A 224,835-nucleotide genomic window follows, 5' to 3' on the forward strand; every position below is an offset into this window, starting at 1 on the left:
GGCTTTCTGGATGCCCTGCGGCCGCACCCGGGGCGCTGGCCAAGCCTGTGCCTGTCTGAGTATCATTCATTCATTCCCCAAACCCCAAGGGCCTGCAGGCAGTGTGGGCGCTGGCCAAGCCTGTGCCTGTCTGAGTATCATTCATTCATTCCCCAAACCCCAAGGGTCTGCAGGCAGTGTGGGCGCTGGCCAAGCCTGTGCCTGTCTGAGTATCATTCATTCATTCCCCAAACCCCAAGGGCCTCCAGGCAGTGTGGGCGCTGGCCATGCCTGTGCCTGTCTGAGTATCATTCATTCATTCCCCAAACCCCAAGGGCCTGCAGGCAGTGTGGGCGCTGGGGGAGCCACGCAGCTCCGCCCTCTCCGGAACTGGAGTTTGGGGGGCAGACGGCACAGATGCTCAGATAATTACTCCTTGCGCTTGGGCCGGGAGAATGCAAGGGGCTCCGAGTCCCTGTAGGTTTGCGGTGTGTGTGCATGCTTCTGTGACACACGAGTGTCTGAGCCCGTTCGGGCTGCTGTAGCACAGAGCACAGGAACTTCTTCCTCACGCTTCTGGAGGCGGGAAGGTTGAGGTTGAGGTGCTGGCAGGTTCGGTGTTTGGCGGAGGTTTCCTGGTTCATAGACAGTCACCTGCCCTCTGTGCCCCCACGTGACGGGAGTGGCAAGGGAGCCCCCGGTGTCCTTTATAAGGGACACTAACCTGGTTCATGAGGCCTGTGCTCTTGTGGCCTAATCACCGCCCAGAGGCCCCGCCTCCTAATACCATCACCTGGGGCCTTAGGATCAACAATGAATCTGGGGGCACAGACGTTCAGTCTACAGCAGTGAGCGTCTGTGGGTGCTGGCTCCGGCCCACACGCGTGTGCCACACACACGGAGGCGGCTATTGGTTAAATTCTATTGTGTGGCGTCCAGGGTGGAGAGGGCAGGGCCAAAGGGGTCTGTGAAACAGTGCCGGCGCCCGAGCAGTGACAGAGCCCCCAGCGGGTGAGTAGGTGAGGGTGGCCTATAGAGGAGGCCACTGTACACTCAGGTAATCCACCAGAGGCGGCAGCAGGTCAGGGGACGCGCAGACTCACTCCGGCTCCGCAGTAGCTCGCGTCAGCTGTGCCCTCCCTGGTGCGTGGGTGTGTGTCACCTCTGAGCCGAGGTCCCGTGACCAGCAGGTCACTTGGGTGTTCCCGAGCAGACTGGACTTTGCTCTGAAACCACTCTCCGCCAAGGCGATAAACACGTTTACAGGAGCGGCTGGGTTCCCTGCAGTGAGGGGGTGCTGTGTCTCGGGGGGACTGGCTGGAAGCAGGTCCCCCTGAGCAGCCAGGCTGCGTGGGGCGGAGAGGACAGCGGGGAGCAGGCGAGCAGCGAGGAATGGTCCAGCTGAGCAGCGGAGGCGGCGAGGAGGCTCGGTGGGGTGAGGCCGGGCCGTGGTTGAAAGGGCAGCCGCGGGCTGTGCTGGTGGGCGGATGTGGGGACTGAGCGAGACGCGGAGACGGGGCGACTTCACGTTTCTGTCTTGAGCAACTGGAAGAACGCAGCTGCCATTTACTGAGCTGTCCGGTGAAATATTCCTAACAGCCTCTGGGGTGGATAGGCAGGTGTTGGCCCAGTTCAGATGAGAGCACTGAGCTGTCCGGGGGCGGGGGGCGGGGAAGGGGGGCACGGTGAGATCTGGGGCACGACCTCCTGGGCCTCACCTCCTCCTCTGGAAAGTGGGGCCAGGACACCGCTTCCTCTCAGGGTTGTTGAGGAATGAAAGTGGGACGAGCTTTGGGAGCTGAGGCCGCTGGCGTTAGTGGGGGGGTGGCCCTGGGCGGCAGGCGGCCTCTCCTAGGAGCCGTTGGTCTTGGTTGCAGCACCATGGAGCTTCCGCAGGGCCCGAGGAAGCCTCTCTCACAGAGAAGAGCCCGGTCCTGGGACAGGTCGCAGAAGCCCAGGAAGGACCCGGAGTCCCGGGAAGGCCAGTACCTCTCCCTGCCCGCCACGCCCCCCAGACGGGCGCCTGCGGGGAGGGCCCGCGATGGCAGCCGGCACCTCAGCGGCCCAGGGTCTCCGGAGGCTCCGGGCCCCGAGGCCCTCAGCCTGGAGGCGGCCAGGGAGCTGCTCACCAGCGAGCAGAGGCCTCCGCGGGACAAGAAGGACAAGGCCCAGAGTCGCAGCCAGCAGGGGTGGCTGAAGACGATGCTGAACTTCTTCCTGAGGACAGGCCCCGAGGAGGCCAAGGACAAGGCCGCCAGGAGGGCCAGGGCGAAGGAGGGCCTGCCCCCGCCAGCAGACACCTCGGAGCCCAGGAAGAAAGCCCACGACAAGAAGGCCGGCCGCAAGAAGCATGGCCACAGGAAGCACGGGGATGGGGACACCAAGGGGCCCCCAGGCCAGGAAGCCAGAGGCCAGGACACAGCTGCTGCCTGGCGCTCCCAGGAGGCCAGCCAGGGCCCAGGACCCAGAGGTGAGCAGACCTACGCGTTTCTATGGTAACCCCATTGCCCACCCCAGGACTAGGGTGCTCTAAGCGGCTCCTCCAACCGCTCAACAGAGGGGACGGACGGAAGGTGGGACAGCTGCCAGGAGCCCCACCCCTGGGAGCTCCCTCAGACCGGCTCCACTGCCAACCAGCTGTGTGGTTGAGCCTTGATCTTTTCCATCGATAAAGTGGAGATGATGACAGTTGCTGTGTCACGGGGTGGCCGCAGCCCAGCGCTGGCCCGGGAAAGTGCCCCATAATGATCGCTGTTCCTGTGAAGTGCTCTTGTTTGAGGAGCATGGGCCAGGGAGGAGCGGGAGGCCAGGAGGGAGGCGAGGGTGGACGCCCGCCCTCCGCACTAGTCCTCAGCTGAGCACTGGGGGTGTCGGGGAAGTGGCAGGGCCAGTGCTGGGGGCTGGGTCTGACGTGGCACCAGCAGGAAGAGGCGTGCTGTATCATCTTGAGCAGGTTGCTGCCCCCTCTGGAGCCTTTGACTCATTTGTAAAATGAGGGAGCGGGTCCGAGGTGCCTTCCTTTCCTGACTCTGGCTCCTGGAGTTGAGTGCCCCCCCCCCCCGGGCACCTGGAGGGGAGGGCTCTGCCCAAAGTCCCCATGTTTCCTGGGGAGAAGAGACGCAGGGAGGCCCAGGATGGGTTGGGGGCGGGGGAAGGAGGTCTGGGTTGAGGCGGCCTCTTGGAATGGAAGCCTCGTTGGGTTCCTGGTTCTCTGGTGAGGCCCAGAGCGGGCTGCAGCAGCGCCCTCCTGCGGCGAATGCTGAGCTGTTTCCTTGTGTCCATTAACCAAGTCAGGAGAATGGCACTGACATGCCGCCCCCCCCCCCCCCCCCCCAACACACACACACACACTCACTTGCTTCTGCCTTCATTCCAGGCGGAGCGGACCCTGGTCCCCACCAGTCCGTGCTCATCGAGGGCCGGGGTGCTGGGGCCTCGGAGCCTTCTTCCCAAGCCACGGGCCGCCGGCCGGAGGAGGAGCCCCAGAAGCTTGACCAGCTTGACCGTGAGTGAGAATCTACTGTCCTCTGGCCGCAGCTGGGGACTGCCCGGGGGGGGGGGGGGACAGCTTAGGCCTTGGTTGCTCTTTAGGGTTCCACGAGGGGCGTCACAGGAATTATGTGCTAATGAGCATGGGACTCTTTGCTATTCTCTTTAAACTTATAAAAGGAATTTAGAAGAGAGGAAGATAGAATTTATGTATATATTTATGTATATAGTTGGCCATATTTGCTTTGTGAGTGTGTGTGTGTGTGTGTGTGTGTGTGTACTTTCGTTGCTGAACCATTTTAAGTAAAATAATGCTTCATCCTTAAATACTCGAGCCCAGGTCCCCAGGAAATAAGGACCGTCTCATACACACCCACACGCCTGGCATTGGCCCTAATAAAATCAGTGCTGCCCCATTAATCTACTTGCCTGTACAGAATGGGCATGCTTTTAAAGCTATGAAACAGGAGCTCTCGGCCCATCAAAGGATGAGTAAAAGGCATCCAGCTGGTCATTGTGCCAGATGTTTATTTTACATGCTGTTTCTCACCTGAGAGGGAATCAGCAGGTAGACAGAGGCGGGGAGTGAAAGCCAAGCAGGGTTTCTCACTGAGAGCGAAGAGAGGGGAGGGGTTGGGGGGGGGGCGGAGGAAGAGTCTGCGGACGTCCTGGGACCAGCTGGCAGCTAGCAGGGGCCGCTGTGGGCTCGCTGTCCTTGCAGAGTGGGCGGGGCTGATGTTACTTGTGGCTTCTCTGCAAAGACTGGGTAGCGTGGTTATGCATCAATCGGCCGGCTGTCTGTCTTGTGGGCGGAGTCCCTCCGTCCTCCAACCCCACCCGAGGCCAGGCCGGCACCCTTTCAGCCGTTTCTCCAATGGCATTTTGCAGGTTGGAAGGTCAGCGTTAGCCTTGAAAAGTATTTCCAAGCGCAGCCCATCATTTGATGGCCTGACAGCCTTCGGAGGGAAGCAGAGCAGGGATTACGATCCACATTTCACAGGAAAGAGAGGAAGGCCCAGAGAGATTAGGAAATGTACCCAAGGTCACACAGCTTGCTCAACCCGAGGCAGATATTCTCAGATCTGTGCGTTCTGAGGAAACAGCAGGGCACCAGGTGAACGTCTGAAGGACTGACCTGCAATGTCTTGCATGAAATCTCATGCCTTGGCCCAGTGCCCTTCCCCCGTGGACCTCCCAGCCTCTCTCAGAGGAGCAGCCCTGGGATCTGGTGCTTCCCACCACGTCTGAGGCCTCAGGAGATGCTCTAGGGCACCCCATTCAACACAGGAGGCCCATGCTGGTCTCAGAGTCCAGCACAGTCATTAGGAAGCGCGCTCTGTGCATCTAGAAAGATTCACCGGAATCCACTCTCTTCCAGAGGACACTATCATTCAGATGATAGTGCAGCTGCTCCGAGACGTGGGAGATGAGTGGGATGAAGAGGTGAGGAGCCAAGGAGAGGAGGAGGTCCCTGGGGCTTGATGCTTCTTTCCCCTCCTCCCCCTCCTCCTCTCCCACCTCCTTCCCCTCCTCCTCCCCCTCTTCCTCATCCTCCCACGCTCCCTCTCCCTCACTCTCTCCTCCCCCTTCTCCCCCTTCTCCTCCTTCTACCTGCCCTACCTGCCCTCCAGGCCCCCCAGCCCCCCTGCTCTGGACTCTGTCACCCCCTTGCCTGGGGACACCCCCTAGCACATGGCTGCCATTGAGTTGCTTCTCAGGGAGCTCTCCTCTCTCCTCAAGGTCAGGGACCTGGCCCAGTTTTTCCCATGCCCCCTACAACTTCAAGGCTCTCAGCGAGAAGTGGCCCCACAAAACCCGGCCCCAGCCGTGGTCAGGAAGAAATCCCAGGAGAGAAAGTCCAGCCTCAGGAGAGCCTCTTCTCATAAGAAGCAGGGCTCCGAGGAGCCCAGGAGAGCGGGGGCTGCGGATGCTCCCAGCCCGGAGTCCCGGCCGTCCAAGAAGCCCGGCTTCCTGTACATGTGCGTCGGGGGCCACCGGGCCTCCATCTCCAGCAGCGTTGGTGAGCAGGCTCACGGTTACCATAGCAACACTGCAGCTGCCTCCAGCTCTGGACGCTTCCCCAGGGCTGGAGCTGGCCGTGAAGAGCAGCCAGCCCCGTTGTGACCTTTGCTCTTCCCTGAGCAACATGGGGAGGGCCGTGGGGAGGGGAGGGGTGCCAGTGGGCCACCTCCACACACCAGACCTCCCCGCCGAGGCCACCCGTGAAGCCCCCACTGGGAACTGTATTCAGGGACCCCCATCGTCCTCATCTCTGCACCTCAGCCTCCACACCTGGCAGCGGGGAGCTGTGCAGGACGGAGGAGACTGGGAGGCGGGAGACCTGGGTTCTGGGCTATGCTTCCTATGTCGTCCTCCATCTCCGTGCCTCACTCTCCTTGCCTGTAAACTAGGACACCTGCCCACTGTGGACCTAGAACCTAGATCAATGAGCTCTCGGCCTTTTATTACCTCCATTTTACAGATGAGGGCACTGATCATTAGGGAGGCAAAACAGTGGTCAAGGTCATGGCCCATCAGTGATGGAGCCAGAGCCAGAGGGAGAAGGACCTCCTGGGTGTCAGCGGGAGCAGCCTATTTAAAAAGGAGGGGCAATGCTTTGAACCAAAGAGTGGGTTTTCCTGCTGGGGATTCTGGCCCGGAGTGCTGACTCATTCTATGTACCTACTCTCCAACTAGTGGATCAAGCCAGGCTGGTGGAGGGGTGAGGTCGCTAGGGGAGGGAGGCGAAGGAGTAAGCCCAAGAAGCCAGGTGTTCACGTGCAAGGCCCTGCCCAGCAGCTCACCTCCACCCTGGCTCACTCCCCAGCTCACTCCACGGTGATCTGGCCACAGAGCGAACGGTGGAGGCTCTGTCGCATCTGTGCAGTAGGTAACGCCTCGCACTAACAAAACACACTCACCATTTCATTTTGCTTCTCAGACTTGGAAGAACCTGAAGTCCAAGAGGCCTCGTCCACAGATTGTGGGGGTCCAAGTCCCTTCGAGCTTCCCATCCACACAGGAAGCCGGGCGCCCGGAGAGGACTTGCAGCCGGACAAAGCCTCAGAGTGCAGTCAGTACCCCTCGCCTTCCCCCCCGCCCCCGGGTCCCTTCAGAACGCCTGGCCTGACCCCTCCACTTGCAGAAGGGACACTGAACCAGAGAGGCAGACACTTGTCCTGACCTATGAGAGCGGCAGGCGCCCAGCCACACCGCGGTCACCCCCTGTCTGGGCCTCCCCTGCGAAACGCCCTCCTTGCGGGGCGGCCATAGGCGCTTCGAGGGAGGCAGTGGCTCACGGCACGGGCTGGGAAGACGGTGTGATTTAGGGCCTGGGTTTGAGTTTGGGCTCTGACCTCTTCCAGCCGCATCAACTTGGACACGTTGCTCCTTCTCTGGCCTCAGTTTCCTCATCAGTGTAATGGGGACAGTAATAGTGCCGGCCGCACAGAGCTGTTAGGCGCACTAAAGGAACGGATGCCCATGCAGCATTGAGAGCAGTGCCCCTTCGCAGCTGATAAACGTTAGCTGTCATTTGTTAGCTGTCATGGGAAGGGGGAAGGGCCCCAGGAGAGGAGCTCAGCAAATGGCAGCTGCCCTCACGATCATTACTGTCCCATGGGGGTGGGGGAGGGGATGGGGAGGGTGAGCTTGGAATCAGAATCCCTGTCAGCTCTGGTGCTGAGGGCACCCCGAAAGGCCTGCTCCCACCCCTCTGCCTTGTCTGCTTTCACAAAAATGTGCCTGGAAGGGGAATGGAGAGGGGCCCAGCGCCGCTTTCCTGTTTTCCTCTCACCTAATGGGGCGGGGGGGAGGGCACCCCTAGGTCCTCCCTGGGGAATGATCAGGACTATGTCCCCTTGAAGCTGCCTCTGCCCTCGGCCCCGCCTGAGGGATCTGTGAGTCCCTCGGGTCAGGACTGGGACAGCGCAAATGCAAGCTCCTTCGCGCCTAGGAGACCGGAGGACCGCCCACCCGGGGCCTTAGGAAATGAAGACTGACCCACACTTTCTTCTGCACTTTCTTTGTCCTTTTTTAGAAGAATTTATCCAGAAGATCATCGCCCTACTCCAAGATGCAGAGGAGCAGGAGGGGGAGAAGGTGAGGAGGACGTTCCCCGCCTAGGCCCTGACCCTCATTATGGACCCGGGTCCCTGCCTGGCACCATCACTTCCCTGCCCTCCCCAGTTCTACATCCTGCCAGAGCCCTGCTCCGGCCCCTCCTTCCCCGTCCTGCAGGCTCCCTCTCCCGCCCTGAGCATCAGCGGCTCTTCCCTCTGGGCCGCACACACCCTCTGGTCCGCATGGGTCTCCCTTCGTTCCAGGGGGTGCTGGTCTTTCCCCAGCTCACTTGCAATTTCCTCAAAGTCCAGGGCCTGACTCGATCTCTCTCGTCTCACCTGCAGCAGCTCCAAGTCCAGGAGCCAGAGGTGGCCTCGGAAAACCCGGCCCCACCCTGCAGGAAGAAATCCCAAGAGAAGAAGTCGAGCTTCCGCAAAGCCTTTTCCCATAAGAAGCATGGCTCCAAGGAGCCCAAGAGAGCGGGGGCTGCAGGTGCCGCCAGCCCGGAGTCCCGGCGGCCCAGGAGGCCCACCTATCTGCCCCTGTGTGGGGGGGGCCATCGGCCCTCCATCTCCAGCAGCGTTGGTGAGTGGGCCTGCTGTTGTCATGGTAGCAGAGGCAGCCTCTGACCCCTGGCTTCCTCCAGGGCAGGGGCTGGCCAGCTGCATGGCCTCTGGTTCAGTCTTGACTTTTGCTCTCTGCTCTGAACAGAGTGGGGAGGTGCGGGAGGACCGTGGGGAAGGAGAGGGGCGGGCTGCTGGCAGGACCCACCCCTCCCCACACTCCCTGCATCCCACACACACACTCCAGCATTTGAAAGCAAAGGTGGAAGGAGAACAGTGCCTCTGTGCGTTAGGCGAGTGCACCCGCTAATGGAGGAGCACAGGCCGAGGGCTGATGGAGGAGGATAGGCCGGGGCTGTCTTTCGCTGCTCCCAGCGAGGACCGCTGGTTCCCAGTGATCCCCTGACCTCTGGAGTGATTCTCCGTGCCACGCGCACACATAGTATCTCATTTAACCAGCTCACAACCTGCGAGGCCGTCTTGTTACTCCCATCGGACAGATGGAGAAGTGAGGTTCCCACAGGCTAAGGGACTGCAGGGTTACAGGGACAGTGAGCTCGCCTGGTGGGACCTGTTGGCAGGCCTGCTTGTTTTTCTCCTGGGCAGAGAGGAGGCCGAGGGATTGGTGTGAGAAAGAAAGATTTTGGGAGGGGGCAGGTAGAGTCCCGTGAACTCCTCTGATGTGAGCCCATGGGGCGGGGCTTACCCGGGAACAGAGGCCCCACTCCTGCCAGTGCCTGTGGACACTGCTGTCAGCCCCGGGCGCAGTGACACGCTTGAGGACTTGGTGCAAACACATTCACACCAGCTCCTTTTGCCCCAGATCCGGAGGGTCCTGAGTTCCGGGAGTCTTCGCCCGCAGAAGGGGGACGAGTCAGATCCTCAGCATCACCCTCCGAGGCCAGAAGCCACGAGCCAGAAGGGAGACCTCCGCCGGACGGAGCGTGTGAATCTAGTTAGTACCACCTGCTCTCACCTGGGACGGTGCCCCGTGGACTTACCAGGCTGAGCCCAAGTAGGGAATCGGAGGGCAGCTGGCAAATGTCCAGGAGACTAGAAGGCAGGGAGGGGAGGGGAGCCTTTCAGCTGGGGCTGCCGGGGCCGAGTTGGAGACAGAGCCTTCTTCAGGCAGAGAACACAGTCTATTCTAAGGGATGTAACTTCACCCCACCCCACCCCACCCACCCCACCCACCCCACACCATGGGTTTGCTCGAAGATTTCATTAATTCCTAGCTTGCTCTGGGTCCCCTAAGGAGAGGTGTGCTGGCAAGCAGGCTGGGCGGAGGGCAGGGGTGGTGTCACGCAGGGATGCCCGATCTGCAGCCTTTGCAGATTTCTGTGGTACAAATATCCCCACTGTGGCCAATTTCAACTGCTAGCAGTTGATAACCAGGGCCCACAGCCTCCCCAACCATTTGCAATGAGCCCTTGGTCTGAGCAGCCCCCGCACACCGCTGCTTGCAGCCTGGCCGCTCCATCCGTAGCCAGGACGTCCCTCTCCCCGTTTCTGGTCCCAGCTCCATTCCTGACCCTGCTGCTCTGAAGCCTGGGTGGGGACATCGAGGGCTCAGCTTTCGTATTTGTCAAGTGGCTGCGGGGGAAGCGTGGCCGCCCAAAGTCCCTTCTATTTCCGTAAAGCAACCAGGCCCAGCTCTCAGGCTCAGCGCTGGCTCGGGGAAGACACCCCTCTGCCCTTCACGACCAGCCTGTGCTGTGTGTTAGACACAGTCGTCTGTGAGCCACGTGTGACAGCACCACGTGCCCACTCTCCTTTACCTTCCAGAGGAGCTGGTCATCCAGCAGCTGGTGGCGCTCCTCCCAGGAGTGGACGGCCGTTTGGGGGAGCAGGTAAGAGTACTCAGTCCCCCCGAGGCCAACCCCGGGGCCTCAGCAACCCCCATCTCTGTGTCTGGGTGACCTTGGGCGTGTCCCTTAGCCTCTCTGAGCCTCACTTTCCTCTTTTGCAAACTGGGGGATAAATACCTACTTAGCAAAGTTTAGTGCATAGATAGAAAGTGCCGCACAGCTAGCAGATGAGATACAGGTTAGTTCAAAATAATATAAAGCTCGTGTGGCTCCCTGCCAGCCCGACCACCCCATCCGAGTCCTCCCTGAAGCTCAGCTCAAGTCCCACCTCCCAGGAGCCTCCTTCCAAGTCCGGATGGACTTGGCTGGGGAGGTCCTGGCACACCCTCAGCACCTATGTGACCTCTAGCTCGTTCAGGCTTTTAGATGTCCCTCCCCGGCTAGACAGCCTCTCTGGATGGTTCCCTGCCCTGGAAACCTCCATCTCCTCAGAGAGACACACAGATCGCTCCTGAAGGGTCACTGGTGGGAGCGCAGGTCGCAGATGAGTGAGTCGTGCGGCGGACGCTGTAGGTACCTGACCTCATCGGGTAGCCCGGCCCAAAGAGCCCGCATCCTTTGCAGAGGACTGGCCCCAGAGCCACTTTGCCACCCACGTGGTAGGTTAGAATGAACACCCGCCACCTCCCAGGAGCTGTCCTCCACCAATGGCTGATGGGAGCTAGTGGGTGCACACCCCAGCCCCTGGCTCCGGGGCTGGTTTCCTGAGTGCCCGAGGGGACTGTGTGGCTGCTCTCCCATCCGGCCCCAGCTCCTCATTTCCCATCAGGGTTTCCCCAGGATCATTTCCCCATAAGAGAGCTGCACCCCAGACCTGTCTCTGCTCCCCCTAAGGCTAGGGGCGGGGGGGGGGGGGGAACGACCAACCTAAGACATTTAGGTAGTAAGAGGAGGAGGCGTAGGGTGGGAACTAAAATTCATCAACATCTAGGCTGACACAACATTTTACATAAACCACCTCATCAACCCCTCCCCCGGATAATCAGGGCGGGGCATCCGCCTCCCGTTTCTACAGACCGAGCAGAGGCTCCGAGAGCTCACAGCATAGGTGTGGTTAGACCAGCCGTGGGCAAACTACGGCCCCGCGGGCTGGACCAGATCCTGCCCATTTGAAATGAATAAAACTAAAAAAAAAAAGACCGTACCCTTTTATGTAATGATGTTTACTTTGAATTTATATTAGTTCACACAAACACTCCATCCATGCTTTTGTTCCGGCCCTCCGGTCCAGTTTAAGAACCCATTGTGGCCCTCCAGTCAAAAAGTTTGCCCACCCCTGGGTTAAACCCAGCTGTCCCACTCCAAACACCTGCCCCTCGCCCCCAGGTTGTCCTGCTGTTTGCAGCGGGACCTTGCAGAACAGATTCTGAGCGGCGAGGGGAGGAATGGAACCAGGAGCTTATCCCAGGGACAATGAGGCCCGCCTGGCTGCATGGAGTTGAGGGAGAGGCGGTGGGTGGGAGGGTCGCCTGCCAGCAACACTGATGGCTGCCTTCACTTCTGCTTCCAGATCAGGCGACACCCCAGCCTTAAGAAGTTTTTCTACCAGCTCCCAGACTCGTCCCTCAGAAAGCTGGCGGCCACCCTGCGCAGACGGGGCGCCTGCTCCACTGAGCCCTGCAGGGGCCTCACGGAGAGGCCCTACCAGTTTGCCTTCGACTTGGCCAACAAGTACGCTGGCAGGAATGGGCAAGCTGCCCTCAGCCTGATGGGCCTGCGCTACCCCCAGCTTCCACACACGGAGGCCCCGCAGGTGAGACACGCGATGTGGCGCGAGTGATGAAAAGGTTGACAAGGTCGGGGTCACGACGGGATCTACTCACTGTCCCCTCCCTCTCTGCCTAGTTCAGGACTTTTGGGGTCCAGCTGAAGTGCCACCCCCTTGCTGAGGCCTTCTGAGGCAGTTCTACACCAGTGACCTTTTTCTCTCCCCAAACCCTCACTGGCTTTACTTGATAATTAACATCGTCTTCATTTGGCTCTGGTCTCAACTGTGTGCGTTTCCATACTTTTTGTTAAAGGAATTCATCTTTTTTAAAAAATATTTTTTTAAATATATTTTTATTGATTTCAGAGAGGAAGCGAGAGGGAGAGAGAGATAGAAGCATCCATGATGAAAAAGAATCATTGATTGGCTGCCTCCTACTGGGGATCATGCCCGCAACCCGGGGAAGGTGCCCTTGACTGGAATCCAACCCGAGGCCTTCAGTCCGCAGGCCAATGCCCTATCCACTGAGCCAAACTGGCTAGGGCAGGGGTGGGCAAACTTTTTGACTCGAGGGCCACAATGGGTTCTTAAACTGGACCGGAGGGCCGGAACAAAAGCATGGATGGAGTGTTTGTGTGAACTAATATAAATTCAAAGTAAACATCATTACATAAAAGGGTACGGTCTTTTTTTTTTTTTTTTTTTTAGTTTTATTCATTTCAAACAGGCCGGATCCGGCCCGCTGGCCGTAGTTTGCCCACGGCTGGGCTAGGGCTTTAAATATGTTTTTATTGACTTTAGAGAGAGAGGAAGGGAGAGAGAGATAGAAACATCAATGAGAGAGAAACATCCATGATCAGCTGCCTCCTGCACGTCCCCTACTGTAGACCGAGCCCGCAGCCCGGACACGTGCCCTGCCTGGGAATCAAATGGCGACTTGGTGCATGGGACAGCACTCAACCAACTGAGCCACACCGGCCGGGCTACTTTCATGCTTTTTGATATCAGCATGGGGTATGGGACTGGCTGCTGTCTTAGCTTACCCTCTTATTGTTCCATGGGTTCTGCTGCGTGGCTTCCCAATCTGAGGCTGCCATAAAACTGAAATAACGAAGCAGAGTAAGGTTGCATATCAAACAAGGGCTGGAGGAGTGAGCACCCGGGGGTGCTCCTTCACAGGCCTGAGTCCTTGATTAAGACCCTCCCCTGCCCCACGCTCACTCTTCTGATTGCCTCATGCTTCCCCCTCCCCCAAGACTCTGAGATTCCCATTTAGAAATAACATTCACCACGGATGTTTTTAAAAATCTGAGCTTTCACATGTACTTTGGAAGACTCAGATAAACAGTTTCCCCCACTCCTTCCAAATCCTCTTAACATAACCTGCTTACAAACACTGGGCCCAGATCTGCAGAGCAGAAGCTACTGAACGAGGGTGTGACTTTAGGGCAGTGGTTCTCAACCTTCCTAATGCCGCGACCCTTTAATACAGTCCCTCATGTTGTGGTGACCCCCGACCATAAAATTATTTCCGTTGCTGCTTCATAACTGTAATGTTGCTACTGTTATGAATCGTCATGTAAATATCTGATATGCAGGATGTATTTGCATTGTTATAAATTGAACATAATTAAAGCATAGTGATTAATCACAAAAACAATATGTAATTAGATATGTGTTTTCCGATGGTCTTAGGCGACCCCTGTGAAAGGGTCGTTTGACCCGCCAAAGGGGTCGCAACCCACAGGTTGAGAACCACTGCTTTAAAGGAAAGAAATGTTCTGTTTGTTGGTGTTGGACACACAGAACCAGAACTTCTACATCCTAATGGCCCCCCCGGGAAACAGGAGCATCATTGCAATGTCGTTACCATCACTCAAACACTCTGTCTTCCTCTCCTGGAATTAACTACCCTTGGAAGCCGTGTGCTCAGTCTTACAAGCTACACATATTTGCTGCTTGTTATTCAAATGCTCTGCCCAACAGTGGCTTGTTCCCCCGCTGAGAACTCCTTGTGACCTCACACCTCTCCTTTCTCAGCCTTACCGTCTTCTCCCGAGAATGGGGTATTACAGGTCACTTGCCCTGTAGGTCATAGTTTATAGAGCCATCTGAGTTCTCTGTGGAAGATACTGGAAACATCAGTTCTGACATCCTCAGTAGCCCTAATTCCTTCCTCTGGTTCTATCATTCCTTCACTCATTCATTCATCCACCTACTCATTCAACCAGTAGACAGTGTGCAAGGTGCTGTGAGGGCCTGTGGAAGGTTCTGCTAGTGGAAAAGACAGACTGATCCCTGCTGACAGAGTTAAATATCAATTACATGCCCAATTACTGGTAACTGAGGTCAAGAAAGCAAGTTGCTCTGGGAGACTTCCAGGAGGTGGCAGGCATTGGTTTTCACTTTCGAGGCCGGAGAGGCTGTAGATGGGGAGAAGGGACCAGGAGGGCACTGTGGGCAGAAGGCACTGTGTGAGCAGAGACCTGGAGGGGGAGCTGGTGTGGTGTGGTGATGAGCGAAGGAGACGTCTATTGTTATCAGACGCCTTGGGCTCTGGCTAACACCTATGTTCCTTTTCTCCTCAGAACATCACAAGTCTTGACATCCAGAGTCCAGACTGAAAGCTGTGCCTTGCACTCAAGTGCCCTTGAACTAGCCAAGCAATTGGTGGCTTTGCCAGGAGACCCCGAAGATGCTCCATGATTGTCCCAATCCGCTGCTTCCCAGACACGATTGCAGATAGAGGACAGCCTTCCGTGTCCTCACATCACCGTAGGCGTGAGACTGAGAGCGCACGACGCATTCTCCCACAGAGCGAGAGGCGGACACACCCTGTTGGGAGAAATAGCACTGGACTGGGACTTGGGAGACGCCGGGCTTTGACTGCTGACCTGCTTCAAACTTGCTGCAAGACCCTGCATGTCCCCGGCCCCGCAGACCTCGGGTTCTGGGTGAAGGGGACCCACTGTGTCCCTTTGGGTCCTGTGCTCCGAAATCTGTCTAAAGAGGGGTGGTGAGTGCTTTTACGCTGCGGCTAAACATAGCCTCCCCCCTGAGCTGGAGGCACTCGCCAAATGAATGAATGCATGAATGAACAGAAAGTTGGAGAACTCCAGATCCAGGCAGCTTGTCAGGCATCCCTGGAGGCCTTGCTCCTCAGCTGGAATTGTACAACCAGGGGTTCTGTCTCTGCGCTGTGGGGTGGGGAGGAAGTGGGGGAGCCACCTCGACAAGCACTGGACCAAACTCTACATTCTGGGACAACCCTGGTGCCGACTTGTGCCCTTGAGTGTCTCCTGGTTTTCACTTTCATTTAAGAGTTACCAAGTCCTTAATCTTATTATTTTTTTTTTTTTACCAGCATGTATTTTATTGATCCACAGAGCTAAAAATATGGCCACTAACATATAGAACACCTGCTGACATTTTTTCAGGTGCTAGTTTTAAATGGGTCTTAGTTTCAAAAGTACATTGAACCTCTCACCAGAACACCCACATGCATTTGAACATGCATTTGCGCCTCTATGTGCGACACATCATTTATTCAGTTGACAGGGTCCACAGGGACTTGTAGACGCCGCCCAGGAACTCTGTAGGCCAGAGAGGGACGACCTACGCACTGGGGCTCGCGGTCTCAGACCTTGCAGCCCTGCGTCCTGTAATTCTATGGGCAGAGAAAGGAAGCCGGTGCCTTGCAGCCTCGCATGGGCGTTTGCCGAGAGCGAGTGAGGAGTGTGAAGGTTCTGAAGATGGCATAGGCCCTTGTCCACTGTGTCATCGTCAGACAGTGTTCTTACAGCCACAGTGCGGTAGTTTTCAGGAAGTGGGGAGGGTTCCAGCTGGCTCACCATGGGCTGCACGGCGCGCTGCTCAGGGGCACCTGGCCCAGGAAGTGCTAGTCACCTCTGGGCGTTGCGCATTTGTAGATTTCTGACGACAATTTTCCAGCTCATGCAGGCTCTCATTTGTGTCCAAAGGTGAAGTGTGGGCCGTCAGGGGCTCTGCCGTCTACCCAACTGAACAGTTTCAACAGCTTGGCCCCAGGGAACCATTTCCACGTGCCATCACCTACATGCACGCCCGCAGGGCTAGAACCGCAGCCTGGCCACAGGGGAGGGCTGCTGACACCTGGCTGGCAAACTCAGTCTTGTCAATGAGCACCATGGGGTGGGGCTGGGGAGGAGAAGCCCCGGGCAGAGAGGCCTTGGGTGTTCAGATGGGACTGACCTCAAACCTGAGGCAAAGTTTAGGAATCGCAACTAATCACATTCTGAAAGTCATTGAGTGTTATTGCTGCTAAGAAGGGTGTGTGTGTGTGGGGGGGGGGGGGGGTGCGAGCTATTTATGGGTTTATCTTAGGTGGTGTGTAGGAACACAGCGCCAAATGTGAAGGATGGGAACCAGTTTTAAATGGGGGTCAGGAGCCTTCTGTTTGTGGTTTCTCATTCGGAACGATGCTTTTTAAGCTGCATGCGTGTTTGGTGTGAGCTCCCGATGCTGGCATCTGTCTCATTTTTGTACTGTGTTATTTGGACAAATAAACAATTTGCACAGAGGTCTCAGGTGTGTCATTCACAGTGGAGACAAGATGGGGGCCCACAGCCACATCCAGGCCAGTTATGTGCCTACAAGGCTGCGGGGTCGGCCTCCTCGTCCAGCCGGGGACCGTCTGGACGCTTTCCCGGTGTCCCCTCCTTGGGTGCCACCTTGCTCAGGCAGTGACAAAGGTGCTCCGGGCTGGGCCTTGGGTGGGAGAGGCTGCCCACAGGCTGACGACCTTGGAGACAGACACTTGCCCTCCAGACCTGGCATCCTGCACCTCTGCGGCTCTTAGGGTGACCGTTCCTTGTTTCGTCCAGGAAAATGTGGGCCCGGCCTCATTCTCAATCACCTGTTTTATCCGTCCTTAAATCCTGACGCCCAAACTGTCGCTCAGAACCAGGATAGACTTGGCAGAAGCCAGTGCGTGGTTTGGGTCTGGAAATGTGGTCTCCACCGGAAGGCATCGCAGGCCTCCTTTCCCCACTCAGATCACATGGGAGTTCTGCCGTGGCTCCTGGGGGAGGCGACCCTGTTGTGTGGTGGCTTGTGTTCTTTTCAAACTACATTTCCGTTCCCCGAGCCCGGATGCTCACGGGAATGCTCTGTGGAGGGAGGAGAGGGCAGCGCTAGTATCCTCACCTCCCAGACGAGGACGCTAAAGCTCAGAGTGGGCGGTGCCTTGTTCAAGATCACAGAACCCCTGTTATAATGCCCCCCTTACTGACTAATCCAGCGGTCCTCACGGGCCTCACGGACCTTTAACCCATTAACTCATATATCAAACCAGCACTTATCGAGCACTTATCACGTGCCAGGGCTGATGTGAAAGACACAATCCTGCCCTCAGGATGCTAATGGACCTCAGTGGTTATGGGACTTTCGTGCCATTGGGAATACAGGGTGGGGGACACCGTATGAGGGTGGGCCTCCCTCGATTCAGACCACGGAGGTTTGCAAGTGCCCTGCAGTGCACGCGACCCTGCTGCTTTGAAAGGTTTGAAAGGCGGGCAAGTAACATCAGGACATAATTAAGCTAATTTCTCACCCTGAGCAGTCAGGAGGCTAAGCGGGTGAGTCTGAGACAACGGGGTCAGCAGAGAACTGGTGAGTTGGGGGTGTTAGCTGGTCACAGAGGGCCGCACCGCCACTGTCATTCAGATTCGCTTGTTTGGAAAACCAGTGTGTTCTGGCCTTGGCCCCAGTGAGGCCTCCCCGTTTCAAAGCAGGTGACTGGCTTCAAAAAACAATCCATTCGTGTGTTTTTTGTTGTTTTTGTTTTTAAGAGCATAAAAAGGAGAAAGGAACTACTTAGGGTTACCAAATTTAGCAAATAAAAATATGGTGGCCCTGTTAAATTTGAATTTCAGATATACAAAAAAATAATAATAATTGCAATACTGGGGACATACTTATACTAAATAAATACTCATTATTCACCTGAAACACAAATTTAACAAAGCTTCCAGTATCTTATCTGGCAGCCCTGAAACTAATGCAAGAACAATTCTCTTGATTACCTCAAATGGGGGAAAAGGAAATTAAGCAAAATGAAGGAAAATATATAAGGGGACTTTCTGATACTTATAACTACAGCATGAGAGCAGCTGGGCTCTGAATCCGGGCTCTGAGCTAGACAGCAGGTACTACCCTGTGCAGTTCTCCCTTGCACACCAGGGGACACGCACTCCTGAGCTGTGCAAACTGACCCTCCCCCTCCCCATGGCTCAGGCCTCCGGGCACAGCCATCTGCACAAGGAGAGGCCTGCAGCGGAGGCCCGGGCTCCCGGAACCAGGCGCTCCCTGGGCCACAGAACCAGGCAGGCAGGGGTCCAAGTACACCCGAGACTTGACTCTGCTCAGGCCTCTCCCAGGCACATCCGGGTCTTCCGGGCAGAAGCTTCTGAGGGGCTTGCGAAGACTCGTGTTCCCCGACGTGGTCTCCTTACGAGCAGGCTCCACCAGGGCCCCCTTCCATACGCCCCTTCCCTCCGTGGCTAAATCTGCTCCGTCCTCCTGGTGCCCAGCCCCGTTCAGGGCCGTCTCCCACCCCGCCCCTGGGTTTGGGGTTCGAGGGCTTGTTAGGCAAATGCATCTGAGGCCTTGGACAGCCTGGGCGCCCTCACTGGGCCGGTCGGGCTGGAGGGGCTCCTTTTCCAGGACAGGCTGGGGAAACTGAGGCTGGAGGTGTCTTTCTTGTGGCACATTTCACTTCGTTTCGGTGTGAACAGCGGAGTCTGCCCTCACTCAGGCTGGGGGAGGGGAGGGACGTCTGGCCCCATTTCCTCTACAGCCACACGGACTCAGGGAGGCCAGAGCCGCCAGCCCCGCTCGCTGCCCCCCAGTTCCCGGAGCCGGAGCCGGGGAGGCTGCCGCAGCCTCAGCTCCATCAGGGGCTCCAGAGGCGGCGGCCAGTCCACGTGGAGCCTTCAGTGAACAGGAAACAAAACTCAAGAACTTGGTCTCTTGACCCCACAGGAAACGGGAGCGTGTCCATGGCTCAGCCCTGCCGGACCCTCCAGAGTTTTGCCCCGTGGACTAGATCCCGCGGCTGGGACCCATCTGGCCCACGCTGGGGCTAGGGCTGGGGCTGGGGCTGGGGCTGTGGGGGGGAGCAAGGCCCCGGGCCCGCCAGCAGGAGGGCTGCGCTGCATGCTCCTCAGTTCCCGTCCTGGTCCGCCCGTCTGTCCAGAGCAGGGGAGTGGAAGCTGAGAGGATGTGAAGACAGGAAGGTGCTCGCCCGGGGAAGCAGGACCCTCTACACCAACAGGCTTGATAGTGGGTGTCACCCTGGTCCCCCAAAGGCCAAGGGCGAGAGGACAGCATCTGAGGACAGTGGGGAGAAGGCTCGGCTGGGCTCCTCAGGTTCTCTCCCGTTCCAGCTCGAGTTCTCGCTCTCGGCTCACAGCTTCCTGGAGGAAGGACACAGACTCATCATTGCTAAGTCCCTCGCCTCGGACTTCCCTCCGCGACTCCCAGGGAGAACATTCTCACAGCTGCGTACCCTGGGGCATCCTGGGCATGTGCCAGGCCCCACCATGGCCGCCTGACGCGTCCAAATCCGAACTCTCCATTTACACCAAAAGACAGAAGTTCACTTCGTTACTAAGAGTGTTTGAAACATTACAAAAGCCCGGTAATATGTGGGTTTTCGGGAAGGGGAAGAGGCGGAGGCCCCGCACGCTGGCCAAGGATACACTGCCCACACAGGCATAGGCCCCGCGCGAGCCTTATGGCACATGTTATCGTACGGCTTCCCACGCTATTTACACAGCTCTGTCGCTCTGTGTGTCACTCATACAGATTTCTGCAGTTAGCAGGCAATTGTTCTAACAAAAGCAGCGCATATGACAACCTTCCACAGCTGGCAGTCAAGTTCTCAGGGAAGGGGTGCTGTTTTCTTAGTGCACAGGCAGTGCATGGGCTAGTGTTGGCCTTGACTGTGACCAGGAAGAGGCCAGCGGGCGGGGGGCGGGGAGGGGCAGGAAGGAAGCGGGGATGAGGGTACTCAGGAGTCACCACAGCATCCCGGGACAGGGCAGCCGTGTCTGGCCTCCAGGGACACCCTGGGGAGTGCCACACCTCGGGGCTGCTGCATTCCTGGGTCCCGCTGGGGTGAGGCCTGTAGGTGAACCACACAGTCTTGGAAGCGGAGAGCGCAGAGAAGTCGGGTGGGCAGGGAGCAGGCCTGGGTGTGAGGAAAAAGGAGACAAAAATGGGGGATGGGAAGACCTGAGTTCCAAATGCTCCTCTACCTGCTGTGTGACCCTGGGCAAGTCACTTGCCCTCTCTGGGACACTGCAGGAAGGGACCTGCCGAGCCCCTTGGAGAAATGCTGGATGTGAATGTGCATATTCCTGGATACTTTCCAGTCTGACTGTGTTATTCTAGTGTTTAAACCCTGTGATGACTCCTCAGCACCACAGGCAAAGCCCAACCTCCTTAGCACGGCACCCCGCCCCGCCACGTCTTCTGTGCACCTCCAGGCCTCTCCCTGCCCAAACAGAGAAACAGGACTAGACCCTCTGACTTCCGACTCTGAGTCCAGCTCTGGTGGCTACCATGGGTGGCCAACGCCTGGTGACAGACCCCTGGATTTGGATCCTGCCTCTGCCACCATCCAACTGTGTGACTTTGAGGATGTTCCTTAACCTCTCGGCGCCTCAGTGCTTAGAGCCTAATTAACTGCTATATAAATTTTAGCTGTAATTTCTACGCTCACATTCGAACAGGTGGAAGTTCCATAATGACTCAAAGGAGTGGCTCTCCAGTGTGGAAATTGGGGGAGTCTGACAGACTTGGTAGCAATTAGGGAAATCTGAGTAGCAAGTAGCAAGATGGACCTCTTCCCGTTCCACTTGCAGCCTGCAGGCGGTCTCTCAATTTATCCTCTTTCCACTTGGAGGCCAGTTACACAACCCGAGTGAGATGACAGACAAGGTGAGCAGAGGAAAACTATGCTGACACATATATCTGGCCATGCTCAGAGAAGGACAGCTGGAGCAAAAACTGCTGGTCCTGGGACGAAAGGGCCAGGGAGCAGGCTTGACCCCAGCCTGTGGCCCAAGTAGAGCTATTCCATCCAACCCATAGGCCCAGAAAGAGAAAAACGAACGTTTGCTTTGTAATGCGTTGAGATCTGGGGTGGGTTGTTTGTTATGCAGCATTATCATAGCAGCAATAACTGACTAATACAACTGCATCATAGTATGTATGGAACACCTACACTGTAGCTTTCATTCTAGCCTCTCTCGTTTTTGGGGGGAAGAATATCAGCTGGGGACCAGGAGTTTACACAGGACTAGCCCGTGGATGAGACGGTGTCCCTGTGATTGTAGTTTGGGAGACAATGAGCAGATCACGCCTTCTTCTCTATGCCTAGCATTTTTGAGCTTCTCTTTTCTGCACCCTACTACCCTGGTCTTTGAAGCTCAGAGCAGTGAATCTGTGTGGAGTTACTTCAGCTCAATTGGTGAATTGCCTCCAGGCAGTTTCATAACCTGATCTGGAAAGGAGCATTGCGGACAGATCAGCACGTGTGACCACCGACCACAGAGTCTCCCACAGCTTATGAACGTTGTTTTGTCTGTCTGACCCCAGCCCGCTTCTTCCTAAAGCACCTGGATTCCTAGGAGTTTGTCACCAAGCTGAACTGCAGAGTTCCCACTGCTCTGACGTGTGGGGAGAGGCCTGGCCCGGGAATCAAGGGCCTGAGTCGGGGCTGGCTCCCAGATGGCACTCCCACGCCCCCGGCAGACCTGCCCCCATGCTCCTGGCCTGAGCTGCTAGGGAGAGAGATGTAGACACTCAAGGTCAGGGAAGTCTTGGAGTTGGACACCAAGGCGCAGAGTGAGAATAATCCCAGGCTGCACTGACCCAGTGGCCACCAGGGGCCGCCAACTGCTTGCTGGGCCCTGAAGCCTCCCTGCCCATCCCGAAGGTGCCTGGAGGTCTGCCCCGCTTCCGGTGGCAGTTCTGAAAACCTCCTCCCCACCATACTGCTTCCCACCACCCACCAGGTACCTACTCGCCCCCATCCCTCTGCCTACCCAGGGACCCCTCCCCGGACAGGAGCACCCTGGAAGGATGTCCCTTAGAATGATTTAGGGATTTTTCCTCTGAGCAATAAACGCTTGAAGAAAATTAAATAGCAGCACAGGTCTGTTCCTTCAGAGAATACTTTGATAATCCAGCAAAGTAATTACAGGTGATACCAGCTTGGTTTGTGTTTGAGGCTGGTGCGCTGGATTTGCTAGTGTGTATTTATGGATCCATGTGACTAAAACAGAAGCTTGGTAAAAAAAAAAAAAAAAAAAAAAGAAGGCTTGGTTTCTATGGGGCTCATAGTTCGTCAGATCAGTAGGTTTTATTCTTGTCTTTGGCCTGAAGTTCAAAGTTCAAGAGAAACTCTTGGAAGTTGGGATTGAGTTTAATTCACCTTTGATTTCCCTGGAGCCTGGAAGAGTGCTGGGGGCTTACTGGGTGCTCCGTCAGTGTCGATCAGTGAAATCAATGACAATATAATATAGTCAAAAAGCTATAAGCAGCCGGCCTAGGCTGGCGAGGGCTTTTCGCTGTAGGGTGGGAACCGTCAGGGGCTCCACGTGTTGAGGGTCATGTGGGATTGACCTGTCTAGTTTGTTTTCAGGGGCAGTTCTACCCAGGAGCTGAGAGGCACTGGCCCGCCTCCGGGAGTCATATGACCTTGGCCTCTGCTAGTTGTTGGCTGCTGCTGCACACCTTGCTCCCTGCGAAGCACCGTACATAGGTGACGTCACTAAACGCTCACTGAGTGAGCCCGTGGCTGATCGCGGATCTCATGTCGGGCGCGTCCTATCCCAAAGCCCAGGTCCTAACCCCACCCGGTAATCTTCCTGCAGCCCATGCCCACGCCGCTCCTGCCCGTGGATGTAAGAACGTCAGCCATGCTCACTGCACTTTGCTGCCTGGCTTTTTGGGTCGCGGATGTCTCGGGAAGCCTTTTCTGGTGCCGCTCGTCTTTGGTTTGTTCTTCTTGAACGCCTTGTTCACCCAGTTGGAGTCTCCGGGAGGGCTCACCCTGGGCAGAGAGAGGCGGTAGCGGTTTGTTAGTGACCGTCCTGTGCCCCCCCCCCCCCGCCAGGGCCCTGCTCCAGCTGAGGAGGTGTCAGACACACCAGAGTGTGGCTCTGGGCCCGGGAGCGTCGGAGTTCCCCGCGGCCTTTATTTTGTAATCAATGAATATTTATTTGTCTGAGGAACATGCCAACTAGTCAACAGAAACTCTAACTTTTATATGGTTATATGTCAATGCAATAAAGTGTAAATCATGTGAACAAAATGCATACTTTATGCCCAAGCACCAAATTATTAAATGTATGCAAACTCTGCCCTGGCCAGTTTGGCTCAGTGGATAGAGTGTCGGCCTGCAGACTGAGGGGTCTGGGGTTCAATTCTGGTCAAGGGCACATGCTCAGGTTGTGGGTTCCATCCCCAGTAGGGGGCGTGCAGGAGGCAGCCAATCAGTGATTCTCTCTCATCATTGATGTTTCTGTCTCTCTCCCTCTCCTTTCCGCTTTGAAATCAATCTATAATAATAAAAGGGTAATATGCTAATTAGACTGGATGTCATTCCAGAGGTGTTTCTGGATGAAGCCGGGGGGTTGGAGGGAAGTCCGGGTCTCAGGTGCCAGAGGGAAGCTGGTGCCGGCAGCTGGGGGAAGGAAGGCCGACTCTTGCACGAATTTTGTGCATCAGGCCTCTAGTAAAAATATATTTTGAAAAATTTATGCAAACCCATTCAAAAAGTTTTATATTGAAATTATACTGGGAGAAGGAATCGACTCTGTTTTAATGTATTTGCTATGACGTGATATGGAGGGGCAGCATGAAAAGTAAGGGGCCCTGCTCTCCCAACCCCTGCAGCTGTGGCCAGAGAGAAGCCCAGCCACCACCAGAGCTGCCCAGCGGCAGGGAGGGGTGAGGCTCGGGGGGAGGTGCCCGGTCCGCCCTCTGACCTCCTGCTGGTGCCTTGCACTGGCTCGCCCACTGCTTTCCAGCCAGTGGGGGAGCCTGGGAGCTTAAAATCATAGAGGTCCCCAGACCCCCTCGGAAGGGCTGCAAAGATGATCACGGAGCACGTGTGACACGACCCCGACCGCTGACGTGTACCATGAGAAAGGTTTTTCTGGGGACCACCCACAACACAGGAATGTTAGCCTCTTATCGTGCTGGCAGCAATGAACCGGGTGAAGGGAGGCCCTCAACTCATCGGCGCAGCGGCCGCTAGGGCTGGGGTGCTCTCGTGAGCCGTCACCAGTGTCCCTCTGCACTTGAAGGTGCTGCCCAGTGCGCGGAGCAGGGAGCTGAGGAGAAGGGCACTGTCGGCGTGAAAGGCCCCTTTCCCACGCAGGGTCCCCACTGAAGAAGACAGAAGAGGGCGGTGGTCTGTAACCACACGGACTGGAAAGGGATCCCAGTGTCCCCGGGGCGGGGAGCGAGGCGGAGGTGTCCCTTAGCTTTCCCGCATCCCAGGCGAGACCTCCGTCCCAGCGCAGGGGAAACTCACGCGGCGTCCGGCGCGCTGCTGGTCTCCTGCACGGCCGCCGGGGGCGCGGAGCTTCGGGGACTCAAAGAGGCCGGAGGAACTGCAGCCAAAAGGAAAAACGCAGGAGACAGGAGTGAGACGGCGCGGGGAAGGGTGCTTAGTCTTTTTATTTATTTGTTTGTTTGTTTGTTTAATTTTTTTTGTCACCCATCACGTCACCAGCATGCTGCTCAGCCAACAGGAGGCAGGCCATTTCATAAACAGCACAAAGGCAGGGAAATTTTCCCATCATGCAAAAGCTACTGTCTGTACAGCATTGTGTAGGTTACAAAGCGTTTTCATCTACATTACCTCATTCAGGGCAGGCCTGCCTGTCCCCTCCCTTCCCTGTTTTTAAGAAAGACACAGCGAAATGATATGACCAAGTTCTAGACAGGACCGAGGAAAGACCAAACCCCTCTCTAACCCCCAAAGTAGATAAGGGGGCCCTAAAGCTTAAAACATGAAAAACAAAACAAGTCTGTCTCCATTTCTATTTTACCTTTTTTAAAATATATATATATTTATTGATTTCAGAGAGGAAGGGAGAGAGAAAAATATCACTGATCAGAGAGAATCATTGATTGGCTGCTTCCTGCACGCCCCCTACTGGGGATGGAGCCCACAGCTCGGGCATGTGCCCTTGACTGGAATCAAACCTGAGCCCCTTCAGCCCGCAGGCCGATGCTCTATCCACTGAGCCAAACCGGCTAGGGCCATTTTGCTTTTTGCCAAAGTTTTCCTCTTTTGTCCTGAACTACCTGGGCAGTTGTGTCTTCCTCGTTTTTTGTTAGTGTGAACCTGGAAATTGACGAGGTGCTGCTCGGTAGTGCTGCCAGTGGTTAACAGCGTGACATCAGAAATGTTTAGTCTTTTCTGATATTACAATCGGAAGTAAGCGAGAGTGTTCAGAAAGAACAGCGAACTGTCGGTTCTCAAATTCTCGTCTGTGGGACCAAAATCTTACTGTGCCCTTGACCGCGATGCAGTGGAAGGACTGAGGCTGACCCTCCATGTAACATCATAACGTCCCTCACAGAGCAGCCATGCGAGGGAAAGTGCCAGAAAAACCCACAGGGGCCCCGACCTTCCATCACCGGCTCCGTGGACTGCTTTTCTCATTTTTTTAAATAAAAAATATTAATACTTTATGACTATGCTCTTAAGTGCATTGCATGTTTTCAGGGTCTGGGGATATATAAAATACGAAGATTAATATATAATTATGTAACTAAAAATAACATGGACTCTATTTAGATTCCTCTACCTGAAGTTCTTTCATTTGGGGGCCTGGTGGATATCGCAAATCTACTTGCAGTTCCTTTGTTGGGGGATTTTCCCAGGGCTTCTTGTAGCACCCCACCCCCTGCCACATGGCCCTCACTGTAGGACTGACAGCGCTGAGCCTAGGGGGTTCCTCCCTGCCCACCCCCCACAGCTGGCTTGGGATGCCACAGCGGCTCGGCCGGGGGCTACACAGGGGTCCCGCCTCGCAGACTGAGTTGAGGGCGGTGCTGTGCACTGTAGGGTGCTCAGCAGCATCTGGCCTCCAGGCATGGCCAACGTCTCCGGGGTAATCGCCCCCAGCTGAGAACCGCTGGGCTCTCTGCACCTCTGTCCACCCCCAGGGGGCGTGAGGAAGCTCAGGATGGCTCAGGCACCTGAGGATCGCTACCTTTAGGCACCGGTGTGATATAAAAATACATGCATTTTATTTCACAAGAAATAGAGAGTATGTGAAACACTTGGACCAATTTTCTGACTTTTACTATCCTTGGATTTTTTCTCATTGCTAATCTGTGCTACTGTTTACCCTAATAATATGGAAGTTTGGCTGCTGGGCCGTAAGGACCCTTCATTCCATGATCTGGGCCCTGTCCCTTTGCCCCCCCCTGACCATCCTCTTCATCCTGAATGTACTCTGCACTTTCCTGCTTTGCACCTGAGCTTCTCGAATAAACAAAACCTGACCTGCTCTTTTCATTCCGTCGATTCCCATCCCACAGACCAGGATGGTCAATATCCCGCCTTGTCAACCCGCCTGTCATCTCCCAGAGGCCTTCCTTCCTCCCCCGAGAGCAGTGATCACATCCTCCATAAGCACCAGCACCAGGTTTAGAACCGAATCACGTATCTTGTATCTTTGAGTTGGTTTCCCGCCACCCCCTCTGCCGGAGGGGAGACTCCCTGAGGCGAGGACGTGAGAACTGCTCCTCTTTGCAGCCCCAAGAAGGTGCTTCTCAAACAATCTGCAGCAAAGAGCCCATTTTTAAAATCTTATTTACGACCCCATGGACTCGTGCTTCGGTGGAATACAGTCAAATGGAGGAGGGAAGCCCTTCCTCGCCATGGCTCGATCTTATTGCCACCGGGGGTGGGGAAGGTCCGCCGAGGGCCTTACACGGCCGAGAAATCAGTGGGTCTGGCCCTGCCAGGGCATTAATTAAATGTTTGACCAAACATGGCAGGCTAATTTTTAAGTTATAATTTTGAATGGCCTGCGAATGCTGTGATAAATACCCAAGTGGCTGTTGGCAGAAAAAAGGTTCCCTACCCCACCCCGCTGCACATTTCTAAATGCTTCTCTCAGTTCCCATGCCCATTTCATCGTGAACTAGTGACAGATAGTTAGGGGACCGGCAGGGTCCACAGACCACCCTTTGAGGAGCACCGTCCTGGACTCAATAGCACTTACCAGGACAGCAGTCCCAGAGGTAAGCGGGCAGGAGAGCCACCTGGAGGGCTCGTAGAAAGGACAGCTGGCCCCACCCCCCGAGTCTGCAGCTTAGCAGGTCTGTGGTGGGGCCTGCAAATTCCCGTTGCTGCTGGTTGGAAACCTCACTTGGAGACTCACTGGGCTACAGAAACGAACAACTATCGGGTACACTGCCCTCGTGTGGCTGCCTGCCCTCGGAAGCAATGGTTTGGGCCACCATGTTGTCCAGCTGAAGGGCTGCAGACAAGAGGAAACCCCGAGAAGCCGTGAGAAGCCAGAGGCCCCTACCTTGGGGCTGTGCTGAGCCCGGCTCCTCCGCAGCTGGCTGAGCAGGCGACGTCGAAGAACATCGAGGCAACGTGTGAGGTGCCCCTGCAGCTGAAGGCCCCGGAGGTGGCTGGAAGGGTGGGGACTCAGGTGGTGATCCAGTCAGCTGTACCTGCTGCTGTGGTGACACAGGTGACAGGCCAGGTGAGGAGCTGGGCGGCGAGGGCACAGCTGGGAGTGATACAGGTGGCAAGTCAGCTGGAGAACGCGACGATGCAGAGCCCAGGGTCGATGCAGGTGACTGCTCAGATGAAGAGGCAGGTGGTGAAGCGGGTGACTCCACAGGCCACTCGTGTGTGGATGCAGGTGTCTGTACAGGTGGGGACACAAGTGGGCCGCGGCCACCGCTTTCTTGCTCTTTGCGATCGCATTGTGTGGGAAGTTGCGTGGATTCTTCCAGACTGGCCTGCTCTGATTGGAGGCTTGGCTCACTGTGTTCCGGGCACGCGCTGCCAAGGGCGAGTTCTATCTGGCAGTACACTTCCACCCGGGGGAAAATCACCCTCTTGGAGGGAGAATTAAGGTAAGCAGCGTCTAGGAAAAACAAGCATGGGTCACAGGTGGCATTTCTAACCTCCGACATCAGCATGGTGTTTGCAAAAAACGCGTTTCCAAGTTACTGTCATAAACAGGATTATTTCTCACCGGTGGCCTTTCTTTACTTACTTGGATTGACATTGAGTATTTGTGGGTTAATCCACGTATTCAGTGGATATTTATTGAGCATCTCTGTGTGGCAGGCACTGTGCCTGGCACTGAGGAGGCGAAGGAGACAGAAACAGGTGTGATGGTTTCTCCCCCCGGAGCTTACAGCCCAGGGTGGGGGCAGGCCCTGACCGCCCAAATAATCTCAAGTTTTAATCAAGACAAGTGTTAGGCAGGGGAGGAACCTGGCCCTAGCAGAGAGGGACGCAGAGAGGACTTAACTGGGAGGCTTCCCCGAGGGAGGGGCATTTAAGCTGAGATCTGAAGGCCGCGTGAGTGGTCCAGGGGATGGTCAAGCAGGATGGGGAGGAGAGGTCAGGCAGAGGGAGCAGCATGCACAAAGGTCACAGGCCCGAAGGAGCACCAGACGTGGGGTCCTGAAAGGTAGTGTTGCTGGAGCCTGGAGCGCGAGGGGGGGGGGGGGGGGGGGGGCGGGGGGGGGGGTCTGAGGAGCAGGGACCAGGTCGCTCAAGGGCTCGTAGGCAGCACTGAGGACTCTTAATTTTCATGGGGACCATGAAGCCTCCTAGGCAGGGAGGCGCCCCCTGACTCTGGCTTTGACAAGGTCGCTGTGGCTGGGTGTGGAGACTCACTGACAAGGGCACAGGGGGCCGGGGAAACCTGTCGGGCGGCTGCGGATCTGTGTGGGGCTTGCGCCTGGAAGAAGGTGAAGGAAGTAGAAGTTCTGTTTGGGAGGTAAGTGGGTGAGGATCGGTGAGGGACTGATGGGGGCTGCGGGGGGATAGGTGGCTTGTACAATCAGATGGATGTTGGTGCTGTCTACTGAGAATAGGCCGTGGGTGGGGGGGATTTGCCGGGCGGGGGTGGGACGGAGGAGAGCTCAGGTTAGGAGCTTGTTTGGGGACATGCTGAATTTGGGGGCCTTGGAGATGCCCGAGGAGAGACCAGTGGGCAGTGTGCGTGTGGATTTGGATTCTAGAGACGAGGGTTAGAGGTTCATATGTATTGGGAGCCCGCCGGGGCTGGGGCTGTGGTGGTGGCTGTGCAGGAGACTCCTAGGGACGGAAGGCAGGTGAGAGGAGGGGCCGGGATTGAGGCAGACAAGCAGAGGGGCCCAGGGCAAGTTTCCTAAAACAAGCAAAACGGGGAAGATTCCAAAGCCGCTGGGAAGAGGACCCGCAGCCCAGGAGAAAACATTTACAAATAGTATTCCTGACAAAGGGCGTTTATCTAGAATTCGTTAAAGCTCTTAAATGAGAAACAAACAATTCCGTGTTTCAGATGGGCAATGAGCCAACTGAAAGAGCTCCCTCTGGCCAAAGCTGGGACAGTTTGAGTCAAAACTTAGAGTTGAATAATAACCCAGAGAATAAGATGAGTGCCCAGGAGTTCACACATAAACAAGCAAGACGGCTGCCTAAGTGATGCAGACGAGACCCGTCGTCCACGCAGAAGCGGCCCACATGCTTTATGGGCGTCCTGACCTTAAGGACATGGAGGAGGGTTCCTGGCCTTTTCCGTGTGCGCTATGCATAGACTTCCTCCCGGAAAGCACAGGGTGGGAAGAGGAGAAAGGGTGACTTCACCAGGAGAACCTGACCGGCACCGCTGCAGCCGGGTGACCACGGTCACAGCATCCGTGACCGTCAGGTGGGCGCAGGCGCCCTTGGTGGAATGTGCTGAGGCGGCACTTTGCCTCTTGGGTCTTGCTTCCTCCAACCCATGTCCCCGTCTACTCATGGGGCAAACGCCAGACGGACCCCGACTGAGGGGCAGTCTACAACGTCTCTGGCCAGGACTAAACCCTGCCAGTCACTAAAAACAGGGAGAGTCTGAGAAACTGTCACAAACAGGAAGAGTCTGAGAAACTGTCACAAACAGGGAGAGTCTGAGGGGGCATGACAACGGCACGCGGCGTGCTCTCCTGGATGGCGTCCTGGGTCAGAGTGAGGTCCTCAGGCAGCAACTCAGGAAGTCTGCGCAGAGTGTAGCCTTGGTTACTAGCACACTGTAACACCTAACAAAGGGAAACCTGGGTGCGGGATGTACGGAAACGCTGTACTGTTTTTATATTTTTCTGTAAATCTAAAACTGTTCTAAAAACAAAGCTTATGAAAGGTGTAGGGGGAAATGGGCAAAAGAGTTGAACAGACACGTCCAAAGAAGCTCTTTGGACGACTAATAAGCAAATGAAAAGATGCTCAGCCTCATCAGCCACTAGGAAGAGGCAACTTCAAGCCAGTGAGACGCCGCTGCACGCCTCTCAGGACAGCTCAGATGGAAAAGACCTGCCACACCAGTGTCGGTGAACACGGGAGGGGGGGACCTGGAGCTCTCCTCACAGCCGGAGGGGATGGAGAATGATACAGACGCTTTGGAGGACCGCGGGGTGGTCTCCTAAAAAGCTAAATCCGCATTCTGGGAATATGCCTCAATCTGCACATGTCCAGATGAATTGAACATCGAATCTCAAAGAGATATTTGCACGCCCATCCATTGCAGCATTATTTACAATAGCCAAGAGGTAGAAGCAGCCATATGTCCACTGATGAACAAATGGCTAAAGAAAATGAGATATATACACACGTTGGAATATTACTCAGCCTTAGAAATGAAGACAGTCCTGTCACATGCTACAACATAGATAAACCTTGAGAACATTGTAAGTGAACTAAAAGGCAAATACTGTGTGCTTCCCTGATGTGAGGGACGCAAAGTAATCAAACCTGTAGAAATAGGAAGAGGAGCAGTGGTTGCCAGGGCCTGGGGGAGGGAGAAATGGGGAGTTGGGGCCAGTGGGTATAGTTTCAGTTTTGCAAGATAAAAATTTCTGGAGGTTAGCTGCACAACAAAGTCAACATGCTTAGCACTACTGAGCTGTCCACTTACAATGGCTGAGATGGTACATTTATGTTATGTGTTCTTATCACAGTTTTATATATGCAAATTATATATAATTATATTATATAACGTAATTATCATAATTATATATATAACACATCTCCCATGTGATCTAATCATTCCACTCCTGGGTATGATCAGCGAAGTAAGAGCATATGTCCATACCAGGACATATATATGAGTATTTATAGCAGCTTTATTCATAATAGCCTGAGGTGCATACAACTTAAATGTCCATTAACAGGTGAATGGCTAAATGATCGGGGGTGTAGTCATACAAAGGAATGGAATGTAAAAAGGAATGAACTATTTATATCACGCAATGACATGGGTGAATCTTTGAATAATTACGCTGAGGGAGAGAATGCAGCCAAAAATAAGGTTTCACAGTATAAGATTCCATTTATCAAAAACTCTAGAAAATGCAATTGATCTGTAATGACAGAAAGTAGATCAGAAGTTGGGGTGGGTGAGGGGAGGTGGGAGGAATCACTGAGGGGCACGGGGAGACTGGGCGTGATAGATTGTTCGCCATTCTGATGGGGAGCTGTTTCACGTGTGTGTGTGTGTGTGTGTGTCCTCAAGCACACGGCAAGCAGGAGGCTGCTGCAGGGAGGCAGATGGAGGGAGACTTGCCGGCAGCAGGAATAGTGAGGTGGAGGTGAGCCCTTAGGAGGGGGGTGTGTGTGACACCTGTGGGTGCAGCTTCCTGTGGAGCTGACCACCCTCCAGTGGGGCGGGAGGCTGGAGTGGACTCGCCTTTTCCGTTCCCGATGGCGGGTGGGGATTAAAACCGCACTTACTCAGGCTGGGTGGACCTCCGCGCTCCCTGTGAAGGAGGCGGATCCAGCCCGTCTAAACCCCAGGGGCTTTGGGTGGGGGCGCCGAACCCTGCGCTGGCTGAGAAAGCCGCACTGGCAGATGGAAGCGGAAGCAACCCTGGCTGGTGGCCAGCAGGAGACAGCAGCGTCTCCTTTAGCGTCTTTCCTACTGGGGGTGGTTCCAGGGCCCCTGGGAAATCCCGCCACCCTCCATATACTGCCCGGGTCGGGAGTGGATGCTGAAATGTAGGGTTTCAGCCTTGTGCTTAGGGCACCATTCACGCCAGCTAAGGGGGAGGGGTGGGGGGAGGGCGCTGGGTTCCTCCCGCAGGAGGAAGGGTGGGAGAAGGTGCTACTGAAAAATGGAAGAGAAGGGAAAAGTTCTAGAGGAGAGGCAGGTTTGGAGTAGCCTGGTAGCCAGGCTGTAATGGGTGTAGAGGGGCCTCCTGGGGCAGGGAATTGGTGTCTGCTCCAAGGTCTGAGCCCCAAATCAGGGGGTCTCCCTAAGCCCCAAGTCCCCAGCCTACACCATCATTGAGGAGTGTGGAGGGGCTCCCCAGCTGGTAGCAGAAGGGACCCTAGGCCCCAGCCAGCCCCTCCTATTCCTGAGGCCCCATCTCTACCCCCCATGACACCCCTCATGTTGTTCACCTTTTGGATACTTGGGGCTCACTTTTCACAGCTGTCGCCTGTGTAAATGAGGATGGGGGGTTGTCAGAGGGGGCAGGGCCAGGAGGAGTCTGTCCTGCCGAGGGGTGAGAGGAGGGGCCTGTCTCTGGGCTCTGAGGGGGCAGAGACTGGATTGGCCCCGGCAGGGACATGGGACTCTGCTGTCCTCAGTAAGAACCGCCAGCTACTGGAGAATGGTGCTGAGGGCTCTGTGTCTTTGCTCCTCTGATCTTCACGATAACCTCTGAGGAGGGTCCATGACCAGCCCCTTATACAGATGAGAAAACCGAGGCCCCAGGAGGTTATCGACCTGCTCGAGATCACACAGCTGGGGGGTGTCAGGAATGGGGATCTAAACCCTTCTCACAGATTAGGAAACCAAGACTCAGGGAGGGGGAGTGGGTTCCCTGAGCTCACGCAGCTGGAGGGAAGGAACCCTGGCCCAGGCCGTGTGCCTCGGGGCCCCCATTCTCTCCCACCCCCCACCCTTGTTGGGAGAGAGGACCCAGGAGAACGTAGAGTCAGGACAGTGGGAGCTTGGGAAAGCAGGAAGTAACTGTGAAGGGGAAAAGTGACTATATCCTGGGGGGAAAACCTCATTCAACACCTTAATCTCACTCTCAAAGTATTTAAATCTGTACACACAACAAGCACAACACAGCATTGCTGATCACAGTGAACGTTTGGAAACGCAAAGGGATGATCAGTTTTCTGCACAACCCACGGCCCAGAGGACAATCGTGAAGACCCTGGGGCACTATGGGAAAAACTTACGGTTTTCACGGGAAACGCCCTTTGAGCCAGGAATCCCTTCTCTTGGAAATTAACTCTAAATATGGAAAAGCTTCTTTCTTTCCACTTAACAGAGACGTTTGCCATGACCTTCCTCATGTTAAAGCGTGTTATACATGTCACCGGAGTCCTCCTCCTACCAAATCACGGAGGACACACAGGTGTGGGGCCACGACCTCCAACCCAGCACAGGCCAGGGCGCCTCTCTCGCCTGTGCTGAGCTGCGCGTCCTTCAGAGCCTCAGGTAAACATAAGCCTGGCGCATGTAGATTCTACATTAACAATACGGCCCTTTTGGAAAGAGAAGGAAATGACACGAAAATGGAAGATACGAGCTATGAATTTCCTACACATAGTTTTTCTATCCAGAAATATATCTGTGCAAAGCCCCAGACACTGTCCCCTCAGGTAACCGAAACGCCGCCTTTGCACGGAGATCCTCATTTCTGGCCGCAGTGGCCTGTCCTGGGCGAGGCAGCGGTCAGGCCTGCACCCATTGCTGGCTCTCCAGGTCACCAACATGGGGGATGCTCCCCTACTCAGCTCTCCTACTTCCTGTCTTTGCCCACCCTCCGGGCCTCCCTTCATCGGGGCTCCACGTGGTACTTACTCAGCCGCCTCAAGTACAGAACGGCGTCTTCGTAGCCTCGGTAGTAGTAATTGTGCAGGACCTGCAAGGGGGGCACACCGGGAAGAGACTCAGGCTGCAGCAGCGGCGACAGAGCAGCTGCTTTCGCCTTTTATTTGACGGGCTCTTCAAATGTGCCTGTCCGGTTCCCATCCCTCACTCTCTGCCAAGGACTGGGAGCAGTTCCTGTGTCCATAATGACACGACACCAGTGTGCTAGACCTTGCACAGTTGCCCACCAGCTTCCCCTGGTGGGAGACGCCGAGGTGTTTGTAGCAGAAGCAGGGAAAGTGCATTTGGACCATCTGAAAAGCCAAGTTTGGAGACTGGGTTCGAACCCCAGTGCTGCCACTTACTGGCTGTCGGGCTCTGTGGGTGTAACCTCTCACAGCCTCAGCTTCTTCATCTGTAAAATGGGGTAATAATAGCATCTATCACAGAGGATGCTGAAGGATCACATGAGATATTGCCCGCAAAGTCTTTTCTGTAAAGGGCCAGGTAGCAAATATTTGGGGCTTTGCAGGCCATACATAGTCTGCCATTTCTTCTTCTTCTTCTTCTTCTTCTTCTTCTTCTTCTTCTTCTTCTTCTTCTTCTTCTTCTTCTTCTTCTTCTTGTTATTATTATTATTATTTCTTCTTCTTCATCTTCTCCTTCATCTTCTTTTTTTTACAGTCATTTGTTTTATTTTATGTTTTCTTTTTACTGAATGTATTGGGGTGACACTGGTTAACAAAATTATATAGGTTTCAGGTGCACAACTCTACACACATCATCTGTACACTGTTGTGTGTTCACCGCCCATTTTACAGCCTTTAACGGTGGAAAGCCCACACTTAGCTCACAGGCTGTACAAAACCAAGGCGGGGGGGGGGGGGGGGGCAGGGGGGCGGATCTAGCCCCCAGGCCACAGTTTGCTGACTTGACATCGCACATCAGAGTGGAAGAGTTCAGTTACCATCCCATCGGCGATTCTGACATCACCTTATTTACAGGGGAGGACATTAAGGCTGGGAGCCCTTAGGGGACATGTTCAAGGTCACATAGCTCATTAGCGAAAAAGCCAGGACACAGGTCTAGGAGGAAGTTTAAGGGAACATTCGAGAGGAGGAAACATGGGAACTGAGTGGGCCCCACTGGCTTCCCCATTGCACCCCCACCCCCACCCCAGCCCCTCCAGGCCCCTCTCTCTCACCATCAGGTCTGGGGGGAACAGGGCGTGGGTCATCCTGGCGATGTTCTCCAGGGAGAACTGGAAGGAGCAGTTGAACATGCGGAAGTCGTGGAAGATGGCCGGGCAGTCCCGGGGGCAGATGTCCTGCTGGCCGCTGAAGGTGGAGATGGTGATGGAGTCGGTCCAGAAGGCGCAGGGCTGCATGCCCGTAAAGCCGCCGTCGATGTACCGCTGTGGGGGCAGAGCGAGAAATGCGAGCCTGGCCAGAGGGCCTCTCCCCACGTGGGGAGGACACAAGGACAAGCCCTACACTGAGGCCCAGGGGCTGGGTGATGGGCTCAAGGTGACTCGGGTCCAAGCTGCCCCTCGGCAGAGCCAGGCACCCTGGGCGGCCACGTGTCCACCCTCCAGGCCCTTCCCTTCTGGGGTTTCGGTTCCTCAGCTGAGAACAAAGGCGCCGACCCTCTCGGCTCACTGAGAACGACACCGACATGCAAGCTGGGCTCCATCTAGAGCTGAACCTTGTCCAGACCTCATTTTCTCCGTAAGATGAGGAGGGGGTGGGCTAGACCCTCTGACTCGGAGTGTGGTCTGGGGACCAGCAGCGCCGGCTCAGCGGAAGCCCGTTCCAGGCGCAGTCTCGGGCCCTGCCCCAGACCTACTGGGGCAGGATTTGCATTATTTTACAAGATCCCTGAGCGTGGAAGTTGGCGAGGCACTAGCCTAGATGACCTCAAAGGTCCCCATCACTCAAGGTTCCAGGTCCCCACGGTGCAGGGCCTGTGTCCTATGCTCCCTGTAAGCCTGGGAAAGTCTGTAAAAGACTTTCGGAGGCATCTTGATTTGCTGGGCTCAGGAACGGGTTGGTGCATCCAGAGAGAAGCCCAGCCTAGATGGAAAAGTTCCTCTTAAGGCCCCAGAAGTCCATCTACTATATGGGGGGATTCTGAGTAGGAAAACGTGAGAACCTTCCCAACTCCTGGTCTTCCCGCTGAATTCTGAGACCACCCCCTGCTGTCCCAGCTGTGGTCTCAGGGCCGAGGCACCCCTGGGCCCTGGCTCAGCCCCGCCCACGCTTCAGCACTCACCACACCGCGGTAGGTCGGGGGGATGAGGCCGCAGTACACGGGGACAAAGCAGCTGCAGTACAGGGCCTGCGGGGGGAGAACAGGGCTGAGACGCCTGAGGCCCTGGGGGCTGGGGGTACCTGCAAGCCCCCGGGACGCGGCCAGCCACACTTTCCTTAAACCCAAGGTGGAGGCCCTGCCTTCTTCCCAGTTCAGTCCCTGTCCTGGCCCTGACTAGCTGGGTCCTTGGTGACAACTTGGTCACAGCTTTAAAGGCAGAGGGTGACCTCAGTGATCTCCAGGGTCCCTTCTGGGTCCAAAGTTCCATAAATCCAATGGGATTCAACCACCATCACTGTGCATCTGACTTGGGCCAGGTCCTGGCATCAAAGGAGGGTGAGATACCCACCCTTGGGAATGCTGCAAGAGGGGAGTAAGCAAGCAGGTGACAGTACAGGGTGACAGGTGCTGTGGGGGAGGTGAGCAGGGGCATTGTGGCCCCAAAGGAGGAGCACCCAGCTCAGGGGAGTGTGGGGCGGGCAGATGGAGGAGAGTTACAGCAGGCATGACTGGAGTCTTCTACGGCAGGTGAAGGGGAGTGAGAACGAGAGAAGGGCATCCCTGGCGGAGGGCACAGCAGGTGCAAAGGCACGAAGACCTGCTTGGTGTGTGGTCTGTGCTGGTTGGCCGGGTAGAGGAGGAAGGTGGTAGGAGGCTGGAGAGGAAAGTCTTGAAGAGCTGGTGCCAACAAATCCAGGGACACGAGGTGGCGGAGGAGTATCCACGTGCATTGCCTATTCACCCTCCACCCCAGGATCATGGCCAGGCCAGCGTGGGGATGAAAGGATGGGTGGCAAGGGCCTTGTCGTCAGAGGAGTGGAGGGGAATAGAAATGTGGGACAGAGTCATGCAGCACAACCCCTTTGTCAGGAAAGAAAATTGGGTCCACTCCCAGCCCTCCCCAGCAAGAGCAACCCAGGTAGGAGCTCTGTTAATGAGGCCAGAACAGTGCAGCTTTGTTGTGGTTTGCTCTGGTTGGCACAGGTAGACGAGGAAGGTGGTAGAAGGCTGGGGAGGCAGGACCAGCCTGCCCTCCAACCTTCCCTTCCGCGCTGCGCTCTAGCCCCGCCCCCACTCCACAGCCCCGCCCTACTCCAGGCCCCGCCCCACTCCACAGCCACGCCCTACTCCAGGCCCCGCCCCACTCCACAGCCACGCCCCCACTCCACAGCCACGCCCCTACTCCAGGCCCCGCCCCACTCCACAGCCACGCCCCACTTCACAGCCACACCCCCACTCCACAGCCACGCCCCCACTCCACAGCCACGCCCCCACTCCACAGCCACGCCCTACTCCAAGCCCCGCCCCCACTCCATAGGCACACCCCTCACCCCACAGCCACGCCCCCACTCCACAGCTCTGCCCTACTCCAGGCCCCGACCCCGCCCCGCCCTCTTGCCTCGATGAGCTCCTCTTTGGACGTGTACTCGGAAACCACTACACTCTCTCCATCGGTGAAGCGGGTGAGGCTCACGTGCAGCCTCCCGGTGGCGGCCTTGTAGGAGTCCTCAGGCAGGGCCTGGTACAGGAACTGCCGCATCATCTGCACCATCCTGCAGGAGGGCGCCAGGGGCCCCAGGAAGGACTTCTTCACCTCGGCCACGCCCACGTTGAGGACTCGGAGGTACTCATCTGTGGACGAGGCAGAGAGGAGCGGGAGCTCAGCGGCCCTGGCCAAGGCAGGTCAAGGATAATTTCCCATCTCATCCTGCCGCCAGCCAATGGGAAGACCTAGAATTCTGAGGCAGGGAGGGGACCCACCTGTCATCTGCTCAGGAGGAAAGCAGACACGGTGGGTCCGAGTCGCTGGCCCCCGAGATCCCAGGGCAGAACGAGGCCCAAGCACCCCAACTCTGCTCACTGAGACAAAGGACCACTTTCCGACCCCAAGGAGCTTTCCCAGCTCCCTCACATGCCTGCTGTCCCCCAGCAGACGGCATTCTTTTGGAGTCTTAGAGACTTTTTGTCCTGAGATTCCCATCAAAACACACACACACACACACACACACCACTGACACAGTGGAAAGCCTTCACCAAGTGACACCTGGGACACGGGCATAGTGCCAGCTGCGTCTGTGTGCAGGGAGGGCGTGTTGGCCTTGGGGCAGATGAATTACAGGGAGGGATGAACTTTGTCCTGAAACTATTGCATCATCTTCCCTTCCTGGCCCCCGATAGGCTGGAAAGGGAAGGTCCTGAACCCTGGAGACGGCTGTGCCAGGCTGCCCTGTGGGCGCCCAGGAGGGGGACACCTCCTCCTCCTTTTGAGAGGAGCACAGCCCGGGCACCGGGGCCAGACGGGCTTGGAGGGCAGGTGTGCTGCTCAGGGGGTGGCAGCGGGAGGTGTAAGTTGCCTCCCGGGCCCTGAGAATCCCACCAGGGAAGCTGGGTTGCAGACTTGCTAAGGCGTGCGATGGTGCTGGAGCGCACAGCATTACTCTGCGGCAGGTATTTGTCTCCTCATCCCGCTGGTCAGGAAGCGGAGGCTCGGAGAGGTGATATAACTTGCCCCGGGTCAACTCTGTGGCACGTGGACAAAGTGGGCTTTTAACCTCGAGTGCCCCCGGAACCCATACTCCTTCCACTAAGCTAAGCTGCAGGCTCCCAGAGTCCGGCCTGTACCTGCTTCCTGCCCATTGTTGCTGTTTTCTACCTGGTGGAAGCTCCCTGGGAAAATCAGGAGTGGAAATGGCTCTGAAAAGGGCTGCTAAAGCTTTAAACAAACATTTAATTGTAAAACCTCCCGTACAGGAGAGTGTCCTCACAACCAGCTATCAGGCAGCAATGGCTATTTGGGAGGTTGTGTGGTCATGAGCTCTCTGCCACTGGAGGTAATCAAGCAGAGGCAGGAGAAGCTCCCCAGCCAGAGAGCTAGCTCATCAAAGGGGTTCCTGGGTGGACCATTAGGGCTAAGATCCCGTTTCATGATGAATTCCGGGACTCTCACCAGAGCCCGACCACGTCTCCGGGGAGGCATGGCGGTGAACCTTGTGCTCCGTTATAAATAGAGCAGCTGAGGCACAGGGACCTTCAGTGATTTGCAGCAATTGGGGGACAAACCAAAGCTGGGGATGTGCTCCTCCTCCTGTGGTTTACAGGCCCCAGGCAGGTCCTCCCTAATCCTGGAGGCGGACAGGATAAGGAGCGTCAGCCTCATTCCTCAGATCCAGAAACCGAATCAGGGAAACCCTACGTGTCCTCCCTGAGGTGAGATGGCAGTGTTTGCTCTGACTCCCGCCCACGTCTGTCCCTGGGTGTTGGACTGATCCCAGAGGCTGGGGAGCCTGGGTTGCCATGGCGACAGCCTTTTCTCACCAACGTGTAGAATCCCAGCTGCATGTGCCGTAGGGATGGGCCTGCGCAGCAGAGCATCTCAGCTGTCACCCTTTAGGGGGAGGCCCTGCTGTGGTGGCGAGGTTAGCGTTCCATGTGCCGGCTGATACAAACAGCCTTTCCCTGAAGGGAGGTGGCAGCCAACCCACCAGCAGGTCATGAAACAACTGGGCATTCAAACCTTGGGATACCAAGGTTTTGGGTCACTGAGCTCTCTCCTACAAGACCAGCAGGATGGGGAGTCGAACCAGGGTAGGGATGTGCTGTTTTTGGAAATGCTTTTTAATCCTCACCTGAGGATATGTTCTTATTGGTTTTAGAGAGAGAGGAAGGGAGAGGGAGGGAGAGAGAGAGGGAGAAACATTGATCTGTTGCCTCCTGCATGCGTCCTGAATAGGGATCAAACCCACAGCCTAGGTATGCGCTCTGATCAGGAACCGGATCTGCAGCCTTTCAGTGTACCTGACCATGCTCCAACCACTGAGCCACCCGCCAGGCTGCTTTTGGAATTCTTAATGAGCAACCTGAAGTGGCCACAAAGGAGTTGGTGGCCTTCCCACAATGCCTGGGAGCCAGGAGCACCCAGCTCTGTTTGCCCAAACGCTCCTTGGGCGCCCAGCAAGAGGAGCTCGCTGGGACCGACGGGAGGACGTTTGTTCTTATTGCACAAGAAATACATGTTCACGGTGGGAAATTGCTTTAAATGCAGATAAGCAAAAGGAAAAGATTAACACGACTTGGAACCCCTCCACCCAGAGATCCACATTTGGTTTATGTCTCCCTACACTATATATTTCATATTTATTCTTACTTACAAAATACTTTTATGGGGTCAATCTATTTACATTATTTTGTAACTTGCCTTTTTCACCTAGTAAATCATGTCTTTCCCATCAATAACCACTCATTAACCACTTAGAACCTCATTTACAAGCAGCATGGAAAGCTACTGGAAGGCTATGAGATTATTTATTGGGCAGGTCCCCTGGAGGAGTTGAATATTTAGTTTGTTTCCTTGCTTTTATAAACAATGCTGCAATTAATAATCTCATGCTAAATTCTTTGCCTGTGTCCTTTCTTATTTTCCTCAGGATGGGGACAGAGGTGGGGGTGCTAAGTCAAAGGCCTGTGCTAAGTCAAAGTGCCTCATAATGCTTATTTTGATCATGGCTTTTGTGTATTATCCATTTAGAGGCAACTCGGCTGTTTGGGGGGGTGGTGACAGGGGCTGAGCAGTGGCCAAGATAATAGAAACAGTGTCGACATCTCCAATATAGCAGTTACACCTGGAAGCTAGCAACACTCTACCAGGGGTCCTCATACTTTTTAAACAGGGGGCCAGTTCACTGTCCCTCAGACCGTTGGAGGGCCGGACTATAGTGTAAAAAAAAACTATGAACAAATTCCTATGCACACTGCCCATATCTTATTTTGAAGTAAAAAAAACAAAACGGGAACAAATACAATATTTGTATTTGCATGTGGCCCGCGGGCCGTAGTTTGAGGACCCCTGCTCTAGCCAGTATCACATATCCAGGGAGGAGGGGACAGGAGATTGTCTGATTTCTCCCACTCAGGTGCCTAGTTTAATATTCTTTCCTGCTGCTCACCGGGGATTCGTACCAAAGGATGCCTTTGTCTCCGCTTCTCCTTCCTTCTCTTCAGGTCCGTCTGTGTGTCTCTGTCTTCAGAGCCTCTCTCTCTCCCCCTCCCAACCCCCTTCTCTCTCTTCTTAGCTGAGGCAAAAGCAACTAGTCTGGTTAACAAGTCTCTGTTGGGAGAAAGTCACATGCTAAGCATAGCAAGTGCTGGGTGCTGTGAGGAGGGGTAAATTTAGTTTGCTTCTCTATGCATCTGTCCTTTCCAGCACCGTCTCCCGTTTAAAGGGCTCCTGCCAGGCTGCTGGGCTCTGAGACACAGTGTCCCACACAGACCGCAGCCAGGCGGGATCTGCAAGCAGCACAGCAGGAAACTCAAGGTTGGCTGCTCTCGCCCCGGCCCACACTCGCCACGTCCCTTCACAACTTTGTGTTATCTAAGGGTGGTGACTGCCTCCCAAGCCAAGAAGGAGATTCTCTGAGGGCCGGTCCTTCCCTCCCTCTGTGGCCGGCCTGGCGCTCTGCCCATACAAGGCCCTGGAGCAGCCTGTGTTCTAAGCTGGGAGCCGCGCAAGGGCAGGGACGGGCCATACTCACCTGCAGCCACCAGGCCTCCCACGACACTTGGTGGCCCAGTGGTTGCTCAGTGTGTGAACAAAGGAAAACAAGAGCCGACAGGGAGGAAGAGCAGATGATGGAGATGCTCGCAAGGAAGGGCTTCCTGACTTAATGACCCAAGAAAAGCTTGGAAGCAAGATCATCCCAGACAGGTGGCCAGACAGCAGAGTTAGCATCGGCAGGTGTGGCCCATTCCGCAGGTTTTATGAATCCACGGTCCTAAAAACTTCAGTAGGGAAATAAATAACCCAGATCCTGGGACTGGGAGGCTTTGAGGCCATTTGGACGCTGCTCCGAATCTGAGTCACTCTTCTCTAAGACCAGGTCCATGTCTTGGAAAGAGCTCAGACTTTGAAGCCAGACAGATTTGGTTCACACCCCGGCTTTGCCGCATGCTATCTGGGCAGTCACAGAACTCCTTCCAGCCTCAATGGGCCGTCTATGAAATGGGGCTAATGATACGTTACTGGGTTGCTAGGAGGCAGGCATGTTTAAAGTCCCGCACACAGAAGCGCTCGATGTCAGCCTGCCAGCTGCTACCCAGGCGGCCATGGAAAAGCCGCGGCCTGTTCCTGCCTTTCAGCGTTCCCACCTGAATGGGGCCGTGATTCCTGCCCCGCGCCTTCCCCAGGTGTGCACAGGCTCAGGGTGGGTGCAGAAGAGCAGGGTAAAAGCACTGAGCAGAGGGCTGCACCGGCCTCAGGGCTTGGGGAGGGATGGTGTGATGTAGGATAGCACAGATGGCCACAGCACTCTTCCCTGTCAACTTGGGGGGCCTTACAGAGCCAGTTGGTAAAGGGGGAGGTAGAAAAACCATTGAAGGGAAGGATGTGAATGATTAGATGTGCGTTTATCTTATTTACCTGCTTAAGTGCCTAAAGTTTCCCCTCTTCGTGAGAGCAAGGATGGTCTCTGTCTGGCTCACCCCTTTGTCCCTAGCACCTGATATGGTGCCGGAACACGATGGCACTTAATAAACACGAATACATACGTGAATAGTGAATAAATGAGTGAACCCCACAATCGAAAGAGGGCACTGAGGTCCAGGCAGAGAAGCAGCTACTCAAGGTGACTCAGACTAGAAGCGGCTTCTCTTCCCATCCTCCACAGGCCTCTCCCTAAGCGGAAAATCCTAGAGAGACAGGCGCTTGTCAGCTGACAATTAAAATAGCTGGGGATCCCGTTCAGGGGGTGCCCGAATTAGGTCTCTGCGGAGGAGGATGGGACTGCGCGGGGTAGCCTAGCAACAACCTCCGGCTCAGCCAATCACTGTGAGGCGCCTCCCGCTGTGAGCAGCAGGGACCACGATGGGCGCGGGAGCTGGGAGCAGCAACCTGGGGAGGCGCCTGCAGCAGAGCCGGGTTCCCAGGGAAGCCCTGCGAGTCTCCGCCTCCGTTTCAGGCCTAGAAGTCTGCTGCTCCCACCTGGTCCCTGTTGTAACCTGGATTATAGGCTGCATGTCCCTGTGGGTGACAATTATTGTCTTAACAGCAGTTGTTCGCTGGAGCAGGTTTTCACACTTATCATCTCAGTTTATCCTCCCAGTGACGGGGTGCGGCCCCCTGCAGGGGCCTTGATGGAAAACAATGGCTTCAGGCTGCAGTGTGGCCGCTGGACGGCCCACAGAGACCCCCTGGGCAGTGGTTCTTCAGTGTGTGGGGGGAACCTTTGTTCAAAAGAAAATCCCAAGTGGAAACCCCTGCACAGAACAGCTCCTCACAGGCTGCTCTGGTGGAAGCTGACAGAGTCTCAGACCTGCCGGGGTGCCCACCGCACCCCAGAGGGAAGCCCCTGAATCTCAGCCCTGAACCCCCTAAGACTCTAGGAGCCTCGGTCACACCGAAAATACAAGCCGAGGCTAATTCTCTCAACTCACGGGCAAGAAGACCGGCTCAGGATAGAGGTTACGCCCATGACGGTGGCCGGGTGGCTGGAGAAGTGAGTAAAGGCTGGGCATACCCTCGGTCCACAGCCCGTCAGCGTGAGCCAGAATTAGAACGTCTAGAAAACCCCTCTTTCTACTCTGTCTGAATGCATTGTAGGCTTTAGCCAGAAGCAAAGCAACCGTGACCTAGTAAGCACATGAAACACAAACTAAAACCCCCAGTACTTCTTTATGGCTAATCATCACCTGCCATGCGCACCTTTTTCTAACCCTAAGAGTTCATAAAGATCTGGCTGGAAAAGTTCAGATGGTTGCCTATCGTGTTGTCATGGAAACAGCAGTGCCTCCCACTGGGTCATCACCTGGATTCCCATCAGGAGGCCTTGGCTGCTCTCTCCCAGGCCCCCGGGCCCTCACGCTGCCCCTGCGAACCTCTCCCCCGGGATCCAGGCATGCTCTCCCCCGCCTTCCACCGAAGGATCCAGGAACCACCTTGAGAAACAGACAGTGAGGAAAAGTGGCCAGAAAGTTCTCTGGACCTCGCTCCATTCTCTCTGACTGTCTTCTGTGGTGGACCCCAGAATTCCCTTTGAGATTCTGCTTCAAGGTGGAAACCACACCCCCTTCCAGGCTGTGGCCCGTCCCACCATCCGACCACCCCACAGACGCCCCTGCACTCCTGAGGGGACACAGGGCTGGCGCAGAGCCGAGCTAGTCACCCTCCAGTCTTCCGTCTTAAGAGTTGTTTTTGGGGTGTGTGTGGGGACCTCCAGGTGAGGCTCTCCTACACAGAACAAAGGCCATCTCAGAGCACCTCCTCATTTGGGACTTCCCAAATCAGGACACCTCTGCAAAGGAACCCCGCCCCCTCTTCCAGAACCACGGTCACTGAATTCATTTCTGCGGACGAAGTGGTTCACTGTTCCACCTGCCCAAGACTTCAGTCAGTTGGGTCTTCTAACCGCGTCTCTCGCCGTCTATGTTACATGAGTCTTGCGGTTCCCATGAAACCACCGCGCCGTTCCTGCTCTTACAAGCTACCACCGTTCGGGTCCTCCGTGGTGCTGGGCGCTGGGCCGGGCTCGGAGGCCTCACTGTCTATTTCATCTTCACGATCGCCTTTGAGGTATGCTATGTCCTCTCCTCTCTACAGATGGGGAAACTGAGACTCAGCCAGTAACTTGCTCGAGGTCACACAGCTGGGAACAGCAGGGCCAGGCTCGAAGTCCTGAGGGTCCCAAAGTCCTGAGGGTCCCAGACCAAGGTTCTCTGCACCACGGTTCTCTGCTCCACCAGAGGGGACACCCTGTCCATCCCTCAGAGCTCTGGCCCCACTGTGGTCTGTCTAGGGCAGCGATGGCGAACCTTTTGAGCTCGGCGTGTCAGCATTTTGAAAAACCCTAACTTAACTCTGGTGCCGTGTCACATATAGAAATGTTTTGATATTTGCAACCATAGTAAAACAAAGACTTATATTTTTGATATTTATTTTATGTATTTAAATGCCATTTAACAAAGAAAAATCAACCAAAAAAATGAGTTCGCGTGTCACCTCTGACACGCGTGTCATAGGTTCGCCATCACTGGTCTAGGATTTAGTACAGGCCGCCTCCTACGGCTCAGATGTCCCCGGGAGACAGGAAGACTCCCTTTAGAGCAACAGAATCCAAATTGCATCTTCACACACATGCTTCTCTACCTCCAACCCAAAGCCCCTTCTCAAGCCAGGTCAGTCTCTTCTTTCACAATAAACACACCGTTCACAATCCTGCTTTTCTGCCCTTACTCACGCTTTGGGGTTGTTGTTGTTAATCCTCACTTGAGGATATTTTTTCCATTGAGAGAGAGTGGAAGGGGCGGGCGGGGGTGGGGGGGAGAGAGAGAGAAACATCAATGTGAGAGAGACACATAGATTGGTTGCCTGCTGCACACACCCCGACCGGATCCCGGGGACGGACCCACAACCCAGGTACGTGCTCTTGATGGGAATTGAACCTGAGACCCTTGGGTGCAGAGGCCGATGCTCTAACCACTTAGAAACACTGTCCAGGGCTCACTTTTTTTTTAACCATCTGTGCAGCCCTCACCCTAAAGCCCAGCTTAAGATCTGGGCCTCCTCCTGAAAGCCTTCCCCATCACCTCGCTGTTAGCTTCTTCTGACCCCTCCAGTGTGCACCAGTCACCTCAGGCTCTGGCCAGCTGCATGCCTTGAGGACAGGGGGCACCTGTTACAAGAACACCCTTCTCCCCTAGCTCAGTGTCGAACTGAGCAGGTATTCTTAGTCGGTATTCAAGAATGAATAAATGAGCCCTGGCTGGTTTGGCTCAGTGGATAGAGCGTCAGCCTGTGGATTGAAGGGTCCCAGGTGCGATCTGGTCACATGCCCAGGTTGCAGGCTTGATCCCCGGTCGGGGGACAGCGGCAGGGGGGCGTTGCAGGAGGCAGATGATCAATGATTCTCTCATTATTGATGTTTCTATCTCCCTCTCCCTTCCTCTCTGAAATCAATAAACATATATTTTTTAAAAAGAATGAATAGGAGAAACTAAGATGGCGGCATAGGTAAACACCGGGAAATTACCGCCTCTCACAACAATTGAAAATTACCGCAAAGGACAGAGCAAACATCATCCAGAACAACAGGAAGGCTGGCTGAGTGTAAATTCTACAACTAGAAGGAAAGAAAAGCACGCTGAGAGCCAGAGGAGCTGCAGAGGTGAAGTGCAGAGGTACAAGTGCAGAGGTACGGCGGCTCACGCGCGCGCGTGAGTAAAGGGGGTGGCACCTGAGGACGAGGCTGTCTTTTTGAATCACAAGCTCCCGACTGCTCTGAACTCCGGTTCCGGGAAGTCTCTGGAGACCCAGGACTCATACGGGGAGAAGCTGGTCTGTCCGGCAGCGGGCGAACTTGAAGGCGGCTTTCCCTCAGAGGTGCTTGCAGCAATTAGCGGGTCACTGAGACCCGCGACTCCGGGCGGAGAATCAGCCATAGCTCCTTGATCCGCCCTTTGATTCCCTGAGACCCCACCCCACCCAGGCTATGGCAGAGGCTTTTGCATGTGAATGTACCTAACTGCAGCCGAGCCAGGCAGACCCGGAACTTCCAAGAGAAGGCCCAAGGCCCCTCAGCGGCTTGCATTGCTTCACAGCTGAGCCTCTTCGTGGCTCCTGCTGTGTGGCCTCAGGCAGAGGCTAAATTAGCACCTCCTTAGATCCAGGAGCCACTGTACCCAGTGGTCAGAGGGGGACCATCCAGATTGCAACTCCTCAGATCCATAAGGGACACACTCAGGGAGCAGACTCAGTGAGCACCAAAGCCCCACTGAAGCAAGTCTTGACCCAGAAGGGTGTCTTCAGCACAGAAGTTCTCCCACTTTAGACACAGCTGATTCTCACAGCCAATTGGCCTGGAGGTCAATTCCTCCCAGTGATCCTACAACAACCAAGGCACCAAGAGTGCACCAAGAGTGTCCACCCCAGGTAACTGGGGAGGCTGAGCTACTGGGCCCTACAGGACACCTGGCGCGCAGTGCCACTCTATCAACACAGGGAAGCTGCCAAAATGCAGAGACAAAGAAACAGGTCACAAATGGCAGAAATGGAGGAAAGCAAACGACTGGATATAGAGTTCAAGGCCACGTTTATAAGGTTTTTCAAGAATTTTATGGAAACTGCCGATAAATTTAATGAATCCCTCAATAAGTATAGTGAGACCATGGAGGACATGAAAAAGGACCAACTAGAAATTAAGCATACACTGACTGAAATAAAGAATAATTTACAGAGATCCAACAGCAGACAAGAGGATCCCAAGAATCAAGTCAAAGATTTGAAATACAAAGAAACAAAAAATACCCAACCGAAAAAGAAAAAAGAAAAGAGATTCCAAAAATATGAAGATAGTGTAAGGAACCTCTGGGACAACTTCAAGCATACCAACATCAGAATTATAGGGGTACCCGAAGGAGAGAGAGGGCAAGATATTGAAAACCTTTTTGAAGAAATAATGACAGAAAACTTCCCCTACCTGGTGAAAGAAATGAACTTACAAGTCCAGGAAGCGCAGAGAACCCCAAACAAAAGGAATCCAAAGAGGACCACACCAAGACACATCATAATTAAAATGCCAAGAGCAAAAGATAAAGAGAGAATCTTAAAAGCAGCAAGAGAAAGACAGTCAGTTACCTACAAGGGAGTACCCATACGACTGTCAGCTGATTTCTCAACAGAAACCATGCAGGCCAGAAGAGAGTGGCAAGAAATATTCAAAGTGATGAATAGCAAGAACCTGCAACCAAGATTACTTTATCCAGCAAAGCTATCATTCAGAATAGAAGGTCAGATAAAGAGCTTCACGGATAAGAAAAAGCTAAAGGAGTTCATCACCACCAAACCAGCATTATATGAAATGCTGAAAGGTATTCTTTAAGAAGAGGAAGAAGAAAAAGGAACTCTTACCATTTGCCACAGCATGGATGGAACTGGAGAGCGGATAAATACCACATGATCTCACTCATTTGTGGAATATAATGAACAACATAAACTGATGAACAAGGACTGATCCAGAGACGGAGAGGCATTGATTGGACTGTCGGGACTTGGAGGGAAGGTAGGGGAGGGTGGGGGTAAGGGGGAAAGATCAACCAAAGGAATTGTATGCAAGCATATAGGCCTAATCAATGGACATGGACAACGGGGGGGTGAGGGCATGAGCGGGGGGTGGTGGGGGGGTCGGGGGGTAGAGGGTAACGTGGGGACAAGGACACATATGTAATATCTTAATCAATAAAAAATATATTAAAAAAAATAAAATAAAATAAAAAGAATGAATAAATGAACTGCAGGGACTATTTCTTTTTTGTTCCCACAGGGATGGACACAGGCCCTGGGCTGTGTCTCTCTCATGTTGATGTTTCTCTCTCTTTCTCTCTCTCCCCATCCCCCTTCTCCCTCCCTTCCACTCTCTCTAAAAATCAATGGAAAAATACCCTCACTCCTCAGGTGAGGGTTAAAAATAATACTAATTTTTAAAAAAAGACCAAGAAAATTGAAAAAGAAAAGAAAAGAAAAACCAAATCCTTGTGCCAATGAAAACCCACAATTAAGTATTAAAAATATTAATCAGACCCGGTCAGAGTCCAGTGGCCTTTGTTTCAATAAGCTTGGTAAGTTCCACAGGACATTCTTTAATTAAATGAAAAATGCTGCTTTCCCTAACCTATGCTTTTCTATTTCAAGGCGATTTTTTTTCACTTACTCATCCACTCATTCAACATTCATTCATCAGACTTATTTTGTGACTGGCATTTGCCAGGCACTGTGCCAGGAACACCCATGGCTCCTTTTGTCCCTCACTGTAATGACCAAGGGGCGTGGGCCCACCCCAGGTTGAAGGCGGGAAAAACAGGGGTGCGGCAGGTCACTGGCTGGTCGGGGACCCACGCTGACAAGTGGCGGAGCCACCTCCTTCCTGAGATCGCGGGCACAATACTCCGCAGGGATGTCACACCTGCTCCTCCATCAGCCCTGGGGGGGCTTATTCCTCGACTGAGTGGCAAAGGCAGGCACACGGGTGACCGAGGGAAAGAATTCCCGAGCCACGGTGCTGGCAGAGGTCGCCTTGTCCTCCCAGCGCTGGCTCCTGAGTCCCAGTGGGCCCACTGCCCGGGCACACCTGACCGCCTGCCAATGACAATAACTCCAGCTGCTGTGGCTCCGGGGCCCAGCAAGCCTTTGGTCCCTGGATGACAGCAGCTGCCGGAGGCAGCACCCGACCAGGTGTGTGAGGCCAACAAAACACCTGTGGCCGCCTCCACCCCAGAGGAGGCGTCGGGCTGGGTCCTGAGGTGCCCTCCCGGGTGCTCGGCCAGGTCCTTTAGAGGCCCGGTTCCCGCCCACGACAAGGCAGGCAGGGTGGTGCCCAGGGCAGCCGCCTCCGCTGGTCTCAGCCTGGAGCTCGCTTCTCGCAGAGCGCACCTGCTGTCCCCCTCCTCCCCCGCCGGGAGGCCATCCTTCGCCGCCCAGCACGCCTCCTCCTGCCGGTTCCCTTTGCGCGTGCATGCTGACACTGTTCTATACATTTGGTTATTTGTGGCTTGATTTCCCCAGGAGAATGTCAGCGCCACGAGGGCAGGCTGCGGCCTTGGCCACTGTGGCTCCCGGGACCTAGAATGGACTGACGGCGTCTGTCTGATCTCTGTAAGTCCGCCGGAACCTGGCCCTGGACTAGGCTCAAACTGTGGCTTCCAAATTCAAATGAAAAATCCCTGCAACACTTCTTTTTAAATGAAATTTTAGACAATAACTCGTGTAAGGTGGACAGCAGCCCAATGGACTTGCCGGCCCCATGCCTTCGGTGTGTGTCCTCTCCCCGCTCCCCTGTTCCTGCTCCTCTTGCCCCACGGAACCCTGGGGCTCCTTGGAACACAGTTTGGAAACCACTGGCCTGAGTTCCGCCTCCACCCGGTCACTTCCTCTCCCAAAGACTAAACACAATTATTTGTAAAACGAAGGCATTGGACTCACTGACCTTCCTTCTGCGACGTTCTAGTGTTAGAGTCAGATCCATAACAGCAGAAAACTGTCTGAGAGCCAGGTAAACCCCAAAACAGAAATGGAAAGACGTTCAGTGGCATGCCTGCCAACAGCCAGCAACTGTCAGGAGTTTGTCAAGCGCCCTTATTTGAAGAGCACGTTGTGGCAGCCATGGGACCGTAAGATCTCCGATGGCCCAGCCCATCTAGCTGATGAGACGAGCAGCGAGTCTGAAACAACCAGGCAGCAGCATCGGGCGCTGGAGGCCACGGAGAGAGCGAGGGGGCGAGACGGGGGCTGCTCGGGAGGAGGTGCCATCTCTGGAGAAGAGAACAGAAGGTCGTCCCTGGGAGGGGACACCATGGTGCTGTGGCCACTGCCCAGGCCCCTGCAGGACTGGGGCGCCTACCGATGGCTCAGAGCTCAGCCCTCCCAGCCAGCAGACTGGACTTGGCCTTAGGGATATGAGGTCATGCATTCGGTCCCGGGCAGAGGGAGAATCTGTCCATCGTCATCACGTCACCAGTTACAGTTACTGTGGCAGAGCCTGCTAGTCGTCCCCAATATCCATCCTTTCCTTCTTCCTTAGCAATCGAACTCCCAACATAAAGTCTGCATCCACGTCCCAGCCTCCCCTGCAGTCAGGCGTGGCCATGTGACTAAGTTCTGATCCATGGGACGTAAGGTGACGAGATGTGTGTCACCTCCAAGGCTGCCCTTGAGAGAGGCGTGCTCTCCGCCCCCCCCCCCCCCCTTCTGACTGGCTGGAATGCAGACATGGCGGGAGTCCCTTGAGGGACAGGATGGGAGGCCCCAGTCCTAACTGTGGGGCCACCACACAGCCGGGGGCGGGGGCTGGTGCATGGCCACATGGGCCAGCAGTGCTCCTCTGTCGTGGTGAAGCCCCGCTGTGCCCACCAGTGCAGCGACAGCATCACCTTGCAGCTTGCAACGCACTTCCCGGGCCCCTGTGGCTCCCAGGCCGCACCGGGACGGGGAGGGGGAGGCATCCTCTCTCACCCTGCACAGGGCTGGGCTGAGGCCGCCGGGCTGGTCCAAGGCCACTCGCTGCTGAGTGGGTTCCCAGGACCAGCTTGGTGGAACCCACTGCCCTCCTTCCTCAGCCCCACTCGGCAGGACCACTGAGGAGACTCTGACTGGAGGGCCTTTGTTCCCAGGAGCCTGCTTCCTGGTCAGGGCTCTTTCTCACGGGGATTCTGGTCTCTGTGGCGAGGGGGTCGGGGAGGGGGGTGGCGTCAAGGATTTAGCGCCTGCTGGGAGTCAGGAGAGGCTCTCAGGGGAGGTGAGGTCTGAGGTTGGCCTTGGAGAATGGGGGGGGGACATAACAGAGGGAGAGGGAGGGCTGGTGCAAAGACACAGGGAACGGGCACATCTGCGCAGGGAGAAGAGCGCCTGATCCCCGCCTGCCCCACAGCCCTGCCCTTGTACGATTGACTTGGTGGTTTGGTGTTTGTCGGAGGAGGTTGAGGTCGGGGTTGTTGAGAGGGCAGGGTGGGAGCTATAGGAGAATAATGACAGTTAGAGGTCTACACAGAGTCGCCTGATGAGCTCAGCTGAGGGTCAGCTCAGTCCCTCTGTCCCCCCTCACCCAGCAGGTCCTGGCTGTGAGGTCGGCCAGCCTGCTCCCCGGCTCTCTGCTCTCAGACTCAGTCCTCATCCGCAGAGAGATGCCCGCCTGACCCTCCCGCTACACAAGGCCAGTGAGCCTGCCCGCACCGTCCGTGGGAGTTGAAATATTTCCAAATAAAAATCATAAGAGAAAAACAAGCAGGGCGGGGAGTGTACAGGTGAAAGCCAGTAGGTAAATGCTGTCATTGTTTGTTAGATGATGGGTTCTTGCAGGTTCGTTATGTTATTCGTTCCAACATGTTTATATGTTCCCATTAAAAAGCTATTGTGAAGTTTTCAAAATGTACACAAATGTTCATAGCAGCATTATTCATAATGGCCCCGACTCTCATCTGAAGAGTGATAAACAGAATGTGATCTACCCACGCAATGGAATAGGACTCGCAGCAAGGAGTGAGCCGCCAGGTGAACTGGGAAGCAAGCTGGGTGAGAGGTCAGGGCTAAGGACCTCGCGTGTGCGGCCCTTTCTACAGGGAAGGCGCGGAGGAGGCAACTCAATAGATAGAAAGTGCTAAGGGGCACGGGGTTCCTTTGGGGGTAATTGAAATGTTCTATAATTGATGGTGATGTTGGAGGGACAACTGTGAACATATTAGAAGCCATTGAATTGTATGCTTCAAATGGTGAACTGTCTGCCATGTGAAGTACATCTCAGAAAGCTGTTCTAAAAACCTAAAAAGCAGAGGGTGGGGGAGAAAAACACCCGGGAGAGGCCGTGGGCCCAGGGCCGTCACCCTTCTCTGAAAGGCGGGCTGGGTGTGGGGATCGGCCACGGGGAAGAGATAGACCAGCCCTAGCCGGGTCAGTCTTCCTCATTTACGGCCCAGCCAGAGGCCTTCATAGGAACAAATCCAGCCTACAGCCCCTGCGGTGAAACTTCTCTCCGCCCCGGAAAAAGCCGTTCCCCGTGGACAATCAGATCCGGAGTTTTCGTTAGCACCGTCCGTGATGGGCATGTTGAAGGTTTGCATGTGAGATGCCGGACCCGTTTGTTTCTGCTGCCTGGGCACGCACCATGGCCTCTGAGGTGGCACTGCCTCTTCGTTTTCCAAAGGGCCCTGGGTCTCAACCAGGGCTGTCCCCGAAATTCCCTGGGTGCCCCGGCTCCGCCCCAGAAATCCTGACAACGTGTTTGGGGAGAAGCCTGGGCAATGAACATTTTAAAGCTCCCCAGGTGATGTGACCGTGCAACTGAGATTAAGGACCTTTAACTTAATGAAGTTGTTTTTTTCTAACAACTAGACGAAAATATAAAAATTATGGCAGAGCAAGGGTAGCAGAGTCATTTTTCTGCCAAGCCCATTTGGATATTTATAACATCATTTGCGGGCCATACACAATTGTCAGCTTAAAAATGAGCCTGCTGCACTTAATTAACACACCCCTAATGCCTTGGCAGGGCCGGTCCAAATGACTTCTCGGGCCTTACACAGCCCGCTGGCCGAGCGCTTCGTACCCCGGGCATAGAATGAGTAAGTATTCTATCACAAGACTTTCCACATCGACCCCTGACACCAGTGAGCCGCACTCTTCACGCCCTCTGGAGGCGTCACGCCCCCGTGTGACTGTGTTTGTTGTCATGCCTGACCTCATCAGAGGCCTAGGCTCCTGCCCAACCTGTCCCTGCCTGTCAGACGTCTACTCACCTTTCCAGCACCAGCTCAAATGCCACTTCCATGGGGCCTTCCATGATTGCAGGCATTTGCTCCCTCCCTCTGCACTTCTGTGCCTTTTCATTTGCGAGCATTCAGTGGGAGCTTTCTTGTGTTATGATCACCTGGCTGCCTTGGAGTCTGAGCAGAATGGATGCTTCTGGAGGCCAAGGGCAGAGTTGCCTTTTGAATGCTACCTCTGTGTTCTCTACAGGACCTAGTATGTGCTCAGCAAACATGCTGAATGAATGAATGATTGGATGAATATGAATGACTGCCTTGCCATGAAGTTTTTATAGAGAATAAAGTGCCTAGTAACTTAAGTGGGGATGGGGTTTTAAGTCCACCAAATCCCCATTCTTTGATAAGAAAAATTTTATTTTTCAAAATTATGCAAATGCGCATCCCCACTTCTGCCAGATTGGAAATCCCGAATCCCCTGGTTGTCATGGAGAGCACCTCGCCTTGGACGAGTGAATCCGTCAACAAACGTTTACTGCATCTAATAAAAAATCAGGCACTGTGCTGGTTTCAGCATTTTCATGCGGCCTCACATCGGCCTATCACAGAGCGAGACACACATCGCCAGATGAGCCCAGTGCTGCTGGCTTCCACAGAACAAAACACAATCTCAGGACAGGGGGACCCAGGCTGGGAGTGAGAGGAGGGAGGCCCTGGGACCCACGCGCTGAAGAATATTGTTAAAAAGAGGCAAACCTCTGATTCTATGCAGATGGTCTGATTGTTTACGCATGAACTATGAGATAGTCTACCAACAAACTTTTAGCGCTAGTAAGAAGTTCAACAAGGTTGCTCAAAACAAAATTAATATCCAAAAGAGTCAACATTCTTTATAGCAGCAATAATCAGGTTAGAAAATGCCATAGAAAAAAAGATCCCATTGCCCATAGCAACAAAAACTAACACATCTAATAAAAGACTGACACAACCTTTATTAAAAGGCAAAAAAGGCCAGAAGAAATAGAGAGATAGATGTCATTTCGATCAAAATCCCAACAGAGCTTTTCAATGAGAGGAGAGAGGGAGATAGGAGGGTCAAGAATAACAGAGTCAGTATTTGAAGAAGAAATTGAAGAGGAGGAGGAGGAGGAGGAGAGGGATCGCTATATAAGGCTCCAGTGATGGAAACTGCGGGTGGTGCAGAGGCAGACAAGTTAGCCAGAGGAAGAGGGAGAGACTCAGGGGCAGACTGAGAATCCAGGAGCTGGAATAAGCCGGAGGCAGCATGCCAAACAGGTGCACAAAGGGCTGCTGGTAAATGGGGTGGGACGATTGGTTCGCTTAGCACTTGGCAAAATCATTAAAATGTGGGTTTCTACCTCAAACTAGCCACGACATAAATTCCAGCCTAAATATGAAAGAGCAAAACTTAAAAACCTTTGAAAGAAACTAGAGGAGAAATCATTATAACAAAGTCAAGATACTAAAAAAAACACAAGTTGTAAGAGGAAACGACTGGTACATTTGACTCATTAAAATTTTCTGAAGGACAAGAGCCCTCATCATCAAAATAACAACAAACCCATGGAGTGGAATAAGACGGCTGCAGTGTCTGTAACTGACAAATGGTTACGTGCAGACGATGGAAAGAACATCTACAAATTACAGAGAAAAAGCTAACCCCGTAGAAAAAAACAGGAAAAGGTCACCAGCAGGCAAGTCACACAAGAGCAAACACGAGCGATCAATGAACACAGAGATGCTTAGCCTCACTAGTAACCAGGATATGCAGATTAGATAAAGTGAGACATCATTTGCATTCATTAAATTGAATTAATACTTTGCAGTCTGACAGCACCAAGGGCTGATGACATCGTGGGGAAATTAGTGGTTAAATTGGTACAACCACCTGGGAGAGTAATTAAGCCACGTCCGGCATGGTTAATGCGATGCATACCAGAGGGAAACATTCCAGGTGGGCATGGCCGACACAAACACGGACGCTCGGTGCGGTGCTGTTTAAAACGACAGAATGGCGGGAGGGACCCTGAGACAGTCCTCATGGAATATATCCTGGGAGAGGCCGAGAGCCTCAAAGGCGGTCAGGAGACCAAGTCCCGGCTCCTGGTGTGCTTCGAACTGGTGACCGATGTTACACACGTCACTGGTCCCTTTGAGTGGAGACTATCTCCCCCTACCCCAGGTCTGAGTTCAAATCCCACCTGCTCAGAGAGACCTCCCTGACCTCACTAGTGACACCACCAGCATCTGCAGAGCAGGTTAGAAGGTGAGCGTGGAGACGCTGGCCAAGCGGGGTTCAAACCCCAGCTGTAGCGAGCGCTGCCTGTGTGCCCGCAGGCGAGTTAGCTAAGCTGTCTGTGACTCAGTTCCCTCCCCTGTAAATGGAGACGATCATAGTTTCCCCTCAGAGGGCTGTTGTGAGGGCTGAATGAGTTGAGACCCGGAGGCCTGAGCACTGCCTGAAATAAGGAAGTGCTGGGTAGTAGGAAGCGCCGTGGCGGGGAGCGGGGGGTGGGGGGGGAGTGGGCTGGAGTGACGTGGCTCAGCGCGTGAACAGGCTGTGAGCGAGAAGCGCGCGCCCCCTGCATCTCACCCCTCCCTGGACTGCCCTCCCCATCCGGGCAGCACGCGGCCTAGCCCCGGTCCAGCCAGCTGCCCCTCTCCCGGCCCCGCTCCTCCCCCTGCTGCCCAGCCCGTCACAGCCTGGCCAGGTGGGTTCGGGGAACTGTTTATGGGGTTGATTGAAATGGGTTAATTCTGTAAAGTCCTTGAGTGCCAGAGGATGCAGCCATCTCTGATTCCCCCAGATGGTCATTTTAAGTGGAGACACGACACGAGGGGGCGGGCGCAGTGGCCCAGGTGAGCGACACAGACACCGGAAAGGGAGGAAATCTGAGGCAGGGATTCTGTGAACCCAGGTCAGGGAGAGGGGCGCCCCCTGCCCCGCTCCGGAGGCCTGTCCCGGGCCCATTGTGTGACTGAAGCACTAGCTGCCTCGTGCACAGGATTCTGTGTGAAGAAAGATCCAGGGCAGCGGCTCCCAACCTTTCTTTGGCCAGCCCCCCCCCCCCAAGCATCTCTAAACCCTGATGTCCCCCTGCCCCCGTGACATATAATTCTTATTATTCAAAAAGTGAACTCCTAGTCACGTGGAGGAGCATAAAAGGCCATCACTTGGTCTAAACAAGCTTCCAAAGAACAAGGCACCCATGAAAGAGAAAATAAAAGGACGAAAGGACAGTTGAAGTTCTGAGGAAGAAATCACTAAGAAATTGTTAAAAAATAATAATATCGTGAAATGATTTGGAAAACATAACAAATAAAGTTTCAAAACATATAATAGAAAACTGACATGCATAAATATGTCACAATATATATTTATATACTGTATATGAGGCCCCTAGAACCATAAGACATGTAAAACATTCACTGTTAATAACTCATTCTCGAATGCCCCCCTTAAAATCAAATTGCTCCCCTGTGGGGTGTGTGCCCCACGCTGGGAACCGCTGATCTAGAAGGATCCGGGCAGAGCCCTTAGCACTGGCTACAGGAGGGAGAGCGGATTGTGGCGAGTGTGGGGCGAAGGGTGGAGGTCAGTGGAGGATTTTTTTACTCTATCTACTTTTATTCCATATACTTTTACTCCATATACTTTGGCATTGCTTGAATTCTGTACAGTGAGAATTTGTTTATTGCACGTGAACTATTCAAAAGAAAAATTAACGTTGCCCAGAGAAGGTACTCAATGAAGGGCATTTATTATCCTTTAAAAAGAGACGAAGACCTCCTGCCCAGCACGCAGGATGGAGCCCGGGGCATCTCCTCCTCACACACCGGCCCCTCAGCCAGGCTCATGGGCTCCAGCTTCAAAGTGCATCCTGAATCCAGCCACCCAGGCGCTTCTCTCCGCCCTCCCCTCCCTCCGCCTGCCATGCTTCCTGTTCCCACCCTGGGAGCTGGGTACTGGTAGAAGCCCCGCTTCACAGGTGCAGACACTGAGGCACAGAGCATGCAGTGATTTCCCCAGGTCCACGTTGTGAAATGGCAGGGCTGGGTCCAACCCACAGGTGTGTGTGCCCTTAGCCGCCCCCACATCGCCTCCCTCACAGCCTCTGTGCCCCGCCTCTCGGGGAGGGATCAGAGCTTGTCCTCTGTCTCAGGCTGGAGGAGATCTGGTCCCTGCCGGCCTCTCAGCCTCCCCCACCCCTCACCCTCTCCTCCCCCACCCTCCAGCGCCACCAGCTCCCTGGCTGCTCCTCGCCTAGAACATTCTTTCCTGCCTGACCTTCGAATGGCTTCTTCTCTCAGTCTCTGCTTGAATGCCGCCTCCTCCAAGAGGGCCTCCCTGATCACTCTTTCTGAAATAGTCCCCACTTTATTCTCCAACCTCTTCCTGCCGTCATTTTATTCATGGATCTTGCGCTTCCTGTGGTGACACCAGGTTACTGTGTGGCTGTCTATCATGTGTCTCCTTCCCTAGAATTTCTGTTCCATGAGGACAGGGACTCTGTCCCTTGTGCCTGAGCAGAGCTGGGCACAGAGCAGGAGCTCAGTACACGAATCACTGCGCCCAGGGTCCCGTGTGGATGGGCTCTGGGCCTCCAGTGCCCGGTGGAGGTCTGCTGTCAGGGCTGCAGGGAGCGTGCCCCCCTGCACGGACGGGGCTTTCGCCCTGGGGTCAGCGATGTGGCCCATCCTTCTCTCTGGGCCCTGGACTGGCGGCGAAAGGTGAAATGAGAGCGTCCACACTCCTTCCCAGTTCCTCCCATCCTGCCTGCACCCACCGCAGCCCCCAGGCGCCCCCTCTCCTCACCTGGAAGGTGGCCTGGCCACCCATCCCCACCCAGGCGGTACAGACATGGGCCGTTCACACGTGCCAGGCAGGGACCCTTCCCCCACGTCTGACTGTGCCCCCTGTAAGTCCCCAGACCAGGATGTCAGGGGGGACCTCCTGCCTCAAACTGAGGGAGACGGGGCCTCACAGGTGAGAGCAGGAGCGAGAGAGAGAGATGGGGCCAAGCTCCTGTGGGTCAGAGACTGGCACCCGGCAGACTCCAGCCTCAAACATCACAGCCACCGCCAACCCACTCGACCCACCTCCTCCCCCTGTCTCCCAGGAGCTCTGACTTTTCTCCCCTAAGCATACCTTGGGGGACCCCCTCCCCGAAGCTCCGGGAGCTGAGGCCTTACCCATCTCAATGCCGCAGATGACCAGGGCGGCGATCACGGCACCCGCCGACGTCCCGGCGAAGCGATGGGCTGTCTCCAGCATCCGGGGGGCCAGGTCCCGCAGGGCGTCCACCGCCCCGGCCTGGTAGAAGGAGAGGAAGCCGCTGCCCGAGAAGGAGATGGAGTGAGGGGTGTCCGGGTCCCCCTTGAACACCTGTTCTTCCATCTCCTCGGCCTGGGGCTCCGGGTGGGGAGGAGGCACCCCTCAGCTGGCCTGTCCGAGCCCGAGCCGGGGCGGCCCTGCCGTGGGAACCGGCTGCCAAGCTTCCCTGCCGGCCCCGCGCCTGGAATGGGGCGGCTCTCGGGGCGGCGGGGCCCCCTGGGCGGTGTGCCTGGGCCTGCTGCCCTGCGCTGAGCCAGGACGGGGCGAAGGAGGCCCAGGTGTGAGCAGGTGCCCAGGCCCCCTGGTTTCATGGCGCGGCTACTTCATCTCCGGCAGAGTCCTGGCCTCTGCTCGGCTGGTGCGCCTGGGAGCCTGTCAGCTGCCAGGCAGGGCCGGGCCCACGGGGCGGGCACCGCTCAGCCCTGGCCCAGAAGGCTTGGCACCCTGAGTTGCAAAACTTCCGTGATGGTATCAGAGGGCCGCCCCCCCCAGGCTGCGAGGCCACGGGGCTGGGGCAGCCGAGGAATTCAACGCTGGCTCCCTCCCGGGACAGGCCCCTCCCACTGCAGCCTGGCAGCTGGCTCTGCTTTCGGGGGGGCAGGGGGGGCACTCCCACCACCCCTGCCCCCACCGTGACCCCCCCCCCGGCTGCTTTGCCAGACCCCCGTGGTGCATGGTATGTTGCTCACTTGTTTTCATTGTTCCTCTTACAAAGCTCCCTGTGCCTATTTGCTTGTTTGTCCCCCTGTGAGGCCTGGCTGCGGGCAGAACCCTGAAGGAAGACAAGCTGAGCTTCGGGCCCACCCATCGCCCCGCCATCCTCACCACCTCTTCTCTCCGGCCCTTCGCTGACCGCTGACCCTTTGCCACCCTCTCACCAAACCCAAACTTCATGCCATCTCCAAGGCGTCCGGGGAAAAAGTCCGCTGAAGCCGAGAACATTCTAAGTGTTGGGCTTGGACCCGCCTCTCCCCACTCTGGGATGAGAAGTTGGAGATGCGCCATTTGGCCCCAGGATGAACCGGGTGGGGGACAGACATGGCATCGGGACCAGGGCCGAGAGGTTTGAAGCCCAGGAAGTGGGGCCTGGGGCCAGGGGAGTGCGGGGGGGGGGGGGGGGCGCTGTTCACTCCCCTGGAGCCGTGCCCGCGGCTCTGGAGAGCAGATTCTTCCTCACAACCTGACATTTTCACAGCACCCCCCCCCCCCCCCGCCCGCCCCACGGGTCCCCAGACCCTCCAGAGGCAGGACCAGAATTAGAACTGAGACACCAACTACCCCGCCCCCAAGTGGCCAGTCCAGCTCTCGCTCCGTGGGGGTGTGACAGCCATGCCTCAGGTCCCGGGGGCCCCCAGCATCTCTGCGCCTCACTGACCCGATGGATTTCCACAGCGAGGGCAGCGCCCGGGGCTCAGGGAGCAAGGGGTTCCCTCACTTGGGTAGGTAGCTCCACGTATGGAACTGCCTCCTCTGGAAGGAGACTTTGGATTAAATGTGTGTATAAACAGAGAACACGTGTGTGCATGTGTGTGCGTGCATGTGTATGTGTGCACACATGTGTATGTGTGTGCGTGTGTGTATGTGTGTGTGTGTGTGTGTGTACACGCAGAGATTCAGGCTTGCTGCTGGGGGGAGGGGGAGCCCGTCAGCATTGGGCATCGCCCGGCCTCCTTCCTGGGAAAGCAGGTCAGCCCGCTGAGCACGGCACACCCCGCACCTCCGGGGCCTGGGGGACAGGACTGTGTGGAAGTGCCATCCTGAACTCAGACACTTCCGGTTTCTTGGGAACAAAACAGGCAAATGTGAAGCAACCAGAGAGCCAGGCAAGGCGGCCTGTGATCAGGCACCGAGCTGTGCGGCTGCGACTCCTGCCAGAAAGGCTGAGGGCGAGCAGCGTGGCTGGAGCCCCGGGAGCGCGTGGCAGGCTGCGGGCTGCGGGTCTGAAGGAGCCGAGGGGAAGGGGGTGGGTGCTGTGGCAGGGAGCACCAGCTCCTCACGGAGGGGGGGCGGGCAGGATGGGGGCGGTAACACGGGGTAGACGCAGGTTGGATCCCAGCCCTGCCATTCACAGGCAGTGCGACCTGTGTAACCGCTCTGGGCCTCAGTGTTCCTCATCTGTAGACGGGACAATAATGCCTACGCTGCGCAGCAGTTTAAAGGTTGCAGATGTGGCTGTAAAATGCCTGGCATGTGGGGTTTCTATTGTTATCCACGCGGAGAAGGGCAAGGCTTCCGGAAAGGTGGGCCAGGGTGCTGAGGTGGAACAGAGGGTGCCCTTGTGGACACTGGGGAGGGGCTGGGCGAGGTGGCAGTGGGAGAGCCCAGCAATGAGGCCGGCTGGAGGCTGGGGGAGGACCGTGCTGCATCCTCCCGGGAGGCGGCTGCCCGGCCAGGGCGGTGGCTGAGGAAGGCGGCAGTGAAGCCATTGCTGCTGAGACTGGCGGGTCTGGCTGGGCAGGATGAGCCCAGGAGACGCCTTGGGGGCTGGGAGGAGCAGGGCTGCCTTCTGCTGACTTGAGGAAACCGGATGGAGGGTGAGTGACTTGAAGACGAGTCGGAGAGGACAGCGAGACATGAGCCGGAACACCAGCCGCCTCCGGCTCGGGGCTCCCGCCAAAGGAGAAGGGTGAGTACGGGGTCTCTACCAGGGCTCCCTACAGGCCCAGACCAACCGGGCGTCAAGCCCCGGCAGTAGCTCGAGCGAGCGAGTGCGCCCTCTACTGGAGGGGTGAGGAAACCTCAGCCTCACGGGCCTGGTCCTGGGCGCTGGGTGAAATTACACTGCACTTTTCCGCAAGCTTCCCTCCCAGCGTCTGGTGCGAGAAACTGCTCAGGACTTCGAACCAGGTCTGCCTTCCAGGTCTGCAGCCGTTGGGGCTCTGCAGGAGGCAGGGCCCGTCTGGTTGGCCTTTGGGACGACCCAACCTGTGTGCTATCCACCCCAACGGGTAACAACTACGCCAAAGACACCCAGCTAGCACGCCAGGTCCGCAGAGCAGTGCTCCAGAATCCGCTGTGATGGGGACATTTCATTCTTTAAAAAGTGTATCTTTCTCACCGGGCTGGTGTGGCTCAGTGGTTGAGCGTCAACCTAGGAACCAAGAGGTCACGGTTCCGTTCCCAGTCAGGGCACATGCCCAGGTTGCAGGCTGGATCCCCAGCATGGGAGACGGCCAATCAATGGTTCTCTTTCATCATTGATGTTTCTATTGCTCTCTCTCCCTCTCTGAAATCAATTTTAAAATTTTTAAAAAAATATTTCTCTTGTTATTGGAAGCTCTGAACATTAAATATTTTTTCCATTGGGTCAAGAGGTACCTGAGTATATGATTGCAAGTGGAAAGTAGGGGACAGAAATCAGATATTGGCAGTTTTTCCATTTTCATTTGTGTGTGAATTTTTTAACATAAATGTGGGGACATGAAGCATTAATGCAAGTCAAACTGTTTCAGGAACAAGTTGCAGCGGTTCCACTTTATCACAATATAAATAAACCTGTTCGCCCTGACCGGTTTGGCTCAGTGGATAGAGTGTCAGGCCTGTGGACTCAAGGGTCCCAGGTTCGATTCTGGTCAAGGGCACGTACCTTGGTTGCGGGCACATCCCCAGTGGGAGGTGTGCAGGAGGCAGCTGAATTGATGGTTCTCTCTCATCGATGTTTCTGACTCTCTATCCCTCTCCTTTCCTCTCTGTAGAAAGTCAATAAAATATATTTTAAAAAAATAAATAAATAAACCTGGTCATTTTTTCTGGACAGTGCCAGCATTTGGAATGTTTTAAAAATAAATGTCTTACTGATGGCAGCCGCATGGTGTCTGTAGCATTCTCAGCACAGGGTAGAGTCCCCCACTCACTGTGCTCTCCAGCTGAGCTGTCCTGCAGGAAGGCATGCGGCCTTCATGTTGTCTGTCTTCCCTGCTGTTACTGAATGTTTGCTATTAAGATACAAAGACCAAAAAATAGACATTGGAGCTGGGAGGTGGGGGGAGGGGGGCTCCAGAGAGGGGCAGAGGCCCCTTACCCACTGGGGCTGCAAGAAGGGTAAGCAGCTGGAGGCTTCTAAGAAAGGCTTCCTCCGTGGTAAAAGGAGGAAGGAACATGAGGGGAGCCCCTTTTCCCCGCCACACTTTCTTCCTGACTGAGAGGCTGTTGGGTGAGACCCCGGTGCTGGGAGCTAGGGCGGCCATCTTGAGGGGAACACGGCAGACCCCGAGGCATTGGTTACTATGCTGTGCCACAAATTACCTAAACGCTCAGGCCTTAAAACAGCAAACATTTCTCATCGCACACAGCTTCTGTGGATTGGGACCCGGAAGTGGCTTAGCCGGGTAGTCCGGCTCGGGGTGTCTGACTCAGCAGGCAAGCTGGCAGCAAGGGTTGCAGACATGTCAAGGTCACTGGGGTGGAAGAAGCCACTTCCAGACACACTGTCGTCACTGTGGGTGGGCATCAGTGCTCAGCTGGCTGCGGACGCGAGCTTCAGTGCCTCCCCCTGCGGGCCGCAAGATGACAGCGTGTTTTTCCCAGAATAGGAGATGCGAGGGGGTGGGGGGTGGGGGAGGGGGGCGAGGGGCATAGAGAGAGGAACAAGAGACAGTGTGAACTCAGGGTGAAGCCAGAGTCTTTATATAACTGAATCTCAGAAGCAATGCCACCCCTCTGCCGCACCCACACCTCCCACATTTCACCAGGGCCAAGGCCACGCAGACCAGCCCTGGCAAGCGGTGGAGGGTGAATGCCAGAAGGTGGAGACCATCAAGGGCCAACTGGGAGAGTGGCTGCAAACTCCTGGAAGAGCGGGCCTGGGTCCTGGAGAGGTGGTTGAGCGGCCACACCAGGCCCCACACCATTTGTCCCCTCCTGCTGTATCAGCTCATCGAATGTCCTTGCTGTTTAAGCCGCTGTGCATTTGATATTTGCTGCTGAAGACCTCAGGGCTAATGCAAGGGCTATGAAATATTTCTAGGGATGTGTAGAAATATTGAGAGGAACAAATAAAATATGCCCTCTGCTTTTGGTAAAAACAAAAGAAGTACTTTAAGGTATAGAGAGCTTGTTATTATAGGTGAAGTAATTCTGATTCATGCAGATTCTGAAAAACTTAATCAGAAAAGTTGTATTAGACCTTTTAGAAATTGTTAAACAACTACTACTTCTGTTAGAAGAGAAAGAATATGTCTCTCTTTCTTATTCCTCCTGAGAAATAAAGCGGGGTCCTGCTATTAATTGAGCTAGCCTTTTGAGCTGTGCGACGTCATTTTTTAATTCTTGATCAGCATAAGGGCATATCCTCTGTGGGGTGCGAGCGTTCACCCCTTTCCTAAAAAGTCTGCAATTAAAAAAAGAATAAGACGGCTCTAGCTGGTTTGGCTCAGTGGATGGAGCGTTGACCTGTGGACCAAAGGGTCCCAGGTTCGATTCCGATTAAGGGCACATGCCCGGGGTTGCGGGCTCGATCCCCAGTGGGGGGCGTGCAGGAGACAGCCAATCAATGATGCTCTCTCATCACTGATGTTTCTATCTCTCTGTCCCTCTCCCTTCCTCTCTGAAATCAATAAAAATATATTTAATACATTAATAAATAAATAAATAAATAAATAAATAAATAAATAAATAAATAAAAAGAATAAGACGTCAGGGGAGAGGAGGAAACTGGACAGGTCGAGGTGGGGACAGAGCTGGCTGGCACCCTTTCCTGTCGTCCTTGTATAGGACCTCGAGGTCATTCCTGCAGCCTAAGTCATGTCTTCTTCTCATTATGAAATGGCTCAAATATGCAGGAAAGTGTCAAAAAAAGAACAGCAAACATCCACGTACCTACCAGGCAGACCGAACAAATCTCAACATTTCACTGCCTCACAGTCAAATATTTGTTTGATTTTAAAGAAATAAAACATCGCAAGTAGAGGCGAAAAGAAATGCAACATCGCGGATGCAGGTGAGACCTCCTTTGAATCCTCTCCTAACCCCTTCCCCCCGCCCCCCGCCCACCCCTCCCCCCCGGGGGAAACCACGTCCCAGGCTGGAGAGAACCTTTCCCTTCCATGTCTTTATGTTCTCATCATATGAGTATGCTTTGTAAACAATGCATAGTATTGTCTTCTAAACATTCTCACACCTCATGTAAGGAAACCCTGATGTATTCCGCCACCTGCCGCGTTCATTCGCTGTGCCCGCCCGGGTTCTAGTCTTCCCCAATTTACGGCTTTGGTCACCCACTGTCAGACCGTGGGACAGCGAGTTCATCATTCTCACGCTGACGGACATTCGAGTCCTTTCCAGCGTTTCGCTAGAACCAGCCAACCTGGTGTCATGTCCCTGTGCACCGGGGAGGAATTTCTCAGGCCGCGGGTGAGTGTATGCATTGCACCCGCGGAATTTTAATTTATGGAGGTGACTGAGTGATGACATGGAGAGGCTAATGCCACTGAAAGGAGATGTGTTGCTGTTGCTGTCACTTACACGGAGACAAGCGTCATGCCAGGCCCCGCAGGGCCCCGTGGGGAAGCACCAGGGCTGGGCACGAGGCAGAGGGCCGAGGGGAGCCTCTATTTCCCTTTCCGTGGGAAAGGCCAGGCAGACTTGGGCCCGGCCGGTGTGAACAATGTCTGCGGGCGTTCCAGTTGCCTGGTACCTGGCCCGACTATCAGGGCAGAGAACACAGCTTCCTGGAGTGTAGGCGCCGGATGAGAAGTGGGCTCTGCGGGTCCGTCTGCACGAAAGGGCGCCTGGCCCTGCTGACACTGAGAACTGGAAGGCCCTGGAATGGGCCTGTCTTTCCAGCCAGACAGGCCAGAGCACTGGGAACACACGAACGAGAACAGACGTCCATGCAGCGGGCACTGCTTCCGTTTGACCAGGTGTTAGCAAATTGCTCGCAGAGTGGCTGGGCCAGGGTACACCCCACTGAGAGCTTATCGGAGACCTAACTGCTTTGCTTCTCCAGAATAAAAAGCTTCTGCCAATCTGGGGGCTGTGAAATGCTACGCATTGTTGTTTGAGATTATCCTGATTATTCATGAAACTGGGCATCATTTCATTCATCTACTCGTCATGTGCTGGCATATGGTAAGTGCTTCCCTGTAATTCTTCCTTTATCCCCCCATGAACTGGCCACGGCTGGGGCCCTGGGCAGTGACGTGGCCGCAGGCGGAGATTGGATCTGTGTGTGAGGTGAGCACACGAACCAAGCTCACACGCTCACACGCCTGATGACTAAGCCCAGCTTGCTCATTCCCAGGCCAGAGCCTGGGCAGATCCATCAACACCTCTTCTCCTCTTCCAGGCGGGAGGCCAGGCTGCACCAGAGGCTGGAGGGGGGTGCGCTGTGCTCTCATTTCCCCGGCTGCTCCCCCACGTGACTGTCAGCCCCTCAGGGAAGACACGGGTACATGGGAGGATCGCAAGTCATAGCTGCCTGGCCCTGTCATGGCAACAGGAGGCATGACCTAAATGCTCAAGAGGAGGAAGTTGTCATTAAACTGCGGCCCCGTCACCCTGCAAAACCGAAGTCACTGAAAGGGGTAATCCTAATGATTATACAGAAAGCTAGAGGAATGCTGGGGGTGTAACCTAAGAAAAACAAAAGAAAGCAGAATGGTCTGGAGGCAATGGCGACCCATCCCTACATGTTAAGTGCAAAAGCCGAGTCCAGAGAAGGGGGTGCAATACGCTATCATCTGTGTAAAAGGGGGGAGTGACTTCACTTGCAGTCGTGAGCATGACGTACCTCTGAACGGCACACGGGGACTCTCAGGAGGGGGCCCAGCGGGGGCAGTCAGGGACAAGTCACTGACGACACTGCTGTCCCTTCTGAATGCTGAAATGTGAGTATGTTCCCAATTCAAAATCAAATAGTTTAAAGCACTTCCGGGCACATAGACAGTGAAACAGATGCGTATATGTTTTCTCTCTGCATCCCTCCCCCCACAGGCATGCATTTCAGCTCCTGACACCGGGATAGACCTCAGCCAGTGGGCATTCTCGCCAGTTTCTTGTGGAGTTTTTCCCGAACGGGACCGATTGCTGGGCTGGACAGCTGTGGCGGCCAAGTAAGTGTTGTCTCGGTTTTTGACAAACTGTCCCAGGAAGGTGAGTAACTCAGAAAAAAACCAAGGAAGACGAGCCTTTCCTGCACCCAGGGCCACACGCAGGGCCAGGGCTCTGGTCTGATCATTAAGCTTCACTGGGCCGAGGGAGGGGTGGTTTGCATGGACTCACGGCGCAGCAGGTCCCAGACCCTGGTGCGGGGGACGCCTTTCTCTAAAACCACTGATTGTCCCCTAAAAACAGTTAAAAACCCCTTTTAGAATACGATGGAAAAGATGACGTAAACGTACCAGTAGGACCTTTTTGAAAAAGACAGATCCCTCCAATCCCACCACACGCCATGTGTTTCTGCGCGCATTTCCTTGGTCCTGAAATTCCGTCCAGTTCAGGACTCAGCATCGATTCAGTAAAAGCTTAGCCATGAGCTTTTAAGTCGGTTTGGCTCAGTGGACAGAGAGTCGGCCAGCAGACTGAAGGGTCTCGGATTTGATTCCGGTCGAGGGCATGTACCTCAGTTGCAGGCTCGATCCCCGGCCCTGGTTGGGGGCACGTGCAGGAGGCAACCAATCCATGTGTCTCTCTCACATGGATAGTTCTCTCTCTTTGTCTCTCCCCGTCCCTTCCACCTGCTCTAGAAATCAACGGAAAAATATCCTCCGGTGAGGACTTAAAAAAGAAAAAAGAAAGCTTTAACTTCGAGTTTTGGTCCAAACCATTGCCATGGTCACAGCCTGGCTGTTGAGTTGGGAACACTGACAGAGCCAGTCTGCTGGTCAGGCTGCCCAGCGGGAAGCGCCCCGAGTGCTGTGACCACAGTGAGGCCTGGCACCTCGCTGCTTCCCGACCAGCCCATTGTCCCGAGTGTCCCCTTTCTGACACAGGCCTGTGGGGAGAGGGTTTCGTAATCGAATGAACAGGTGTGAGACGTGTGTGGGTAAGAGAGTGGGAGAAATTGGAGAGCAACAAGCACACCTTCCTATGAAAGGCCCTGAAAAGTCCTGTGTGGCAAGATCCAGCGGTTTCAATTGTTCCCACCTCCTTCCCTACTCATCAAACCCTAATTCTGTTTACCCGCTTCAGGGCAAGCAAACGAGTCCCAGAACAAAGGGGTGAAGAAAGAGCAGACGAACACAGTCCTGGCCAATTAAACAGAGAGTAATGTGCTGGGGGATTCTGAGAAGGCCTTTGCTCTTTCAGAGAGACTAACAAACGTGCTGCGTGCTGCGTTCGGTGAGGGCTGAGCCGCTGCTGTGAGCCACAGGCCTCGGGCGACAGGAGGATGAGAGCTCGGCCAACGCACACAGAGAGGACGGGGGTCAACACTGGAGAGAGGGGAAGCCCGGGACCAGCTTTCTACTTTTTGTAGCTTTTTGCCTGAGGGAGGGCCGCAGCCAGGCCAGGTGGGTGGTGAGGACAGGATAGAAGCCACAGCTGTGCTGGTGTGAAAGGCCAGAGGGCAGAGCCCTGGGAAGGAGAGGGAGGCTGAAGGCAGAGCCTCACGCTCTGTGTGGACTCCGCTCAGGTCCCTGGGCCCCACCCGAGCAGGGCAGACGCTGAGGTCTCAGCTCCCGTGCACCGGAGAGGAGCCAATACGTGCAGCCGCAGCCGGCGAGTTCAGCCAAGTGAGCTGACGGCTAAAACAAATAAAGAAGCAAATCAAAAATAAGTTAAAAGGCAACACTCTTCAGAAGAACAAACGGAGTCCGGAGTGTCTGCAACCTATTACGCAATGTTCAGAATACAATCAAAGGTCCCTGACATTCGATTCGAAGAGTAAAGTAACACTGACACTGAGTGCTGCTAGTCCTATCGTTGGGGGAAGGCCACCAGTTCACTGTCCATATGCACCGTTTCTGATGCTGCAGCCATTTGATGTCTAGCCAAACTGGGGGGGTGGGGAGGGCTGGGGTTCTTCTGAGCGTCCTTTCTCAGTCCCTCTAGGACTGTGCTCCTCCCTTAGGGTCCAGGGCTGCCCTGTCCCTCAGGAGGAGAGAGGTGACAGTCCAGTCATATGCCAGCCCCTCCTGTCGGCTCATCCAGGGCCCGGAGAGGCCCAGCTCGGGGTTAGCGCACTCAGGAGCCAGAGTAATGGACCCTGGCGTGGGAAGCCAGACAGGGCCTCCCATCCACCCACAAGGGCTCTTTCATTCCCCTCCAGCTAGAACGGCCCGTTCTAACTGATTCGAGGGGGTGGGGGTTTGTTGTTGTTGGCTTGTTTTTGTTTTGTTTTGTTTTTTGGTGAGCAGGTGCAAGGGTGATTTCTTTCCCGGGTTCTTGTCCAGATAGATGCAAAGAATGAAGCCACGGGCAAACGGTGGTAGGTGAGAAGTACAGAAACCTTATTGCAAGCAGATGCCATCTCTAAAACTCCTAACTCTACGTTTCTATTCCAAGGCTAAGGCGAGACAGGGGTGTCCCCTAAAGAGGGTGGCCGCTGCTCTCCTTGTCTTGAGGGATTAGGCATTCTAGCCACCCTCCCTCAGCCAGGACCCCATGCTTGTCTCACTGCTCATCCTGCGACACAGCACCAGTTCAAAGGCCAAGCCCACACGGTGCCCGCCCCCCTCTTTCTTTTCCCTAATTTTGCAACGTTCTCCTGCCCTCCGCGACCTAGCAACCTTATCTGGCCAAGCCGTGAGACTGAAACCGCTGGCTCCTCTGCTCAAAGAGTGAAACGGCCTCTTCTTTCCTGTGACTTTTCTTTATTCTCCATGAATGTGTGTCTTCCTCCCCCCTTATCTTGCTGGTTGGAGTTGCTTTGATCTCCCTTATGGCTCTCCCAGCTGCTCAGGCCAGAGATACCTCTGTCCTTGGTTTATGGCTGCTTTTGATCTAACTTATGGCGGCTTTCATTGTTCAGGCCAAGATACCTCTACCCTCTCTGGGCAACGCTCCCCCTCCCCCACCCTCGACCCCCACCGCCCTCGCCTTCCTGTCTACCTAATTAAGCTAGCTAGCCACCCTGATCATAATCAGAGGACCAAGACTAGGATAACAATAGACTGTGACTGACAATAATTGGGGATTAGTAAGAAAAGAATAGAGATTTATTTCTTAAGAATCTAAAATACTGTATTACTTAAATCTAAGAGTTTATTTTTTAAATAATTCATGGTGTTGGATTATTTACTCTTTTACTGTTTAATAGTTACTTTGTTTAGCTGTTTGGTAAAGGGTTGTCACTTTGGTTTTTTGGATTTTTTTTTGAAAGATGAGGAAACAGAATGCTTTCTAGCTCAGTTAACAGTACCTACAATATAAGCCCCCTCTTCAGACCATGGCTGCTCGAACGGAAGTGGCAGACTTAACTGTAAGCAGGGACAGTCGTGCGGGCTCCGCTCACCAGGGCAAAGCAGCCATAGGAGGTACCAAGTTCTTTCCATTTTTGGAAAGCAGTTTTGTTACCGAATTCACGGGGCTCGTCCCTTGGGGAACTCTATTCAGAAAGTGAGGCACGGTGATGGTGGTGGTGGTGGTGATGGTGGTGGTGGTGGTGGTGATGGTGATGGTGGTAGAGGTGGTGGTGGTGGTGGTGATGGTGGTGGTGGTGGTGGTGGTGGTGGTGGTGATGGTGGTGGTGGTGGCGGTGGTGGTGATGGTGGTGGTAGTGGTGGTGGGTGATGGTGATGGTGGTGGTGGTGATGGTGGTGGTGGTGGTGGTGGTGGTGATGGTGATGGTGGTAGGTGGTGTGGTGGTGGTGATGGTGATGGTGGTGGAGGTGGTGGTGGTGGTGGTGAGTGGTGTGGTGATGGTGGTGGTGGTGTTGCTGGTGGTGGTGGTGGTGATGGTGGTGGTGGTGATGGTGGTGGTGGTGGTGATGATGGTGGTGGTGGTGGTGATGGTGGTGGTGGTGGTGATGGTGGTGGTGGTGGTGGTGATGGTGGTGGTGGTGGTGATGGTGGTGGTGGTGGTGATGGTGGGATGGTGGTGGTGGTGGTGGTGGTGGTGGTGGTGATGGTGGTGGTGGTGGTGGTGGTGGTGATGGTGGTGGTGGTGGTGGTGGTGATGGTGGTGGTGGTGGTGGTGGTGGTGGTGGTGGTGGTGGTGATGGTGGTGGTGGTGGTGGTGGTGGTGATGGTGATGGTGGTGGTGGCGGTGGTGGTGGTGGTGGTGTTGGTGGTGGTGGTGGTGGTGGTGGTGGTGGTGGTGGTGGTGATGGTGGTGGTGGTGGTGGTGTTTACCTGCAGCAAGTGAAGGCGGCAGGGGATTCCTATCCAAAGCTCCGCCTCCCCAACCGGAGCTCAGTCATTGCCGATAGGCACTGTTTTGTTCATTGCATGCTGATTTCTTCTTTGCAGTTGGCAACATTTATCCAGTTGTTCCTGTCCGCTCATCCTGTTTTCTGCTGCATCTGTAAAATATTGTGCTACATTTTTACATTTAGCAAGAAATAACCATCAGAACTGCCCAGACCTTGAGACCCTTGTCTTATCTAACAGTTTGGCTATTTATGAAGAATCGTAGCAGTTATGTCTTGGCTGAAGCTGACCGCTTTCAATTTGCCTTTGAATTCGTGATTCTACTTCTGGAAATGTATCCTGAGGAGATAATCAAAGGCATAGGAAAAGCTCTGGCCAAAAGAGCTCATCACAGCACTGTCTTAAACAGTCAGACTGGGAAGCTCGGAGCATGAGAGCAAGGGAATGACCCAGCGTATATTCGCCCAATAATATGCTAAGTAGCCATGTTTTAAATGATACTCACATTTAAAGTATATGTGGTATTGAACTAGATTGTTCTCTATTGCCTTTCCACCTAATACAGAGATTTTCGACCAGTGTGCCATTAGAATTCTTAAAGCATGTAATACCTGGCTATTTAGTCAGGGGCACTGACCTCTTTTAAACCCTTAGGTTGTCAAATAAAAAAAATGACAACAGCCAACACAACAAAAGCTGTCTGGTATGAATGAATCAAATTATACCTTTTTTTTTTTTTTTTGTCAGGTCAGCAAAAAATATATGTGTTATGTGCCGCAAGTTTTAGTAATTAGTTTGTGTACCATGAGATGAAAAAGGTTGAAATTGCTAATCTAACACATGAAACTGTTTGAAACAAAGTTTTACAAAAAGGTTGTAAGGCAAAGATTATTTGTAAAACGCGAGCTATAACGTTTGGTCTCGGACCTATCAGGAAGGAGAGAAGGGTGAAGGGGCAGTCACCATGGGGTAGGGAAACTGCTTGGGTCTCCTCACGCCTTAAATCCATTCCCGACACTGCCATTATCTATCTATAGGTTAATTTAATTAATGATGCACCTGTTGGACTCGTCCATCATGTTTGGCTAGCTTATGTTCCGGTGACAACCTTCAACTGCCAGTAGCTTGGACATCAGGGTTGGTTTTCACTGGCCAGGGCAGCAGGGGGAAGAGAGCATGGGGGTGAGTGGCAGCCCTTATCTGCTTCTGCCTGAAATGAACATGTGTCAGTTCCGCCCACATTTTATTGGCTGAAGCCTGACTCGAAAGGGGCACCAAGGTGAGATCATTCTTTGTGTCGGGGGAGCAGCACCACGTCACCATGTTCAACAAATATTTGCTGAGCCTTGGCTGGGCGAGGGGCTGGAGGTGCCTGGGTAAGGAAAACAAGTGTCTGTTCTGAAAGCACTTTCGGTCCAGAAGGAAGCATCTGCCCTCATGCTACCATATAAAGACTGCAATTGTGCCACCTCTTACATTTTTATTGCATTAAAAAGAAAAAAAAAAAGAACTTGGCTGTCTGCCTGAATAGGCTGTTAAACCTAATACCCAGGATGGTGCCCAGCGCCAGTAGAAGCTTAGTAAATGTTTGTTGAATGAGGTCTGAGAGAGGACGGGCCCAGCTACCAGGAAGAGGGAGCCTGGCTGACGGAGCTTGAATAAACAGTTTGCATTTTCACGTCGCAAGGAGGCTAACCCGTCAGCTGCTGCGGCCGCTCCTCTGTTCTGTTCACCCCGGACCCGGGCTCCTTCCCGCCTCACACTGTGATCTGCTTGGCTTGTGGCTCTTCCTCCACGTGATGGTGCCTCCGTCACAAGACTGCTGCCCCTGCTCCGCCTCACGTGCTCATATTTAAGGGGGAAGAAACAGAGGGGCGATGGCAAGGGGCTCCCCTCTGGTGACTGCGCCTGGAAGCCACCAACAGTAGCTTATGTCTCACGGCCAAAGCGTGGATCACACAGCCATCCCAAGCTTTGAGCAAGACCGGGAAAGAGGATGTCTGGATTCCCAGCCTCGGTGCTTGGAGCTGGCAAAGAGGCCTGGAGTGGTTTGGGTAGCCAACCGAAAGGGATCGCAGCAAATGAAGAACATGTGCTCAGTAAACATTTACTGGTGGAAGTTCATCTTTTTATGACTTGGTTCTTTAGTAATTGTTTTTTTAATTTCAATTACAGTTTATATTCAATACTAGAGGCCCGGTGCATGAAATTTGTGCACGGAGAGGGGGTGGGGGAGTCCCTCAGCCTGACCTGCACCCTCTCCAATCCGGGACCCGTTGGGGGATGTCTGACTGCTTCTCATAATCGGGGACCACTGGCTCCTAACCGTTCACCTGCCTGATTGCCCCTAATCCCTCTGCCTGCCTGCTGATCACCTCTAACTGCTCCCCTGCTGGCCTGATTGCCCCTAAACACCTCTGCCTGGACCCCCACCCAGGACCCAGGATTCCCTCCTCTGGCCGGTCGCAGGCACCTGGAACCTGGGCCAACTTCGTCTGGGCCGGCCGCAGCCACTGGGGACTGTGCATGGGCGGCCTCACCTGGGCCACAGCCACAGGCACCCAGGACCGCAGGGCGGGCGGCTTGTCCCTCTCCTGTGCCGCAGCCTGGCTGGTCCCCATTCCTCTCTCCCCTGTGTGAGTGTCTGAGCAGTTCCAGCGTGAAGGCATGGAGGTGTGATGACCATTTGCATATTGGCTCTTTATTGTATAGGATTATTGATATTAGTTGCAGGTGTACTGCAGAGTGGTTTTACTGACTTTTAATAACATATAAAGAACCCTCATCACTGTGACTAACCAATATTGAGTACATCTTCTGTTTGTTTGTCAAGCAAAGTATATGAATTTTCTCACATACTCATCGCAATACCTATGACACAGGTATCATCCATCTCTATTTTACGTATGAAGAAATTGAATCGCAGAGTAATTAAGCAACTTGTCCAACTTGTTTGATTACCGGCTAGTAAATGCTGCAGCAGAGGTTTGAACTCCGGTCTGACCCCAGCACCCAGGCTCCTACCCTAGAACTTCAGCTCATCAGAGCCAAACCCGGTGCATTCTGGACGCCGAGGCCCAGAGGTGGGAGGTACCAGCTCCAGGTCACACAGCAAGCCCAGGTCAGAGCCAGGCCCCGGGCGTGGGGCTCCCAGGCCCCTTCTGTCAGCCGGGGCTGCCTCTGCTCAGAAACTGCACATTCGTTCACTGGCCTCTGAAAAGACAAATGACCTGGCGTGGGGGTCTGGGGACAATTCCGTTTAAAAACGCGTTTGAGTTAAGGTTTGGCAAATTAGAAGAACTCGTTTCTTTTTTAAAAATCTGAGCTTGATAAGTTGGTTCACACTTTTACCCATCTGGGCGGAAACGCCAGTCTGTGCAATAGCTTCGGTTCTTGGTGATAAGAGGAAGGAGGAATGTGAGGTCAGAGGCCTCGCTGGGACACACGGACGCCCAGCTCCTGACCCAGAAACGTTTCACCGCGTCCTGTGCGCGCAGCCCGGGAGGCCTCCTGGCTGAGTGGGACGTGTGGGGTTCAAATCCCGCTCTCCCACCGACTGGCTGTGGGATCCCTGACCTGGTTCCCCGGTGAGAAGTGGGGCCACACGCAGACAGCGCCTGGCTCACGGGGCCTTCTCCGTCCCCTGCTCCCTACGCCAGCCCCAGCTTAACAGGCAGCGCCTCCCCCCCGACTGTGCCTGCTTCACCAGCCTCCAGGCCAGGGGTCCTCAAACTACGGCCCGCCGGCCACATGCAAATACAAATATTGTATTTGTTCCCGTTTTGTTTTTTTACTTCAAAATAAGATATGTGCAGTGTGCATAGGAATTTGTTCATAGTTTTTTTTTTAAACTATAGTCCGGCCCTCCAACGGTCTGAGGGACAGTGAGCTGGCCCCCTGTTTAAAAAGTTTGAGGACCCCTGCTCCAGGCCCTTTGTCTGCAGAACTGAAACCGTGCAGGGAAAAGTTTGCTGAAATTTCGATGAGGTGTGTGAGGCCCTAGACTCGAGTAGAGGTTATAAGCGCAGGCTCTTTGCGTTGAGACTCTGTCGCTTCCTGTGTGTGTAGTTGTGTCACCTCCTGTGTCTGTTTCCCTGCAGTGCAGTGGGGTTAGCCATGGTCCCCACCTCAGGGCTGTTGTGGGGACTGGGGTGGGACTGTCTGGACTGAGTTCAGGTGACATGGTGAGCACGTCACACCTCTCCAGGCCCTTCCACAGCTGGGCCCTGGTCACATGGTGAGCCCGTCACACCCCCCAGGCCCTTCCACAGCTGGGCCCTGGTCACATGGTGAGCATGTCACACCCCGCAGGCCCTTCCACAGCTGGGCCTGGTCACATGGTGAGCACGTCACACCCCCCAGGCCCTTCCACAGCTGGGCCCTGGTCACATGGTAAGCATGTCACACCTCTCCAGGCCCTTCCATAGCAGTTTTCATCTGAGTTTCAGTGCAGGTTCGACAACACATCTTTGCTTCTTTTAAGGCACAGACGGCAGGCCGTGGCAGCGAGTCCGGGACTGCAGGACAGGATACATGGGTTCGAGTCTGGGCTCTGCCACCGGCGCCCATGTGCCCTGTCCTGCTTCAGTTCCCTGCTGTAGAACCTGGGGGTGGAAGAGGTGACCCGCCTAGTCATTCCTGGCCTCGATGTCCTTGCTCTCACGGCCACCAAGCATCTTCTCGAAAGCCATAAGTCACCAACACTCGCAACAGCTTAGGAAAGGTTCCAGATCCTGTCCGTTGGGTTTGAGAATGAAGAAATCTTCCAAGACCTCCTCCCAGACCCAGGAGAGCTGGTTAGGGGGGAATAGCAGCCTCTCCTTGTGAGGAGCAGGGCCTGTCCCCCTCGTCCCGCCTCCCCCCTCCTCTAGCGTCCCCCCTGCCCCCCTCACACCCCCCACACATAAGTGACTCCACCTCCCCCCTTTCCCCCAGACACCGCCGTAACCTTGCTCTCAGATCCTCTTGTTGTACTGAAGCCCGCTCGGCACCTCTGGGCCCAGGCACCTTCTGCGTGGGGCTGAAGCAGTGGGCCCCGACCACAGCGAACAAGCAGCAGGAGGCCGAGAAGAGCAGAGCAGGGGGTGGCGGAGGCTGTAACCAGGCCTGCTCCGCTGAGGGCGCACCATCAGCTCCAGGGGCGGGGAGCGTGGAGGAGCTGCGACAACTGCACCTGGAGTTGAGGCTGGCCAAGGAGGGGCGAGGGATGTGCAGGGGGCAGCGGAAGGTGGTGAGGTCCGCAGGCTGTGGGCCCGTGGGGTGTCGGCTAGAAGGAAGCGTGAACGTGGGCTCTTGGGAGGGCCTGGAGCTAGAAAGAAGTCCGGAGGGAGCGTGACCGTGGGGCGGAGTAGCTGGTCCAGGGAAGATGAGGTCACAGCGGGAGAGGAGCCCAGAGGCCAGGTCATCGTGGGCCAGGAACGTGGGTGGAGAGAGCCCAGCAGGGTGGCAGGATGAGCTGGGGAGACAGCGAGGGGGAGCCGAGACTCTGGGAGTTTGTGAAGCAGGGACAGCCGTGAGCTGGGCACTTGTGAGGACACAGTAACAGTGCAACGTAATGCGACACGTGGGGAAACCCCTTTGTTTGGACAATGAGAGCCACAGGAAGGGGAGCTACGGCAGGGAGAGCAGGCCTGAGCGTCCAGGTGGAGAAATACCTGGGACCAGGTTGTGTCTTCCAGATCAAAGCTGCCCGCCACGGGCTAGAGCGCCGAGGCCGCCGGGAGGTGGTCAGCTTTTAAGGGTGAAGGGACTTCCTGTCATCCCTGAAATGCCAAGAATGGGGCCGCTACCTCAGGAGGCCTGAAGTAATATTGTAATGGTAACTTATTAGTGTCACCTACGGACAGCCACGGACTGAGAGGCAATGTGGAGAGGAGGTAACTCATTTAACCTCATCTGCACCGCGGGGTAGTAACAGCCCCGCCCCTCCCGTTTCTGAGCCCTAAATGAGCTGCTGCCTGTAGAGACCGGTCTGTGTAGGGCAGTGGTTCTCAACCTTCCTAATGCCGCAATGCCGCGACCCTTCAATACAGTCCCTCATGTTGTGGTGACCCAACCATAAAATCATTTTCGTTGCTACCTCATAACTGTCATGTTGCTACTGTTATGAATCGTAATGTAAATATCTGATATGCAGGAGGGTCTTAGGCGACTCCTGTGAAAGGGTCGTTCGACCCTCAAAGGGGGCGCGACCCACAGGTTGAGAACCGCTGGGCTGTAAGGACTCACACTGTGTTGGCCAGATATTCTAACCTTTCTCATCCTCATTGCCAAACACTGGCTTCCAGGGCCTGCGCCTTCAGCATTTCTGTGCGGAAACCGGCCAGAGAGTGAGCTGGGATGCAGGTCCTTCCTCCACTGGCTGCATTTCAGCATTCGCCGGGAGGCAGTGTGGCCTGGAGGGGGTGGGGGGCGGGGCTGTGCTGGGAGTCAGGAGCCCTGGGTGGCCATTCCTCCTCGGCCTGCCCTGCGAGCCAAAGGCCAGGCAGGCGTCTCTGACCCTCAGCCTGCCCACCTGTGAAGTGGGGACAACCACCCCGCCAGGCCACACAAGGTGGCTTTGAGGAAATGCTCCATGAAGGCAAATGGCGACTCACTGGGAAAGTGTGTGCAACTCAGCGGCTCCCGTTCGGCCTGCCCCTCCCCAGAGCAGTACCCAGAAGACAGGACATCGACGGGTAACCAAAGTGTGGGAGAAAGTGCTGGCGGGGGGGGGGGGGGGGGGGAGGGAGGGGGTCGCGGGGGGGGGCGGCGGAGATTACAAAAGGAAGGGGTGTTTAGTATGTTTACAGTTAAGTCTATGAGCAAATGTGGGGGAAATATAATGAACGGACCGACTGTGGTCAGCAGTTACCCGACAGACGTTTGTGCTCACGCAACAGGGCCCGAGGTCAGGGCTGTCCGGAGGGTGTGTGGCCGCACAGGGGCAGGAGCCCTGCACCCCCAACCCCAACGAGGAGGGTGAACAGTGGGCCTTAAACAGAAGGAAAAGCTCTCTGTGACCCGACATGGAAAGACTGACGGGAAACGCAGAGAGTTTCCACTGCTTAAGTGACTTAAGTGTCTGCACAGACACAGCTCAAATGCCTGCTCCCCCGGGAGCCCCTGCAATCCCGGCTTCCTGCCCTTCCTCCGTGCTCAGACCCCGAACCTGCGCCTCTCACTGCACTGTCCCCGCTTCCGTGAACGAGGACACATACCTGGCAAGAGCGTGAATGGGAGGCGCTTGGTAAACCCCAGCCCGTCACCCCGGTTTAATGGAAGTGAGGCTCCGGGACCTGGGTTTGCCCTGCAGGACGGCTAACAGGTGCGGGCTGGCGTGTGTGCTGGTTGGCTCTGTGCCCCCCCCCCCCCCCCGACTCTGAGGGTGGGGGTCAGATCTTTCCCTCCTTCAGGGCCAGGCCAAGTCCAGCCCCTCGGGGAAGAGAAGTGCTAAGTGGGGACGGTGGTAGGAGGAGAGCCAGGGTCCGGCGCATTCCTGCAGGGTCCGTGCGGAGGTGGGGTGCCAGTGCGGGGTCAGGTTGGCTGTGGGCTGGTGCGGAGGGAAGCGGGGAGGTGAATGCCATCGCTGAGAGAAGGGACGCTGTGCTGACTCGGGCGGGCCGATCGGCTCCCACTTGGAGAGCTGGGCAGGAAGCACACTGGCTGGAAGTAGACAGGTGCAGGGCCAGAGGGAGCAAACACGGCCTCCCGTTTTCATCTGAACATCTCACATCTCAGGAGGTGTCTGTGTGAGAAACCTGCCTGGACTCCTCAGCACAGACACACTTACCACCTGTGTACAAACACACTTTTTCCTTTTTCCTGTAAAGATGTCTGATTGAATTTTACAGAGAGAGGAAGGGAGAGGAGAGAAACATTGATGTGAGAGGGAAACATCGATTGGCTGCCTCCTGTACACCCCCTTCCGGGATGGAGCCTGCAACCCCAGGAATGGAACCTGCACATTTTGGTGCATCGAACAACGCCCAGCCAACTGAGCCACACTGGCTGGGGCTCACCCAAACAGATTTTTTTAAATTTAAATTCTTTATTGCTTAAAGTATTACATATGTCTCCTTTTGCCCCCATTGACATCTCCCTGGCTGCTCCCACCCCCCAGCACATGCCCTGACCCCCCTACTGTCTGTGTCCATTGGTTATGCTCATATGCATGCATACAAGTCCTTTGGTTGACCTCTTACCCCCTCCTCCTCCCCTGCCTTCCCTCTTAGGTTGGACAGTCTGTTCGATGCTTCTATGTCTCTGGCTCTATTTTTGTTCATCAGTTTATGTTGTTCATTAGATTCCACAAATGAGTGAGATCATGTGATATTTATCTTTCTCCCCAACTGGCTTGATTCACTTAGCACAATGCTGTCCATGTCCATCCATGCTGTTGCGAATGGTAAGAGTTCCTTCTTTTTTACAGCAGCGTAGTCTTCCATTGTGTAGATGCACCACTGTTTTCTTAATCCACCCACCTGCTGATGGGCACTTAGGCTCTTTCCAAATCTTAGCTGCTGTGAATTGTGCTGCTATGAACATGCGGGTGCATATATCCTTTCTGAGTCACCCAAACATATTTTAAGTCAACTGGGGTGTGCATAAAAATTGAAATCCCATGAGTTATAATTTCACATGGATCAGTCTGGAAAATTATTTTTAGGATTTATATAAAGGTTTATTTTATTTATTGGCTAAAGTTTTACCTATGTCTCCTTTTTCCCCAATTGACACCCCCCCCCCCACGCCCCCAGTCTGGAAAATTTTAAAAACTGATAATTCCAGCTGTTGGTGAGGAAGTGGGGCAAAGGGAACGCTCAGACGCGCTGGCGGGAAGGTGAACGACACGACCACCACGGAGACCAGCCTGGCATTGTCTACGGAGGCTGGCCAAGTGCATGCCCTTCCCTAGAACCTTGCAAATGCGCTAGGAAATCCTCACCCAAGCGCCCCCTCCCCCCCCCACCACCCACCCCCCATCCCACAGGAACACACACACCAGGAGAAACGATTCAGTCTACTCACAACTTCCGGTCTCGATGGCAGAACAGGCGAATGCTGTGCTCGCCTCCTCCCACCACCACATCAATATTACAATGAAATTCTAGAACAACCTTGAGAACCCCCTGAAGATTGGCCAGACAGAGCTCCTGTAACGAAGGATAAGAAGAAGCCAGAGACTGGTGGGAGGGTAGAGACACGAAATGGGTTGGTCCCAGACCCATGGATGGTGGCTGAGAACCAGGAGGAATTGATTACTCAGGTGCCCACTGAGGAGCGAGGGGTCCCAGCCCCACACCCGGCTCCCCAGCCCCGAGCAGCAGTGCTGGGAAGGGGAGTCCCCAGAACGTGTGGCTGTGAACATCAGTGGGATTCTGTCCAGGTGAGACGGGGACCGCTGTAGACCTAGGCATCCTCTTCAGGGGCCTGTGCATCCTTGCTCCCTCACAAACACTTGCCTGAAACTCCATTGAAGCGACAGCAGTTCGAAAACCACAGGGAGAAGCTGGCTTCAGGGCGAGGGCTGGAGGGGCAGCTTTCCCCCAGACGGAAGTGCTGGCTGAAGCCATTGCTCCTTTGGTAAGCCCTCCCCCTCGCAGAGCCGTCAGCACAGGTGAGCGCCAAATCTGAGTCTCCATCAGCCAGGTGAACACTGCTCTTACCCCACCCAGGTGGTTCTCTGAGACCCCGCCCCACCTAACCAGCACACTAGCCTGAACCTCACAAGCAGCCAGCTTCGACACATGCTGCGACTTCCCTAAAATCTCCCAAAAGTCCACAAACCCCAAACAAGGAACAGCTGGCCTCGATATGTCCTGTACCCCTTGCTGAGTGGCCCCGGCCCTAGTGGCAGCGGCTTAGTTCACAGCATAGGCAGCTACCAGCTGCAGATCACTTTGTGGCTCCTACCAGGTGGCCCCAGGCTGGGCACAGGCAGTGGTTGACCTGGGGCTGCACTAGAGCTCCTCCCAGAAGACCCAGAACCAACACACCCATAGCGGGCTTCCAACCACCCCAGGGCACCACTCAACCACCTCTGCGAGAGTCTCACTAAAGTGAACCCTGCTCTGTGAGGTCAGTCCTCATACAAAAGCTTGTTCACTTTGGTCCCGGCCAGTCAGCCAGAGGTCAATCCCACCCACTGATGTGCTAACAGTAATCAAGGCTCCACTGAAGCAGGAGGCCACACACAACCCACATCAGGGACATCCCTGGGTCACCCGGCTCAGGGGACCGGGAGTTTGCACCCTGGGTCCCACAGCACACCTACTGCATAAGGCCATCCTGCCAAGACCAGGAGACATAGAAGATCTACGTAATACACAGAAACAAACACAGGGAGGCAGCCAGAATGAGGAGACAAGGAAACATGTCCCAAAGAAAGAACAGAGCAAAACTCCAGAAAAAAGAACTAAAATAAATGGAGTCAAGCAGTTTACTAGATGCTGAGTTCAAAACACTGGCTATAAGGGTGCTTAGTGAACTTAGGGGAAGAGCAGATGAACTCGGAGAGAACTTATACAAAGAGATAGAAGCCATGAAAAAGAACCAGTCAGAAATGAAGACTACAATACCTAAAATGAAGAATTCACTGGGTAGAGTCAAAGAAGATTAGATGAAGCAGAGAATTGAATCAGCAATTTTGGAGAAAAGGTAGCAGAAAATACCCAATCAGAACAACAAAAAGAAAAAAGAATTTCAAAAAATGAGGATAGTCTAAGGGACCTCTGGGACATCAAGTGTAACAACATTCACATTATAGGGAGACAAGAGAGAACAAAGGGTTGAAAACATATTTGAAAAAAATGACTGAAAACTCCCCTAACCTGGTGAAGGAAATAGACATACAGGTCCAAGAAGCACAGAAAGTCCCAAACAAAGATGAACCTAAAGAGGCCCACACCAACACACATCATAATTAAAATGCCAAAGGTTAAAGACAAAGAGAGAATCTTAAAATCAGCAAGAGGAACAGTTAGTTACCTACAAGGGAGTTTCCATAAGTCTGTCAGCTGATTGCAAAACAGAAACATTCCAGAACAAAGGGGAGTGGCATGAAATATTCAAAGTGATGAAAAGCAAGGACCTACAACCAAGACTACTTGACCCAGCAGAGCTCTCATTTAGAGTCAAAGGGACAGATAAAGAGCTTCCCAGACAAGAAAAAGCAAAAGGAGTTCATCATCAACAAACCAGTTATTACAAGAAGAAGAAAAAAATAAATAAAAATATGAATAATAAAATGGCAATAACTAATTACTTTAAATGAAATGGATTAAATGCTCTAATCAAAAGGCATAGTGTAGCTGAATGGATAAGAAAACAAGACCCACACATATGCTGCCTAAAAGAGACCCACTTCAGATTGAAAGGCACACACAGACTGAAAGTAAAGACATGAAAAAAATATATTTCACTAGAGACCTGGTGTGTGAAATTTGTGCACTGGGGTGGGGGGTGTCCCTTAGCCCAGCCTGCACCCTCTCCAATCTGGGACCACTTGGGGATGTCTGACTGCCGGTTTAGGCCCGATCCCTCTCACAATCCGGAACTGCTGGCTCCCAACCGCTCGCCTGCCTGCCTGCCTGATTGCCCCTAACTGCTTCTGCCTGCCAGCCTGATCACCCCCTATCCACTCCCCTGCCAGTCTGATTGATGCCTAACTGCTCCCCTGCCAGCCCAATCGCCCCCAACTGCCCTCCCCTGCCAACCCAGTCGCCCCCAACTGCCCTCCCCTGCTGACCCGGTCATCCCCAACTGCCCTCCCCTGCAGGCCTGATCACCCACAACTGCCCTCCCCTGCTGGCCATCTTGTGCCCACATGGGGGCGGCCATCTTGTGGAAGGGTGTGATGGTCAATTTGCATATTACCTTTTTATTATATAGGATGCAAATAGAAACAAACCAAAAAAAAGCTGAGGTAACAATACTTATGTCAGACAAAATAGACTTTAAAACAAAGGTTATAACAAGAGACAACGAAGGACATTTCCTTATACCGTAGCCAAGATATGGAAGCAGCCTAAGTGCCCATCAATAGATGATTGGATGAAGAAGAGATGACACATATACACAATGGAATATTACTTGATCATAAAAAAGAAGAACTCTAGCTCTGGCCAGTGTAGCTTGGTTGGTTGGAGCATCACCCTGTGCACCAAAACAGCGGTCGCCAACTGCTGGTCCACGGACCACACTGATGGTCTGTGAGGTCCGAAAGCTTGGCGACCGCTGCACTGAAAGGTTACTGGTTTGATCCCCGGTCATGGTGAGTACAGGAGGCAGCCGATTGGTGTTTTTCTCATACACTGATGTTCCTCTCTCTCTCGCTCTTTCTCTTTCTCTCTCACTCACTCTCTCTCCCCACCCCCTTCTCTAAAATCAGTAAAAAAGCATATCCTCAGGTGAGGATTAAAAATAATTTTTTTAAAGTAAAAAGAATGAAATCTTACCATATGCAACAACATGGATGGACCTAGAGCCGCCGTGGGCAAACTACAGCCCGCGGGCCGGATCCGGCCCGTTTGAAATGAATAAAACTAAAAAAAAAAAAAGACCGTACCCTTTTATGTAATGATGTTTACTTTGAATTTATATTAGTTCACACAAACACTCCATCCATGCTTTTGTTCCGGCCCTCCGGTCCAGTTTAAGAACCCATTGTGGCCCTCGAGTCAAAAAGTTTGCCCACCCCTGACCTAGAGGGTATTATACTAAGGTAAATGTCAAAGAAAGACAAGTACCATATGATTTCACTTATATATGTAATCCAAACAATAAAAATAAATGAACAATCAAAATAAACACAGAGAACAGATGTTGCCAGGTGGGAGGGAGGTTAGGGGGCTAGGTGAAATGGTGAAGTGCGAATTGGCAGGGACAAAGATGTAAAGTGCAGCTGAGGGAATATAGTCAGTGACGTTATAATAACTGTGTGTGGTGCCAGGTGGGCACCTGACTTATGGGGGGAGGGGGTTACTTTGTAAGTTGTATAAATGTTTAACTGCTATACTGTACACCTGAAACTAATATGATATTGAATGTCAACTGTAATTGAAAAGAAAAAAGAACATTCTCACCAGCGCTGTTTCTAGAAGCAAAGATTGGAAGCGACCCAAATGTCCTTAAATAGTGCAACAAAAAGTTAAACGTGCAATCGTAGTCCAAGGAACTCCACACCAGAGTGGGAATGAACTACCTGCCGCTGCGCACCAGCATGCCTGAATCTGTAATTGTGTGTGTGTGTGTGTGTGTGTGTGTGTGTGTGTGTGTGTGTGGTGGGGGAGAGGGGGGTAAAGAGAAAGTTGTAGAAGACTTTATGTAATAGACACTTTCTTCTCTTCAACATCCAAAAAGGTGAGACCACACAATACTGCTTACACGGTGATATAAACACATGGCAGGACTGTAAAGAGAAAAGGGCACGACCAGCATCACACTGAGGAGAGCCCTCAGGGGAGGAGGAGGCGGGAGGGCATTTTATCTACTCAGTATTACTAAATGGAGCCAGGAGCCCTCCAGCCAGCCCAGGAGAGCCTGTGTCCTGTGCCCTGGGCCAGATCAGACTGCTCCTGCCTGAGGACACCAAGGACGGGGCAGCTTCCAGCAGCGGCCGGAGATTGGCTCTGCAGTCTTCTGTTCCTGGACGAGGCTTGCTGGCTCTTTCCCTGGCCCCGCCTTCTCATCGCAGGCCTTCACCCCACGGGGGGTCTGAGCAATTCCTTTGAAGTCGCTTCAGAGTCTTCTGAGCCTTCATCCCCGATGATTGACATGTGCCTGAGTCACCGAGGTCAGCCCACAGCCCACAGCAAACGGGCCCTTTCATCCTTCTTTCTCCTCCCCTCAGGGACCCAGGGTCCTTGCCCTGCTGCCCACACTCTTGGATTCACTGGGACACCAATGACTCAGAGGAGAGCAGGGTCATAGGCATGTCTCCGGGATCATGGCCTTGAGAGGCAAAGGCAGGAGATGCCAAGGGATCTCCGGGCACCAGCCAGCGGCAGGGAAGGACGGGACCCGGGTGCAGGGGTGCTGTGGTTAGGAAGCCTCAGGACGAAGTGGTGGGGCTTGGGCTGGAGAACAGAGTGGGCCCCTGGCGCTGGGCTCAGACCCCCAGCCCCCTGGCCAGCGGCGAGGTGGAGGGGCCAGGAGGGCTGTGTTACTCCGAACTAAGAACTACCTTGTTCCCCACAAGCCAGTGCTAACCTGGAGGCGCTGTGGTGCGGAGGCAGGCGCTGAAGGGGTGGGGCGGCGGGGAGGGGTAGGGGGGAACGGGGGCAGCTCTCCCGCCCCACCCTCCCCCTCAGGGGGGCCCCCCCAGTGGAAAGCACCTTGCGGCTCATAGCTCACTTCAGGAGTGAGTGCAGCTGTTAAGGAAGAGGGGAGCCGCGCTGTATAACGGAGCGTAGAGGAGCGTAGAGGAGCCGTTCAACAAGCAGGCCGGGAGCGCAGGCCGGGAGCGCAGGCCGGGAGCGCACGCCGGGCCGCGGCACTGAGAGCTGGCGCGGAGCGGAGCCGCTGGACGCTCGCAGCCAGTGGAAAGCTGCTTGGTAGAGCCTGCTGTGCTGGACACACACCTGCCCCGCGGCCTGGCAATCCTGCTCCTGGGGACACCCCTGTCCACCAAATGACCCGGACCAGAACGTTCCCAGCAGTGCTCCTCACCAGAGCCCCAGCCGGATCGGGCCCACAGCTCCCGTGAGCTTACGCAGTGCGCGGCCACTCCGCAAGCACAAGACACACTGCAGCCACATGCAGAACGGGAGGGAGTTCAGAGACGTAATGCTGAACGGAACCCTGCCTGGTCCCCCTGCCTGAGGGGCCAGAACAGGGGACGCTGCTCAGCGCCTACAGGAGTCTCGGCAGCCGTCCCCTGGGAGGGGGTGGTGATGGGAAGAGCGCGAGCTCCTCTCTGGGTCCTGGAAATGCTCTGTATTGGGAGTGGGGAGTGGGTTCCTGGATGGAGCACATGTAAAACTCCATGGAGATTAAATTTAAGGCTTGTGCACCTTAATCACTAAATGTAAGGTTGTGTCTGAAGCAACAATAATATTCCAGGGCTAAAGTCCACCGCTCCTGCCCCGTCCCTGACTACTGGCTGCTGGTCTCCCCCTTAGATGTGTTGTGCTGTGCAGGTGCTGGGGGTTGTACAGGTGCTGGGGGCTGTGTAGGTGCTGGGGACTGAACAGGTGCTGGGGGCCGTGCAGGTGCTGGGAGCTGTGCAGGTGCTGAGAGCTGTGCAGGTGCTGGGAGCTGTGCAGGTGCTGGGGACTGAACAGGTGCTGGGGACTGTGCACGTGCTGGGGACTGAACAGGTGCTGGGGACTGTGCAGGTGCTGGGGACTGTGCAGGTGCTGGGGCCGTGCAGGTGCTGGGGACTGTGCAGGTGCTGGGGACGTGCAGGTGCTGAGGGCTGTACAGGTGCTGGGGCTGTCCAGGTGCTGGGGGCTGTGCAGGTGCTGGGGACGTGCAGATGCTGGGGATTGTGCAGGTGCTGGGGACTGTGCAGATGCTGGGGGTTGTGCAGGTGCTGGGGGTTGTGCAGGTGCTGGGGACTGAACAGGTGCTGGGGACCGTGCACGTGCTGGGGACTGAACAGGTGCTGGGGACCGTGCAGGTGCTGGGGGTTGTGCAGGTGCTGGGGACTGTGCAGGTGCTGGGGGTTGTGCAGGTGCTGGGGACTGTGCAGGTGCTGGGGGTTGTGCAGGTGCTGGGGACTGTGTAGGTGCTGGGGCCGTCCAGGTGCTGGGGACTGTGCAGGTGCTGGGGACTGTGCAGGTGCTGGGGACTGTGCACGTGCTGGGGGTTGTGCAGGTGCTGGGGACTGAGTAGGTGCTGGGGCCGTCCAGGTGCTGGGGACTGTGCAGTCGCTGGAGGTTGTGCAGGTGCTGGGAGCTGTGCAGGTGCTGAGAGCTGTGCAGGTGCTGGGGACTGTGCAGGTGCTGGGGACTGAACAGGTGCTGGGGACCGTGCACGTGCTGGGGGTGTGCAGGTGCTGGGGACTGGGCAGGTGCTGGGGACTGGGTAGGTGCTGGGGCCGTCCAGGTGCTGGGGGTTGTGCAGGTGCTGGGGCCGTCCAGGTGCTGTGGACTGTGCAGGTGCTGGGGACTGTGCAGTCGCTGGAGGCTGTGCAGGTGCTGGGAGCTGTGCAGGTGCTGGGGCCGTGCAGGTGCTGGGGATTGTGCAGGTGCTGGGGACTGTGCAGGTGCTGGGGACTGTGTAGGTGCTGAGGGCTGTACAGGTGCTGGGGCTGTCCAGGTCCTGGGGGCTGTGTAGGTGCTGGGGCCGTGCAGGTGCTGGGGGTTGTGCAGGTGCTGGGGACTGTGCAGGTGCTGGAGGCTGTGCAGGTGCTGGGGACTGTGCACGTGCTGGGGACTGTGCAGGTGCTGGGGCCGTGCAGGTGCTGGGGACTGTGCAGGTGCTGGGGCCGTGCAGGTGCTGGGGACTGTGCAGGTGCTGGGGCCGTGCAGGTGCTGGGGACTGTGCAGGTGCTGGGGCCGTGCAGGTGCTGGGGACTTTGCAGGTGCTGGGGCCGTGCAGGTGCTGGGGACTGTGCAGGTGCTGGGGCCGTGCAGGTGCTGGGGACTGTGCATGTGCTGGGGCCGTGCAGGTGCTGGGGCCGTGCAGGTGCTGGGGACTGTGCAGGTGCTGGGGACTGTGCAGGTGCTGGGGACTGTGTAGGTGCTGGGGCCGTCCAGGTGCTGGGGACTGTGCAGTCACTGGAGGCTGTGCAGTTGCTGGGAGCTGTGCAGGTGCTGAGAGCTGTGCAGGTGCTGGGGACTGTGCAGGTGCTGAGAGCTGTGCAGGTGCTGGGAGCTGTGCAGTCGCTGGAGGCTGTGCAGGTGCTGGGGACTGTGCAGGTGCTGGGGACTGAACAGGTGCTGGGGACTGTGTAGGTGCTGGGGGCCGTCCAGGTGCTGGGGACTGTGCAGGTTCTAGGGGCCGTCCAGTTGCTGGGGACCGTCCAGGTGCTGGGGACCGTGCACGTGCTGGGGGTGTGCAGGTGCTGGGGACTGTGCAGGTGCTGAGAGCTGTGCAGGTGCTGGGAGCTGTGCACGTGCTGGGGGTGTGCAGGTTCTGGGGACTGTGCAGGTGCTGGGGACTGTGTAGGTGCTGGGGCCGTCCAGGTGCTGGGGGCTGTGCAGGTGCTGGGGCCGTCCAGGTGCTGGGGACTGTGCAGGTGCTGGGGACTGTGCAGGTGCTGGGGGCCGTCCAGGTGCTGGGGACTGTACTGGTGCTGGTGGCTGTGCAGGTGCTGGGGCCGTCCAGGTGCTGGGGACTGTGCAGTCGCTGGAGGCTGTGCAGGTGCTGGGAGCTGTGCAGTCACTGGAGGCTGTGCAGGTGCTGGGAGCTGTGCAGGTGCTGGGGGCCGTCCAGGTGCTGGGGACTGTGTAGGTGCTGGGGGCTGTGCAGGTTGCGGGGACTGTGCAGGTGCTGGGGGCCGTCCAGGTGCTGTGGACTGTGCAGGTGCTGGGGACTGTGTAGTCGCTGGAGGCTGTGCAGGTGCTGGGAGCTGTGCAGGTGCTGAGAGCTGTGCACGTGCTGGGGACTGTGCAGGTGCTGGGACTGTGCAGGTGCTGGGGGCTGTGCAGGTGCTGGGGGCTGTGCAGGTGCTGGGATCTGTGCAGGTGCTGGGACTGTGCAGGTGCTGGGGGCTGTGCAGGTGCTGGGGGCTGTGCCGGTGCTTGGGACTGTGCAGGTGCTGAGAGCTGTGCAGGTGCTGGGAGTTGTGCATGTGCTGGGGGTCGTGCAGGTGCTGGAGGCCATGCAGGTGCCAGAGGCTGTACCTGAGGGCAAAGAGCCAGAGCTTCTAAACTGGAGGAGAAAGGATATGGCCCTCTGGAGGCATTCTTGTCTGGGGACTTTTGAACAAGGGGCCGAATTTGGTGTAGGACTTATTTCCATGGAAATGCGCCCCCAATAGCAAAGTTCTTGGGATGGAGATATATAGCTCCTGTTCAATTTCAACTGCTGGAGATTATGTATATTTTATTTTTTAAATATGTTTTTATTGAGTTGAGAGAGAGAGAGGAAAGGTGAGGGAAAGAGATAGAAACATCTATCGGCTGCCTCTTGCATGCCCCCTATTGGGGATCGAGCCCATAACCTGGGCATGTGTCCTGGCTGGAAATCCAACAGGAGATCTCTTAGTGCGGGGTCAGCAGGCGGCACCGAGCACACTGGCCGGGCTATCTATATTTTAGTAAAACAAAGTGGCAGAGGTTGGGAGGAACAAAGTAATAACAAGTAAAGGTTGGCTTAACCCAGTTCACCATACACAGCAAGTGAGGATGAGTCAAACTTAGACAGAGGCAGTGCTGGGCCTTGGGTTCCAGTCCTGCCAAGAACTTCTGCAGTGCCAGGCTGGTGTGGCTCAGTGGTTGAGCATCAACCGATGAACCAGGAGTGTGGGATGTGCAGGAGGCAGCCAATTGATTATTCTCTCTCATCATTGATGTTTCTGTCTCTCCCTTCCTCTCTGAAATCAATAAAAAAATATTACACACACACACACACACACACACACACACACACACACACACACTTACTTCTGCAGGGATGACAGACAGCTGACAGCCTCTCAGAGCTGCTGGTTCTCAGCTACCCATTTTGAGAAACTAAAATGCATGCTCTAGACAAAGCAAGGGACTGTAAGGAATGTTGTTAATATGGTGGGAATAGTTATTCTGGGTGGTTAGGATCATCTTAGTTTCTCCTTTGCACTTCTTTTAAAAATTCCCCAAATTGGATAGCAAAGAACAAATTGAATCATCTTTCATGAACAGTTCAGATACAATCCTTCAGGGGTCTTTCTAGACTGTGAAGCTGGGGGAAGCCCTCCCCCGAGCCCCCTTGCACCCTGCCCCCTTGCCCAGCCGGAACCATCAGCTGCATCCCCAATCCTGCCTCTGTGTCCCCCAAAAGGGGCCAGGACAAAGCAGAGGGGAGAGGAAGGAACTCAGACCCCGCCTCAGAAGTGAGGGAGTTAGACGGACACCCGCCGCTCCTAGCCAGCGGGCCAGGGACGCACAGCGCTCTCTGAAATAACAACACAACCACCCTGCTGAGATTTGGGGACAGCTGGCTTTTTTAAAAAATGGAGGTATAATTGACATACAACACTTTATTAGCTTCAGGTGTGCAACACAATTATTTTGTATATGTTGCATAATGATTACCACAGTAAGTCTGGTTAGCATTCATCACCTTCTATAGTTACAGATTTTTTCCTGTGATGAGAAGATTTACTACTCTCTGAACCACTTTCAAGTGTGCAATGCTTTATACAGTATCATTAACTGTATTATTATAATAATAGTATACAGTATTATCATAGTACATTAACTATAGAAAATTAGCTTTATCTACTCTGTGTGCCTGTGAGTCCCAGCCCTCTTAAGAATATTAAAATTGTAGAGAATACCAGCACACACATATATACTAGTAACATATTAGCATACTTTATATATATTTCTTTCCTTTCCACCCCTCGTGCCCTCTGCCACCCTTGAAGGGGGAGAGCAAGCAGAAGGGCACCGAGCTCACCTCCAGCTCCGTCCGGCCAGCAGACACACACCTCTCCGGCCCCACGTCCCACCACACACTGAGGCAGAAACTTCTGCCCCCGGTTTTGGGGAAACCATTTCCGTCCCCCAAAGACCCCCTTCCCTTGTCCCAGCTCTGGTAAAGGCCAGACGGGGTGCAGCAGGCAGGACCAGATGTTGACACTCAGTGCACGACAGGCCCCCTGGGGGACACTCAGTGCCGGAGGGAGGGGGCCTGCAGACCCGGGTGGATGGGCCCGCCTTCCAGCTCCCTCCCGGAGCCGGCAGTTCCCCACTCACACCTGTCCTCTCACAGTTGAAGCTCAGGGCTAACCAGGTCGGGAGAATCCATGTGAAAGGCACAGTCACACTCCCGTGTAAAGGGAAACGGACACATTCTTGGAAGTGGCCAAACTTGCTAGGAAAATGAGAGTTCCTGTTCCTGGTCAGAGTGCCTCCCATGTGCTCCAATATCATATGTGAGTCTTGGGTACATAAACGTTAATCTCAGCATTGGTAAAATTCATCAATAAGGACCCTTCTGCTCACCTCGAGGGCTGAGTCGTGGGCCTGCAGAGTAGAAAATGCCGGGTTCTATCCAGCACCGCCTCTTCCGCTGTGACCGCAGGTCTGACCTGCCCCCAGTGAGGCCTACATCTTAGAGCTTGACGTGGTGTGAGGCCCTCCCGGGACCAGACCCCTCTGCGGGCACCCTCTCCATCCTAAATGTCTTTAGGTCTGCCCTTCCCCTCTCTCCTTGGCCATCTTGTCACTGCCCTGGAGGGGGCTCCTGTGCCCCCCACATTTCTCAGATGCCCTGTAGGCCAACTCATCAAAACCAAAACTCTTCCTGGCCCGGCCCCAGGTGGCTCAGCAGCTGAGTGTCGACCAATGAACGAGGAGGTCACCTGTTGGATTGCCGGTCAGAGCACATGCCGGGTCTCTCAGGCTGATACTGATCACTGATTCTATCTCATCGTTGCTGTTTCTATCTCTCCCTCTCCCTTCCTCTCTGAAATCAATAAAACTGTATTAAAGAAAAAAAAGAAAGACAAAACTCTCCCTCCTCCTGCAACCCACTGCTGCTCCCTCCAGCCGCCCTGAGGCCCTGTCTTAATAATATTCCATCTTTTTGACTCTGATTTCTAATTAGTTGCCAAGGTCCAGTCAAGTCTCTTTCCTGCTCCAATTCTTCAGTGGATGCTGCCACCTAAGCCTGAGTCATTAATGCCCCACCCTGGCCTTAGGGTCCCATTAAGTCAGCCTCCGAGAGATGCAGAGAGGTCGAAGACCATGTTGCGGTCACCCAGCCAGAATGACAGGGCTCGTGCTCCCGGCACGCCTGGCCACCTCCTCTCCTGACGAAGGAGGTGGTCATTAGCTGGAATGCGCGATCGCGTCCGAGCCCTGCCTTTGCTTCAGCACCTCCTGGATGGACACCGCCTTCTCTATCCTGCCGCTGAAATCCCACCCACCTGGTCATTTTTCCCTTTACTTGGTTCTCAAATTGTTTTATAGGATGAGCTTGTAATTTTGCTCTAAATTGCCTTTGAAATTCAAAATATTAATTTATAAACAGGGATTTTTTAACCCGTTTTTTTCAAGGCTTCATTCTTTTTTTTATTTTATTGATTTATTTACAGAGGAAGGATGAGGGATAGTTAGAAACATCGATCAGCTGCCTCCTGCACACTCCCTACTGGGGATGTGCCCGCAACCAAGGTACATGCCCTTGACTGGAATCGAACCTGGAACCCTTCAGTCCGCAGGCCGATGCTCTATCCACTGAGCCAAACTGGTTAGGGCAAGGCTTCATTCCTTTAAAATTTTTATTCCCTCAGCCAAACATGGTACCTCTCTCCCGCCGTCTGAGTTGTCTGCGATGTAGCGTCCTGGAGGGTAGCTTTGCACCCCCAGCATGTATAAGGACTGTGAGCACAATCAACTTTTTTCTTAAATTGATTTTAAGGCAGAGGGGAGAGAGAGAGGGAGAGAGGGAGACTCCGGTTTGTTGTCTCACTGTGCTTCATTGGTTGATCCTCGTGTGTGCCCTGATCATGGACGGAACCTGCAACCTTGGGGACGACGCTCTAACCAGCTGAGCCACCCAGCCAGGGCCTGTACTTTGTTGATGTTACAACAAATTGAGAACATTCACACTTTAGTGACTTCAATGTCAAGAATTCCAAAGGTCCTGTGGAGGTGCTCAGGAGGCCGGTGTCCTCCAGCCGTCCCCAGACACGCACGGAGCCAGGCAGGCCCCGAGCAGGGGTGGGGAGAAGCCCCCAGGCCCAGCCCCTGGCAGCCTGTCTCTGGGAACTCCCGGCTCTATTCTCCGGGATGTGCCTTCCCAGAAATGTTGGAGCCACAGCTGCTGAGGGGGAGAAAGGTACACAACAGGCCAGCACGGCCTTGGCATGAGTGCAGCCGCAGAAAAGCCTTGGCCAGGTCCTTCCCAGGGTTCTGCCACCATTTCTCGGCTGGCTGACCGTGGACGAGTCTTTTAATCGTGGTAGGTTTCCTCATCTGCAAAAGGAAGACCCAATTGGCTCAAGGATCCCTAATGGACAAAGGAGGTGTGAGTTGAATTCCATAGCTTGGTGAACAGGGGCTGATGTCCACAGGGCCCTTCTCCCACTGTCTGAGCACGTGCTCCAAAGGCACACAGCCACAGGGCCCTGAGGCCTGGGAGCCACACTGGCTCCCAGACCCCCCAGAGGTGCCCATCTTCACAGCGTCCCAGGGCTCCCTCTCCAGCTGGGAGCCTGCAGCAGCTGGACAAACCCAGTCTTTTTATTTTTAAATGATTTTTAGAGAGGAAGGGAAGGCTATAGGGAAACATCAATGAGAGAGAACCATCAATGGGCTGCCTCTTGCATGCCCCCTACTGGGGATTGGGCCCACATTCCCATGTCCTGCCCAGGAATCCAATAGGTGACCTCCTGGTGCATGGGTCGAGGCTCAACCACTGAGCCACACCAGCCGGGCTAGACAACTCCATTCTTAACGGCACTGGCCTGAGGAGGGCCGGCGGGAGGAGTTAAGGAGAGGAGTGCAGCCACCCACAGATGACACCAACCGACACAGCAACTGCTGCCCATTAGAACATTTATTTCTCAGAGAGAAAATAATTCCAGACAGTCATATTATAGTAGGTAAAATTAACTTTTGTACTCTTTACAAGCATAGATTTTCTGTTTATTACCTCTCTTATACCATCTGTTATAAACAATTCTAGAAAGCAAATAAAGTCACTTTCTACAATAAATAGAGCATCGTGTGCTTCACAGCAGACGCGACTGGGGCACGCAGGCCCCACGCCACAGCAGGATCTGAGCCGCTTCCCATTCCAAAAGCGCAGTTTTCAAAATGAGACTCAGAGAAAGATTCAGAGAGAGAGAGAGAGTCGGAGGGAAGAGATACACACAGAAAGAGGAGAAATAGAGAAAGCCCCGAGATCTTACAACACAGGTTGAGACGAAGGTCACAGAGTCACAGCCGACTGACTACCTGGGGAGAGGGGTGCACTGGCTCCTTAAATACCACACTGTGTGCACGTAAAATGCTCGGCCACACAACGGAGGGCTAGTCATGGGAACTAGAGGCCTGAATAACTTAGAGCAGTATTTTACAATTATATACACCGTGTCCTTCCCTAGCCATAGGCTGCATTGTATTTTGAGTATTGTACAAAAGCCAAACCCCATCCTTGGTGTTATAGTTTTGTTGCTTCCCTTTAAAACTCTGGCTCGTGTCCCAAATGTATAAGAAGTTGTGGTGGTTGGTTGACTGTATTTTTAAAAACTCGTGTGTGTAAAAATGGCAGTAATCTCCCCAGTGACTTCGTTTTTTCCAAAACTCCCCTATGAAAAATTTGAAACAATTAAAAAGAACGTCAGGTTAAAAATCAACATGGCAATCAGTGGCCTGCACCCTGGCCCGAGACTTTGGTGCCTAAGAGGTGAGAGGAAACACCCAGAGAGCATCGAAGCCTCTGAAAGTCGTGGGTTGTCAGTCAGCTTCCCGTTTCACAGCTTTTTTCCTTCCGTTTTTAAGAAGGTGATTGGGGGGGTGGGGGGGTGATTGAGGAGGAAGAGGGAGGGCAGAGGGTCTGAAACAAAAGTGCAGGCTTCCCTGGAGCTGGGAAGCGGGGCGGCCAGGCTGGGCAGGCGGAGCCCGGCCGGAAGACACCACTGCAGGCACCGCGCTGTCCATGGGGTGGACGGGCGAGAGGCCGCCGTTGCAGAAAACAAAAAGCCCCGAGGAGCGGAGAGGAAGAAGGAAGGGCAGACGGGCGCCACCTCAACAAGCCTCAACCTCCAAGTGGGCAGGTGGACACTCACACGTCCAGCCCGTCTGCTAACAGGAGCCGCCCAGCCTCAGCCTGCCTCCTGGCCAGACAGGACGAGGGCGGGAGGCCCCCCTCGATCCAAGGGGGAAGAGCTCACAGCTGGGTGTCTGCAGATGTAAGGGTCAGCGGCAGGGGGAGCCGCAGGGGGCGGGGGGCATGTGCTGGTGGAGGGGTCACCCGAGGGGCAGGCTGGCCTCTGTTCTCGGCCCCAAGGAGCCAGGCGGAGGCACCCACCTAGCATAGCAGCTGGCCTCAAAGGGAAACACGAAGACCGATTTGGTAATGGTTTCTGTCAGTTTGGCACAAGAGAAAGGAAAGGAATAGGGGACAGACTGGGCGGAGGTGCAGATGGGACAGGGAAGAGGTGTGAGAATGGGTGGAGGATTGGGGGGGGCGGGGTGAGCTCACTGACATTCCCCACGGGACCGAGTGTATCCACAGCACCTCTGGGGTCAATGTCAGCGCCTCGCTCACCTGAGGTGTGGTTACCTGGGAGTGGGGCGGAGGGGCCACACACCCTAAAGAGCACGGGACCCACCTCCTGAGGCCAGGTCCCTCTCCTCGCTGGGCCTCCCAGCTGCTTCTACTTCTAACTGGTTCTTCAGTGGACCAGCCCTGAGGGAGCTCAGGTGGAAGTTTTTGGCACACAGTAGGCCCAACAGGGGGACCATGCAGTTTGTCAAAACTGGGGCCTCAGCCCAGGCAGCCCCTGGCCTGCTATGAAGGGGACAGAGGCAGGGAAGGCAGACCCAGGCCGGCCCCGCCCTTACAGGTAGCTGGAGGGGACAAAGGAGTGGGGCCCTCGGACGCGGCTCAGGTGGATCATGGCTCGGTCATAGGCCACCTGCACCGACTTGCGGATGCTAGTCTTGCGACCTTCCAGCATCTTGAGCTTGTCCACGGTGTCTTCCACGCCCAGGGGCAGGACTTTATCTCTTGGAAGCCACTGCCTAAAACACAAGCACAGTGAGATGCCTGGGCCTTGGTGAGTCGGTCCCACGAGGGTGCCCTCAGCACCTGCTTGCCCAGGACCAGCGCATAGTGGGGAAGGGACAGGCAGAAGGAGGCAGACTGGGACACCTCAGAAAGGAGGCCACCAGGGGACCTGTTTTTGCTGTCAGCCCCCTCTCTGCTCCCTCTGCTTAGGACAGCCGTGGGCAAACTACGGCCCTCGGGCCGGATCCGGCCCGTTTGAAATGAATAAAACTAAAAAAAAAAAAAAGACCATACCCCTTTTATGTAATGATGTTTACTTTGAATTTATATTAGTTCACACAAACACTCCATCCATGCTTTTGTTCCGGCCCTCCGGTCCAGTTTAAGAACCCATTGTGGCCCTCGAGTCAAAAAGTTTGCCCACCCCTGGCTTAGGAGGTAGTCGGGGCAGGAGCTAGGACAGGCCCATGTGCTACCTCTGGGACTGGCTGAGCCATCGGAGGGCTCCGGGCTCGCCCTGCTGCAGAATCAGGGAGCTCTGCTAGGAAGTGGGGCTGCCGCCGGGCATTAATAAACTGAACCCTGGGGGGCCTGAACCTGGTACTTCACCAGGTGAATCTAACCTGTGGCTAAGAGCCCATCCTTCAGGTCAGATCTGAGTTTGTATCTTAGTTTTGACTGTGGAGCCCTGGCTTTCCTCATCTACAAAATGGGCGGCGGGGGGGTGAGAAACCCAATGAATATGTAAATGAGGATAAATGCAAAGTAATTCACATTAAGGACACTGAGTAAACAATAAATGGCAGCTATTTTCATCATTATTATCGTTTTTACTAGCTCCTCCTACCTCCTCATTCTAAGGAAGCAAAGGTGAAGCTCCTGCTGGTGTTGAGAGCAGCCTGAAGTGCTCACCAGCAATGAGCAAGCACGCCTTGCAGTGGGCCCTGTGGCCCAGCCCCTGGCCCAGGACTGAGACAGAATTCCTGCAGCCACTGGGTGTGCGGCAGCTGACAGGCTCTCAGCTGGGTTCTCTCCAGGAATCACCTACCATGAGGGAGCTGCCTGGCCCAAGGTCCCTCCCTCCCCAGGGGCAGCCAGCATTCAATGACTAGCTGGCCTGGGGGTACAAAGGCACAGCCTCAATTTCTGACATGGCTAAGGAGCCGCCCAGCTCTAGAGCTCCCCGTAAGATCAGCTGAAGCCTCTATGGCAAGAGCACCACAGTTCAACATTTTCTTCTCCCAATGCTGCATCCCCCATCCCCACAGCTCCCCAATGCTGCATCCCTCACGTCCCTCATCCCCACAGCTTCCCCCCAATGCTGTGTCCCTCATCCCCACAGCTCCCCCCAATGCTGTGTCCCTCATCCCCACAGCTTCCCCCAATGCTGCGTCCCTCATCCCCACAGCTTCCCCCCAATGCTGTGTCCCTCATCCCCACAGCTCCCCCCAATGCTGCGTCCCTCATCCCCACAGCTTCCCCCAATGCTGTGTCCCTCATCCCCACAGCTCCCCCCAATGCTGCGTCCCTCATCCCCACAGCTCCCCCCAATGCTGCGTCCCTCATCCCCGCAGCTTCCCCCAATGCTGCGTCCCTCATCCCCACAGCTCCCCCCAATGCTGCGTCCCTCATCCCCACAGCTCCCCCCAATGCTGGGTCCCTCATCCCCACAGCTTCCCCCCAATGCTGTGTCCCTCATCCCCACAGCTTCCCCCAATGCTGGGTCCCTCATCCCCACAGCTCCCCCCAATGCTGGGTCCATCGTCCCCACAGCTTTCCCCCAATGCTGTGTCCCTCATCCCCACAGCTCCCCCCAATGCTGGGTCCCTCATCACCACAGCTTCCCCCCAATGCTGTGTCCCTCATCCCCACAGCTCCCCCCAATGCTGCGTCCCTTGTCCCCACAGCTCTCCCCCAGTGCTGTGTCCCTTGGTCCCACAGCTCTCCCCAGTAAGCCTCCTGAATCAAATTGCCATGTCAGAGTTTTCCCGGGGAGTCTGGTCACAGTTACTATTAACACTACTAATCAGTGTTGTTAGGAACACTAAGTGCTACTAACGTGGCAAGTGCAGGCCAGCTGCTGGCAGGTAGCGCCTCACCTGCACTTCTGTGCATCTCTCAGCAACGCAGACTGCACAGCCCTCAGCCTGCACTCTGCACCTTCCCAGCAGCAGCACCCACTCACCAGGTGCGCTTGTTGTCAAAAAAGAGGACAAGGAAGAGCTTCTCTCCAGCCTCGGCCTGTTTCTGCTCTCCCAGCTTCAGCACATCCAGCGGGGGGACAGGGATGGGGACGCCATTGTGCAGGAGGCCCTCCCGGGGCATCTTGGGATCGATGATCTGGAGGCAGGAAAGGAGATGGCACTCAGCGGGAGGTGGACGGGGTGAGCAGGGCAGCCCGCCCCAGGACTGACCACCAAACCACCCCACAACCAAGCGACAGAGGTAAACTTCTCCCACGACCCTCAGTACCCCAAAATGAAGACTGACTATTTCCCCAGCTCGCTGTCCTAATCCTCTGGCCCTGCCCCCAGTCCTTCAGAAGAGGGAGAAGCTTGCTCCCTGAACTGTCAGGGCCCAGAGCTGAAACAGAAGTGATGGGGGCCCAGCCTCGGGGAGGCTAGTGAGTGGGTGTCTCTGATATCCAGCGCAGACAGGCAGACTCCTTCCTCCCAGGGTCCCTGAGAGGAGGGGAGTGGAGGCATTTTTCCTTAGAACCTTGCAGATGCTCAGGGCCTTCCCAGACACCTGGCTATGAAGAGGGTCTGCCTCAGCAGGGGCCCATCCTTTGGTTCTAGCCTAACAGCCTCTGGTTACCCACTGCCTTCTTGTCTGACTGTAACTCTCCCTGGTGTGTGGACCAGGAACGTTTGTGACACCTTCACGTAAGATAAGAGAGAAGCTGGGAGACTGAGCTTGGGTTGCTGGAGAGGGGACAATGGTGTGGCTGAACCCAGGGCCACTGGACTAATGCATCCTCAAGGCTGCATGTGGCACAGGGTAGGGGCTCAGCGAAATGCCCGGTAACCAACCACCACAGTTCTCCAGCGCCATGGAGCACCGACAGAGCCACCAAAGCTCATTAGTCACACGTGGCCAGCTCATTTGATCCTCTTGCTGATGCTGAGAAGTCGCGGACAGGTATTAGCTGAGAGGGAGCCAAGCACAGGAGTTGTGGCTGCTTGAGGCCACGGCTGGGCCTAAACCCAAGCACCTGAACCCGCTGGGGCCTCTGCTGCCCACTGCCCGCACACAGCCCCTCCTCCAGGCAACCGGCTGACCACTGCGTGTGCTAAGGCCAGAGGACTTGGAAACCTACTCAGGGAGCAGCTTTCTCCAGAGACGGAGCCACCTTAGCTGCCAGCCCTGTCCCAGGGCCCCTTCCACAACAAACCGCCCTTTTCGTTACCTTCGGGGGTCGGCCAGCCTCTCTACATCCCTCCGAGACAAGCAGCTGAAAGCAGGAGCTCTGGTTAAGAGTTTACTCCCAGGAAGAACCACACCTACCCTGTCCCCGCTGTGTAATTTGGTCAAAACTCCACCTGCCAGCCTGTCTGTCCCTCCTGGGACGGAAGCTCAGGGGCCTAATGGAAGCCAACATGCAAGCCTCCTGAGCTTCCTCCACGACTGATGTTCCCCTGACGCAGCCACGTGGCTCATGGGCAGTGGGTGGACAGTGAGGAGTGTCCCTCCCGGCTGGGGCAAGGTAGGGAAGCTGCCACCAAGGAGAGCTCTGCTCCCTTCTTAAAGCAGACAGAGGCGAATGGGCCCAAAGGAATACATGCCGGTCCATTCACTCAAATGTCACACAGATGTCAAATGACACGGAAATAAAGTTTGTGATAAACGTTAACATAATAAATGTGTGCATTCACTATTACAGCTGTACTATGTAAACAACAAACAGAAGGAACAACACAAAATGCTTACAGTTGGCTTGTTAGAATGGTGGGGGTTTATGTGGCTTTTCTCTATTTTTCCAAAACTACTATAATTAGATACATTACTTTATAGAAAAGCAAAACCCATTAAAAAATCCTTAATTTAAAAACTGTATACCCACTATGGATGCAAGTACAGCTGACCCTTGAACACAGCTGTTAGAGGTGCTGACCTCGTGTGCAGTTGAAAACCTGAGTTTAGCTTTTGATTCCCCCAAAACTTAATTACATTTGTCTGTTGGTATCCATGGGGGTTGGTTCCAGGACCCCTGTGGTTACCGAAATCCGAGGCTGGTCAAGTCCCTTATACAGTCAGCCCTCTGCATCTGCAGATGGGAACCCTGGGTCTACAGAGAGCCAGCTGTGTGTTTATTGAAAAAAAATACAAGAGTGAGTGGACCCACACAGTTCAAACCCATGTTATTCGAAGGTCAACTGTACACATTTAAGTAAGCACAGGAGAGTATAAACCAAAATAACACAGGTTGAGTTCAGGTGACTGGATTCAAGCGATGGTTGAATTTCTTTAATGACGAAAGAAAATGTATCATTAAGAAGGTAACTAGGAAAAAAAGATTAGTTTTAGTGGCTTTTTTTGCAGTGACATTAAAAAACACAAAACCTGCACAGCCTTGATCACTTCTCCAGGAACTAAGCTGGGAGGCTCAGGAGCAGCAGGGCACAGCATTGGGAGGCCAGCCCCGGGCCCAGCCTCCTCAGCGGCCGGATGACAGCATGGATTCCAACGCCTGCCACTGCTAAGGCAGTGAGGCTGGCCACCTGGGCTCCAGGAGGGCTCCCGCAAGGTGTATAGCCTCGGAGCTGTGGTTTCCTTGCCTGTCCAGTAAGGATCTTACCCTCCTTTAAGAGGCTGCTGGAAAGAGCCACACATATGAGTGAGCTCTGTGTGCACACACGAGGTTGGTGGTGGTTCTCAAACTTGGCTACCGATCATCTGGGAAGCTTTTAAGAAATAGTCCTGTTAGTCTGGCCTCAGAGAGTCTACTGTGGTAGTTCTGAGGTGGACCATCAGTATCCGCATTGTTTAAAAAATTCCCCTGGACGATTCTGACAAGCCCCAAAGGTTAGAAGCAGCATCTTCCAGGGCCAGATGGACATGACCTCCCCAATAGATAAAGAGCTCTAAGAATAGCAATCAACATCATAAAAAATAGAATTTTTAGCTACTGCTGGTGGGAGTATAAACTGGAACTTTCTAAAGGGCAACCTGGCAACTTGTATCAGAATTTGTATCGACTTTGCCTCAAGAAGGCACTCCTAAGAATTCCCTGTAAAGAAATAATCAGGGATGTGCACAAAGGCAAAACTACAGTATTTCTTGCTGGCTATTTATCAGAGTGAACAATCCAAAACAACTTAAATGAGCAATGAGGGAATGGTTAAAATAAGGTAAGTTCATGTGCAGGACTGAAGACAATGCAGTCATTAATGCGATACTGATGGGAGTGTTTGAAGGCATGAGACATGCAAGTGCATGGTGTGCTGTTAAGTGAAAGGGAGGTGAAATAGACCATGGTCTTACATGCGCACATACCTATGCGGTGAACAACAAAAAAGACTAAGTGGATATACACCAAGGTCACCTCTGAACAGACGGGACTATAGGTGATTTTGAACTCAGTGGCTCAGAACACAGGCGTCACACATTTTAAGCTCTACCTCAAATTGCAACCCTGCCGCTTAATAGCTAGATGACATGAGTAACAAATGGATCCTCAGTTTTTCCCCCTAAAAATGAAAATAACCATCCCTTCCTCAGTATTTCAAGAATTAGCATGACAAATGTTTAATAAAACATCTAAGTATGATTAGCAGCTTTGAAGATTCTCTACAATGAGCACATATTAGTTTTATGCATTAGCAAATAAATTCCTAAGAGCTCTAGTCTCTGTTTTCCCAAGCTGGGAGCCTTGCTGGTTTGACCTACCCAAAGCTGGAAGGCGCCCTGACTCCCACCACACTCGGATGGCTTGATCCAATCAGATAAGCCCTGGGGCAAGGCAGGGGCCAGAATCGCCCAGGGGAGGGAGGAGGGTGGCATCTGGGGCAGACTCACCAAGGCGGGGTAGGAGGGATAGCCTCGGCACTTGGCCCACACCAGCTCCAGGGGTTCCAGGTCTCCACGGTCTTCAAAGGGCATCAGGAGGCTTCTGCCTGGGGGTGGGGGAGGGGAGGAGACAGTGCCCAAAGGGGACTTGGAATTTTGCCCAGGAGGCCTGCCTGTGGTCTCCATTTGACTGGGGCAGCCTAGGAATGAGTCAGAAACAGCCCCTCCACCCTTCCCCTTCCCTGCCCCTTCCTCAGAAGCTCTTTGACCAGATTAGGGGTTGGCAAACTTGGTCGATAAAGGGCCAAGAGTAAATACTTTAGGTTTGTGGACCGCATGGTCTCTGCTGCAACTATTCAACTCTGTTTTGCAGCAAGAAAGCAGCCATAGAGAATCTGTAAATAGATGAGTGTGGCTGTAGCCCAATAAAACTTTATTTTTGGAACTGAAATTTGAATTTCTTGTAATTTTCACATATTACAAAATATCATTTTTTTGGTGTGTTTTTTCAATCACCTGAAAACATAAAAACCATTCTTAGCTCATGGGCCCTACAATAACAGGCAACAGGTTATAAACTTTGCTTATCTCTGGATAGCGCTCCTTGGAAAAATGTAACTGCTTCATTACCAGGGCCCCGGGGAGAAGAACCATCACGCAGCTTGGGCAGAGCCACAGACTGCTCCCTGGACCTCCAAGTGGAGTCCTCATGATGGAGGCTTCATGGAAAAAGACGCCCGGGACAGACTTCCCAGTAAAACCACTTGCTAAGTGAGTTCTTTTCTGACACGGCCGCACCTGGCCACAGGTCACCTGGATCACAGCACTCAGCAGGGCCAAGCAGGTCTGCAGGGCCTTCCCCTGCCTCTTTTATCAAACCTCACACTGGGTGTCCACCTGAGGCAGGCACGTCTCTTCAGTTTCCTCTGTTCTGCACCCAATGCACTAGCACCCATGGGTGGGCGCTTTACAAAAGCATCTGAACACACAGAGGAGCTTCCATCCCCTCTGCATAACTATAATCAGGGAAACCAAGGGAAAAGGCCCAAATCTCAGAGTGGAAATTAAGTTTCTAAGGAAACATTACCACCCCCACTTATGATTTTAAAATGTACTACTAATAATGAGGTATTGTTTCTACCTATTGAGTCAATAAAATAGCAACAACAACAACAAAATAACACCCAACTCCGCAGAGGCAGGCTGAGGGAACTGCAGACCAGCCAATCCTTCCAGAAAGTAATTTGGTGTAAGTCTCAAGAGCCATCAAAAAATGTATGAGCCATCTGCTCCAGTAAATTCCTTCCCTGGAACCTTAGTCGAAGAAGATAACTTTAAAACCAAATAAAAAGATTTTGGACAAAAATATCGGTTTACTATGTATAAAGTTGGAAATAGTCAAGTGTCTAACAATTGAAGGGCTAAATTTTTTTTAATCTTTTTTTTTATTCTCATGCAAGGACATTTTTCTATTGATTTTTAGAGAGAGTAGAAGAAAGTGGGAGAGAGAGGGGGAGAGAGGGAGAGGGAGAGAGAGAGAGAGAGAGAGAGGGAGAGAGAGAGAGAGAGAGAGAGAAAGAGAAACATTGATGTGACAGAGACACATCAATTGGTTGCCTCCCGCACACACCCAACCAAGGCTGGGAGTCTGCAACCAAGGTACATGTCCTTGACCGGAACTGAACCCAGGATTCCTTCAGTCCTCAGGCCGAAGTTCTATCCACTGAGCCAAACCAGCTAGGGCTGAAGGGTTAATTATAATGAACTGATTGAAAAATACATTGTTCTAATGATGAAGACACATAAAGATTATGTTGATATGAAGAAAACACTGAAAAGGGGAGAATACAGAAGAGCGTGTGTTTTAGGTTAGCGTTTTGTTAAAAACATGTCTGAAATGAGTAGAAGGCAACACAGAAATGAAGACAACTATGCTAAGGTGATGAAACAGTGGGAGGTCAATTTCCTTCAGTTGCATTTTAAGAAGTATGTGGTTTTAAAAATAAGAATAAAATATCAAAATGTCACCAGCAGAAGCACAATCCTCTCCTAATTTTGTATCTAGACGTGAGCCTTGCCTCCTGGGTGCTGACAGTCGGACAGGAATGAAACACGCAGGCTTGCATTCATCAACACATACAAGGAAAACAGGGAAGCCAAGGGAAGCTAACGCGGGTGGGAAAAGGAAAGAGAAGAAAAGCCCTGCAGCCTGATGAAAGCTTTACAGACAGGCATCCAGAGGGCACACCTGCCACAGGCGGGCAGACAGGTGCTCAGAGAATTGCCCGCTCTGCATCTGCTCGTCCTGAGCAGCACCCAGGCCTCTCCTTTGGCCCGCCCTGCCCTTTATCCTCTCTGTCTAAGGAGAAAAGACCCACGCGTTTGGACCAGCTGCAGTGTGTGTCATGAGGAGAAGGCTGGAAGCACTGGATCACGTGAAATGACAGGTCACATGTGTGATTCAGGGATACAGGCTATCACAGATGATTCCAGGGAGGGAAGGCAGGCAGTATTTGCCGAGATGACAAATGCACACTTCCTTCAATACCGCCACTCCACTTCTATAGATACACCCCCCACGGATACAAAATGATCTATGCACAAGGTTGCTCACTGAAACACTGATTATAGCACATCAGTGAAGACAATCGAAATGTGCATCTGTAGAAGGCTGGTTAGGTAAATGATGCACTCCTCTATAATGGGACATTAGGCAGATGATAAAACCCACAGAACGGTCTCTAAGGATATATTATTAACTGAAAACAAAAAAGCATGGTTTAGAGCAGGGGTAGGGAAACTTTTTTCTGCCAAGGGCCACTTGGATAGTTAAGACATCATTCACAGGCCATACAAAATTATCAACTTACAAATGAGCCTGCTATATTTGGTCAAACATTTAATTAACTCACTCCTAATGCCTTGTCAGGCCCAGCCGAAATGATTTGCAGGCTTTACACGGCCTGCGGGCCCGGCAGTCCCCAGCCCTGGTTTAGGGGGGCACATGTAGAGCAGGCTTCTCTCGTCACTCTCCTACATGTACCCGGGCATCTTGGCTTGTGTGTGTAAGGGTTACAGCTGGAAAGACAAAAGAAACTGCCAACAGTGGTTGTCCTAGGGAGGGGGGCACTGGTTTTTCATTTCATACCCTTTATACCTTTCTGATGATTTTTGTTACCATGGGCATATATTACCAACTCAAATGTAAGAGGAATTGGGGGGAAAATAAAAATGATTATGAATGACCTGGGAAGGAAGACCCTGCCCAGTGCCTGGGGGTTTCGAAGAGCTCACAGTCTAGCCAGACCACAGAGCTGGTTCTCTGGAAGGCCCGTCCCCAACCCCCCAAATCCATCTGTATATTGCTCCTCACCTGAGCCACTGTAGTCAGAGTCTCCATTCACACTTTCCAGGAAGGGCACTCGAGACAAGGCTGGCTTCCCACGGCTGCGTTTGGGGGGCACCAGACCACTGCATACAGAGCAGGGAAGGAAGGGGGAAGAAACGAGCAATTTCAATGACTAGCATCCCCACTCCTACTCTCTAATGGCTGACAGGAGTGGAGCTGCATAAACCCTTCAAGGAGAATGGTTTCTCACCTTCCCCTGAAAACTCACACTAAGCCATGATACATTTCAGAAAGTTCCCGTGAGGCTTTGAGGAACCATTTCATCCATGTGAAAGGACTGAACCTGGCAAGACATGCCCACTCGCCGCTTCCCTGTTTGGGGCCTTGGACTTCATCCAGAGCAAAGCTCATCCCAGGCAACTTGAGGAAGGCCCACCTCACATCTGCCCAGAATTCTTTGCTCTGTGGCTCATATTGCTTGTTCTTTAGAAATCAATTTACTTTTTAGAGGTATAAAAATCTGCCTCTTTCCCAAATTTTTTATAAAGGACATGTCCTATATCTTTAATTAGAAAAAACATTTTTAAATTGGGAAAAAATCCACTTCTCACTGTCACTTTATGTATGTGAATTTTTCTTAGACGAAGATGGATTTTTTTAACATGGCTACTGTAAGGAGATAAAAAAAATTAGACAAAGACTAAAGGTAATAAGCAAAAATGAGAACAGTAATACCAGAGTAATGGTATAACTTGAACCCACAGAGGCATCAGTATTTTTAAGTATCTCCCAATGCAATTCTAATGCACAACCATAGTTGGGAGTCTCTGGTAAAAATAATGTTGACTAGGGCTTTCTTTCCATCCAAACTTTAAAAAATATTACCACTATATAATTTTTTCAACTAAAAAAATGCTTAAAAGACAGGCCAACCATTTGCAGAAGGACAGAAATGCTGAGAGACCTCTGGTGGGACAAGAGGCGGCCAGGGTTAGGCCTGGCTGCAAGCAGGTGCTCCTGGTTATCGAATCGTAACTGTCTCTATCATGTCTAATACAGGACACCTGCACAACCAGACCTCAATGAATCATAATCCTTCAGTGAGTAGTAGGTTGGGAGCTTTTTTCCTGCTAGTCAAAATGAAGGCTTGTTTGGAAAAACACAAAGAACACCCAATTCACATTTAGGCTTCAGTTCCCACTCACCCTACAAAAATCTGTCACTGAGCCCAGAGACTCTGAGGCCTTATAAAATGTAAGGTACTAGTAGTTTCATTAGGAAAGCCTCTCCCAGTTCACATCATGGATCTGAGAAGACATCTTCAAATACAACAGAAGAGGGCCCAGCAACGTGGTTAAGAGATTAAACTGGGGAGCCAGACTTCCTGGGTTCAGAACCCAGCTCTGTACTCAATAGTTCTGTGACCTTGAGCAAGTTACTCAACCTCTTTGATGCTTGTGTCCCCCATGTGTTGCTGTGAGGACTTAATGGATTAACACAGAGGAGGCACCCAGGAAGTGCACATACAGCACACACCGAATACTCAGTAAGTGGCAGTTCTATAATATTATATGAAAGACAGTAAATTTTAATCCCTCATTTTAAATATTATAAACTACTAATGTACTATTAAATGATGAGCGCTGAGAAGGATAAGCTCAAGAAAATGGATACAACACCAAAACTAGGTATTTTCCTGTTTCATAGGAAAAAGCACAAGTGTGCCCTCGTTGGGTAGCTTAGTTGCTTAGAGCTTCGTCCGATACACCAAGGTTGTAGGTTCGATCCCCAGTCAGGACACATACAAGAAGCAACCAATGAATGCATAAATAAGCAGAACAAATCAAAGTTTCTCTCTCTCTCTGTCTCTCTCTCTCTCTGCCCCAGCCCTTTCCCTTCTCTCCCCCTGCTACCTCTCTCAAATCAATCAATAAATTTTAAAAAAGGAAAAGAAAAAAGCACAAGTGACTTGATCATCACCTGCATTTCAGCCTCTCTCTCACGTTACCCAGGCCTAAGCAGACAACCCAACCTATAATTACTCTGTCTCCTGGTTTAGCATTCAACTCTGCCCTTCAGAAGATAAGCTCCATGAGAGCAGACACCTTATCAGTCCCTAGTATAGTTCCTGGCTCATAGTAGGTGCTCAATTAATAATTGAAGTACTGACCGATAGAGAGATAGATGGTGCAGCCCTAACCTGCTCAGAAAATCATTAGGACAGATAAACCAAGGGGCACATGGCGGGTGGGGTGGGATTAGTGACCAGAAGTTCTTTCTAATTCTGGGATTATATGATTATCGAGTTAATGATTGTCCTTTATGTACTTATCACCATAGCATAGAAAAAAAAATTTAAGAAAAAACCCTGGCAGCCAGAGCCCCTGAATCTCATGTTAAACCTTGAAATGCCACTGAGTTAAAGAGGAAATGCCTCCCAATGGCATATTTTCCATGTTGAGTAGGGCCCCAGAGAGACCAGCAGCACTGGACTGGAGGTCTGCTCAAGCAAGCACACTGCAGCCTGGCCGGCTTGCTTCTTGTCCAGAGCTGGGAAGAGTGCCCTTCACAGAAGGAAGAGCCCAACACACCTTCGACCTTTAGTCAAGGTGTCGGAGGGACACTCTTACCCCACCCCCAGTGAACTGGGTTTCCAGGCGCTATGTCTTTGAAGGGAGTCAGGAACCCCACCCCAGGCCCAGACTAGAAGCATCTTATAAAAGCCTGAAATCACTGCCTCTTCTCTGATAACGGTGTTCTTTCCCATCCTCCCCCCCCCCCCCCCCCCCCCCCCCATATCTCTAGAGGGCAGCACGGGAAGGAGTAAGAAAGGGTAGCTCTGAGGTTTGGTGGGGAGAGACACCTCAAAGGAGCCACTGAAAGCTGGGCATGCAGCAGCGGGAACCGGTCCAGGCCCAAGGGGGAGGGGGCTTCCCATGGGCCCACCAGGAGCCCAGGAGCCAGGTGAGAACAAGCACCTAACAGAACGCACACCCAACCGGCCTTGGCGGTGCTTCAAGCACAGACACACAGCCTTCTGGTGCTCATTCCCAGGACCATCTCCCCTGCTCTGAACGCAGAATCCACTCAGCAGCCACATGGAGGGACCATGAGGTCAGCCTTTGTGGCACTAAGGGTCGCCCATTTCCAAGAGTCGCACACTCCTTGGTTCCTTGTACAGCTCTCAAGACAGAGCGGGGGTTCAAGGAATTCTTGCATGCAGAAGAAACATTAAGGCTCTGGTATCAGAAATCCTCCCTTCAGGTAAAAGAATGGGAAAAGAAACTCACCCCCCAGCTCAACAAAGAGCAGGGAACTTTGGCTAATAAAAGGCAATTTCAAATCTCCTATCAGCTCATTCTTATCCCCACACCACACCTCTAAAGGGGCCATAGCTATGACGACCCAAAAGGCACAGGGTGAAACCATGTCTGTAATGAGCTGGTTTATCTGAGTGGGTTGGGGGACAGGTGGAGGATTGGCTCAAATATTAACTTCTCTGGGCAATAGAGATATGGCTGGCCTGCTTTCTAGAGCCAAATTCAGCTCCACAAACCCTTAAAGCAGTGGTTCTCAACCTTCTGGTCCTTTAAATACAGTTCCTCATGTTGTGACCCAACCATAAAATTATTTTCGTTGCTACTTCATAACTGTTATGTTGCTACTGTTATGAATCGTAATGTAAATATCTGATATGCAGGATAGTCTTAGGCGACCCCTGTGAAAGGGTCGTTCGACCGCCAAAGGGGTCGCGACCCACTGGTTGAGAACCGCCGCCTTAAAGCATCAGCATCACCCCTCCCCTCCTAGTCAGATCAGGCCTGAGGGTCAAGGGTCATGCTGTTTCCTAGGAGCTCCCAGTTACAGACCAGAGGCCTCAGGAAATAGCAGGGCTGGGGAAGAAAACATCTGAGATAAGCAGAAAGGTTCAAGCTGTAGCCAGACGGAGAGTAAAGGGAGAGGTGGTGAAGCTTTGGGGACAAGTGTTCTTACCTGCAAGCTTCAAATGCCAGTCCACCACTGAGACCCAAACTACATTCCGAGTCAGACCCGCTTTCCGTGTGTTTTCCGAAGCCGTTGGTTACACCTGCCAAGGACACACAGAGTGAGCCTGTGTGCAGCACCCCACCCACCCCGCTCCCGCCCCCACCCCCACCTTTCACTACAGCATGGCCACCACAGGAGGGCTCAGCGAGAAGGGGTGGAGAATGGCTGTGCCCATCCCTGTGGAAAATGGTCTTGGGTGGTAGAATCTGATATAGATTTGGGGGAAATGTTGGCGGGGGCAATGAGCAGACACTGTGTTCTTTCCCTTCCTCTGGTTTTACTGTAAGGAAAACACAGCTCACTCGTTATTGTCATCTGGCTACAAAGGGAAATACCAAGACTTCCCCACTCCGGCTGGCTTACAAGTCCCTGGATCTGCTTTCCATTTCAAGCCTTGATTATCAGGGAGTCTCCTCTGCCTCTTGGGGAGCCCACCCGCCTGGCCTCTTCAGATAAACACTCACACACCCTATCCATGACACAGCTGGCAACAGCTGCTTCATTCTTTAGGGATGGCGTCAGGGAGGTTGGGGCAGGATAAGGGCTGTGTAACCGCGCCTAGAGATATCTAGCAGGGCCTGTCAGACTTGAGGATGGGGGCCTTTTCCGCAGAACGAAAACAGACCAGCCCTTCCTGGGACAGGGAGTCAGCATTCTCTTGGTTCTAACTGGGCTCTTAAGTACAGGCCCCCTTTCCTCTTTAAGCCTTGGCCTCCCTTCTGGGAAGATATGTTCTCACTCACAGAGGATGCTATTAAGTATGAATGAGAGGAGGTCTGTTTACAGCAGGCAGCCCTTTGGAGGCAGATGAAGACTACCTGCTCATCTCAGGGACATGACTCTCATTGGCTGTGAAGGCTTGAATTCTCCTCTGTCTCCCCAACTCTTAACCACAATCCAGAGAGCTGCACGTCAGAGGGATAAGTCAAGAGCTCTATGCCACCTTGGCCAGTAAACTGTAAGACACATCACACCTGTGAGAGCAGGTGTGAGCCAAGATAGCTGGACTCTGACCTACCTCTGCCTCTAACACTGTGACCTCAATTTAAGTCACTAAGCCAGCTGTGCCTTAGGTGCCTCATCTGTTTTCATGAGGGTCAAAGAAGGGTGTGCAGAAGCATTCCTGAGCATAGGGCAGCTGGACTCGAGGAGGAACAGGCTAGCGGTATCCCCAAGCAGTGGGCCCTCTGGGCTTGGGTGGGCCTGATGTCCACCTTCCCAGTAGCAGGACTTGTCATTTTTAACGCAGTGTTCTGCTGCTTGGCTGTGCCGCCGTGGCTGAGAGGATGACAGCGATGACTGCTACCATCTCCTGCTACATGCCAAGTGCCTTATGCAGACTATTTCCCATCCTTAGAGCCCTGCAAAGCAGGTGTCACTAGCCCCAAATTAGAAATAAGGAAACGGCCTGTTCAATTTGCCCCAGCTAATTACTTTGATGCAGAGCTGGTAAGAAGACGGAATTTGAACTCAGGTCTGCCTAACTGCAGGCCTCAAGCTCTTGACTATACCAACTTACTCCCCTAATACAGCGAAGCTTGGGCCAGATGGGAAGGGAAGGTATTGTATTACTGGTAACAAAGTGATAGGAAGGAAGAGAGAAAAGCAGAAAAAACATGTGCTGGCCATACAGCCCAAAGCCACCACATAAAAGGACATGAGAGAGACATGAGGAGCAACAACCAAGAGCAGGCCTCTCCCCACGAAGCAAGCTGGCCTTCCATATCCCACTGAGACTCAACTACTCTGTCTGCCAACGTGGGCCTTGCCCATTCCTGCCCACCTCACCATCCAGCCTTGGCTCCCGGCTCTCCGAAAGCCCCTCTCCAAACTGTCCCTCTCAGAGACTGTCCTTGCTTCCACACACACCTGGGCCTGACCCCTCTGTCCCGTCTACTCCTTTCCATTCTGCCCTTAGCCCTTAGGGACAACTCAGGCATCAACTCTTCATGAAACCTTCCGTACTCCTCCAGCTCATGGTCCCTGGACACCTCCAGCAGTGCTGTCACCTGACATACTGTCCAGCACTGCGGCACCTCTGCACCCCAGCGGGCCATCCAGCCTCCTCACTAGCCTGTGAACCCTTCTGGAGCTGGAACTAGCCTGACTAATTACCTGCCCCTCCCCGAGGCCAGCTGGGGCTGGACATGAGTAAGGATTCTTTAGTGACTGAGCCCCTATTACCCACTTCTGAGACTCATCTCTACCACCCCTGGCTCACTCGCCTACAGCCACATGGTTCCCTCGCTGTTCCTCAGGCGTGCAGGCACGTTCCCACCCAGGGCCTGTGCACCTGCTAGTCTATCTCTGTCTTTTTGGAACGTTTTTCTTCCAGATTCCCAAATAGCTTACACCTTCAGCTCCTTCAGATCTTTAGTCAAATGTCACCTCCTCGGAAGGCCTCTCCTGGCCACTCTCTAATACCACCCAGCATCCCTTATGCCCCTTCCCTGTTAGTTTTTCCTCCATAACTTCTACTATAAGATACAATCCACTCACTTGCTTCTAATGTATCTTCCCTCCAAGGGAGGTACTTTTGCACCAGTGCCTAGAAGAATGCCTGATATAAATACCTGATGAATGAATGAACTCAAATGAAGACAGGACCTATTTTACCATGTGCAGCTTTGCATCCCCATCAGGGCCAAAGAGAGCCCCAGACACAAGGTAGCCCTCTCAAAATACTTGCTCAAAGCCTATTTCCCCAGGCCTCTACTCATCATGTGCCAGGCCCAACTGTGAACCGGGAGCCCTCAATGCTACCACTGGCATCCACAGGAGCTATCAGGGAGGTGGCCGACGGGGGGAGGTGCTGGCTGGCAAGGCAAAGCAGAGGAGTAGGGAGAGCAGTCACAGGAAGGTCACCTGTTTCTTCCTCCTGCTGGGAGGACCTCTCCCCGTCACTCTCACTACAGCTCCTGCTCCTTGGCCGCTTCCGGGAGTGCTGCTCATCCTCGATGCTGCCGGGAGAGGCAGGAGAGCCCGCTGCGCCATGGTCCTCGCCGTTCTCCAGGGCGCCATCTGGGCTCCTCTGCAGCTTCACCCCGTTCTTGGCCTTCTTAAAGAGGACCGAGGTGCGGCGGCCCACACTACCGAGCGGGGCACCGTCAGGGTCCTCGGCGGCCATGAGGGACAGTCTGTTGATGTCACCGTCACTGAGCAGGTGTTGCAAGGGCTCGTTCCCTAGCTGCAGAGGCGATTTTCGCAAAAGCTCATCTTCTTCCACCTTTCTGGGTTTTAGGAATCGGCTTGGAGGTTTGTTGTCACTGATGGGTTTTAGAGTGGGGGGATCTGGAGGGGATTCTTGCTCAGACAAGGAAGGTGCAGGCCCAGTGGGCTCCAGGGTTGGTGGGGGAGGCAGTTTGGAGTCATCTGTTAGAGAAAAAGAGAACCTGCTTGAACATTTTAGATAAAGTCTGCCCCTACGAGCCAGCTAATGACACTGATAACCAAGAACCCAAAAGCACTAGCTGCTACAGGCTTGAGAAGTACCCCGGGTCTCAGTCTGACGTGAAGAGAAGGTAGGGCTAAGTTTTCTTAGCACTAGTAGTCCTCAACCCTGGCCATGAATTAGGATCACCTAGGAAGTTTCTTAAAAATTTCAATGCCAAGGTCCCATTCCAGACCCACTGAAACCAAACCTCCAAAAAGGAGGCATTCTTTTTTAAGCTTACCAGGGGAGTCTGATGAGGTGCGGGTACACACCACTGCTCCACACCCGAGAAAGCCAAAGGCTGCCTACTCAATCAATAATTAGGTGAGTCTCAGCTGCACAAATTAGGAGTCTACAGTTCTCATTAGACTCAAATGTTTTCCCATCTTTCGCTATACAGTATTTTGGTTCCTATCACCCAAATGAAGGAAACAGGATAAGCAGAAAGAGTAAGTTTATAGATATGGGAAAAATGAGGCCAAGAAAGTTAAATCGGGGATTCCCAAACATGTCTGTTCACCTACCATCTTGAAACTTTTATATTTTAAGAATTTTTATATTGATTTTTAGAGAGAAAGGGAGAAGGAGGGAAGAAGGGAGAGAGAAAGAAAAAGAGAGAGAGAGACATCGATTTGTTGTTCCACTTATTTATGCATTCATTGGTTGATTCTTATATGTGCCTTGACCAGGGGTCAAACCCACTATCTTGGCGTACCCGACTGCACTCTAACTAACTGAGCTATCTGGCCAGGGCCGAAACTTTTAAAAACTGAGACTTCCAAACCACAGCTGAGACTGCCCTAATCTGAATATCTGGGAGGTGAACCCTGGAATTTTGTTTGAAATCCTTCAGGGGTGGGGAACTTTTTTTTCTGCCAAGGGTCATCAGGATATTTATAACATCATTAGCCTGCTATATTTGGTCAAACTGTAATTAACTTACCCCTAATGCCTTGGCAAGACCAATGACTTCACGGGCCTTATATGGCCCACGGGCCGGACGTTTCCCATCCCTGCTCTAGGAGCTGCTGCAAGCTGGGCCACTGGGCATGACCCTATGCTGCCACACCCAGGATGGGGATACTGCCATGGGGACACATGCTGGCTGCCACGCCACATGGGGAGTGAGGAAGAATCACAACGAGCACAAAGCCCTCTAAAGCCAAATATGACCTCTCAGCCATGTCCCCTGGCTTTGCCAATCTAAAATGGGCCATTCCCTGTAATTTGGCCCCCTTCCCTCTGGAAATAATTCTCAACATTTTGAACTGATGACAGGCCCTCCCAAGCCATAGGCTCAGATCCAAGGATAGGTAGGAGGGGGACAATTCTGTCCCCAGTGACGTGGGAGAATGGGAAGCAGCTCAGGTTTCAAGCCCTGGAGTCTCTGAGAATCACTTCCCAGCTGTCTTTGCAATCTGGCCTTTCTGCTTTGGGATGGGCCTATAGACTTGGCCAGCTAGGGTCAGAGCCGTGAGGCAGCTTGAGAGCCCAGACTATCTTTAGGGTCTTCCTTTTCTATAATCCCCCGCCCCACCACAACCTAAGCTGCTCTAAGAGCCTCACTACATGATGGTATAAGGTGAACTGATATTTAACTGGTATGTGCAATATGACCATATCAGGTGCAAAATACTAAAATATTTCTTTACTGGTTAATAACAGCTGCTGAGCCCCAGCCTCTGAAACTCCCTGAATCGGCCCACAATCCAGCAACTAAATATCCACATCAGTCAGTGGCCACCAGGAGTTCATTCCAATACGACAGCCAACACCTACTCTGACTGATAAACTTTGGTCTCTACTGATTGTTAAATATTTTGAATATCAACCCTGGGCATATGTGGAAGTGTGACCCCTCCAAGGGCTTCTGCTTGCCCACAAAGATCAGACCTAAACTCAAGGAAGGATGCTTCTACTCAGGATTTCAGCTGAACCCTTGCTCCCTTACCCTGCCCTCAGCATCCTGCCTGTTCGTGACCGTCTCTCACCTCTGTCCCCATCGTCTTCTGGCTCCTCCTGCAGGGCCTGCTCCAGCACAGCCACATCTCCCCGGGGCCCTGCTAGAAGCTCCTCATGGGACACAGCCTTGTTCAGTGAGGGTGGCTGTGGTGGCGGTGGCTGTGCCAGCTTCTGCCGCAGAGAATTGATCTCCCGGCGCAGCATGCGGACGCGGCGGGTCCGGGCCCCACTGGACCGCATGGCACTCACCAGGTCCAGTTTCTCCAGCAGCTCCTTCAGCTGCACCTCCGTGGACAGATGAGCCCGGTTCTCTGGGATGAGGATGTTGTCCACTGCCAGGGAGAAGGGAGGAGAGAAGGGGCTGAAGGACCTGCCTAGCCCAGGGGAAGGGGAAGGGGAAGGGGCTGAATCCTTTGGATGCAAAATACTCTCCTGGAATGCCTGAGCCTGTGACTTCCAGCAACATCACTGTGGGGCCTTGGCCCTGGCACCACAGCTGTCCACAGGGCAGCCACAAGGGCAAGGTCAGAATCTGGGAAACATGTGCAGGAAACATTCCACAGTCACGATTATGGGTTCTATGGAGCAGGCACGAGGCAGCTTGGCAATCCCCAGGCCTGAGTGACTGTTTGGCTGCTGCCACTGAAAAGCAGAAAACGGGCCAGCAGAGCGCGGGCTCGAAGGCAATTCTGTTCTCTGCACTCTCTGTATCCTCCACCTGCACTCTCTGAATGAGCCAAACACACAGCTGCCTGCCTTCACTACCCCATGCCCCAGCGCCACACAGAGTGTCTGGGAGAGGAAGACCCCAGTGAGGCCTTAGCTTTTCAGACAGACAGCTAGTACCTGATTCCCCGTTCCTACCACTCAGGAAGTGCTCAGTGAATTAGTTAAACTTTAATCCTCGGAACTATTCCAGCCACAAGCAGATATATTCCAGCCTGCGCCTACCCCCAGCTTTGCTCCTGGAATCTACCCTACAGCCCCAACGTCCACTCTGATCCCTGGCTTTCTGGGCTCTGTCCCCGTGCCTCCTCCTAGCCCATCCTCCCCACCCACCCAGGCTTCTCACCGTCTTCCCAGGAAAAGCGATAAAAGTCCTCCAATTTGGGTGACTCGGGCAGGTGGGTGCCCCTCTCGGGGTCATAGCCGATGTTCTCTGCCTGCCGCCGGGCGTGCCGCAGGATGGCCCCTCCCAGGTCCCGCAGGCGGACAGCTGCTCGGTGGAAAATTGTGTCTTTAGCATTATACTTCATGCAGTTGGAAACTATAAGGTTAAAGTCCTCCTCAAACTCCTCCAAGGTGTGGTACAGATGGGACTCCAGCTTCCGCCTCATAGTAGAAAAATCCATTGGCTTGGATATGAATTCCAGGTAATCTGGAACCTAAACATATAAAACCTGTACAATTACAACAACCATTTACTAGCCAAACAGGCGTACCCTTCACCGGCACTCCAGCCTCCCCATTCCCTGGTTTGACCATTCTGGGCTCACTCAGAGCCCCAGGGCCCTGGCCCACCCTGGTCTGCTGACCCCTTACCATTGGCAGTCTACTGGCCTTGCCAGACACCTCCAGTTTTTGTACACTGTCATTCAACCCGCTCCTGGCCTTCGCAGATCATTCCCAGTTCTTGAGGGGATCACTGTTCAGGAACTGGGGTGGGGGGAACTTGCCTCACTCAGGTTGACGGGTTCAGCAAAGATGTGTGCGGGATCCTTCTCCTGCAGCAAGTCCAGTGTTGTCCTCAGCAAAACATTGAATGGCATCAGCTCTAGCTCCATGGCAGCCTGCTGGACCTTGATCTGTGGGAAGGTGGGGAGCAATCAGGACACCCCTCCCCTTGAAGAGGCACTAAACTTTTTCTTTATAGCTTGACTTTCACCAATTGTGTATAACAAATTTTCACAGGCTATTAAGCTGACCATTTTATTAGGAGTGACCACCTAACCCACAGCCTAGAAATAAAGATACCAAGAGCTACCCCTATGTGGATGTTTCCTATGTATCAAGCACCACACCAAAACTTAAGAGTGGTAATAATTATATAGTTGGCCCTTGAATAACACAGGTTTGAACTGAGCAGCTCCATTTATATATAGATTTTTTTCAATAAATATTGTTAATGTATGCTCTCTTCCTTATGATTTTAACATTTTCTTTCCTCTAGCTTATTTTAGTGTAAGAATACAATATGTAATACATATAACATTCAAAGTATGTGTTAGTCAACTGTTAGCAATAAGGCTTCTGGTCAACAGTAAGCTACTAGTAGTTAGGTTTTAGGGAAATCAAGTTATATGCAGATTTTAAACTACGCTGGGGGTCAGAGCCCCTAATGCCCACATTGTTCAAGAGTCAACTGTAATAATAATGACTACTTTTATAGTCCTTTCTAAGTGCCAAATAACATTTTAACATTATATATAAGTGAGTACACAAGGTAAGTATAGATAAGGTATTTTACGAAAGGAAACGGAGGCACGGAGGGACTAAGTAACTGACTGGCCCCAGGTCACACAGCCAGTAAGGGGCAGAGCTGGGACTACACCCCAGACAGCCTGGTTCTGCAGTATGTGCTCTTGGGGGCTATGCCACACTGCTCTCTACTCACATTACCTCAACTAATCAACACAACCCTGAAGGAGAAACTTATTATCCCCATTTTATAAATACGGAATCTGCATCATTAACCCATGGTCACCTGGCTAAAGAGTAGGGTCTGACTTAGTTCAAGGAGCACAGTGATGATATAAAATGTGCCTTGGGCCAGAATTCCCACCTGGTGTGCTGAGATAGTGATCCCACTGGCCTCTGGCATGTCTGGGTTGAGCTGGGCTGACCTGGGCCTCCAGGCTCATCCCCTCGGGCAGCAAGCAGCTTCGCATATTTACAGTAGTATGCTTTACTATGTTATATTCATGTGTGTCCTACTATGAAAAGGTTGGGAAGCCATGGATTAGGCCAGTGATGGCGAACCTTTTGAGCTCTGGTGTCAGCATTTTGAAAAACCCTAACTTAACTCTGGTCCCGTGTCACATATAGAAACTTTTTAATATTTGCAACCATAGTGAAACAAAGACTTAAATTTTCGATATTTATGTTATATATTTAAATGCCATTTAACAAACAAAAATCAACCGAAAAAATGAGTTCGCGTGTCACCTCTGACACGCGTATCATAGGTTCGCCGTCACTGGATTATACTATGAAAAGTCCTGTCTCTTGGCTGCATCAAAACAGGCCTGCCTGCTTCCTTTCCTCTTTCATTTCTGTGAACCAGAGGCAGGAAAAAAAAGCTGAGGTGGGAATCCAGGCCTGGGATGGCAAACAGTGTGAATCCAGGAGAAGGTCCTGAGATGTCCTCCATGCCACCCATGCTAAGTATGGCAAGAGCTGCCAGGTCTCAGAGGTAAACTCAGGCCTTGCGCTGGGGCTTACCAGAGAAGTGGGAGTTTAGAGAAAGAGAGAAAGGAACATTCCAGTAACAGCTACTATTCCTGAACCAGAGAGAACAGTTTTAGCTCATCATTCATTGAATTAATAGTATTTATGCTTTAGCCAGTTTGGCTCAATGGATAGAGCATCAGCCTGTGGACTAAAGGGTCCCGGGTTCAATTCAAGTCAAGGCCACGTACCTTGGTTGCAGGCTCCTTCCAAGCTCAGACCCTGGCCGGGGCACATGCAGGAGGCAACCAATCAATGTGCTTCTCTCATATCAATGTTTCTATCTTTCCCCATCTCTCTAAAAAAAAAAAAAATCAATGGAAAAATATCCTCAGGTGAGGATTAGAAAAAGAAAAAGAAAATTTACTTTTAAAAAAACAGTATTTGCTTTCGTGGACTTACAAAGTAGGAGGTCACAGTTTGATTCCCGGTCAGGGCACATGCCTGGGTTATGGGCTCAATCCCCAGTGTGGGGCGTGCGGGAGGCAGCTGATCAATGATTCTCTCTCATCATTGATGTTTCTATCTCTCTCTCCCTCCCTCCCTTGCTCTCTGAAATCAATAAAAATATATTTTTAAAAACACAGTATTTGCTTTATGCCATGTGTAGAGAACTGCAGTAGGTACTTCAGGGAGGCAGAGTGTCAATAATGATGATGACAGAAGCTGGCACTGTAGCCCCTCTGCTATAGGCCAGGCACCGTTCTATGCTCTTTGTATACACAAGTCATCTAATCCTCACAACAACCTTATGTGGTAGGTTCTATGATTACCTCTATTTCACAGTTGAGGAAACTAAGGTATAAGGAAACTAAGCAACTTAATGTCACACAAGTAGTAAGTGGCAGAGCCAAGATTTAAACCCAGGCGGGATGGTGCCATAGTTCATATTCCTAACCCCTATGCCACACTACCTATCTCAGCATTTCCCCATACTCAAAGGCTTAAAATATCCTTGAATAGATGTTGGGAAATTTAAATGGCTTAAGACCAAAAGTGTTTAAGGGCCTAGTGAGGACCCTCAGAAGTTCCCAGGCCAGAGGTGATGGCCATCAGAATGGCCTGAGAAGCTTTTTATTGTGGTTTTTTTTTTTTTTTAACATATTTTTATTGATTTCAGAGAGGAAGAGAGAGGGAGAAATAGAAACATCAATGATGAGAGAGAACCATTGATCGGCTGCCTCCGGCACGCCCCTACTGAAGATTGAGCCCACAACCCGGGCATGTGCCCTTGACTGGAATTGAACCCGGGACCCTTCAGTCCGCAGGCCGACATTCCATCCACTGAACCAAACCAGCTAGGACAGCCTGAGAAACTTTGTAAAATACTCAAGGCCAGGCTATCCCTAGAGTCTGAGTCAGAAACTCCAGGGACTGGCCCAGGCATATGATACTGAGCTTATGCTTGAGGCCACCAGAAGCTGAATCCCCAGAGAAGCCATCAGCAGCACCACAGAGCAGTCAGGCCTGAGAGCCCATAATGCTGGGCAAGCAGGGGAGAAAGTTTGTACCAGGTCTCCTGGTGACACACTGACAGGGAGAAAAAGTTCCTGAACGAGAGCCATGGGGCTCAGAGCTCCTCACCTGCTCCCGCTTGAGCTTCTCTCTTTTCCGAATCAGCTCGATGAGCAGCCGGGCTCGCTCCAAGTCATGCCGCAGCTTCTGCCAGTATTTCAGCTCTTCCTTCACTGCACTTGTTTTCTCGTCCTGCTCTCGCTGCAGGAGGGAAGGGAAGGGAAAGGAAGGAGCTAGGGGCCTCCTTCCTGCCCAAAGTCCTCTCCCTAGTCAAGCTTCATGAGGCCTTGGCAAGTAAGAGCCCCAACCCCTTCCTTGACTCAGTCCCCGAAAGCCCCTCCACCCCCTCTCCTTCCTCCGGGGCTCCCCTGACCCTATAGCAATGTTTCTTCACTGCAGCACAATTACCGCCTGGGTGAGATCTGGACCACTTCCCCCTACCCTTGGGGACACCAGAGAGCACCTGTGCCCCTCGGGGCTGGAAAGAATTTCAGAGGAAACTAATAGACACCTCAGGATAGAATTTCACCCTAGAGCAGGGGTGGGCAAACTTTTTGACTCGAGGGCCACAATGGGTTCTTAAACTGGAAGGAGGGCCGGAACAAAAGCATGGATGGAGTGTTTGTGTGAACTAATATACATTCAAAGTAAGCATCATTACATAAAAGGGTACGGTCTTTTTTTTATTTTATTTTATTCATTTCAAAGGGCGGGCAGTAGTTTGCCCACGGCTGCCCTAGAGCTTCAACTTCGGGCTAGAAAACAAAGTGTTCTTACTATAAGCTTGTACTAATTGACTTTAAAACACCTCCACCCCACCAAATACAGGATTGCAGACCTAGAAGTTACAGTGCAATCGGGAGAAGGAAGAGTGTCAGGGTTTGATGCACGAGGGCACAACAAAAAGACAACAAAAAATGATCAGACAGACTGAATATAAGATGTTGGGAGGATATAAAACAGAGAGGATCTGAGTGGGTTGGGGTTAGGTCAGGAACGGCTTCTTGGGGGAGGAATCTTACTAGGTTTTCACATGTGGACATGGATGAATAAAGCAGTAAGGAAGGCCTCTTTTGTTTTGTTGTTTTGTTTTTAAATATATATCTTTATTGATTTCAGAGAGGAAAGAGGAGAGAGGTAGAAACAGCAATGAGAGAGAATCATTGCTCAGCTGCCTCCTGCGTATCCCCTACTGGGGATTGTGCTTGCAACCAGACATGTGCCCTGACTGGGAATTGAACCGTGACCTCCTGGTTCATAGGTTGACACTCAACCACTGAGCCACGCCGGCTGGGCAAGAAAGGCCTCTTTTGGAACTGAAGGAACCATAGGGCCAAAGTGTGGAGGCATACTTAGTGGTTCTTTGCTTGGAGAAAAATGAGCTGGCCAGAGGAGAGAAGCTGGAAAATCACAAAAGCCAAGAAAGATCCAGAACCCAACTGACAAGAAGCCTCAAATGCCAGGCCAAACAGCCTGGAGCCTGGACATATTCTGGAAAAGGAAGTGACAGGATGGAAAATGGTGTTAAGACATCACCAGTTGTAGAGCAAAGAAAGAATGAGAGGCTGGTGACCACCTAGATAGAAAGCTATTGCTGAAATTAAAGGGATATGGGTGAGCAGTGTAGCTGGAGAATGGAGACAAAGGGCCATATACTGATAAATCCCCCCGAAAAGCTTAGGGAGGATTAACTGTGGCTTGTTATGGAGAGAAGAGTCAAGGGTAACTATAAAGGTGGGAAACGTCTGAGATCATGACAATAATGGGGAAATACGTTTACTGAGAGGAAGGAAGATAATGAATTCAGCTTCCAATACCTGAGCTACAGGAAACATCTACATGGACATCTACAGTTCCTGTGCCCTAAGGGACTGAGGGCAGAAAACGAGGATGAGGACAAGAGGAGAAATCTGGAGTGACTACTTCACAGTTATTTACAGCTACGAATGTACAAATTCTCCAATCAGACAGGCAGGCAGGCAACTGAGCCCCTGGGAATGTTACCATTAAGGAGTAAGAAGTAGGATGGGCACAGGGTGCAGTCTGTGGGGTGGAGGAGGGGGGAAATGAAGTCACAGAGAAGTTCTAAGACAAGATGACCGGCGTATCAAATGTAGCCCAACAGTCAATAAAGTGAGAATCTAAGGAAAGACTTGCTGAGCTGGGAGGAGGTCACTGATGTTCCATGGGAGGCTTAAGGGGAGCACATGGACCATTTTGAGGAGGGATCAGATACAGAAATGCACCTCAGTACTCAGTTACAGAAGGCAAAAGTGAAATCAGACAGAACGCGGTGGGTAGCATGTGTGGGAATACTTAAAGGCGGAAGTAATGGAGCAATGAGTAGGGAGAGAGAACTAAAGATGTTAAAAGTCTCTCAGGCCCAGCTGGCATGGCTCAGTGGTTGAGCGTCCACCTATGAACCAGGAGGTCACAGTTCAATTCCTGGTCAGGGCACATGCCCGGGTTTCAGGCTCAACCCCCAGTGGGGGCGTGCAGGAGGCAGCCTATAAATGATTCTCTCTCACCATTGATGTTTCTATCTCTCTCCTCCCTTCCTCTCTGAAATCAATAAAAAATGTTTTTTTTAAAAGTCTTCACCCTCGCAGAAAACATTAAACAGATAGCAATTCCAGTTGCTAGTGACTAAAAGGTCATGACAATTGGGCAGGCTGTGCACTACAACTTAGGTGGTAAATTTGTGTATTTTCTATGAAACATTTTTTTGGCACATGGCAATCGTGTCTTGAGTAAAGTGTGCCTTTTCCTAATTCATGCAATTCAGTGCTGCCTGGCTCTCATTCATCCCACTTCTCCCTTTCTGCCATATCTAAAGGGTTTTCTCCACATACACAGAAAGCTGGGCTTGCTCTCCACTATCCCCTACAATTTGCTCCCAAGTCAAGCTTCTCCCATCCAGAAGGAGATGCTTCTGGTCTGAAGAGCTCTATAGTGCTGGAGGTCGTTCCTGGGATAGACCACCTAGAGGGGTGATCACATATAGGCAAAGGCTCCACAGAGGGTTGGGGGAAGGGGGAGCCCCGACCATCACTCCTTCTTCACTCTCCACCTCCAAATCACCATGTCACCTACCTGCTCGGCATTTCTTTGGGACTGCAGGTGGGAATGCAGGCGCCGAATGAGGGGGACACCGTTCCGTGCCTGCCGCTTCAACAGCCAATAGTTGTGAAGCCGCTGCATGAACTGGTTTTTCCTCTGAAAGGAGAGACCACTACAGATCTTGTTCAACCTTGAGTAGAGGCAAAGGGAAGTGACAGACAGGGTCAGTGAGCTGACCAGATTATACCCTCCTCTCCAGACCCTGGTTCATTTATGAACCTTATAAAGGAAGACAGAATAAAGTGGCCAAATGCCTCACCTCAGAGAAAGGCTTGAAAAGGACAGCAAAGTTAAGCAGCTCAGATTCACTTGACTTTCCACATCCTGCATTGCAATCCTGAACCTCTAAAACAACCCTCTTCTAGAAACCCTGTTTCCTGCAGTTATGGACTCCTGAGAAACAGGTCTGTGCCCCAATAACCCAGCCTTCTCTTGATAAAGGCAGCAAGAGAATAGGAACTTGAGTAAGCTACGAGCAATGTGGTCACTATTTCCTGTGGCAGAGGGTCTCACCAGACCAGGGAATAGTCCAGGGCCAAGCTGGAAGGAAAACCAGCAGGCTACTCCCAAATGCAACCCCTTGGAGTCATCTGACCTCTGGTTTTTTCATTAAAAACCTCAGCAGCCCCAAAATGTCTGATTTTGAACCAAAATATATATTTACATGGATCTAAGGTATACGAGGATGGAGAATCTGAAAACTTAGCCTTAGCCTTACGGTCGGGGTGTGTGAAAGGAAAGGAAAGAGGTAGGAAGGGAATTAATGAGAGCCTACAATCTCTATCCTAATGCCCATACTGAAAGGTGGGTTAACATTATTCCCAGGTTGTAAAAGATGGAAAGGCAGTCTAGGAACAGAGGCTGAATAAATTGTTAAAGTCACTAATGCAGCCAATAAGATGATGGAGCTGGGGTGGGATGTGAATCCATGATCTCTTGGCTATTCCATGCAGTGTTCCATACTGGTTATCTACCCGGTAAGCAAAAGGCCTCAGTGCTCCTGTGGTGTTTCCACTGCGTTTCTCTTCATCTCACTCCACTGAAAGGAAGATACGCATGGCTAAACAAGAAGGCAGACCCTAAGAAGAATGGGCATCTTGGACTGGACATAGCTCACCTGGGCCTTGCGCCTTTCCACAGTCAGACATTCTTGCCCCAAAGCGAAGCTTACAAAATCAGGGCCTAGGACTCTCCCCAAAGGACAGATCCCCCGCCAGTGCCCATGCCAAGCACACCTGCCCAGATGCAGGCAGCCCCCTCCCTCTAGAACCTCTTGGCCATGGAGGGTCCCAATAGCATTTGTGCAGATAGGAAAAAGAATAATAATAAAATAGCAGCAGCAGCCATTTATTGACAGCTTACTATTTGCCAGGCACTGTGCTAAGTGCTTTACTTGTATTATCTTATTTCTCACAACCCTATGAAGTAGTTTTACTTATAAATAAATACAAAAAATAAGTAGCTTGCCAAAGGTCACACAGGTAGTGACAGAAACAGGATTCAAATGTAGGTCTGTCTGGTCCTTAGCCAGCCTGCAAGACACATCTTAAGAGCAGACATGGCAAAAAGTCTAGCGCCAGGGCATAACACCGTATAGATGTGGACTAAGCATTCACCCACTCATCCTAGGCAACAGGGTAGCCTGAACAGGTCTCTGACTAGAAGATACATTTCCAAGTCGACGGAATTTCTAACTCAAGCCATGGCTTGCAACAAGAGCCTCTCCCTCCTGACCTTCCATGCTCTTGTGTCTTCTTTCCAAATGACAAGTCTAGTTGCCTGTTTCCCTTGTATAACTCATTCCCTCTACCCTCTAGTATTCCTTTATCCCTATTCTTCTCATCAAGTGAGAGAGGCAGCAGGTATAGAACCTACAGTTGAGCCCCAGTTGCGGTCCAGAGTCAGCCACTTTCCACCTGGTTCCAGCCCTTAGAACAGGACTTGGCATATAGTAAGTGCTCAATAAATATCTCAATGAATAAATAAAGGAGTGAACAACTTTACCTCCAGTGGCCGCGGTTTCTTCATCTGGGGGTGTGGGAGAAGGTGCAAGGACTACATTAGATGAACAATCGCCAGGATTCCTTCCTGCTCTAACATTGTATACTTATTTATGAATATCACTCTAGAGATGAGCCTCCGCTGGAAAATCTCCTGTCTCTAGTTCTCCGCCAACCTCCCGCCCCTCCAACAGTTCCAGAGACTTCTCCGATGGTGTAACAGGCACAGTGGTCTCCTGTACACTCAGCAGGCTTACACTCAGCTGAACCGAGTGATCCTAAATCTAAAAGCTTCTCAGGAGGAGGAGTAGCATGTACTCCCCACACCACCCCCACCCCCAGAAAATCCCTACCATTCCCAGGGCCAAGCTTTCTGGATAGCAGAAAACCATGCTGACCCTGCAATGGGAAGTAACTGGATCACTGTAGGGGTATTTAGAAACATTTGGGTGGGTTTGATGTTGTCACAAAGACCAGGCAATGAAGGAGGGGATTCTACTGGTATTTACAAAGACCACAGATGCTAAAATAAACACCTAGGAACGCATGGGACAGTCCTAATAAAGAATTTTCCTGTCCAAAGTGCCACTTGTGACCCTACTGAAAAATACTGCCTTAGACATCCTGTCACCTGAGCTTCTAAGCAACTTAATTGTTTGTCTCACCTTGAACCAAAGGAAACACGTTGTTCTGAGAACACAATCAAAACCACAAACCAGACTAGGTAAACCCAGGGCCCAAAGGAGAAATTTGAGGGCACAGAAGAGAACAGACGTTCATCGACAGTGCATGGGAAAGGCCACCACCAGCCCAAGAAGAAACCATTAGTCTCTAGGGCACCCTCCTGGGCAGGTTTACCTGTAAGAGGGTATCTGTGGGACGGTGACCAAGGGGACAATGGAGGGCATGTCTCGACCCACTTCCTCTGGTTCCTTCTTGATCTTTTGCTTCAAAGTCATCTTGTTCTTCTTAGACACTCCTTTGAGGGGGCCACCTACTACACCTTGGCCTTCATCTTCCTCCTCCTCTTCCACCTCTTCTTTGTCTTTCTCCTCCCCACAGCCTCCCTTCAGCCCTTCCTCATCCCGAGGCTCACCAAGTCTTCCAGGGGAGTCACCCTTCCTCCTAGCAGTGGCAGCACCTGGGGGTGAGTGGGCCTCACAGTAGGCAGTCTTGCGCACTGTGAAAGTGGTGCCATTTAGGCTGGTTTCGCGCATGGGCTCAATCTTCATGAAGAGCCCGGCCCGCTGTGCACACGTCACATGGAAGGCCGTGTAGCAGTTCACCTTTTGGCACTGGATGGCGGCACCCAGCCCCTTCTGCTTGCAGATGTAGCAGGTCAGTTTCCAGCGGGCAGGTGGGATGTTGTCAATGCCCTCAATGGGCTCCAGGAACACGGTGTTAGCAAAGCAGACTTCAGGGATCCAGATAGCACACACCACGTGGGCCCAGTGCCCGTCGCTGGTCTGTTTGAAGGCGCCACCTTTATTGGGGCAGAGGACACAATCCACAGGCCGGGAGGGAGACTGCAGGCAGCAGCGGCATAGCCACTGACCCTCGGGGATGTAGGGGACGCCGTAGCACTCCTGGTGTACAGCCAGGTTGCAGATGTCACAGAACAGAATGACGTTGCTATTGTGGCATTCGTCATCCAGGCACACACAGCAGAAAGCATCTTCGTCAATGAGTGACTGCTGGGCCCCACTGCTACGACTCTCCAAGTATGACTCCTTCTCAAGCCGGTCTACCAGCAGCTCAAAGGTGTCTGCCGACACCAAACTGTACCCATCTATTCGCCGTTTCTCATTCACCATGTCCAGCCAGGCAAGGTCCTCCTCATCCATGTCATACTCTACCTCTGCATCCAGGTCTTCAGGCGGTTTCTCAATGTAGCGGTAGTAGGCAGCAGGCAACGGGGGTGCTTCTGGCTGACTGCCTGAGTCCACCAAGCGGAAGCTGGGCTGCGGGAGGTGGAAGGATGTGCCGGATGCATGCTTGGAACAGGACTCCTTCTTCTTGCCCTTGGATGAGGATTTTTTGGACTTGCCAGGGAATTGAGGCTGCTCGCTGTTTTCCTTGTTACTATTACATTCAGTGATATCCTGGGCAGTCAGCTCATCCTCCGTGATGATCTTGAGTGGGTCATAGATGCTGATACGATGCAGGCGTCCATCAATGTCCACCTCAACAATCCGTTGGGCCTGGGCATATGTCAGGGTCTCCCGAGTAGGCGAGCACTTGAGACTGTAGGGGGATGGGGAACGCCGGCCCTCGGCATTCTGCCGTGACTTCTGGCGAGGCTTCCTCATGGCACCTGGGAAGAAAGGGGACAGGCCTAAGGAGAAAGCCCAGGAGACAGTGAAGAGGATGTAGTCATTCACCCTTCCATCCGACCAAGCGGCCACCAAGAAAGAGGACTGGATACTCCCTCTGTCTAAACACTCTGTCCCTCAGATGGCCCCATGGTTTACTCCTTCACCTCCTTCAAGTCTTTCCGAAAACATGACTGCTCAGTGAGACCTTCCCTGACCACTCTCTCTAAAACTGCAAATCCAGCCCTAGACAGTTTGGCTCAGTGGATAGAGCATCGGCCTGCAGACTGAAGGGTCCCAGGGTTCCATTCCAGTCAAGGGCACATGCCCGGGTTGGGGGCTCGATCCCCAGCAGGGGGTGTGCAGGAGGCAGCCAATCAATGATTCTCTGATCATTGACATTTCAATCTCCCTCTCCCTCTCCCTTTGTCTCTGAAATCAATAAAAATACATGCGTTTTAAATTGCAAATCCCTCTCTTCCACCACAATCTTTCATTCTGCTTTATTTTTCACCATCCCTCACCATCTTTTACTGTGCTATGGAATTTACCTCTTTATCATGTACGTCTGCTTCCTCCTACTAGAATGGAAGCTCCCTGAGGGGAGGGATTTTTGCCTGTCTTGTTCACTATAACCCCAGCACCAGGAATGGTGCCTGGCTCCTAAGTAAGCACTCAGTAACTGGTGAGTGAAAGGAGAAATCAGACGTGCACGATCCCTGTCTTCTAGAAGCTCTGTCTGATTGAAGGGACAGAAAAGTAAACAGGTCATTACAATGTAACATAAGGCTGTGGAACAGCTATCTATGGAAAAGGAGGGGGGGGAGGTTATAGCTTTAGAAAACAAGAACAGCATGCGTTTTCAAGCTCTGGACATGCACAGTCCCAGCAAAGGATCCAAAATGCACAGGTTTAGAACCCCTTTACTATGATCAGAAACCCTACCCAGGGATGAAGGAGTGGAGGCACATGAAATGTCTATCTCATGTAGCCTAAAGATTTCAAACTAGTCTTCAGGGTTTTATCTGCAAAAGGCGGCATTTGGGATGCACTGGCTAGTACACCTCTGAGCAGAAGCTCTGGGAGTGGCCCCAGGTGGCACTGAGTTGTAAACTGAACTACTGGGACCCTCATTAGACCTAAGACTAAGGTAACCGGGGGGCTATCGGAGGTAAACGCTCGATGCATTCTGTTTCAAAAGTCCCTCTCTCCCAAAACACTTCTATCCAGCCCACCCTTGTGTAGCCAAGAGAGGGACTGAAGTTTTCTACATCATTCTCTGGGAGGAGGGAACCATGCAGTTAGTGAGGCCATGGTAGCAGGAAAGATCTCTGGGGAGATGCTGCCTGGGGTGCGGGTGGGGACGTGAAAGGGTATGAACAGGGACAGGATTTCAAGGAGAAAGAGAGTTGGTCAGCTTGGTTGAAGGGTCCACCATCCTTATCTATAAAGCAGAGACGGTGACGGTGATGGTGATGATTAGCACACTTTTACAAACTGCAGGCCCTTTTACTTTTAATACTTCTCACAACCAGTCTGGGAGGCATTTTACAGATGGAGATAATATCTATCATAAAAGCTCAGGAAGATGTCACTCAACCCAACTGACAAAGCTACAAGTCAAACCCAGACCTCTGACCTGCTCTACTTATCCGACTAGGAGGCCCGAACCCGAGGCTCTAATCCTGCCCCTCGACGACCGGAAGTCAGTCGCTCGATCTCTCTGGGCCTCTATACGCCATCAGTAAGGCCAAATCAGTAACGTCTACCTCGAAAGGACTGCTATTTGTCAGTGAGGTATTAAGGTCGTCATTTACAAGGCCTTCTGCGCCCTAAGCCGGTTTGGCTCAGTGGACAGCGCGGAGGCCTGCGGACTGAAGGGTCCCGGGTCCGATACCAGTCAAGGGCACAGGCCCCGGTTGCGGCTGGATCCCCAGTAGGGGGCGTGCAGGAGGCAGCCGGTCAGTGATTCTCTCTCATCATTCATGGTTCTCTCTCTCCCCCTCTCCTTTTCTCTGAAATATATATTTTTAATAATAATAATAATAATAATAAATAATAATAATAATAATAATAATAGGCCTTCCAATCCCAAAGTGTGACTGAAACATTAAAAAAAACACAACGTGGCTGAGGAACAGGGCCAGGCAGGCACACATCCTCCTTGGAGCCAAAGCAAACCATCACCCCAGCAAAGCTGTCCGGGTTCCAGAGGCCCTTGGCCACCTCCTGCCTGACAAATGCCAGCCCCCGGGGCAGCCTGGGCCAGGAGCCCCGCTGATGGCCTCCCCTCACGGGCCTGGAGACCCCGAGGCGGGCGTGCACATCCACCTCAACGCCGCCCGCTTCAAAGTTTCAAGAGGCTGCGGCCCCTTGGATGCAGCTCTCCCCTCCCGCCCTCCCACCTCCGGGGCAGCTCAGGTGTCCCCTCGCCCCTCCCCGCCCCCCCCCCCAAGCAGTAAGTAGCTAAGGGGCCCTCTTCCGCCCACCCCAGCTTCTGGACACAGGGGCGGGCTCCAGAGGGAAAGGGCTGCTCTGAGGAACAAGAAACGCGTTTCGCCCACAAGGCGCTTACAGTCGATTTTTGGCGGGAGATTCTCATCCCACACAACCCTTTCCGCAACCACACCCCCAAATATCTCTAACACCTCAGAGGTCTTCTAGACACCCCGAGACCCCCGCTGGCCCACGTCACCCAGGTCCCAGAGAATGAGGAGTTTCTGCAAGTGGACTGTACGCCTGCGCCCCTCAGGAGGTACTCATGAGACGAGGACCGCAGCCTAGGCTCCCGCCCCGATACGGGGCCACCATTTCCAGAAGAAGCTGGACCCTTCGGAGGAGAAAAGAGGGGATACGATCACCTCCCCACAGAGCAGGGGGCGAGCGCGCCAGGCCGACTGACGCGAAGTGTGACCCTCGGACAGAAAGCTCGCACCCGGGAACCAGCGGGGCAGAGAGGCGAGCCCCCATTGGCCCCCTCGCCTGCCGCTCAGGGGAAACCGGAGCGCCCAGGGCCACTCAGGGGGCGGGACTCTCCGCAGGCCTGGCCAATTGGAGAGCGAGGCGGGGGCGGGGCCCGGGTGCTCCGCTTCCAGGGCCGGGGGAAAACAAGATGGCGGCTGCGGGAGGGGGTCCTCGCTTTTCTGCTACCCCCTCACCCGCCTCCCCCTGCCCCGCCGCCGCCCTCGCTCCGGGACAGGGCTTCGCCCGCCCGCGTCCAGCTCGGAAAGTCCCCCGCTTCCCTCCCCCACCCGCGCAGCCCCTGGTCCCCGTAGGCCCCGCCGCCCCCGCCCCCGCTCCGTCTGGCCCCGCTGCCGCCCCCATTACCTCAGCCACCGGCCCGGCCCCAACGTTCGGGGGATCCTGGGCGCGGGCTGGCCGGCCGTGGAGCAGGACGGCGCGGCCCGGGGAGCGGAGCGCGGCCTCCTCCCGCGCTGGCCTCCGCGGCCACAGCGTGCCCCCTCCCGGCCCGCGCTGGGGCCCCAGCCCGGCCGCCACCGCCGCTCCCGGGGGAGGAGGGGGAATGGAGCCGCCGCTGCCGCCGCCGCCACCGCCACGGAGCCCGGCCGAGGGGAGGGAGGGATCAGCCCCCAGGCAGGATCCGCCCCTCCGGCCTCCCCCCGCCACCTCCACCCCTTCCCTCGCTCCCTCCCCGGCTCCGCGGGCTCTCCCGCTGAACGGGAGCGAGAGCGCGAAAGAGGGGGAAACGGGAAAACATCCCCCCGCCCGTGTCGGGGGCGGCGCGGAGAGGCGCGCGGAGCCGCCGCCGCCACGGGGCCCCGTCCCCGGCGCGGCCTCACGGTGGCGGTGCGGGCGCGGCGGGGCGGGGACGGGGTCTGCGCCCGAGTCTCCCCGGCCCGGCCCGCGCGGGCGAGCCCGGCCCGGGAGCGGGGACTCCGGGGTGTCGCCGGGAACGACGGGGACCCCGGCCTCCAGTCGGCCTGCCCCTCCCCCCGTGCCCGCGGGGTGCTGGCTCCGCTTTGGGGCAACCGCCCCCCTCGCGGAGCTCGAGGCCCCTCCGAAGGTGAAGCCGGGGCGTCAGTCAAGTCCAAACTGGCGTGTAGTTTCCTGGGGCGCAGGTGCCCGCCCCCACCCCCCCGGGAAGTGGCCGGCCCCCCTCGGGCCGGGAGGACACCGGTCGAGCGATGTGGGTCCCCCCCTCGTCCCCCGCGGGGACGGCCAGGCCAGACCTGTGCGGGACAGGTGGGCGCCGGCTCCCCGCGGGGGCCCCCCTGCAGCAGGAGACCTGCCGTCGGGGGCCCCTCTCCCCGGTTTAAAGGAGCCAACCGGAAAGTTCGCGGGCCCCCGAGGGCGCCTGCAGCGCGCGCCCCTCGCGCCCGGCCGGGCTGGGAGGCGGTGCCGGGCGGTGCTGGGCGAGGGGCCGCTCGGCGCTCCCAGACGCGACCGCGCTGGCTTCCGTCGTGACCGTTTTGAGGAGCCGGCCCCCGTCGCCACCCCGTTTGGCCTGCAAGCCGGGAAGCTCACCGCCCGGGACCGCGGCCTCCGGCAGCAGCCCCCGCGGACAGCCCGTCGGTGCGCGCGGAGAGGAAGGGCATGTTGGGGAGTTTCTCCTCGGCCCGCGCGGAAGCGAGGCGCGCGCCCCTCCCGGCGGGTTCCGAGGGCCCCGGAGGCACCCTGTGGCGGGATGGGGTCTCGGGTCCCGTCCTCCCGGGGGTTGACCCGAACCGCGTGGCTCCTTTTGAAGTTTTGAGATGTCCATTACCCTAAGGAATGTGGGCCCATCGTGTTTCTTATTTGATAAAAGGAAACTCGTTTGTATTACAAAGATGTGCTCCTGATTAGGTAGGTGGTTGCACCTCCTGGCGAAGTGATAGCCCGAAGGCTTAGGTTAACCAATTTTTTTTTTTTTTTACAAAAGGGAGTGGCTTGAGCAGCTAAGCCAGGGCCAGGCAGTGTTTTGAAAACTGAAGAATACTGTGAATTAATGTCCTGTGTTCCGAGGCCAAGGGGGATCATCATTGGGAGAGAAGGTGTGGAAGGAAAGAGGATTAATTGTGAAGGAAAAGCCCTAGAAGCAAGAGAACATTACAATTACTTTTAAGAAAGAAAACTGAAGACTAGTGCAAACAAGGGTACTGAATTTGATTTCTTATTCTTTTACAATGTGAAATATATAACCATTTATACAGATGGTTAGTAACTTATTTTCTTGATGGGTTTTCTCAAATTGTATTTAACACAATTCCATTTGTGTGATTGGGGGCTATATTTTTCCACTAAAATTAATAAATAACCTTGAGAAAAATGCATTGGTTTCCATTTGTAACAGTAAGTAAAGTAATTATTTTAATGCTGTTGTAAAAGCATCAAGTTAACCTAATACATATAATTTCTAGGTTTTTCTATTCAAAGGTTTCATAGAAAGACATTCAACCTGAGTATTTCTCTTCCATTTCCAAGTTCCACTTTCTTAGTTTAACATTACAGTTGTCCTCACTTTTACTTTTGACATTTGGGATTGTTTTTAATAGTGTAACTGCACAAATAACCAGTTCACTGTGATGTAATCCTAAGTGTAAAGTGGGACAATTACGTTATTAAAAACAAATTTGGAACATATCAAAAATCCCAGAGGCACTAAATTTAACACACTTTCATCTTTATCTATTTGAAAGAGTTTAAATTCACCAGTCCCTGGCCTTTCCATTAAGCCATACGATAATTAAGTTCAATGAACAGAGGCAGTGACCTTTGATTCCAAATAGTAGTTTTAAAATCCTGCATTTCTAAGTAGAAACTAACTTAATTGGAGTAGGAGAATGTTTTGCCATTTAGAACTAAAAGTGGAAACGTGAATACAAAAAGTACCACCCACCCCACCACCCATTTAAAAAATGTATTATTATTATTATTAGCATCTCAGGATATCTTTGTCAATACTTTGCTATTACCTTAGTTTACCAAGGCAAGAAACCTCTGAGGGGTCAGTTGCGGGACAGTTGGCTCAAGTTTTCTGGGGGGGAAAACACACACACACAAAAACCCTCCTAGAGCTAGATGATCCAGCATGAGCAGAGAAACACCATTAAAGGTAGATTCAGGGAGCAGTGGGTAACCCCATTTGATCCTCTCTCCTACCCCCCGCAAATGGGAGATGTGAGAGAAAAGCCTGAAACAGTAAAATCAGAGCACGGGCTGTTGGGGAGGGAACTGGAAGCAAAGGGACAGTCACTGATGATTTGGGAACAGGGAAATGATTAGCGCCTTGCTCTGAGATCTAGTCAGGCTAGAGCGCGTGGTGGTACCGCATGGTTAATATCCATCTAGCATGGCTTGCATTATCCTCTTTGGACTTGTATTCTAGCTAGAACATACCACAAGCCTGAAAGTAAATAGTGGCAAGTGTAAATTATTCAACCCCGAGTTGAAGTCTTTTCATTTCAACTGTTAATTAGCATTTCCATTAAATCCTAAACTCAGTCATGTGTGAAGCTACACGATAAAATATGTTATTTTTGTGTTTTATCAAAAGAACTGACCTTCTCAGTAGCCATCTATTTGGTATAATTTGACTAAAGAGAGAAAAAATACACAAAAAGACTAGCACTTCCCAAAACAGAACTTGCATTTTAACAAGATTCCTGTAGGTGATTCATAGGTATGATGGTTAATTTTACGTGCCAACTTGACTGGCCTAGGTCACCATGGTTGGCAAACTGCGGCTCGAGAGCCACATGCGGCTCTTTGGCCCCCTGAGTGTGGCTCTTCCAAGCCTTAGGAGTACCCTAATTAAGTTAATAACAATGTACCTACCTATATAGTTTAAGTTTAAAAAATTTGGCTCTCAAAAGAAATTTCATTCATTGTGCAGTTGATATTTGGCTCTGTTGACTAATGAGTTTGCCGACCACTGGCCTAGGAGTTACCCAGATAGCTAGTGAAACATTTCTGGGTGTGTCTCTGAGGGTGTTTCAGGAAGAGATGAGCATTTGCAAGGGTAAATGGAGTAAAGAAGATGGCTCTCATCAATGTGCACCATTCAATCCGTTGAGGGCCTGAGTAGGACAAAAAGTAGAAGAGGGTTGAATTTGCTCTCTGAGCAGCGACATCCATCTCCTGCTCTTGGACACTGGTGTGTCTGGTTCCCAGGCCTTTAGACTTGGACTGAATTATACCACCTCCTTTCCTGGTCCTCCAGCGAGCAGACAACAGGCCGTAGGACTTCCTGGCCTCCATGATTGCTTGAATCAATTCCGATAATAAATATCTGCATTATAGATATAATGAAGATTGAGAGATAAATGAATGCTCAATCTACACATTTTATCTATAACAGATGTTTCTTGGAAGAACCCTGCTTATTAAAGTTAGGAAGTGGTGGATTAGAGGATAATTAGAGAATTCCAGGATTAATGTGTTTTAAGATCCTTGCATTGTCTGGGAAAAGGGTAAAGTTCTAGGGATAACAGTAGCTTTAGGTTAGTCAAGAATACCTGTTGTAACATAATCTGTGATTCCATTTCTATGAAATTCATGAAAATGCAAACTATAGTGACAGAAAACAGATTGGTGATTGTCTGGAGGTGTGGAGGAGAGGACTGACTGAAGGGGCATGGGAAACTTTTTGGATGATGGAAAAATTTTGTCGGTTTTGCTATGGAGAAGCAAAGGTATATACATTTGTCAAAAGTAATTGAAGTACTGCATAGCTGTAATTTGTTCTACATAAATTATACCACAGTTAAGTTGATAAAGAGAGCATACCTATTATAATCTTTATTTTTTAAATATATTTTTATTGATTTCAGAGAGGAAGGGAGAGAGAGATAGAAACATCAATGATGACAGAGAATCATTGATCAGCTGCCTCCTGCACGCCCCCTACTGGGGATCGAGCCTGCAACCCCAGCATGTGTCCTTGATTGGAATCGAACCCAGGACCTTTCGGTCTGCAGGCCAATGCTCTAGTCACTGAACCAAACCAGCTAGGGCAGTAAATTTTAGACTGATCATTAAGAGAACAAACAAAAAAAAAGGATATTTCACAAACAGAGGAAAAAGGAATAATAAGCCAGAAGACAAGAGAAAAAAGGAACATAGTAAAGGTAGAACAAATAAGCAATGAAATGATGGCAGGTTTAAACTCAATCTACATGCTACACTGTAGTAGTCTATAATGAGAGAGACATTTCTGGAAAAGTATGATGATAGATGGCTAAAATGTGTGGACTAAGCATGCATTTATCCCCTAAACTTCACTCATATGTTAGTAAAGGATTAAAAAGCACAAGATAAAATTCATAAGAACAAAGAGAATGGGGCAAAGAAAATAGCAGATGAGATTTGTCCAATTTTGGAGAATGGAAGTTGATGGATGAACAAATCAGAGAAAATTAAACAAGCCTGCAAAAAGACCAGCTTAGAAATAGGAGGCTGCAGGTACTTCTCTAAAGGAGGTGAGGAATGGAGAATAGACCTTGAAAGTTGGATTGGCTGAAATATCTGTAAAAAGGACAGTTGGATCTCGTCAGATCTCCTCATTTAATAATATGTACATAGAAGATGAAAATATTAAGACAGGCAATTATGAATTCCAGGAAATATAATAACTCAGAAAAAAGAAGTGTAATTTCAGTTGAACCTATGTGGCTCATTTGGAAACATCTATTTTTCATTATAATCATAACTAGTGGCCCAGTGCATGGATTGGTGCACATTGAAAGGAAATTAATTAGAAGGTAGCCGGCCGGACATGCCCTGGAGCCAACACTCTATTCACTGAGCCAAACCAACGGCCCCAGCAACAACATAACCCACGGCTGGGCCGAAGGTGGAATCATGCAGCCCCGCAAGAAATCGGGCTCCCTCCTCTCTGGTTCTGGGGTGCATCACCCAAGAACCGCCGTTGCCAAGTCACCACAGCTCAGCAGCTCCTGTGTGGAGCATCTGCCCCCTGGTGGTCAGTGCGCATCATGCTTACCGGCCGGTCGGATGGTTGGCCGGTCGGACGGTCGCTTAGCCTTTTATATATAGAGATAATGAAAAAATAGAGATTTAACTAAAAATTATGATAAAACAATATTGAGAATATGAGGTGAGTTGTGGCCAATATAAATTAAATCATTATAGTTGAAGGAAAGTAGATGATAGATAAAACTGAAAAATACAAAACTAACAGTAAAAGCACATTATTTAGAAATAAAAGATAAACGCTAGAAGAAACTACTCAAGAGTTTGAAATAGTTACTTTTGGACTGGGGAGCTGAGGTGGGATGAAGCAGGGGATCTCTGGTTATATATTTCTAAGCCTCATGGTTTTATTGATTTTTTAAGACTGTAATGCAGGGGTCCTCAAACTTTTTAAACAGGGGGCCAGTTCACTGTCCCTCAGACCGTTGGAGGGCCAGACTATAGTTTAAAAAGAAACCATGAACAAATTCCTATGCACACTGCACATATCTTATTTTGAAGTAAAAAAACAAAACGGGAACAAATACAATATTTATATTTGCATGTGGCCTGCGGGCCATAGTTTGAGGACCCCTGCTGTAATTCTATAAAAGTTAACATGAAAACTAAAGTGAAAAGGTGTTATTCCAGAACTAAGGGAATGAAAAGTGGCTATGATAAATCAGCTCTCCAGTTCAACGTGGCAGAAAGAATGCAGCTAATGCAGAGAAGGATGGACACAGCCGACCTGACTGCTAGCCTTGGAAATGCCTGCTTGCAAGGTTGGCCTGGCGGTGGTATCTGGGAACCTGACTTTCAAGAAGGTTCTCACCAGCTGGTAAAAGTGGCTCATTGTGCCTAAACTATTTGTGCAGATGCTGTGGTTGATGCTGACCATTATGCCTTCCTTCTGGAAGGGTGGATGTGAGTCCACAGTAGGCAGAGGGTGACCATGTAACCAGCCCCCAATAAAACCCTGAGCACAATTTCTAATGAGCTTCTCTGGTACGCACTGGGCATGTGTTGTTGCATCTCATTGCTGAGGGAATTGTGTGTCCTGCATGACTCCACCGGGAGAGGACTCATGGGAGCTTGGGCCTGGTTTCCTCCAGACTTCACCCTATGTGCCTTTTCTCTTTGCCGATTTTGTTCTGTTTTCTTTCGCTGTAATAAGTCATAGCAATAAACATGGCTGCATGCTGAGTCCTGTGATTCCTTCTAGGGAATCATTGAATTTGGGGGTGATCTTGAGGAGCCCTGACACTTTACCTCAAATATTTCATTAAAATAGTAGTGTAATTACAGAATGTGTGTTTGCAAGCAACAAAACCCAATTCCAGCTGTCTTAGGCAAAAAGAGAATTTATTGGAAGGGTTTAAGGAGGGCTCATAGATTGATAGGAGACTGGAGGAGCAAGCTAGAAATCAAATATAACGTAGCCAGGTCGTTGCCACTAGAGCCTGTATTGTAAAGAGTATCTTAAAATGTTTTAGTTGCTAGTATTGGAAATATAATTTATTGTTGTAATTCATCTTATATTTAGCCAACATGCTAAGCTTTCTTATTATTTCTAATAATTGTGTAGGTTTTTAAGGGTTTTATCTGTAGATAATTATATTATTTGTGAATAATAGTTTTTATATTCCCTTTTTCTTTTTTTTAGAGAGAGAGGAAGGGAGAGAGACAGAGATATAGAAACATCAATGAGAGAGAAACATCACTGATAGGCTGCCTCCTGCATGCCCCCTACAGGGAATGTAGAACCCAACCCAGGCATGTGCCCTGACCAGGAATCAAACTGCGACTTCCTGGTTCATGGGTCCATGCTCAACCACTGAGCACACCAGCAGGCTGATCTTCTATTTCCAAACATTAGACCCCTCCCTCCTCACCTCTCTCTCTCTCTCATCTGAGCAAGAAAGAAGTAGATGTAGTAGCCATCCTTGTCTTATTAGTTTAAAGGGAATCCTGACATTTCCCTATTAAGAATGATGCTTGCTGTAGGAGTATTTAGTCAGCCTTTAACAGATTAAGAATGATCATTTCTATTCAAGCTCTGCTATAAGTTGTTTTATCATGATTAGTGTTGAATTGTATCAATTGCTTTTTCTGCATCTATTAAGGTGATAATTGATTTTCTTCTTTACTGTCAGAGAATTGGTTCTCTAATATTAAACCATTCTTGTATCCCTGGAATTAGCCTGACTTTGTCATGATTTATTGCCTCTTTTATACATCACTGATTTGGTTTGCTAATACTTTAATATATTTGCATTGAAGTTCACAAATGAGATTGACTGTAATTTGATTGTTTTGGGAATTAAATTCTAATCCTATATAATAAAAGACTAATATGCAAATTGTCCCCTCAACCAGGAGTTCAACCAGGGGGCAGGGCTGGCCCGCCAATCACTGGCGGCCCCTCTCTCTGGCCGGACCCCACTTGTGCACGAATTCATGTACTGGGCCTCTAGTCTCATATAATGAGTTAAGAACATTTCCTCTTTTTCTATTTTCTGGAAGAATTTGTATGAGATTGAAATAAACTTTCTTGAAAAGTTGGTAGAAGTCACCTAATAAATTATTTAATCCTGATGATTTCTTTGTAAGAAATTTTAACTATCTTCAGTTTCTTTAATGAGCATAGGATTATATGAGATCTTTATTTATTGAGTTGTATTTTTCTAGGATCTGTTCATCTAAGTTTTGTAAAATATTATCCTTTAAATCTCTGCTGCATCTGTAATGTCCTCCTTTGCATGACTAATATATTTTTTTCTCACTCTTTTCTCTTCCCTCTCCCCTCACCCCTGTCAATTTGATTAGTCTACCCCCAGATAACCCGTTTATTTTTTTTGTTGATCTCTATTCTATTTTCTTGATTGTTGTTCTAATAATTTTTATCTGCTTCCTTACACTATTGGTGAGTTTATTCTATTATTTTTCTAGCTTAAGTTGGGTGCTTGGTTCTTTAATTTTAGCCTTTCTTTATTTCTAATATAAGCCTTTAAGTCTATAAGTTTACACTGCATTACCACTATTGTTTGTTTCTCAAGTCTTTTTATTTATTTATTTATTTTTTTAATTAAATCTTTATTGTTCAGATTATTACATTTGTTCCTCTTTTTTTCCCCCCATAACTCCCCTCCTCCCAGTTCCCGCCCCACCCTCCGCCCTCACTCCCCACCCACTGTCCTCATCCATAGGTGCACGATTTTTGTCCAGTCTCTTCCCACATCTCCCACACCCCTTTCCCCCCCAGGAATAGTCAGTCCATTCCCTTTCTATGTCCCTGATTCTATTATAATCAACAGTTCATTCTGTTCATCAGATTATTTATTCACTTGATTCTTAGATTCACTTGTTGATAGATGCATATTTGTTGTTCATAATTTGTATCTTTACCTTTTTCTTCCTCTTCCTCTTCTTAAAGGATACCTTTCAGCATTTCATATAATCCTGGTTTGGTGGTGATGAACTCCTTTAGCTTTTCCTTATCTGTGAAGCTCTTTATCTGACCTTCAATTCTGAATGATAGCTTTGCTGGATAAAGTAATCTTGGTTGTAGGTTCTTGGTATTCATCACTTTGAATATTTCTTGCCACTCCCTTCTGGCCTGCAAAGTTTCTGTTGAGAAATCAGCTGACAGTAGTATGGGTATTCCCTTGTAGGTAACTGAGTTTCTTTCTCTTGCTGTTTTTAAGATTCTCTCTTTATCTTTTGCTCTTGGCATTTTAATTATGATGTGTCTTGGTGTGGTCCTCTTTGGATTCCTTTTGTTTGGGGTTCTCCGCGCTTCTTGGACCTGTAAGTCCATTTCTTTCACCAGGTGAGGGAAGTTTTCTGTCATTATTTCTTCAAATAGGTTTTCAATATCTTGCTCTCTCTCATCTTCTGGCACCCCTATAATTCTGATGTTGGTATGCTTGAAGCTGTCCCAGAGGCTCCTTACACTATCCTCGCATTTTTGGATTCTTTTTTCATTTTGCTTTTCCGGTTGGGTGTTTTTTGCTTCCTCGCATTTCAAATCATTGACTTGATTCTTGCGCTCCTCTGGTCTGCTGTCGGGAGTCTGTATAATATTCGTTATTTCAGTCCGTGTATGCTTAATTTCTAGTTGGTTCCCCAATATAAGATCGAGGGTCTCATTAGTTTTCTTGTAGATCTCATTAAGTTTATCGGCGGCTTCTAAACAGTTCTTGAGAGACCTTAAAAGTGTGGTTCTGAACTCTATATCTTCCATTGACAATTTTGTCCTGTTTCTTTGTCTCCGCATTTTGTTATGCTTCCTTGGTGCACCCCCTAGTGGTCTTTGTTCGCAGTCTTATAGTTAAATCTTGATTGTTGTAGCTAATTCCAGGGAGGGTTTGACCTCCAGGCCAAGTGGCTATGAGAATCAGCTGTGTCAGCAGTGAGAGAACTTCTGTCCTCTAGGGAGGTGCTAATCTAGCCTTTGCCTGAGGCTATTCGGCAAATGCCTCTGTGCAGGGCTTGGGCGGGGCGGGTCGAACAGGATCAACAGGGTGGGCCGGAGAGAGCAGTTATGGCGGCTCTCAGTCCTGTCCCCAGGGACTCTGCCTCTCTGAGTCCCAGCACCCGCTGCAAAGCTCAGAGAGAAAGCTGCACTCGCTCTGACCGAAGCCAGACAGTCCCGCTTCTCCCATTTGAGTCTGGGTCCCTAAAGACTCGCCCGGATCTGGAGCTCAGAGTCTGCGACTCCCTCCCGATTGAAAACGCCAACCGCTCCGCGCACTCCGCACCTCAGAATTTGACTTCAGCACTGCGCCTCCTCTGAGTGTCCGTATGCGTTTCTCTTTCCTCCTAGTTGTAGGACTTCCACTCAGCCAGCGTTCCTGTTGTTCTGGGTGATGTCCCTTCCGTTTTTTGGTTTCACTTTTGAAGTAGTTGTTCAAAGCAGCAAACTCTGGCGTTAACCTATGCCGCCATCTTGGTTCTCCTCCTCTCAAGTCTTGATGCATAGTTATTATTATTGCTCAGTTCTAAATTTTTTTTTACTTCTATTATGATTATCTTGTTGCTTTTGAAGTGTGTTTATTTATTTTTAATTTTGAGATAATGTAGATTCACATGCAGTTGTAAGAAATAATAAAAAGGGATTTTATGTACACTTTATCCAGTTTCCCCTAGTAGTAACATCTTGCAAAATGATAGAAAATATTACAGCCAGGATATTGACATTGAAGAGAATTCAACTATTCATCTGACTGAGGATCCCTTATATATGATGAATCACTTCTGTTGCTTTCAAGATTCTCTCTTTGTCCTTAGCTTTTTTGTGTGTGTGTATGTGTACAAAGCCTTTTTTTTAAATTGAGGTTTCTCATTAAACATGGTCATGATAATTTCCTACCTGCTTGCCTGGGGTTTCTCTGTGATGGGGAGGCTAGGATGGGGGCAGAGCTGGGCTCGGGAGGTGGGAGGGCTGTCTAGTTTCACCACAGGGCTCAGCTTACTGTCAGGCACAAATCGCAAAGTTAAGGAAGGAATGGAGAAGGATCCTTCCCCTCCAACACTCATCTGATGCACCCGCCAAACCAAATAACCACCTGGACCCTGGAATCCTGCCAAGCCTGGGAGCCTTGGCTCATGCCGACACCACTCAGTGTCGTCATCCTGCCCATTCCCGCGGCAGGAACGGCGGTGGGCCCGGAACTGTTCCTAGGCGCCCCCTTATGTGCTCAGCGGCACTGGGTGGGGAAACTGAGGCACAGGCACCTCAGGCCTCCTCCCAGCCTCCAGGCCTCACTTCCTTTCTCCTCCACTGGACAGAGTGCCAGTCCCAGCTGTGAGAATGGGAAGGCCACCGCCTGCGTCAGAGCCTCTGTTGCTATTTCCATCTGTGAGCATGTCCCTAGGTATCTCCATTTGGGAAGCAGCCTGGAAGAGAAGCTTTGGGGTCTGGGTTCCTTTAAGAGACTCACGGGCACGCGCCCGGGCCTTTTGTTGGGGCGGCGGCAGCGCGCGCGTCAGCGTCAACCCCGCTCATGCGCACCGAGGGCGGCCTGGTGGTCGTCGGTGTCCTTAGCTGTTGACAGTTTGTTTATGATGTGTCGAGGTATGGATCTCCTTGAGTTTATCTTATTTGGAGTGTGTTGAGCTTCTTGAGTGTATAGGTTAATGGTTTTCACCCAATTTGGGAGATTTTTGGCCATTATTTCTTCAAATATTCTCTTTATTCCTTTCTCTCCTCTCCTTCTGGGACTTCCATTATGTATGTTGGTACACTTCACAGTGTTCCACAGGTCTCTAAGGCTCTGTTCATTTTCTTTTCTGTTTTATAGAAAACCTGTAGTCATTTTCAAGGTCCACTATTTCTTCTTTTTAATTGGGTCAAGTTTCTAAACTTTCTAAATCTTCATTTTCCGGCTAATGAAGAGAAAATAGGATTCCACCAAGTCTTCTATCTACCTACTCTAGGATTTCTGTGAGGATCAAATGAAATGAGGCACGTGAAAATGCTTCACAGACATTTGGTTAAAGTGTAAAATGTTTGTACCTGGCTATAAAGCAAGTCATGTTCCTGGGCTGAAGAAACTGCAAAGAGGCTAGTTGCTAGGGAGAGGAAGCTGGGCGTTGCTACGTGATGTCATTACCTGGCGCCCACAGTGACCATTTCCCGGCTGGGCTGTAGGCCACATTTTGCACCATGGGGTCTCGGCAGTGTTGGCTGCAATTTGGTGGGGTGTTGCTCTGGGGTGATGGCAGGGCCTGTGTCCCACTGGGGGAAGCCAAGTGTTGCTTTGTGGGCATCAGGTCCACAGTGCCGTTTCTTTGTAAATGGCCAGTGCTCATCACCGCAGCTCCTGCGATGAGCATCTGCCCCCTGGTGGTCAGTGCCTGTCATAGCGACCGATCGTATGGTTGGAGGGACAATTAGCATATTAGCCTTTTATAGATATAGATCTCTTTACTGATATTCTTTATTTGATGAGACATTCTCATACTTTTAGTTATTTAGACATGATTTCCTTCAGTTCTGTTAAATAACAACAATTCAACTAAGTATACTGAAAGATTAAATTGGCTTTATTCAATGATACATAAATTAGGCATCATCCCACCTAGCAAATAGAAAAGTGCCCCTAAGGGCTACAGCAAAGGAAAGCTTTTTAAAGCAGGGAGGAGGCAGGAAAAGGAAGTTTACTAGCAAAGAGTCGATTGTCTCAGGCTTAGGTAACCTGCCTATGGGGGACAGAAGGACTCTTATTGGGGAGTAGTACCTCTCCAATACTGACCAGGTAATTCCAGGCGGACTGGTTGCAGGGTACGTTTCTTGAGAGGCTGAACTGCAATTAGGTTAGGAACTAAGTCTGGGTTTACTGATGTGAGGCTTAGCACAAGTGACTCCAGTTGTTACTTTTTAACAATTCTTGTAAATATATACATCTTATATAATAAAACCCTAATATGCAAGTCAACTGGACAGACAGAATGACTGGTGGAATGACCAGTTGCTATGATACGCACTGACCAACTGGGGGCAGCTCCTGTGTTGAGCGTCTGACCCCCGAGAGGGAAGTGAGAGGGAGGCAATGGGCGGTGGGAGGGGTGGGGGGGAGGGGCCGGCCAGCAGGCAGCGCCAGGCCGCCAGCCAAGGTGGGTGCCAGTGGGGACCCCCCGATCGCCCCACCCGCCAGTCGCTCCACAGATGGCCCTGATCGTCAGCCAGGCCTAGGCACCCTATCCTATATATTGGGAACAGTCTCTTAGATTTAAAAATTAAAACCTGGCAAGGCTACTCTAACACTGAAAAACCAGGATGATGCAGTGATGACATGCATGGACCCTGGCTTGCACATTTTGTGGTCAGCCCTGATTCGGACACTTATAACTATGTGACAAAGCCAATTACTTACTTCTCTCTGCTTCAGTTTTCCACCCATAAGATGGGGAAAATGGTACTACTGCCTCAGAAGGATCATGTTATGTACTATTTCTTATAATCAGGGTAAAAAAATGTAGCTGCCCATACAACAGCAAGATGCCTTTCACCTGTGTGAAAAGTATGGTCACTGGTGCATGCAGTGTCCTGGATTGCTAGAGGGATGTCCGACTGCCGGTTTAGGCCTGACATCCCCCAAGGGGTCCTGGATTGTGAGAAGATGCAGGCTGGGCTGAGTGACCCTCCCACACACACACAAATTTTGTGCACCGGGCCTCTAGAGTGTGTGTATATATATAATAGCCGATTTAAAATCTCTGTCTAATAAAGTGTGTTCATCTGGGCTCCCAAGAGACAATGTCTGTTAACTGCGTCCTCCTCCCACCCCATGAAAATCACATTTCTCTCCCTTTTATTTCAAGTCTCATATATTTTATTAAAAACTAGACATTTTAAATAATATAATGTAAATCAGAATTCTGGAGATCAGAATTCCCTCACTTCCTAGGTGTGTTATTTTTTTCAATTACAGTTGACATTAATTATTATTTTATATTAGTTTCAGGTGTACAGCATAGTGGTTAGACATTTATGTAACTTACAAAGTGACCCCTCCAATAAGACTAGTACCCAGCTGGCACTATACAGTATATAGTTAATATAGTTAATATAGTATTGACTATGTTCCCTATGCTGTACTTCCCACCCCCATGATTATTTTGTAACTGCCAATTTGTATTTTAATCCCTTTAGCTTTCTCACCCAGTCTCCCAGACCCCTCCCCCAATCTGGCAACCATCAGTTTGCTCTTTGTATCTATGAGTGTTTCTATTTTGTTTGTTCATTTATCTTATTCCTTAGATTCTACATAGAAGTAAAATCAGATGGTATTTGTCTTTCTCTGTCTGACTTATTTCTCTTGGCATAATACCCTCTAAGTCCATTCATGTTGTTGCAAATGGTAAGATTTTAATTTAATTTTTTTTTTTTTTTTACTGAATAAACTGGAGTGACATTGGTTAATAAAATTATATAGGTCAGGTGTATGGTTCTATAATATATCATCTGTATATTGTATTGTGTGTTCACCACCCCAAGTCAAGTCTCCTTCCATCAGCATTTATTCCTTTATCCTCTTTTTTTTTTTTTTTTTTTTTTAAATATATTTTATTGATTTTTTACAGAGAGGAAGGGAGAGAGACAGAGAGTCAGAAACATCAATGAGAGAGAAACACCGATCAGCTGCCTCCTGCACACTTCCCACTGGGGATGTGCCCGCAACCAAGGCACACGCCCTTGACCGGAATCGAACCCGGGACCCTTCAGTCCGCAGGCCGACGCTCTATCCACTGAGCCAAACCGGCTTCGGCTCCTTTATCCTCTTTTACATCCCCCCACCCCTCTTTCCCTTTGGCAATTACCATACTGTTGTCTGTGTCTATGAGTTTCTCTCTCTCTCTCTCTCTCTCTCTCTCTCTCTCTCTCTCTCTCTCTCTCCCTCTCTTCCTCTCTCTCGATTAATTCCTTCACCTTTTTTTTAAATTTTTTTTTAAAAATATATTTTACTGATTTTTTACAGAGAGGGAGGGAGAGGGATAGAGAGCTAGAAACATTGATCAGCTGCCTCCTGCACACCCCCCACTGGGGATGTGTCCGCAACCAAGGTACATGCCCTTGACCAGAATTGAACCTGGGACCTTTCAGTCCACAGGCCGATGCTCTATCCACTCAGCCAAACCGGTTATGGCTCCTTCACCTTTTTCACACAGCCCCCCCTCTGACAGCTACTGTTTTACTTTCTACAGTGGCTGCACTATTTTGCATTTCCACCAACAGTGTACCAGGTTCCCTTTTCTCCACAGCCTTACCAACACTTGTTGTTTTTGATGATAGCCGTTCTGACAGGTGTGAGGTTCTATCTCTTTGTGGTTTTAATTTGCATTTCTCTAATGATTAGTGACATTGAGTATCTTTTTATATGTCTATTGGCCATGTGTATATCCTCTTTGGAGAAGTGTCTATTCAGGTCCTTTGCCCATTTTTACATTATATTTTGCTTTTAGTGTTGAGTTTTTATAAGTTCTTCACATATATTTTGGATATTAATCCCTTGTCATGTACCATTAGCAAATATGTTCTCCCATTCAGTAGGTTGTCTTTTCATCTTGTTGGTGGTTTCCTTTGCTGTGCAAAGTCTTTTTAGTTTGATGTAGTCTCGTTTGTTCCTTTTTCCTTTTGTTTCCCTCGCCTGAGGAGACATGTCAGAAAAAAATACAGCTACGAGAAATGTATGAGGTTTTACTGCCTATGGTTTCTTCTAGGAGTTTTATGGTTTCGAGTCTAACATTTAAGTCTTTTATTCATTTTGAGTTTAATCTTGTGTATGGTGTAGGAAGGTACTCTAATTTTCTTTTCTTTTCTGTATGTATCTATCCAATTTTCCCACCATCATTTATTGAATAAACTATCCTTACCTCATTGTATGTTCTTGCCTCCTTTGTCAAATGTTAATTGATCATAAAGGTATGGGCTTATTTCTAGGCTCTCTATTCTGTTCCATTGATCTATGTATCTGTTTTTATGCTAGTACCATGTTGTTTTGATTACTAGGGGCTTATAGTATAGTTTGAAATCAAGTAGCATGATTCCTCCAACTTTGTTAAGATAGCTGTTGCTCTTTGGGGTCTTTTGTGGTTCCATACACATTTTTGGAATATTTGTTCTAGTTCTGTGAAATAGGCCATTGGCATCTTGACATGAATTGTGTTGAATCTATAGATTGCTTTGGTTAGTACGGGCATTTTAATGATGTTAATTCTTCCTATCCATGAACACAATATATGCATCCATTTATTTGTACCTTCGATTTCTTTCTGCAGTGTCTTATAATTTTCTGAGTATAGATCTTTTACATCCTTGGTTAAATTTATTCCTAGGAATTTTATTTATTATTATTTTCTTTTTTTAAATCCTCACCTGGGGATGATATGTTTATTGATTTTAGGGAGAGGGAGAGAGAGAGAGAGAGAGAGAGAGAGAGAGAGAGAGAGAGAGAGAGAGGAGACATCAATGTGAGAGAGAAAAATCAATCAGTTGCCTCCTGTACACGCCCTGAACCTGCAACATAGGTATGTGCCCTGACTAGGAATAGAACCCACAACCTTTTGGTGTATGGGACAATGCTTCAACCAACTGAGCCACCTGGCCAGGGCTAGGGCTTTTGTGTTCTTGTTTTCATGCAATTGTAAATGGGGTTGTTTTCTTAGTTTCCCTTTCTGATAGTTTGTTATTGGTATATAAAAATATAACTAGCCCGGCTGGTGTGGCTCAGTGGTAGAGCATCCATCTATGAACCAGGAGGTCACGGTTTGATTCCCATTGAGGGCACATGCCCGGGTTGCGGGCTCAATCTCCAATGTGGGGTGTGCAGAAGGGAGATTATCAATGATTCTCTCTCACCATTGTTTCTATCTCTCTCTCCCTTTCCCTTCCTCGCTGAAGTCAATAAAATTAAGAAAAATACAACTGATTTCTGGATATTTATTTTGTATACTGCTACTTTACTGAATTCACTTATTGCTTCTGATAGTTTTTTGGTGGAATATTTAGCGTTTTCTATATACAATATTATGTCATCTGTTGATTTCATTCTTTCTATGGCAGAGTAATATCTCATTGCATATATGTACCACATCTTTATTCAATCATTTACTGATGGGTACTTAAGTTGCTTCCATATCTTGGCTATTATAAATAATGCTGCAATGAACATAGGGATACATATAGCTTTTCAAATTTGTGTCTTGGATTTTTTTTTTTGATAAGTACGTACCCAGAAGTGGGATTGCTGAGTCATAAGGTAGTTCTATTTTTAATTTTTTGAGAATCTCCATCCTCTTTTCCAAAGTGGCTGCACCAATTTGCATTCCCACCAATAGTGTACCAAGGTTCCCTTTTCTCCACATTCTCATCAACAATTGTTGTTTGCTGATTTGTTGATAATAGCCATTCTGACAGGTGTGAGGTGTATCCTCATTGTGGCTTTAAATGTGCATTTCTCTGATAATTAGTGACATTGAGCATTTTTCTTATGTCTATTGGCCATTTTTTAAAAATATATTTTATTGATTTTTTACAGAGAGGAAGGGAGAGGGATAGAGAGTTAGAAACATCGATGAGAGAGAAACATCGATCAGCTGCCTCTTGCACACCCCCTCCTGGGGAGGTGCCCTCAACCAAGGTACATGCCCTTGACTAGAATCGAACCTGGGATCCTTGAGTCCTCAGGCCGACGCTCTATCCACTGAACCAAACCAGTTAGGGCTATCGGCCATTTCTTTGGAGAAGTGTCTATTCATGTCCTCTGCTCATTTTTTTTTTAAATTGGATTGTTTGTGTTTTTTGGTGTTAAGTTGCATGAATTTTTAAATAAATTTTGGATATTGACCCCATATCAAATGTATCATTGGCGAATATCTTCTCCCAATCTGTGGGTCATCTTCTTGTTTTGTTGATGGTTTCCTTTGCTGTATAAAAGCTGTTTTGTTTGTTGTAGTCTCATGTGTTTATTTTTTCTTCTTTTGTTTGTCCAGGGTTTGTTGATGCTGCTATTTGTTGTTATTGCTCCTGCTGCTGTTTGCTTGTTTAGTGATTTTCCTGAACTAATTTTGTAGCCTGTATTGTCTTGTGTGGCCACTGTAGTCCCTGCTTGATTAGCTTAATGATCAGTTAATGAGTGGACAGATATTTCCTTAGATGCCTTGAATTAATCTTCCAGCCTTTGTGAAGGGGTGTGTGTGTGTGTGTGTGTGTGTGTGTGTGTGTGCGCGCGCGTGCCTCGGCTGCCTCCTGCACGCCCCCGACCGGAGATGGAGCCCACAACTGCAGGAATATGCCCTGACTGGGAATCAAACCAGCAACCTCATGGTTCCTGGGATGATACTCAATCCGCTGAGCCATGCCAGCCAGGCGAGGGTGTATCTTTAAGACTCCAGCACACTGTGGACAACTCTGCTTTAGTTTTACTTCCTGCTTGTGCAGTCTTAAGGTCTGTCTGTGGTGAGAAAGATTAGGGCCCTCTTAGACCTTATATGTGCATAGCCCTGCACATGCATATGACCTTCTGGATTTCCAGGAACACGTTGGAACTTTTCAAAGATCCCTATAGATCAGCGGTTCTCAACCTGTGGGTTGCGACTCCTTTGGGGGTCGAACGACCCTTTCACAGGGGTCGCCTAAGACCATCGGAAAACACATATATAATTACATATTGTTTTTGTGATTAATCACTATGCTTTAATTATGTTCAATTTGTAACAATGAAAATACATCCTGCATATCAGATATTTACATTACGATTCATAACAGGAGCAAAATTACAGTTATGAAGTAGCAACAAAAATAATTTTATGGTTGGGGGTCACCACAACATGAGGAACTGTATTAAGGGGTCATGGCATTAGGAAGGTTGAGAACCACTGCTATAGATATCTTATTTCCCAAGTTTTTCCTCTTCAGCTTTTTGTCATCTTTTTGCCCACCCAATTGTTATCACCTAAGGCACCGGTGATGTTAAACAATTGCCACTGGTTTTCTTCAGTAAATACTCCAGGGAAAATGGTACTCACAGTGAATGACCTCTGAAGTAGTTCAAATAAACACACGTCCTTAGAGTGGTTGTTTACTCGGAACTGCCAGACAGTTCAAATAGTGACAATTCTTTGAGAATGGGTCTCTGAGAAGCTCCACTTTGGCCCCTTTAATGACAGGTAGGCTGCAGGTGTTCATGGGTACATGAGCACAGGGTGTTGGTTTCCATGACCACCATGGAACTGAGGCGAGATGGGTGAGAATACGAGAGGTTAAAATGCCACAAAGTTCTCCGTTTACTGAGATTCAGCCTTAAAAAAAAAACAAAGGATAAATACTCCTCAGACTGGGAAGGTGGGGGAGGGCAGGTAGGTGGGAGGTGATCAACCAAGGACCTTGTATGCATATATGCATGGCCCATGGACACAGACAATGGGTGGTGAGGGCCTGGGGCAGGGGGGTGGGGGTTGGCCTGAGGGTCAAGGGGGGGGGATAAAGGGGACATATGTAATACTTTCAACAATAAAGAAAATTATTTTAAAAACATACTCCTCAGACTGTTCTGAGCCTTTAGTTAATTTCCAGAGTTCAGAAAATATTGATTTTGACCATTTTTACCAGTTTATCTCATTGTGTAATTGAACAATCAGTGGTTCCGTGCTGCCTGTCACTACTTGAGCCAATTACCCTATATTTCCATGTATAAGACGCTATTTTTTTCCTAAAATCGTTAGACTGAAAATCGAGGGGGGTCTTATACATGGAAACCAGCCGAGGAGGGAGTCACCCAGTGTGTAGCTGTCCATACCTTGTCAAACAGGCTTCCTCTAATCACAAGCCCTATTGTTACCTACGTCAGCTGCTGCCGTAATTATAGGTGGAGGTGGAGAGTGTGCAGATGCAACAGGGACCAGAGCATTCTGAGCTCATAAAGGTCAAAAAATAAAAAGATAAATACCGGTAAGCAGTTGTCTTACTCTGCAAAATTCAAACTGAATGTAATCAGCTCTGCAAAAGAGCATGGACACAGAGCTGCAGAGAGACCATGTGGACCTCCTCCCACTGAGTGTGTGATCAGACAGTGGAGAAAACAGGAAGAACAACTCCTTAAGATGCCAAAAGAGAAGACGGCCTTATGAGGAAAACCAGCAAAATGGGCAAACTTGGGGCAGAGGGTTCAGACTTGGATTATGGGGCAGCGCCAGAGTGGCTTATGTGTCTCAACCAAGCGTATTCAATGTCAGGCAAGAATGTTTGCAAGTGAAATGAACATGGTTGATTTTACAGGAAAGGCAAAATGGTGCTTGTTTCATGAGGGGAGAAGGGTTGGCCATGAGAACACGAGCAAAGTTAGCTCAGAAAATGCCACCAGTTTATGAGGATGATCTCACATACATAGACAGTGACTCCAAGACAGCAGTGATACAGTAGAAGTTGGAGAAAGTGATGTGTCTGGAACTCACAGTGATGAAGAAGGGAGCAGTGATGCAACAGAGGCTGAATAAAGTGACATGCTGCATAATATCATAGTCCTGGTATGTAGACATTACCTGTGGTAATTACTAAATAAAAATGTGTTCTGTTTTATGTTTAAAATATGATTTTTAAATTTTGGATTGGAAAAGTGTGCGGTGGAGTGTCTTATACATGGAGAAATACTGTAAGTAGACACAAGGTGGAATCATATATGAGTGTTTGTTCCAATCCTGCTGGCAGCATGGAGAGCAGCAGGTCATCCACAAAAATCTGCTCTGCAGCCCCCCATGAGCCAGCTGCTTATATTGGGTAGGGGACAAAGATTACCTGGGAAGTAGGCAAAAGGGTAAGCCAGTTACCCTTTTGTTAATAGGCAGTTAACAGGTAATGCAGGCTGGAGCTTTGCAAGACCTGCAGGTATGCAAAGGCTGGGGGTCTTAAAGGGCGGGCTGCTTTGGTTCCTGACAGGAGATTGATAATCTTTCCATGATAATAGGCAGCTCCCTGGTGGGGAGGATGGGCCGCATTTCCAGGTGAGCTCCCAGGTCTCACATGCTGCTCCCAGCCAGGTTAGAACGTGTCTTCTTTAATCAGAACAAAACAATCACGGTTAACAGAGCATGATTAGTATTTCTTACAATTATAGTTAGTCCCCAATATTCTATTTCTGCCCCTATCTATTGCTTTTATGGAGGAGCAGATTTTTGAAGGCCCTTACTCCACCATTTTAGAGGTGGCTCCTATCATATTGTTATGGTCGTAATTAGCTAGTTTATTTATATTAATAATAGAAAGAAAGCACAGGGAAGGCCAGACATTATAAGCATGGTCATCTAGGCAGCTTCATCAGGAGCCTACTGCCTCATGCTCCCCAGGGAAACACTCCCTGCAAATCGCTGGGGAAGGAAACGAACAAGGGGGAAATGGGTGCATGCGCAGGGAAGTCGGGGTGGCAGGGAAGGTGCTTGCCTGTCAATCTAGCCTGGGAGAAAGATCATTGGCTAGCAGGGTGGAGCCACCTGCCAGCACCCAAAATCTTGGTCTGGTTAAAATCCCCAGAGTTCGCTCTCTCCTTGCTCCCTCTCGCGTTCTTGCTCCATGCACTCACCTGTGCTGTGCCTGTGTTCTCTCCATAGCCATTCAGCCTTAAGCAGCCGTCTGGCCCATGGCCCTGGGGACCCCACACGCAATGGGCTGCAGCTGGGAACACAAGCCAGATGCTGGGCTGGACTGGACTTTAATATGAAGCAGAAATTCTGGGCAGTGGCCTTAATTCTGGCCCTGCTGAAGGCAAAACAGGTCTGCTTGCATGGTGGGACGGACAGAGATGGGACCTTGGAGGGGAACCCCTTAATTTTACATAATCAATAAAGCTTTTAATGAAACCCCATCCTCCCGTGGGGGCCTCAGGAAATTCTTTTCCTCAAGGCACCCCAAGAACTCCATTTTGCACCAATAACAATATCGACACTGATACAGCAAAGAAAAAGGACTATTTCATCACCACAAGGATTCCTCCTGTTGTCCCATTATAGTCACATCTATTCCCTCTTAAGTCCTGGCAACCACCAATCTGTTATTCTGTTCTCTCTAGAACAGAGGTTCTCAACCTGTGGGTCGTGACCCCTTTGGCAGTCGAACAACCCTTTCACAGGGGTCGCCTAAGACCATCCTGCATATCAGATATTTACATTACGATTCATATCAGTAGCAACATTACAGTTATGAAGTAGCAACAAAAATAATTTTATGGTTGGGTCACAACATGAGGAAATGTATTTAAAGGGCCAGAAGGTTGAGAACCACTGCTCTAGAACGTTAAGTAAATGGAATCATACCATACGTAACCTTTTGGAATTGGCTTTTTTCACTAAGCATAATTCTCTGGAGATACATCCAGATTGTTGCCTTTATCAACAATTAGTTCCTTATTATTGCTAAGTAATAATTCATGATACGGATATACCACAGTTTGTTTAACCATTCACCTTTTTAAGGACATCTGAGTTGTTTCATTTTGGGACTTTTATGAATAAAGCTGCTATGAACATTCATGTACAGGCTTTTGTGAACATAAGTCTTTTTTTTTTTAAGTTATTATTGATTTCAGAGAGAGGAAGTGGGAGGGAGAGAGAAATAGAAACATCCATGATGATAGAATCATCGATTGGCTGTCTCCTGCATGCCCTCTATTGGATTGAGCCTGTAACCCGGGTGTGTGCCCTGCTCAGGAATCGAACTGGCCTGGCTGTGAACGGAAGTGTTCATTTCTCTGGGATATTTGCCCAGGAGCACAACTGAGTCATATGGTAATTGCATGTGGGCAGGTCCTGTGGAATATGATAGGGCATGTCCCTCTCATGACTATGTTATGTGGCAAAAGAGAAGGGGTTTTGCTGACATCATGGAGATCCCTGATCTGTTGACTTTGCGTTATGAAAGGGAGATTGCCTGGGATGAGCCTGACCTGATCAGGCAAGCCTTTCAAAGAGGGTGTAGGACCTTCCCTGAACTCAAGCTTTCCCGCTGGTTTTGAAGATGCCAGCTGCCCTGGGTTTTGCAGCTGCAAAGAAATGAATTCTGCCACCAGCCACGTGAGCTTGAAAGAGGGCGCGAGCCTCAGATGAAACTGCAGCGGGGCTGGAACCTTGGTGGCTGTTCTGTGAGACTCGGGAAAGAGGACCCAGCTCAACTGCCCAGACTCCTGTCCTGTGGAAACTGTGAGATAATAATGTAAATTGTTTTACGCTGCCGTGTGTATGGTAATTTATCACACAGCAACAGAAAACTAATCCTGTTTTTGCATCAATTCTCAGAAGTGATTCTGGCCTGTAATCTCCTTCCTTGTCGAATTTTGGTATTAATCTTATACTCGATTTGTAGTAATAATTGGGATGTTTTCTTCATTGTTAAGTGCCTTGAAATAGTTCAAAATGCATTTGAGAAATACCCACTGGACAGCTGCCGGCTTTTTAAAGGTGTGGTAGAATTTCCTGGTGAAATCTGGGGTTGCTTTTTTGGGAAGGAGTGTTCTTTAAAAACTGTCTTATTTGCCCAGCCAGTGTGGCTCAGTTGGTTGTGTATCATCCCCTGCACCAGGAGGTCACCAGTTTGATTCCCAGTCAGGGCACATGCCCAGGTTTCAAGCTCTGTCCCCAGTAGGGGGCGTGCAGGAGGTAGTCAGTCGATGATATTTCTCTCTCATTGATGTTTCTATCTCTCCCTTTTCCTTCATTTCTCTGTAAAGTCAATAAAAACATTTTTTTAAAAAATGCATTATTTGGGAGTTTGTTTTGATATGTTTTCCTCAAAAGTAATGTGTTTTATTTAGGTTTTCAAAATTGCTCACAAAGAGTTAAAGTCATTTTAAAATTATTATCAAGGTTCCCTCCCCCTCCTCCAATATTAGTAAATAAAATTATCTTTCATTGTGTTCACCTTTGAAGTGTTAAATATGGCTCTACTTCTATTACTTGATTTGTCAACTTGGGATGGTATTATTTGATCCCCAGATGTTATAGATGAGGAAGTTATCCAACTTAATCTATTTCCCTTTTTCTTCTCCCCTTCTCCTCCCATTTTTGTTAGTCCTATCAATTTATGTATTGTCAGACCATATTACATTTAAATACTGATTTGCCACCTTGATTTCTACGCCAACTTTAATATTACTCTAATACTTACTTATTAAATTACATGCTCATCCCCATCCTTTGGTCTTTGCAGTCATCTTTTAGTTGGCTAAAGTTCATCCTTTAGACCAGCCGTGGGCAAACTACGGCCCGCGGGCCGGATCCTGCCGTTTGAAATGAATAAAACTAAAAAAAAAAAAGACCGTACCCTTTTATGTAATGATGTTTACTTTGAATTTATATTAGTTCACACAAACACTCCATCCATGCTTTTGTTCCGGCCCTCCGGTCCAGTTTAAGAACCCGTTGTGGCCCTCAAGTCAAAAAGTTTGCCCCCAATAGCCAAGACTGGCTTGGCTCATTGGATAGAGCGTTGGCCTGCGGACTGAAGGGTCCCAGGTTCGATTCTGGTCAAGGGCGTGTGCCTTGGTTGCGGGCACATCCCCAGTGGGGAGTGTGCAGGAGGCAGCTGGTCGATGTTTCTCTTTCATCGATGTTTGACTATCTCTCTCCCTTCCTCTCTGTAAAAAATCAATAAAAATATATTTAAAAAAAAAAAAAAGTTTGCCCACCCCTGTAGACACTAGCCACATGTGGCCATTTAGTTAATTAAAGTTTAAATTAAGAATTCAGTTTCCTAGTTGTACCAGCTACATTTTACGTGCTCAATAGCCACACATGACTAGAGGCTGCCGCTTTGGACAACATATATATTTATATATATAATTTCCATCACCATAGAAAATTCTATTGAACAGGGCCACTCATTTGAACTTTTCTTATTTCCATTCTATTTTCTTTGCTTTTGTCATATCTGTCCTTTATGTCCCTTACTGTGACATTCACAGATTGTTTGTTTTTCCTCTTTTATTTATTTCCTAAGTTTGGCCAACTCATGTTCCATCTCTTTTCTTGCCATTTCTTCCTTGATCTCTTGCATTTCTGCTACGAAGCCTTTCTTCATTGAGGCAGTTGCTTGTTTTGTTTTATTTTGCTTATAGTTAACTTTTAATTAGAATTTTAACCTCTTCCTTGGCCAGTTCTTCATCTCTTAACTTTTGCTATTCCTCCCCACCTCTCTTCTCGTAGTACAGGGTGTGGCAAAAATTGGTTTACGGCCCTGGCTTGGTTGGAGCATTGCCCCGTACACCAAAAGGTTGTGGGTTCAATTCCTGGTCAGGGCACATACCTAGGTTGTGGGTTTGATCCCTGGTTGGGGGTGTATGGGAGGCAACTAATTAATCTTTTTTTCTCACATCAGTGTTTCTCTCTCTCTCTTCACCCTCCTCTCTCTATAAAAATCAATAAGAACATCCTCAGGTGAGGATATATTTTTAAAGTAGGTTTACAGAGTTTATTTTTGTATTATAATTTATTAATTATTGTATTATTTTCCATACAAGCAGCTAGCTGTAAACCTACTTTTGTTCCACCCTATATCTTTGCCATGCCAGTTCCTTTTTTCTTACTCTTTACACAATGAGTTGAATTTTTTTGGCTCAGCTGTTTGCAAGTGGTCCCTTCAGCGAGTGTGTTACGTGGGCATTTTCTGAGATCTGCCACCTCTGGTTTATTTCTCTGTCCTCCTTTCATCTTTACTATACCTCCACCCACGCAGCTTCTGACCGGTTGCCTTCTGCCTGGTGATTTTCAGCTCTCTCAGCTTTTGCGGTGTGTAAAGGGTGTCGGCTGTTCACTTCAGGGTGAGTCCTTTCCTCCACAGGAAATGTAGTTTTACTAATATTTTCTGAGGTATGCCACCACTGGCCTCTTTCTGTCTATGTCATCTCCTGTGGTATCTATTGTACTTGGTGCCCATGCAGCTTCTGTGATGCTTTTGGCAGCACTTACGCAGTTTTGAGTATCGATTATGTCTGTCATTCAGTCTAAACTGGGGTTTACTTGGTTTTGTCCCATGTATGTCTTGCAGTTTTTGCAAGGCATCTTTAAGAAGAGAAAAAAATGCTTTTAGTAATCCCTTTTTACCACAAGCCTTGACTTTTAAAAAAATATCTATTTTTATTGATTTCAAAGAGGAAGGGGGAGAAAGAGATAGAAACGTCAATGATGAGAGAGAAGCATTGAACAGTTGCCTACTGCATGTCCCACGCTGGAGATCGAGCCTGCAACCCAGGCATGTGCCCTGACTGGGAATAGAACCATGATCTCCTGGTTCATAGATCGATGCTTAACCAATGAGCCACACCAGCCGGGCCATGCGTACAATTTTTTTAGCCTACTATTCTTTTTTGCATCTCAGACCTCCCTACTGGGATCATTTTCTCTCTACCTGAATTACACCCTTTAGAAAGTCCTTCAAAGAAGGCTAGTTGTTTTTTGTTTGTCTGAAAATATCTTTAGTTCATAATTTTTCTTGAAAGATAAATTTCTGACATATAATTTTAGTTTGGTAACGATGTCCTGTCTCACTTTGGACATTATTCCAATAGTCTAGAATTTGCTGTTGCTATTGAGAAGTCTGCGATTAGTCAGCTTGTTGTTCCTTTGTAGGTTACCTGCCTTTATCCTTTTTAGCTGCTTTTAAAGCCTTCTCTTTTTCTTTGATGTTCTGAGTTTTACTACAGTGTACTTAGAAGTGGTTCTTTTTAAATTGATCTTGCTTTGTATACATTCCGCATCTTGGATCTGAGGATTTATATCTTTCATCTGATCTGAAAAATTCTCAGTAATTGCTTTACCTAACATTGCTTCTCTTCAGTCTCTTTACTCCCCTCTTTTACGACTGATTAGATTACATTAAACCTTTGCATTCTATTCCCCTTAATCTCTCTTTCAGAGTTCTTCAACTTCTTATTTCTCTGTGCTCCATGTTGGGTCTCTTGTTGTTGCATTTTTATTTTTTTAAAGTATTTCATACATTAAAAAATATTTTATGCCAGGTGAAAGATGGCAGACACAAAGGGGTACATAATGTATAAATCCATATATATGACATTCTATAAAAGGCAGAAGTATAGGTCAAAATTCAGATCAGCGGCTGCCAAGGACTGGGAATTGGGGAGAAAATTGACTTCAAAGGGGCATGATGGAATTTTGAAGGCAAAGGAATATTTGATATCTTCATTGTGGAAGTGATTACATGACTGTACACTCATCAAAATGTATTGATCTGTATACCTAAAAAGAACTAATTTTACTGTACTAAATTATATTTCAATAAACCTGATATATTTTTTAAAAGCATGGTTAACCACTATTCGCATGCCAACTATAGTAGAGGAAGTGGGTAAGAGGAAAAAAAATATTCATTAGAATGTATAAATATCACCTTAGCTGGTTTGGCTCAGTGGATAAAGCGTCAGTCTACGGACTGAAGGGTCCCAGGTTCGATTCCGGTCAAGGGCATATGCCTGATTGTGGGCTGGATCCCCTGGAGGGTGTGTGTAGGAGGTAGCCAATCAATGATTCTCTCTCATCATTGATGTTTCTATCTCTCTCTCCCTCTCCCTTCCTCTCCCAATCAATTAAAAAAAGGGAATGTGTAAATATCTATACAATAGAGAAAGAAATGTGGGTAGAGGTGACAGTCTTTATTCTCAGTGCACGAATTCGTGCATGGTTGGGGTCTGGCTGGCCAGGGGTAGGGGCTGAGGGCGGTTGGTTGGCCAGCCCTGCCCCCTGGTCCAACTCTCGGCTGAACCCCCAGTCAAGGGGACAATTTGCATATTAGCCTTTTATTAGGTAAGATTGCTTATGATGATGTCGTTGGTATGTACGACTTTCCCCCTCTGTAATTTGTGTCATGTCCCCTTTGCCTTCACAAAGGCACTCAGTGAACTGGGGTTTCTTACCAAACTTACCATCGTGGGGATCTGGGCCCTTGACAATTCTGTCCTTTAGGAATATGTAGTCTTCCATTAACTTTTTCCATTGGATGTGGCAGTTAGCATAAGACCTGCTCCAGACAACAGACCTGATAGGATTCCCCATGCCCACTCTGAAGCTGAAACATTTTCACCTTGATAGTCAAGACTACTAGGATCAGGTGCCCCTGTGAACACCATGACCCCCTTATTGCCTAATCATTTGTGGGATAAAAGCCCAAAATTACCAGCAGGGAAACACTGTTTTTCCCCCTTATGGAAGCAATTATCTCTAACTTCTCTAAGTTTCATTTGACTTAATCATGACACACACCAGCCCCCTTCCACCTCATAGCTCTTATGCCTACATATTCTAATTATAGGAAAGCAACACCTACTGATACATTGGCTCATGATTCCAAACATGTAATACATCCTGTAGGCCAGCATCCCAACCTCATGAGGTGTTGTCCCAGCTGGAGGATCAACTGGATCTTCAGTAGGTCGCCGCTGTTCTGTAAGGCAAGCTGCTGGTCTAGGCATGGAGCGGGTGTGAGTAACATATACGCTTACAGCTTATTTTGTCTTTAGAAATGGCTGGAACCTAATCCTGCATGTTATACCTCTTCCAGCTAGCGATAAAGTGATGCTTGGAATGTTCTTCCTCATAGTTAGATGGTTTAGGTAACTCATAGTGGGCGGCTTCAGTACCTGCACCAGCATTTGGGCTCCCCAAGAAACTAGAAGCAAGGCTAGAGCAATTTCTCTAATGAAAATAATCACTTGCCTGAGAGGCCACCGTTTTGCTCCATAACTCTAGGGGCGTCTGCTCTGGTTCCTCTGCTCAGAGGCCTGCCGCACACTGCAGATGGTATCTCATCTGCCACGTTCATGGAACACCACTGGAGCCTCTGGGTCCTAAAGGCCAAGGGGAAGAGTTCCCTGCCTCTCCACCGGGGCTTTTCAGTTATGAACATCAAGTAGGTCTGGGGTCTATTGCTCGCCTTCTTCCACCCCAAGGCCTTATCAGGATGCTCTGACAACAAGAAAAACCCCGACCCAAATGATCTTCAATGGTAAGAAAAGCTGCACTCTCGCATACGTTGGAAGTTCAAGGTGGGGTGAGCTTGCTTCAGGATGGGTAGTAACTCAGTAGGGTTCATTATGACCGGCGCTCAGCACCGTCCTCACAGAGGTTCTTTCTGTTGCTCTACTCTCCATCCCTCTGGGTGGTGGCCTTGCTCAGCTGGCTTCCCTCAAAATCACAAAGTGGCTGCCGTCGTTCTGTGTGTCACATCCAGACATAAGGCCCAAAGGAGAAGAGGGGTTCCCTCCTGCCCCTTCCTGTGTGGGTGTGGGTGTCTTGTTGCAGAACTGAAGCGCCTTCGGGACTATTCCCTTCATGTCTCTTTGGCCAGAAGTGAGGACATGTACAGTCCTAAACCAGCAAGTGGCAAAGGGAATAAGAAGACCTCAGTTGACTTGGAGACCAACCATTTGGGGTGGAGAGGATGTTAGAAAACCAAGCCAAACACCTCTAAGATCTCTACTGCCCCTCCTGCTAACCACACCCACTTTGCTTCTGGTGGTTAGTGCCTCTGTGTGACCTCAGCCACGCTGGAAGCTTCTAGCCCCATTAAATGTAGGCATTTCCTCTCATTTCCATGTTCGAGCAACATCAGTGGCTTCCGAAGAAAGACATTAACGTGTTTTTCAAAGATGCTGGCACCCCTTACTAATGGTGTCTAAGCCGTTGGTGAAGGGAATATATTCTGGGCGCACTGGGGGCCCATAGCTGTATGTACATGGTATTGGTGGTTTTACACAGGACACAGTGTTCTAACCTTTCTGTCATCCTACGCCTTTAAGTTTCTTTTTCTGTATTAAAAAAAAATTTTTTCCTGTCACCTCAAGCTGTTATGGTCCATTGTTAAGAGAAGACCAGAGTGGACCTGGGTTTTGGTTAACCAACTGAGCAAACTGTTAGAACTTCTTTCAGCCGTTAGCACAACGAGTACAGATTCTTGAGAGAGGACACCCACATCAAGTAACTTAATTCCCACCTAAAACAACATGCCTCCCGACTTGGTGGGTAGACACAGACCCCAGCCTGGCTATGAGTGAGTAAATGCTGCAATCACTTTGTGTGTGTGGCAGCCTGCTACTCTGAGGTTTGATTTGAACTTCTCCCTCCCACAGCATGCCCAGCTCTGACTCCAGTTACAGAGGCCCGCCTTCCTCTTGCAAGGGAAGAGGTGGATGTGTTTCCAAGCGAGGGAGAAACAGCGTCATCCGATAACGGGGGAGAGGTGGTTTCAACGGGTAACTCAAGTGGAGGTGCATATTGAAGTTAGAAGCAGGAGGGTAATGCCAATCCCTTCCACCCAAGTCCTAGCACAGAGCACAGAGTCATTCTCTGAAAAGAACTGAACAGAGCGCCCAGCGGGACCTGGGGCAGATAGGTGTGGCACCCCAAGTAAAGCCCTTTCTCAAATTCTAAAATTTGAGGACTTCGCTGTAAAGCAAGACCCCTGTACCTTACCGAAGGCAATGCAGGCCTCCTGGCTCATGGCCCTCACTGAGATGTCCTCTTCCCTGTTTTTATAATCTGAACAGAAACCCAAAGATCGGTTTCCTCACGTTTCTTCACGCTCCCCACGCTCCGCCACCGGTCCCAGGACAGGGCCCAGGGACTCAGGGGCGGGAGGCGACTATGCTTCGCCCGTGGCTGCTGCGCCCGTGGCTGCTGCGTCATTTCCCCAGAGCGGAGTCCTGGCTTTGCTGCAGGTGAGCTAGACCCTCGCTCTTGCTCCACAGCTGCCTCGGGAGGTGCCCAGAAATGACCCCTCCCGCTGCCTCCCTGCTCCCGGGAAAGAAAAAAAAAGATCGCACCACATTCAGAGAGGCCTATAGCCTGAAAGTGAAAAACCAAGATAAAAAAAAATAGAAACAATATGTGACAACAGAGACAATTGACAGAATAGAAACAATAACAACAAATAATATTCTCAAATAGATAGCTTTTTTCCTACAAAAAAAACAACAAACAAGTAATAATAATATGAAGAAAAGAGTAAAGAATAGGAATCTTGAAAATTTAAATATGATTGCTGGAAGATAATAGCAGCATAGTTTTTAAAATTAAAGCTTTATTGTGTATATTTGAAATAAAGTGCACATGTGTAAATCATGAATTTATAAGTTTTGATCTATCTATGCATCCATAAAACCATCACCACAGCCCCAGCCAGTTTGGCTCAGTGGATAGAGCATTGGCCTGCAGACTGAAGGGTCCCGGGTTTGATTCCTGTCAAGGGCACATGCCTGGGTTGTGGGCTCGATCCCCAGTAGGGGTAGTGCAGGAGGCAGCCAATCAATGATTCTCTCTCATCATTGGTGTTTCTATCTCTCCCTCTCCCTTCCTCTCTGAAATTAATAAAACATATATTAAAAAGAAAAGTAAAACATCATCACAATCAAGATAATGAGCACACCCATCATGTCCAAAAGTTAGGTCAGGCCTCTCTTTTTTTTGCCATCTTTTTAATATTTAAAACAGCCTTATTGAGATAGTAGAGGCTCAGTGCACAAAATCAGATGCGGTAGCCTGCTGCTGCTCACAGCCCCGCCCACCCACCGCCCGCCTTGCTGTGATTGGAGCCTGTGGGCTGTGGGGGCGGGACTGTGAGGTGCTCAATGCACCTCATGGTGACTGGTTGTTTGGTCGTCCTGGTCGTCATGGACACTGGCTTTTTATATATATAGATAACTTACATACCATAACATTCACCCATTTAAAGTGTATAATTCAATGATTTTTAGAATATTCACAGAATTGTGTAACCATCACCACTATCTAATATTAGAATATTTTCATGGACTCCCAAAGCGCCTCGTATCCATCGGCAGTCACTTCCTGGACTTTGAGGACTTCACAATAAAGCAAGATTGCTGCGTGTCTCCTCTCCATTCCAGGCAAACGCTAATTTACCTCCTGTCTCTAGGTCTGCCTATCCTGGCCATTTTGTTTAAATTGAATAGTAATATATGTAGTGTTTCATGACTGGCTTCTTTTACGTCTCATGTTTTTAGGGTTTATCCATGTTGCAGCATGTATCAATACTTCATCCCTCTTTACAAAATTTTTTCAATTCTGAAATAATTATAGATTCACAGGAAGTTGCATAGATAGTACAGAGAGAAAGACCCTCTGTACTCTTCACCCAGTTCCTCCCAATGGCTACATCTTACCTAAATATAGGGCAACATCAAAACCAAAATTTGACATTGGTACATAATGTGTGCATCATTTTATCACATGTGTAGATTCATATACTTGCCGCCACCACTCTCAAGATACAGAGCTATTCTGTCACCACAAAGATCTCCTTGTCCCTCCCTCTGTCATCCCTAACCAGCGGCAGCCACTCCATTTCTATCTCTATAATTTTGTCATTTCAAGAATGTTTATAAATGGAATCACACATTATGTGGCCACTTGAGAGTATCATAATGAATTTACCCTAGAGTTAAAAAGACACAAGTATAACTAGATAGATAGTGAAACCAAAGTCTCATGGATGATACTTATAACAAAAGTAGCTGACAAACCCCAGAGTAACAGAAAGCAGGACTAAGACAGCAGCCCCACATCTGCACAGCACCAGCATATGTGTGAGAGGACGCTGAGGCAAGAATGGTGTGTCTGGGGGACCCGAGAGAAGAGAACCCTAAAATAGTGCCCAAAATTATTGTCGGAAAGTGAAGTGGGGGATTCTGAGAACAGGAGCAGAGACGGGGAGGGATTTCGCTCACTGCGGTGGCCGGTCAGTGCAAGGCCATCCCCAGGAAGGTCACGCACGATTCATGAGACTCCACGCTGAAGAGAAGCTGGGGAGTGGAATCAAAATTAAGCAAAACAGGGACAATATAAGGAGCAAAAAAATCACAAAGGCAAAATAAAATTGGAGTCCTAGCCGCAGCAATTGGGCAAGAAAAAGTATAAAAAAGTTTCTAATTTGGAAAGGAAGAAAATTTCCTCTGTTTACAGATGATTTGATCTTATATATAGAAAACCGTAAAGATTCCACACACAAAACTACTAGAACTAATAACAAACACATTCAGCAAAGTAATGGGGTACAAAGTCAGCACACTAATAAACAACCTGAAAAGGAAATTATAAAAACAATTTCATGAGAACATTTGGTTCAAATAAACTCTTATAAAATTTTTTAAAAATTATTTCATTTAAAATAGCATAAAAAATAATAAAATGCTTAGGTATTAACCAAGGAAGTGAAAGACAAGTAAAACTACAATATATTGCGGAAAGAAATTAAAATATAAATAAGTAGAAATACATGCTATGTTCAAGGATTGGAAAACTTAATATTGTTAAAATGTCAGTATTACCCAAAGGGATCTAAAGATTCAGTGCAACCCCTATCACAATCCCAGTGACATTTTCTGCAGAAATAGAAAAATTCATCCTAAAATTCAAATGGAATATCAAAGGACCCCAATTACTCAAAACAATATTTAAAAATAACGAAACTAGAGAACTCACATTTCAAAACTTACTACAAAGCTGCAGTCATCCAACAGTGTAGCACAGGTCTAAAGGCAGTAATATAGATGAATGGAATAGTATGGAGAGCCCAGAAATAAATACTCCCAAATATGGTCAATGATTTTTGACAAAGATGTGTTCAATGGGGGATAGGACAGTTTTTTCAACAGTGCTAGGAAAAACTAGAGATCCACATGCAAAAGAATGAAGTTGGACCCTTACCATATACAAAAATTAATTCAGTATGCGTGAAAGACCTACGCTATAAAACTCCTAGAAAAAAACATAGAACAAAAGCTTCACAACATCAGATTTGGCAATGATTTCTTAGATTTGACACCAAAGTCACAGGTAACAAAAGAAAAAATAAGCAAATTGGCCCTAGCTGGTTAGGCTCAGTGGATAGAGCATCGGCCTGCGGACTGAAGGGTCCCAGGTTCGATTCCAAGGGCACATGCCCCGGTTGTGGGCTCGATCCCCAGTAGGGGGTGTGCAGGAGGCAGCTAAACAATGATTCTCTCTCATCATTGATGTTTCTCTCTCTCTCTCTCTCTCTCCCTCTCTCTTCTTCTCTGAAATATATATATATATATATATTAAATAAACAAATTGGGCTTCATGAAAATTAGAAACTTTTGTGCAGCCCTGCCTGGTGTGGCTCAGTTGGTTGGGTGTTGGTCCCATGCACCAGGAGGTTGCTGGTTCCATTACCGGTCAAGGGCACATGCCCAGGGTGCTAAGTTGATTCTTGGTAGGGGCCTGACGGAGGCAGCTAATCACTGTTCCTCTCTTTCTCTCTCTCTCTTTCCTCCCTCCCTCTCTATTTCTCCCCTTCCTTTCTTTTCTCTCTAAAAAACCCCAATAAACTATTCTAAAAAAAAAAAAATAAAGTTTGTGCATTGAAAGACACTATTGACAGAGTAAAATGGCAATCCACAGAATGGAAGAAAATATTTGCAAATAATACATCTGATAAGAGGTTAATTATTCAGAATATATAGAGAACTCCTTAAACTCAACAACAACCCAATTAAAAAATGGACAAAGAACTTGAATAAACATTTCTCCAAAAAAGATATACAAATGGCTAATAGACCATGGAAAGATGCTCAACACATTAACCTTTAGGGAAATGTAAATCAAAAGTACTATAAGATACCACTTCACATCCCTTAAGGTAGCTACTATCACAAAAATAAAAAACAAGAAAGACAAGTGTTGGTGAGACATGGAGAAACTGGAATTCCTGTGCACTGTTGGGGAGAATGTAAATGGTACAACGTTGTGGAAAATAATATGGTGGTTCCTCAAAAATTAAAAAAATAGAACTACCATATGATTCAGCAATTCCATCTCTGGGAATCTACCCAAATTATTTGAAAGCAGGGTCTCAAAGAATTATTTGTGCACCCATGTTCATAGCAGCACTATTCACAATAGCTAGGACATGGAAGCAACTCAAGTATCTATCAATAGATGAATGTTTTAGGGGCAAAAATAATATTGGGGACTAGCTATGGTTATGAGAAATATTAATCACTAGAGGCCCAGTGCACAAAAATTTGTGCACTCGGGGGAGGGTTCCTTCAGCCCGGTCTGGGCCCATTTGCAGTCCAGGACCCTTGGGGGATGTCCACCTGTCGACTTAGGCCCACTCCCTGGGGGATCAGGCCTAAGTTTGCAGGCAGACATCCTTCTGGCAGCCAAGGAACCCTCGGGGGATGTCCGACTAAAGGCTTAGGCCCCCAAGGGAGCTGTGATGAGGAAGCTGGGGTAACAGAGGAGCCACCCTGTCCCGCCCCACTGCCTGGGGTCTGGTAGCACACGGGATGCCCGGGAGGGCCGGCAGATCGCTCCTGCACCACCCGGCCTCCCTGGGTCGGGTCACACACACGGGACACCCGCCGCCCTGGGTCGCAGATAGCAGGCCCGGATGGTGGCAGAGCAGGTGGGATGGCGCTGACCCGCCCTGCCTGAAGTATGCAAATTAGCTGCCATCTTTGTTGGCAGCATGGACCCATTGATTGTCCGGTTATGTATGAATAAGAAAAATATAGTATATACATATTATTCAGTCTTTTTAAAATAGATATATAAATTTTTATTGATTTCAGAGAGGAAGGGAGAGGGAGAGAGAGATAGAAACATCAATGATGAGAGAGTATCATTGATTGGCTGCCTCCTGCACACCCCACATTGGGGACTGAGCCCACAATCCTGGCATGTGCCATTGACCAGAATCAAACCTGGGACCCTTCAGTCTTCAGGCTGAAGCTCTATCCACTGAGCCAAAACAGCCAGAGCCATATTATTCAGTCTTAAACTGTAAGAAAATTCTGTAATATGTTACAACACAGATGAGCTTGAGGACATTGTGCTAAGTGAAATAAGCCAGTCGCAAAAAGACAAATATGATTCCACTTTTAGGAGATTCTTAGAGTCAAAACCGTAGCGCTCTCCCTCTCCCAGCACACTCATGCCTCCCACCCACCCAGGCACCCCACCCAGGCACCTTACCATCAGCTTCCTCACTCCCAGGCTCCAAGGACTCTTTCTTTACTCTAGAACTTGTTTGTTAAGCCCATTTCTTCTAGGAATTACTTTTTCTGTCCTTTCCCCAGTAAATGTTCTCTTACAGTTTGGGTCTCGCTCTGATTTCTTTCCTAGCAGAACCCAAATACCGGGGATGCTGAGCCCAGGTTTGGCCTCACCCCACCAGTCAGACACCTGGTGCCATCCTGTCACCTACATATTTGGTGCCCTGTGACTCGGATTGTTTAATCACCAATGCAGGACTATTCCATCACCACAGAGATCTCCCCTGCCCTCCTTCCATCGCCTCTAACCGGTGGCAGCGACTCCATTTCCACAATATAACCTTGTCATCTCAAGAATGTCATGTCAGCACATTACTGAGACAACCTGGACAGATATGCGAAGGGAGAGGAGTGGGGGTGCTCAGGTAAGGATGGTGAGTCTGGAGGCAGGAGAGCAGGGCACCTCGCTTGGGACTTCAGTAGAGTGGAGTTGGCCTGTCTGAGCGGAGTAAGTCCCCGCCACCTTGGCTTGAAAGACATGACTGTGTTCTCTTTCCTCCCTGTATCTTTTGCTCTGGCCATGGGGTTCTCTCTCTCTCTCTCTCTCTCTCTCTCTCTCTCTCTCTCTCTCTCTCTCTGTCTCTCCCTCTCCAGATTGTTGCTGCTGCTAGAGGACTCCTATGAAAGGATGAGTAGGTCATGGACCGGGGAAGTCACCCAGACGACTGCAAGACAATGTGCATGCAGCAGGAACACTGTAAAGTCACACAAGGCCCTTCCCTGTGGCTTTTCCCTGTCAGGTTACTAATTCCAAGAGAGAGAGAGAGAGAGAGAGAGAGAGAGAGAGAGAGAGAGAGAGAGAGAGAGACTTGCCCTTTGGCTGGAAGCATGTTCATTTCTTTCCTTTCTCTTTCTTCCTTTGTGCCTGGAGTTAAGTTCAGGCTGACTCTCTTTGAACTTTTTGAAATCCCTGAGGTGGAGCCCAGGGTTAAGGCTATAGATAAGGGTCAAGGTAACTAAGGAAAAAGGGACAGCTGCTTTTTAACTTTGGCTTTTCCATTGGGATTGCTTTCTGAGGTCTGAACACGACCTTTTGCTGGATAAATGACAGCCTCAACTCATCCAACTTGGAAAATAAGGGACACCGGCAGTTTATTTTCTTTTTTCTTTTATTTAAATACTAGTGGCCTGGTGCACAGATTCGTGCACACTGAAATGAAATTAATTAGAAGAAATATTTAAATATCGCTATTTGCCCTTTCTTGATAATAGAAGTGTCAACCAAATTTAAATTGACAATGACAGATCGAAACACATGTATGCGATTGGCACCAGTGAGAGTTTTATATATATTGCACATGCACAAGTCAACTTAGCCTTTTATAGATATAGAATAAACTTGCTTAATTAGACCTGCTTTCTGATTTAGCTAAACTTTTTCCAGCCCAGTGAAGCACCCCAACTTCTCTTTCAGGTAGTTGTCAGTAACACAGCAGTAAATATCAACACAAAACAGATTATTATTGTAGATCACGCAGGGAGAACAAAGATAGAATATTTAACTGCAGCGGTGTTTGACTATATTCTGTGCAGTAAGAAAACCTGAAGTCATTTTCAAGGTCCACCATTTCTTACTTCTTTTTAGTCAGGTCAGGTCAAGTTTCTAAGCTTTCTAAATCTCCATTTTCCGGCTAATGAAAAGAAAATAGGATTCCACTGAGTCTCCTATCTACCTACTCCAGGACTAATGTGAGGATCAAATGAGATGAGGCATGGGAAAACGCTTCAAAGTCATTTGGTTACAGTGTGAAATGTTTCCACCTGGCTATAAAGCAAGTCGTGTTCCTGGGCTGAGGAAACTGCAAGGAGGGTAGTCGTCGCTGGGGTGAGGAAGCCAGGCATTGCTACGTGACGTCATTACCCGGCACTCACAGTGACCGGGGCTGGGCTAGGTGGTGGGCTCCATTTTGCACCATGGTGTCTTGGCAGCATCAGCTGCGATTTGGTGGGGTGTCGCTTCAGGGTGGTGGCAAGGCCTGTGTCCCACTTGGGGGAAGCCGAGTATTGCTTTGTGGGCGCCAGGTCCGCGGTGCGATTTCTCTGCAAGTTACCCGTGTGTGTCATGGCAGCTCCTGTGTTGAGCGTTTGCCCCCTGGTCAGTGCGCATCATAGCGATCGGTCAGATGGACACTTAGCATATTAGCCTTTTATATAGAGAGATATAGAGAGAAAGGGAGAGGGAGAGGGAGATAGGAACATCAATTTCAGCCACCTCTTACACATCCCCTACCAGGGTCCAAGCCAGCAACTGGGGCATGTGCCCTTGACTGGAATGGAACCCGGGACCCTTCAGTCTGCAGGCCGACGCTCTGTCCACTGAGCCAAACCAGTTTCTAATCTTCCTGGGGAAGGCGGGCAGGACTTGCCCTCCGGGCCCGAGGCGCTGTCTCTGGCTGGCTGGCCCAGCTAAGCTACAGACCCCGCCAGGAGTCTTCTTTGTCCCTGAAACCAACTTCTATGAGAGCCTAGGGGGTAACTTAACCGGGTCTCTTCCCTGCGATGGCGATGGGTGGCAGCTCGCCTGGTGGCGATGGGTGGCTGCTCGCCTGGTGATTTCCCGGGGTCGTGTCTTGTGATGTTGAAGAATGAGCTCGGAAGACCAGAAGATTGAAGTGAAAGTGTGGAAAGTTTATTTTAAGCAGATTCAGACTCCCCAGTGGGGAGCGGGACCCAACAGTGGGCTGCCCGGGAAAGCCTTGTAGTCCAGGGTATATGTCTGCTACAGGCCTGCTCTATGCCTCCCTGTGTTGTCACCTGATTGATTCCCTCAATTGCTCCTGCCAGCAGCAGACCTGAACTTTCCCTGTTTCTGTGTGGTGTTGTTCTGTCCCTGAGCTGGACTTGCTCTGTTTCTATGTGTTCGTACACCTTGTTGCTGCAGGCTCTCCCCTGTGCTCCCATGCCTCCTGCCTTGAGTCCAGAAACATTTTATTATTTCTGTGTGGTTGGTTCCCGTGGTTGGGCTGCTCAAGCTGCCACGTCTGCCCTGCCTATGTGTCACCTGCCTTTGTTTTCCCTGGACCCCCTGCCCTGCCTGCATTTCCAGTTAACCCTCTCACTGGCCTCCTAAGGGGTCAGGGCTTTTGGGAACATGGAAGGCAGGGCTACAGGTCACTAGCCCAACAGTTGGAAACTAGAGTTGTAGGACGAGTTTTCCGTCCGAGGCCACGGGAGACATTAGGAGATACTAGGTACCCCTTTACGGACAGATCTGATAGGGGGGGCCTCCGGTGAGGTTGCTAAGTCTAGAGGCGGGCAAGCAGGGACGCTTCGCTTGGGACCTTCGTTGAGTGGAGTCCGCCTGTCTGAGCCCAGTGAGTCCATCCTCCCCGTGACTGGCCATCACTGCAACCCCTAGTAAGTCTACCCTCAGGACACAGGGTAAAGGGACCTGTGCTACTCAGACCGCAGAACAGCGGCCCAGGACAGCCCAGGGGCTAGCTGGGATTTCCTCTCTCTGCAGAGGGGGGACCAGTCCCCAGTGCCTCGAATACCCCTTTGGGTGAAGTTTTACCCAATGCCTCAGACTTGTTTTGTAACTTAGCCTGGCCCCACTGTGAAGTGCACAGTGGAGAGGTTTGGCCAGTTAGTGGCACCTTCAAGTTTAATGCTACCCTGCAGTTAGGCCTGTTTTGCATACTCCCCACTGGGGATCAAGCCCCCAACCTGGACATGTGCCCTGACCAAGAATTGTGACCTCCTGGTTCATAGGTCAACGCTCAACCACTGAGCTACGCCAGCCGGGCCAGAATTTGGCAATTCTTAATGAGTGAGTCATGGCCATATGTTTCTTTGCATGAATCCAATAAGACCAGTTTCCAATTTCGTTTTATTTACTTACTTATTTTTTAGGGGAGAGCACACAAGCCCCCCCACAACCACAAATTATGCAGATAATTTCCCACATTGGGAAGTCCCAGGGGTCAGCACATCCAGAGTGCAATGGATACGCCTCGCCCTGGGAAAAACACTTTCAGGATCGTGGTGTCTCCCCTGCCAGGTAAGTATCCGGTGTGGTCTTATCAACCAAGACTCTGCCTGGAATGTCATGTCGGAGAGAGAAATGCCGGGGCTCTGAATGTCCCCAGAAAGCTCGAAGGAATGAACACTGACCTTGACGCCAGTAAGAGCACCTTGAAGAAGCAGCCTGGTATCTTGCGTAGACGCGTGGTTCACGGCCGTCTTTCCAGGGAAGGAACGAAGGTTGCTTTCCTGAGATACGGCAGGGAAGGAACCTCAAGACATTTTGGGAACCTGAAGAACATGAGGACTCCCCCCAAGTCCACAGGAATCGCAGGAAAACCTGACGGCAGCGGCGACGAGGTGGCTCGGCTTCTTTGCCTGAGGGACAAAGCTCAGTTATGAAATCCCAGCAAAGCCGATTTTTTAAAAGCCTGGATGATTATTGCCCTTCTTACTGTGTTCTTGCAAACAGTCAGGCCAAATTGAAACCAGACTTACTGCAGTAAATAAATTGGTCTGAACTTGGCTCTTTAATAAAAATGAGGGTGATTTCAGGGCGAAACGTGTCTCAGCAGCCTCTGTGATACCCAGTTGTGATTATTAGATTCTAATTCAGTTAGTTGCCTTCTAAGTTTTATTTTTCACTGTCAAGTGACCTGGAGAACCCCAGGTGCCTAGCAATGGACAATCAGTTGTAGGGGGGACCTCACCCTGGGGTGACTTTCCTCCCCTAGCACATCGCTGGCCGTGAGGTTTGGACGCCCTGACCTCTCCTCCCTAGAGATCACATCAGGGCCTCAGCTGTCTCAGCTCCAGGCCCAGCTAAGCCGCAGGACCAGCTTCAGGATCAGCAGCATTGAATGATAACCTGGAAAACTCTGAATATTCTATTAGGACCTTTCCCTGAGCCCTCCCCTAAAATCTCCGCCCTTCAGACCCTCACCAGCTCCCTCGCTCTCCCTCCGGGAGCAGCCAGTGCCTTTCTTTCCCTTTCCCTTCCTCACTCCCGAGCTCCAAGGGCCCTTTCTGTACCTCTAGACTTGTTTTCTAAGCCCATTTCTTCTAGGAATCACTTTTCTACCTCTGGCATTTAGTCAATAAATGTTCTCTTAAAAAACACACATGCCCTAGCCGGTTTGGCTCAGTGGACAGAGTGTCAGCCTGTGGACTGAAGGGTCCCAGGTTCGATTCCGGTCAGGGGCACATGCCCAGGTTGTGGGCAATTAATGATTCTCTCTCATCATTGAAGTTTCTCTCTCTCTTCCTCTCTGAAATCAATAGAATATATATTTTTTTAAAAGTGAAAAAACACAATCAATGATGCCTTAAGAGAAATATAAGATGACAAGAAGAACATTTTAAGACCATTTTTAAATTAAAAAAAAATTTTTTTTAACCAAGCTCTGGCCAGTTTTATTTGAAAGTTTTGCACGATTTCTTTTCTCCAGCCTGTTCTGGTGTGCTCCTATGATGTCGGAATCACCCGGATCAGTGACAGCAGTGCCCCCACTCTAGTATTTTCCACACACTGTGGCCAGTTCAGCACCATTGCCCCTGTAGTGATGGGCAGCAGTCCTGGCCAGCGTGGTGTGGTGCCCTGTTTCACATTTCCGCAAGGCTGGACGGGTGCTGGTGAGGATGACCAGGTTCACTGGGCCTTGTCTGACCATTGTCATCTGCTTGTCCCCGGCCATGAACTTTCCACATTTCATAACACGTTGGAGCCTAGAGTTGATCAACTCCAGCAACTTTTTCATCTTCTTTGCAGCCACCATCTTCCTGCCTTAGGCCTGGGGTGACCCCCAACCAAGAGCAGCCCAAGAAAAAAAAATTTTTTTTAAATAAAAAAGTATTTGAGAGAAAACAGCAAATATTAAAGATAGGCAACGAAGAACCATCATACATGGAATAGAAGTCCAGCACTTTTTGTAAATTACAAAGTTGAACAAATACTAAAAACTATAATTAAACAAAGCTTCCCTGATATTTAAAAAAAAGAAAAAAAAAGAAAAAAAAAAGGGATTTAGCCCGGCTGGCATAGCTCAGTGGTTGAGCATCACCCTATGTACCAGGAGATCACAGTTCGATTCCCGGTTAGAGCACAATCCTGGGTTTCGTGTTCGATCCTCAGTAGCGGGTGTGCAGGAGACAGCCAATCAATGATTCTCTAGTCATTGATGTTTCTATCTCTCCCTCTCTTTTCCTCTCTGAAATCAATAAAAAATTGACTTAACACACACACATACAGAAAAGATTTTAAAAGATCCTGACTGGGGAGTGCAATTGGTTAGAGTTTCATCCCAATATGCCAAGGTTGTGTGTTCGATCCCTGGTCAGGACACATATAAGGATCAACCAATGAGTGCATAAAAAGTGGAACACCAGCCCGGCCACCGTGGCTCAGTGGTTGAGCATCGATCTATGAACCAGGAGGCCACAGTTTGATTCCCCGGTCAGGGCACATGGCCGGGTTGCAGGCTCAATCCCCAGTGTGGGGCATGCAGGCGGCAGCAGATCAATGATTCTCTCTCATCATTGATGTTTCTATCTCTCCCTCTCCCTCTCCCTCTCCCTCTCCCTCTCCCTCTCCCTCTCCCTCTCCCTTCCTCTCTGGAATCAATAAAGAAATATATTAAAAAGAAGAAAAAAAAGCATCATTCTATTATATTTACACAGCCACTATCATTATATCAAATACATTTTTACTGTAATCTAGTATATAGTAATATGACATTTTATCAGAAAAAGTCTTAAATAAAAGACACAATTGTGTAATAAATAATGATATTCCCAATAATATTGAAGGGAAAAGTATGCCTAAATCAAAATAGCAGATATTTAAAAAATATTTGACATTGATGTTTCATCAAAGGCCTGCACCCCCGGTGCTGGGCCGCTACCCTCTGACACAAAGGGGCTGAACCCAGAAATGGTGTTGATGGCCTGTTCATATTAGTCTGTGACAGGCCATATTTTTTTTTATATATTTATTTGTTTGTTTGTTTGTTTTTAGTACTCACCCAAGGATATTTTTCCATTGATTTCTTCTTCTTCTCCTTCTCCTCCTCCTCCTCCTCCTCCTCCTCCTCCTCCTCCTCCTCCTCCTCCTCCTCCTCCTTCTTCTTCTTCTTCTTCTTCTTCTTCTTCTTCTTCTTCTTCTTCTTCTTCTTCTTCTCCTTCTTCTTCTTCTCCCCCTCCTCCTCCTTCTCCTCCTCCTCCTCCTTTTCCTTCTCCTTCTCCTTCTCCTTCTTTTTTAAATATATCTTTATTGATTTCAGAGAGGGAGAGAGAGATAGAAGCATCAATGATGAGAGAGAATCATTGATTGGCTGCCTCCTGCATGCCCCCAATTGGGATCGAGCCCACAACCCAGGCATGTGCCCTTGACTGGAACCAAACCCAGGATCCTTCAGTCCGCAGACCAACATTCTATCCACTGGGTCAAACTGGCCAGGGCTCCATTGATTTCCTAGAGGAGCAGAAGAGAGAGGGAAAGACAGAGAGAAACATTGATGTGAGAGAAACACATCAATTGGTTGCCTCCTGCATGCCCCCGATCAGGGCCCAAGCCAGGGAGGACCCTACAACCTAGGTACATGCCCTTGATCTGAATCAAACCCGGGACCCCTCAGTCCTCAGGCCAATGCTCTAGCCACTGAGCAAAACCGGCCAGGCCATGTGACAGTCCATATTTTAAGTGGCTGAAAGCCTCTGTCTCATGTCCTTTTCCCCTGAGTGCCTTTGTCATATCCCTTTAACAAGAAGGGGCTGGGTGTTGACATTGGCAGTCATGTAAGTATCAACCAGTGAGAGAGCAGCAGACCCACTGTTGGTGAGAAATGCCACAGGGCACACAAGGGTCTGGGGAACCTGGAGAGACTTATTTGTAATGCAGATTGATGCACTTCCATTTATTTGGCAAGAAGTTGTGTTTATTGCCTCTGGGGAAAAAGACTGATGCTCAGCAAGGTTGAAATCAGTTAAAAGAATAAGAATAGCCCTAGCTGGTTTGACTCAGTGGATAGAGTGGTCTGCAGACTGAAGGGTCCCGGGTTTGATTCTGGTCAAGGGCACATGCCTGGATTGTGGGCTTGATCTCCAGTGGGGGGCATGTAGGAGGCATCCAATCAATGATTCTCTCTCATCATTGATGTTTCTGCCTCTCTCTCCCTCTCCCTACCTCTCTGAATCTATACTAATAAAAGTGTAATATGCAAATGGTCATAACACCCTCACACTGTAACAACCAATCAGCAGGAGGCTGCGTGCGTGGCAGGTGCGGGTGGGCAGGGCTGTGTGCATGGCAGGGGATGTGAGGCTGCATCCCCTGCCCGGCGCCACCCAGGGATGTGACACTGTTATTATTTATTTATTAATAAATTTATATATTATTTTCATATGCATCTTACTAATTTTCTTTCATCTCTGACACTTCTATTATAGAGAAAGGGCAAATAGCAATATTAAAATATTTCCTCTAGCCCTAACCGGTTTGGCTCAGTGGATAGAGCGTCGGCCTGCAAACTGAAAGGTCCCAGGTTTGATTCCGGTCAAGGGCATGTACCTTGGTTGCGGGCACATCCCCAGTAGCGGGTGTGCAGGAGGCAGCTGATCGATGTTTCTCTCTCATTGATGTTTATAACTCTCTATCCCTCTCCCTCTCTGTAAAAAATCAATAAAATATATATTTAAAAAAAATATTTCCTCTAATTAATTCCCTTTTAATGTGCACGAATTTCATGCACCGGGCCATTAGTCAATAATTAAGAAAATAAAGAATAAGAATAAAGTTCTATTTCTTCATACAGCTGAGTCATGATTATCAATTTCAAAGTGCTCAGTAGGATGCTATTTACCTTTGTCCATATTCTCCCTGGTCATGCACAATAGTTCACATCTCACTAAAGGGATTTCTTAGGAGGATAATCACTTATGACTGAGAGCTGTTTTCTCATTATTAGTAATAGCTTGGAGTTCATGATCCTCACTCTCTATTCCCATCATATTAGCTCACATTATAGTTCATTTGCTTCATGACACCTTCCTGCACTTTGTCCCATCTTACTTGGTACTTCTTCTAATGCCATCTCTAAACTCACTTAACTTTGCACTCATTTCTCAATGTTAAAAAAAGTAACAAATCTGATTATAGCTGCACTAATTCATAGGAAACCACATTGAAACTTCTCCATCTACAGAAGCACCCATTCGCCCCTTCCCAGTATCTTCTCCCTTGTGGTTCACATTTGCTCTCTCAAATTTCAGTCAAATACCTTTAAAATTTAACTTACAGTTTGGCACTTCCTCATAAAGTTAAACATAGAATTGCCATATGATCCAGCAATTCTACTCTAAGCACCAAACACAAAAGAATTGAAAACAGGGACTCAAACAAGTCTTTGTACAGCAATGTTCATAGTAGCACACAATTCACAGTAATCAAAAAGTGGAAATAACCCGAATGTCCATCAATGGGTAAACTATTATGATACATGCCTATAATGAAATATTATCTACACTAATAAAAGAGAAACATGCAAATTAACCATCACTCTGCCACTCTGCTACACCCACCAGCCAATCAGAGTGACTATGCAAATTAACCCAACAAAGATGGCAGTTAATTTGCAAACGCAGGCGCGGAGTGAAGACTGAAGATGACTGAAGATGGCGAGTAGGAGGCTTGGGTTGCTCCTGGCGATGGAGGAAGCCAAGCTTCCCGCCTGCCCTGGGCTCCGCTCAAGGAGAGGCTGGGGGCGACCCAGGCTTCCAGCCAGCCCTGGCTTCCGCTCAAGGAGCTGGAAAAAAAGGAGGGGCTGGGAGCAGCCGGAGCGGAGAAGCCAAGCCTCGCTGCTGCGGCCGGACCAAAGGCCTGGTTCCCGGGTGCCGGAGGAAAACCGGTGCCGGCAGCCAGGGGAAGGAAGGCCTATTGCGCAAACCTTCGTGCAATGGGCCACTAGTTTAGTAATAAAAAGGAATGAGGTACTGATACATGCTACAACATGGATGAACCTTAACATCATTATGTGAAGTAAATGAAGCCAGACACCAAAGGTCACACATTGTATGATTCCAGGATAGGTGACTCCATGGAAGCCCTGGGGTTGCCAGGGGCTAGAGGGAGGGGATGTGGGGGGGTCACTGCTTACTGGCTGTGGGGTTAGTTTTGGGTCGATGAAATGTTTTGGATCTAGGTAGAGGTGGTAGTTGCATAGTTCTGTGTATATACTAAATGCCACTGAATTTTTCACTTTAAAATGGTTAATTTTCCATTATGTGAATTTCCCCTGAAAAATTCTGCCTGCAGAGCTTAAGTGTGTGTCAGAAATGTTCTTTATAACTAACACAGAATGTTCCTTTTCAAGGCAATCATGAGGGACAGTCCAAAGCAGAAAGGCTAGTCAATGCTTGACGGAGTAATGACCAAGACCTTCATGAGAACCTGGGCTGCATTTCTGAGTAAGCCTCCAGCTGCGCCTGTTAAATAACACGAGGAGAACTGAGGGTGTAAAAAAAAAGGAGAAGGAAAATTATCATTTGTAAATGATATAAAATCTAAGGGAAACAATTGAAAAACTACTACATATAACAGGAGACTTTAGTCAGGTAACTGAATACAAAATTAATGTTCAGGAACCAGTAGATTAATGGAAGAAGAGTTTTATTTAAAATAGTAACTAAAGCCCTAGCCAGTTTGGCTCAGTGGATAGAGTGTCAGCCTGTGGACTGAAGGGTCCTGGGTTCGATTCCTGTTAAGGGCACATGCCTGGGTTGTGGGCTTGATCCCCTGTGGGGATCATGCAAGAGGCAGCTGATCAATGATTCTCTCTCATCATTGATGTTTCTATCTCTCTCTCCCTCTCCCTTCCTCTCTGAAATCAATAAAAATATATTTTAAAAAATAGTAACTAAAAAGATACTTCTAGGAATAAGTTTAATAAGAAATATGCAAATTGTTGAGTAATAGCAAAAAAAGACGAAAAAGACTTGAACAAATGGGAAGGAGTGCCTGTGATGTCTTCTGAATTTGAGTTTTTAAAAAAATAATAACATTCAATATTTAGGTGAGGTTTTGAAGAAAATGATACTTGGCAAAGGACACTAAAGTGTGATTTGACATACATTTTCCTAATTTCAGATCAGCAGTACGTGTCAGTGGGTACACTATACATTTTGTGTATCAAAGGGGAGACTAAGTATATATAATCCTTTTTTTTTTTTTTTTTGCACTTGGAAACTTAAGAAATCTTTATAATAAAATACTAGGTAAGGAGTAGACAAAACACACACACACACACACACACACAAAACTAACCCTACTAGAACTAATAAATAAATTTGCACATTTTCTGTTAATTCAAGAGGGATTTTGTTGCTAGTGTAATTACTCACTAGCATTTGGCATTTAAAAACACCCACTTGAATCTCCGACAATGTAGGAGACACCACAGGACCAGCGGGTGGCAGCTCCCGCTTGTCAGTCACTCAGAAGGCAGATAGGCGCGCACAGGCCCGGTTACTGGCTCTGGCAGGCACAGAGCCAGGGGCAGCACCACACTGTGAAGGCGCGGGCTTCCAGACACCTGCCCACCTGATGCTGATGGTGCAGTTGCTGCCCAGCACGTGCTTTCGGGGAGGGAGGAAGGACAGAGCTGGTGTGCTGGGAGCCCTGGCGCTGGGTCCCTCAGCCCACACACCCTTGCGGTCACCCAGCACCTCGTGAGGCGCCCGGGTTCCCCTTCTTTAAGCAGTTCGGCTGCCCTCTTCAAATGCCAGTGAGACACAGAGCAAGCACTACAAGCAGGGGCAGCCTGCCGGGGCGCTCTCGGACAGTGGTCCGTGGTGACTTACGCCCACACACAAATCTGCACACACTTATAGCAGCTTTATTCGTAATTGCCCCAAACAGGAAGCAACCAAGATAAACAAACTGTGGTGCATCCAGGCCGTGGCATACTATTCAGTGTGAAAAAGAAAAGCGCTATCAAGCCACAAAGCACACGGAGGAACCTTAAACGCGTGTCGCTAAAGGAAAACCCAGTGTGTAAAGCCACCTACTGTGTGAGCTCAGCTCTGGAAAAGGCAAGACGAGAGCGACAGTGAAAAGATCGACGGTTCCAGGTGCAGCCGGAGGGGAGGAGGGATGAGGAGACGGAGCACAGAGGGCAGCGGAACATTTCTGTGTGAAACTGTGATGTGGATACATGGCATTATGCATCAAAATGCATGGAAATAGCGCTCGCCGGTTTGGCTCAATGGATAGAGCGTCGGCCTGCGGGCCCAAGGGTCCCGGGTTCAATTCTGGTCAAGGGCACATGCCCGGGTTGTGGGCTTGATCCCCAGTAAGGGGCGTGTAGGAGGCAGCCGATCAATGATTCTCTATCATCAATGATGTTTCGATCTCTCTCTTCCTCTCCCTCACTCTCTGAAATCAAGAAAAATATATTTGAAACAAACAAACAACACACACACACACACACACACACACACACACACACACACACAATGTATGGAAATACAACACAAAGAGTGAACCCTAATCTAAATGATGAGCTTTATAATAAGAGTATGCCGGGAGCCAGTCCATGCTTGCTGTTTCAAGGGACCTGGCATATATGGCATACTGTTCTTAATATGTTTGCTCACCTTCTTGGCACTATGTGTTTTAACCAAGGTCACCTCTCCGAGAAAGGTTGAATCCCCAGGTAGGGATTTTCCCCTGAAGTTAGGGAGGGAATAAAGCCTCTTAACTAGTGCCAGGTGGGTAATTAATCACTTTAACTATGAACAATCATGCTTAAGCTACATAATCTTTACTCCCTGGAATGGAGATAAGAAACGCCCTAACCTTTGTAATAGAGATTGATAGGATTGAATCAACTGGTATAAATACAGATGTAATAAGACAGCAAGAGACAGAACTTAGAATACGGAACCAGGAGAGACGGAACCTAGGCACAGAACCTACACAGAACTAGAGACAGAAGAACTTCGCTGGAGAGAACATGGCAAAAGATCCTGGACTGAACCTGACTACAGAAATGGGCAAGAGAACCTGACTAGAACCTAGTGACTGAACCTGGCTGGATAACCTGGACAGAACCTGGCTGGAGAACCTAGCGAGGGAACATGGCTACAGAACCTGGCTGGAGGACCTGGAGAACCTAGCAAGAGAACATGGACACATATCCTGGCTGGAGATCCGAAGCAGAACCTCTCTGGAGATCCAGACCAGAACTTGGCTGGAGATCCTGGCTGGAGATCCTGGCTAGGCTGCTGATCAACTGAACACTGTCTCCGTGTCCTTCCTTCTTCGCCGACTCCGTCTACACCTTTGGGGACCCCTGGACCTGCTGGGGTTGGACCCCGGCAAGAGTATATCAATATTGGTTCAATGATTGTAATAAAGATGCCACAAGATGTCAATAATAGGAGAAACTGGGGAGGAAGAGAGGCAGTGTACGGAAACTATATTGAAGAGAAAAAAAAGAAACTATATTGAGTGTCCACTCAAATTTTTTGTGAACCTCAAACTGCTCTAAAAAAGAAAGTCTATTTTTAAAAGCATCACTAGCATCTATATGATATTCTCTGACACAATGGGATTGAATTAGAAATGAATAACAAAAAGATACATTTAAAATGTAAAAAAATGGTTACAAATATAGTTGACCCGTGGATAACATGAATTTGAACTGCGTGGGTCCACTTAACTGCAGATTTTTTTCCAAGAAATATACTGAAAAAATCTTGGAGATTTGCAACAATTTGAAAAAAAAAATTGCAGACAAAATGCATAGCCTACAAATACATAAAAAAAAGAGAGAGAAAGTTAGGGATGTCATGAACACATAAGATATAGGTAGATACTAATCTATTTTATCATCTACTACCATAAAACAAATCTATGATAAAGTTAAAATGTATCAAAACTTACCTGCACAAACACAGACTGTACATGTGCCATTTGCCATCAGGATAACTGTAACCAAATGTGCGGATGCTAAGTCACGACCGCATAGACTTCCCTGCAGGGCACGCTGTTTACTGCGATCGCTTGTGGCCGCTTCCTGTGCGATGGCTGAGCGCAGTGTCGCAGTCTCCCCACTCAAAACAGGACGCAGTCATGGCGGGGTGAGCGGGGCATCGCCCCTGTGAGGGCGGATGGCAGGAAAGCGTGGTCTCTTGCATTTATCAGATTTAGCGCAAAGCCGTGCACCTGGGATCACACGAGGGGACCCGCTCAGAGCGCCGCTAGTGGTGCCGGTGCTCCAAGAAGCGCAGGAACGCGAAGAAAAGGCTGAGTTGCTGGATGTGCTGTGGCCTGGGGACCGCAGCTGTGGCCGCCCGCATGTCACGATAAATAAGGATAAATAAGCCCCGCGGAAGGGCCAGGGTAAAAAAAAGGGAAAAGGGAATTCATGAAGCCGCCGCTGCAGCTGTGACAGCAGGTGTGAAAACTTGGCACTTTTTGAGAAGTAACTGTCTCCGATATCAACAATGCAGCTTTGCCCTGGCTGGTTTGGCTCAGTGGAAAGTGTGGGCCTACGGACTGAGGGGTCCCGGATTCAATTCCAGTCAAGGGCACATGTCCGGGGTTGCGGGCTGATCCCCAGTAGGGGGCGTGCAGGAGGCAGCCGATCAATGATTCTCTCTCATCATTGATGTTTCTATCTCTCTCTCCCTCTCCCTTCCTCTCTGAAATCAATAAAAAAAGAAAAAAGAAAAGAAAATGCAGTTTTTAAGTGAGGGCAGGGTTGCCATAAGGAAGGCATACCTATGGGCTCTAACATGATTCGAGGAAAAGCAAAAGGAAGGTGAAGGGTCTAAAGCGGGAGCGTTTAATGCCAGCAGAGGATGGTGTGATGCTTTTAGGAAGCGGTTCAGTTTTAATAAATGTCAAGACAACGGGAGCAGCATCTTCTGCCACCAAGAGGCAGCAGGTGAGTGCGCAGGTGCCTTAAGACAACCTGGGTTGGTTCCTTGGATGTTCCATCTCTGACCTCAGGAAGTACCAGTACCAGTGCCAGTAAGGGACTGCCTTCCCACCCCCTCCCCCACCTGCTCCCCCCCCCCCCCCGCTTTCTTCTTCTTAAAAAATCTTTATTGTTGAGAGTATTACAGGTGCCCCCCTCCCCCCGCTTTTTCCACCATTGCCCCCCTCCACCCAGTTCCCGCCCCCCCCCCCCCCCCCCACTCCCCGGCCTTCACCATCCTATTCTCTGTGTCCATGGGTAATGCATATATGCATATAAATTCTTTGGTTAATCTCTTGCCCCTCACCCCCTTTCCTCTGAGAGTACTCAACCTGCTCCAGGTTTCCATGCCACTGGTTCTATTTTATTCGTCAGTTCATTTTGTTCATCAGATTCCACATATAAGTGAGATCGTGTGATATTTGCCTTTCTCTGATTGGCTTATTTCACTTACTAGCCGCAGGACACTCTCCAGGTCCCTCCATGCTGTCTCAGAGGGTAGGAGATCCTTTTGTTACAGCTGCACAGTATTCCATAGAGGAAATGTACCCCAGCTTTTTATCCACTCACCTACTGATGGGCACTTGGGCTGCTTCCAGATCTCAGCTATTGTAAATAACTATGAACATAGGGGTGCATACATTCTTTCTGATTGGTGTTTTGGAATTCTTAGGATATATTCTCAGAAGTAGGATCACTAGGTCAACAGCAATTCCATTTTTAAGTTTTTGAGGAAACTCCACACTGTTCTCCACATCCTTGCCAGGTGTTCCCCTGGGCAGGCTGCAAAGGTTCTTTGTCCGTGGGACTCGATGAATGCATTCACGGACGGAAGGTGGTATGGCAAAGGTGGACATTTACTGAAGAACAAGTACAGACTCCCACGTGGGGAAGAGGAAAGACTCTCACAGCACAGACTCACACGTGGGGAGGGGGAAGGGGCCCACCGAGGCCCTGTTTCCACGGCTTATAAAGGCTGTAGATCTTTGTGCCTTGATATCCCCTCCGATTGGTCACTATTTCCTTGGACTCGTTAGTATAGTAACTTCTGAGCTCAAAGGTCGAACTTCACATGGGAGGTTCGAACCTTCTGCTGTTCCCAGCTCCCTCATTCGGTGGACATGTACCTGTTGCAGCTTTTCAGCTCCCCTGTTCTATGGAAATAAGCCTCTGCTGCTCCGCAGCCCTGTGCTTCTTCCATGGTCCCCTTAATTTCTAAAATTTCCTAAACCTGTCTTTTTCACCCCTAAAAGTTCCTGTTTCAGAATATCGTCAATAATATTATTATATCTATGTATGGCATCAGATGGGTACTAGATTTATCAGGGTGATCACTTTATAAGTTATATACATGTCCAATAACTGGGTTGTACACTGAAACTAATATACGTAATATTGTATGTCAACTATAATTTAAAATAAAAATTATTTTTAAAGTTAACAAATAAAATGTATACACATAAATGTGTGTGTGTATATATATATATATGTATATAATTTTTTGCTGATAAATAGACAGGTTTAATGATGCATTGTTCTTTGCACAGATGCACAGATTCTTTAACTAAAATCCAGGAATATGCAAGTAGGCAACATAGGCCAATTAGCCAGATCTAAAGCAAACTGGCTTCTTATAACTACCCTGTAAACATCACAGCTCTTCTTCCATCCAAAACGAACGTAATCTCACATGAAAACAGTTAATGTAGGGGACCCAGAGGCCTAGTTTTGTGGCCAAAAGTGAAAACCAAAGGAAAAATAGCAATTCGGTGGTTGGTTGGTGAAAGCAGGGGATCCGGGCCTTCACTGTGCCGCTCTGCTCTTCCTACTCTTGCTCTTTTAGTCCCTCTTCAGCCCATCATGTCTGCTCTCAGTAGGTCTGAACAATCCATCTGAAACTTATTCACTTCTTTGGAGCTCACGACTGTGCTAATCAGTAGCTCTTAACAGACACTTGTCTGAGGGCGCAAAGCCCTCCATGAGCCTTGCCTTGGAATGGGTTTAGTTCGGCCATCACACCTCTTCGGGGTGATGAACACGCTGCCCGACAGCCGACACGTCTGGAAGAGCCTGGTCAGCTCCGTCAGGAACTGCTCACTCTCCAGCAGAACCATCCCGGCTCTGCGGGCCCCACTCAGGCCACATAAGGCCCAAGCAATCGGAGCCGGAAGTTCCTGCCAGGCTGGGTGGGGACTTCTGCTTTTTCGTGTGTATGTATTTTTAATATATTTTTATTGATTTCAAAGGGGAAGGGAGAGGGACAGAGAGAAACATCAATGATGAGAGAGAATCATCAGTTGGCTGCCTCCTGCACGCCCCACACTGGGGCTCGAACCCACAGCCCAGGCATGCACCCTGACCAGGAATCCAACCATGATCTCCTGGTTCATTGGTCAACGCTCAACCACTGAGCCACACTCGGCCAGACCATGTCGGTTTTCTTAGTCACTTTCCAGGTTTTCTTTTTCCATTTGATTTTTTGTGGTTTGATTATAATGTGCTTCAAGAGTTATTTTCTTTGTATTTATCAAGCTTTGGGTTTGTTGAGCTTCTTGGATCTGTTCGTTTATATTTATTATCAAATTTGGCAAATTTTGGGCCATTATTTTTCCAAATGATTTTTCTGTCCAATTGTCTATCTCCTCTCCTCGTAGATATTGAATTATATGTATTGATATTGATGACTTGATGTTGTCCCACAAGTCAATGACGCTTTGCTTCTTTTTTTCAAATATTTTCTTCTTTGGATTAGTGTATATTATTTTGATTTTTATTCAAGTTCACTTTTCTTCTATCTCCAATATTCTATTCAGACTATCTAGAGAATTTTTCACTTAAGACATTGTGCTTTTTGATTCTAGAATTGTCATTGGTTATTTTTTATAGTGTCTAACTAAGTCTCTGTTGAATTTGCCCATGTGTTTATTCATTGTGGGTGTATTTTTTAAAAGTCCTTGAGAATATTTATCATAGGCCCTTTGAAATCTTCATCTACTAATTCAATAGCTGAGTTATTTCAGAATTAGTTTCTATTGACTGCCCTTCTTTTGGCTATGAGTCACATTTTTCTTTCTAGTGAGTTTTTAAAAATCTTTTAATCCTGGGCATTGTAGATGAAAATTGTAGAAAATCTAGATTCTTTAATCTTCCTCTAAAGCAGTGGTTCTCCACCTTCCTAATGCCACAACCCTTTAATACAGTTCTTCATGCTGTGGTGACCCCCAACCATAAAATTATTTTCATTGCTACTTCATAACTGTAATTTTGATCCTGTTATCAATCGTAATGTAAATATCTGATATGCAGGATGTATTTTCATTGTTACAAATTGAACATAATTAAAGCATAGTGATTAATCACAAAAACAATATGTAATTATATATGTGTTTTCCGATGGTCTTAGGCAACCCCTGTGAAAGGGTCATTCGACCCCCAAAGGGGTCGCGACCCACAGGTTGAGAACCGCTGCTCTAAAGAGTGTTTATTTTTTGCCCTGGCTGGTTTGGCTCAGTGGATATAGCGTCGGTCTGCAGACTGAAAGGTCCTAGGTTCGATTTCGGCCAAGGGCACATCCCTGGTTTGCAGTCTCAAACCATTGCAGGGTAGGCAGGAGGCAGCCGATCAATGATTCTCTCTCATCATTGATGTCCCTATCTCTCTCTCCCTCTCCCTTCCTCTCTGAAATCAATAAAAATGTATTTAAAAAATAAAAAGCGTGTTTATTTTTAAGCAAGCAGGCATAACATTTCTAATTCTGTGTCCCCTCAGATTGGCAGCTGCTAACATTCCCGTTCAGTTCTTTCAGCTTCAGTTGTTTTTTCTGGTTGTTTTCTGCTGGGGCCCTTGGACTACCTCCTGCACCTACACTGATCAGGAGTCAGCCAAGGATTTGGTCAAATTTTATATGCACTTTTAGAACGCCATTGTGGCTTCTTTCTTTCTTGGATTTCCTTTTGAAACCCCATTCTCTGACTTGTTAAACCAGTAAGACTAGCAAGTTTATGCTTGAAACCTGGGCATCCGTGCTCCCCGCGCCTTCAGGCAAAATCACTCAATCACAGATCTCAGCCGCTGCCCCGCCCTCTATCGGTGGTTGGCGCCTCTCCAGTTTCTGTCTGTGTTTGTTCTCTCCTGTCCCTTTAAATAATTGGGTTTTTAAATTTTTTTCCAAGGTCCATTCTTGTTATACTACAATACAGGCTACGCCACCACTACTGGAAGGTGAACCCCTAGTTTGTTTTAAAACACTCGGGTGGAGATGTTGAGGTGTCTGAAACTTAGAGGAAAGATCCAAGGAAGAGATACGCACTTGGTATTCATTGGCATATAGATGACATTTAACGACATTTAAATTACCAGGAGAGTAGACGCGGTCATTGGAAGTGAGCATATGCAGAAAAGAGAACCAAGAATAGAGAGTATTTTTTAAAAAAACAAAACAAAACACAAAACATGAGTTTGATCCTTATGAAATGGACGGTACTAACAGTGCCATTTACTGAGCTCTGTACGGAAGACTCTTCGTGCGTTGCATTGAATGCATCCAACAGTGTTGCCAGACAAGGAAGTGAGCTCAGCAGGAAGTGGCTGCCCAAGGTCATGGGGGAGGGAGGTGGGGAGAGGGACCAGTGAAGGGGGGGGACACTGGACGGTAGGAGGGAAACCTCAGGGGGTGGTTCTAAATTCTCAGAGATCCAGTTTTCATGGATGTAAAATGGGAATAGTAATTACTTGTAATTAGTGTGAAGACTAGAAATTATATATTTAAGGTACTCAAGACAGTGCACCTAGAAATAGCTGTGATACCTAGGAATGTTGTTTATTGTATTTGGCTTTATTGTTTCATATAAACAGAATGAAGTTCCCCCAGATTCCTCACCAAGGGTGGGAATCGGGACACAGGGATGGAAAAGGCTGCGAGGGTCAACGAGGAAGAAGAGAAGAGGAAGGGCCTTCAGGACGCCCGTCCACAGGGGACTTGGAGGTTGACCTGCACCCACGTGGGAGAAGTGGACAATATCCCCCACTCACCCGAGGGCCTCCTGTGTTTGCACGATGGGTGAGTGGAGTCTCGGCTACGGGCTCAATTCCCACAAAAGGGAGAAACCCTACGTAGCAGGTCAAACGGTAAAGCTTTTCTTATTTCTTATTTTTATTTATTAGATCATTTATTGGATTATACGCCAAAGTAGTAAAGAAACATCCGAGTCCCTTCTGATACAAGTAAGCTGCTGAGTGACTCTCCCGCACAGAACTCCACATCGCTTTCGCGTGCCCCCCCCCCCCCCAGGAGGTGGGGCTGGGGCCGCCCTCCTCTGCGGGCAGCCGCGCTCAGAGACAGCAGGAGCGGGAGGGGAATCCGGGCTGAGGGACAGATCGATCGGCAGAGACTGCGAACCTGGGTGGCCAGTCCTGTCGAGAGCGTCACCCTTGATAGAACGGGCAGAGGGTGGCTTCACCCCGTGGGCTTCACCCCAAACACATCACCGTCTAACCGCGAGGAAAACGTCGGACAAACCCCAACTGAGAGACATTTTACAAATGCCTGACCGTGCTCTTGTTTCCCCCTGCTTTATCCGAAATTTTACTTTCTTTTTTTAAAAATTTAAATTCTTGCCTTAACCGGTTTGGCTCAGTGGATAGAGCGTCGGCCTGCAAACTGAAAGGTCCCAGGTTCGATTCTGGCCAAGGGCATGTACCTGGGTTGTGGGCACATCCCCAGTGGGAGTGTGCAGGAGGCAGCTGATCGATGTTTCTCTCTCATCGATGCTTCTAGCTCTCTATTCCCCTCCCTTCCTCTCTGTAAAAAATCAATAAAATACATTTTTTAAAAAATTTAAATTCTTTATTGTCAAAAGTATTCTATGTGTCTCCTTCTCCCCCTCCCCAGTACTCTTTTTTAAAAAAATCTTCCTTGTTGAGACTGTTATAGGTACCCCCCCCACACACACAGCCCCCTCCACCCGGTTCCGCCCAACTCCAGGCCTTCACCACACTATTGTCTGTGTCCAGGGTCATGCCTACATGCATACTAGTTCTTTGGTTAATCTCTTCCCGACCCCCTGTAATAGTAATAATTTTCTAGTTTATAAATTTGTGATTTTAGGGTGAACGCTTAGAGTGACATGTTAAGGGTCAGACTTGACCACTTAGGGAACCACCCCCCGTGTGTGTGTGTGTGTGTGTGACATAGAAAAGACTTGCCCTGCGTGACACCCCTGAGGATGACGTGTGTAACTGACACCCACCTTGTACTCCGATTAACGCTTGTGTGATGACGTATGCTACCGAAAGCCCCCAGGACTGCCGTGGGCCAGAACAGGCTTAAAGAAAGGGTCCCCGACTTCAGACATCGACCATCCTTTTGATCCACGCTCCACGCTGCCTTGCTCCACGCCCGACAGCAGAACGGCCGAACCTCCGATCGAGACTTCAGTCGCCCTCCTCCCACTGACTCGACCCAACCAGCCGGCAGCCACCCAAAGGCGGATCCGCCGCTGCCCACCGAGGACGCCACTCTTCCCCGGGGACCCCGTTAAGTCCGAGCCCGCGGCACCAGGAACCTGGTGAGTAATGTGTGCTGTGGGATTTGCAGCTGCATATTCTTGTGCGGCGCCGTTCCTCTGTGGTCTTAACTTAATGTAAGGCCAGAGGATGACGCCTACCCTCGGCCCTGCTTGCTTAGAGCAGTCTCTTCGCTAGCAGCCACTTAATGTCCCAACACCTGCACAGTTAAGTTTATCTCAAGTGACACCTTGGATAGCGCCCCATATATTCTACTCGGACAATTGGCGAAGTCGGCAGGCCTCTCCCCTTCCCTCTGAGACCTGTCAGTCTGTTCCATGCTTCCATGTCTCTGGATCCAGTTTATTTGTTACTTAGATTCCACATATGAGTGCGATCCTGTGATACTTGTCTTTCTCTGACTGGCATATTTCACTTAGCATGATGCTCTCCAGGGCCCTCCACGCTGTCTCACAGGGTAAGAGACCCTTCTTTTATACTGCTGCCTAGTATCCCATGGTGTAAATGTTCCACAGCTTTTTATCCATTTGTTTACTGATGGCACTTGGACTGTTTCCAGATCTTGGCTGTTGTAAATAACGCTGCTATGAACATAGGGGTGCACGCGTTCTTTCGGATTGGTGTTTCAGGTTTCTTAGGCTATATTCCCAGAAGTGGGATCACTAGGTCAAAGAGAAGTTCCATTTTTAATTTTCTGAGGAATCTCCACACTGTTTTCCTGATTCTGGAAGAGGTGGCTGAAATCACGGTTTTATCGTGAAAAGGGGCAGGAAACAGGAGGGCAGAAAGGCAAGCCGACTGCTGGACAGGCAGGGGAGGTGCCGGTTAACCGGACAATGGAAAGGTCTCAGAGAGACAGCGAGACCCATATCTCATCCCACCTATTTTTTTAAACTCATGCCTAGGCCGAACCCATTAGAAGAAGCAGTCACACTGTGGGCAACACCCACGTTTTAAGTGGGTGTAGGAAATGGGAGGAAGGAGGGGAGGGAGGAAGAGAGGGGAAGAATGAAAAAGAATTTTCCTCTTTAAAAATTATTCTTACTTAAAAACAGTTTCCAGTATTTCACAATGCAAACGCTTCAGTTTGGCAGCTTGATTGATTTCCTGATTTCCAGGAAAACTGAGCTGTCGTCTGGCTCCTGCTTGGCTGTTTACCAACATGAATATGCAGCTCAGATGACAAGCTGCTGAAGATGGAAAATTTAATTCTTCCTGACGCACTGCTCCAACCCCCACAGTCTCAAAGACGAAGAAACCCTGTGCAGACACCCCCTCCTCTCCCCATGAAGAAGGGAGTAAAGCCCAGCCAGCGTGGCTGTTAGCTGAGCATCATCCCAGGCACCAAGAGGCCCCAGTTCAATTCCCGGTTGGGGCACGTGCCTGGGTTGCAGGCTCGATCCCCCGTGGGGGACGTGCAGGAGGCAACTGATCAATGTTTCTACCTCATCAACATTTCTATCTCTCCCTCTCTCTCCCCGCCTCTCTCTCAAATCAATAAAAACAGATTTTTTTTCAGAACGAAGAAGAGCGTGAAGAATTCCCAGAGATTCGTTTTTAGGGGTTTTCACATGAACCAAAGGCTCTGGGCCAGCCTGTGGGTGGGAGTCAGATGGGAACTCCTCTTCGTGTGATGCCTGGAAACCCAACCGAAAGCATGAGCGCAGGCGCAGGGCCTGGCTTCCTGGCGCTCCGGAGAGCATTGTCATTGTCGACAGGTGTGTTTGAGCGCCTCCTGGCACAACCAGCGCAATAGTACAAACAGCAGCCTTTTACTATGCACTCTGTGCACGGATGCCTCCATCCTATGAGGTATTCCACTCAGAGAAAGAAGCGAGCCTCCGAGGATTGAAATTCCCTGCCCCCGAGTGTGTGGTGTGATCGCTGATTTTATGTGTCAGCTCGGCGAGGCTGTGTTCCCAGGTGTTTGCTTACCAGCGGTTCTCAACCTGTGGGTCGCGACCCCTTTGGCGGCCGAACGACCCTTTCACAGGGGTCGCCTAAGACCATCCTGCATATCAGATATTTACATGACGATTCATAACAGTAGCAACATGACAGTTATGAAGTAGCCACGAAAATAATTTTATGGTTGGGTCACAACATGAGGAACTGTATTTAAAGGGCCAGAAGGTTGAGAACCACTGGCTTAGACACTAGTCTAGATGACGCTGTGGAGACTGTGTCGATGTGATTAACATTTGCAATCAGTTGACTTTAAAGCAGATTGCCCTCCATAATGTGGTGGGCCTCATCCCATCAGTTGAAGGCCTTAAGAGCAAAGGCTGAGGTTTTCTGGAGAAGGAATTCTGCCTCAAGATCATAATATAGAAATCCCACATACATTTCCAGCTTGCCCGCATGCCCTGCAAACTTCAGACTCACCCACCCTTCCCCCCTGTCCCTAGCCACATAAGCCAGTTCCTTAAATCCCTCTTTCTCCTAACCCCAGGCCTTTCTGTATGCAAAGCCCTGTGCTCCACTCCACACTGCAGGAGAGGTTGCATGTACCAGAATCCTATAGAATAAAAAGGTAATATGCAAATTGACCATCATGCCCTCACAAGATGGCCACCCCCATGGTCTCATAAGATGGCTGCCCCCATGTCATCACAAGATGGTCATCACAAGATGGCAGCCACAAGATGGCCAGCAGGGGAGGGCAGTGGGGGCGATCGGGCCAGCAGAGGAGCAGTTAGGTGTCGATCAGGCTGTCAGGGGAGCGGTTAGGGGCAATCAGGCAGGCAGGCAGGTGAGCGGTTGGGAGCCAGCAGTCCTGGATTGTGAGAGGGATGTCTGACTGCCGGTTTAGGGATTGGGCCTAAACTGGCAGTCGGACATCCCTCGAGGGGTCCCAGATTGGAGAGGGTGCAGGCTGGGCTGAGGGACACCCCCCGCCCCCGCCCAGTGCACAAATTTCGTGCACCAGGCCTCTAGTTATAATAGAAGCCAGGGGCAACTGGAACCAGACCCCTGAAGGACCTACAGAGGGAGGATGTACATGAAGGGGACCAGGTGCTTGGAGAAAACTGCTGCTGAAAGGAGGAAGTGAAGACGCCAGGAAGATGTGATCATCACAGAGGGAAGAGGGTGTGGCCGAGAAAATAAGAAGCAGTTCATGCTTAGGGTGTTTCCTATGTGCCAGGCACTGTTCTGAGTGCATTCCTTACACTGAGTTCTTTAGTATCCTTACCCTCATTTTACAGATGAGCAAACTGAGGCCCAAGACCCCACGTCTGGTTAATGGCAGAGCGGCCGGCGGTGCCTCAAGAGCCCAACACTTAACTTCGGAGCACAGCGCACAGGGAAGGACTGGGTCGGACCGAGGAGCTACTCTTGTGACGGAGGGTGACAAGGAGAGCCAGGACCAAGCGTGGCTCCTGAGCCAGGGCCCATCCTCTGGGCAGGGGGGAAATCCAACCCAGTCTGTCCTGGGTCTCCTCCTTAGAACTGCACGAAAGTTCGAGAGTTACATGGACCCTGCAACACGAGAAAAGCCCCTCTGACATCAGTCTGTACTTAAAGCCACTGAGACGCTGCCGCAGTAAGACTGTATGGGCGTCGTGTGGGAGAGGCCTGTGTGAAGCGGCGTCAGCTGCAGCTATTTCCGTATTGCACGGGGGGACCCCGGAGGCAGGCGGGACCCCGGGGGCAGGCAGGCCCTGAAGTGGTCCACAGCTTCCTGGTCTGTCACCCCCAGTGTGTGGATCCCTTACCTTGGGCTTGTTTCCTCCTGGCCCCTAAATGGCTGCCGGAGCTACGAGCTCCCAAAGCCACGCAGGCAGACAGCAGATGCGGGTCCCCCGGACGCCCTCCCAGCCTGCCCTCCCCCAAGCCCTCTTGGTCAGAACTGAGTCCTAAACCGATCGCCAGCCAAGGAGACGTTAGCTCGCCTGGTTTAGGACAGCCCTGGGTGACCTCCGGGGCTGGAGGAGGGGCCCAGCCTGAACAAAATGTGGGCGCCCGAAGGAAGGAGAGAAGATAATCGCTGGGAGGAAACCAACTGTGTCCGTCCGGGTCCTCCGAGCTCATTCAAGCCCATGGCTCTGCGGCCCCTGGACACCTCGGGACACAGGAGTTTCCGCCAAGACCAGAGCCCCAGGCTGAGGCCCAGCCTCCCTAAGTGGACCCAGCAGCCTCCCCCCAAGTTTCGCCAGAGTGCTGGTGGCGAGCTGGGCACAGCCCCAAAGAACATGGGCACGCAGTCCTCTGCCGCTGACGGCCAGGAGCAACACCTCAGCTCCTCAAACGTACCCCCCTCCCTCCCTCCCTCCCTCCCTCCCAACCTTCTCCTCCCAGCGTCCTAGCAAAACACTCTCAGGGTGAGCTCTCTGGGAGAAGAGAGAGAAACAAGTGTTTTTCTGGTCGCTTCTTCTCTAGGCCAGTTCACACACATCTGCCTCTAGGCCGGGCTATCTTATGCCTGTGGTCGTGGGGGGCAGGGCAGCAATGCCGGGAGAGAAACCGCACTTTGATCTCAGTGAGCGATCGCGCTCTGTGGCGGAGGAAAGACAGAGCAGTGGTAAAGGGAAGGGACTGGGCCCCAGCCTCTACTCTGGGCCCAAATACCATGGAAACGTTCACAGGAACGCTCTGGGGGGGGGGGGGGGGGGGGGGAGAATTCCATGCAGTTTGCAAAGTAGATACAGCGGCCTGGAAAATTCCCTACAAAATGCCCCAGTCAGACCCCTTCCACCCCGCATAGTGAGGCTGGGAGGCAGGGCCCGCGGGGCAACATGTGTTGTGGGCATCCGGGTGCGTCCTGGCTGCCTGAGCAAACAAGGTGGGGGTGGGGCAGGTAAGACATCTCAGAGGATTCCTACAGCCTCATTTCAGTGTCTAGAGCAGCGGTTGCCAACTGGTGGTCCGAGGATCACTGGTATTCCGTGAGGTCTGAAAGGTTGGCGACCGCTGCTCTAGAACAAGGGTTCTTGCCCAGCTGGCGTGGCTCAGTGGTTGAGCGTCAACCTATGAACAAGGAGGTCGAGGTTTGATTCCAGGTCAGGGCACATGCCTGGGTTTCAAGCTCGAGCGCTAGTGTGGGGTGTGCAGGAGGCAGCCAATCAATGAATCTGTCTCATCACTGATGTTTCTATCTCTCTCTCCCTCTTCCTTCCTCTCTGAAATCAATCCTGTATAATAAAAGCCTAATATGCTAAGTGTCCCGTCAGCCGGTCAACCAATCAAAGTGTAATATGCTAATGATATGCTAAGGCTGCTCAACTACTCACTATGACGTGCACTGACCACTGGGGGGCAGACGCTCCAACCCGTAGGTTAGCTTGCTGCTGGGGTCCGGCTGACTGGGACTGAGTGAGATGGGCTGGACACACCCTGGAGCCCTCCTGTGGTCCCTCCCCGGCTGGCCAACCCCCTGCATTCCTTCCCTTCCCGGATCGTGCACCGGTGGGGTCCCTTGGCCTGGCCTGTGCCCTCTCACAATTCAGGACCGTTCAGGGGATGTTGGAGAGCTGGTTTCAGCCCAATCCCGCTCAATGCAGGAGCTGCCCCTGGTGGTCAGTGCGCTCCCACAGGGGGAGCGCTGCTCAGACAGAAGCCAGGCTCATGGCTGGCGAGCACAGCAGTGGTGGTGGGAGCCTCTCCTGCCTCCGTGGCAGCGCTAAGGATGTCTGACTGACGGCTTAGGCCCGCTCCCCCAATGGCTCCTGGACTGCGAGAGGATGCAGGCTGGGCTGAGGAACACCCCGCCCCCCCACCCCCAAGTGTATGAATTTCTTGCACCAGGCCTCTAGTAAAAATATATTTTTAAAAAACACCCTGATTTTAGAACAAGGGTTCTTAACTGGGGTCTATAAACCATAACTATACACTAATTCAGAGGCCATGAACTTGGATTGATATTACAGCTTGGGTCCCACTCACCTGCGTTTGAACCCAGGCGGCCACTCCCCGTGTTGGTGGTGCCAGCACAGAGCTGTGTCCCCTCCCTGCGCAGGGATCCTGAACGTCACCCACCCATCTCCACTTCACACCGAGGTTGTGCATTAGGCTCTCCCAGCTCTCGTTATGCAACGTGTTAACAAAGAAAACGTGTCTCCCAACATCACACATTTAAACAAATATTTTCACAGCCCTATCCCAACATACCTAGCTTGCTTTGCAACCCTGTGTGTTTTATTTTATTCACATGAAAATGTTATTTTGAGAAGGGGATCCATGGTCCCCAAATGTCAAGAGCCCCCAGCCAGAGGGGCCTTGCTGACCTCTGGTCCGGAACGAGGGCAGCGGGCAGCAGGCAGAGGCTCTGCGGGAGGAGCCAAGCTGAGCCCCACCTGCCCCAGGAAATCTGGGGAGGGGGCGGGAGGGTGACTGGCAGCCCACGGAGATCCACAGCTTAGCTGACGCCCTTGGGCCTCGCTGCCCGTTGTGAACAAGGGGATCACCAGCCTCTGAGCTTGGATGGCAGGGGGTGAGGGAGGATGAGGGGAGAGCCCGAGCTCACTGTGGGGTAAAGGGAGGGGCGCACCCAGTCTTGGTTCTCAGGGGGTTGTTTCAACAGAACTGAAGGACACAAGAGCCCAGAGTGGGGAGGGGCAGGGACGTCTCCCCCTCACCTGACACTGCTTCATGTGCCAGGTGAAAGCTGGCCTCTGCACCCGAGCTCTCCGCTGGGAGGGCAGATCCTCCCTGCCTCTCCATGGGCTGCCCCTTGGGAGCAGGGCCACCCCAGCACCCACCAGGCAAGCCCTGCCCTGGGTGACCCGGGGGGCCAGGCCCCAGCTGTCTTGGGAGAGGAGCTGAGCCTTCGTGCAAGGACACCTTCATCTCACTAAGGTGGGCATCGAGGCCACACGGTGTCACCAAACTGTCCCCAGTCCCTGGGGCTGGCTTCCTTCTCTCAAAGTCCTTTTGAGCTGCCCCAATGGCCACAGGGCAAAGCCCAGCCTGTCCACCGAGGACTGAGTGCATGAGACCTGCCCGCGGACCTGCAGGTCAACTGAGAGGTTGCCTGAGCCGGACCCCCCAGCGCCCTCTGGCCGTGTGCCCACAGGTGAGGCTGGGACCCAGGGACCCCCACCCGCTGCTCAGCACCCTCCCTCCCTTCGGGAAACTTCTCAGGCTTGAGGTAAGTATAGGGAAGGGGCTGAAGCAACCGCAGAAGTTTCATTCCGGGATGGACTGGAGGCCGCTGAGTGATGACGGAGAGGGGCCTGGGAGCCCGAGCGCCTAGGCAGTGATGGCGAACCTATGACACGCGTGTCAGAGGTGACACGCGTGTCAGAGGTGACACGCGAACTCATTCTTTTGGTTGATTTTTCTTTGTTAAATGGCATTTAAATATATAAAATAAATACCAAAAATATAAGTCTTTGTTTTACTATGGTTGCAAATATCAAAAAATTTCTATATGTGACACGGCACCAGAGTTAAATTAGGGTTTTTCAAATGCTGACGCGCCGAGCTCAAAAGGTTCACCATCACTGGCCTAGAGATTCTAGGGGGCGGACGACCCTGAGGTGCAGGCCGGCCACCACTGCTGCTTCCCGCTAGCTTCTCGGCTGCTCTCCACACCATGCTGGTCTGGTCAGGGCGGAAAAATGACCAGCAGGACCTGGCACATCATTCATTCATTCACAGAGCCCTGTTCCCAGCAGGGCGCCCAGTGGGCTGGGGAGAGGAGACAGAACAACACATTAGACGCCACACGCAGGGCCTGGGCGGAGGGAGATGGGGGAGGGAGGCTGAGGCTCAGTCCTGGAGAACAAGGAGGATTTTCCTCAGGGAGAAGAGAGATGAAGGGCCCCTGTGCAGAGGCTCTGAGAGCCCAGGGTACGGGGACCGTGCGCCGGGCTGCGCTGGGCTCTGTGTGATGCTGCCAGGGGAAAGCGGGGTCCCGTGGGTGAGCACATTCAGGAAGTCTGGATTAAGCCAGGCTGAGCTGCAGGCCTTGTCAGAGCCTTTAACCTGTTCCTGTGCAGGTGAGTCATGGGGTATCCGGGACTCGTGCTCCATGGCAGGCTACAGGGCGTGGAGGCAGGGGAGGCAGGGGAGTTGGTGGGGTCAGAGAGAAGCACGGGGCTTCGAATGCCAGGACCGAAGGCTGGGCTTTCCCCTGGGGCCAGCGAGGAGCCTCAGAAGGAATCAGCGGAGGGATTTAGACTCAGGACACCTGGGGCAGTTTAGTGACCAGCGAGGTCAGGGCAGTGGCAGGACATAGCCAGCCCCTCGCACCACCCACTCCTCCCTGGCTGACAGCAGGGCCGCTCAGTGGGAGAGAGAGGAATCCGTGCACACAGGCAGCGGGGGGGGGGGGGGGGGGGGGGGGGGGGGGGGCGGGCGCCCAGAGCCGGGCTAGAAGGGAGGGGCCACAAGCCCTGGAATCCAGGTGTGGCGAAGAGCCTGTGGCGGCTCCAGGCTGCTCCCAGTCCCCCTCTCCCAGCTGGGGCTCTGGCTGGACCTCACAGGGAGGGGGCATTATTTGAGGCTTTAAAAAAATACACGTTTTAGAGCAGTTTTAAGTTTATGGAAAAATTGTGCCTCAGGTGCAGAAGGTTCCCTGTATTCCCTCCCTGTCCCCACAGTCCCCCCGTTATTAACAACTCGCATGCGTGTGGCCCGTTTGTTAGTGATGGACTCGCTTCGGTCCCTCATTATTAACTGAAGTCTGTGGTTTACATGACGGCTCACTCTGTGTTGTACGTTCTATGGATTGTGACACGTGCGTCACGCCAGGTCCCCAGCATTAGTGCCACACAGAATAGCCTCGCGCCCCGACTGCCCTGTCTGCGCCCAGTTTTAACATCTGTAAGATGAGAGCGCAAGGCTCATCCAAACCCCTGAGCCTCCCCCTGCAGGTTCCTCATTTAGGCCTTTGACAAATTAAACGGCTCAGAAATCAGCTGTCTCTCTACATATGGCCTGATGCCTATCAGAATCACTAGGCTCAGGCTGAGGGGAAGGGGCCCGCATTCCAACAATCTAGGGCAGCGGATCTCAACCTGTGGGCCGCGACCCCTTTGGAGGTCGCACGACCCTTTCACAGGGGTTGCCTAAGACCATCGGAAAACACATATATAATTACATATTGTTTTTGTGACTAATCACTATGCTTTAATTATGTTCAATTTGTAACAATGAAATTGGGGGTCACCACCACATGAGGAACTGTATTAAAGGGTCGCGGCATTAGGAAGGTTGAGAACCACTGCTCTAGGGGCTCCACCCCAGGCTCCTAAATCCGAACCCCTGGGTGGGGCCCAGGAAGGTGCACAGGGAAGTTTGAGACCCGCTGGGCCCAGGGCAAGAACAACATAGCCAGCTCCTGACTGCGCATGGGGATTTGTCCTACCAGCTTCCCAAACCTGAGCAGAAGGGTCCCGGCCGTCGTCAGGTTAGGGCTGGGCAGAGACGGACATTCCCAATGGGGAGGCGCAGAGCAGTGCTCTGTAAAGCCTGGGAAAAGCCCGTTTCCGGCTCCCAGCTCCCAGTCAACAGGCCTGCTGGTCTCAGGTCTTGATTGCCTATCACCCCTGCCCCCCCCCCACACCCCCCAAATAGCCTGCATGCTGTGTCTCTCCAGCTGCGGCTGCGGCTCTCCAGCTGTGGCTGCCTCCACAACTTTCTTAACGTAGCAGCCGAGCATGTGGGCTCCAAGACGAACGCCCGCCCGGCGGGAAAGGGCCCTCCCTGGTGGCCATCTCGAGTGGCTGAATAGGGTTGCCCCACAGTCCTGTCTACCCAGAACTCAGGAAGTAACCTCACTTGGGAATGGGCTCTCTGCAGCTGCAATGAGGAAGGACTGAGATGCGATCACACGGGTGGACCCTACATGGGATAGCTGGTGTTCTTCTAAGAGGGGAGGACAGACAGACACAGGAGAAGGCCCCGTGAAGACAGAGGCAGGAAGTGGACGGAGGCGGCGACAAGCCAAGGGCACCAAAGATCCTGGGCGCCACCAGAGCTGGAAGAGGGGAGGAAGGATTCTCCCCGAGACCCTCCGTGTGGAGGGAGCACGGCCGCCACCTTGGTTTCAGACTTCAGAATCGCGACAGCACACGTTTCTGTTGCTCTGAGCAACCAGCCTGTGGCCATTTGTTACGGCAGCCCTAGAAGTGGACACGCCATCACGGATGCGGACCGACCCGCTCGGCCCACCCTCCTCGCCCCCCTGCAGGCGAGAAGAAAGGACCCCACACAGAGGCGACTGTCCCGACAGGCATTTAATGTGGCCGCCGCAGTCGAGCGATTTCCTCCAACCAACATCTCTCATTCTGCCTCGAACAGGCCTGTTTCCTACACAGGACGGGGCCCTCTGTCCTCTGCTTGGGAGGCGACACTCCACGAAGCATTCAGCAGTGACGGGTCAACACTGGTCCTGGGGCAGAGGCAGGAGGGGGCTCCGTGGTGGTCCCGGGCTCAGCCAGGGTCCGCCGGGCCCCTCTCTACAGCCTCATGCCGCTCCGGCGCCGCGAGTCCTTCCGGGCGATGGGGCTGAAGTTCACGATCTCCTTGTAGATGTGCTCTGAGAAAGGCAGGGTGGCTCAGGTGGGTGGGGGCTGAGGGAAGAAAGAGCCCGTCCCCGGTCCCCCGGTCCCCCGGTCCCCCGACCCGCAGACACAGCAGGGGGCAGTACGGCAGCCCGGGGAGGAGGAAATGCCCGCGGGAGGCAGTATCCCAGCTGAGGGCGGAGGCATGGTCTCCAGGGCCGGAGGCCAGACAGGAAAGCAGAGGCGAAGCACAGAGAGGCTGCGGCAGCGGGAGGGCCAGGGCCCCAGCGCTTACGCTTCCATTCGTCCACCGTTAGTTTCTCGTGCTCTAAGGAATCATCGAATTTCGGGGCCTCCGTCTCCTCCTCGGGGTCCCGGAAGGGTTCGAAGAAGGGGTGGGCGAGGGCCTGCGAGGCCGTCACGCGCTTGTCCACGTCCAGCTCCAGCATCTTCTCCAGCAGGTCTGCGGCTGCGGGGAGAGGAGCCTCGCACCCAGGCCTGGGGGAAGCCACGCCCCCCCTGCACCCTCCCCCCCCCGCCCCCCCCCACACACACACAGGTGCACAGGCCCAGCCCGACTCACCCTGGGGGCTGGCGCTGGGGAAGAGCTGAGAGAAGTCCTTCTTGGGGCTCTGCGGCAGGGACTGGATATAGGATTTGGCCTGAAGACAGAGAAGCATGAGTAACCCCCATGTCGCCCCGGCGCCCAGGCCTGGGGGAGAGCAGAGTCTAGAAAAGCCCAGCAGGGCTGCGGGCGCCGGGCAGTCCACAGCGGATGAAGGCAAAGCGCCTGCCCCGGCAGCGGAGCCCAGGGAAGCCCTCCTCCCAAAGGCCCGCCCTGCCCGCCCCGCCCACTGCCACTCACCGCTTTGTCCTTCAGCTTCTGCACAAACTCTGGGCCTGGCACCCCGGTCACCTTCAGGATCTGGGTCAGCTGGTCCAGGTCTCGGCAGCAGGTTAAGGCTCAGCCTCACTCGCTATTGGCGGATCTGGAGCTGCCCTTCCCGCCGGCCCTCCAGCACCCCCACCCGCCCTGCGGCAGCCACCCCGGCTCCAGGCGCCTCCCCGCCTCCTGCCTCCTCCTGCTTGGGGACAGGAGGTTCATCCTCAGGACTCAGGTCTCGGGAAGGCTCCCCCCTCCACCGCCCACCAGGCCAGGGTAAGGGCCCTCCCACAAGTGCTGCTGCCCTGCTGCTCTGGCCCTCATGCCACCGGGTCACCAGGCCCCTGTCGTCTCCCACCCTCTCACTCTGCGTTGGCAGGTAGACCGCCCCCTCTCATCAAGGCCTGCCCGGCACACGGCCTCCGCGAGTGTGTGGGGCCAACATGTGAAGAATGTCCTGCGTCCTGGTGGAGAGACGGGGCTGCCTTTCACCGTTTCCCCACCTGCACTTTAAGACTGTTCTACAGTGAGCACGTGTCCCTTTCACACGAAGGAAAACAGACGTAAGGAAGAAAGTGCCTGTTGAAGGGATGGACCCCTGGATGGAGGCTGGCCTTCCCAGCAAAGGATACAATCCTTCCCCTTGAACAGCGTTTTCCCCGTCAGCATCTCCGCCATGATGCAGCCCACAGACCAGATGTCCACTGTAGGGGGGGAGGGAGCGTCACCTGCACCGCTGACCACGGCCCGCGGGCAGCCAGCCCAGAGTCACCAAGATGGCCTCGGGGAGCCGCGAGAGGCCCCGGCCCCAGCCCCAGGCCCCCCAGCCCCAGGCCCCCGGCCGCTGACCACTGACCAGTCTGGTTGTAGTGCATCCAGCTGAGGATCACCTCGGGGGCCCGGTACCAGCGCGTCACCACGTAGCCAGTCATCTCGGCGTCTGCATGCCGCGCCAGCCCAAAATCCAAGATCTGTGACTCGGGGGACACGGGGAAGGAGCTCGCTGAGGAGGGGAGCTCTCGGAGCAGCTTTGGGGGGCTTCCGCGGGAGAGGGGCCCACCCGACCCCGGCCGCCTGCCTGGGCCCCTCACCTTCAGCTCGCAGTCCTCGTTCACAGCGAGGTTGCCTGGCTTCAGGTCCTAGAGGAGAGGAGAGACCGAGCACCAGGCGAGAGGCGGATGGGAGCTGGTCCCGTCTCCAGGCCCGGCGAGCGGCCGCCCTGCAGGGTTCGGCCTCGTGTGTCCACTGAGGCCGGCAGCTCCGAGGTGCTCCCCAAACACCAGCTCGGGCTGGCTTTGCTCGCGGGGTTTCCCCCGGAGGTCCCCAGAGCACAGCCACTCTGCTGCCTGGCCTCCTAGACCAAGGCTGGGCCTGAAAACCCACATCCCACGTCCCCGAGGGAGGACCGTGCCCCGCCCGCCCGCCCCGCCCCCGTCCCCCCCCCCTCCCGGCTGTGGAGAGTCCCTGGGGTGGGCGGAGCGTAGCGGACCCAGCACTCACCCTGTGGATGACCCCAGCCGAGTGGATGTACTGTGGGGGGGGGAGAGAAGGTGGGTCCCGTCACTGCTTCACACCAGGCTCCCCAGCTCAGAAACCGTCCGCCCACAGGCCTGGCCTCCCCGCACCTCAGGTCCCACCCCCTCTGCCACCCTCCAGCTCCCCCGCACCTTTAGACCCTTAAGCATCTGATACACCAGGTACTGGATCTTGTCCTCACTGAACTCCATGCCCATGATCTTCTGCAGGTCCGTCTGCATGAAAGGCATCACCAGGTAGCTGCAAGGCACGAGGGCTTCTGTACATGCCCAGTCTCACCTGGCCCAGGTCTGAGCTCAGAGGGGGGTGGGGAGGGGCTGGGGCAAAACAGGGGCCTTAGCGATGCCCTCCAAGTGTGAGCAGAACCGCCCAACCACAGACAGCCAGACCCACCCCACCCCACCCCCGCCCCCACCCCTGCCCCCCACCCCCCCCACCTCACGGGCCTCCTGGCTCCGTGCTGGCCGCTGGCTGCCCAGCTGGCAGAGCTCAGGGTGAGCATCTCAGCTGGAGCGCGCTCAGGAAAACCAAAGGGAGCTGGGTTCCCTCTCTTCAAAGGTGCCCTCGCCTCGCCTCCTCCACGCCCCATAGAAGCCAGAGCTGTGCGTTAGAAACATCGCCCAATATTTCCCTCTGCTTCTGTCCAAATCGTCTCTCGCCCAGAGGGTCACGCCTGGCTGCGATGGCTCTAGGAACAACCCAAAAGTCTCCCTGCCAAGGAGGGAACAAGAAAACAATTCGCAGGAGGCGGAAGAAGGAAGGAGGAGGTGGCTAGGCCACTGCGCCCTTTAAGGAATTGCAAAACAGACCGAGGTCAGCAAAATAACTGTTACTCACATAGTAACAGCAAAGCCCAGAACAAAAAATGATACAGATCGAAAAAGGAACATTGGGGGGGAGGGGCCACAAGATGTGGTGGAGGCCACCTGGTGAACCTGTGACTTTCTGCAGCTTCTGCCCGACCACACCTCCCTCCTGCTGGCCTGCTCCTCACCCGCCCCTCCCGCCTTTGTCCTTCACTTCAGCGGAGACCCTGTTCTTTCTTCTTGGCCCACAAACTCGCTGAAGTCTCACTGTGCTGGAACTACCTTCCCTTGACCTTGTTTCTTAAGTAACTGCCCCTTCTCTCTCTTTCTCTCCCAGCAAACTTCTAGAAAGAGGGGTCCATGCCTCTTGACCCCTCTGCCTTCGATTCCAGGCCTCCAACAAGCTGTTGTCTGCTCTCCCTGCACCACTGAGGCTGCTCTGATCAAGGTCCCTAATATGCGCCCCCCACCCCGCTCCCTCCCTTCCTATTTGACCTCTTGCAAAGTCTGACTCCCCCTCAAGATTCTCTGCCGGGGGGAAAAAAAAAAAAAAAGATGCTCTGCCAACGTCGTCGTCCCCCCCCCCCCCCCCCCCATCAGGTGCTCTCAGCGCGTCCTCTTGGGCCTCAGTGATGCTACCGTCATCAACAGCGTCGTGCAGGCTCTGCACTGTCCGGCCTGGCCTCGGCTCTCACCCCTGGGTGATTATTCCAATACAGATCCACGCTCCCAGCCCAGATGTATTTGCAGCTTCTGAGTAAACACTTGAATGTGCACAGGCTCTTCGAGAGTAAAGTGTCCCAGATGGAGTTCAGTATCTTTCTCCCACAACCTGTTCTTCCTCCCCCTTGTATGCCAAGCGGGAATGTGGCACGCCCTGACCTACGCCACCCTCCCAGCCACTGCATCCCAAGGGGCTCAGGTCTGCTCTCGGCATCCATCACCTCTACTCTATGTAGATCAAGGTCTGGGTCTTGAACTCTCCCCTCCAGCTCCCACCTCCCAGAGCTGGTCCCTGCCCCTTTCTCGCTGCCACCAGAGTATATCCCCCCAAATCCGGTCTCACTTCCCTGCTCAAAACCTCCATGGTCTTGAAGATGTCTGTGGGGTTAAGAAAACAGGACAGATGCACGCAAAAAAGAAAGAAGGAAGGAAGGATTAAAGGAAGGAAGGGAGAGAGGGAGAGAGGGAGGAGGGAAGAGGAAAGAAAAAGGAAAGAATTAGATCACATTCTTACACCATATACAAGAATAACTCAAAATGATTAAAAACTTAAATGTAAGACCTGAAACCATAAAACTCTTAGAAGAAAACATAAGCAGTAATGCTCTGACACTGCTCTTAGTAGTATTTGAAATATGTATCTCAGGCTTATATACTGGCATACAAGGGGGAGGAAGAACAGGTTGTGGGAGAAAGATACTGAACTCCGTCTGGGACACTTTACTCTCGAAGAGCCTGTGCACATTCAAGTGTTTACTCAGAAGCTGCAAATAAATCTGGGCTACCTGGGAAGGGAAACAAACAAACAAACAAACAAAAATGAGACTACAGCAAACTAAAAAGTTTGCACAGCAAAGGAAACCAACAAAACTGAAAGAAAAACAGCCTACTGAATAGGAAAAGATATTTGCCAACGATACATGCAATATGGGGTTAATATCTAAAATAGATAAGGAATTCATATAATTTAACACCATAAAAACAAACAATCCACTTAGAAAATGGGCAGAGGACTTGAATAGACACTTCTCCAAAGAGGACATACAAATGGCCAAGAGACTTATGAAAAGATGCTCTGTCACTACCCGTCAGAGAGATGCCAATTAAAACCACAGTGAGATACACCTCACACCTGTCAGAATGGCTCCCATCAATAAATCAACAAATGGCACGTGTCGGTGAGGATGCGGGGAATAGGAACCTCATGCAGTGGGGGAGGGGAGTACTGCAAACTGGTGCAGCCGCTACGGAAAGCAGTGTGGGGGTGCCTCAAAAAAAGTAAAAATAGAACTACCTTATGACCCTGCAAGTCCACTTCCGGGTTTTTATCCAAAGAAATCCCAACACGAATTCAAAAAGATGCACGCACCCCTCTGCTCATTGCAGCACTATTTACAACAGCCAAGACGTGGAAACAGCCTAAGTGCCCATCAACAGAGGACTGGGGGGGGGGGGGGGGGCTGTGGTGCCTGTATACAGTGGAACATTACTCTGTCACAAAAGAGAATGAAACCTTACCGCCTGCGATAACATGATGGACCAGAGAGTATTATGCTAAGTGAAATAAGTCAAACAGAGAAAGGCAAGTACCATATCACCTCACTAAATAACAGCAACAGAAAACCAGAAAGACTCACAGATACAGAGAACAGACTGATGGCTGCCAGAGGGGAGGGGGGCTGGGTGGCTGAAGGGAGTAAAAAGTACAAATTGGTAGTTACAAAATAGTTATGGGGATGTAAAGTACAGTACAGGAAATATAGTCGATAATATTGCAGTAACTATGCACAGTGCCAGATGGGTACTGGAAATATCGGGGGGGGGGGGCACTTTGTGAAGTTTATGATTAGCTAACCACTATGCTGTCCACCTGAAATTAATACAAAATAATACTGCATGTAAATTATAATTGCAAAATAAAATTTTAAAAAGATAAAATGTTACCTCCTTAAAAAAAAAAACAACACCCACTCCATTCAAAATTATTGCATTACATTCACAACAAAAGCATGCTAACAAAGAGGTCTTCAGAGCATTCGAAATAGGACTGAAAAAAACACACAAAACAACCTTCTCAAAGGTTTCTGAAGTTTAGACCAGCCACTGCACTAGCCAAGCCATGCGTTTAGCAATGAAATGTTTTGGTTCTGTCAACCCCCGTTAGCCAAGCAGCCCAGGCTTCCCGATCCTTGCTTCATGCTAGAAGGAGCCTCAAGGGCCGGCCCCATATCTGGGGCCCCAGGGAATGCCCGGGGGAGCTGGTGCCAGCCCTGTGAGGACTGGCAATGGTGTCCTGGTGGTGTTAAAGCTGAGTAACAAGCAAAGCAGCTGGCAGACAGCTCCGAGCCAAGCGCGCACCCCACAAAGCCCCTCCCACCTCTTCCTGCCCGCCTTTCCCTCCGCCCTTGGCTGGAAGGATCTCCCCAGAGAGAACCACACCTCCACTGCGAGGCACAGGGAATGCCAGGCAGGAAGGCCCCTCCCCCCCCCCCCCCCGCCCCCCGGAAGAGAATCTGAAGCCCCCACTCCCCCAACGTGCTCCGCAGTGGGAGTAAGGACTGCAGTTCCCTGGGACTCAGTGCGGCCACTCACAAGTCATGGAAGCTGCGCAGGGAGGACGCTGGGGTGAAGACATCCAGGAGCCCGATGACCTGGGGGAAGGTGGCCAGTGAGGGCCGGGCGGCCTGAGCCCTCTCACCACAACCCCTGCCCCGGGCCGCCAGGCACGGGACCATCCACCCCTTCCTCACACACCACCTCCAGCAGGAGGCAGTGCCCCCGTCCTTGGAAGAAGTTAAGGGGTGGAGGCGGAAGAGGAAACCCCTTAATGGGGGTGAGGTGGGGGGTTGGGGGGGCAGTGATGGAGAGTCAGGCTGGGAGACAGAGAGGTGGATACTCCTTGCTCACTGCCCCCACGTGTGATGTTCAGGGCAGGCAGCACAAAACCACCCTCCCAGCGAGCAGGAACCCACGCATGGCGGAGGGAATCCAGGAAGGAACAGGGAAGGGGCCTGCCAGCCAGCAGGCTTCCTGCCCTTGACCTTGGGTCTCCTGACACTTCGATTCTTGCCTCCAAAGGGCTGGTTCAGCGCCAAGGGCAAGATCACTCTGGCTGGAGGCCTCGGGGAAGAGGAAGGGGCTGGAGCTGTTATTTTAATGTCTGCGTTCCAATCCAGGTGTCCAGAGCAAAGCCTGGCGGCAGACCCAAGGCTGGGCCACTCGGTTCCTAGCTGCTTCTATCAGACAGGGCAGCCTAATGCACTGAGGCCCGGAGCCAGGCTGCCCGCATTCAATCCCAGCTCTGCCACCCACTGACCATACACACAACCTGTGGATCTCTCGTGCCTCGGTTTCCCCATCTGTACATGGGAGTTAACAGTACTTATCTCACGTGATACTGTGAGCATTAAGCGAGTTGGTTTATGCAACGCTCTTAGAACGGAGCCTGGCACATACGTGCTCAATACTGTATGCACTGTTGTTGTTGTGAGGGTCACATACGCAAACATTCGCTTTCCTCTGTGCCCATCTCCTCCCCACCGGGCGGCAGGTCTGCACCTCAAAAGGTGGCTCTGCTCCACTGCCACACCCCCTTACACCCTCCTGGGAAGTAGGCCGGGCAGGTCCTGCACCCCATGTCCACAATGAGGCGAGTGGCCAGGATCAGAGCGGCAGGAGGAGGTCCCCTCCCCGGGCCCTGGCCTGAGCTCTGGGCGGCCTGGGCAGGTCCCCTCCCGGTGGGCTGCACACACACACACACGCACCCCGCACCCCGGCCTACGTTCTCATGCTGCATGTGCTTCAGCAGCAGCAGCTCCCGATAGGCCCGCTTGGCGAAGATCTCCGACTGGAAGGGCCGGCTCAGCTTCTTGATGGCCACCTTCTCCCCTGACCGCTTGTCGATGGCGGAGCTGCGGGGCACAGACAGGTCAGCAGGCAGCGCCTCCCCCCTGGGCCGCGCCGCTCCGATCCTGGGTGGCATCTCCCAGGCCACCCTCGCCCGCCCCCCGCAGGCCCGCTTGGGAGACACGGATGCCCTGGTCGGAGGGTGCGGGGGCCGGAGGGGGCGCCGCAGACACCAGAGGTCAGAGCAGGACCCACACAGTTACCACCAGCGGACCCGGGGCCGCGGAGGTCTCCCCACCACCTGGCGAGTCACTTCTGCGGGTCTCGGTGCTCCCGTTCGCAACCATGGGGTTCACCCGGAAGAACTCCGGGGTCCCTAATACCTTCAAGTCCTGGGGAACCAGACTCGGTCCTAGTTCACCCCACAGAGCCCCACAAGCCAGGAGCGAGAGATGGCGCCGGGTGCCCCGGGCCTGGAGGCCGGGTGGTGGGCGCGCGTCCCGGGAGCGCAGAGGGGAGGGGACACCGAGGCGGGTCCGGGAGCGCAGAGAGGTGCCTCGGCGCGGCCGGGCCGGTCGGGAGGCTCCCCGAGTCCTGGGCGATCGCCGGTCGTCGGTCCGCCCCGACGTCCCCTGCCCCCCGCGTCCCCCGCGTCCCCCGCGTCCCCGCGCCCCCCGCGCCCCCCAGCGGCGCGCGGCCAGGCTCACCACACGGCGCCATACGCCCCGCTGCCGACGTGCGCCGGCGCCAGGTAGGTCTTGGGCAGCTCCCAGGCGGTCTTGTTGACGTCCTGCTTGTAGAAGCCCTTTTTCCGGGTGAGGCTCATCCCGCGCACCCAACGCACCCAGCTCGGCGGCCCCAGCGTGGCGGTTGCGTTCTCGCCCGCGGGGCTCCCGGCACCGGCCCGTGTCCCGGTCCCGGCCGCGCCCACCTGCGCCGCCCGCTCCTCCCCCGCGCGAGGCGGGGCCGGCCCGCGGCGCGTCCCACCTGCCGGCGCCCAGGTGCCCGCCGTCGCGCCCGGGCCTGCCCGCGGCCCACAGCCGCCCAGCGGGGGGCAGGCGCCGGCCCTGCAGGACGGGGTGCTTCCGGCGGTGCCAGCGCAGGGCTGGCCTCCTGGACCAGGGGTCCCGCGTCGCACCCCGGCGGGAAGACCGGGCCCCCCAGCTCTCTGCAGCCCGGACTCTGCGGGAAGATCTCCCGGTGACATTGAAGACAGTTTTGGAAAAACAAAACCAAACCCCAGAATCTTCTGATGATGGAATGTTTCAAACATACAAAAATAGGCTAAATAGACCAGTGCTTCTCACACTGGACTGTGAATACGAATCCCCTGGGAATTTTACTTAATAAAAGACAGTTTCTGGCTCAGACGGTCTGGGGCGGAGCCAAGATTCTGCATTTCTAACTGGCTCCAGGCTCAGAGGGTCTCTGGGCCACACCGGTGGTGAGGGTCCATGACCCAAATCCTCAGCTACAACAACTACATAGACTCCTTGTCACTTTCATTCCATCTACATCCCTCCTCCCTCATTATTTTGAAACAAAATCAGGTGTCATCATTTCAGCCATAAATATTTTTGTATCTCTAAAAGATAAGGATTATTTTAAAAACATACCACAAGATCATTTTTTCACCTAAAATGAATAACAGAAATTCTGTGATCAGCAGCTATCCAGTCCAGGTTGAAATGTTGTTTTGAACAGTTTTTGCGAGCCTCCTAATGGCTCAGGGCCTCCGCCACCTGTGTCTGGTGGCTTGTGCAGCATGGAGAGAATTCTGTGCTCAAATTAAATCACAGAGGCCTACCCAGCCGGCGGGGCTCAGTGGTTGAACATCAACCTATGAACCAGGAGGTCACAGTTCCATTCCCTGTCAGGGCATGTGCCTGGGTTTCAGGCTTGATCCCCAGTATGGGGCATGCAGGAAGCAGCCGATTAGTGATTCTCTCTCATCAATGATGTTTCTACCTCTCTCTCCCTCCCCCTCCCTTCCTCTCTTAAATAAATAAAAGTATATTTAAAAAAGAATCACAGAGCCTCCCAGGAACAGGGGAGGGGGCAGAGAATGGCTATAAGAAGTCCGGATGCCCAGCCTGACTTGTCCAAACCCTGGCCGGCCTGGAAATGGGGCTGAGGAAGGGGTGGGGACCACTTTGTCAAATAGAGAGAAGGTGGCTTGAGGGAGGAAAGGGACCTGCCCTTGGCCTTCAGTTAGCTGGGGGACACACACCTGGTGCCACAGCCGCGCCCACGAAGTCCCACAGCACCACAGTCCAGAAGACCATTGTGGGGGAGGGGCGCAGGGATCCCACCGAAATACCCAACAGGCAGTGCAGGCAGGGAATCAGTCTTGTTTATATCTGGTACACAGTAGGATATAAAAAACATGGAGGATGAATGGAAGAGTCAGCCCATTAGATGTTAAAAAATATTTATTTAATGAACACTAGTGTTAGCCATTTGCCAGTCATCATTCTAAGTGTTTTACATACACAACTCCCTCAATCCTGGTGAGAGGCCTGTGAGTCAGTACTATTGTTATCCTCATTTTACAGGTGAGGAACCTGATGAACAGAGAGGTTAAGTAACTTGCTGAAGGTCACACAGCTGGTTGACTAAGCTGGCACATCCCAGCTTTAGCATCCAGGCTCTGGGCCCCGGGGCTGTGCTGTGCCTCTGGGTTGAGAGGCCTTGCCCCTCGAAGGAAGTGGCCGGTGTCTGAAGTCATCTGCCCTCGCACATCATGAGGACATCTCTGCTGCTCAAACAGGCATGTCTCCCTCAGCACGTGCTGTCCTGGTGTCTGACATTCCCCACCCCCTCCCTGTCCCGCCCCTGACTCTGGCCCTGAGACCCTGTGGGAGGAAAAGGGAAGGTGCTGGGTGCCTGGGAGGATGGGAGAGGCTCAGGCCTTTGGGGTGGAAGGAACCCCAATTCTCAGGTTGGAACAGACAGGCACAGACAGGAGAGAACTGTCCGGAGACTTGGTTTCCTTCTGGGCTGAGGATCCAGGTCTCCAGGCTGGGGACGGGCCAGAGCCTCGCTGCTGGGTCTTGCAAACCTGAGTGGCAGAGGCCACCCCAGAAGGTGAGGAATACCAGGGAAGTGCTCATTGCCCAAGTGGGTGCAATCCTGCGAGGGCACAGCGGCCACTGGGCTGCGGCTGGAGCCTCTTAGGCAATGGCCAGGAAGTGACTCAGGCGCAGGCGCTGACACTGACCCCCACCTCGGCCTCCGCTGGGCGGCCATTCACTCAGCAGCCAGAGCCTTGGAGAGAGGGATCCAGTCCGGCGTTACCCTCCCCCCACCCCCCGCCCCCACCGCAGCCCGGGGACTCCCCTTCCGCAGCCTCTGGGCCTCTTTTTCCTCTGAACTCTGACCCTCTGCTCTGCCTTCCCAGTCATCGGCCAGTTTGCAGTGTTGGTTTCTGCCGGCTGATGCGGGGGTCAGCTTGGGAGTGAGACCTGCACTCCATCCGGGCTCTGTCCTGCCAGCTGGGTGACGGGCAAAGCTCCTTCCCCTCCGAGTCCAGTGCCCCCCCCCCTTGTAAAATGGAAATGAGAGCAAAGCATGGCAAGCATGTCTAACGCGTCCCGGGGACGTATCATTCCAGGTGCAGTGTGGCCGCCACCCACTGAGGCGGGGACATCCGTGCCTCCTGCTAAAGGTCACCAGAAACCACCTGGTGAACAAGCTGGGCGTGACTCCGCGCGCGCAGTGGGCCCGAGGGCTGAGAAAGAAGGGCTGGTGCTGCAGGGCTGTCCCAGGGACTGTGAGCCTCGGGAGCGCGGGGACAAGGCTGGGGGATTGGTGACTGGCTTCTTAGAACCTGCCGTGTCCCCGTTCTGACCCCCCAGATCCATCTTGTCTCAAACACTCCAGCCCTCTCTGTCCCAAACGGCAGGGCCAGCAACTCAAATCCTCACCGGGATTGGCCACGAGACCTGTACAAACAGAAGTCATGATGCCTGGGGCCCCTCGGGAAGGACACAGCACGGGAGCCCACAGCTCTGGCCCCAACTCAGATTCCCATGCTCCTCTGCGCCTTTCCAAACCCCACACGACAATCAAAATCTCTGGGAGGTGGGAGCAGCAAGGACAGCCTTGCATGTGGGGGCCGCTCGTGGCTTAAGTCAGCTAATCTTTACCATTGATTTTTAGAGAGAGTGAAAGGAAGAGGGAGGGACACAGAGGGAAACATCAATGTGAGAGAGGCACAGCCATTGGTTGCCTCCTGTATGCACCCTGATCAGGGCTGGGGAACCTGCAACCAAGGTACGTGCCCTTGACCGGAAATCGAACCCAGGACCCTTCAGTCCGTGGACCAATGCTCTATCCACTGAGCCAAACCAGCTAGGCTCAGTTTCCTCATCTGTAAAACAGGAGTAGGTAATTATTCCCACCTCACAGGGTCATCATGAGCACTGAAAGCGATGACACAAGAGGTGTCCAATTCATGCCTGGCACAGAGTAGGTGCTTGCTGGGCGCTCCTCCCCGTGTTGTCCAGCTTTGCCTCCCCAGCCCAGGTGTGTGTCAGGGAAGGTTTCTGAAGAGGCGACTTTTGAGCAACACCTGCATGGGCCAAGCAGTGAGCCCTCGGATCTCTGGGGAGGAACAGGTGTATTTCCTCCAAACTTTTCCACATCTGATCCAGCCTCCTCCCTCTCGCCCCTCCCCACCCCCAGCAGTCTCTGGTAAGTCCCTACTGGGACCCGCTCAGACACTGGGGCAGCTTGCTGGCCTCGGGCTCACGGAGCCATCCCTCCCCAGCACCTCTGCCCTTCCCGGGGACTGGGGCCGGCTCAGCGCCTGAGCAGCACATCCATCGGGCCTCTTCCCACAGGCCCCTGAACTGCAGGAGCTTTCCCTCAGCCTCCCAGCCCCTCCCTCTGACCTGTCTGCTCCCTGCCCTCAGCGTTAGCACCCCCTGGTGGACGACAGGGGTAGGGACAGCTCTGCCCCCGTGGCCCTCACCACTGCCTTGCTGGGGCCCCTGAAGGTAGACTTTTCCCCTTCACAGGCACACCGCCTGGCCCTCACTCCCCATCCTGCCATTACACCCCGAGACCCACATCCCTTCCCCCAGCCTGCAGGGCTGGCCCTCGGTCCAATCCTGTGAAGATGCGGCCGGGGTCCTTCTGTGGGACTCCGCTCTGCTCCTGTGACCTCTGCGTTGTCCTGTGTGGTATTCTGCACGCCTTCATTCACTTCGCATTGTCCCTGCGTGGTGGCATCTCCCCTGGGACGATGCCTCGGTGAGGGCTGAGAGTGAGGGCGAGGGCAGCTGCTTCCCCACTGCTGGGCCCCACCCCGTGCTGGCCCCTCCGAGCTGCTCAGGAAAGCTTAGCAAATGGATGAATCAAAGATTTTTTATTTTTTATTTTTTAGCGGAAGCAAAGTTTACTGAGAGAAGCCAGTCCTGGGAAGGGTGCAGCTGGGGCTCCGGGAGAGCCCAAAGCAGGCCCAGTGTCCAGAGCTGCAGCCGGTGCAGTTCAGCACCCGAGCTCAGTCCTGTCCATCCGTCCATGTGTGGAGTCCCACATGGCCATTAGCCACCTGGGCCAGGAACCCAGGCGCCAGGGACAGAAGGAAAAACGAATCAAAGATTTTGCTGTCTCTTGTGGGTATAAGGTGGGGGTGGGAGGGGTGTGGTTTGAAGACCTAGTCCTAGAGGGTGGGCTGAGGAGCAGTAGGGACGAAGCTTAGCATCAGGTCCCGGGGCCTGTCGGGGCTGCGGGGTCTCTGTTTGGCTGGACTGAAGGGTTTCGGTTCTTCTCCGCTCTGCCCTCGCTCCTGGAGGCCCGGCCTGGGAGCCGTCTGCCTGTGTGGCTTCCACATCCTGGCACGAAGCCAGCCTGTGTGTGGTGGGAGAGGTTTTTGAACCAGGGGGCACGACCCAAATTTGGGGACTTCTTCTGTCACCAAACTTCCTTCCAAAGCTGGCCCCTCCCTGCCTACGGCCCTCACTGTCCCCACTGAGGTTCTGGATAAGCCAGGCCCCCTCCCCTTTGGAACCGCCCTTCCTTCCTGCGCTTTAAAGGTCAGCTCCAAACTCACTTCTTTGAGGACGAGCTATGGAGTGAACGCCAGACCTGTTCACCTCAGGACCCCGGTACTACCCCCCTGACCCCATGACTCTGGGTGATGCCCACGCTCTTTGGGTGAACTTGAGCTCCTGTGAGCCAGTGGAGGGTAGCCAAGGGCTGGGAGGCAGAGCTGAGCTTGACTCTTGTGCCAACACCTCCAGCTGTGTGACCTTGAGCAGGTGCATGCATGTCTCTGAGCTTCCTGGTCAGTAACATGGGAGCTCATTGCTCAGTGGAGGAGGATGTGATGAGACTGGATTGACGAGGCCACAGACACTGTGCGTGGTGCTCCCTCCCATCCTTCAGGACGGCTCAGATGTCACTGCCTCTGAGAGTCCTCCCCGATTCCATCCCAGGCCCCGGCTGCCTGCCTTACCTGGCCTCATTTCCCTTAAAGCCTTATCTCTCCCTGTTTGCCTGTTTATCATCTGTCTCTACCGTCTACTTAGAAGGCCAGGTCTATGAGGGTAGAGGTTTTCTATACTACTTACTAGTGGTCCTGTGCACAAAATTCATGCACGGCGGGGGGCGGGGGTGTCCCTCAGCCCGGCCTGCACCTCTCCAATCTGGGACCCCTCAGGGGATATCTGACTGCTGGTTTAGGCCCGATCCCGGGCCTCTTGAAATCCAGGACTGCTGGCTCCTAATCGCTCACCTGCCTGCCTGCCTGATCACCCCTAACCACTCTGCCTGCTGGCCTGCTCGCCCCCAATTGCCATCCCCCGCCGGCCAGCTCACCCCACCTGCTACCCCTGCTACCCCTGCTGGCCTGCTCACCCCCAACTGCTCCCCCAGTTCCAGCCTGCTTGCCCCCAACTGCACCCCCTGCTGGCCAGCTCACCCCCACCTGCTACCCCTGCCAGCCTGCTCGCCCCCAACTACCCCTTCCACCAGCCTCATTGCCCCCAACTGCCCTCCCCTGCCAGCCTGATCACCCCTAACCGCCTCTGCCTCAGCCCCACCACCATGACTTTGTCCGGAAGGATGTCCAGAAGGTCTCCCGGTCTAATTAGCATATTACCCTTTTATTAGTATAGATGTCCGTCGCTGAAACCCAAACGCAGCATCTAGTGACTGACTGAATGGCAGGTACGAAGTGGGGGCTTTATAAGCGGAAGCTACTCCTATTACTGTGCATAGGCTGCCCAAACTCACCTTCATGCCTGGAGCAGTCCCAGCTGTGCCTGCCAAACAGCAGGAACGGGTCACCGGGTCGGCCTGCTCCTCCCCTTCTATGTAAACAGTCAGCACCAGGACTCAGGGATCGTCCTGTGGAGACCCAGACCAGACTCGCAGGACTGCCTGCCACGGCCGAGGCGTGGGCTGCGACTCCAGCTCTGCCCCAAGTTGCTGTGTGCCCGCAGGTACGGCCCTGCCTCCCTTCTATTTCACACAGTTAACAAGTGCTGACAGAGTGCGCATTACCTGCCCCAGATCGCCCCAAGCGCTTTATGTACATGGAACTCATTTAATCCTCTTAAGAACCCTATGAGATGCGTCAATAATGTCCTCTACCATGGCAGACACGAGGCACAGAGAGGCCAAGTGACGTGCCCAGGGTCACACAGCTGGTAAACTGCAGAGCCAGGACGCGAGCCCAGGCTGTCCGTCTGCAGTCAGTGCTGTAACCACTGCGCTCCGCCCCACGGGCAGTGCCGCAGCGAGGCCCTTAGGAAACGGAACCTCCTCCGGAGGGCGCCTCACACTCATCTTCCTCCCGGTCCCATTTGGCCTCCCTGACAAGGATCTCCCTTCCTGCCCTTCTCCAAATCTAGTAACTGCATCTCCCCTGCTTCCGGAAGGAAACGGACGATGGTGTGCTGGGCTGGCCGTGGGGATGGGGAGTCCTGAAGCACAGTGTTCATCAGTTTCTGCTGCGTAAAAACCCCTCCATGGCCAAGTTCAAGGTACGAACCTGATGTCACTGAGCATGGAGTTGAGAAGAAAATCCGTTCTCAAGAGCCACAGTGAAGGGGCTCCCGCACACCTGCCGACAGGGGTGATAAGGGGTTACTCAGGTACAAACCGCCCCCGGATCCTCTGGGCCTGGGATTGCGCTCCTCCCACCTCCCACTCCCTTCCTCTTCCTCCCCCCGGGGGAATCTGGCTTCGGCCCCTGGAGGGTGCAGCGGCTGTGCAGCTTGGGGCCGGACAGCTGTGACAGGCGCCCCGCTGGGATGACGCCCAGCTCAGAGCAGCCTTTCCTCCCGACACCCGTCATCCCCGGCCCGGCAGCCCCTGGCTACCTGCAGGGCAGTTTCAACTCCTCGGCCTGTGGACAGGGCTTGCCCCATCGGCCCCCTGCCTTTCTTGCTCATCAGATCCTCCACGGAATCTCTGCACGAACAACCTCCATTCTGGCCACCTCACACACCTGCCTCACCCACCCCTGTCACCACACCTGTGCTGAGCTGCCGCCCGCCTAGAATGCCATTCCTCTGCTTTGCCAGGATGGGAGGACCCTTGGGCCTCCAGACCTGGCTCTGCCAGGCCACTCCTACCTACGTGCCCCCCGCAAACCCCCTCCCAGTCCCCCACTCCTGCAGGACTTAGGGCACAGCAGGCCCTTAGACTCGAATTGCCAGTTACCTTTCAAACAAAACTAAACTAAGTTTCTTGAGGGCCTGAGTGGCTCATCTCTCTGTCCCCTGTACCTACTTAGCAATGTATTGCAAAGCCTTAACTCAACCTGCTTCTGTGAGCACTTGTTGAGACATTGAGGATGCATGGGCGAACGTCACCGTCCCTGTCCCCAAGGGGCTCATACCTTGAGGGAGGGGAGCAAAAAGCAACCAGCACACCGTCCCCTGCAGGTGGGAGGGCAAATGGGCCCAGGGTTTCAGAACCGTTTGTTATTGAAACCGTGAAAATGAGCATCTCTTTTATCCTGGGAATTCCAGGGCCACAAGTTAGTCCACGCAACACAGACAAGGGCACGCTCTTACCACTGTATCGCCGATAAAGAGGCGTTTCCAGCGTCAGTTCCAGCGTCATGGGAAAAAGGTAAAGGAGCCCGGCCGGCGTGGCTCAGTGGTTGAGCATTGACCTATGAAGCAGGAGGTCAGGGTTCGAATCCTGGTCAGGGCACATGCCCGGGGTGTGGGCTCCACCCCGTGTGGAGTGTGCAGGAGGCAGCCAATCAATGGTTCTTTCTCATCATTGATGTTTCTTTCTCTCTCTCTCTTCCCTCCTTTCTGAAATAAATTTTTTAAAAAAGAGCAGGCTGCTGTTTACTTATTTTTTGTTTTTAGGTTTATTAAAAAAAAAAAAATGGTAAAAGGAACGCCAGGGTGGACTGTTCCCGATGAGGGAGTGGCTGTTATTGCCACACGCGCCTCGCACGTGCGCTGCCCGTGTCTGTAGCTGCCAAGAATCAACCCGCTCATCCTGCCACTGCCTCTTCCACCCGGAACTCATGGTGACATCTGCCCATGTGAACCCAAACTCGCTCGGGGTTTCTCACCTCGGCACCAGTGACATTTGGGACCAGTAATTCTTTGGGGGGATGGGGTGGGAGGGGTCTGTCCAGTGTATTGTAATAGCATCCCTGGTCTCTACCCCTAGCTGCCACTCCCCACCCCCAGCTGTGACCACCAAAGATGTCTCCACAGTGCCAGCTGTCCCTGGGGTTGGCACAGTCATTATAGTTCATCTGTTCTCACTGCTGCCTAATATTTCGTCGTGTGAATGAATGGGCTGCACCGTATTCTCCTGCTGGTGGGGTGGGGTGGGTGGTTCCGGCTGCTCCGTCCTTACAAACGATACTGACGGAAATTCCCCACTCATTTCCCTGAGCCCCAGCGGGAACGTGTCCGCTGAATAATTACCCGGGAATAGAACGCAGGCACGTGAGGCCGGCAGCTCCGCCCGCACTGAGTGCTGGCAACGCTTCGCTGTGACAAGTCTTAAGCCTTTGAGTCGTCACAGTCATTAGCCTCTCCCTTTAGGGCCCCTGGGTTTGGGGACTTGCCTCAAACCCCGACTGCATGCAAATCTCTGGTCCGTCTGAAGTGGTTGCGGCTGAAGGAGGAGAGCAGTTAGCCTGCTGGCTCCACCATTTGCTGACACAGTCGACTGAACAATATTCGCTCATTTTGGGAAAGTGATTCATGTTTACAGGTTTAGGACATTTTCTAGGAGTCACACCCACCTGTGAACACCTACTGTTTCCGGGTGGTGGGGTGAGGGATGCTGCCTACATTTAACATTTTTCAACAATAAACATGTCGTGTGTGTCATGAAAGAATAACAATCGGGAAAAGTGAGGTGGCGATGCTGTGACACCAGCCAGGTTGGCGCAAATTCCAGGAACACCTGGAGTGGGCACCTGACTCACCTGAGGCGGAGAGGCTGGGGTGGGGGGTGTTTCCTAACCGGGAGCAGGGCGGGGCTTGTTGGGGGCAGCATATCCTCCAAATGGGGACACTCCCCACCACAAGCACGTTGTCAGCACCATTACCAGACAGTCACTGCCTGTCCCTGGGCAGAGCCGGCCCGCAGCTGTCGTGCCTGAGCCATGGCCGAGCGGGCGAAGCGCCCTTGTGTAATGGTGGTGGGTGATGCCGTCCTGCCTCACAGCCGGAGGCAGTGGCCGCCCTGGCAGCCCTGCAGGTGGAGCCAGCCGACCAGGTCGAGGTAACACCAGGAGGACACAGGCTAGGTCTCCCACAAAACAATCCCCCCGTTGGCCAGGCGAGTGCCAGGGAGGCGGGCCCATGGTACACCGCCCGACATGGCCACCAGCAGCCGGCCCTCAGAGGCTCTGTTCTAGGGGTGCCGGGAACATGGAACAGGTACTGTTTCCAACTGTCTTCCCCCCTTTAGGAGGCCAACTCCGAGAGGGCAGGAGTGCTTTCCGTTTCCCACGTTCCCAGTGCCCGGCACAGAGAAGTGGCGCGGTTTGTGGAACGGCTGAAGGAGGGTGCAAGAGACCACCCTGACTTCCCATCCCCTCTTCCCCTGACGTTTTCACGGGGACGCGGCAGAGGGATGGGGAAACAGGAGCACTCATCTGGCGACGGCCATGGGCCACCTTCAAACATCGTTTGATTCTTGTCCCAGTTCAGCAAATTGTTGTGCATCCAACGTGAACTGCACAGTGAGACGTAGGCGAGAGACTCAGAATCCAATTCTGACACCTGCCTCTTCCTAAACCGTTTCTTAGACAGGACAGATACTCTGAACAGATCTGGTTTCTTCCCTTAGATCATCTTTGCTTCTAAAGATTGTTGATTGCAAAGGCAGGAAGCAGAGGACAAGGTGGTTTGCAATGATTAAAAGGTGACAGTCACCCTGACTCAGGGAGTCAGAGCGGATGCCCATGGGGTCCGGATCTGCGGGTGATGGGGCCACGGGAGTGAACAAGGCAGTCTGTGCCCGGAGCTAATATTTATTGAGCATTTCACGTGTGCCAAGGGCTTTACAGGTTTTAACTCATTTAACGCTCACAACTCTATGAGCTGGGTTCAGGGGGTAAGTAATCTGCCCAAGATTGTACCCCTAAGATTTAGAGGGGGCTGGGATTTGGAGTCGGGCGGACTGGCTCCAGAGCCAGCGTCCTGATCCTCGAGCCGGTGATACAAACACGAGGCAGTGACAACGCGGCGGGGCCAGTGCCACCACCGATCCTGCGGACGAGTCCGAGAAGCACCGAGGGGACACCTGATCCCAGCCTGGGGACGGTCAGCGCGGACGTACAGAGCGATGTGGAAAGTTAGTCGGCGAGTGGGGAAGGAGCAGGCGGGGCCCACGGTGGCGTGCAGAGAGCACAGGGAATGGCGATGTGAAGCTGGTGCAGCCCTCGGCGGCCCCTGCTCTCCACAGGCCTGGAGGTGCGTCTCTGTCCCCGCTGAGCAGGGAAGCCAGGGAGGCGGCTGGGGCTGGAGGTGAGAGAGTGCCCAGCGGTGGCTGCCACGGACAGTGGCACCCTTTTGACACCTGTACTTGGCCAGCAGCAGTCAGCAAGTCCTTCAAGGAAATGATACAGAAATAATACATTTTTCTTGATTTTCTTTCAAAAACCAAGAGAGGCACGTTTAACGTCAGCGCCACAGATCTCTGGAACTGGGAGTCCTTCGCTGTTGAAAGCAGGGCGATCTGTTGATTCCAGCCTCAATTGTAACGTGACTCTGGATGAGAACTTGGCACATTACTTGACTAGAATTTACAAATAAAAATATACATTGCCTGATGTACCGTGGGATTCAATAAAATAACTACTGTTTAGTAGGGAAGGGGGAGGTGAAGGAGAGAGAATAGAGTCTCAATTGTCCTTCAATTTGGAGGTTTCACTTCTCAGGGCTCCACATCCCTTGAGTCAGAACTTCTCAACGGGCCACTTTGGGCCGTTGCCACGGTGACCGGGGCTTCACTGATGTGGCGTGCGGGACCCTCGTGCAGTGGGAGTCCCACGGACAGGCGCCTCCTACCACAAACATACACCCTGCCGCCCTGGAGGGAGCAGCCTGCACCTGAGCCTGGACTGCTACTCGATTATAAGCATAAGACAAAAGTTCCTTACACGTTAATATACTTAAAATGTCCGGGACCACAACCACCGAGTAAATAAAAAGTGACTGTACTTGTTTTGTTTGAAGTTTTACCAAGAGCTGCTCACCACTTTCAGGACGTCATGGGACTGACAGCCATCAGTCATGGCATGTGAGTGGACAGCACAACGCAGGTCACACTCAAGGGTTAGGAGCCAGTGCCTCACTGCATCGTCTTTGATGCTGAAGTGCATTCATATTTTTCTAAGATGTATACACACCTTAAGAGCTCATAGCTCAACTGATGTTTCTTTCTTTCCAGATTTAACCCACTGGGATGAATAATTATTCAAAGTGTGTATACATTTTTTGGGACAGCCTGTATAGATCATTATATTTTCTTCAAAATTGTGTATCTGTATGCAACCTATGAATTTCACTTCAGGATCATGAAAGGCATACTGCAAAATATTAGTTATACGAAAGCTGTTGCATCTCATAAAGTTGAGAACCGTTGGTCTTTTCAAGGGGTGAGGCTGGTCATGTGGTTTTACATACATGTTTTTCCCCTCAAATGACACTAAAAGGTGATGGAAATACTAGTATATAGAATTGCAAGATTTGACTTAAGATTACTTCCTCTCTTAACTACTTGGTGACTTCTAAACACAGCACATTCTTTACGCCCTGGCTGGGGTGGCTCCATTGGTTGGAGCATCGTCCCGTGCAGCAAAGAGTTGTGGGTTTGATCCCTGGTAGGGGCGCGTGCGGAGGCAACTAATTGATGTTTCTCTCACATCAGTGTTTCTCTTTCAGTCTTACCCTCTCCCTTCCTCTCTTTCTAAAATCAATTTTTAAAAAATAACAAAAATAAAGAGCACATTTTAAAAACTGAATTAATCAAATAGGTTTGCAGCCAACAGTATCCCACTGGCTGTGGGCAGTCACTCAGACCACAGGCTCCAGCTCAATGATGAGTTCTCCAGAACCTGCACTGGAGCCCGCCCTGGGCCGGTGTTGTCTCCCGGAGCTCTCCTCCACACTGGTTCTAGAAACTCAGTTCCCAGACACAGAACACCACATCCAACAGGACAGCCTCAGTGCCCAAGGTCAACTCAAGGGAGACGTAAACCAGTCAGTAGCTTGTGTACAGCAGGCACATGGAGGTCTGATATTTCATTTACTCTTTGCAATCATGTGGAAGCTAGAATCTGTTACCCCAGGGTCATATACCTGACAAGAGCTAGAGCCAGGATTTGAACCCAAGTCTGTGTGGCTTCAAACCCAGTATTCTTGCCCTGGCCAGTTTAGCTCAGTAGGTTAGGCATCGCCTTGTGCACGGAAAGGTTGCTAGTTTGATTCCTGGGTTTTGGGTTGGATCCCCAGTAGGGGGTGTGCAGGAGACAGCCCATCAATGTTCTGTTCTCACATCGATGTTTCTCTCTCTCTCCCTCTCCATCTCTAAAAATTCAATAAAAATATTTAAAACCACCACCACCCAGTATTCTTTCCACTGTAACTCATCACCTGTCTATCTCAGAAATCTTGCAGTCATACCCCAGCTTACTCAATTTTGTTTGTGGATAATGGCCAAAGAGCTTCTGAACAAAGGATAACTTTATTCACTCAACACCTACCTTGTGTTTATTTTTAGACATGAGATAGCCTTAAGCCAGCATTGAATATACTTTCTTCTGAACTGCTGAGTATCTAAGATCTTCCTTTTTCCCCAGAAAGGGGAATATAGGTCTTTAAAAGGGCCTTTCCTGTTTGTACTTCCCTTCAAGAGACCAAACCATTTCATGAACTGATGACAGGTTAGTAGGTGTGAACCTTCAATTCTAGGGCGGGGGGATAAAATGGACACATATGTAATACCCTTTGTAATACTTTAAGCAATAAATTAAAAAATAAAAAATAAAATAAAATATTACTAAAAAAAAAACAAACATGGGGAATTGAGAAAAAAAAAGAAAAAGAAAAGAGGCTTTGGTATTCTGCAAGACTGGAGCTGCCTCCAGCTTCAGACCGGGGGGTTCTCGGCCAGGAATGACTTTGCTCCCAGGGGACACGTGGCAATGTCTAGAGCAGCGGTTCTCAACCTGTGGGTCGCGACCCCTTTGGGGGTCGAACGACCCTTTCACAGGGGTCGCCTACGACCATCGGAAAACACATATATAATTACATATTGTTTTTGTGATTCATCACTATGCTTTAATTATGTTCAGTTTGTAACAATGACATTGGGGGTCACCACCACATGAGGAACTGTACTAAAGGGTCCCGGCATGAGGAAGGTTGAGAACCACTGTCTAGACGGTGGGTGTCCAAGCTGGGAGGGTATGTGTGCTACTGCCATCTTGTGAGTGGAAGATAGAGAAGCTGCTTAACACCCTACAATGCACAGGGCGGCCCCCGTGGCGAAGGACTATCTGCCCAAGATGTCAACAGGGCCAGGGCTGAAAAATCCCGCTTCAGATCCGTGCGACATCCTCTCCTCCTGGGGAAGAGGCCAGCGAGCCCTGCCCCAGGGGAGAACCCTGCGGCAGAGCCCGGGGCCCTCCGCTCGCCCGGGGCCCAGCAGCTGGGGGGAGTCCTGTCCTGAAGAGGGGCTCTGGCCCTGGCAAAATGGAAATTGGGGAATGGTTCCCGGGTCACACAGGCTGTAAAAGTCTTTCTCATCAAAATACATTTTGATTTTTAAAAAAAATTATTGTAATAACTATGTAAGGCCAGCATGCCAAACTCAAAGGCTAACACGGGCCAAATAAACAAGGTTTAAGTTTCTGTGGGCCGCAAAAAAACAAAAGCTTCAATTTTCATAGAAATGTAGGTTTATTTCGATAAAGACATGCTGAATACAGAGGGCTGAAATAAATGAGTCATCATTAACATAAAATATTCGCTGCTAGTATTAGTGGAGAGAAATGGTGCGCCTGGGCATAAGGGAAATGAATGCAACACGATTATAGTAATCAGTCATTAGCGACCGTTGTAGTTTGTTATTAATAAGTATGTATAACAGGATATTATAAAAATTAAGCTATGAAATTTTTATTAAAACATTTCATACCATTATATTGGCTGGGCCACAAAAATATTCATGTGGGCCGCATATGGCCCGCGAGTTTGACATGCTTGATGTATGGTACCAGGTGGGCACTGGAAAAACCAATGACACTTTGTAAAGTATATGATTGTCTAACCACTATGCTGTACACCTGAAACTAATACAAAATAATACTGAATGTCAACTGTAATTGAAAAATAAAATTTTAAAAATTACTGTTTAGAAAAAAGCCAACGTAAGAGAAATTGTACAAAGATAGTCACACCCGGCCGGTGTGGCTCAGTGGTTGAGCGTCAACCCATGAACCAGGTCACGGGTTTGATTCCTGGTCAGGGCACATGCTCAGGGTTTGGGCTCGATCCCCAGTAGAGGGTGTGCAGGAGGCAGCCGATCAATGATTCTCTCCCATCATTGATGTTTCTCTCTCTGTCTTCCTCTCCCTTCCTCTCTCTGAAATCAATTAAAACATTACAAAATAAGCCCCAGCTGGTTTGGCTCAGTGGCTAGAGCGTTGGCCTGCAGACTAAAGGGTCCCAGGTTTGATTCCAGTCAAGGGCACATGCCTGGGTTGTGGGCTCGATCCCCAGTGTGGGGGCGTACAGTGATTCTCTCTCATCATTGATGTTTCTATTTCGCCCTCTCCCTTCCTCTCTGAAATCAATAAAAATATAAAAAACAAAAACAAAACAAAAAGCATGTTAGAGCCACGTCATCCCAGTACCTAGAGGTGATTGCGGAGTTTGGTGTGTGTTCCTCTAGGGCTTCCCTAGCCATAGGTATTACCATCAATGCAGAATGGGGGGCGGTATGTATGCTTTGCCACTTACTCTCTCCCTCACTCCTCACCCATCTTGCACACATATGACGCCCAGCTCCATGGTTTCCCACTGTACAGATCAATTAAGTCCTCACTGACAGATGTGTGGCTCACTGCCAATGCTTTGCTATTACAAAGAACATAACACTGAATAACCTTTTCCTTTTTTCTCTGTAGACTTAGGAGGCCTCTAAGTTCTGAGAAGTGTAAATGCGAAGTTCAAAGGGAATGTATATTCAAACATCTGTATTAGCAATAAAAAGGGTCTTTGTTACTCCTCACAGACTCATTAGCCGAGTCCCTGTGAAAGTCATCACAAGAAAACACTCACTGCTAAACTGTCATCAAGCCAGTCCCTCCTTGTCCACAAGCCTCGGAACCCAGAGTGCCTATCCTACCCTTTCCGGTCTTGTCCTCCGTTAGTCTCTAACTGGTTACATTGTAAGCATATGGCAAATGACACACATATAATGGAGATTAATTGTAATAGTTGCAAATTTAGTAAAAGATGGTGGATTTGGTGAACTTTTTATAAACAATGCTAGAACACTGCTCAAATACCAAGCAAAGCCACTGAAAGATGTGGACTTCGCGGACTCAGCCCAGTTACTGAAGGGAAAGGTGATAAAGTGATCACCAATAGATGCCAATAAAAAAGAACGATGTGACTATCAAGATTGAGGTCCTTAGGAAAACTGAGCAAGACCTCAAATATTTTTGCAAAAATTACCTTAGATTATGCTGCAAAAGTAAAACAGGAAGGATATTGTAGGATACTAAACACAATTTCACTTTAAACTCCAACACTTGATTCATTCTTTGTTCATTATAAGAATACTAGTGGCCTGGTGCACGAGATTTGTGCACTGGGGGGGTGGGGTTCCCCAATCCGGGACCCCCTCGGGGGATGTCCACCTGCTGGCTTAGGCCCGATGCCCCTGGAAATTGGGCCTAAGCCAGCAGTCAGACATCCCTCTTGCAGTCTGGGGCTCTCGCAGTCTGGGGCCCCTCACTCCTTACCACTCGCCTGCAGAGCTTCTCCCACCACCCCCACTGCACTCGCCAGCTTTGAGCTTGACTTCTGGCTGAGCGGCACTCCCGCTGTGGGAGCTCACTGACCACCAGGGGGCAGCTCCTGCATTGAGCATCTGGCCCCCGGTGGTCAGTGCACATCATAGCGACCAATCAATTTGCATATTACGTTTTATTATATAGGGTATTTGAAATTATGACTTTGCTTTTATAACTTTGGTTTCATGGTAAAAGTCCCAAGCAGACTTCCTCTCCCTGCCCCCACATACTATGAAATTTTGGTCCTCATTTCTATGTGGATTCATTTAGGTGAGTTTTTTCTGGCGCTCATGTCTCGCGTGTGAAGGCAAAACATTTCCTACAACTGCCTGGTCCTTACGGGGGCTGATGTAGCACATGTGACAACCAGGCGCCTTTTCTCTGAGCCCTTCAAGAAGTCACAGAGAACAGAACAGGATGAAGAAGAGCCTGTGCTGGGTTTGCCTTCTATAACTGCCACCATCCCTGACTACCAGCCAGGAACCAGATGACCCAGGACACAACCCACCCTGGGCACCTGCCAGCATGCCTAGCCACTGAGAAGGAAGCAACCAACACAGACCCTAAGAAGAGCTGAGAGAACTCGGGCCCTTTAAATCCTCGGATGTTCTGAAGAAAACTGTCAAGGGCCATACACAAGAATCATAAAATACATTAGCTTAAAAGTCTATAATCAATGTACACACAGGTACACATCCAACCTTCTCTCTAGAAATTTAAAAATAAAAATATACTTTCTATGGGTAGTCTTAGAACGTCAAACCTGAACAAAACCAAGCACCTACTTTAAAAAACTTTACAAATGAGGAAATGGAAACCCTGGGCCAGGGGTTGGTCAACTTTTTCTGTAAAAGTGTAGGAAGTTTAGACTTTGTAGGCACATGTTCTCTGCCACAACTATTCAGCTGAAGGCAGCCACAGACAACACCTAACCCAATGTGTGACTGTGTTCTAATAAAACGTTACTGGCACTGAAATGTGCATTTACATTATTTTTCACACGCTACAAAAACACTGTTCTTACTTCAACCATTTAAAAATGTAAAAACTATTTTTAGTGGATTTGGCCCCTGGACTGTGGTCTCTGACCCTGTCCCAGGCTACTCTGACGCCCAAGGGCAATACGCCTTGTGCCTGCCTCCTTAAACC

General features: G+C 51.5%; 4 protein-coding genes, 1 non-coding gene and 1 pseudogene across 16 annotated transcripts; 1 reads left to right on the forward strand and 5 right to left on the reverse strand.

The window, feature by feature from the left end:
• The first annotated feature begins 446 nt into the window (after positions 1-446).
• On the forward strand, positions 447-14,879 carry BNIP5 (BCL2 interacting protein 5). Of its 3 annotated transcripts, none has more exons than XM_036317118.1 (12): positions 447-1,414; positions 1,857-2,449; positions 3,356-3,484; positions 4,847-4,911; positions 5,209-5,488; positions 6,410-6,541; positions 7,508-7,569; positions 7,875-8,115; positions 8,917-9,048; positions 9,879-9,943; positions 11,472-11,714; positions 14,258-14,879. In XM_036317118.1, exons 2-12 carry the CDS (start codon positions 1,861-1,863, stop codon positions 14,291-14,293), a joined length of 1,974 nt encoding a protein of 657 aa, XP_036173011.1. In that variant the 5' UTR covers positions 447-1,414; positions 1,857-1,860; the 3' UTR covers positions 14,294-14,879. The 3 variants fall into 3 exon arrangements, with proteins under 3 accessions (XP_036173011.1, XP_036173010.1, XP_036173009.1); XM_036317117.1 differs by having other exon boundaries at positions 447-1,409; XM_036317116.1 differs by lacking the exon at positions 447-1,414 and having other exon boundaries at positions 1,686-2,449.
• A 302-nt stretch (positions 14,880-15,181) lies between these two features.
• Positions 15,182-59,082, reverse strand: PNPLA1 (patatin like phospholipase domain containing 1). 3 transcript variants are annotated; one of them, XM_036317120.1, is made up of 10 exons: positions 58,544-59,081; positions 37,497-37,729; positions 36,059-36,124; positions 34,992-35,201; positions 33,779-33,839; positions 27,281-27,853; positions 24,259-24,337; positions 22,645-22,770; positions 19,794-19,899; positions 15,182-19,119 (listed from the first exon to the last, which is right to left on the reverse strand). In XM_036317120.1, the coding sequence occupies exons 1-10, from the start codon at positions 58,746-58,748 to the stop codon at positions 19,114-19,116; spliced, it is 1,665 nt and encodes a 554-aa protein (XP_036173013.1). In that variant the 5' UTR covers positions 58,749-59,081; the 3' UTR covers positions 15,182-19,113. The 3 variants fall into 3 exon arrangements, with proteins under 3 accessions (XP_036173013.1, XP_036173012.1, XP_036173014.1); XM_036317119.1 differs by having other exon boundaries at positions 15,182-19,123; positions 58,544-59,080; XM_036317121.1 differs by lacking the exon at positions 19,794-19,899 and having other exon boundaries at positions 15,182-19,123; positions 58,544-59,082.
• A 34,472-nt stretch (positions 59,083-93,554) lies between these two features.
• On the reverse strand, positions 93,555-130,409 carry BRPF3 (bromodomain and PHD finger containing 3). Of its 8 annotated transcripts, none has more exons than XM_036316347.1 (14): positions 130,272-130,399; positions 127,496-127,683; positions 125,491-126,946; positions 122,606-122,762; positions 119,582-119,713; positions 116,227-116,355; positions 115,623-115,935; positions 114,580-114,882; positions 112,021-112,527; positions 109,102-109,195; positions 105,133-105,230; positions 101,769-101,866; positions 97,936-98,090; positions 93,555-95,764 (listed from the first exon to the last, which is right to left on the reverse strand). In XM_036316347.1, the coding sequence occupies exons 3-14, from the start codon at positions 126,939-126,941 to the stop codon at positions 95,581-95,583; spliced, it is 3,621 nt and encodes a 1,206-aa protein (XP_036172240.1). In that variant the 5' UTR covers positions 126,942-126,946; positions 127,496-127,683; positions 130,272-130,399; the 3' UTR covers positions 93,555-95,580. The 8 variants fall into 8 exon arrangements, 7 of the variants coding, with proteins under 7 accessions (XP_036172240.1, XP_036172241.1, XP_036172239.1 ...); XM_036316348.1 differs by having other exon boundaries at positions 125,491-126,967; XM_036316346.1 differs by lacking the exon at positions 127,496-127,683 and having other exon boundaries at positions 130,272-130,409.
• A 39,887-nt stretch (positions 130,410-170,296) lies between these two features.
• Positions 170,297-170,455, reverse strand: LOC118660866. The gene has a single exon (XR_004969060.1). It is a non-coding gene; the product is annotated as a U1 spliceosomal RNA (small nuclear RNA).
• Positions 170,456-171,708: 1,253 nt separating this feature from the next.
• LOC118660617 lies at positions 171,709-173,485 on the reverse strand (annotated as a pseudogene).
• Positions 173,486-198,074: 24,589 nt separating this feature from the next.
• Positions 198,075-207,090, reverse strand: MAPK13 (mitogen-activated protein kinase 13). Its single transcript, XM_036317448.1, has 12 exons — positions 206,861-207,090; positions 206,089-206,218; positions 204,900-204,958; positions 200,910-201,018; positions 200,743-200,772; positions 200,334-200,381; positions 200,099-200,213; positions 199,875-199,946; positions 199,225-199,304; positions 198,943-199,021; positions 198,655-198,828; positions 198,075-198,394 (listed from the first exon to the last, which is right to left on the reverse strand). Exons 1-12 carry the CDS (start codon positions 206,977-206,979, stop codon positions 198,315-198,317), a joined length of 1,095 nt encoding a protein of 364 aa, XP_036173341.1. The 5' UTR covers positions 206,980-207,090; the 3' UTR covers positions 198,075-198,314.
• Positions 207,091-224,835: the final 17,745 nt, after the last annotated feature.

The sequence above is a fragment of the Myotis myotis genome, unplaced genomic scaffold (genome assembly GCF_014108235.1).
Source record: "Myotis myotis isolate mMyoMyo1 unplaced genomic scaffold, mMyoMyo1.p scaffold_m19_p_7, whole genome shotgun sequence".
Taxonomy (NCBI): Eukaryota; Metazoa; Chordata; class Mammalia; order Chiroptera; family Vespertilionidae; genus Myotis; species Myotis myotis.

Bases quoted from the DNA above. Each gene is read 5' to 3' on its own strand.
- MAPK13 (XM_036317448.1), bottom strand. From the start codon at position 206,979: ATGAGCCTCACCCGGAAAAAGGGCTTCTACAAGCAGGACGTCAACAAG. The intron at 206,219-206,860 runs GTGAGCCTGGCC...TGTGCCCCGCAG, and splicing joins GGGGCGTATGGCGCCGTGTG to CTCCGCCATCGACAAGCGGT. The intron at 198,395-198,654 runs GTAAGCGCTGGG...TGCCTTTCTCAG, and splicing joins AACGGTGGACGAATGGAAGC to AGCACATCTACAAGGAGATC.
- PNPLA1 (XM_036317119.1), bottom strand. From the start codon at position 58,748: ATGGAAGAACAGGTGTTCAAGGGGGACCCGGACACCCCTCACTCCATC. The intron at 37,730-58,543 runs GTAAGGCCTCAG...CCTCGTCCACAG, and splicing joins CATCTGCGGCATTGAGATGG to ATGAGTACCTCCGAGTCCTC. The intron at 19,124-19,793 runs GTGTGGCACTCC...TCCTTCCTCCAG, and splicing joins AGGAATGCAGCAGCCCCGAG to GAAGCTGTGAGCCGAGAGCG.
- BRPF3 (XM_036316346.1), bottom strand. From the start codon at position 126,941: ATGAGGAAGCCTCGCCAGAAGTCACGGCAGAATGCCGAGGGCCGGCGT. The intron at 112,528-114,579 runs GTGAGAGACGGT...TTTCTCTAACAG, and splicing joins AGAAGACGATGGGGACAGAG to ATGACTCCAAACTGCCTCCC. The intron at 109,196-112,020 runs GTGACCTTCCTG...TGTCCTTGGCAG, and splicing joins CCAGCAGGAGGAAGAAACAG to GTGTAACCAACGGCTTCGGA.
- BNIP5 (XM_036317116.1), top strand. From the start codon at position 1,753: ATGAAAGTGGGACGAGCTTTGGGAGCTGAGGCCGCTGGCGTTAGTGGG. The intron at 4,912-5,208 runs GTGAGGAGCCAA...TCTCTCCTCAAG, and splicing joins GAGATGAGTGGGATGAAGAG to GTCAGGGACCTGGCCCAGTT. The intron at 11,715-14,257 runs GTGAGACACGCG...TTTTCTCCTCAG, and splicing joins CACACACGGAGGCCCCGCAG to AACATCACAAGTCTTGACAT.